The sequence below is a fragment of the Camarhynchus parvulus genome, chromosome 24, assembly GCF_901933205.1.
Source record: "Camarhynchus parvulus chromosome 24, STF_HiC, whole genome shotgun sequence".
Lineage (NCBI taxonomy): Eukaryota > Metazoa > Chordata > Aves > Passeriformes > Thraupidae > Camarhynchus > Camarhynchus parvulus.
Window position 1 is genome coordinate 968,224 of NC_044594.1, and position 202,514 is coordinate 1,170,737.

General features: G+C 58.4%; 11 protein-coding genes across 13 annotated transcripts; 2 read left to right on the forward strand and 9 right to left on the reverse strand.

Annotated features, from left to right (window-relative positions):
* Positions 1–1,130: 1,130 nt before the first annotated feature.
* DSCAML1 (DS cell adhesion molecule like 1) lies at positions 1,131–99,343 on the reverse strand. Its single transcript, XM_030964880.1, is given in 34 exon segments — positions 1,131–1,620; positions 1,623–1,862; positions 4,919–5,230; positions 5,627–5,821; positions 6,016–6,168; positions 6,296–6,414; positions 6,753–6,783; positions 6,904–7,059; positions 7,145–7,432; positions 8,087–8,275; positions 9,923–10,021; positions 10,213–10,376; positions 10,466–10,583; positions 10,777–10,930; positions 12,114–12,253; positions 12,795–12,950; positions 13,025–13,171; positions 14,062–14,302; positions 15,168–15,238; positions 15,381–15,548; positions 15,936–16,064; positions 16,177–16,273; positions 16,539–16,738; positions 21,180–21,356; positions 21,494–21,613; positions 21,814–22,092; positions 25,069–25,341; positions 27,293–27,589; positions 28,068–28,343; positions 29,026–29,304; positions 30,564–30,710; positions 87,699–87,845; positions 90,561–90,878; positions 99,230–99,343. Coding segments are annotated over 34 exon segments (6,129 nt in total). The 5' UTR covers positions 99,273–99,343; the 3' UTR covers positions 1,131–1,414.
* Positions 99,344–108,107: 8,764 nt separating this feature from the next.
* FXYD2 (FXYD domain containing ion transport regulator 2) lies at positions 108,108–110,100 on the reverse strand. The gene is made up of 6 exons (XM_030965017.1): positions 110,091–110,100; positions 109,367–109,405; positions 109,179–109,253; positions 108,561–108,597; positions 108,395–108,425; positions 108,108–108,267 (listed from the first exon to the last, which is right to left on the reverse strand). The coding sequence occupies exons 1-5, from the start codon at positions 110,098–110,100 to the stop codon at positions 108,401–108,403; spliced, it is 186 nt and encodes a 61-aa protein (XP_030820877.1). The 3' UTR covers positions 108,108–108,267; positions 108,395–108,400.
* Positions 110,101–111,264: 1,164 nt separating this feature from the next.
* FXYD6 (FXYD domain containing ion transport regulator 6) lies at positions 111,265–121,137 on the reverse strand. Of its 2 annotated transcripts, none has more exons than XM_030965016.1 (8): positions 121,050–121,137; positions 114,497–114,559; positions 114,265–114,306; positions 114,081–114,155; positions 113,920–113,956; positions 113,589–113,638; positions 113,432–113,475; positions 111,265–113,010 (listed from the first exon to the last, which is right to left on the reverse strand). In XM_030965016.1, exons 2-7 carry the CDS (start codon positions 114,552–114,554, stop codon positions 113,447–113,449), a joined length of 291 nt encoding a protein of 96 aa, XP_030820876.1. In that variant the 5' UTR covers positions 114,555–114,559; positions 121,050–121,137; the 3' UTR covers positions 111,265–113,010; positions 113,432–113,446. The 2 variants fall into 2 exon arrangements, with proteins under 2 accessions (XP_030820876.1, XP_030820875.1); XM_030965015.1 differs by having other exon boundaries at positions 114,497–114,556; positions 121,050–121,121.
* Positions 121,138–126,126: 4,989 nt separating this feature from the next.
* On the reverse strand, positions 126,127–136,556 carry TMPRSS13 (transmembrane serine protease 13). The gene is made up of 13 exons (XM_030964930.1): positions 136,430–136,556; positions 131,358–131,532; positions 131,032–131,133; positions 130,264–130,386; positions 130,057–130,186; positions 129,754–129,846; positions 129,633–129,676; positions 129,247–129,406; positions 128,600–128,772; positions 128,062–128,160; positions 127,494–127,636; positions 127,243–127,395; positions 126,127–127,141 (listed from the first exon to the last, which is right to left on the reverse strand). Exons 1-13 carry the CDS (start codon positions 136,448–136,450, stop codon positions 127,127–127,129), a joined length of 1,431 nt encoding a protein of 476 aa, XP_030820790.1. The 5' UTR covers positions 136,451–136,556; the 3' UTR covers positions 126,127–127,126.
* A 3,383-nt stretch (positions 136,557–139,939) lies between these two features.
* IL10RA (interleukin 10 receptor subunit alpha) lies at positions 139,940–143,350 on the forward strand. Its single transcript, XM_030964929.1, has 7 exons — positions 139,940–140,011; positions 140,776–140,888; positions 140,984–141,162; positions 141,397–141,563; positions 141,867–142,017; positions 142,176–142,300; positions 142,421–143,350. Exons 1-7 carry the CDS (start codon positions 139,940–139,942, stop codon positions 143,348–143,350), a joined length of 1,737 nt encoding a protein of 578 aa, XP_030820789.1.
* Positions 143,351–151,943: 8,593 nt separating this feature from the next.
* TMPRSS4 (transmembrane serine protease 4) lies at positions 151,944–159,040 on the forward strand. Its single transcript, XM_030964952.1, has 13 exons — positions 151,944–152,063; positions 155,210–155,240; positions 155,371–155,484; positions 155,615–155,767; positions 155,854–155,983; positions 156,617–156,718; positions 156,804–156,844; positions 157,252–157,411; positions 157,818–157,984; positions 158,157–158,252; positions 158,341–158,480; positions 158,610–158,759; positions 158,885–159,040. The coding sequence occupies exons 1-13, from the start codon at positions 152,061–152,063 to the stop codon at positions 158,894–158,896; spliced, it is 1,299 nt and encodes a 432-aa protein (XP_030820812.1). The 5' UTR covers positions 151,944–152,060; the 3' UTR covers positions 158,897–159,040.
* A 2,159-nt stretch (positions 159,041–161,199) lies between these two features.
* SCN4B (sodium voltage-gated channel beta subunit 4) lies at positions 161,200–166,151 on the reverse strand. The gene is made up of 6 exons (XM_030965011.1): positions 165,994–166,151; positions 165,539–165,806; positions 162,662–162,825; positions 161,781–162,006; positions 161,540–161,669; positions 161,200–161,293 (listed from the first exon to the last, which is right to left on the reverse strand). Exons 2-6 carry the CDS (start codon positions 165,588–165,590, stop codon positions 161,200–161,202), a joined length of 666 nt encoding a protein of 221 aa, XP_030820871.1. The 5' UTR covers positions 165,591–165,806; positions 165,994–166,151.
* Positions 166,152–172,983: 6,832 nt separating this feature from the next.
* SCN2B (sodium voltage-gated channel beta subunit 2) lies at positions 172,984–178,303 on the reverse strand. Its single transcript, XM_030964910.1, has 4 exons — positions 178,090–178,303; positions 175,449–175,615; positions 175,077–175,287; positions 172,984–174,979 (listed from the first exon to the last, which is right to left on the reverse strand). The coding sequence occupies exons 1-4, from the start codon at positions 178,157–178,159 to the stop codon at positions 174,780–174,782; spliced, it is 648 nt and encodes a 215-aa protein (XP_030820770.1). The 5' UTR covers positions 178,160–178,303; the 3' UTR covers positions 172,984–174,779.
* Positions 178,304–180,467: 2,164 nt separating this feature from the next.
* Positions 180,468–182,681, reverse strand: JAML (junction adhesion molecule like). The gene is made up of 6 exons (XM_030964779.1): positions 182,457–182,681; positions 181,839–182,064; positions 181,416–181,527; positions 181,065–181,125; positions 180,791–180,886; positions 180,468–180,629 (listed from the first exon to the last, which is right to left on the reverse strand). Exons 1-6 carry the CDS (start codon positions 182,679–182,681, stop codon positions 180,468–180,470), a joined length of 882 nt encoding a protein of 293 aa, XP_030820639.1.
* A 4,794-nt stretch (positions 182,682–187,475) lies between these two features.
* Positions 187,476–193,798, reverse strand: MPZL3 (myelin protein zero like 3). 2 transcript variants are annotated; one of them, XM_030964968.1, is made up of 6 exons: positions 193,683–193,798; positions 192,813–192,979; positions 192,186–192,396; positions 191,236–191,401; positions 190,455–190,518; positions 187,476–188,460 (listed from the first exon to the last, which is right to left on the reverse strand). In XM_030964968.1, exons 1-6 carry the CDS (start codon positions 193,765–193,767, stop codon positions 188,434–188,436), a joined length of 720 nt encoding a protein of 239 aa, XP_030820828.1. In that variant the 5' UTR covers positions 193,768–193,798; the 3' UTR covers positions 187,476–188,433. The 2 variants fall into 2 exon arrangements, with proteins under 2 accessions (XP_030820828.1, XP_030820829.1); XM_030964969.1 differs by lacking the exon at positions 190,455–190,518.
* A 1,331-nt stretch (positions 193,799–195,129) lies between these two features.
* Positions 195,130–200,654, reverse strand: MPZL2 (myelin protein zero like 2). The gene is made up of 6 exons (XM_030964970.1): positions 200,396–200,654; positions 198,854–199,020; positions 198,264–198,474; positions 197,216–197,360; positions 196,510–196,597; positions 195,130–196,001 (listed from the first exon to the last, which is right to left on the reverse strand). The coding sequence occupies exons 1-5, from the start codon at positions 200,442–200,444 to the stop codon at positions 196,537–196,539; spliced, it is 633 nt and encodes a 210-aa protein (XP_030820830.1). The 5' UTR covers positions 200,445–200,654; the 3' UTR covers positions 195,130–196,001; positions 196,510–196,536.
* Positions 200,655–202,514: the final 1,860 nt, after the last annotated feature.

Genomic DNA, 202,514 nt, shown 5'->3' on the forward strand with positions numbered 1-202,514 from the left:
TTGCATGGATGGGAAAGTAATGGAAACTTGAGCTTATAAATTACAGGAAAAAAGGAAATGAAAGTGTAATTAGTTAGCTACACCTCAGACAGCACCAGAAGCTCCTCAGAAAGGGGAAGTTCTACTTCGGGTAACTAAAACAAGAGTTAATAATGGCCTGAGCTGATTTTTGCCTTTGGAGCAGGTAAGGAGGGCTGGCAGCCCAGGGGTTTCAAGTGCTCTTGCTTTCACAACCTTGTAGGAAAGGGGGGAAGTAGCTTCAGCATTTCTTTGGTCTGATATTGGTGTGGCCGGTGGTGAAAACTGAGGGGAAAATAAGAACAAATTTTGGGGTGAGGTGGTGCTGGGCGGCTCTCTGTGCTGCCCTGTGTCTTGGGGCACTTGTGCAGTGCTGTGCTGCCCTGGGCCATGACTCACCAGGATTCAGGAGGCAGAGACACCAGGGACAGGGCTCTGTGCTGCATTCCCCGGGCTCCAGGCTGTGCTGGATCCACCACGACGCGTTCCAGAGCAACCAAGGACAGCGGGGCTCCTTCTCCTGCTCCCAGCTGGGACTGGGACACGTCCCAGGGAGCAAGATGCTGCCTGGAGGAGCTGCTGTGCCTCGCTGGATGCTGGATCCCGTGCTGGAGCCACCCTGCACTTACCGTGAGCTGCCAGAGCTCTGCTGTGGCTCCCGAGGGTCTGGGCAGCTGGGCCAGGATTCCTGTTTGGCACCGTGCTTTGTCCTGGGCTCAGCTGGACTTGGTACTGCTCTCTCAAGGCCGTGGCACACTCTGGTCTGTCCTGCTCCATGGAACCATTCCCAGGACCCTGCTCCAGTTCCTGACCCTCCTGCTGCCCCACAACTCTGCAGGTGGCTAATTGCCTTATTATTCTTTAATATTCAACCCCTTGTCTTCATATTTCTGTACTTTGGCTGTCCCTCTCCATCCTGCTGCCCTATCCTGCCCCAGCCCTGCTCTGCCTAATTCCCTGCTCACTTCACAAATGCCCCACGTATAAACATAACCTTTATTGCACACAGCGCTGGGTTTTTTTTCATAGAAAAAGGTATTAACACATAAGCATTTGCAAATTGAAGCAACTCCTGCTGTTTTCAGAACAGTAAAATAGCATGCAATGTCTCGGAGACGTTCCTTTTTTAAAACCACCGACAAGATCAGGGAGAGAAAAAAAAAAAAAGTCGCTGAGTCTTTCCTTGTGCCCCTTTCAAAATGATGTGAAATATATATATATGTTTACATATATATTATATTTTTAAATCTGTAACATCAAATTCTTTGTGCCCTGGTTTCTTTTTCTGTTCGGAGAAGAAGAAAATAGCTTCATTTATACAAAAGAGTCCGTTATGTACAAGTTTGTTAATTAAATATAAACGGCGCGGGGAAACGAGCAGCATCCGGCGTTGGCCCTACACCAGCGTGTAGGACTTGGAGTAGGCTCCGGCGCCCTGTTTTTGAGACCTGCCTACCCCCGACGTGCTCATCTCCAGCAGCGAGTCCCTGGAGCCCCCCACTTTGGAGTGCGTGGGCACCCGCGCCTCGGCGGCGGCACCGGCGGGCACGGGGGTCTCGGCGGGCACGGGGGAGCCGGGCGGCGCCGGCGGCGGGGGGGCACGGCCGGGCCGGGCATGGGGAGAGTCCTCTGAGGTAAGGTGGTTGCGGCGGAGGCCGGGGGAGGCAGCCCCAGGGGCTTGGCGCCGGGCTCCAGCGTCATGTGCCGGGCCTGCGCGTGGTACGCCCGCGCCAGGTTGCGGATGGAGGCTTCCCGCGGCGGCACCACCGGGCACGGCTCGTGCGCGTCGGGCTTGCGGAAGAAGGCCTCCGACTTGACGTACAGCGGGAGGTTGCAGTAGTCACCTGCCGAGGGAAGAGCAGACAGGTAAGGCTCAGCAGGGACCCTATTGCCCCCCACCCTCTGGACGTGTTGGTGTTGGGTTATGGAGAACCTGTGCTTGGAGAATGAACTGGGCTACAGAGAACATGTTGGGCTATGGAGAACACATTGGACTACAGAGAACCTGTCCTGTGGAGAACACATTGGGCTGTGGAGAACACACTGGGCTGTGGAGAACACGTTGGGCTACAGAGAACACACTGGGCTATGGAGAATGAATTGGGCTATGGAGAACAAATTGGGCTATGGAGAACCTGTGCTACAGAGAATGTGTTCTGTTGAGAACGTGTTGTGCTGCAGAGAACACATTGGGCTGTGGAGAACCTGTGCTACGGAGAATGTGTTGGGCTACAGAGAACGTGTTCTATTGAAAACGTGTTGTGCTACAGAGAACAGGTTGGGCTATGGAGAACCTCTGTGCTACAGAGAATGTGTTGGGCTACAGAGAATGTGTTGTTCTATTGAGAACATGTTGTGCTACACAGAACAGGTCCTGCTGTAGAGGGAGAACGTGTTGTGCCGCAGAGAACGTGCTGTGCTATAAAGAATGTGTCACATCATCATCCCAAAATTGTCCCACTCCATGCAATGCAACGCCTGGGATGTGTCAAGCTCTAGCATTCAATGCTGTACACAGTGTCCTGTAATGTATCATGATGTAATAGTGCTAATTATAGTGCTAAATGTACAGTGATAGATGTTATCATGTGAGTAATGCTGAATGTACAGTGCAACACAGGATTATAATAATAACAACAACGTGATGCATGAAGTTCTGACACAGGACAGGCACAGATCCCGTTCTGTAAAGGACAGGGGTAAACGTTCCTTGTGCTCTGTGTCCCACCTGTGCCAGCACCCGGCAGAGGGATGTGGTGTGTCCTACACCCAGCTGTACTCTGCCAAGGTGAGTGGCTGTGCTGCCATAAACCACAGCTGCTGCTGTGCTGTGTTATGGCATCATCTATAGTTAGTGCCCTAATTTAGGGGTTTTACGTCCATGTATGGATAACCTGTGTTGTTATATTGGCTGTTATCAGTGTTAGAGGGTTTTATTTCGGTTCTATTACTGCTCCCTTTGTGTTCTACAGCTTCACCTCCAGCTGTGGGGCCTTAATTTAAGGATTTATATGTCCATAGATGTAAAGGCCTGTTATTAGTTTGCCTTTTATATTTGCAATATATAACACCTCTAGGCATAGAGCATTACTCCTTTAATTGTATATATTGTGCAGTGTGTGCTGCAAGGGCACGTTCCTCTCTTCACAGGATGTGGAGAGAATGTATTGCAGGATCTGTGGTGTTAATATAGGATACAGCACATATAGATATGGGATTATATGTATTAGTACCTTAATTTAAGGAGTTATGGTTATGTATATATATATAATTTTTGTATTAAAATATAAACATTATTATATAGAAATAAATATTATATATAATAAAATAAAAATTATAAATAAAATAAAAATAGAAAATTAATATTATTTCTATAAAAATGTACATAACTCTCTATATAAATACATATAAATTTCTAAAATAAAATAGAAAAACTTTACTATATAGATATGTACATTAATCTATATATAAATATATAAAAACTTACATATAAGTATATATAATTTATAAATATAAATTTATAAATTTTTGTATGGAAATATAGAAATTGTTATATGAAATACAGAAATTTATGTATCAATATAGAAAATCTATATTAAGAAGATAAAAAATTCATGTATAAATTTATTTTATATAAATGTATGTATTTGGAAATAAACAAATAAAAAGATATAGTTAAATATATAAAAATAATATTATATATATATTTATATATATGAAGCCCTGCATTATTATATTGTCCTTTGCAGGTGTTATATTGATTTTATTATAGCACTATTGCCTTAAAACTTGTATGCTTTATTATAGGTTCTGTAAATTCCTTTTTTTTAAGGTTACGGCAGTGTTACACCTAATACACTCTGTGCTACTTAAACTATGCCATAAAAATATGTGGTCTAATTTGAAGAGAAAGATGATCCCATTATATTGTGTGTTATATAATCAGTAAATAAATTAACTATCAATTCCTACCTATGTGTTTTTTATATATCTTCCTGGTGTTGTTCTATTTTGACGTAATAAAACTCATGGAGATGGAAGATTGTTGGGGTTCTAGCACTAAGGATAGGGGAGAAATACTGAGGAATACAAAGGAATACTGATGAACACTAAAGCAAGGGGAAAAATACTGATACACACTGAAAAATACTAAAAACAAGGCAGGGAAATACTGAGAACACCAAAAAACAGGGAAGGTACTGAGAGTCTGGGGCAGTGCTGAAAAATGGGGGGGAATAACAAGGAATACTGATGGATGTTTAAAAATGGTAATGAATACTAAGGAAGGTGAAGGAAGAGTAAAGAATAGCCAGGGATACTAAAAAATGGGATGGAACACCAAAGAATGGAAAAGAATACTAAAAAACAACAACAACAAAAAAGAAAAATATCAATGAATGAGGAAAGAACCGTAAGGATGCCAACAAATAGGAAGGAATTCTGAAGAATGGGAAGGAACAGTAAAGAATAGCCAAGGATACTAAAAAAGGAAGGAATAATTTAAAAAAACATGGGGAAATATCGAGGGATGTGGAAAGAACAGTAAGTAATGCTACCAAATAGGAAGGAATAATGAAAAATGGGAAGGAACAGTCACATATAGGGGAAAAATACTAAAGCATAGGAAAGAACACTAAAGAATGGGGAGAAGTACCAAGGAAGTGGGCAAAAAAATACCAAAGATTGGGTGGAATACCAAGGAATGCATGGAATGCCAAGGAAAGGATGAAGTACCAAGAAATGGGGAACAACATCAAGCAGCAGAGAAAGAACATTACACCACGGGGAGAAATACCAAGAATGCAGAGGAATACAGGACTGGGAAGGTCTCCAAAGGATTTTGGGAAGCTCTGGGGCATTGAGGAAGGGCAGGAGCCCCAGAGAGCCCCTGGGAACCTACTCTTGCTGGCGCGGTGTGGGATGGGCACAGCCACACCCTTGCCCCGCTCGCTGTCCTGGGGCTTGGGCGGCGAGGCGGTGAAGCGGCAGATGCCGGGCTCGGACGGGGTGCTCATGGAGGTCATGCTGTCGGCGTTGTCCGTGGTGCCCGTGGTCATCTGGTCCGAGGAGCTGTCGGAGATGAAGCACTCGGTGATCTCGAACTTGGCGTGCTGCAGCTGCTCCTCCAGCTTGGCGTGCTCGTAGGCGCGCGCCAGCTCCTCGTAGGTGGATGAGGCGCTCTCCGTGGACACCATGCTGTTCCGCCCCTTGTCTGTGGGGAGAGGATGTGTCACCCACCTGAGAGCTCTCCCTGGCATGGGAATGGCTTTGTCCACGTCCTGGAAATGCCCAGGCTGTTCCTGCTGGGATACACCTGGCCACCTTCAAGGCCAGGTTGGATGGTACATAGAGCAACCAGGTCTAGTGGAAGGGTGGAACAAGATGAGCAATGAGGTCCCTTCCAACCCAAACCACTTTGGTTTTTAATGATTCTATCGGTCCCCTTAGCTGGGCAAGGCCCTGGCTGCTCAGAGCCACCAAGTCATGGCTCCACAATCCCACTATAAGTTCTGCAGTCACCCTGAGCTCACAGTTTGGGGTCTCTGTGCACCCCAAAGCAGCAGATTGCTGCCAGCAGCAGTGCCAGGAAGGCAGTGGTCCTGCATACCTGTGTCCTGTGAGAGGCTGGCGCTGTAGCTGTCACTCTCGGTGACGGTGATGCCATGCTGGGAGCCCACTGTCCTCCAGTCCGAGGTGAGGGTCCGTGCGGGGGTGGACGCCTGGCACTTGGTGAGTGTCCACTGGCTGGAGTACCGGTTACGGGTGCTGTGCGCAGACTTCACGCTCTTCCTTGACACGGGGTCTGTGGCACAAGGGTGACAGAGTCATGGTGAGTCCCTTACACCCAGGATGCTGTCCCCTCTCCCTGGAGCACAGCCTATCCCTTCTGCCTCCCCAGTAGCTCCCTTTGGGCACAGCCGGTGCTGGAGGACAGTTCCCCCACCCCTGCCCCATGTGTACAGCCCCAGCACAGCCAGCCCGGCCCCACACACTCACTGGTGCCAGGGCGGATGTCAGACATGTCGATGAGGGGCCCCGTGTTCTGGATCAGGGCCGGGTGATGCAGGGAAACACCCGTGCAGAAGCTCTGGGGGTTCACTGCCTGGCTGAACTCCGTGTCGGTCACTGGTATCGTGGCTTTGTCATCCCCTGTGGGAGGGAGCTGGAGCTCAGACCTCTGCCTGGCCAGGCACCGTAGGCACCTGCTGGCCCACAGTCCATCCATGGCACCCCAGCACGCTGGGGAACAGGGGGTGGGAGCTTTGCCTGTGCTTACCCAGCTGCTTGATGCCCTCCTTGTCCTCGATGAGGAGCTGCACCCGCGGGATGTCGATGTGCAGGCGGGGGCCCTGCGGGGGCCCCTTCACCGGCGTGTCAAAGCTGCGGTTATTCTTGCTGTGAGGTGAGAGGGGACGCAGGCCCGCCCATTACCGGACAGAGCCCCGGCGGCTCCAGCCTGCCACGGGCTGGGGATTGCCACCAGCCAGCCCACCCGGGGCTCAGCTCTGCCCAGACAAGCTCCAGTGTGGACCCTGGGGTAGGCAGGAGCAGCCAGCAGCACTGGGCTGCTATGCCACAGAGTCACTGCCACAACCCTCACTGGTGTGAGCGTGAGAAGGTCTGACACTGAGTGAGGGCTGTACCTGGGCTTAAAAGCAGCCACGACCACCCCCAGCACCACCTATTCCCTGCCTGCCCACCCAGTCCCAGGCACAGGCAGATGTGAGACTCACCTGATCAGCATTTCTGCCAAACTCTTCGCATCTGTACAGGAGACACAAAAACCAAGAAGTTTTTTTGTAAGGGAGCAGTTTAGGGCACAATGAGGCAGCCCAGGAACATAAGCTGGAGTCCCATGTGCTGGGCCTCTGAATCCCATCTCACCTCGAAGCCTCTTCAGCCGCTTCTCCTTCCTCTTCTTGCGGATGATGAAGAGCAGGGCCACTCCCAGCGTGGCCAGGATCACGGGGCAGGCGATGGTGAAGAGCTTCTTCACATCATCCCCTTCCCCTTGGGCAGACTTGATCGGGGGGATGGTGCCTAGGGCAGAGCAGGGGTGGGTGGGCACTCAGCGTGCCAGGACCCCCTCTCTGGTGTCAATCCCCCAGCCCTTGTCCCCACTCACTGCCGTCGTAGTCCAGTGTGGCGAACTGTGCGGTCTCGTTGCCGCAGCCGGCGCTGTTGCAGGCCTTCATGCGCAGCTCGTACCAGGTGGCCTCGCGCAGCTCGGTCAGGAACACCTCGCTGGAGCTGTTGGTGCGCAGGCTCTGCCACACCCAGTTGCCCTTGGGCCGGTACTCCAGGACGATGGCGGTGATGGGGCAGCCCCCGCTGCTCCAGCCCTGCAGGTTCAGCCTGGCGTGTGTGGAGTTGATGTGGGTGAAGAGGTGCTGGTCCTTGCTGAAGGAGGGCTCTGTGGGAATCCACAAAATCAGAGGGTTTTGGGAAAGATGCAAAAGGCAGGCCCCAGAGACAGTAGAACTGTGATTAGGGCTAAGCAGCAGCCATGAGATAGGTCAGCAGAAAAATTATTTAAAAAGTAGAAAAGCAAGGACAAATAGAACAATGGTCTGCGTATTAACGAACTTGTCTAGAATAACTCCCTAAGCTGCAGAAAAGTTTATCTAGCAAGATATTAGGAAGTTTGAAGCTTAATAATGGAGCTCTGTGCATTGTGTTTTAAGGCTTACAAGTAGGTACTGTATTCGAAATAAGCAAGCATTGTTTTAACCAAAGGTATGTGTGCTTACAGTGGTTGGACAGAACTACTGTCAATGTGCTTTTGCTTTGTGTGATTGCTCAAAAAACTTATAAAGTAAGTTGTAACATTAAGTTCTTGGTCTGCTGCCTGGGATGTGAGCTGGTGGCATCTTCCCATTGTCATAACCATGGAATGAGACTGATGCTGAAAAATAAAACAGCTCAAGGCACGTTCCACAGCAGTTCTGTCCCGTTTGTGATTTGTACATAGTCCCTGGCTGGCGATAGGCTCTGCGGGACAGGAGCTGTCAGGAGGCTGGGGAGGGGACCCCCGTGGTGGGGCAGGGACACCAGGGGCCAGGCTCACCTCTGCCGTGGGTCTTGGCCTCGATGATCTCGCTGATGCGGCCGGCGCCGACGCTGTTCTTGGCCGCCAGCTTCACCTTGTACCAGGTGCCACACTTGAGGCTCTCCAGCTTGAAGGAGCGCTCCGAGGAGCTGATGAACACGTCCTTCCACTCCTCGCTGTTGTCCACTGAGTATTGGAGCACAAAGCCTGTGGGGGCAAGGGGGGGGTCACCTCTGGGCACATGGGTGAGGGGAAGGGGTTAATGGCTGGCACAAAGCCTGTGCTCACATCCAGCACAGCCTTGCAGCGCCAGGGCACCCATCACACACCAATTCCTGCACTTCTCTGTGCTCATGAGCAGTGGTGGAACCTGCCTGCTGTGCCCACCACACAGAGCCAGGCTGGACCCACGGACGAGAGCGGCGTGGGCACACCCAGAACATCCTGAGAGCTCTGCCAGCACCCCTGGTCACACCTTGCCTGCCCCCAGCACGCCCAGGATGGCCCCACTGCTCATTTCCACAAGGGAGCACATGCTGTGATTGACTGGTGCGAGGCTATAAAGGGAAAGCCGGAATTAAGCAGCTCCCTCGGGAGGCTGCAGGGAAGTTGCTTCTGTCATTGCAGACCGCCTCCTCTCCCGTGATGAGGAGTATTAGGAAGCACACTGTGTCCTAGATGAGCAAACCTGTTACGCTGCCATCAACAAGGCACCTGGAGATGGCTGGTCTGGGCTTCCTGGGAGAGCAGGGGACACAGGGGCAGCCCCAAGGGCATCGGGGCATCCCGGGACAGCACATCCCTGCTGCCCTGGCTGCGCTGACCAAACTTTCCTGGTGCACTGATAGGTTTGGCTATTTCTGCAGGATATTTAGCCAATTCTCAAATAAAAATAGCAGGGAAGAGTAGGCTTCCTGCCTTGCTGTGTTCATAATGAGCTGCACAAGGCAGGGCTGGCAGGGTGGCCCTGATGCCAACACCACCCAGGTACCACCATGGCAATGCCAGAGGGTTCAGATGAAGGAGCTCTGTGAACACCCAGCTCCAGCTCGGGCAGAGCAGTGGGGACACTGCTCCCACCTTCCCACCACCAAGGATTCCCTGTGGATGGTGACACCAGGAGCTTCCCAAAGCCATGGGCATGTGATTCCCAGCAGTGTCAACACCAGCCCCGACACCCCCACACCACCCACCCTGGTGCCTGCCACTGCTTATTTATTTATTTTGTACATGCGGTGTGTTTTTAATATTTTTAATCCAATTATAACCAAATTTATCAACAGAGTCCGCTGGAGTGAAAGGCTGCTGGCTGGGGAGATTTGCTTGTAATTACTTTCATGCTTTTAATTAATTGTAAGCGAGGTCTCCTTCCTTGCTCCCCGCTCCCCCCTCCGCACGCAGCTGTTTCAACCTATAATTCATGAGATGAATCAGAGCAGAAAGGAGACTTGGGAAAGCTGGGATGCTCCTGGAGCCCTCCCAGAGCCCCCAGCCTGTCAGGGATGTGGGACAGCTCCTGCTCTGGTGGGTTCAGAGTGGCACCAATGCCAGGAGCAGCTCTGGGGCTGGCCCTGGCCACCACCACCTTAGCACTCAGTGATGTGCCCTTCTTTAGCTGCATCAGTTCCTGCAGCTTGTCCAAAACACCTGACAAACCCCTCATCAGGGCTGGCAGCCCCTGCTAAGAGCTCAGAGGCATCAGCCTTACTCTGAAGCATTTCTGAGGCATTTTGGAGAGGTGCAGATACGAAAACGTGGGACAGTGTGCCTGCAAACATGTTCCATGAGAATGGGACCAGTCATGGCTCTGGGATGAGCTGCTGGCAGCAGCTCCATCACCCAGAGCAGCCCTACCTCGGATGGAGCTGCCCCCATTGTCCCCAGGGATCCAGGCCAGCGTGATGGACGATGCCGAGGTCTTGGAGACGGTCAGGCGGGGCTGGTCTGGGGGCACTAGGGAGGAGGGAAAGCCCGTGAGCACCTCACACATGCAGAGTGCCCCACACTGTGCCCCCAGAAGTGGCAAGGAGACCTTGCACTCGTGCCTGGACCAGCAGGAGCCCCTGGTGCAGGACAGAGCCCGGGCACTGGGCAGTGGGGATGGAGCGTGTCCGTGCAGGGCAGCACGGAGGTGGAGCCCTCACCTTGCACCAGCAGGTTGATGATGATGGTGTCGAAGCCCCAGGTGTTGGTGGCAGTGCAGGTGTAGTAGCCGGAGTCCTCGGCCTTCACCGAGCGCAGCACCAGCGTCCCGTTGGCCTGGATCAGGCGGTGCCCGTCCACTGTCACCGGGATGGCCGAGTCCTCGCTGCCAGGGGGACAGGGGGCACATCAGCCCTGTGTGGCACAGCCAGGGCTGGCACCAGCCCCCAGCACGGCTGGCAGCCCCCTCCATACCTGTCCTTGGTCCACTTGATGGCGGGGACGGGCTCCCCGACGGAGTTGCACGGTAGCCTCACGTCCTTCATCCACGGCGTGGTGACAGTGCCTCCGAAGGAGATGATCTTGGCAGGGGCTTGGGGGCAAGGAGGAGGTCAGCCTGGGGAGCAGGCCCCGTGCACAGACCCCCTGAGATGTGCAAGGAGACCCGGGACCCCAGTGCTGCCCCTCCTCTGCCCTGGGGTCACCCAGCCATCACTCCCTGCTGGTCATGGGGCAGGGCACAGCAGCAGGGATGTCCCCCAGGCTGGCAGTCCCCCAGGCTGTACCTTTGCCCGCAGGCTCGATGGTGACCTTCTCACTGATGTTGCCGCGGCCGGCGGAGGTGACGGCGGCCACCCAGAGCAGGTACTGCTGGCCCCGGTTCAGGTGGGCGATGCGGTAGAAGAGCTGGTCCGGGCTGGTCTCATACTCGCTGGGAGCCTGCGGAGGGGGACACGGGAGAAGGGGAAGCTCCTGTGAGACCCTCAGCCCATCACCCTCAGCGCAGACCCCACAGCCCCTCACGGGTTTATCCCAGACCCCACAGCCCCTCGCAGGTTTATCCCCAGCACAGCGGCTCGGCTCTGCTCACACCCCTCAATGCCAGGGAGAGCCGGCTGGTGTCGTGATTCCTCCAGGGAGCCGGGCTGCAGCCCAGGAGCAGATGGCTGAGCATCCCTGTTCCCGGGAAAGGATTCTGCCCTGGCACCGCCGAGCTGCAGCAGCGCCAGCCTGGAGCCAACCCCAGCCGGGATGGCCCAAACGCACGAGAGGCAAAGGGGTCCCCAAAACCCATGTGGGGTCACTGCATTGCCTGCTCCAGCTCTGTGGTGGCCCTGCAGACAGGGCTGGCTGTGTGCAAGCACTGGGGCCAGTCCCCATCACAGTGGGGACAAAGTCACCCTGCCCCAAGAATGCCATGAGGGCGAGGACTGCCACCCGGCTGTGCCACCATGCCAGCAGCGGGCAGGGATGGGATCCACGACCCCCCTGGCGCAGGATGGGTCCATTAAAACATGACCTGGCAGGTACCTGTGTGCTCACTGTCAGCACACGTGTGCCCTTGTGGGGACACGGATGTGAGTGTACCCCAAAGCCGACACATCTATATGAATATTGTATAGTATACATAATTTTTTTTTTTACCCAAATGACAGTTTTGACAAGATGCCAAGAAAACAATATCGGATCCCAGCGGTTTTACCAGTTGCTTTGATGAAAAGATTATGTTGCCCTGGAAACCAGAGGCTCAGATAGTGAAATGAGTTTGAGAAGGAGCTTTTGATAAGCACTAGTCTGCAGACCTCCCATCAACCTCTCCCTCACCAAGGAGGGATGGGGCCAGGTTGGATTTCTATTTCATTTTTGGTCAGCTGCTGGCATGTTTCCCCCTCTGGAGCAGGCGCTGAGCAGGGCAGATGCCAGAGAATGGGAACAGAGAGACGATGGGACCAATCCCTGCTGCACAGTGCCCATGGATGCCCTTGGACAATTCCGCAGTGCACCCCAAGAGGTCTTTGCTGCGGCTGCTGCCTGGCATCAGCTCTCCCTCCCGTTCCTGCTTGGCCAGCCCAGCATTCCCTGGCACACTGTGGCGGTTCCCAGCCCTGCTCCCACCCCGTACCGGCTGCCCCGAGCCGGGGCTGGAGCAGAAGATGGTGTACTTCCGAATGATGCCGTTGGGCTTGGCCGGCGGCAGCCACGACACCACCACGCTGCTGGCAGAGGACGGCACAGCCTTGATCCCAGCCGGGGGACCTGGAACTGAGGAGGGAGAGCGTGGCAGAGCTGGTGCCAGGAGGTCTCCGAGGTCTCTGCCCAGCTGGGAGATGTGACAGCAGCCTGCTGTGGGGCTGGCATCCCAGCCACACCCGGAGAAGCAGCTGTGATGGTGGTGTCACACACAGGCAGGGACAGGTCTGCCTGCAGGACACCTCTCCACGGGTGGCTCTGGTCCCCGTGTGAGCCAGAGGCAGGAGGGTTAATTGCAGCCCAAGCTCTGCTTTAGAAATCATGATTGGCTTTTAATGGCCATCTCCTTAATCTGTCAGCCCTACCCTGCCCAGCTGCGCCTCCCTCCCAGCATCTGGCACTTCCTAGGACACAGGCCCAGGGATGCTCTGCTAGCGAGCTAATGGCATTAAAGTAGGGCAGGCGGGGTGTAAATATTTAAATATCAGCACTTAAGGAAAAGGAAAGAAAGGGAAAGGGAAATGCCCTGCCCATGGCTGTACACGGGGGGTTTCCCCTGTGCCCCGGCAGCCTCTCCAGCCCCTGGGCACGAGTGGGTGGCAGAAGAACTTACTGTCCTCCTTGGTCTGGATGTAGAGCACGCTGCTGCGGACACCATCACCCGCCTGGGTGTAGGCCAGCACCTGCACGCTGTAGTTGGTGAATTTCTCCATGCCCCGCAGCTCCACTCGCTCCCGCGTGGTCGTGATGTTCTGCATCTCACCCCACTCTGCAGGAGACAGGGCCTGTCAGCCTCTGAGCTCCCCAGGTCCCCTGTGCCACCTGCTCCCCAGGTGTGCTCACCTCCATCCATGTAGAGGGACCAGAAGATGACCCGGTAGCCCTTGAGCACCCCGTTGAGGGTGCTGCGCGGGGGCTCCGACCAGGAGATCACGGCCACGTCCGAGGTGATGGAGATGGCTCGCACGTTCTCGGGGGGCTGGCTGGGAACTGGGGAGGGATGAGGAGGACAGTCAGCAGGAGGATGGAGATGCCAGGTTGAAGGAGCTGTGTCCCACACAGCCACCCTGACTGCACCCACACGGACTCCGCTGTGCTGCTGGAAGCCCTCAGCCAGTCCTGCTCAGCAGGGCTCTGCCTCCAACATGCAGTTTTCCTCCTAGGCCAGTGAGGTGGGTGTGGACCCTGTGCTGGTGGTGACAGGGAGGATGCTTCCAGCGAGGGGAGAGTGGGAGAGCTGACTGGATGCGAGGTAATTAGATCCCATTGCCCCGCAAGAGGTAACTCTAATTTTTATGAGCATTTAAATGATAATACATCACCGTAACGATCCTCTTTGAAAATGATTATTGTTTCATATTACTTAGGTGCAAAAATATAAGCACCATGTAATTAGGGACAGAGTATAATAAACTAATACAGATAGTCCGTTTGAACAAAATGAAGGTAATATAATTATGGAAAAGACACTATTGCTAAAACAGGGGCCCTTGAATACCCCGGGAGGAGTGCTAATGCAGCCAGGAAACGATTGCAGTTTGACAGGCTAACGAGAGCCTTAATTAAGTATGAAAAACTGCTGAGCAAACACACTGCAAAAGTTTTTCCTCATTGTTTTTAAAATGACCGAGGCCATCAGTGACTGTGTCCCAGATGGAAACCTGCCTAGCACTTCAGCAGTGCCAAAATCCGCCTTGCACCCTTTAGCTGTGCCACAAACCCAGCGCCATGGCTGTCCTGAGAGCGCTGTGCTCCTGGTCCCTTCCCAGGGAGCTGTGAGGGCACACAGCCACCACCCCAGACCTGTGTGATGGGATGGGCATCAACTGAGGATTCCCAGGTGGGACCTGGACCTGGTTTGGTCACTGGGCCATCCTTACCGTCCTCCAGGGTAGTGGCGTTGATCTCGCTGGACGAGGGCCCTGTGCCCGCGCGGTTGAACGCCTGCACCACCACCCCGTACTGCGCAAACTTCTTGAGGTTGTCCAGCGTGTAGACCTCGCTGTCCCCTGTGGCCTTCATCTCCACGATGCTGTACTGCCCGTTGCTGCCCGGGCTGTTCTCCCGGTAGCCAATCTGGTAGCCACGGATCACCCCGTTCTGCAGCTCCTTCTTTGGGGCCTAAGGGACAGCGAGGGCAGGACGGAGCGGTGTCACAGGGCTGGGAGGCTCACAGGGCTCTGTGCCCCAACCACCTCTCCCCAGTGGCTTTTCCCAAGGCTTTCAAGTTGTTTTCCCTCCCCACTTTTCACTGAGGGGCAAATTAGTGATAAAAAAGGTCCAGTGGGTCCTTAGAGCCACCAGAGAGGAAAGTGCTGCCTGGACAGCACCAGTCCCCAGCTGGAGCAGGAGAAATCCCAATTCTGGCAGCCTGAGAGGCCAGATTGAGATCAATCTTAACAATATTTCTCTGAAGCATTAACAAATCAATAGGGTTGATTGCAAATTTATGTTACAATGCCAGGGCGATCCATCTTGCTGAAATACTCCTAAAACGAAGTGACTTATCTTTCAAGTGAATCTTACTTTTCATTAATCTGTTTTTCAGTGCTTAAGGGGAGTGGGGGGAGAAGCTGGAACCCTAAATTTATTGACTTAGCAGTTCATTCCCAAGTCCTAACTTTATAATCAATTTTATTTTTCATTAGGCAGCTTTGGAAAAATAAATCCGATTCTAAGTTTTATTGATCTCTGCTCCAACACTTTGCAACCCAGCACCTGAGTTTTTACATATTTATCCTCACTGCCCCATGGTCCCCCACGGACACCCTATGAGATAATGAGCTTGTTGTAAAACATGATTGATAAGAGCCCTGAGCAATAAGGTGAGCTGCTTGCCCAGCCTGCAGGTTTTCCTTTTTCCTGGAGAATTCTTCCTGATTCTTGTGACATTGGTGACATGCTGGGTCTCTAGACAAGTTGGGACAGCATTTTTCCAAGCCCCCATAGCCAAAAAATGCCCACATGGCATCCCAGCCTCACTCACCTTCCAGGTGACCTGGATGCTCTGGGATGTGATTGGCTGCAAGGTGACATCCATTGGAGGGCCATCAGGAGCTGAGAGACACAAACACAAAACAGCACATTGAGTAGGTTCAGGAGCTCTCACCAGGAAATCCCCTGGCTGTACCTCATCCAGCTCCCTGTGTTCCCCCTGCCCACCATCCCCAGCACCCACGCCAGGAGCCCAGGGAGGCACCTGCTTCCTCGGTGCTGATGGTGAGCTCCTTGCTGGGCTCGCTGCGCCCGATCTTGTTGAAGGAGTACATGCGGATGCTGTACACCGAGGCAGGGTGCAGGTCCACGATGTTCGCCTGGTTGATGGTCGGGGAGATGTTGCGTGTAGACTGCTTAAAATCCCAGGAATCTGGAAAAGCATTGGAGCAAGGCAGAAGGGTCAGAGTCTGAATCCCATGCAGGGTCTGCAGTGCTGAGGGGGCCATGATCAAGCAGGTGAGGTCCCCAGGCACCTCCAGCTCTGGTACCCCTGGAGAGGCGCTGCTTCTCTCTCTCGCTGTTGTGCGCTGGGGTTCAACTTTTTGCAAATATTGTCTCTTTTAATATTCCCTTTCAAATGCTCCCATCCAACAGAAATTACCATATTTCATTAATGCTGCTCTCTCCTTTCTTCATCAAAGGAACCGGGATGCAGAATATTCCCTTGGAGGCACCGCTGGGGCAGTCCCACACCTGCCTGTGCAGGCCAGCCCCCAGCCCCACTGTGCCATGGGGAGGGGACATCACTGTCACCTACCTGATTTGTTCTTGTACTCAATATCAAAGCCAGTGATGATGCTGTTGCCATCAAACCGCTGCGTCCACCTCAAATTCATACTCCGGGCTTTCACCTCACGGATCTCCAGCTCCGGCGGGTCAGGGGGCTCTTGGGGACACGCAGGCAGGTTAGCGACGCAGGCAGAGGAGGCCCCCAGGAGCAGGGGGACCCTCTCAGCAAGGCTTTACACCACAGGGCTCAGGGAAGGGGTATGGAGTACCTTGGACAGTGAGCTGGATCAGGCCTCTGTCCTCACCGTAGGAGTTGATGGCGTGACAGGAGAAGAAGACGGAGTCCCCGCGGTCGGCTGGTTTCAGCTGCCAGTGTTCCAGGGAGAGGAGTCAATTCAGACTGAGCTGCCCCAGTACTGTGCCCTTGCCTTCCCCTGCCTGCCCCCACATGGTGCCACTCCCTGGAACTGCACTCCTAACTCCCCTCTGGGCTCAGCTTTGCTACTCAGGGAGCCCAGCGCAGTGCTGGGCTCCGTGACACCTCCTGGGGACCACCACACCCTCCCCGCTCCTCCCCTTCTCCTCTCCCACACCCAGCAGCCTGGGCAGGCGCAGGACGCCCGGCCCTCACCTTGAGGGTGGAGATGACCTCGTCGCCGTTGTCCTTGGTGGTGATGGCGTAGCGCATGTTGCGGTCGGGGTCGATGACGGTGTCCCCCTTCTCCCAGCGGATGATGATGGGCCGCTCGCCCCGTGCCGTGCAGTTCAGCTCCTTGGTCTGGCCTTTAATGGCAATGGTGGTGTTGGGGTGGGAGGTGATCATGGCCGGGACTGTGGGGAGGCAAAGTGTCACCCGTGTGCCCTGGGGACGGGCAGGTGCCACCTGTGGCTGCCGGGTCCCGCAGAGCCCACGGAGCCGCCGGGGACTCGGCTCTCACCGAGCGGCCGCGCAGCCCCGAACGGAACCGTCGCGCTGCATTATACAGCTCAGGATCATAAAATAATGAAGCAGATAAATTTTATAATGCATAGCATTACACCGGGGTAGACAATAAAACGTGAAAGACAAATAACCAAGTGCACACCATAATGAAGAGAAAGCCTCCAGTCTGAGACGTGCGGGTATGAATTATTGACTAAGGTTTTACACTCCCGAGGATGAGAGGAAGAATGTTTTCCATCACGGATTTGCATAATTCACTCATATAAACCTGGGCAGAATACAGAGCGTGATTTCCCATCAGCAAGACCTCCTTTGCATTGCAGATGCCAGAGATGAGATTTTTCTCCCATAGCCACCCCAATATACTAACGGGGCCAGCGGGGACACCCTGTGCTGTGGTCAGCACGTGGCAGGGGTGCAGAACCCAGAGGTGCTTGAGCAGTGGGTGCAGCCCAGATGGGGACGGTTGATCCGGGCTGTGAGGATGCTGTACTGATCCCTGGTCTGACTCTTCCCTGCTCCAAGAGCCAAGCTGTTTGTGCCACCCCAGTGCCATGCAGTGGGCTGGCTGTGGCAGGCAGCACACAGGAGGAACGGGCTGGGGGACCGAGGGCAGGCTGGGTAAGCAGAAAAAAATGTAATGCATAAACAAACAGCAGTGCTGAGTCCTGCAGTAATGTATGATAATGACAATCCGCAAAGGCAACACACACTGTTCTAATGGGACACAAGAGGCTCTAATGAGCTACGACTCCTCGGCTTTCTGTGGCAATGTAATTCAATTAACAGCGAAGGAAACCTTTCCTCCTGAGCTGCTGGAGTTTGTGGGGTGCAGGACAGTGCAGTGCCCAGCTTGGTGCTCGTGTGACAATCTTGTCCCAAGGGGAGTACAGCACCCCGAGCTGGCAGGGGATGGCAAAGAGTGGGGATGTTGTGGTAGCGCAGCCTGGGCCACCAAGGGTCACAAGAAGCAGCCCGAGACTTCTCCAAACTCTGCCCTGTCCCATGCCCAGTGCTCCGACACGTCTGCCTGCCTCAGCCCCAGGTCAGGACACACCAGGACAGAGGCAGGCCTGGGAAGAGTTAGGGTTAGGACTGTTCCAGCCCAGCCTCCCATGTCCCATGGGGTGAGGACAGAGCACAGGGACAGCCAGGGGCTCTTGCACTTGCCCCAGGGCAGGGCTGACAACACAGCCCAGCACAAGGGCACACACAGCTGGAGGAGGGGCTCAGCACCCAGTCCTGGCACGCCTTGCCAGGCTCCTGCCCACTGTCCCCTGCTCCTGCCATGCAAAACCATCAAGGGGGCACCCTGCTATTTGTCAAGCAGGGACATTGGGGATATGGTCCCTGCACCCAGACCTCATTCAGCCCATCTGGAGCACAGTGCAGCAGCAGAGGGTGTGAGGCTGTGGGGCCAAAGGGGCAGGATGGCCCCTCAGGGCTGCAGCAGCCTTGGCTGCACCAGCCCCTTCCCAGCAGAGAGCAGAGGCCCCGGGAGAGGAGCTCTGTTTCAGGCTCTGCTTCACTGAAATGCACTTATTGATGTTTGATTAAAAGCAGCTCCTTGGATGTAAACATATCAACTTCTCTCAATTGCCAGGGTCCCATGGGAGCTGCACGTAGTCCAGAGCAGGAAAAGATCACAACAAACCCCCAGAAAACCCCAAGCAGCTGTGAGGATAGCACAGATTGGGCACTGGTGCCTAACACCTGCCCTGGAGCAGCTCTGCAGCTTGCAGAGAGACCACGTTGCTTGGGACTGGCTGCAGGGACCTCCACGGGTGGCTGGGGGCTGTTTTAACCAGTCTGTGATCCCTTCCTGGGTGCAGGGCATCAATAACGTGGCATCAGCCACAGCTCATGCAGCACTCTGGGCAGACAGGCTTCCTTCAAGGAGAGCTCACCTCCAACACCTCCTCTGCCCTCCATTCTGTGCCCACCACAGCCCACGCCACCCACCCAGCCTCTCCTGGTGCCCACGGCCTTGTTAACAAGGCCACAGCCAGAGTTGGTGCCCCTCTCTGGGCAGTTGGTGCCCCTCTGGGAACAAAGGAAGCTGACAGCCAGAGCACGCTGCCGTCCCACACCCGGCTGGGGCACGAGCCGCTTGGCAGAGCGCTGGTGACAACTGAATGAGAACAGTGACAAGGGTGACAAGGGCTGTGCCTGCCTCCCTCGCCCCCCTCTTTCTTGTTTGGAGCTGGCTCTGTGATGTTAATTTGATTGCACCCGTCTCAGCTTCCTTTCTACACTGATTAGCTGAGTTTCACCTGAAGCATGAGATTAATTCAAATTGCATGGAAGCAATCAGTTATGCTCGCGCTGTGTGGCAGAGAACTTCCAAGGAGGGCTGTGCCACGACCATGGCCAGAGACCCCTGTACCTGCCCCCTGGCTGGACCCCTGGCACCGAGGTGCTGGCACGGAGCAGGCAGAGGAGCCCCCTCCCCAGTACCCAGGGTGCTGCTGCTCTGGCACACAGGCAGGACCCCCAGGGGATGTGACTGTCCCCGTCCCACACGCTCCTGACACCCGGGCAGGTGTGCAGCCATGTGCTAAATGGCATTTATCACACACTGCTGGGCCCCTCACCTGCGCCCAGCCCAGCCTGCTGTCCCCCCGGGCACACACTCAGATACTCCAGCACTCCTCACCTTCTGGGCGCTGGTGAGTTCCTTCCCAAAGCAGGGAAGGACAGGCTGCCATGCTGTGGGAGCCCAGGGGATGTGGCACCCAGGGACAGGAAAGCCTCAACCCCATGGGTGACGTTCTTAAGCAGATCTGGCGGCTTTCCCCACCCACCACCCCCAGACAAAAGCATCACCCAGCTGCTCCTGGCTCTGCCCAGCCCAGGGAACTCAGGCACACTCAGGCACACACCCCCAGTGTGTCACCTGGCTGTCCCAGCTCACCCTGCTGTGGTACCAGGGCAGGGGACGTGTGACACCAGCTGGCTGTGGCGCTGCCCTCTCCCCTGCTGACCGCCAGCATGCTTTGTTTGGGCTCTGATTAACTCTCATTTAACTCAGTCTGCAGTGGCCTGACTTTCAGGGAAAGCCAGTGCTGATCTCCCTTTAATTGGGCTGACATTTCACTAAACAAACAAAAACCCCAAAATGAAACAAAACAAAGAGCCCATCTAATGCTTAATTGGCTGTGGCGCTTGGTGTACCTATTCATCCAAACCTTTTCAAAGGCAGCGAGGGCTCCGAGGGCTCGGCGAGATGCAAAAGCACTCGCATAATAAGGTTATGTGCTATTCAAGTCAGCAAGCAACCTGTCCTGGGATGCAATTACAGGAGCTAGCAGGGACACGGCACCAGTCCGGGCTCCCAGACTTGGCATGCTCACTCGGGATTAATCGCCTCGACTTTGTACCTGCACTCATTGAAGTGCCTTGTTTGAAGTGGCTGGGTTTGATTCATCACTCGCAGGGATAAATTAAACAGCTGACAGCGAGGGGAGCGGGAACCTGGGAAGGCAGAGGCTGCGTGGGGAGGGGAGAAGCCCCTGCGACAAACAGCTGCTGGTGTCAGGGAAGAAAGCAGCAGGCTGGGGAGGGGAGGCCAGGCCATGGTGGTGACCAGAGAGGGCTGAATGTCCCCTCTGCCCATAGCACCCTAGATGGGCAAGCAGGGAATGGTGGCTCCCATGGCATCACCAGCAGCCTCCATCCCCCACTGGCACATTGTGCTCACTGCCTCATTCCCAGCGTGGTCAAGGCAAAGTTTAGTCCTTCTGAGCCCAATCCTGACCCCAGCCCTTCCTGGAGACACCAGGAGTGAGGGTGATTGCTCTGGACCCCCTCCATCACCTCCTTTTGGAGGTTTGAATGCTCCCAGCAGCAACGAGCCCAATAACTACTAGGGAGCTGGCAATTATACATTCTGCTGATAGCAACGGGAGAGCAATCCAATAACACACACAGTTCAAACACGGTGTCTAACAACACTTCCCAGCCCATCCCTGTCAAAGCAGCCCAGCTATTTCCTTTCCTCCTGGATGATGTAGATTGATTGCCTGGTTTTATTAAAGACAAAGTGTGTTTAATAGCAAAAGGGAAGCAGGTCCCTGGAGGGGAGGAATCGATGCCCTCCCGTGCCCTGCATTGATCGTGGGGATGCGTGGGGCTGGGGCACGGCTGGTGTGGTTGGAACCCTCAGAAGACAGAGGGAGGCTGCGCCAGACCAGGCTCTGCTGGTGACTCCATGTCCCACAGCCACCCTCACCGTGCCCACCTCTGTTCCCTGGGTCACCTCTGTGGCCCTGCCAGGAGCAGGTCCCTGTGCCCCTGACGATGCCCTGTGGCACAGCCCTGGGTACCTACTCTTGACGGTGAGGAACATGGACTTGCTGATGTCCGTGCCCACGCCGTTGCTGGCCTGGCAGAGGTAGTAGCCGATGTCCTCCTCCAGCACGTGGCGGATGAGCAGGGAGCTGTTGGGCAGGATCTGGATGCGGCCCGTCAGGGGGATGGGGTGGTACTGCTGGGGGTTGCCACTTCCTAGGAGGGGACACAGAGGCACAGAGCTCAGCTGAGGCAGAGCAGCTCTCACAAGGCTCGGAGCTGAAGTGGCCATGCCCAAGGGACTCTCCCCAGTGTGCACTGACATCCCCACACCTGCTGTGACCCATCCCTACCTTTAGCGTGCTTCCACATGACTTTGGGAGGGGGGTACCCATCAACGGAGCAGTTCAGCACCCCAGCTTTTCCATAAATGCCATCTTGGTTGTTGGGCTGGACCACAAAGCGAGGAGGCACTGCGGAGTTTGGGAGGAAGGATGGTCACTGCAGGAAAATCCCCATCAGACCCCTACAGCTCCCCCTGCCTGAGAGCACAGGGGTGCCGTGGCTCAGCCTTGCTCCCCACCCTCCCAAATTCCCCCTGCTGCCCACTGTGCTGCCCTCCCTCCCTCCCTCTCCCAGCAGCACCAGGTGGGATGTGGGGCCCCGGGCTCACCCCGCACGATGAGCTGCCGCTCCCGGCTGACGGTGGCAGCGTCGTTGCTGGCGATGCAGGTGTAGTTCCCGTTGTGCTTGAGGGACACACTGGAGATCTGCAGGGAGCTCATGAACTCCTTGCTCTCGATGGTGACCCCAGAGCCAGAGAGGATGACGTGCCCGTCCTTCCTCCAGGTGATGTGGATGGGCATGTCCCCTGAGGACACCACACAGGGGATGTAGAGCAGCTGTCCGATGGAGGCTGGCGGGAACTCAAAGGGCTGGATCAGCGGAGGGACTGTCGAGGGGAGAGGCAGAGGATGCTGGAGAGCCCATCCCAGGAAAGCCTTCCTTGAGCGGGGATGGGCTGCAGTGGGGCTTGGGGAAGATGCTGTCCCGGGAGGAGAAGCCCAGAAACTAAGACAGGCTTTGATTCCACCAGAACAAGGCCAGGGGACAGCAGGAGGTGCCATCCAGCAGAGAACAGCAGGACGGTTTCTCCCACCTGGCAGGGCCACCCTGCTGAGAGTGGGGTGGAGAAACGCTGACCCTGCACTGGGGAAAGCCCCAGCCACCCCCAGCACGTGCCACCCGAAATTCCACCTCAGCATTTATCCACTGCCAGAAAAGCCGTCATTAGATGGATGCTTTTCTTAAAGGTGCTGGATTCAGAACCAGCCATTATCTTTCTGATAACTTAATTAGGCAACTGCAGCAGCATCTCTGGCAATGTGGGAGGGGGAAGAAAGAGGAGAGAGGGAGACAATTAGTTTAACAAGGCTCAGCACCTGGTAGATGAGATCCTCGTTCTGCAGTCTCCATAATTAAATTAGCAGCCTGCCAATTGTCCCTTCGGCAGCAGGGAGCTGCCCTCCTGTGCAGGCACAGGGGCAGTTCCCTGGACCCCCACGCACTTCCCTGGGCTCCCACCTCCACCCTGTGCCCATCCCATCACTCAGGTATCGCTGCTGCCTGGTCCAGAGCACGGCAGGCAGAGGCTGTCACTGTGCCCCACGTGGGAGCCACTGCCATGGGGCAGGCAGGAACAGGCAGGGCTGGCCTGTCCCTCTGCCAGTGATAGCGACGTGGCTCGAGCTGCCAGAGCCATGGAGCCAGCGCTGCCTGTTTTCCATAATTAATGAATAATTAATTGGGAATGCACTGCAGTCTATTGCAGAGCGGGGATGGGCTTGTGGACCACGCCTCTCCAAACACGCCCCTCCAGCCGCTCTCCCTGCTCCAGCTTCCCACAAACAGAGCTCACAACTCCCCTTTCCTTCCCAGACCATTTCCCACCGTGATTCTCCTTCCTCCAGAGCTTCCAGGCTCTCACTTGCCTGCAGCCTGGAGCATCCTGCCCACAGTGCCACCACAGAGCCCATCCCAGCATCTCCAATGCAGAGGTGACCCTGTGAGCAGCCTCTGCCTTCCCATGGGGTGAAGCATCACCCCACAGTGCCCTGGCACTGTGTCAGCCCTGTGCTCCCCAAAACTGCAGCTACCCGAGCAGGGCTGTGTGGGAGCCCCAGGATGGCACAGACCCACAGGGGATTAATTAAAGCCTTCAAAGATGTCTGCAGGAGTAAGGAGCTGTCAGGGCACCTTGGAGGAGGCTGGATTTTGGATTGTGCTGCTGGGGAAGTGCAGGGAAGAAGCCCCCAGCAGCACCCCTGATCAGCAAAGCCCTGGGGAGCAGGGAGGTTTGAAACTGGGATCCTGCAGCAGCAGCTACACCTGGGCAGGAGCTTCCCTCAGCACGAGATGGGGATGAGGCCTCACGGACAGGGCTGCACATCCCTGTTCCTGGGGGGAGCAGTGCCAGAGGGAACTGTAAAGCTTTTACTGTGAGATTGGAAGGAGCTGCATAACTCACTGGTGGCATTTCATGTGGTCACCAGGCACTTGGGGCTGTAAAAGCTTTATGGTGCTCCACGCCACCCTGCACTCCTTGTGCTACACAGTTATGTTTATTCACTCCCTGACTCTCTGCTAGGGCCTTTGCTATTCTTTTCCACAGGCCTTTTATCCAGGGGCCAGAGGAAATGAGGAATTCAGCCAGCAGGGCTGGGTGTAAATCTCCAGCAGGGGAATGAAGACGTGTGGCCCGTGCTGCACCATGCTCCAGCCTGCTCACCTTCCTCAGCCCATCACCAGCCACTAATCGAGGCAGTAAATCCACTCTGGGAAGGGTTCAGTAGCAGTTCCTTCCCAGGATACACAAATCCTCAGCTGAACTTCAGCATCCCGCACCCGCTGAGGGCACTTCCCAGCGAATCCCATAATTTAAGTGCTCACAAACACCCTGAGATGATGTCCCCACATCAGCCCTGCCTGTCCCAAGACAAGACCAATATCTCTGGCCTCTTTCCAAGCCCTGGGGCTCCACATGGATGGGGATTTATGTGAGGTGAGTAAAGCAGGGCTGGCCAAACCCTGCAGACCCCAGGGGCAAGAAGACCTCCCTGCACTCCCCTCAGACAGGTTATCCATGGCCTCCTCTCCCCTTTGGAAGCCTGGGGAGAAGAGCATTAGCTAATCAAGTGGTAGCATCTCTAATCAGCTTGATGCTCTCTCTCGCTAACCTGATTCCTAATAAGAAAATGGTGGCTGGGAGGGGAGGGAGGGGGATCAGAGTAAATCCAGTGCACGAATCCCCCGCTGGGTGAGAGGCAGGACGACAATTGGCCGGCTCTGTCCCCAGCGCCGCCGTGTTTGTCTGAATGATTTACTGCCAACACCGAGCTGGCGACGGGCGGAGCCGACCCCACAGCTCCCGAGGAAGGGAGATCCGGGAGCTCCCAGCACAATCTCAGCCAGTCACTGGGAGGGAATGCATCCGGCTCAATTCATTAGGACTGATAGCTCCCTCAATGGGGCTGAATAATTGATGGCCTGGAGAAGCTTTTAAGATGTTCTGTGTGCTCGGAAGACCGAGAGTATTATTTTTTTAAAAGCTAGCACACACAGAAAAACACTGGTGAAGGTGATCCAAGCAAAGGTTAGATGTTTTAATACGTTATGTTTACAGCAAAAATCCTTGCTCCATCACTTGTAAGGGGAAATGGATACGGCGTGGCTCGGGGCAGCTGCTGGCAGCTGGCAGGACCAGGTAGCCAAGCCAGCTCCCGAGGACTGAGCTGCCACACCTGGTGACTACAGAGCACAGCCACCCCCTGGCCATGCAGGTGCTCCTCTGCCTCCATCCCACTGTGGGAGATCCCAAAACCAACCTGGATGAGCCACCGAGGGGAAGGATCCCCAGACTCCGTCTCACCTTTGACGGTGACGTGGACGCTCTGGCTGATGGAGAGCTGGGGCTGGATCAGCACGCTGCACAGATACTCTCCTTCATCCATGCCTTTCTGCACATCCATCAGCTTCAGCGTGCCGTTCTCAAAGACCACTTGGCGGTGGTTATCGGGCAGCAGCAGAGAGTCCTTGTACCACTTGATGGAGTAATAGGGGTACCCGATGACCCTGCAGTTGATGAAAGTGTCCCTACCCGCGACCGCTGTTATGTTCTTCATGGCGCGGATGCTCGGGGGACCTACATATTGGGGAGGAAGGAAGAGGCAGGCTAGGTTAATTCCGAAGGGCCTTTTGCTTGCATGCACATCTGCTGCTATTCCAGAGCGAGCTCCACAGGCAGAGGAGGTGACCAGGGCACCCTGGTTTGTGTGAGGAGGCGGCACGGGCTCCTCTCAGCTCATGTGGGGCAGCTGCTCTCGGCTGCAGCCTCCAGCAGGAGCCTACAGCCTCTGCTGTAGCCCTACAGCTGCTCTCCCTCACCTACCAACAGGGCTGTGCTCCTGGGACACAGCCACACTTCAAACAGCAATCCCACCCCAGTGCTGGGGGAGCTAAACCCACACACAGCACTGCTGCCCACTCTAGGAGGTCGGATGGTGTCTGCTCTCTGCTCTGGGCACTGTGCCTGCCCAGGGTGCCTCCACCTGGCTCCTCTGGCAGCACCAGAGGTATGGGAGAGATGGGGAGAGCTCCCCCACCATCACAGCCTCTCTCTGCCTCTCCCAGGAGGAAGCTGCCTGCATTGTGCCAAACATCCTTGGCAAGAGCTGCTATGGGAACCTGACTTCCACTGGCAAAACCACTTCACCTCCTTGAACCCCACCTTTCTGCGCCCCCCACTGCCAACCTGCGTGTCACCGAAAAGCCAGACAGCCACCAGTCTCTGTCTGGCTTTGGAGCTGCCTGAGGACTGGGAGAATGCTGCAGGTGAGCCTTTAAACGAGAGGTTTCATGCATCAATAATTACATTGTTCTCCCAGTCGCTGCATAAAATAGCGAAGTAATCTAAAGATTAACCCTGTCTTGACTCCTCATCCTGAGAGTGTAGCAAGATAACAGCTTAACAGGCACTCAGGATCAGCTGATGGACAGTGTTTTTCATTCTAGGACACGTTAAGAGAAGGAGCAGGAAGAAAGGAATTAGCATCTTGCTCTGTACCATGTCTTGGGCCTGTTTGAGGGACATGCTCTGTGCCACTGAAAAAGAAACCTGAATCTTATCTAGTGACAGCCCATCAAGAGCTGAGAGAGGGGAAAAAGGGAGACAAGGCAACATCCTCATTGAAAACGCTGCTCTGGCTTCTCCTGGCTGAGGGATGAACTTCCTCCAAATTCAGCAGTAAACGGCAGCAAAATTCCGACTCTCCTGGGATCCCAGCCAAAAAGCCACTAGATCCATTTCAAACCTGAGACACAGACAAACACAGCCCTTCAACCCTCATTCTCAGCAGACAAATAAACGCTCCCTTATCTTTTCTCGCTCCCACCTGTAAGCCTAGGAGCTTTAATTGGGGATTATTAATGGGCAGGGGCTTACAGCATAGCCTGTGCCTGAGAGCGCTCCCCAGAACACACCGAGCGACGCGCTGCAGCCGTAATAACACGGTGATTAATGCGGCCATGGCTTTTAGCAGACAAAGAAAATACAGACATGACAAATCAAAGCTCATTTTCCACGATTTCACGTGCTGCCTCATCATCGTTTGTCATGGAGATCCTGGTGCCACCAGGCACAGTGGCTGCCAAGGATTGGGGCTCCGGTAGGAAATGGGGGCAGCTGGCAGAGCACAGGGGACCTGGGACTCTTCTGGGCCTGCCACCTCCTTCTCCATGCGTGGGGTCCTTCAGGGGCTGCCTGCCCACCCTGTGCAGACCCCAAGGCAGGGCTTGGCAGAATGAGAGTGGACCCCAGTGTGGGCACTGCTGCCCTTTGACTCTGCAAAGCCAAGTTCCAGCTCTCCAAGCCTCTGGAATTGCTTTCTGCTTTGTTAAAGTCCCTGCTTGAAGCATCAGAGAAGCTCAACCCCACAGCGTGCAAGGAGTGGGGCAGGGCTCAGGGGGTGAGGCTGGGGTAGCCAGGGGAAGAAGAGGGAGAGGCGAGGAGGAGCGATCAGCCGGGGAACAGAAGAACCAAAACCAAAAAAAGCCCAGTAAAAGTCCTATTCTGATATTTAAAAGTAGACAGGCACCTCTTACGTTTATTCGCGCTTGGTATTCGGCGCTGCCCACCGAGTTCCGCGCGGTGCACCGGTACACGCCGCCGTCCTTGATCTGCGGGCTGCTGACGTTCATGTGGCTGACGGTGGTGCCATCAGACATGGTGTACTGGTTGGAGCGGTGCCCGCTGTCCCGCGGGATGGGCTCGTCGTCCAGCGCCCAGGTGACGGTGGGTGGCGGGGCCCCCTTGGCGGCACACATCAGGGAGAACTGCTCCCCGGGGTTGACCACCTTCTCGCTGAAGGAGGAGACGATGCGGGGGGTCCCATCTGGGGGGCACCCAGCGGGACGGGGGTCAGGGAGCGGCAGCCACAGGCAGCAGCAGTCACCCGCCAGCAGGATGGCACTGAGCTCCCACCCCAGGTTCAGCCGGGACAGGAGCCCCGCTGGGGACACATGCATGGCTGTGCTGGTGTCCCCATGGCAGGGAGATGCAGACAGGGGCGAGGGGACACGGATGCCAGCTTGAGGGGACACCTCCCTCAGCAGAGCCCATCCCTTATCCAAACACTCGTGGGCTGGATCAGGGTTGCCCAGGGGCTGGGGATGGCAAGTCAACACTTATTTTGGTCCTTCCCTGTCCTAGCCATGCTGTGCCCCTGCACACAGCACACAGGGCCCAGGAACAGGCCGGCAGCAGCCTCAGGACCCCCACCCCAGTGGGTGTCCCTGCCCCCCAGCCATGCACAAAGCATCCCCTCAGAGAGGGGCAGAGGAAGGAGCCCCCAGCCCGGGAAGCCAGCTCACCCTCCAGCGTGATGATGGAGAAGTCCTGTGCCGTCTGGGACTTGCGGGTGGCAAAGCACTGGTAGGCGCCCGAGTGGCTCTTCTGGGCGGCCGTGATGAGGAGGGTCTCGTTGCTGATGCCCCGGATGGAGATGTAGTCATCCACCGCCACCAGGTCCGTGTTGCGGTACCAGCGGATGACGTACTCGGGGGACCCGCTGAGGGCACAAGAGAGGATGACGGTGCTGCCGATGCCCGTTTTGAGCTTCTTTGGTGTGAGGGTCACACGCAGAGGGTCTGTGAGAGAGGGGAGAGGCGTTGGCAGTGCCGCGGGAGGCGGCTCGTCCCCGCTGAGCGCTCTCTGCTCCTCCTGCCCCGGCAGCGCCAGCCCGGCTGCACTGTAAATGTCACCGCACAATGAGGCAGGTGGCCCTGCCACCGTCCCCGCTGCTGGCAGCCCCTGCTTTCAACGTCAGCCCCAGGCCCCCGGCGAGGATACTCTGGGGAGGTGGCAGGTTGGCTGGAAGAAGATGTGGTCCGTGTGACAGGCACAGTGCTGAGCTGGGGACACACCAGGCTGGCTCTCAGCAGGCTGACGGTGCCTGGCTGGCACCGAGCTCCAGGTAAGGCAGGCACAGTGCCTCTGGTACTGCCAGGATCCCGGTGACAGGAGGAGCCCCCAGGAAAACAGCACGTGATAAATGCTTGGCCTGCCCAGATGGTATTTACTGTTTGGCTAGAGCTTATTTTATGTAAATCGACATAAATTTTATGTAAATCAACAAAGCAAAGCACAGAAGCACCCAACACGTCGGACATGTGCAAGACAGTGGCTTCCAGCGAGCCAAACGCTGTGCCAAAACACAAGGCTGTTGTTTATACAGCTGTACAAACCTCTAAAGCTGAATACTGATAAAGGCTTTGCGTGTCAGAAGGCAGCAGGACTAAGCCCCCCACCGCTCCTCCCTCCGGCTCTCACCTATGACCGTGAGGGTCCCCGTGACCTCTGCGGAGCCGAAGGTGTTGGTCACCTCGCAGATGTAGGTGCCGCTGTCCTCCACGCGCAGGTCGCTGATGGTCAGCCCCGTGATGCGCTTGCTCCAGCGGCTGTCGGCGGGGAGCGGCCGCCCGTCCTTGATCCACCGCACGGCCGGGTTGGGGTAGCCCGAGGCGATGCAGGGCAGCTCCACCAGCCGGCCCGCCTTCACCTCCCTGGACTGGAAGCTGTCTAACATGGTGGGGATGGACTCCGCCGGGTCTGCGGTGGGAGAGGAACTGGGCTCACCCGGGGAACAGGAGGAAGGGAGGTGTCTCAGGGATACTGGGAGACCCCCTGGCATGGTGACACTGTGCCCAGCGAGCGCCATCCAGGAGATTGGCTCTCCCCACTCCCCTTGAGCTGCTGGCTCTGCCACAGAGGAGTGCAGGGTGCACCCCGTTATCCTTGGTGAGCGCGGGGTGCCCTGTCCCACCCGGCCAGCACAGCCCCTGGCAGCCAGGACAACAAGCTGAGGTGGGAGGAAAACCACATCCTAAATAGCTGATGGGAGGAATAAACTCAGCATCGGAGGAATTACTCAAGGTGACACCTAATTGGTGCAAAATACACAAATTTTGTGGCACATTTCAAAATTTACAAGCAAAAGGGCCCATCAGGCAGCTGGGAAAGGAGAAAATTAATCACTAAGTCTCAGGCGTGAAATTAAATTCCAGGGGAAAGAAACCTCTTTCATTACTCCCAAGCAGAAGTAAAACGCCGTGACGTGTAAATAATGACAGCGACCGGGAGGGGACCGGGCCAGATCGGAGCGCTCGGATTGGGATGATCCACCCGGGACGCCCAGGCACCGTCGGGACGTGTGGCTGGAGCCCGGGCCCCCGAGAAGCAAGATCCGGCCAGCCCCGCATCTTTTCCGTGCCCTCCGGGGGGTTAATTCGAGGAGCCGGTGCGGGAGCACCCGAGGATGGGAACAGCATATGGCAGGGAGCGGGCGCGCCGCGCCGAGCGGCTGCGAGCCGGGCGAACTCCCTCCCTCTCCCTCCCTCTCTCCCTCCCCTGCCGAGCGGAGTAATTTGGGCAGTGAGCGGAGCCGGGAGCGCCCCGAGACACCCGGCACTCCGGACTGCACTGCCTCCGCAGCAGTATCGCTTGCATGTTCGTCACATCGCGTCAGGCTGCTCACATCGCGGGCTGTCACATCGCATCGCCGCCCGCCCCGTCGCCTCCCGCTCGGGGTGACGCGCGGCACCGCCACGCCGCGCCCGGCCGGCTGGGGGGCTGCGGGCTGGGGGGCACGGCCCGGGCACTGCCAGCCCCCCGCGCAGCCCCCACGGCACCTCCCGCCCCGCACCGCGATGTCCCCTGGCTGCGGGGACACGAGGTGGCGATGCCAGCGCTCCCTGTGCGGGGCGGCAGCGCTGCGGGCACGAAGGGGAGTGGGCAGCGGGCAGGGCTGGGCAGGGCTGGGCCCCCTCCCGGGCACAGAGTCCGCCCCCCGCCCAGCCGCACGGCCTCACCTGAGACGGAGAGGCGGGCACCGTTGCTCTGCCGCGTCTCGCCGCTGTACTTGTGCTTGGTGATACACCTGTAGGTGGACAAGGCATCTTCCTTCTGCACGTCCGATATGTACAAACCTCCATAAGAAGTAATAAAAAACCTATTTTCTGGAGACACAAAGGGAGGAGAAGAGTGAGCGAGCCTCCCCTGGCCTCAGGCTGAGCGCCCGGGTCAGGCAGAGTCCCTGCACTCCGAGCTGGCACCGGAGCTGTGGCAGGGAAAGAGGGACGCTGTTCCACCTCCCTGCAGCCCTACCACATCGGGGTGCAGCTCTGGCTGAAGTTTCAGGCAGGCTGGTGAAGTTGGGTGAGCCACAGGAACCTCGTGTGTGCAACAGCAGCCCCGGCGTTTGTGGGCACCGCTTCCTCCATCCATCACTCCCCCAGCCAAGCACACACCTGCCCGGTGTAAGCACACACACCTTCCCAGGTGTAAGCACACACACCTTCCCAGGTGTAAGCACACACACACCTGCCCGGGTGTAAGAACACACACACCTGCCCGGTGTAAGCACACACACCTGCCCGATGTAAGCACATACACCTTCCCAGGTGTAAGCACACACACACCTGCCCGGGTGTTAGCACACACACACCTGCCCGGTGTAAGCACACACACACCTGCCTGGGTGTAAGAACACACACCTGCCCGGGTGTAAGCACACACACACCTGCCCGGTGTAAGCACACACACACACCTGCCCGGGTGTAAGAACACACACACCTGCCTGGGTGTAAGAACACACACCTGCCCGGGTGTAAGCACACACACACCTGCCCGGTGTAAGCACACACAGACACCTGCCTGGGTGTAAGCACACACACCTGCCCGGTGTAAGCACACACACCTGCCCGGGTGTAAGAACACACACACACCCGTCCGGGTGTAAGAACACACACACACCTGCCTGGGTGTAAGCACACACACACACCTGCCCAGGTGTAAGCACACACACCTGCCCGGTGTAAGCACACACACCTGTCTGGGTGTAAGCACACACACACCTGCCCGGGTGTAAGAACACACACACCTGCCCGGGTGTAAGCACACACACCTGCCCGGTGTAAGCACACACACCTTCCCAGCTGTATGCACACACACCTGCCCGGGTGTAAATGTGGCTTTGGGTGTCTCTACACACACCTGGACCCGCAGGGCTCAGGTTCGGGCGGCCGTGGCTGCAGAGGGGGAGCAGAGCGGGTGGCACAGCTCCGGCACACGCTGCTCCTGCTCCGCTACCGTGCCACGCGTTCCATGGCAACGCGGCAATTAAAAGTGAATCCGTCCTGCTGAGTTAATAATTAGCTTAACTTACTTAGAATCATGTGAAAACAAATAAGGGCTTGAGCTGATGTTGGAGCCCCGGAGGAGGGTGGCGGGAGAGCAGCCCCCTCAGGCCAGCTGGTTTTGGAACCTGGCACAGGGGGAAGGAGTCTTTGGCTGGCTCCTGACCCCTGTAATTCATCATGAATTATAACAGTAATTAACACCAATAGAAAGGCCTGTGTAGTGGCTACATGGAGAGCAGGATAAGCTGGGGCTCTGGAGAGGCTCCCTGCCCACCTGGAAAGCACTTTGCCCTGCCCCTCCGTGCCAAGCAAGGCTTTCACCCCCAGCTCTGTGGGGCTCTGGGGTTTATTCCAGCGCCAGTCTCAGCTGGGATGGGATGCTCCATCTGCTCGGCTGCACCGTGCTGCCAGACAAACCACCCCCTACCAAACCCCACGGCTGCAGAAGGTAATTTAGTGCAGCTGAATGCTCAGAGTGAAAACCTTTAAACCCAGCCTGTAAATCAGCAACATCTGCAAATGGCTCCCTCAAGCCCTGCACAACGCCTGCTAAGCCAGGATCTAGCTGATGAGGCCAAACAACTGTTTCTGCTTCCAGCACCTTTTGGAAGCACCTGGATAGTCTCAATTTAGGCAAGAAGAAAGCTTCATGGTCAAACTCAGGAGTGCAGAGTAAGCACGAGTGAGAGAAGACAAGAGGCAGATGCTCCCAGAGCACTCTGGCTCCTACACCCTGGGCAGGACCCCAGGCCCAATTCCCTGCAAATTGTGCAGGTGACAGAGCAGCAGAAAGCAGGGATCCTCACCCAGGGAACCAGGGAGGGTCTCTGCCACCAGCCAAGGCAATGGCAGTGCCAGGCTGTGCTGGCATCACCCATTCCAGCTGTGGCTCAGCCAGATGTGTGTGCTTGACTCCAACTGCTCGATACAGGGCAGTGGGGGACTCCAAACAGCAAAGAAACAGCAAACAATTAATCATAATGCCAGTCGGCTGTGGCTGACAGAGGCGCAGGCACTGCCAGGCTGGCACCCTGTGCTGATGTCCCTGGGAGCACTGGGAGCACGAGCGGCAGCCCCAGCCCCAGGAGCTGCCATCCCCACACCTCCGGCAGCACCCCTGTCACTCCATCCCTGCTGGGAGGGTTCTGGGCTTCACCAGCCCAAACCTCAGCCCAAAGCTCCATGCCACTATGGCATGGAGCCCCCATGGTAGCACATGCCCCGCAGCAGCCCGCAGCTGGCACCGGCCGTGCGGGATTTGGGGATTTGTGCTCCTCCACCAGCGGGAGCCGCCCCGGGCTCTGTGCGACCCCCGCCGAAGGGCCGGGGGAGTGGTCCCACAGCACCGCAATAAGATGCAAATCAAACATTAATTTTTCATCTCCCATCAAACCAGTAAGCGGAGAACATCGGCTGCACTGGAGTTTGAGGTGGGGGGAGCTGGTTTCCATGGAAACGGGGCTGTATTTTGCGAAGTGCTGGCAGCCCCAGCCCACACCCTCACACGCGGCCGTGCCTGGGGATCCACAGCCCTGCGCTGCCGTGCTCCGGGCTGGGAACAAAGCCTTGTGCCCGAGATCCAGGCTCTGCATGGGGCTCCAGCCACAACAACCTCCCCGGGGACGGGAACAGGCAGAAACCCTGCGGGTTTAGCATCCACATTTCCACCATGGAGTGACAGGAGGCATCTGCCTCTCGCACGGTGTGGTGACACTGTTCCATCACGTGTGACATCCACCCAAGCTGACAGCACAGCTTCCTTTGCTGTTTTTTCCTTTTTTCTTTTTTCCTGGGAGGGGACAAGTGGCTCTGTCGAGGAACGTTCTGCTGGCTCAGGGGAGATGCTCAGGGCGCTGTAACTGATGTGACGGCTCCAACAGACCTCACCCAAGTGACTTATTGCTGAGTTTGCCAGGCAGATTAACGTCGCAGGGCTCCAAACAAAATCAGATCTCTGCCTGCCAGGAGGTGGAAAGGCTTTACAGGAAGCAGAGGATTAAGCACGTCCGTGGCCAGGCTGATGTGCCTCTAAAAACTCTTCCAGTTAGACTTGAACTGCTACCTTTGGAGATACCAAAGCCCTTGGATCAAACCAAGAGCCCACCACGAGCTAAATTCCACCTAAATTCCCAGGACCTGGCCCTCACCTGGGGAAAAGCATGAGGGTGAGAGGGGGGCTCTCCCGCGTGGTCTCACTGAGTACACACACACCTCTCCCACATCCAGCTGCCAGTGGTGGCCCTGCAACCCCAGCATCATTCCCAAGGGGCTCCCAGTTCCAAGAGAAAGATTACACTCGGTGCAGGTTACCAGCTCCTGCTCTATCCAATATAGATTTATCAAAACAACGGGGTCAGGGCTGCAGGAGGGAGCACGTTTATAGTTCATAAGACTAATGAGATAACTTTCCCCTGGTACTGCTGCAGAATCAATAGGTGCCAGCGTTTATGAATTAGCCATACTCGGAGCATGAGCATCCCAAGGCATCCCAAACAAATCCAATAAGTGTTTGCTGCTATTTGTGGCTGCGTTTAAAGTGACAAACGCCTCCCGGGGGGAAGGCACGGAGGGGGAAGCCCCAAAGAGCAAAGGCTGTAATTTTCCACCGCGGCCACAGCGGCACTTTTCTGCTGTGGCTGCTGCTCCAGGATGCCATTTGCCCGGCATGGAGCTCGCCTGGGGACAAGGAACATCCACAGAAAACCCCAGCCAGGATGGGAACTCCTGCCCGCCCATGATCACCACCTCCCTCTGGGGACAGCCACAGCCCTGGGACCAGTGGCCAGTGGGGCAGGGGACACGGGGCACAGGAGGGGGCTGGCATCGGTGCCCATGCTCCAGAGCTGCCTTTCATCTCAGTAGGCTGAGCCCAGCTCGTGCCACAGCAAATGCTGCGAGCAGAGGGGGCCTGGGCCGGGCACTGAGATTAAAGCTCCCTGCATCCCTCCCTGGCGGAGATGTTAAAGAGGAGCTGTGAGCTGAGCCCGATGCAAATTTCATAGGACCTGCACAAATCTGACAGATTTATTTACGTGTTTGCCTGCCGTGGGGATCCCAGGGGAGCTGCAGGGCCGTCACTGCTGCCAGCCCTTCCAAAGGCAGCGGAGCTCTCCGGCAGAGCCGGGGCAGCAGAGCTGTGAGCTCTGCCAAAGGTTCCCACCTGGAGGAGTCACGGGCATTTGTAACGCGAGCGGCGCCAGCTGAGCCCGCAGCTCGGGCTCCTCCTCATCCTTCTCATCCTCCTCATCCTCCCCCAGGAGCAGTGCCCCTTTTCCCTTTTCCCTTTTCCCGACAGAAGGACCCAGTGGTTTCTGCGGGAGTCAGGGCAGAGGGAACAGCAGAGGAGGAGTGGAAATCGGGCAGTCGTAACGGGCTCTCCACCTCCCCTCCCTAATCTCCTTAATAAGCATGGCTCCATCTCCTCCCGTTCCAGGATTAACACCCATCTCTCATTCTCCTCCCGCAACAAGATTTTATTTCTAATTACGCTGTAATAAAACTGGGCGCGCTCCCAGGGCTCCTTCCAAATGACTTGTCGACACTCGGCGAGATTGAATCCTACTCGGGCCGTTTCCGGCACCTCTGCCGGCTGTTCATTAGGCATGCATGAGGGAGAGGGCTTAAGAACAGAATTACATTTAAATGGCTTTTCTGAGAGGGAGACGTGAAACAAGAGAGAGAAGCAAAAGCAGGAAAGGTTTACAAGGAGGGTGTCCCTGTCACCTCCGTGTCACACTGCTGTCCAGCAGCTGCTGCGCCAGGTCCCCACTCCTGGGGCTCCGGGGATCTGACAAGCCAAAAAATCCAAAGGGGAACACTGGAAGGGATTTCTGAGCATCAAATTTTTGCAACAGGATGGCAACCAGGGGCATGTGTCCCCGACCACTGTCACCCTGCCCTGGGGGTGCCCGGGACACTGCACACCGACTGCTGGGCTAGTGGAGAAGTTTTCCAGCAAAACCAGGGATTTTCTTCTCAGGACTTAGGAAAACACACACCAGAACAAATTATGGGCATAATCAGGAGCTGGCACTGCCAATCCTGCATCCGGGTGTGAGCAGCCAGCACGTGGCGGCAGTGGAGCACCGGGAGCACCGTGTTTCCCTGATGTTTTTCACATCGTGTTTCCCTGATGTTTTCCATCCTCACTGGACTCATTGGCAGTGGGCAGCTTCTGCTGCCTCCCAGATCCAGGCTCACGAGCCGGCAAAATTGGGCAAACAGATGTTAGGAAAGATCTCTCTCTATTAGCTGCCTCGGAAGTGAGGTATCCTGCAGGGCTGGCAGGAGTTATTAAATCAAGAGTCATTATTTACCCAAGGGCCAGTCTTGCAAGTCATGTTCCTAGAAGTAAATCCCGAATTATGCTGCCCACGGAAATGGATTCGCACGGGTGTGAGGGAGAGCACAGTTTGCCTCTCCGGGCTTTAATCCACCTCTGAGTCACCGGAGCGCTTGGCAGCCAAACCCAGCAGTGTTTGGGGACGCTTGGGTTTGTTTGCGTAAGCGACTTTGGGAGTGGCACACTTTCACCGAACCAGAGCACGGAAGAGGAGGAGGAAGAGAAGGAATCCCCTGGTGGGGGCCACGGGGCCGGGGCTTGCCCATGGAGCATCCCCCCGTCACCAGGCACGCTGGCAGCGCCAAAGGAGGAGGAATTAATCTCCCGAGGTGGTCCGGAGCCGCCTAATACCAGCAGAAAATTACAGAACAGGATGAAGAGCATTACAAAATGAATAGGAGGGGACTAGAGATTTCCATGGCTAATCCTGTTAACGAGACAATTTCTTATCAAACTCATTATGTGGTGGAAAGCAGCGGGGAGGGAGGGGCTGGGCAGGGAGCTGGGGAGGGGGAGGCGATGCCAGGCAAAAGGCAAGAGGCATTCCCGGAGCATCGGGACGCCGGCAGGGGAGCAGGGCAGCTCCGAGCCCGGCTCACCACGCCGCACGCCAGCCAGGGTTGTATTTCTATTTCCGAGCGGAGCTGAGTATTACTAGAGTGACATTTAGCACAAAACAGTGCCGTCTGCTCCGGCTCCATCAGCAGCGCTGAGCTGCAGCGGGCTGGGATTACGGCAGGCATAAAAACGTATAAAATCCACCAAGAGAACACTCAATTCAAAAAGGGGTTTTTGGAGCGTCGGCTTTTTCATGGTTTTAGTTTTTTTTTTTTTTAACCTCCTGTTACGACGACTCTCGTTTTCCGGGAAGAAGGCAAAGAAAACACTGCGGTCCACAGGCTGGACCTGTGCGTGCCCAGCTCACGGGGGTGGGCTGGGAGGGCAGCCCAGGTGCCGGGGAGCTGGGCAGGGGCTCTGTGTGAGCCCTCCGTTCTCATTCCGCATCCCGCATCCCGCTCAGCCACGCACGAGCATAGCTGAGCAGCCTGGCGTGGAAAACCGCGGCTGTGGCTGAGTGATTCCCAAAAATCCTCACCAGCCCCTCCACCCCCTGCCCCCGAGAATCACGGGGGGGCTTCGCCGCTACTTTGTGCACAGCGTTTAATTTTCTTTTTTTTTCTTTTTTTTTTTTTTCATTTGCTATTTAAAAAACCGCGGAACTAGTCAGATTTCATGCTAATGAGGAGAAAATCTGGATCGAGGACTGTGCAAAAATTTGCATCTCAAAGAGGAAAACAGGAAGTCGCTAAGAAAGGAAATTCCACGCAGAGGTAGCGGGTATGGCCATAATTAGGCTAATGCTGCCTGTGTTCTGTCAGCTCGTTTCCATCAGCCCCGGGCTAGCAGGGGACAGCAGACCTCCCTGCCACCACGTCGTGCTCCCTGCCACGGCTGCCAGCCCGAGAAGGATGCTGAGGGATACTGGGCACCAGGCTGGCACTGCGGGATGGAGAATGGCATGGGATGGAGAATGGCACAGGATGGAGAATGGCACGGGAGGGAGGATGGAACGGGATGGAGTATGGGATGGGATGGAGGATGTGATGGGATGGAGGATGTGATAGGATGGAGGATGGCATGGGATGGAGGATGGGATGGGAGGGAGGATGGCGCAGGATGGAGGATGGCACGGGATAGATGGCACAGGATGGATGGCATGGAATGGAGGATGACACGGGAGGGAGGATGGCAAGGAATGGAGCATGGAACAGGGAATGTGGTGACCATACTGCCCTGGGAAGGACGGCTCACAAAGAATCTGGAGATTCTCCAACAGCACTCCCAACACCACGGCACTGCCTGCAGCCAAAGGGAGAAACCCCCACAGCCACAGCCCCAGGTGCCCAGCCCAGGGCAGGTGAACCCAGCCCCAGGCAGGTGAGCCCAGCCCCAGGTGCCCAGCCCAGGGCAGGTGAGCCCAGCCCCAGCCCCTGCCTCAGCACAGAACGTGCCGTTGTTGTTCCCCATCTTGAGAGGGGCTGATTTGCAGTTTTGCATCAATTTTCCTCTGATTTTTTAATTGGGTTTTGCTGCCGCTGCAGACATTACTGTGCAAACAATTCCGAATGGCTCGAACCAAGATATTTGCTCATAAAAATCCATCACCGGTGCCGAGAATGACAGAAATGGAAAACGCCTAATGAAAACAAAGGGGAAAACAACAGGTACCCTGGTCCTTCGCCATCCATCACCAACCTCGGATTATTGATGGGAGGGGGAAAAAATTCTCCCATCTGCAATCAAATCTTGAGAAATTTTGAAAAGCCAAACACCACATTGGAGGAAATTCTTTGCCCCCACTTCAGTCTGCAGGAGTTTCGCCATAATTATAATAAGAGTGAGGCTGCTGGATAACACGAGAATTATTTTCCCCACTTACATTGTCAAATGATCATTTTGCCCTGCAGTGAAATCTCAATAATTATAATGCCGAACCGTGAAAGAACAAAGAAATAAAAAAAGCAGTGTTTTCTTCCAGGGAGCGGGGGGAGGGGGGAGCCGCCATTGCAGAACTCAGAGTGCATCCTTCCTCTAATTATCTTTGCCAGGGCTATGCATCCCTCACCCTTTCCCCATGGCCTGAGCCCCCCATAACCCCCTCAGCTGGAGTGGATGGGAGCAGCCCAGTGTGGCAGAGCTTCCCCACTGAGGAGTGAAGGAGGAGAGAGGTTTGGGCTCCCCCCAGCCCCAATCCCAGCCCCAGCCCTGCCAGGAGCTCCCCACAATGCTGCCCACAGGGTGTAGGGGGTGCCATGGCCAAGCCAGCCTCGGCTCAGCATCCCTTCACACCCATCCCAACACCAACAGCCCCTGGGCAGGGGAGAAGCAAGGAGAGAGGAGAGAAAGGGGACAGAAAGCAGAGGGGGGCGTGGGGGGGTAAAGGAGGCGAACAAGAAAAACAAGACGACAGAACGCTTGCTCCACAGCCCTCGGCTAAATTACAAACCAGTTTACTGAGGTGGAAAGCTGCAGTGAGCTGAGGAGGAATATGTGGAAACCATCTGCAGATTTAAAAATAATCTATTTTACGATCACCCTCGAACATATTCTTTTGCAGAAACCAAATAGGATTTGTTGTTGTTGTTTTGTGCAAACTGTTAGGGAAAAATTACTAGAAACATGCAGGGGGTTTTGCCTTCTTGAGTACTGAGAGGCTAAATATGCCCTTCCTTATGTTTAGAATAGTAACAGTCATCTTAAAATTAACTTGGTCTGCATCAGAGCTTAAAACAGTTGCAATTCAGAGCCTGCAAAAGCAGGACAAACCTGCGCTGGGATATCTAGCGCTTGGAGCTGACAGATGTCTTCCTACATACAGTAAATATAGGTCGTCTTTTCCTACCCAGAGAACTGTAGATCTTAATTAACCAGGCCACTAGCAGCATATGTAATGATTTTTTCAGCTTGCTAAGTAAACCTTCCCGTGATGAGAGGGAAGGGAGATGAGAGGCACGTGAGAGGGACCCCCTCTCTGTGTGCCACGGTCAGCGCAGCCCTCACGCCACCGCGCCCGCTGTTACTGCACGCTACAGAATCTGGCTAACGAGATGGGAAGGGTGTGCAGTGCCACATCCCCCTCCCTGTGTGCAGCCCAACCGTGCCCAGCCAGCCCTGAGCCCTGATCCTGAGCCCTGAGCCTGATCCTGAGCCTGGGCCCTGAGCCCTGATCCTGAGCCCTGAGCCTGAGCCTGGGCTCTGAGCCTGAGCCTGAGCCCTGAGCCTGGGCCATGAGCCCTGATCCTGAGCCCTGAGCCTGAGCCTGGGCCCTGAGCCTGAGCCTGAGCCCTGAGCCCTGAGCCCTGAGCCTGAGCCTGGGCCCTGAGCCTGGGCCCTGAGCCTGAGCCCTGAGCCTGATCCTGAGCCTGGGCCCTGAGCCCTGAGCCCTGAGCCTGAGCCTGAGCCTGGGCTCTGAGCCTGGGCCCTGAGCCTGGGCCCTGAGCCCTGATCCTGAGCCCTGAGCCTGAGCCTGGGCTCTGAGCCTGAGCCTGAGCCCTGAGCCTGGGCCATGAGCCCTGATCCTGAGCCCTGAGCCTGAGCCTGGGCCCTGAGCCTGAGCCTGAGCCCTGAGCCCTGAGCCCTGAGCCTGAGCCTGGGCCCTGAGCCTGGGCCCTGAGCCTGGGCCCTGAGCCTGAGCCTGAGCCTGGGCCCTGAGCCTGGGCCCTGAGCCTGAGCCTGAGCCCTGAGCCCTGAGCCCTGAGCCTGAGCCTGGGCCCTGAGCCTGAGCCTGGCCCTGAGCCTGGCCCTGAGCCTGGGCCCTGAGCCTGGGCCCTGAGCCTGAGCCTGAGCCTGGCCCTGAGCCCTGATCCTGAGCCCTGAGCCTGAGCCTGGGCTCTGAGCCTGAGCCTGGGCCCTGAGCCTGAGCCTGGGCCATGAGCCCTGATCCTGAGCCCTGAGCCTGAGCCTGAGCCTGGGCCCTGAGCCTGAGCCTGAGCCCTGAGCCCTGAGCCCTGAGCCTGAGCCTGGGCCCTGAGCCTGGGCCCTGAGCCTGGGCCCTGAGCCTGAGCCCTGAGCCTGGGCCCTGAGCCTGGCCCTGAGCCTGAGCCCCTGAGCCTGAGCCCTGAGCCTGGGCCCTGAGCCTGAGCCCTGAGCCTGGGCCCTGAGCCTGAGCCTGAGCCTGAGCCCTGAGCCTGAGCCCTGAGCCTGAGCCTGAGCCTGAGCCCTGAGCCCTGAGCCTGAGCCTGAGCCTGGGCCCTGAGCCTGAGCCTGGGCCCTGAGCCTGGGCCCTAAGCCTGAGCCTGAGCCTGAGCCTGAGCCTGAGCCCTGAGCCTGAGCCCTGAGCCTGAGCCTGAGCCTGGGCCCTGAGCCTGAGCCCTGAGCCCTGAGCCTGAGCCTGAGCCCTGGGCCCTGAGCCTGAGCCTGAGCCTGAGCCTGAGCCTGAGCCTGAGCCTGAGCCTGAGCCTGAGCCCTGAGCCCTGAGCCCTGAGCCTGGGCCCTGAGCCTGAGCCTGAGCCCTAAGCCCAGCTCAGCTGGCAGCGGCCAGAGGGGCTGTGGGGCTCCACAGACTAAACCGTGCTTGGCCTCCTGAGCCACTCCAGGATTAAATTATCCCCAGGCCCAGAGGCAAACGAGCTAATGCAATTCATGCTGCATTATGATAAAGTGGAGGGGCAGTGGGCCCTGGGTGGGTGAGGGTGGGTGGCAGGGCCTGTCATCCCCGGGCACTGTGTCCCTGTCACCCCCGGGCACTGTGTCCCTGTCATCCCCGGGCACTGTGTCCCTGTCACCCCCGGGCAGTGTCCCTGCCACCCCCAGGCAGTGTCCCTGTGCTCAGGGGCTGAGTCTGGGCTGGTCAGGTGCCAGCCCTGGCCCAGAGGAAGGCAAGAACTGGGTGAAGTTTTACCAGGCCCTGCCTGAATGAGCACACCCAGTGAGCCCTCTGCCCTCCCAGCAGCTGTCACATGCTGGGTGCTCTGAAGTGGTTTTTAAAACCACTGGATCGGGAGGGAGAGCAGAGCCCACGGCCACATCCTCACACACTCTGTGTTCCTACAGCCAGAAGTGTGCCTGGCAGGGCAAGGACAGCACACAGAGCTCTGTAAAGGGCAGGACTGGAGCAGGCTCCCCAGAAAAAATCTATCCAGGGACTGCTGGAAGAAGTCAAGGTCAGAAACTCCCTGTGCGACGTGTAAAACTGCAAGAGACCTGCACATCACTGCCCCGCACCAGCTCTGAAAGAATCCTGCTGAAGCCAAGACCTGTTTTGATCTGATGAGAGAACCAAAAGCCTCCCAAAAGCAGCTGTGTCACCTGAAGCTCAGGGGTGAAGCGGGACGATGCCGTTCGCTGCCTGGTCCCACGTGTCCAGGCACGGTGCCTCCCATCCCCTCCTCCCCTCCCTGCTGCTCACTGGGGAAAAAAATTCAGTGAACGCGACTCGAACAAAGAGTAGAACTTCCTCCCTGCTCATTAGTGCTGCAAAAGCAACAGAAAAAAAAATCCCCAGGACATAACCTCCTCTCCAGCTCTGAAGTCTGAGCGGCTTGGAGAGGGTGGTTGGATTTATTCTTTGCCTCTCACCTCGCTGGAGCTGGCCTGCACGCTTTGATTGTGGAGGCTCAGAGAGGAGCCCACAGTGAGGAGGGGACGCCAGACCCACTCACCTGGAGAGCTGGCTCTGCACAGCCACAGATTCCCCCAGCAGCAGCTGCCTTGGAGGGTGGAGGCAGCTTGGCCCAGCTCACCGTGACCCTCCCCAGCCCGTGGGACACTCTGATCCTTCCTCCCTGTCTCCCACCCTCCAGAGGGGGGGACTCCAGAGGAAAACCACTTCTGCTCATGTTCCCTGCAGCCAGGAGCACTCACGGGGCTGGTGGCAGGAGAGGAGGGAGGTGTGGGGTGGGACAGGGCATCACTGCTCTCACCTCCCACCAGTGATCAGCAAACACTGACTGAAGTGTGTGTGAGCCAGAGCATCCCTTTGGAAAGGGGCCAGAAGGGAGCAAGATCCCTGCAGCCACAAAAGCCACCAGTGTGCCACCACGAGCCCTTCTCCATTGCCTCCCATTCTCCTGAGCTGGAAATGTGCAGAGAGAGCTGGGGAGCTGCACAGGCTCCCGGGGGGAAACACCCCTGGTGTTCCACCAGAGCCAGGGCACAAATCCCCTGCACAGCATCTGCCAGGGCGGGGGCTGCACGGGCAGCTGGGGGCAGGAGCAGCCCCCTCTGCACCACACATGATCCCCTGCAGCTTATCAATAATTATTAAGACAAGGCAAATGGCTGTTGACCTAGTTAGATGCTCAAGAAGAAAAGCAGCCCCGGTGGCTTTGTTTAGCAACCTGGCAGTCCTGATGGAGGCAGGCCTGGCACAGACCCTTCCCATCAAAATAATTCCCTCCTGGCATTGGGGAGCCTCGTGCGAGCACTGGGCATTGTGAGGAACAGTTTAGGCTTCAAAGCCAGCAGGGGAGCACTCTGAGTTCACAACATGACCTCAAAATCATTCTGGGAATTAGTGAGGTGCTGTGGGATGCAGCACAACCCCCCGGACCCAGCTCTGAGCAGCTCCTTGGACACCACAGGCACAGAGAAGGGAGATCCTGTGTCCGCCTGACCCTGACACAACATCCTTGAGCTCGACTTGGGCCGCTCCAGCCCTGCAATCAGGTGTGATTTCCTAGCAACAAGCAGCGAGGGGCTGGGGCAGCTCACCAGGAGAGCAGCGGCCTCTGCATGACTCCAAGCCTTAAACGAGGTGAGATCCTGTCACACCATGCTGTCACCTCCCTTCCAGGAGTCCAGCAGACACAGGGGGCTGCCCTGGCTCCCAGCACTGCCCTTGGCCTGTTCAGGTTTAGTCTGGGCAAAACACAGAGCAGAACTTGAGGGCTTGGCACCCTTGGGTATTGTCTCCAGGCTGGAGGGGGAATATCCATTTGTCAGCACGGTGGCACAGACAGCACACAGTCCCCATGCTGTAATTCTCTCAGATTGTGGTGGTCAGGGAGAGCTGGGATCCCGTAACTGTCCTGTGCCTCAGAAGGGTGACCTGCATCTCACTGCCTGTCTCAGTTTATGAGAGACTCAAGCTCGCTGTGTGCTGCTCCTGCCTCCTCTGCCTCCCTGCAGTGCCATTCAGGATGAATTCCCCTCATCTCGTGCAAGCTCTGAAGGCTCTGGGGGTGCCCCAGAGCTGCCAGGTCGGAGCATGGCTCAGGGCAAGGGACATGGGGACAGAGGGGACACTGCCACCGCCAGCCTGGGGGACACCTCCTCAGCCCCTGGCCTCCTGCCCAGGGCTCCCTCCTGCTCTGCACGCTCCAGTGGTGCCTTTACAGCACTGGCTGTGCCAGGACAGCCCGAGGCCTCAGTGCCAGCTCCAGCAGGCACTACTGGGCTCAGGGACAGGCAGCCCAGCCCAGGGAGCCACCAGGGCTGGGTCCCCTCGGAGGGCAGGCACAGGAGGGAGCAGGGGACACGGAGGTGCAGAGGGACAAGGTGGCATGGGTTGGGCACACAGCGTCCAGCATCATCTGCCCAGCTCCAAAGGTGACAGACCCCTGGGCACAGCCTCCCATGCCCAGCTCCAAAGGTGACAGACCCCTGGGCACAGCCCTTCTGTCCAGGGCAGGCACCCACATCTCCCCCATCAGCAGCCTGGGAACGCTCAGCGCTTCTCCCCAGCCCGGGTCCCTCTGTCCCTGCGGCGCTGCAGCCAGATCCCGCCTCCGAGTGCCTCTCCAAAGTGACGGGATGCAAATTATTCCTCCCTTTCAGCTGCTATTGAAGCCTCGCTGGCCGCCGCTCGGCTCCGAGCAGCTGCTGCCGCCTGCACACGCGGGGAGGGCGGGCACGGGGTGATTTTGGGAGCCAGGAGGGGCCACTGCAGCATCCAGCACAGGCACACAAAGAAACTCCTCATCAGCAGCGCTGAGGAAGGCAGCCCAGCCTGCCCGAGGAGCTTTCACTGCAAAAAGCTGAGCTGTCCCAGGGAGGGTGACACGGGGACAGTGGCACAGGCCAGGCCAGGGGTGCCCTCACTGGCAGACATGGGTGGGTGCACAGGCTGGAGCAGCAGGGCCAGCACCCAGCCAGTTCACACATGTTTTATTCATAAAAACACCGCAAAGTTCACGCGCCTTCGCTAATTACTCAACCTGCTCCTCTGTCAGGTGAATAATGAGGGGAAAAATAATCAGCAATTTGTTCAAAGCCACATGGAGAAATTCCGAGCGCATTGTGGCAGGGCTGTGCTCTGCATGCTGAAACTTGGGGCTGATGTGATGCTGTAAAAAATCCTGGGGCACTCACCAAAGGGACCCAAGGTAAGCAGTGCACCCCCAATCCCATCCTGTCCCACACAGCCAGGGGCATCTCCAGGTGCTCCAGGGCTGTCACAGCTGCACTCGGAGGGGAAATGTCTTTAAAAAGCACCGAGGAGCTTCTGCCTCCTCAAAGTGCTCAGAAGCCCAGCCAGGCCTTGCTCTCTGCAGCACTGCTAATTACCACGGCTTTCCAGAAGGCAGGAATAATTAAAGCACCTTCTCTTCCCCTGGAGAGTGAGAGCAGGAGGCTTGGTGGATGGCACAGGGAAGAGAAACCATTCCCAAACTTCTCTGTTTCCCCAGGAGCCGAGGCTGGCAGCGGGGCAGAGCAGCCAGGAGCCTCCTGTGGGGATGCTCCCGTCAGCACCCCCAGAAGTGGGGATGGAGCCAGGGAAAAGCCGCCAGCAGCACAGGGCTGGATGGGGAATCTCAGCCTCTGAGCTGAAGGAGCACTGAGGAGCCAGCACATCTGCTCCCAAGGAGCCACTTCAGCCAGGGGACTCCTGCCTCGGCACAGCAATTATTTTAAAATAAAATGATCCTCTGAAAAGGCATGATTGAGCATTAGCCCTGGAAGATCCCACTTGCCCACCCAAAAATCCCAGTGTGCTGTGCCACCCTGCTGGTTTGGTGGGTAGAGACAGGGCCACCAAGAGGGAGCTCTGTGGCCACTGAGAGGCCTCCTTTGGCCAGCACTGTCTTTAGACACGGGCTCTGCAACTGCAGCAAAGTTGCAGTCAAGCATCAGCATCTCCTCAGCAGCAAGCAGGAGTGTAATCACAGAGAGGTGAGGGGAGGGAGGGAACAAAAAGCAGCAATAAATCACTTCCCTGCTGCTACCCGAGGAGATATAATTAAGTTTATGCTTAGAGTGGCATTGCTGACAGTAGTCCTGGAATGAGATAAACACATGGCATGAGGTTAAGCTGTGTGCTGAGTGGCAGGTGACACGTGTGCTCGGGAATGTCCTTGATTAGGGAGTCCCCAGACACAGGAGAGCAGCAGGAAATGCCTGCAAATCTGCACCCGGCAAGGCTCAGGGCGGCAGTGCACACCCAGATCGGGCTCTGCAGCCCCTGCCCCAGCCAGCCTCACCCCCCTGCCCGGGGTGTGCCCCCTTTCCTTGTGCCCACCATCACCCAAGGGTGCCCAGCTCGCCAGCCTGAGTCCTGCTTGTGCTTAAGCACAGGCTTAACTTTAAGCACAGGCTTAACTTTAAGCGCATGAAATGTCCACTTATCTCCAAAGGATTATTCGTGGGCTCAGCTGCACACACCAGGGGCTCAGCAGGCTGGGATGCTCAGTGTCACCTCCTGGGACAAAGGGCAGAGACAAGCCCTGCACAGGGGGTGTGAAATGACAGGGGCTGCCCAGCCAGCTCATGGGGAGAGAGGTTGGACTCGGAGCTGCTCCAGAGCTCCTTACGAAGGCCAAGGACACTGTGGGCACTGCAGGGCATCTACTCAAACACACCTGCACATTTTCAGACACATTCCTTGATTCTCTTAAGGGAAATTCCACAAGCCTGTATTAATTCCCACTTACAGAAAAGAGCTTGGTGTGGGTTTTCTGGTAGCATGCAGTAATTGAAGACAATCCCCAAACAGGAGCAAGTTTTCCTAATCTAGCCTTACAATCTATTTCAAACCTTCTTATTTTAAAGCACCAGTAGAACCCTCATTCTGCCCATCCCAGAGGTTTGATGAGCACATTTCTGCAGAGAGTGATGCTGCTCCCTGGGTGCTGCCCCAGGTTTTATTACCTGATGTCCCCTCCACTGAGACAGAGCTCAGGCCTGGCCACACACAAAGCCTGGCTTTAGCAGCTCTGGCCAAGGAGCAGAGAAGGACACCCCAAATGCAGCTGAGCATCGTTGGGGTCACATCCAAGCAAGAGGCTCTTCCTGCCCTCCAGACAGTGCCAGAGCCATCAGCATCCCACCTCCAGCCCCTGATCCCAGCCTGGCCAGGAGGAGCCTCCCGAAGCCAGCGCACGGCCCAGCTCAGCTGAGAGCCTCCAGCTGCCATCTGGACGGATCACAGGATTTTTTTCCATGCAAATATGAAAGAGGGGGTGGGGGAAGGCTGAGGAGAAACGAGGCTGCAAAATGAATTCAGCATCAATTATTCTAAAATATGCGTGTTAATATGGGAAGGGCTCCATGGCTCCATCCATCTCCACTTCTGTTCATTCTGAGCAGCAAAATGTGACCCGGGAAGATGACAGCATCTCGCCTCTCACTTACACAAACACGAGCCGGGCAAGGGGGGATATTAAAACGGGAGACAATGCTGCATATTAAAATGCCACAGATGGAGCTTTCTGCAGCCTTTGCAGTCTGCCTCGGAGATTATTGCTGGGCCATATTGTATTAAAAAATGGGGGGTGGGTGTGTTATTTATTTAATTTTTAAACAAATTCCATCTCCTACTCACGCCGGATGGATAAAGTGAGCTCTTGAGCTCCAGCCAGCTTTGCCAGCAAACCCACATGAAAAATGCATTTTCATTAATACAAACTGTTTGCAGTAGGTAAATTAATTCGGGAAATGGTTTTCATACATGGCAAATTATACGTTCACTGAAAACACTGGATGACACTCCACAGTCCTAATAAAAGCCTCGTGTTTCCTGTAATGAGGCGGTATTGCCAGGTAAGGCTGGTGAGCTGGAACAATTAAACAAACAAATAAGTCAACAGGAGAGTGAAAGCTGATGGGTTTGGGAGGTTTCAGGCTACTGCAGCCATCACAGCATCCAGCCCCCCAGGTGGAGTTCCCCAGAGAGGAGGAGGAGGAGGAGAGGAAGGAGCAGCCTGGGTCCCTTCCCATCAGCCATGTGAGGGCTGAGGGTCCCAGCAGGGAAGGTGCTGTGGGTTCTGAGGGCTCAGGGGTGACAAGCACAGCAGAGCTGGCCAAGGAGCCAGGGAAGGCCCTGCCAACACTCCACCATCTCCCAGATGGGGAACAAGCCCAGAGATCAAGCTCTCTCCTCTCAAGTTCCTCCTCTGCTCTCAACCCTTTAATGTGTCCTTTAGCAGTCCTGTTCTGGGCGCTGTTGATGGTGAGGGAAATGATCTATAATGGATGGGGTGACGCTGTGCCATGGCCCAGCCCCAGCCAGGGGACATCTGTTCTGCACGTAGCCTGCTCAGGTGCTGTCACGCTGCATTTACTGCAGCGTGTCACAGCCCAGTGCTGTGCTAACGTGGGGCCAGCCCTGGGCCTGACACCCTCAGCTCGGGGTGTCAGGGCCTGCAGAGATTGCACCTGAGGTGTTCTCCATCCTGCTTTCAGGTGTATTTGCACAAATTTCCTTCAGCAGCACCAGAGCTGCTGGGCACGTGTGATGGCAGCACCGTGCCCAGCCTCACTGTGCCCTTCCAGCAGCACCTCTTGGGCAAGTCCCTACTCTGCCAGCTGCCTTTGCCTCCAGATTCTGGCTCTCAAAACCCTGGGCCAGGCAGAAGGCAGGCACAGCACCTTGGAAGTGGAGGAGCTCGGAGTGATTTGAAGAGCAGAACAAACCTCCATCCCTGCATTTGTCACGGGGAACCGAACGCCACGGAAGGAGGGGGCAGCATTTCATAACAGCCTGCCACGTTAGAAAACAAAGAGTGATAAAGAATCTTTTAGTCACCTCTTAATTACATATTCCGGGTGCATTAAGAAAGGAGAAATGTATCTCAGGTCACTGCCTGTCACTGCGACAAAGGCCCGTGATGAGTTCTGTATTCAAAATATTTGCACTAATTATCAGCAGAGCTCCCCTTTGAAAGCGCTCGGAGGGAAGGCTGGTGTTCCACCCGAGGGAATCAGCTCAGCCTGTGCTGCCTTGCTGCACTACACATAAATATACTCGTGCACGGGTATATTTTTACCAACGTGCCCGGCTATGTATCCATGGAGAAAAACCTATAAATGCCTAATGCTCGTCTTGTGGGGCTGGGGAGCAGGAGCAGCACGAGGGGGGCTCTGTTCCTCTCTCCTGCAGATGCTGCCTGAGCCACCGTGGGCTCTGCTGGGTTTCCAAAGGTGGGAGCAGAGACTCTCAGCCCCGGGCAATGGTTCCAGCCACGGCTTGGTCAAATGGAAAACAACCCTCTGCCAATGCAAATGCCCAGGGAAGGAGAGAAATGCGCTGAATGCAAATGGGACTGACCTTTAATTAGTGCATAAGGAGGCACAAGATGGGGAAAGCCAGAACTTCCCTAGGCACCTTCCCTTTCTCAAGCACACCAGGAATCACTGCGTCCCCACAGCAGTGAATCTGATTTTCCAGGCAGGAGCTCCCACAGAACATCCTCCCCCTCTCTGCCTGCTCCAGTGTCCCAGCAGGGCCAAGAGGAAGGTGAGGGGTGGACAAACAGAGGTCCCAGGCTCCCACCAGGGGTGTCTGCAGGAGCCTGGGGTTGCCTTTTCTCCCTGGCAGCTTCTGACAGGACAGGAGGACACAGCCTCAAGCTGCACTGGGTTGGTTCAGAGTGGACATCAAGCAGAATGAAAGGGTTGTTAAACATTGGGAGGGGGTGCCCAGGGAGGTTTGGGGTCCCCATCCCCAGAGGTGTCCAAGAATGACAGGATGTGGCACTCAGTGCTCTGGGTTGGGTGACAAGCTGGGGATTGGTCACAGGCTGGACTCGATCTTGGAGGTCTTTTCCAAACAAAATGATTCTGTGATTCTGTGCTCCTGTTTAAGTGAGGCAAGAGAGAGGCCACAGGCCCCCAGCAGGTGCTGCTTGCCCCCACGTGGCCCCAGCAGGACCCAGCAGGACACAGCACAGCTCCTGCCTGTGGATATTGTCCCCATTTGACACAAACTGACCCACACCAAAAGCTGAGTAGAGCAACCCTCAACAGCCCTGGAGTTGCCTGGGCAAGCAGCATCCTCACCCCACCCCTGGGTGACATCCTGGTGTCACTCTCACAGAATTCCACATTATTTCCCTGTTTGTTGCCACCCAATAAACCAGGAGCCCTCCCTGAACCCTCGCTCTGACCCGGCCGTGTGCTGTGGAGCAGCTCCTTCTCCTCAGCCAGCATTTAATCTGAGTGGACAGCAGCAAAACCATGCAGATATAAATGGGGCAAGGAGAAAACAGCACGCTTCAGGTTCCTCGGGGAAGCATATGGGACCAGGAGACTTATTAATAAATTCTTCTTTGTTCTGTATTGCCTGTGATAAATAGCCACACTCAGCATCAATAACCACAAACATCCTTGGCAGACAGAGACATGCAGGAGCCCATCATGGAGCTGTGGGCAGAGAATGGATTCGATTTCGGAGCTGAAGGCAAATTTCACAGCCCTAAACAGAATTATCAGAGGGGGCTGCCGTGGCCGCGCATGCAATAAATGTAAGGTTATGGCTACTGAAGCAGCAGAACGTCACCCAAGAGTTGTAATGCCTTAAGTGAGAGGGTAAGAAAGAATAGCCCCGTTCAGGAGGGTGCCTTTGGAAAAATAACATTTATGTTTCTGAATCAGAAGTGTTTTTATTAAGGGAACACAACACTTCTAGAATGTTATTGCCCTAGAGATTACTCAAACTCCCACCCCTTTGCTGGCATCCAAAAGTAAATTTCCACGAGATTTTAAACACTGCTGAGACCTCAATAATTTGGGAGTAGGAGGGAAAAGAGAGCAGTAGCAAGAGACATTCCTAATGGTGAAGACATGAAAAACTCAGCTTTATTTTTTGATGATTGCATTAGATTTTTTTTTTTTTATCACAGAGATGAAAAATGAGCAGCTACCACCTCCTAATTCACTGCCTGGGGACTGGATTCCTCTCCGCTGCCATTTGAGGAGAGGCACTGGAAGAAGCACTGAACAGGAAATGAGTTATACTGGGGAGTAGAGCCTGTTCCATTGTGGGAAAATGGGGGAAAAATAGGGGGAAAATTGTAACCTGGTGTAAAGGGCATGTACTGAGGGCAGCAGAAAGCCCAGGACTGTGCTTAGAATGTAGAATCATAGAATTGTTAAGGTTGGAAAATCCATCTAAAACCGCCTGGAATAACCCAGCACTGCCAAGCCCAGCCCAAACCACATCCCCATGGGCCACATCTTTTAAACACTCCCAGAGATGGTGACCCCAACACTGCCCTGGGCAGCTGTGCCAGTGCCTGACAACCTTCCTGGTGAGGAAAATTCCCCTAATACCCCATCTAAACCTCTTCTGGCACAACTTGAGGGCCGTTCCCTCTTGTCCCTGACTCTTCGTGGCTGCACCTTCCTGTTGGGAGTTGTGGAGAGTGAGGAGGTTCCTCTCAGGGTGGTCAGCACCACGGAGTGGTCAGCACTCTGGGCTGGTCAGCACTCTGGGCTGGTCAGTACCGTGCACTGGTCAGCACCACGGACAGGTCAGCACCCGGAGCGTTCAGAACCTCGGACAGCGCCCGGCCCAGCGCAGGGACCCCCCTCCTCTCAGCAGCCCTTAAAAAGCCGGGATTTTGACTCATTAATTTAATGAATTTGGGTTTATTTATTCCCAGGAGGGCGAGCAGCGGGCGCTCCGTGCCCCACACTCTCGGCACCGAGCGTGCCAGCACAGCGCAGCACAGCTCAGGCAGGATTGGGCTCCTCATCCCCTCCTCCCGCAGAAACCTTTCAGCTGGCAGCGTGTGCTGCCACCCCCAGATCTGGTGACTTCCCCGGGAAGCTCCAGGAGTAGGCAGTGCCATCCAGGGTGGCCCGGGGAGCGTACAACCGCCCGGAACGTGCATGTGGATGTGAGGGGACGCTATCCATAATTCCCATTTCCCCCAAACAGTTTCTCCCCTGGGGTATCAGCAGGATGTACACAAAAGGATGAGGGGAAACGGTTTTAAACCAGAACAGGGTCAATTGAGAGTAGAAGGAAGGAAGAAAGAGATTTTTGTATGAGGTGGGGAAACACTGGCACAGGTTGCCCAGGGAGAGGTGGCAGATGCCCCATCCCTGGAAATGTTTAAGGTCAGATTGGACAAGGCTCCGAGCAGCCTGGCCTAGTTGAAGATGTCCCTGCTCACTGTGGTGGGCTGGACTGAATGGCCTTTAAATGTCTCTTCCAGATGAAACAATTCTATGAATCCAGAAGCCCAGCAATGGCCACGAGCCCCAGGCCAGCTCTGCGGGCACAGAGGACCTTCCCTCCTGTCACTCCAGAGTTCGTGCTGGCACCTGGGATTGCCTGCCCACTGCGACCATATCAGCTCTTTTCCAACAACATTAAAAGCTCAGCACTGCTGCTAATGCTCCCTTTGGGCAACACAAGCAAGTTTCAGGCTGTTGTCACAAAAGTGAACATGTCTTGCTGAATCTGAACCCGACTGAAAGGCACAAGTGCTCAAGGAAGCAATTTGCACAGCAGCCTTGCATCAGGGCATCCCCCTTTTCTTTCTTGTTAATCCTCTGCTCTGTAACCACCTTTTTTTCCCGCTCATTCTTTCACTTGGAGCACCACGAGTTTGAAAGGATAAAGTACATTAAGAGTTTTAATGCTGAGGAAGAGATCAGCCTGACATTTTAATAACACTAAAGCTCTGGAATTTGCAGCATTATCACTGTAGTGCATATCTCAACACCAGTCCCTCCACTGTGGTTCATACAAGCTCTACACCACATTAAACACCACCAGTAAAGAAATCAGCCCCTTCCATGGTGCCTGGGACAAAGATTTTCCAGCACACTTGCAGAGACATCCCAGGGATTACCACCTTCCCTCCCATTAGGCTGTAGACAACTGCTCCTCACCCTCTGCCTCCCGAAGAGCTGAGCTGTGACAACTAAAGCAACGATGCAGAGAAATAAACACTGCTTCTAACAGGGCTTTTTGTCTCAGCACAAAACCAAGCCCTCTCAAATGCCAGTTTCCCAGTTTTCTGCATCTTGCAGAATCACCCTCAATCCTTTGCTTCTACAAGCCACAGTTCAGTTCAGCATCACCCGATTTCCTTGGTCCTTTGCCTGTGTCAAGGCTGAAATTCATCCTAAATTCATCCAGTGCGTGCAAACCACGAGGATAGGGTGAAGTTTGGATGACGCAGTGAGGGACAGACGAATGGGAGGGACTCTCTTAAAAACAAAGAGGGCCATTTCTGTCCACAGAAACAGGGTGGAAAGAGACAGACACCAACGAGCTCTGCTGTGAGGGGTGGCTGCTCCAGCACCCACCACAGCTGCACAGGGGGCCTGCGTGGCTGCAGGAAATTCTGGGAGCTCAGGGAAAGGCAGCAGCTGCCCCATCCCTGCGCGCCCTGAGTCCCTGAGTCAGCAGTACCCACAGCTTCACCTTCCCCCTGCTCTCACACCTCCTGTCCAGCAAGAGGAGAAGCTAAAACTGTGTAAATCCAGCAGCTGAGACAGAGAAGGGAAACACTTGGGTTCAGTCCTGAAACATCCCCCACCTGCATCTTTGGTGTCTCTGCTCCAGACACCAGCAAAGCTCTGGCCATAAAACACCTGCTCAAGCCCTGGTTCTGCTTCCTCAGAGGAAACCAAATTCTGGCGCTTTCTGCCCTGCTTTTATGTCTGAGTACAAAAAACCCTAAACAGGCTACAAGCATCAATCACATCCGATGTAAGAATGTAGATGTCTTAAAAAGTTACAGCCCACAAGTCTGTAAAAAATATACAACTAAAATGCAGCCAAAGCCCAGGCATTTTGGGAAGTTCAGACCTAGTGATGGGAGGGCAGAAACTGCTTCCTCTGCTGGCTTTTTGAAACACACACACACTGTTCTGCAAAGCCTAATGGCAACAGGCACCAGGGGACTTCTCTGGCTTCCAAAACCCCTCTCCTGTGCATGCAGCCCACACACTGGGACTGGGCTTAATGAGCAGGAATTCGAAAGCCGACTTCGACAGAGGCTAAAAACGAGCTTAAGTTTCATGTGCAAAGTCAAATGCAAAAGTAAGTAAGTGACAGGAAGCCCGAAGAGTAAATGAGACTGTTACATCTTGTGTCTAATGAGTGACACCAGGTAACGCTGGCAAATTGCTCACCTAGAGACAGCATCAGTGAATTTCTGATGGATGAACAAGCCTTTTTTTTCCCCTCATCAGCGCACATCACAGTGAATGATGGAGCATGTTTTCCTGATGGTGCTGGGGATTGTCACAATCATTTGCTAAATCCGGTTCTGCCGGTAACACTGTGAGGAGAGCAAAGTGGCACTAAGTCAAATCCTCAGCTGGCATGAGCTGGAAAATCTCCCCAAGGGTCAGCCAAAAGCAGCTGAGGGGCTCTCACCCTTGGCTTTCCACAGACAGCATCCTGAGGATAATAAAGGTGCACGAGACAGAACAACAGCACAAATGGGCAGTGTGAGAACACTTAGGAGGCTCAGAGAGAGAGACGGTTCTGCACAGGAGAACAAGGAGATCGTGGCCAGTCTGCAGCCAGATGAGGTGAAAACCACAATGTTTTGTGGGTGCTTCCTCCAGAACAGGCCCTGGAAGCAGTGCCAGGGCCAGCATTGGCACGGCCCCTGGCCGGCGTGGCAGGGCCAGGCAGGCAGCGCTGCCCGTCACGTGGGGCAGCCTCACGGCTGAGCTGCGATGCGTAAAAGGATTTACAGATGTAAAGCCACATCTCGATAACGCTTGGAACAAATCCCTGACATTCTTCACACAGCTCTGCACTAACAGGTTAGGCTCTAGCAGAGTGGAAACAGCAGCTCCCCGCTATTTCCATGTCTCCATCCCCGTTAACTGTTTGAAGCCTTCTCCCCTCGAAGCAAGGTGGAGCTGCCTCGGTGGAGGCAGGACTCTGTGCTGACAATTATTCTCCATTCAGGACTAGCCATTTGCATGCAGTTCATTTGTGATGCAGAAAAGCTTGAACCTGTCATTATTGCTTGGCATCAGTACAGTGCTGTGAAAAGACACCGCGCGGAACATGCGCAGAGCGCTGCACCCTATTTTCTTTAATCTAGGCTAAAATGACAATGAGGAAAAGCAGGAGGGAGGGAGGGAGGAAGATGGGAGTGGGGAAAGCATCATTTCCACAAACAGGAGCGATTCTCCACCAGCCAGGCGTGGGTACTGCAAGCAGAGCTCCAGAGGTTTGTCCAGGGATGGTCCTGGCCGGGCTGGAAGTGAGGGGCTCCCCCAGTGCCAGGGCACGCAGGTGACATTGATGTGGTCCCCTCTGCACAGCTGCAATCTCCTCAGCAGGATTATCCCCCAGGAAGGCTCCAGGAGCCACCATTTTGCTGTACAACACCCTCTGGCCAAGCAGGAGGTGCCCAGGGGTCCCCTCTGACACGTGCCCAGCACAGCCTCCCCCCTGCTGTCCCCAAGCACACAGAGATGGGGGTGGCAGACAGGGCAGGGGAGCAGACGGAAAGCAAAAACCGCTTGAAAGCTCTGCTCCCCATGGCCATTTCCTGCCTCTTCCCAACACTCAGGGATCACAAATGCTTCCTCTCCAAGGCCACACTGCTGCAGCCTGCCCTCCTTTGCCGAGGGAAGGGCTGCCAGGGAACAGGGAGGGAACGGCTGACACCCTGGAGAGGCCTGAGGGACAGTGGGGGACACTGCCAGGCAGCTCCAGCCCCAGCCCCTTCATCAACAAGCACTCCAGACCCCCCCACGTATGCTGATATTTGTGGCCATCTGTGTTCCGGACGGTGCCAGCGCCGAGCCTCTCAACACCTCCCTCCTCTCCTCGATCCAGCACCCGACACCAGGAACAAAAGCACAAAAAATCCCAGCCTTGGCAGACGTGGACCAGCCTGAATGGTCAAAGATCAGCTCAAGCCCTGCCTGTAGCCAAGGCTTTAACAGCTCTGTCAGAACGTCTGTCAGGAACTGTTCTCGCTCCGCAGCGTCTCCCTGTCATGTCAACATCCAATTGCTTTTGGCTAACAACTCGACCTCCGTGACTGCTTGTGGCGAGACACTCCAGATCCCCACCACAAGGGCTGTGGAAAAGCATTTCCCAGTGCCAGGGCTGGCCTGGGACCGCCCCTGTCCGTGCTGAGCCCCGTGCTGCCCCATCGGGGGAGACCTGGCCGCCCCCAACCCAGCCTACTCTTGGAGGAGGCAGCTCCGCCATACGCAGGTGATTTAGGAGCCCAGATCCCATTACGATTCACTGCCAGCAGGGAATCCAACTCCCTTGTTACCTTTCAAATGAGCAGAGCTACACATGAATATTAAACACCACCGCGTTCTAGTCCCAGGGAAAAAAAAAGCCAGTCTTTGAGAATCCCTCATTAAAATGCACTGGACGCCTTGCACAGGGAGCCCGAGAGCCAATTAAGCAGGACTGTAACAACCCTAAAACGAAGCCGTGCCTCATTGGGTTCCAAGGATTGCCGGAGCTGGTGCGGGTGCTCTCCCCACAGCGCCCTGGGTGCTCCCAGACCCGCCCCAGTCCATCCCAGAACACAACACCACTAGCTGAGCTACCGGCCAGGAGCCTCTTCCCACCTCCCTGCCAGGGATGAGGCTCTCCCCAAACCCGTCCCCCTTCCTGCCAGCCCCCTGCCTCCTTGCTCTCTTTCCAGCACCTTCAGCAAAGTTTATTTGCTGACTTTCAAACCCCTTTATTTCCACGCTGGATCGAGGTAACACGATCAGACAAGCCTGACGTGTCTCCTGACTTTGGAGGGACTCTCTCCTCCTTCTGCTCCTCATCCTCATCATCCCTGCCCCTGCCCAACCCCTTCTGCCACTGCCAGCAGCCCCCGCTCAGAATCAATTTCTATATTTCAGATACAAAGGTTGTTTTACTTGAAAAATGGAGCTGCCCTTCACAGAGGTAATAGAGAGATCAATACTAGTTACATCGAGTTTCCTCCTGAAAACGAGGAACTGCTGGTATTTTTCTCCTCCTGATCCATCCAGGTGGGCTGAGCCGGCATCCCAGACCCAGGTGGGTGCTCTGCCAGAGAGCCCTGGCCCCCACAGACCTTGGGAGTGGCTCCTCAAGGTCCCCTCTCCCTGCCAGCGACAGGAGGGGGTGGCGGGAAATGGAAGAGAAAATTGTGGATATAATTTATAATGCCTCATTAATTTGACAAATGCCGCTTCATGCGTGCTCCCCGTCAGCCCGTCACTGTCCCAGAAGCCACTCGATCAGCAGCTACTTCAGATGGAAAATCTACCTGCAGCCCCTGCTGTCGAGAGGATGGATCATTGCTGCTGGTGCTCACGGGGCAGCTGGGGCTGCTGCTCCTGCCCCAGGGCTGCCACCCCTGCACGGGGGACAGCGACCCCACAAGGGGTGAGAGCGGAGATGGGGAAGGGGAGGATCACAAACAGCTCTCAGAGAAAGCGTTTGACCAGCTGTAATAGCTCCTTACCAAGGCTTTTGTATAGGAGCAATCCCATAGGAAAGGCTTCTTTGCCAAAATGAAGCTTTTGTGGAAACTTCTCATTTCAGTCACGCACTGAATTCAATTTTGTCTCCATCTGAGAGAAAGTTTCCTTTCTTCAAATCTCCCCTGCCCACAGACTGTTTGTTTCTCTACTGGAAAAGCAGTGAGATGGAAAGGGAAAAAGACACTGGGCTCAGGTGGATCCTGCCTAATGCACACCTGCAGCTTCCCCCTTCCCGGGAGGATTCCATCAGCTCCCATCGGAGCAATATTTTGGGCAGAGGCAATGGGAGACGCAGGGGGCACCCAGGAATGGAGCTGGTCAGTGCTCCCAAAGCCAGGCAGCTGCAGCTGAAATCCAGACTGAGCTGGTACCCACACCAGAATTCCAATCCCACGAGGAGAACAGGAAGAGGAGGCTGGAGAAGATGTATGTGCAGAAGGCACCGTTAGCACAACTCCACTCACTCTGTGTTAAATAACTCTTCCAGGGCATGAGTTAAATGGCAGCACAGAGCAATCAGGGGACAATAAATCCCTGGTTATAAATTCTGGCACTAGACTGAGATGAAAATCACCATCTCTGGCCGGCCACAACTGGTCCTGGCTTGGGGAGCAGGCCAGGAGGGAGGAATGTCTGCTCCACTGGGAGCCTCCTGCCCCACTGACCCTCCCCAGGGGCTGCTGCTCCCTTTGGGCCCCACTCAAAGACCCCCAGACATCCCCAGGAGCTCCCTGGGATGGTTTCAGCACAGTTCTGCTCAGCCCCATAGCACAGACTGAATTCCCTCTCCATCCCCAGAGCTCCTGGGGTGTCCATTGGCCATGGCCTTGTCCTCACATCCCTGCGCAAACACCAGCCAAGGAGACAGCACACTCCCCAAGGGCTCGCAGCAGAGGGAGGGATACGAGGTGTCACCCATTTACCTTGCTGCAGCTCAGCTCTGCCTGCTGCAGCAGTTATTTCCTGCAAATATATTGCGCTGTGGGATGCCTGTGATATTTTATAAAGTTAATAACTTTTTTTTAATTGGATGAGTTTATAGAATCGTGCGAGCAATTAACAATAATTACGTTTAAGACACTTAAATTCCAGGATGCACCACAAACACTGGAATATTAAGCTATAAAAACCCTCAATTGTACATTCAAATTACATTAAGGGTCTGTTGGAAGGAATACACTCTCAAGTTTCAAGAGCCCCACTCTGTTCTGTTTATACAATGAGCTTACATCAGATGTTGCAGCAGCAGCCCTGTCCCCATCCTCACTCAGAGCTCGGGCAGCACAGATCCCACACAGATAACCCTGCTCAGCAACCCTGCTTCCTCTGGGTGGTGAGGCCCAGGAGTCAGGGAAAGCTCCCCTTGCCTTCCAGCACAGCCATGGATGCTGCTCTGGGAAGGGACTGGGGCCAGTGCTTATTTCATTTTAATCACCAGGTGCCAAACTAAATTATTGATGTCGGTTCTCAGTGACAGGTAAGGCATTTTATCACCGTGCCTTTAATAATGCAGGAGTCATGATCCTCTGTGCTCAAATGTCAGGCACTTCTCAGCTTGGCCCCGCCACGCCGCCGATGTTTCCCCACCCTGCCCTCCCTCCAGGGGCTCAGCACCAGCCCCCATCTGCTCCGGGGCACGCTGCCCTCCCTGTGGGACCTGTCCCCACCTGACTGGGAGCCTGGCTGGTGGCAGAGACAGCAGGAGGGTGGCCAGGGGAGACAAGAGATGAGCAGAGCTTGGCACCTCCAAAACCGACCCCAAACCCCCATCGAGGAGGGCATGTGTCCTCCCCGTGCTCCACGCTGCAAACAGAGCCATTCCACACACCCTGGCCACCAAAAGGGACAGGTTCAGAGCCACCAAGGCTGCAGGCTGAGGAACAATAGCTGGCTCATGTCTCCATTTTGAGCTGTGCACACGCAGCTGGCGCCTGCCTTGGGAGGGAACGGGCCTCTCCAGAGGAGCATGGGGAGGGATTCCGAGGGAGCAGGAGGTGCTCAGGGAGGGAACGGCAGAGATCTGGGCATGGGCAGCACTGCAGGGGGAGGTGGGCACCACTGGCAGGGGCAGCTCAGGTGGGAGAGCCCACCTGGGACAGGCTCTGATCCAGCTCAGGGGTGAGGCAGCAGAGCAGCAGCCAAGCCCGGGTGACACAAAGCCGGGGGGGGTGACAGAACCAGTGCCAGGGATGGAGGGACGCTGCCAGCAGGTCCCATGCCAGGTGCAGGTGGGCCCTGTGAGGGTCAGGGGCTGGGTGAGCAGAGGTGGCCAGCACCCTGCCCTGCCGCCAGACCCCTGCTGCACCCAGCTCAGGTTTGATCCAGCCTTTGTGTCCCAACAGCACAGCCTGACATTTACAGCGGGAAATTTTATTCCTGCTGTAAATAACCTCTAATAGTGTAGGTCATTACACTAATTACAGAAGATAATTAATTTTCCGATTCTTGTTAGGCCGCTGCATATTCCAAGAAGAGTGCTGTTCATTATTTTGCCGTGCAATTATGACCTCCCTCTCCTTCCCCTGCCAGCCCCGCCTTCAGGATTTCAACACTTTGTCAAGTTGTTTATCATGCAGCCACGGAGCTGTTGTGAAGCTGAGGAGGCGCAGGGGCTCCTCTCTGCCTCCCACCCCACCACAGCGACCACGAGAGCTCTGGGGGTGCTGCAGAACCTCCTCTCTGCCTCGAACGGGCCCTCAGCAGCTTTCCTTGGCCAGGACATGAGGATCCCAGTGAGATCACAGGGCCTTCCTACAGCTCCAGCCAAGTGCTGGATGCAGGAGAGGCCACACAGCTCCCAGAGCCATTGGGACTTCCCAGCAGCCAAGGAGGGCACAGCCTCATCGACAGCAGGAAAACTCTGTTCACTTGCTTGGAAAAGTCCCCTCCAAGAGCCTGAGCTGCTGGTGATGATTAATCTGCAGCAGATTGATGATGGTTCTCCCAGGGCAGCGCTCATTACCCACCTCAGCCTGGGAGCAGAACATCTGCAGGACCTCGCTGCACCGCAGGGCTCGGTGTAGGGGCAGCCACCACCTCCCCCACACACAGAACACAACAAAAACAACCTGGCACCAGCAGCTCTCACAGCTTCATCATCCTCACCCTGCCCAGGACCGTAAAACATGGCAGTAAAACTCTGCAAGGTGCTGGAGCTGTGGGATCTGCTCCCCAGGGGTGGCAAGGGAAAAGCAGCTTCTCCCTGGCCAAACACCTGTGGAGAGACAGCTCTGGCTGGAGGAGAGCGCCAGACCCTGGCTGCTCAGCGCTGGAGCTGCCTGGCCCTCCAGCCACGCTGTAAATCTGGGTATCAGACAGGTTTTAGTGATAATCAATTGTAATAACTAACATGGATCCCTTGGCCAGATAAGTGGAATATTATCAGCGCAGCTGCAATTAGCAGGGGCAGATGGATGGGGGCTAAGGCAGCAGTCCGGGTGTTTTCCCATCGCACCAGCTGCTCAGTGCCCACAATACTTTTCCATTTGCTCCCCCCCATGAATTCACCATCAAAACCCCGTGGCTGTAGCAACCTGACACCCAGGGCCTTGCCAGGGGAGCTGCAGAGGGGGAGGCTGCTGTCACCTGGCTCAGGTGACACGGGGAACTCATGTCACAGGACACCGAGCAGGTCTGAGGGCACAGCCCGGCACCGGAGGGACCTCAGCAGGGCAGCTGATAACACACACACCTGCTGTTAGAGCAGAGAGAATGAATTTTTAAAAGGCACATAAACCCCTGATGCTTCAAGGCATCAGCTGAGCGCTAAGGAGGATTAGCGGGAAATATCTCCCGTGGAAAGCTTATTCCACATGATTTCCACTGAAGGGATCCTTTCATCTCCCCCTGGAGCATCTCTTCCCCTGGCCTGATGCGCCTTGGCACTTGCTGAGCTCCTGGAAGACACTGGCGGGCGGAGGGATGTCCGCAAAGGTTGACAGCTGTCTCTGTTCTGACGCCGCCTCCTGACTGACACCGATGTGACAGGCGGCGTGACACGGGCAGTTATCATTCCCACCCGCCAGGGCAGTTATCCATCCCTCCAACAGGGCAGTTATCCATCCCTGAGAGGGTAGTTACCCATCCCCTGACAGGGAAGTTATCCGTCCCCTGACAGGGCAGTTATCCATCCCCCCTGACAGGGCAGTTACCCATCCCCTGACAAGGCAGTTATCCATCCCTGGTGGGATAGAGCCATTCCTGATGGGACAGCTCTCCCTGGGACACACAGACACCGTTCCTGATGGGACAGCTCTCCCTGGGACACACAGGCACCGTTCCTGATGGGACAGCTCTCCCTGGGACACACAGGCACCGTGCCACCTCAGGGCAGGTGAGGTGGGAGCGTGTTTTGCTCCCCAGCAGAGCAGCACAGAGAGGATTTGCAGCTCAGCACGCAGCCCAGCGCTGGGGGCTCCATGGAGCTCCACACTTCCCCACCATCTGCTCGGAAAGGGAATAAAGCCCTGCCCTGGGCATTCCCTGGCAGCTTTTCCTGCCCAGCACCTCTTGGAGCACTCACCCTGCGCCGCTGTGCCTGCAAGGAAGCATCAGCTGCCTCTCAGAGCCAGAGGAAGGGAAAGGGTTAAAAGGAATGCCATCTCCCCTCTCCCTTGCCTTGGAAGGAGAAGCACTGAGTGCATTAAAATCTGGGTTAAAAATGGCTCTGCTCTACCTATCTTATCTTCTTTGTACTAAAAGCCCTGGAAGAGCGGCAGGTTTTCACGCGGAATTTTCCCGTCTAATCCCCTTTTGTTAGCTCTGATACTGGCATTGCAATACAAACCTCGTCCCGGCGATTTAGGAGGGATTACACGCCCTCAATCCTACGGCATGTGGGAGAAAAATGTTTCCTCAAATCAAATTTTACACAAACCGGTATTTGAAAATAATCAAAGCGCAAATCCCCGCCGTGGGGATTTCTGCAGGGAGGTGAGTGGGGGGCGGGAGGTGGCAGGAGCTGGTGCTACCAGCGCCAGGACACTGTGCCAGGGCACCCACAGGTGCAGGCTGACGGGAACTCAGGGCACACCAAAAAATAACCCTGGAGAGGAGATGTGCAGAGACACGAGCAAAATGAGGGCTTGGGTGCTCCTCACCCCCTTCCCGTGCCAGGTGAGTGGCAAGAGGGCAGAGAAATCCACTGCCACTGCATCCAGGAGGCAGCTCTGCCTTCTGCATGGCCAAATGAGCTCTCCAGGGCTCTGCACACGTGTGTTTGGCTCGGCTTTCCCGATGAAATATTGCTGGTGCTGCTCCTGTAATATATATGTCACAGATGCAACCTCATTTTATTGATCTCTCCTAGCTGCCGGGATATCCGTGGTGGAATTAATACGTCTGTATCACCACAAAAAAAAAAAAAAAAAAAAAAGGTAAAGCCCATCTGACAGTTTCAATTAAGGAAGCGTGAAAAGCGATTTGCGTAAGAGGCTGGGGCTTGGCGGGGGAGAGCGGGGCAGCCCGCGGGCAGCGCGGCTGTACGCTCACATCTGGCTAAGTGAAGTGATTTCCTACAGGAACTGATGGAGGCCAGACCCGAGTCGGGGCCGTGGCCGTCTCCGCCTGACGAGCGCCCGAGCCCGCCCCGTGCCCGCTGTGCCACCGCGGCACCCGAGGCGACAGCGGGGACAGCGCCCTGTGCCCGGCCGGGGCACGGTGCCACAGGGAGTGCCACAGTCCCCCGAGCTCCCGGGACAGCCCCCGAGAAAGTTTCATCCAAATTCATAGGAAACAGGGCTCTGTGCTTTCCTGCAGAGCTCCCTGTGGTCCCCCTTCCAAACTCCATCCCTGAACCACGCCAGAGCCCTGAGACACCCTGAGCATCCTCGGTGTGCGCCGGGAAAAGTCCGCAAAGGGCACCGGGAAAAGCCCGGAAAGGGCACCGGGAAAAGCTCGGCACAGGGACTGGGAAAAGCCCGGAAAGGGCATCGGGAAAAGTCCGGAAAGGGCACCGGGAAAAGCCCGGAAAGGGCACCGGGAAAAGCTCGGCACAGGGACTGGGAAAAGCCCGGAAAGGGCATCGGGAAAAGCCCGGCACAGGGACTAGGAAAAGCCCGGAAAGGGCACTGGGAAAAGCCCGGAAAGGGCATCGGGAAAAGTCCGGAAAGGGCACCGGGAAAAGTCCGGAAAGGGCACCGGGAAAAGCCCGGCACAGGGACTGGGAAAAGTCCGGAAAGGGCACCGGGAAAAGCCCGGAAAGGGCACTGGGAAAAGCCCGGCAGCTGCCAGGGGATGCCCAGGGGACGCAGCTCTCCCTTCCCGGGAATTTCCGGAAGGGCAGCAGGGAGCAGAGGCGCCGGGATCGTGGCACTTGTCAAGCAAAGTGATCTCCCCACATCCCTGGGCTCCCGCCGGGCCCTCGGAGAGCTGTGCAATATTCATGGTTCTGCCACCGCAGGAGAAGGTGCCCTCAGTGCTTCCCCCCCTCTCCGCAGCATTTCGGGGCACAATCAGGAGGGAAGGAGGGAGGGAGCTCTGCCATCTCTGTGCCCTCTGCGTCCAGGTGCCACCAGCTCTCCCAGACCCCTTCAGGCTTCTCAGCTCCACTCTCAGCAGAGTGGAAACCCCAGATGAGCAGGGGATTTGGGGCATTCCTGCCATGCACAGTCCACCACAAACCCTGAATGCAGACACTACATCAGCTCATTTCTCTCCCCTTCCCCCTGATCTGGGGCAAAGCTCTTAACTCCACCATAAAATTAAAAGTTGTGTGTCCAGATAAATCAATTAAGACCTTGTTTGCAACACCTACAGCTCAAGTCCCCCTGATCCAGGGTCTGGCCAGCTGTCGGAACATTTGGCTTCTTCTCAGCAGGACACACAACAACACAGAGTGCTTAAAAGCACTCATCTACCAGAGGAGTAAAGCCCCTTCCTAATCCACTCCCCTGCTGAACGTGGGGCTGCAAAGCTGCTGGCCCCCAGGAGAGGGGAGGAGAGGCTGCTGGCCCTCAGAAGAGGAGGAGGAGGAGCAGTGGGAGCTGCTGGGAGCCCCCCTCGTCCAGCTGGGTTTCCTTTGAGAAAGGAAACCTGAGCATCCTTTGCCCCCAGCCAGCTCCTGCCCAGCAGCACTTTGGCCTGTCTGCACACTGCTCAGAGCATCACAAAGCGCTGTGTGGGTCAGTCCAGGCACCAGGGGCACAGAACCAGCCCTGCTCAGCCCCTGGCACCACAGGCTGCCAACCTGACCCCCCTGTGGCGCCCGGGACTGTTCGTCACTGCTGCCAGCCCAGCAGAAACAGAGATGCAGCTGAATTAGAAATCAAACCTCAGGTGGAGCTTGCTGCCTCTCCTCAGGCACAGCAAATGAAGACCCCCTCCCCAGATTCCCTGGACTCCTGCAAACCAGCTGCTGCTCACAGCAGCAGTGAGCTCACAGCACTCCGGTGCCTTTGGCTTCCACGTCCCAAACAGGGCACACACATCACCCCTGCAGGGCATCCTGTCCTCATTACTGCTCTTGAGCTGTGTTAAAGCAGAACAGAAAGACCCAGAATCACACAGTGCCAGCCTGGAGGTGCCAAAGCCAGCCCTGCACCTGGGCACGGTGAGAGTGGGGACCTCGACATGCCAGGGTTTGGGAATCAGTCTGGAAGCTTGGACTTCTGCACAAGCCATGGGCTCACAGGCTCCAGACCTGCTGCCTCTGCTCCTTCCTTAAATCCACGATTAAAACACAGCTTTACAGCTTTTACACTTGCAGAGAGTAAAGCTGACATTCCCGAATCCGTGGCCGTTCCCTGTGGCCAGGCACAGCTCCCCTGGCAGCCCAGCTGCTCCAGCCTCCACTGGCTGCTCCCCAGCACCACCAGGGCTTTCACACACCCACAAGAACCCCCTCACTTTCCACTGCTTCATCTCCTCCTCTTCCCTCAAGTCCCCCCCTGTGAAGCTTCCTGTGTTGGACTCCAGGGATAAAAAAAAACCCATAAAAAAATGGGGAGAGAAAAAGGTAAAACACAAGCATGGAAAATCCCACAACAAAACAAACCAAAAAACCCTCACAACAAAGTGCGTCCCTCCTGGCAAAACCCAGAGCGCCGCTTACACAACATCTTTACTCGCTCCATTATTTATAGGGCAACTGAAACATTTATTCCTACACAGCGTGTAGGGAAAGGTAACGGTGGAAATCCTCCTGGAAGAGGTAACTCCATGGAAATCCTCCTGGAAGAGCTAACGGCACAGCCAATCAATAAGCAGGGCAGCAAATTGCTATTAATTATGCTTGCTGGGAACTCTGGCCCGCCCCCCAGCCCTGCCTCTTTCTTCAATCAAGGAGAAGAAACGTTGGCTGCATAAAATAAACCCCATCCTGAGCACTGGCATGAAATCAGTCTCAAAGTCAAAGCCGTGGGGTTCCAGAAGTTCACATCCCAAAGCAGCCAGTCCCAGACCCTCAGCACTTGTAGGGCCACGGTGTGGAGTTGGTTCACAGGGACAGGAGGTCCCGCACAACCAAGATTTTTCCCATTCCAAACCCTTTCCAAAGACACAGAGCCTGATCCACCCCATCCCAAAGAGCAGGAAAAGCTGGCAGTGGCTCTTGGCAAAGCCTGGTGGCACTGCCATGCTCGTGTCAGTACAAACAGCTGCCCCCCCTGCCCCACAAATGTCTTTTTGTGGCCACGGATTTCGGGGCAGGATGAAGTAATTACTGGCGGGTTATGGGCAGGCTGGAGCAGGACTGTCTCAGAGTAAGGCTGATCAATAGCAGGCCATCAATAGGGCAATCAGTCCCCTCTGCTGGGAACTGTGCCCCAAGGAGGCCCGAATCCCATTACTCGTGTCTGGGTCAGCCCCCAGTGCTGGGTCCCAGAGGTGTGGCTGGATTAGGGGCAGCACAATCTGCTTTTTGTGGGGCACACAGCACAGCAGCCCCTGCCAGAGCTCACAGCTGGGCCTGCCCTGCCTGCGAGGAGCAGAGTTAAAACAAAATTAAATTAACACAGGCCAGGAGCCAGCTTGGGGAGGGTGCTGGAAATGAGGGATGTGGGGAGTGATGAACCTGTGAGAGAGGACAGCTCTCTCCTGAGGGACGCAGGGCTGGGCTGTGGTGCCAGGCAGCACCAGAGCCATGTGCCCTCGGGTGACAGTCCCCACTGCGCCACCAGGACAAGGGCAAAGGTGTCCCTGTGCCCAGGAGCTGCACTGTCAGCATCCTCAGCATCCTCAGCATCCTCCTCCTTGCCAGGTGCCAGCGATGGCCGGCGTCCCAGGACCAGCAGGACACGCCGCGCTGGAGGTCTCCCCTGCTTTAATAGGATCTGTCGTCTGGCAATCTAATTTGATCGAGGAAAACTAATGAAAACAGGCCGTGGTCTGCAGCACGGATTAGCCCAATCAGGCCAGAGTGGCTACTTTATTGTTCAGCTGCCTGGCACCAGCTGTGCCTGTGTGCAATCAGCCCTGAGAGCCATCCGGCTGCATCCGCCCCAGCTGCCCCAGCAGCCCCCAGAGCTCCAGCGCTGGGCTGCAGGGCTGTGACACCCGCGTGCACATCGGGCACAAGGGCAGGCACAGGACACTGAGAAGGAAGCACCTCCACCAGCACAGGTTTTCATTAGCTTTAAGGGATGTCCCTGGGTTAAACCCAAATCCCATTACTGAGGAGAACAGCGTGTCTGGTGCTGACTGCTGGCGTTGTGAGTGCCCAGAGGTATTAATGGGGCAACACGTCCCATGACAAGGCTCATCTGTCCCCTCAGACCCCAGTGTTGGTTCTCCAGGGCTCAGACCCACAGAGAGCATCACAGAGTCACCCCAGAATGGTTTGGACCTTAAATACCATCCAGTTCCACTCCCTACCATGGCAGGAACACATTCCACTATCCCAGGGTGCTCCAAGCCCTGTCCAACCTGGCCTGGAACAGCTCCTGAGATGGGGCAGCCACAGCTGCTCTGGGCAACCTGTGCCAGAGTGTGGAGGAATGGGGTGAAGAGGACAGGAGAGGGAAGAACAGTGTGGGAAACACCCAGAGTGTGCCAGTCCTGAGACTCCTCGTCTGGGGACCTCCCTGGCAGCATGGGCACAGGTCCTGCCTGGGTCCCTGCTCAGGCTGGCACTCGGGGAGGCAGAGAGGAGCTGCACAGGGTGGGAAAATACCTGTGCCAGCAGGGACTGTCTCCTGCTGCCTGCACACATTGCTCAGCAGAGCAGACGCAGCAGATGCTCAGACACTCAGCCCTACTCACACGCACTCTGGTGGTGCCAGGAGCCCTGTGATGGCCAGAGGTTGTGGCACCTGTCTGTGGCCACACGCCGGGGCCAGCACCACGAGCCCCAGCCCCATTTCCCACCCACAGGCAGAGCAGGAGGCAGTGCTGCTGGAAATGACACCGGCACTGCGGGCAGGACCTCGAGGTGTCCCACCAGGTGTGACAGCACAGGGCACCTGGCACTGCCCCCTCCAGCAGCACCTGGGGCTGGGCTCAGTCTCAGCGCAAGGGCCAGATGTGCTGGCAGCTCAGGGGGGTTTCTCAGCCTCTCTGCAGCCCCAGGCCAGTCCTGTCCCCACACATGGGATGCAAAGCCAGGATGCCAAAGAGGTGGGAGGGTTTTACGGACAGGGAGAACCTCCAAGCACACAGTGCTGGCAGAGAAGTGTGAAGCTTTAGGAATTACAGCCCTGAGCCACCTGGGACACGTGCGTATTGACTCAGACCCGAGCCTTTAATAAGGCAGCTAACAGCATTGCTTTTACATTCATCCCTCTTACAAGCTGAACATGCCCAGGACAAGTTCATGTTCCAGCTGCAGCACTCGCCGGGCTCAACCGAGGGATTACCCAGCCTTGTAGCTACAGCTCACTGCTCTCCCCTTTCTTCCCTCCCTCTGTTCTGCCTCGGTGTCAGGTCAAGCGGCTCTTCCCTCTCCATGGTTGGTGTGTGCTCTGCCTGCAGATCACACCTGCCCCAGGTGAGACGCCCCTGCCCTCTCCTTGTGCAGCTGTGAGGAGCAGGGCGCACACCACGGCTCTTTTCAGGTCCTTTTAAAGGATTCACCCAAACATTTCTGTTACTGCTGGAGCGGACAGGGAAGCTCCCCAAAAATTCTGCACCTGCTCTCCAGAGCCACTCGCTGCCAGAGCCAGCACGGCTTAGCAGATTAATGTCACCACCACGCTGCACAAACGTCTGCTGATGGAAAAGTGATGGCAAAGGGCAGGAGGAGACTTTGCACAGACATTAACAGAGGCTGGAGTACATTAATATTATCGACGGGCTGTCAGCGAGGCTAAAGAGGCTGTGCCAGCCCCGAGCAGGGGATGGAGGCACCGCAGCGGCGTTGGGACACACGAGAGTGGGGTGGGGACACAGGACAGTGACATGGGGACACACGAGAGTGGGGTGGGGACACAAAATGGTGGAGTGGGGACACAGGACATTGGCATGGGGAAACAAAACAGCAGTGTGGGAACACAAAATAGTGGGATGGGGACACAAAATAGTGGGATGGGGACACAAAATAGTGGGGTGGGGACACACGACAGTGGGGTGGGGACACAAAATAGTGAGGTGGGGACACACGACAGTGGGATGGGGACACAAAATAGTGGGGTGAGGACACACAACAGTGGGATGGGGACACTCAACAGTGGGAGCACACCAAATGGAACAAAGTGGGATGAGGACACAGGACAGCAGTGTGAGGACACAAAATAGTGGGGTGGGGACACAGGACAGTGGTGTGGGGACACCCAACAGCGAGTGCACTGCCCGTGGCTGGGGACCATGGGTGCTGGGCAGGAGGGCAGCGGGGGCAGCACACAAAGCCGGTGGGAGCGGGGCTGTGGGGGCACAGGGGCCCGAGGAGAGGGAGGCAGCCTGTGAGAGCCCTGACCCGTGAAGGAGCAGCCCCGGGAAGGCCCCAGGGCCGCCCACATGCTCGCTGTCAGCTCCGCGCAGGCCGCGGCCCTGATGCCTCCGCCTGCCCCTCGCCAGGCTGCCCGCCGGGCGTGGAGGGCGATGCTCGGGCACAGTGGCACACTCTGGGGAGCACCTCCCCGTGCCCACCGGCCTGGGGACACGTGGGGGATGCCACATCCCGTCCTGCTCTGTCCCCGGCAGCCCCAGCTCCGGGTGAGGGCTCGGTGCCAGCGGCAGAGCGCGGTCCTACGGCAGCGCTGAAATACGGCAGTGGGAAGTCCCCTACTGCTCCCTGTGTAGCATTTTATCTTAATAACATTTTATCTTGGATGACAAGCCTGTATAATGTGGTTTAAAAGGCACGGCTGCGCTGACACCAGAACAGGGGAAGGAAAAAAGCTCTTTTCTCCCGTCTGATACATTTACTGAGGTCACAACTCGCCAACCTCTCGCTGTATCTCGCTCGCCAAGCTGGGAGCTGCTTTGTAGAGCGGCTCAGAGGCAGCGGCGGGAGCTCAGCCCTGCTCCTCCCTCCCACTCAGGGTTCCGGCTGCAAAGGCTCTGGCTCTGGCTTTCCTTTGCAGCTCTGGCTGGGGGAGGTCTGTTCTTCCTCCCTGCTCCATGAACTGAGTGCTGGAGGCTTTGAAGGGGGAACTGCGAGGCTGTGATGGCAGGAGGCTGAGTCCCAGGGGTGACCTGCCTGTTCCACCTGCTCGGGGGCCAGGTACAGCCTCCTGCCCCTTCCACGGCCCAGACTGCCTCCAACACCACACCGACCATCCCAGGGCCAGCACGTGGAGCAGCAGCCCTGCAGAACCCAGCCCTGCAGTGCCCAAATTTCCCGGGCACGCTGTCCCTGCTGCAGCAGGCACCGCAGCCATGCTGCACAGCACGGCATCGTTAGGGAGACAGCTACTCTGCTCTAATTGCCAGTGGTTCGCTGCAAACATGGCAGTCTGTGCTCGCAGCAGAACAGGGAATCGCGCTAAAGACAAAGGATGCCCCAAAGAAAGAGTAAGAAGTGACATTAAACCAGAGAGGGGACAGCAGCACGCAGCCACGTTGACTTGGGGAGGGAGAAGACACTGACCCAGCAATGAGGGTTAAGCTCTTCTTGTAGGAGCTAATTTAAGGTCAGGCAAATCCTGCTGACAGATTATTTTTCACCTAAAACGTTCAGATCGGTGGCTCAGCCACCGCGGCGCAGCAGGACCTGGGGAGCAGCTGGTGATGCTGCTGGAAGTGCTGTGGGCCAGGCTGGGGAGCAGGACAGCCCTGTCCCTGCCCCTGTCCTTGTCCCTGTCCCTGTCCCTGCCCAGAACCCCCCTCACACCCAGCAGCCTTTGCCAAGAGCCAGGCACTTCCCAGCCTGTGCAGCCACTCTGGAGGTGCCCCAGGAGGGACGGGAGTCCCCCCCAGCCCAGGCTGTCACTCTGTCACCTCTGCTTCGCTGTGACAGACAGACAAGCCCCAGCTCGCAGGACCATCAATTATTCACACACACTATTTCTGAATATTGATGTTAAAAGCAAATCCCCGGCTTGCCCCTCGCCTGCACCTCCGAGGGGATTTTCACGCCGCAAGGACCCACATTCCTGAGAAGCCACCGGGGGAAGGGACACATGGGGGGACCTTCACTGCCACCACAGGTCTGCTGGCACTGGGGCTGGGCTCTGCACTTCAGGGTGGGATAAGAAACCCCCGGGGATGGGGAAGAACCCATCCCACTGCTGAGGGATTCGGCCCGGCTGAAGCAGCAGGGAGGAAGCTCGGGGAATGAAAGGATGTGGCTGGCAGAGACAAAAGGAGCTTGCTCTCCCCCTCACTTGCTCACGAGAAAATATTTGTAAACAAATGCTTCCTGTTTGTGTTTATCCAACTTTGAGAGACTTCAAATGGCAGCCTGCTCCCCATACCGTATCATTACCCCTCATTATTGCAATTTCCCAGGCTTTAGGTGGCTGGAGAAGGAAAACACAGGATAATGCACCACTCAGAAAGCTGCAGGAAGTTAAACTGGGAGAGAGGCAAGCCCAAACAACCCAGGGCCACCAGGTGGGCACTGCCCATGCAGACCCAGCCCAGCTGCTGCATCCGGGGCAGGAGAGCAAGAGAGATTCTGGCCCTTTGTGCCAAAGAACAGCAAAGTGTCACAGCCACGGACACCTTGACTGGCCCAAAACACCAGGATGCTCCAGCTGGATGCTTCTCCAGGCTGGAACACTTCACCCAAGCCATGCCAGACCATTCTTACTCCTCCCTTGGCCTGAAGGTGCCCTGGTGATGGACTCAGTGCCCACTTATCACCAACAGGGCCTGGAACAACCAAAGGACAGCTGACAAATGCTGGCAGGAGAGGAACACTCTTCGAACAGGGAAGGGCTCCAAAAAGAAATCTCATTTGTAGATCATTGCCTTGATATCTCAGCATTTTTTACTTCACAATTCTGTTTTATATAGCCCTGTTTATTGCACTGATAGCTCATCCTGCAGATTCATCTCAGATCATCGTTAAGGTTCCTCCCAGCTTGCAGAGATGCCTCTGCTCATCGTAAAACTCCATGTTGAAATTTCAGATTAATTAAAAGCTGTAAATTGCAAAGCCAGATGCGATAACTCACATCTTCACCCTTCCAAAAAAAAAAAAAATCAAACAAAAAGCCAAACCAAAACCAACCGAAAACCAGGAAAATGAGAAAAGTGGGAGAGTCTCTTGGTTTGTAGCATGGCTGTCCGCTGAGGTGGGTTCAGCCCAAAGCCACGTCCCTCCACCCTCACTGTGACCCAGCCAGTGCTGCCACCGAGGGTCCCCAGCGAGAGCTGGCAGGTGGCAGGGAGTGACCCGGCGTCACCAAGGTGCCACCCCAGCCGGGCTGGTGACACTGCCGCCACTCAGAGCGCAGGGAGAGGGAGGATGAGCGATGCTGGGGAGGGTCCCCGGGCAGGAGGGGAGCCCCGCAGCCCCCCAGATTCCAGCTGGGGAGCTGCGGGGACACTCGGGTCCCGCCCCGCTGCCCGCGCAGCTGCGGAGCGGGGACAGCGCCATCCCGCCGGGCCGGGCACGCTGCTGCCCGTGCCCAAGGACACTCAGGCAGCCGTGACCACCATCTGCTCGCTGGCAGCCGAGCCAGCCCGGCCTCCATCGCCCGAGCACAGGCACGGGGGCAGCCCCTGCTCCTGCCAGCCCCGCTCCCAACACCTCCACTTACACCCCCAAAACCGCCCCGAGGAGGTGTTTCCTGCAATTCCCCCAGGTTCCAGCTGCCCCCAGCTCTCCTGCAGGCTGCTCTGGCTGGTTCTCCTCCTGCTGCCCCCATGCCATCGCTCCCGGGTGCCCCAGGAGCAGGGCAGGCAGCAGCAGCATCCCTCACTGAGCTCCCACTCGCTGCAGATCTCTTAATGCATTTCTTGGCCAAGGGTGAGGAGATTAAACACTCTGTAGACGGCGAGCTGACACAAGCTGACAGACCTGAATCTTCTGCACATGCATAAGTGCCAGTCCTCATCACAAGGATGCTCATTTGCCAGCCTCATACCTATCACTTGGGCTGGGAGTCAATCTAAATAAAGCAAATTCACTTCTTCTGAGGGGGAGAGGGAGTCGCTGGGCTGTCACAAGGTTGAGCTCAGCTGGCATCATTCTGAAGTGGAAGGTGCTGCAGGAGCAGGAAGCAGAGGGTTTCCAGCCTCCCAGGAGGGAGAGAAAGCAGCTTTGCTTGGCCTGAAAGCTGCTGAGCCAGGAGAAACCACCAGCCCCAGGCCCAGGCTGCGAGGAGCTGCGCTCTGGAGTCAGAATCACAGCATCACTGAGGCTGGAGAAGCCCTCTGAGATCAGAGTCCAAGCTGTGCCCCATCCCCACCTTGTCACCCACTGAGTGCCACATCCAGCCCTTCCCTGGACACCTCCAGGGATGGGGACCCCAAACCTCCCCCACAGGCCTGTCCATGTGCCAGGGCTGAGAGCAGAGCAAAGCCTGGCGCAGGGCTGATTCCTCCTGCTCACCCGGGCCAGCCCTGCCAGGACAGCACATTTCACCTTATTCCGCTGTGACACAGAGCCCAGAGACTCAGACACTGCTTCAGGTTAGAAAGGAGCTTAAAAATCCTCCAGCTCCACGCCCTGCCATGGGCAGGGACACCTTCCACTAGACCAGGCTGCTCCAAGCCCTGCCCAACCCCTCCGGGTAAAGAGGATCCACAACTTCTATCCCTCTCCTTCCCTCCTACCCTCCAGCGCTTGCTTGCAAGGATTAAGACTCATTTCCAATGAAGTTTTCATTATTTTCTGCTCTCCTTCTTTATTCCCCAACTCATTTGCATTACAAAAAAATTAAACAAAAGCTGCTTTTTTGAATCTCCACTCATTACTCCCATTACATTTGTTAACATCATTATCTTCAGCTGAAGATGGCAACTATTATCAAATGTTGCAGAGCTGCTGCAGACCTCTTGCTATATTACTCCGGAAAATTGCTTTAATGCTTATGCTTTTAGTGGTTTGAAAAAACCAGCTATAGCATTAGAAGCCATAAAGAAGATAAAAAAGTGCATCATTCGATAATAAGTGCGTTTTTTTTCTCCTTTACACTGAAATTTATATACACGGAGGTAATGCAAGATGCAAAAGCTCTTCCTCCTCCTCCTCCTCCTCCTCAGTGATCCAGCACAGACCCTCTGATCTGACCCTCAGTGACTGTCTCTCCAGCACTTTTCTTCAGGAAAAGTTATTGTAATGAAAGCTGGGATCAAAAGGAAATAACTCCAAGGACACAATAGTTCAAATTTCCCAGATTTTGGCAAAATATTTCTGAGAAAGGAGAAAGGCCCAGGGCACGGGTGGGGAGTCCCTGGGTTCAGCAGGGAAGGAAAGCCCCAGGGGCAGGCTGAGGGGGCTCTGGCAGAGGCTGAGGAGGGGTCTAATGACAGGGACATGTCCCACTGCCTCCCACTTCCAACTGGAGAGCACCAGGGATGACCCTTGGAGCACTGGTGACATCGCAGCTCAGCTGGGCTCAGCTCGCTGAGAGGGGTTTGAGCCAAGGAGAGAGGAGCAAAAAGAACGAGCTGAACATGAGTGTGTGGAGCTGGAGAGGCAAAGCTTGGCAGGGCAGAGAGGAACTGGGCCTTCCAGATCTCCCTCCCAAGGAGATGATGTGTCCCCAGGAAAACAAAACAGAAAAAATCCTTCCCTGTGGGGGAGTCCCTGGCACAGGGTGCCCAGAGCAGCTGTGCCTGCCCCATCCCTGGCAGTGCCCAAGGCCAGGCTGGATGGGCTTGGGGCACTCTGGGATAATGGAAGGTGTCCCTGTGGACCGTGCTGGCCCTCATCCAGGATATTCCAGCTGTGAGGATGGGACAGCTCAGCTCAGGAGCTGGGACCATGCACAAACCCCACCGCAGCACGGCCAGGGCTGATTTATGGCAGCGCAGGAGAGGTCAGAGCCCGATGGGCTTTCATCGATCAGGTAATTAAACCCAGGCAAAACAAACCTAATGAACGCCAAAATTTACAGCCCCTGCCACGGGTTCAGGCACAGCTGGAGCTCAACCCACCCATCTTCCCTCCTAACAAGGCAGGGCAGGCTGGGCTTTAGAGGGAGATGCAGAACCTGCTCTGGAGCGGGCAGGATGTGCTGCACTCCAATTATACTCCTAAATAAGAGCAAGCTGCCAAAACTGAGGCAGCACAGAGGTGCTAAACCCTGCCAGGAAGGAGCCCAGAGTGTGTGTGTGTCCTGTGGCACAGCCCTGGCACGCTCAGAGGTGGCACATGAAGCCTGGCTCCACAATAACCTGCTTTAACCACACACCGATGCAAAACTCACCCAGCCCCTGCTGCCAGGTCACGCCTGGTCACACAGCCCACGAGAGCCACACAAAGAGATTCAAATTATCGCTTTGTTTTCCATCAGGCTTTTGGTGTTGATTTAAGCTGCCCAAACAAATAATTACGGTCTTATCTCCATCACGCAGCAGCATTAGCCACAATTCATCGTTTTTAGCTCGTTTTGGGCATTGTGTATATATGGATAAATGAAGAAGGAACTCAGCCATTCCCATTTCGTGGAACCTGGCATTGCAAGATGGGCATTTGGTTAAATCTGCTCTTGACTAGCACAAGAATGCAATCTCCGAAGAACTCTGCAGGAAAGAGAAACACGTGTGTGTTTTTAACAGCTTTGGGAGATGGGACCAGCAGAGCTGAGGTGCACAAAGGATGCTCCGTGGGGGCACACAGGGGTGTGGTCCGTACCCTTCCCTTCCCCAGCCTCAGGCAGGAGATCCCCCACCAGATTCCCAGCTGTGCTTGTGCAGCTGCAAACCAGAGCCCTGGAAGAGCCAAAGCCTGGCTGAGCCCAGGGCCAGGCCGGAGCTAACTGTAACTCACAGGCAATTCCCAGATGAGACACGACAGGTTATGGCAGAGCTCTGCCAAGAGAGATCACGGGGATGATGATGGAGTTAATTCTTGACACGGCTGGGCGTGTGTCGTACATCCCCTGTTTGCAATGGCCACAACAGCCACAGCTCCTGCCCAAAGCCCGGGACGTGCCAGGGTGTGGGATCAGGATGTGGGGTCTGTGGGATTGGTTACACAACAGCGAGCACAGGGAGCAGGGCCGTGGTCCAAGGTGCAGAGAGAGTTCACCTGGGCAAGGCAGCAATCCCTCCCTGGAAGGAGCTGCGTGCCTTGAGCCTCGCCTGGCGGGGACAATCCCACCCAGGGCACCTGAGTGCCAGGAGGAGCTTCCCCAGCGCTGCTGCTGGCAGCGTGGCACAGCTCTGCTCCCGGCTGTGAAACAAGCTGCAGGAACAGCAGCGCCAGCAGCCGGCACCCCCAGCAGGCACAGCACGGGCTGAGAGTCACAGGGACACAAATGGCACAGCAGGGACACCCCCAGGGCTGGCCCCAGCTCCTGCTGCTTCCCCGGTGTGAAGGGTTTGTGGGGAGGAGCAGCTCCAAGGCATCAGCTGGGGGCTGGAGCAGGGGCTGGAGCAGGGGCTGGTGAGTGCAAAGCCATGACCAGCACGGGGTTTTCATCTCGGGCACCACCAAAACCTCCCAGGGATGGGCAAACACAGACCTGTCCTTTCCTTTACTCCCCAGGGATGCACAAACACAGACTTTACACTTCCCCTTACACCCCAGGGATGGAGAAACACAGACCTGTCCTTCCCCTTATTCTCCAGGGATGAGGAAACACAGACCTGTCCTTCCCCTTGACCAGCACAGGGATGACCTCCCTGCCTGCACCACCATTTTATCCCCCAGCCCCGTGGCAGCATTCACAGCCCTTGGCAGTGCCAAGCTCCATCTCCAGGCTGGTTTGGGTGAGAACAAGCACTTCTCCTCGGGCTGAGCCTGCCTGTGGAGGGGACCCCTCACTAGGGATGCCTGGCACGGAGGGAAGAGCGGGCACGGGGAGGATGGGGAGGGGCGACAGCACTCAAGCAAAGAGGACCCAGCTGGTTGTGACATGCTCAGCCACGAAAAATTACAGTTTTAAAGCTGCTTTCGGTGGAAAGACCCAGAACAGGCAAGGGAGGCTCGGGAAAGGAATATTAAACACTGCAGAAATAAAAGGTATTGCTCAAGAGAAAACATAACAAGGCTGAAACCCAGCGTGGTGCAGCCTTCAGATGAAATGGAGATGAGCTGAGAATGAATTGCTCCCTCTTAGGGGAATTTCTGGCTTTTTAAGGAGGGAGGGCACACCCGTCCTTCCCGAAGGGTGAGGCTGGGGTGGGCTCCGGAGGGGCTCTCCAGGGCGTGTGGGGGCTCCACAGGGGCTCTCCAGGTGTGTGGGGGCTCCCTGCCTCACCACGCCAGCGATGCAGCTCCCAATGGGCCCTGCCGTGCTCTCCATCACCTGGAGAGCCAGCTGGGCACCATCCCACCCCAGGGATGCTCTGCATGCAAAACCAGAGTCAGGGCAGAGCCTGGGGCACAGCCAGGGCAGGATGGTCACAGCCCCGAGGCTGCCAGAGCTCCAGGGGCGTTTGGACAATGCTCCCAGGCACAGAGTGGTGTTGTTGGGGTGTCTGAGCAGGAGCAGGCCTTTGATGGTCCTTGTGGGTCCCTTCCAAATGAGAATATTTCACAATGCTGTGATCCCCCAGCGCTGCACAGGTCCTGCCGTGCCCCAGCCCCTGCACATGCCCCATTTCCTGTGCCATGTCACACGAGAATCTCAGTTTCCAGTTAAAAATAACACCAGTTTCTAACCCTCGAAGGTGCAGAAAAACGTGACCTCTAAAAATCCAGAAGCTGAAAGGCAAAGCAAATGAGTCCCAAATTTGTCTACGCTATAAACGTCAATTTCTTTTTGAAAGAAATGAATGTTTTTGATGAATGTTTTCTTGAATGCCTGCTTTTGGCAGTGCTGCCATCTGTGAAAAATCTCTGCCACGCTCGCTATTAAGATTTCATTTCCAAGAAGAGCTCGTAGCTGCTTTAATAAATGGTTAAAAGATTGTCAGAGGTCCAAAGGGCCAGCAGCTTGTTTACCACAAGTGGCTTCTGTCACCGAGCAAAGCACCTTTGACTGATAAGATCGGAGCCCGCCAGCTCCAGCAGCTTCCCCCCAGCCCCTGGAGCAGCACTTGAGCGATGTCGGGCACTTAGAACCTAATCCCAATCGGCTGTGAATGAGATTTACAGCCCTGAATGGCCAGCTCGCCCTGGGGAGGTGCCTGGGGCCCGGAGGTTTCACTGCAGTCCCCCTGCCCTGGACTGGCCTTGTGACACCGGCACTCATTGGCAAACGGCACAAACCATGGCAGGGAGAGCCCCAGGGCTCTAAACCAGCACCCAGGTCCTTCAGAGGGGCTGGGGGCACATCCAGCAGTGCCAGATTGGGCTGTGCCCACCAGCCTGGCACTAGGGCACATCCAGCAGCCCCAGCCTGGCACTGAGGGCACATCCAGCAGTGCCAGATTGGGCTGTGCCCACCAGCCTGGCACTGAGGGCACATCCAGCAGCCCCAGCCTGGCACTGGGGCGCATCCAGCAGTGCCAGATTGGGCTGTGCCCACCAGCCTGGCACTGAGGGCACATCCAGCAGCCCCAGGCTGGCACTGGGGCACATCCAGCAGCCCCCTCCTGGGCTGTGCCCACCAGCCTGGCACCCTGCAGACCCCAGAGCAGCCCAGCCCTCCTCGGGGCTGCATTGCCCAGCCTGGGCTGTGTGGGGGTCCCAGAGCAGGGCAGGGGCCCCAAGAGCCTCCCCTGTGGCAGCAGCAGGGCTCCACGCTGCAATGGAGGCCTGAAATGGCTGGTGTATTTGTAGATCCTCTGCGTGACTGAATCAAGAGGAACAATAAGATCTTTTTCCAGATTCGGCAAACATCAGTATAATAAAAAAAATTAATTATATGCTTGAACACATGCACCAGAGCAATGCCCTGTATTTTCTCCTAATTGTTCTCCAAGCCTTGCAGAGCCACATTTAAATAAAAATGAAGCAGTTATTTAAACCGCAATTAAAGATGGAGCAATTTATTTTTAAACTTGAACTATCGTCAGCAGAGCAGGAGGGGAGCAGGGGGGGCTGCACTGGGACCCCTGGTGCCAGGCAGGGCAGGTTCCAGTGCCCACTGCAGCCGCCCTGCCCCGAGGAGGGCAGAGGGACACAGCAGAGGCTTCCAACAGCCCACAAAGGGCTGCTGGCTGCTCCCTCCCCATGCCACAGCTGCTCCTCAGTGGCACAGAGCGTCCCCGAGCTCACAGCCCCGGTGCTGGCACACGGAGGACGAGGATTTGGGCTGGACCTGCTGGGAAAGCTCAGCCCTGGCTCCACAGCCTGGCTCAGCTCCTCCCCAGCCCGTGGGTGAGGAGTTTTGGGAGGCGTCTGCACCCCTGGGCTCCTCGCCTTCCAGCCTGGGGCTTGGTTTTCTTCCAACCACAACCTCAGGTTCTGCAGCCAAAACCCAGCCCTGGGCACTCAGCCTGTCCCAGGGAGGTGACACCAGCCCTGGGCACTCAGCCTGTCCTAGGGAAGGGACACCAGCCCTGGACACTCAGCCCTGCCTGTCCCAGAGAGGTGACACCAGCCCTGCCTGTCCCATAGAGGTGACACCAGCCCTGCCTGTCCTAGGGAAGTGACACCAGCCCTTCCTGTCCCACAGAGGTGACACCAGCCCAGCCTGTCCCATAGAGGTGACACCAGCCAGTGTCCCCACGTCTGGAGCAGGGAGCACCCTCGACAGCAAGAGGTGGCTGGGAGGGAGCTGGGGAGGGAGGGAGGGAGGAAGAGCAGCAACCACAACAAAAACCCACCCTCTCTTTTCATAAGACAGCAGAATTTATCAGCCTGCAGCCCTTCACATCTGTCTCCTCATACAAAATGAAAGAGGCTTTGAAAAGCAGAGGAGATGAAATAAAGCCGTCTGTGTGAGGAAGCTGGCATCCCTGCCACTGTCACTGTCACCATGGCAGGAATAATGACCGGGATTGTTTCTGCATCTGGGGATGTGTGTGCCTGTGCAGGGGGAGGGAGAGGCACAGCACAGCTCCCCCTGCCCTGCCACGACGAGCCCCTGGGCCCTGTGGGATGAGCTGCCTGCAAATCCCACCCTGTGGCATGAGCTGCTGCAGCTCCTGTCCCTGGGCTGGGGTGGCTTTGGCTGTCCCTTGGGCTCTGGGGTGGCTCTGGCTGTGCTGACTTTGCTTTGCTCAGCTCCTGTCCCTCTCAGGCCCCAGGAAGGGCTCAGGCTCACACAAACACGCGCTTTGGGACAGCTTTGACCTGTGCAGCTCTCACATCACTGGGCTTTGCTGTAGCAATTACTGCCCGGGCAGGCTCAGCTCCCGGGGGAGACCTGGGGCAGCAGGACAGGAGCCAGCAGCAGCTCCTGCCGTGTAGATGACATTTAAATGGAGGTGGAAAAGCACAGGCTGGGGCTGCCTGGACAACCTGCACATGCCAGCAAGCCCAGCTCTGGCCTGGCTCTGCTGTTTTATTGGGATGCTGCTCAGGGCTGTCCTGGGCAGAGCAACGAGCTGGATTTTGGTGGGTCCCCTCCAGCCCCCCGTATTCTGTGTTTCCATTCTCCTCTAGGATTTTCAAGTGGATCTGGAGTGTTCCAAGCTGGTAGCAGCCTGCAGAGAGAGGGGTCACTCCCAAGGACCCCTCAGGGCAGGTGGCCCATGGCTGATCATGGGCTGCACCCCCAGACAGAGCCTCCCAGCCCCCTGTGCCCAGCACCCCCCTTGTCCTGCCCAGTGCATGCAGTGCTGAGCTCCAGTGCCTTACAGAAACTCCCATCCCGGAGGATTTCAGCTCTGCACCGGCAGAAAAGTCTTCAAAATGCACAAAAGCATCAGGATTTAGCAAGTGCCCTGTGAACAGGGACACGAGAGCATGGCCCCTGTGGTTCAGCAGGGACTCAGATGCTCCAGGCTCGGTTCTGGGGGCAGGCAGGAGGGTGGTGAGCTCAGCAAGGTGCGTGTGAGGCTCCAGGTTTCATCAGAGCTCAGCTCCTGCGAGCTGTGCCCCACAGCCTTCTCTGGGGCTGGTGCAGACACAGAATCCTCTCACAGGGACGTGCAGGGCACACTCCAGGAGTCCTTGAGTGACCCCAGCGGAGCCCAGACCCTTCTAAGGCTCACCAGCCCCAGCGCCTCCTGCCCACATCACTCCCATGGCACCAGTGGGGTGCTCCAGGGCGCTTCCCTCACGTCCCCACCTTCCTGGCCGTTGCCTGAGAAGCCTGTGTGCCTTCCAGTGTGACTGGAGCGCTGCATCCCAGCGCAAAGGGCCACCCTGGCACCCAGGAGATCAGCACATCCTTCCTGCACGCCTCCCCTCTGGCTGATCTCTCCCTGCTCCTGCTCTCTGCACTCCAGGAGGGGATTTACAGCCCACCTGCCTCCCGTGGGACCTCCAGGCCCTCAGGCACCCATCCCAGCCTCTCTGTGCTCGCTGTTCAGCCCTTCCCTGTGGCACAGCTGCTGCTCAGGGCGGCTGGGGGTGCCCAGAGCAGCTGTGCCTGCCCTGTCCCGGCAGTGCCCAAGGCCAGGATGGACACCGGGGCTTGGAGCCACCTGGGGCAGTGGAAATGTCCCTGCCCATGGCAGGGCTGGGCTGAGATGCTCTGAGGTCGCTCCTGGCCCAAACCATCCCATGAGTGTGTGATTCCTTTTGCTGCTCTCAGCCAAAGCTGCCCCTTCCTGCAGATGCTGCAGCTTGGGTTTGGGACAGGAGGAGCTCAGTGTCCCCAAATCCCCTCCTGGGTCCTGCTGCGGGGCTGGCCAGGCTGGGGCTGTGGGATTGGGGCACGGGAGGTGACAGGGACACTGGGAGGTGACAGGGACACCGGGACAGCCGCCTGGGCTCGGGGCTGAGCCCTGGCTGCTGTTTACTTGTTGTGGTCCCTGCGTGTGCCGTGTGTGCATGCGTGTGGAGATTGTCTCCAACGTGACTCTGCATTATCAGGGCTATAATGAGTCCTTGTTAAAGTGGATTTGATGGAATAATTATATTCCAAAAAAACCTGCGGGAAAGCGCTCTCCCCTCTTAAAGGGCAGGATCATCAAACGTTCTCGCCACATTATTTGCAGTCACACCTTCTGCTGCATCTGCTCCTTTTAAAATCTCTAACTCCAATCTGATCTGAATATATAAATCTGAATTATCACAGCAAAAGGAGATGTGCTCACACCTTTTTTTATCTGTTGCCATGGCGATTAGATAAAATTCACGCCAAGTCTCTGGGGAAGGATGAAATGATTTCAGACAGAATCTCACCCCACTTGGTGAGAATAACGCCTGGAGCTACTTCCCTCTGTAACAGGTCTGGGCACATGTCGCAGCCAGAGAGGGTGGCAAGGGCTGCGGGAGAAGCCAGGGCACCTTCGGAGATCTCCAGGCCGGCAGGGGAGAGGTCCTGACAGGGGAAAGGTTCTGAACGGGGAAAGGTCCTGACAGGGAAAATGTTCCGACAGGGGAAAGGTCCTGGCAGGGGAAAGGTCCTGGCAGGGGAAAGGTTCTGAACGGGGAAAGGTCCTGGCAGGGGAAAGGTCCTGGCAGGGGAAAGGTCCTGACAGGGGAAAGGTTCTGACAGGGGAAAGGTCCTGGCAGGGGAGAGGTTCTGACAGAGAAAGGTCCTGACAGGGCAAAGGTTCTGACAGGGGAAAGGTCCTGGCAGGGGAGAGGTTCTGACAGGGGAAAGGTCCTGGCAGGGGAAAGATCCTGGCAGGGAGGTTCTGCAGCCCCCGCAGGCAGGGAAGGACCGGGCACCGCTCGCTCCCGTCACATCAGGGCTCTGCCCTTCCTGCCCGGGCACAGGGGACAGAAAAGGCCAATTCCTGTGCCCAGCGGTGCCCAGGGAGCGCCCATGGGGGGATTAATCCCTGCACATCCCAGCCCGGAGCGGGCACAGCCACCAGCGCCACGCTCAGTGCAGGGGACAGCAGGGACAGGGCAGGGGACAGCAGGGACATCAGGGACACGGCAGCGGGGCAGGCAGCTCCACTCACAGCTCCTGCTTTAACCCAGCCGGGCTAGTCCCACTTTGGGGCCAAACCCCCCCCAAGCACCGACCCTCAGCACCGCCCGTGGCCCGGAGCTCTCTGCATGCACCAACAAGGGCAGCCCGAGCCCGGCCGTGTTTATTCTGTCCCGGCTTGTCCCCAGGAACAGGAGCCTGATGTGCCCCAGAATGAGCCCATTGACACAAGGACAATGCTGGATTATCCCCATGGCTCATCCCTCCGTGCCCCTCGGCACGCAGCACCCACCCAGGTCCCCTGCCCTGAAACCCCACAAATAAATCCCAGAAACCCCAGAAATAAATCCCAGAAGCCTCCTGCCTTGTGCCCGGATTCTCACCACATCCTGGGGTGGATTACAGTGGGGTTTGTGTGCAGTTCCACCTGTGTAATTCCAGAGAAAAACAGAGCGGGACTGGCCAGGTGCAGCACAGGACAGAGAACATTCTGGGGGGATTGACTGCATGGCACCGTGAGGAGCTGCTGCCCTTTCGTTGCCCAGCCACCAAGGAGCTGCTCAGGGGAGTTCCAGGACCCCAGAAAGCGTCCCCAGCCAGCCCTGGGCACATCTGAGGCTGGGACAGAAAGGACAGGCAAAGCTCACAGCTGCAGCACCACAAACAGATTCGCTCAGGCAGAGATATTTTGGAAACTCCTGAAAGGCTCAGCCCACAATGCACACAAAAACACGTCTAAAACTTCACAGAAGTCAATTTTTTTTTTTCAGCTCCTTCCTCCTGGCAAGCTTTACATTTTGCTTTCCAGAGAAAAGGCTTTGTGGATAACCAGTGACTAAGTACATCCTCATCTGCACAGCCCTCAGAGGATTTGTATTAGGCTGGTGACAAAGGCAGCACCCTCAGAAACGCTGGTACCTTGACGAGTGCTCTATTTAGATTTTTTCCAGCGCAGCCTATCGAGTACACAACACTGAGGCAGCAAATAACAGCTCAGCTCGGGGTTTGCCAGGCTGGTAACGCTCACGGCTCCAAATCCCACTGCCCTCACCAGCCCCAGAGCTGCTTTCCCCACTGGCACAGCCTGCAGAGGTGGCATTTGTGCCCAGCAAGGCAAAGCTGGGCACGGGGACATCCCTGAGCAAGGCAAAGCTGGGCACGGGGACATCCCTGAGCAAGGCAGAGCTGGGCACGGGGACATCCCTGAGCCAGCAGCTGGGGATGGGGCATCCCTGAGCCAGCTGGGGATGGTTTGGGTGCGAGTCCATGGGCACCTGTGTGCTCAGAGGGCTGTAAAGCCAAGCAGGGCCCAAATGAACACCTTGAACAGTTGAGAAGGGGCTGAGATTGCTCAAACCCCACTTTGTGGGGTCACCAGTAGCTCCCCAGGTTGTTTCTGCAAACAGCAGCCGAGCAGTGCCCAAAGGAGCACCTTGAACAGCTGAGGAGGGGCTGAGATTGCTCAAACCCCACTTTGTGGTGTCACCGGTAGCTGCCCACGCTGTGTTTGCAAACTGCAGCTGGACAGACACCCCCACACACACCTGGGCTCCACACTGCCACCGCTGCCACAGGAGATAACAATAAAATCCCAGAAGAAAAGCTGTTTACAAGGCTGAGTTCTGAAGCAGCTTGCGGCAGGATTTTCTCACTCTCGCTGCACGGCGCAGGGCTGAGGGGTGTGTAAAACCCCCTGCTCAGCTGCTGGGCTCCATCCAGCCCCTGCAGCGCACAGGAGCAGCTGATGTGAGTGTGATTGTGCCCCCAGGCCCTGCCCTGCCGCCAGGGCTGCCCTCCCAGGCCCAGCAGCAGAGCCCTGGCAGCAGGGCTGTGTCTGTGGCAAGGCTGGAGCACGAGGCAGGATTGATTCCAATGTGAGCACCAGCGAGGCAAATGGGTTTTTGAACAGCCTGTAATTTCTCCGCAACCCTTGACTTCTCTAAACGCACAGCAGCAGAGTCAGGTGGGCACTAAACAAAAATGAGCTGCGCTAATGATGATTTACGTGCGGGATAACCTGCCATAAAGAGTTTATCTTTGATTTCAGGGTCTGTTACGGCGTTGCCAAGTTAACCAAACAGCAAAACTCCTCACCCACACCCTGGGGAGGGAGGGAGGCAGCAGCTCTCTCCAGCTTGGATCTCACCAGCAGGGCACCACCAAGGCTCTGCACCCACCAAAAGAGCAACAGGGTCTGAAAAAATGTCAGAGGTTGGGAGCCCTGTAATCCCAATTAAGAAAAAAAAAAGATTCAGGCATAGAATTAAAGAACAATTTGTGTTATAAGAGACCTCAAAGTCCACCTTGTTCCTCCCCCTGCCATGGGCAGGGACACCTTCCACTGTCCCAGGCTGCTCCAAGTTGGCCTTGGACCCTGCCAGGGATGGAGCAGCCACAGCTGCTCTGGGCAACCTGTGCCAGAGGAGAATTTCTTCCTAGAACCCGAGAAAGCTCACAAAAGGCTCCCCCCAGCCACATGTGGAGGCAGAGGTTGAGTTCACAGGAGCAGCCCCAGGGGAATCACTCGTGCCCATGTTTCTCAGCTGCAGGTGTTTTGGGTTGGATGGGGAAAAGACATTTCCTATGACAACAGTCACTTAAAAAGAGCTTTGTGCCACCAAGAAGCGCGGATGGAGATTTTCCCTGCTCTGCACATCAGGACTGTTCCTTCCCCTGCTGGGAGGATGCCTGGCCTTCCACAGGGAGCCCCAGAGCAAAGTTTTGGGGAAAGCAGCAGGTTTGGCACGTTCCAGAGGCAGAGCTCAGAGCTCAGGTGCAGTGCTGCAGCCCTTCACACCCAGAGTCTCACCCAGAAGCCACCTCGGAGAGCAGCAGGGACCGCAGGGCCTCAGCAGCACAGCCCAGCCCTCCTCACCTCCACCCCGTCCCCTCCCTCATCCTCCTCACTCAGAATCAGGGCAGACGCAGAGGTTCAGCAGAGGTCAGGGAAAAACATATTTTTGGTAACAGCAAAGCCAGTTTTAGCTCTAACACACCAGCAACAACAACAAAAAAGCTTCAGGCAGATACTATATTTGTAATCCAACGGCAAAACATGTTTGCTTGTGTTGACTCTGCACTGTAACACAATTTATATGTTCTGTCTTTAGGGTAATTATTGCTTTAGAATGTTAAAATCGTTCCACCCTAATTAAATCATCATATTAAAAAATCCACTGCCACAGCAAACGGGGGAACAAGTCTGGTTGGGATCACGCGGGTGCAGAGATGCTCCGTTGGCAAACCCAGCACTGAGCCCGCCGGCCACATGGGCTCCATCCTCCAGAATCCCAGAGCTAAGGATCCCAAACCGCAGAGCAAACATCAGCCCAGGCTGTCCTGTGATGGACCTGGAGTGCCACTCACCAAAGGCAGCACCCACAGCGGGCACAGCATCACCTGCACTGCCCAAAATGCACCGAGAGCATCCCAGGGCATGGGCACACAGAAACCCACCTTGTGTTCCCACACAGCAGCACCTGCACTGCCCAAAATGCACCGAGAGCATCCCAGGGCATGGGCACACAGAAACCCACCTGGTGTTCCCACAGAGCATCACCTGCACTGCCCAAAACACAGCCAGGGGATGGGCACAACCAACTCATTGCCACCCAGCACACAGAAATCCACCTTGTGTTCCCACAGAGCATCGCCTGCACTGCCCAGAGCGCACCAAGAGCATCCCAGGGCATGGGCACACAGAAACCCACCTGGTGTTCCCACAGAGCAGCACCTGCACTGCCCAAAATGCACCGAGAGCATCCCAGGGCATGGGCACACAGAAATCCACCTTGTGTTCCCACAGAGCATCGCCTGCACTGCCCAGAGCGCACCAAGAGCATCCCAGGGCATGGGCACACAGAAATCCACCTCGTGCTCCCACATCCCCAGACAGGCTGGCAAGGGCACGGTGCCCCTCCGTGCCCTGGGTGCTTGCCCAGGTGCCACCAGCCCAGGCATGTCCGGGCACTGGGCTGTGCTGGGTCAGCACCCTGGCTGCCCTCAGGGGGCACAGCCACCAGCAAGAGCCCCCAGAAGAACAGGTGACGCCCCTGCAGGTGAAGCACTTTGCTCCTTCAGCTGCTCCTGCAGCCCCGCTCCCCGTGGCAGAACTGAGATGCGGAGCAGCACTGAGAATTTCTGACCTGTGAGCAAATATCAAGCGCAGAGCACTCACTTTGGGCCAAATCCTTTAATTCCCTGTGGATGCCCCGGGGGAAGCAGCTATTGATTGCTTCACCAGCAGCTCACACACGCTGTGCATCGACAGCAGCCCCGTGGAGGAGCCACGAGGTCACCCCGGGGCACGGGGACACGGAGCTGGCCAGAGCCTGCCACAGCCAGGCAGGGACAGCTGCCAAAAAATCACAGGGAAACACCCAGGGAAAACCAGCTGGCCCTGCAGAGTGCCTGAGCAGAGGTGGGGGGTGCTGTCCCTCCCACAGCCCCTTCCCCACGCAGGGAAGGCAGCTCGGGGTGGGACAGGGCCCTGGCACAAGGCAGGGACATGGCACAGGCCGGCCAAGCGGCTTCCATCACAGGGAACAGGGAGGTGATGGCGTTTTGACCAAGTTCCTTTCCCCGTGGCTGAATCAGTTGTGAAAATTGACAAGAAAAGGTGGAATCTTGACTGGAGCATCATCCTGACAGGACAAACAGCAGCCCTGACTGCAGCAGTCAGACACAGGCAGCCCAGGCAGATGCTGTTATCCGGGTGACAGTGCCAGGTACCCAACACACCCTGCAGGACAGGGCACGAGCGCTGCCAAAATCACACCGAGCATCCCTCACCCCAGAGACACACAGCCAGAGCACCCACAGAGCCTGGGCACCTCACTCTGCTCACACCAGCAGCACTTCCCAGCCTGGAGCTGCAAAATCACCACTGAAAGCCTTTGCTGGGCAGCGCAGGCACAGACAACGAGCCAAAAACCAGACCCACGACAGCAAACGTCCCACGTGGCAGGGCAGGTCGGATTTCCCAGAGAACAGGCGCTCCTCTCTTACCTGGGATGATAGAAACGGTGTCTTTCTCCCAGGATACAACGCTAACGTATTCCTGCACTGAGGAGGGGATGAGGCACTTGAAAACAGCCACGTTTCCACGCATCGACCTTTGGTCCTCCACCCGAACGGTGTACGGCTCCCTGAAAACTGTGGGGGAAAGCAGATGGTTGGTAGCGTGACAGTGCTGGAGGAAAACACACTTCCTTTTGCTAGAATCCCACGTTTCCCAAACAAACCAGCCCACCCAGCCACACGCTGCTTCCATCCCGAGCACCTTCCCGGGGAAGGAAGGAAGGAGGAGATTCTCTGCTGGGGAACAGCACGCTGCTGGCCTTGGGACAGAGGCACAGCTGGCCCAGGTCCTGCTGCTGGGACCTGCCACGGTCCCCAGTGTCACCTGAGCGGGCCAGACTCAGCGTGGGGACCGATGACATTTTGTGCTTGTAATGTGGGTTTCACCCCTGGATGCTGAAAATGCATCCTGGGAGGGACAGCCCGTGGCACAGAGCCTGGGACCGTCCTCAAGCCGCTGCAGGAATATTTGAGGCAAGCAATGACAATTTTCCACGTTGCCAGCATGTGCCCTGTTTGTCAGGGAGGTGCACACCCCTTTGGCAGCTCCGTGCTGCTCCCTGGACCAGCAGCAGTGCTCCAGGAGCCCCCGTGGGTGAGAGGGACCCTCCTCAGCCTCTCCAGCAAGACAAAGAGATGCCACCAACCCCAGCAAAACAGACACCACAAACCCCTGCAATTTAAGTACAAAATGCAGTTGAGGGCAGCTTTCTTTTTACAGTGACAAAAACTGAAAAACTCCCTTTTTACAGACAAAAACTGTGCCCTGTAGGACATGGAGACGATTGCCATCATGACAAATACACATTCACTTTGTCATCTGACAGCTGGCCAGAGCAGGAGCAGCTCAGAAAAGCCCTCAGCAGCCCCAGCAGGAAGGAAAGAAGCCTCAGAAGGCCCAGAAGGAAGGAAACCCCTCCTTCCCAGCAGGAAGGTGTTCTCCCAGGGTGGGAAGTCCCTGTGGACATCCCACACCTCACAGCAGCACTCCCACCCTGGTTTCTGGGCTTTCGGGGTCCCTGCTCAGGGGTGTGCCATAGGGAGAAGCTGCCATGGAAAGAGGCTGCAGAGCCAAAGCAGATTAACCAGCAAAAGCTTCCTTAATCACCTGGAGCTGAGGTTTATTCGCAGGCTTTAAAGGCCAGCAGGGAGCACAGCAACATCCTGAATGCTCCCTGCCACCACGAGCACCCCAGCTGGGGACAGACCCTGGGCACTGCATCCCTGAGCTGTGCCAGCCCCAGGCCAGGGCTCCAGGCTTTTCCTGCCAGCAGGAATAACCCCCAGGAGGGCAACACACAGCCACAGACAGCCCACCTAAGCCTCTCCCCTGGCAGGGGAAATTTGCTCCACGTGCTCGCCAACAGCTTGCCCAAGACTTCCAGAGATTTTTTTTTCCTTCGTATTTTCAGTTCAGTCTCAGAAATATTTCCATATTTCGGTTTCCAGTGCATTTTATTTTATTGCTTGCTTTCTCCAGCTGTAATTGGCTCCCTGTGCCGTGCTGCCATTAGGAAGCACTGGAGAGTGACTGGGATGTGGGCTGGCCAGGAGGCAGCAGCAGCTGGGGAATGCTCCACAGCCATTTCCCCTGCCACAAAGGCAGAGCAGCTCCAGGAGCTGGAGGGTCCTGGTGGCCCCACTGGACACCCGCATCTCCTGCTAACGAGGGGGAGGCTGAGCTGCCAGCCCAGCAGCAGGGTTCATTCAGCCCTGGGTGCAGAGGGAGGTGAGAGCCAGGATTCCCTCTCTGTGATCCCAGGGCAGCTCTGGGCTCGAGGGATCCCAGCAGAGCCAGCCCTGCCGTGCCCACACGAGGAGAGCAGCAGCTCCACGTTTACTACACCCCATCTGCTGCTCCACCACGCTGTGGTTTATAGGTAACCTGAGAGTGCTGGTAAATAATTCACTCTGCAGAAGGGGGTTAATACCAATTTACTCCCCAGTACAAGGTATTAAAATAAAAAACCCTGTAGTCACTTCTGTCACGTTCCCTCTGCTAGCCCCACTTTTAATAGGTTACATAATGAAGCCATTCCTGGGCTATTAGCCCTCCTCAGCCTGGTCAATAATTTACTGTAATGGCTTTTGGAATCAGCTCTTTGCCATATTCCTCCTTTTTTTTAAATTTATTTAAATTTTTTTTGCTCTTAATAAGCCTTGGCAAGTTGAGGCTGGGTGCTGCAGTGGGAACGGGACTGTGGGACACTGAGGGGGCCCCAGGACGGACAGATGTGGCCCAGCCCCTCCCACAGCTGGGCAAAGCCTCGGTAAGGGGTTGGGCAATCCCGGTTCAGAGGGAGAGGAACTCTCCTGCCACCAGGCTGCAGCCACACCACGTTCCCCAGGCACTCACTGGGCACCTCCAATCCACCTCGTGCTCCCACATCCACAGACGGGCTGGCAAGGGCACGGTGCCCCTCTGTGCCCTGCCAAAGGGTGCCTGCCCAGGCACCACCAGCCCAGGCACCTCCAGACACGTGGGCTGTGCTGGGTCAGCACTTGCCTGCGCTCAGGGGGCACAGCCACCAGCAAGAGCCACCACAGCCCCCAGGAGAACAGGTCACCCCTCTGCAGGTGAAGCATTTTGCTTCTTTAGCTGCTCCTGCAGCCCCAGCCCTGCTCCCCACTGCACATCTCACCCTGCACATCCCACCCTGCACACCCCACCCAGTGCTCTGCCCTTCTCCCTGCTCCATTCTGCTGCAAGAACCCGAGGCAGCAGCCCTGGCTCTGCCCTTGCAGAGCCAGCCCCTGGTGCCCAGCCCAGCGCCCACAGGCAGCTCCCACCTGCTTTAACACGGATGTTGGGGCTCCTGATTTTGCCAGCCGAGTTCTCTGCGGTGCAGAAGTAGTCGTTGTCGTGGATGAAGCTGTTGAAGGCTGATGGCGAGAAGGGGTAGAGCTGCAAAGTCCCATTGGCATGGACGTGCCGGATGTGGGGCACATCGTAGATGTCGTCACCTGTGGCCAGGTACCAGCGGAGGACGGCGCTGGGTGACCCTGCTGCCGGGCAGGGGATCACCACCCCCACTGTGCTGGAGAAGGTCACCTGCTGCAGGGAGTCGTTCACAAAGTAGAGGCTGGTTCCAACATCTTCAGCGCGTGCTGTGGGCAAAGCAGAGGCCACAATGGCACGGGGTCACTGCGGGGATGGCCAGTCCTGGTGGCACAGAGATCCCCCTGGCACAGAGAACCCCGGCACAGAGAACCCCTGGCATAGAGACCCTCTAGCACAAAGACCCCTTGGCACAGAGACCCTCCTGCCACAGAGAACCCTCCCTGGTACAGAGACCCCCTGGCATAGAGACCCCTCTGGCACAGAAATCCCCCAGCACAGAGATCCCTCTGGTACAGAGAACCCCTGGTACTGAGGCCTCCCTGGTACAGAGAATCCTCCCCGGCACAGAGACCCCTCTGGCACAGAGACCTCCCTGCACAGAGACCCCCATGGCACAGAGACCCCCATGGCACAGAGACCCCATGGCACAGAGACCCCCATGGCACAGAGACCCCCGGCACAGAGACCCCATGGAGAGACCTCTAGCACAGAGACCCCCCCGGCACAGCCCCTGAGCCCTGCGTGCGGAGCAGGGCAGCGCAGAGCATCCGTGCACGGCTGGAAGCACACGGGACCTTCACAGGCCAGCGCTCCTGCTGCCAGCATGGATCAGGGATCACAGGCACCTCGGCAGGGCAGCCAGCGGCTGTGCAGGCAGGATGGGCACCCTGGGCAGCCCCTGAGGCTTCCCCAGGGGTGCCCAGCTGGCTCTGAGCACCCAGGGCCCTGGGGACATCATGCCAAGCACAGTCACCAACACTGCTCCTGCTGCCAGCCCCGACATTGCTGTGACCCCCCAGCCCAGCACAGCAATGCCATCACAGCCAGTGCACACCACTGCCAGGGCAGAGACCTCCCCAGCCACCCTACCACTGCCTCCAAACCAGGAGAGGGCTGGAAAACCGGGATCAGAGCTGCTCCCCTCTGCCGGAGCCCCAGGGAGGGAAGCCCAGACCCACCCTGCCCGCAGCCTGAGCCTCTCCTGGACACCCCTGCACCACCCAAACGAGGACTGAGGTGGGTTCAGGGGCACAGTCCAGGCAGAGCTCGTGGCCACCTGCATGCCCAGCAGCAGCTCTCAGTGCTGGGGAGCAGCACTTCCCTTCCTGGCAAGTAGGGAACAAACGGACCTCTGCCCCCAACTCCTGCCACTGTCCGGGACCACGAGCTCCCCCCTCCCAGCCCAAGCAGCGAAATTGGCTATAAATAAGGAAAAGGAGGCCCCCAGTCACTTAGATCCGCTTTCCTTTTTTAGCTGCACTCTTTCCAAGTGGGCGGAAGGACAGGGATCTGGGAAGGGCCCTCGGCGGGTGTATTAATAGCGCGGCTGAGCGGTGCTGCAGAGCCAATAAGCAGATCAGCCCCGGTTCAGAACGAGCCACGGGGGACCCTCCCTGACCTCGATTCCTTAACTTGGGGAGGAGGGGATGGCAGCAGAGGGGAGAAGGAAAAGCCTCATCCGCACGCCCGGGCGGCCGCTCGCCCGAGGAAGGGCTGGCTGAGCGTCCATGGTCACTCCATCTCCGTGCCAGGCTTCTCCAGCCAGGTGCCCGTCCTGCCCGGGAGCTGTGCCAGCAGCCCAGCCCACAGCAGCCTCAGCAGCTCAGGATGGGGCACCCCGAGACACCTCAGCCCTTCTCCATCCTTCTCCCAGCTGGATGTACAACCTCGCGCCTCTTTCAGCATCCCACTCTTGCTGTCCGTGTGCACCGCACAGCATCATCCCCATAAATGACCAGGGTTCCTCCTGTGCCCGCTCAGAGCCCTCTGTGCCACAGAAAGGATGAGCTGATAGCGAGTTCCAGCTGTGCCACCACACAGCAACCAATTTAGAGGTCATGAAATCATCTCCTTGTGTCCCCACGCATGGATTCTCTGTGTCCACACACGGGTGCAAGGAGACAAAGCCGTTTGTTTCTCCCTCCCTGGCTGGCGAGCACCAAAGACGGACGGACAGAGGAGCAGAGCTCCAGCCGAGCCTTTGCAGAGCCACGGGGCCACCGCTGGGCCCTGCAGATGTCATTTTGTGACATCTCCAGGCTGGTTTGTCGTCATGAATCAGCATTTCCCTTCATCCCAGCAGCGCGGTGCTTCTCCCAAATACATGAAAGGGAAAGAGGCGCACATTTGCAGGCAGAGGAAGGGAAACAAAGGCTGCACGAGCAGCACGGAGCTATTTGCGGCTGAGCCTGAGCTGAGCAGAAGATGGCTGGAGCCAGGGCACAGCAGAAGCCACCTTCAGCCTGGCTTTGCACCAAGGACACCCGGCTGTGCCCCCTGCTCCATCCAGGATCTCTCCCCAGATCCCACAGTACAGCTTGGGAAGGCTCCTGGAGCACCCAGAAGATGTTTCCTGCCAGGAAAACATCTTCATCCTCAGCAGCACCAGGAGGGTTCAGAGCTGGATGGGTGAGGGGCTGGGGCGAGGAGTGGAAAAATACCTCATAAACAGAGAAATTCAGATTACCCATAAAGCTTTTTCAGGTCAAAGGGGGAAAGGGATTTTTAATAGAAAATGGAGGTTATGGGATTGGCAATAGTTATGTGACAGACGTATAGAGTTAAATCCTCATAATCTCCTTTACCATTTAGCATTGAGCACCATCCTAATTCCATGTTTCATAAAACTGTCTCCAAATCACTGGGAGAGATTAAAAATTTAGAAATAGCACAGCAATATTTTTAAACCAGAAATCACTGCTCACATCTGGTCAGATGTGCTGACCCTAACCTACATATCGAGGGCATTAATTCACATGAACCTGAAGGGAGGAGGCTGGGAGAGCTGAGATGGAACAGTTTGTGCTGGGAAGGCAGCCTGGAGCCCAGGCTGGCTCCAGCTGGGAGCTGCACCGAGCCCAGCACAGGGCTGGACACTGGGGCCGCCTCTGAAAGGCAGGTGCTTGAAGTTATCAGAGCTCAATCTCCCTAAATTGTGGTAAATTACAACCTAGAGCTATTGAAATATTAATATCTTCATTCGAGCTGGGAGAAGCAAGTCATTTTGCTATCATCCCTTCAGAATATTTACCAGTTTTGATGGCTGGACTTCCCAAGCTCCAGCACCTTCACTGACACAGCAAAGCTCTGCAAGCACCTGCTTGCTCCAGAGAGGGGCCACAAACTGTCCCCAGGGCGTGTCACCATCTCTGGGAGAGGTGCAGGTGTGTGTCCTGCCCAAAAAGGTGCAGGTTAGGGTTAGGGTTCGGTTTTGTGTCCTGCACAAAACCTCCCAGGCAAGAGCCCGTCCTTTCCTAAGAAGCAGATTTAGGAGCAGCCTCAGACAAGGACGGGCTCCGTGCCAGCCAGAGCTCTTCCTCCCGACATAAGAAGCTTTTCCTGCTCTCTGTGCACATCCATCACCTGTGCTGGCAGCACCCAGCCAGCCCCGAGCCCGCCCAAAGCCCCTCAGAGCTGAGCACGGTGCTTTAGCTGGGTGCAAAACCTGACAGAGCCGGGGAAATGCTGGAGAATTGGTGTTTTGGGGGGTTTGTGCCATCCCCTGGGCAGGCACTGGGCTGGAGCTCCCATTACCCCAGTGACAGCAGCTTTCTGATCCTGGTGGCGACCCCAGCCCTCCTCCGAGGCTGGTGAGGACCTGCCGGGGCTCCCCCCGGATAAACCCCACCCGTGGGGCTCCAAAGGGGTCGGCAGGGACTCCGAGCCGGGCTGCAGGGATGCTGAGGAGAGCAGCAGGCTAATGGCCACCTCGCAGCTCATTCATTATCCTCATTAAGGGTGGTTGACACCTGCCCTGCTCAAGGAGAGAGCGAACCCAAGCCTGGCACGCACCGCGCTGGGAGTTGCAGGTCGGTGGCGAGTCCTGATGGTCCCTCCGTGCTGAAGAGAGGGCAGCAATCCCATCACACCCTGCCTGCGAGTCCTGATGGTCCCTCCGTGCTGAAGAGAGGGCAGCAATCCCATCACACCCTGCCTGCGTGCGGGGAACGCTGGAGGAGCCTCCCGGAACGAGCTCCCTCCAAGCCCTCATCACCAGAACACCTTCACAGCCTTTGTACCAACCGAGGGAGTGACCTTGGGGTCGATGGAGCGAGAAGCGGCACTGCCAAGCGCCTGGAAGGGCGAGGAGGGAAGCACCGAGGCTGGTCCCTTCCAAGGGGAGCTCAGAGGTGCCTGGGAGAGCAGCACACCCTCCTGGGATGTCACCTCCCCAGCGTGTCCCAGACCAGAGGGTTGAAGCCGTGGCTCCTGCGCTCAGGGACCGGCTCAGGTGGGTGGGGACGGTGCCAGGAAATGCCAAGCAGGGCCTGGGGCGTTCAGCTGGTGCCCAGCACAGCAGCAGGTACCTGCCACAGCATCTTCCCTGCCCTGGCGCTGCAGTTTGGCCACCACAGAGTCCCACCATGGTGGCACAGCCCCTCTGGCTCGAGCACCACGGTCCTTCCCGAGGTGACAAAGCAGAGAGGGAGCAAAGGAGAGCCTGCCTCTGGTCCTCTGTGGGTAAGGGCACGGCTCAAACATGCTCCAAGCGCCTGCTCCTTAATGCATCTGCATGGAAATTAGGGCCTGAACCACCTCCAGCGATTACGCCAGCACCCAGGCTGAGGCTGTAACCCTTGCCTGGGAAAGAAAGCTCTCCCGGCCGGATTCCTGCTTCCAGAACCTCCCCTGGCTGCTCCTGAGAGGCACCAGCCCCACCACACCGTCCACACAGGGGCTGACCCAGCGCTGGACATCCCCCACCTCCCGAGCCCCCCAGCCTGGGGGTGAGGAACCAGCCCAGGGGACACAGGTGAGGAATGAGCCCTCCCCTTCCAGAGCCACCTCCATGCCTTGGCCATGCTGAACACAACGCCTGAGGTCCCAAGGGGACATCTGGTGACATTGGCCAGCCAGAGGGACAGCACCGTGTCCCCAGGGAGGTCAAGGGAGCTGGCACGAGGGGTGGGCAGGGGACACAGCAGAGATCACACACACCCGGCCTTGGGCTCCCTCCACAATGGCCAGGCCGTGCTCCCAGGGCATCACCACCCCCTCGGTGGCTTTGCAAGGTGCAGACCAGGATTGCCACCAGGCAGCCAACAGAGAACACATCTGGGCGAGCCCTGCCAGCTCCTCACCTCCTCCCCATGCCCTCCACGCCGCGCTGGCTCCCCTGTCAGGGCCAGGAGCTGCTGCTGCAGCCCTTCCCAGGCGCAGCTGGGAGCAGGCAGGAGCAGGAGCCTGGAGATGGAATTCCTGAGCGTTGGGTAGGGCTCTGCTGGCGGATGATGGCGGCAGCCTGTGCGTGCTGGGGGATATTTCTGCGGGATCCACGAGCAGGGAGAGGGTGACTCCCAACCCATGGTTATGTAAAGACCAAGAGCTGGCTATGACCGAGATTCCAGAGGCAAGGAACGCCCTGCACCCCGAGCTGCCCCTGCACATCCTCCCCGAACAGCAGCATGGCAGCGGCTGCGGTGACCCAGCGCCTTCCTCCTTGGTGCCACCATGGAAGTGGCACCGTGTGGCTGCTGCCTGCTCGGCTCTGAGGTGCCTCCGTGCCACCCGAGGCGCGGCTCAGCCTTGCCTGCTGCCATGTCAGGATTCCTGCCACAAAGACTTCCAGCTCCATCCTCGCCCTCGGCTCACCAGCTGCTCCAGAGCAGGACGGAGCGCGGCCCGTCCATCCCCCGGCACATGGGCAGAGGTCCTGGCACCCCAACGCCGAGGTGCTGGAGCCACGGCTGCCCCGAGGCGTGCCCCAAGCTCCCAGGCAGCGCCCAGCTCCACAAGGGCTGTTCCACAGCACACCCCTGGCACTCGCCCCTCGCACAAGGCACAGCCTCCTCCTGCAGAGGACGAACGCCCAGGAGCACCAGGGTGCCTTTACCCGCTCCCCATGCCAAGGCAGGAGCTGCCCAAAGCCCACGCCAGGTAAAGGCTCTGGGCGAGCCGCCACGGCGGCTCCTGGTGCTGGGAAATTTTGGCAGGATAAACAAGCGCCGGGCACGGCGAGGAGCTGAGCACTGCAGGCTTCTCCTCCGTGCATTTAATGAGGTTTCCATGTTTCATTTCAGAGACAAATGAGCGCTGTGCCACACTGGGGGGCCGAGATGGGAGAGATTAGAAGCCGCGAGCTGCACCGTTCGCTGCGCCCAGCGCGGGAACATCATGTAAATATAATGCCAATATAAATCAGGCGGCAGAGCCATCCAGCAACATCACGCAGGGAGATGCTTCCCCGGCTCCCAGCCTCTCAGTTGTGGCCAGTCCGTTCCTCATCACACCACTCGCCTCCCCTCTGCCTGCCAGAGCATCTCGCTGCTCAACTCTCCACTTGCCAAGCACCCATTTCTGTTTATTTCATAAACAGGGGCAGAAATAAGCAGCTACAGCCCATCAAGGGATTTCTAAACTTCAGGGGTCCCTCGAATCAAATGTTTATCTGCTTTCGGTTTCTACTTGAGCTCTTGTTCTACAGCAGGAGCACGTTAAAAGGATGTGCTTCGATGCCCAGAAATATTAAGTATCTGAAAGGTTTATCATGCATTAAGCAATTCATTTTTTTTATCCTATTATTCTAATGAAACTTCCATTGTATTGCTGTCCTCTCTCTGGAACCGCTTCACGTTAACACTTTGCATCACCAGGACTGCTCAATGCTGAAGATTTCTCCTTTTTTTTAATTTATTTTTTTTTTAAGAAATAAAATGTAAAATGAGGCCACGAGGAGTTGTGCTAATGGAGGCTTTTAATTTGCTCCTCTCCGAAGAGATAGCTCTGTGGGAAGAGATCCCTTTTCCAAGAAGCTGGGGCTGAAAAGATGCAAAAAGCAATAAACCAGTGCAGCTCTTTATTATTTTGACTATTGGGGGTCGAAAGGAATCATGGCATCCTCGACGGTTATTTGTTTCCAGGTTTGTTTTTTTCCTTTTAGCACGGTAAAAAATGCAAATGTAAGCAAAGCAGACGCTGGCACGTTCAGCTCAGCAGATCTGAAGCACAATAGCGATTTTGGGTAAAGCTCCCAAAAGCAGCTTCACCCCAGCTCGAATAAAGCAGCTATTCCATAATTAATAATTGATGGAATAATTGATCATCACCGCACAACTGGAGAGGGTGCCCTATTAAAGCTCAGTAAATATTTTTCATTGGATTAACATTCAGCTAACAGGGTAATGGGCAGCAAGAGAGGTCTCATGCAAGGAGGCAGCTCCGTCCCCTTTCTTTCACTTCCTCATTTCCTAAAATTTCCCCCTCGCTGTTCTCAAATGTCAGAGACGATAATTAGGGCAAATGTCATTTTACATCCTCCGAGCAGACAATTTTCCAAGAGGTGGGCGCTTCCAGCACCCGCATCCGCAGGTCGGGTCGTGGGCAAAGAGGTAATTTATTACAGAAACATAATTAAAAATTCCCGCAGATCCGGAAATGGGCAATTCCTTTATGTAACACGGATCGATTGTTGTAACAAACGCAGTGGGATTTAAGTGCCCGTGCTCCACGCAGCTCCTGCCTCTCTTTAATTGCATCTAGAGCAGAGACTCGCTTAGAGTATCACCTCGCTGGATGTGGGCAGCATCCACTTAATGCCCAACTTTAAATTAATCTGTAATCTTCCAGCGTGTGTCTCCTTGACACGCTTATTCCACGGTTCTCCCCATCCCCCCCATTTATGATTTATCTATAATCTGATTGATGTCAACCCGTTGGGTTACACTTCACACAGCATTCCTGGGGGGAAGGATGCGAATTTTAAGGCACGGCTGGGTTTCGCCTGCCGACGGGATCAGACTGAGAAGCGCTCGGGAGACGCGGAGCGCTCGGTCCCGCCGAGGCCCCGCCGGGGGATGCTGCTCCCGTCGGTGCGGGGTCCCGGCCGCGGCTGCCACCGCCGCCCCGGGATGCGCCGGTACCGACCGGCCCCTCTCCGCGCTCCGAGCCCCGCGCTCCGAGCCCCGCGCTCCGCCGGTACCGACCGGCCCCTCTCCGCGCTCCGAGTCCCGCTCCACGCTCCAAGCCCCGCGCTCCGAGCCCCGCGCTCCGCCGGTACCGACCGGCCCCGCTCCGAGCTCCGCTCCGCGCTCCGAGCCCCGCGTCGCGCCGTCCGGGCCGAGCGCTCCCGGAGAGCGCACCGACAATCCCGGGCACTCGCGGAGAGCGCAGCGAGAGCGCGGCGCCGAGAGCCGCGGAACCCCGGGGAGAGCGCACCGAGAGCTCAGGAAGGCGCAGCAACAGCCCCGGGACCTCGCACCGAGCGCCCAGGGACCGCGGGGAGAGCGCATCGCGATCCCATCAGGGCTCACCGAGACCCTCGGGACCCCGGGGAGGGCGCACCGAAAGATGCGGGACTGAGAAACGGAGCACCGAGAGCCCCGGGGAGGGAGCAGCCGGTGCCACCCGCCCGGTGCCGCTGCCGGGGACCCCCGCCGCCCCCGCCGCGGTCCGCACGTACCTTTCGGCAAAGAGTACAGCAGGAGAAAAGTTACCAGCCACATGCCATACAGAGCAGCTCTGGCCCCGGGCTGCGGCGCAATTGCGGAGGTGCGGTGCCCCGGCGTGCCGCGCTCCTGCCGCCGCTGCCAGCCCGGCTGAGGTGCCCAGCGCTGCTCCCGCTCCGCCCCGCTCCGCTCCCGCCCGTGGGCCGGGCTCCCGCCCGCGCCCGCCCCCCCGCGCCGCGCAGGGCTGGGGGCGGCCGCGGCCCCCGCCGGCCGAGCCCCTTCCTCCTCCTCCTCCTCCTCCTCGGCGTGCGCCAGGGCTGGCAGAGCCCCCGGCCGCCACCGCTCCCGGGCCGCCAGCCCCGATTGGTGCTGCCCCATCCCCGCAAAGGTGGGCCCTTTGCCCGCAGCCCTGCCCCAGGTGGGCCCTGTGCCCTGTGCCCTGCAGCCCTGCCCCAGGTGGGCCCTGTGCCCTGCAGCCCTACCCCAGGTGGGCCCTGTGCCCTGCAGCCCTACCCCAGGTGTGCCCTGTGCCCTGTGCCCTGCAGCCCTACCCCAGGTGTGCCCTGTGCCCTCCAGCCCTGCCCCAGGTGAGCCCTGTCCTGGCCGCAGGGCTGCAGGTGAGCAGCGCGGCTGGGACACCTGTGGCTCGCACTGGCACTCCTCCTGCTGCCCAGGCCTCCTGTACGCCCGTCCAGCATCCAGGGGACAAAAATAATACAGTGGTTTGGGTCGGAAGGGACCGTGCAGACCACAGGGACACCTTTCGGGTTGCTCCAAGCCCTGTCCAGTGTGGTTTTGGACATTTGTGAGGATGGGAGAGCAAGGCTCAGGCAGCCCCTGCTGCTCCCAAGAGAGGGGACACAAGCGAGACAGGGCCAGCAGATTCATTACACATTCATCCCTCCAGCCAGCAAATAACAAACAAATACCAGCTAATGCTTTACTTTGGGGTGTATTTATCCAAGGCTTAGCTCAAGCCGAAGCTTGTACTCCCCAAGACTTAGTCACACCAAAGCCAATTTGTCTGGACCGTTAGAGCATTCAGAGTGTCTTTTCTTGAAGTGATTATAGCAGGTTTTCTTTGCTTTCCAAAACAGCCTTTACAAGCCCAATTTGTTGGAAAATAAACAGAAAGAAAGATTAAAGCATTCAGATTTCAAACAAAACAACCAGCAGGAAAAACATTACATTTGGATTTTTTAAAAAGCGCTGTTTAGATTTAATTGAAAATGCAACTATCGTCACGGAAATTGGGAAAACAATAGCTCCGTGGCCATTTCCAGCCCTCGTGGATTCACTGCAAGCATTCACACCTAGAAGTCTCCTGAAGAGCTCACTGAGGGGGTACCTGTGGGTGGGAGTTCCCATTTCAGAGCGGGGATGCGGCCAAAGGACACAGAGAAGCTGCCAGGACGCAGGGTCCTCCATGCCCACCCTGAGTCCCCTGTCCCCTCCCTGCTGTCATCTTAGTGACAAGCACAGCGAGGCCACTGCCACCTGACCCCTGCCCAGCCCTCAGTGCCAGCAGCAGAAACAGAGACAAACACCATGCCCGTGCTGCCACACCACAGCCTTCCCTCCTCCTCCTCCTCCTCAAGGATGTACTTCCCCTTCCTCCATGGTGCTGCCGAGCTCGGCAGCGCCGTCGCCACCCCCTCCCCAGCCCGTTCCCAGGCCACCTCAGGCTCGTGGGTGTCACAGCCCTCCCACGCGGGCACGTGCCAGCCCCACACTGGCACCCCTGGGTAGCGTCCCCAGGGTGGCGAGGCAGCAGCTGATGCACACGCGGTGCCCACACAGCCTCCAGGAGCCGAGGTGCATTTCCATCGAGGTGCATTTCCATCGCCACCTCCGTGGCCGTGCAGATGTTCGCTGGTGCTTGGCAGGGAAATTGGTATGCAGGCCCATACCCAGGCAAGCGGCAGAGCCCGGGCTCTGGGGAGCCCCAGGCACATGCCAGGCATCTGCCCCCTTCCCTCGCCGGCAGCTGCTGCAGGATGGCAGCACAGCCCGGCTCAGCCTGCTCACAGCGAGCTGCCAGCCTGGAGCCTGCCACAGCGCTTTGCAAACCAGCACCCAACGCCTCGGCCTCAGGTGGGATTGGTACCCTCCTACACCCGGGAGTGAATGAACGGGGCTGTGTGGGCTGGCAGGGCACTCGCTGGCACAGCACCCACGGGGCCCCACACGTCTCTGTGTGAGCCATGTGAGCAGGGGGAGTAAGCGCTGCTCATTTTTAGCTCCCGTTGCTGCTCAGCATCTCTCGTGAGCTTCCTCACCATGCCCAGCTCAGAGGATCAACCCAGCACCCTGACCTGCCCCACCAAGGGCTCCTTCCTCCAGGACACGAGCTGGGAGCAGCACCAGAGTGCAGACCTGAGGCTGGCGGGGTGAGTGCTCAGCCCGGCTCACACCGGGGGAGCCCTGGCGAGTCCTTGGGCCGCCTGTGCCGTTCTCTCCGGCCCCGTTTGCTCCTCCATGGATGGCTCAGCCCAGGCCCCAGGCATGGCTCAGCCCAGGCCCTCTGCCAGCTCACTGAGCCCAGCACACGTGCAGGGCTGGCAGCACCGGGCAGGCAGCCAGAGCTCCCGGAGCAGGAGCTCCTGCCAGCCCACACCTGGGGCTCGGCTCTGGCCCAGCAGCCAGCCACCCTTTGGGGACAGCAGCCTGCCCACAGGCCCGTGTTTGGTGCGCACAGGAAGTGTTTGTGTGTCGCCCTTTCCCACAAAGCTGGTGTCCTGCTCATAACCAGAGCTGCAGCGTGTGCTTCGTGTGGTGTGATGATGAAATCTCCAGGGTAATTATTTGGGCAGTGCAGGCAGCTCACAGGCAGCCAGGCCAGCACTGGCTGGAGAGGAGAAGCCTGTCCCAGGCTCCCTGTAGCCACTGCCCTGCTCCCAGGCAGCCAGCAGCCTGCCAGATCCAGCAGCCAGCCCAGCTGCACAGTTCAAAGGTGAAGCTCCCACTGAGGAATTCATTCCCTGGCCCAAACTCTGCACGAGACACAGGAGAAATGATGGCACTGCATGCCCACGCACAGCTCTGAGCCCCAGCAGGGTCTGGGAGGAGGGACCCTTCCTTCAGCAGGGCAGGAATTGCACAGGGTGGGTCCTGCTGCCTCTCCTGAGGGCACGGGGCATCCCGCAGCCCTTTGAAAACATCCCCCCTTCAATCTCCCCCTTGGCAGGCATTTCTTCTGCCTCTGGGCAGAGTTACACTCCGCTCCAGGCTGCCCCAGAGCTCTGGGGATTACAGCAGTGTCCCTGTTAGCCAGTGAGGTATTTCCCCCTAAAGGCAATTCTTCCACTAATACTGGAAAAACCCACTCTCCGAGAGGAGAAAGGCCAAGATGAGGGTGGGCACAGCACCCCCTCAGCCCTCGGGGCCAGCCCCAAGCCGCAGGCTGTGCCATGTGCTGGGCACTCCCCATCCCTCCTCCTGCATCCCGCATCCTGGGCACACCTCACCCTCATCCTCCCGGTCTGGGCACATCTCACCTCACCCGCATCCCGCATCCCTCCGGCCCGGACACACCTCACCACCTCCCGCACCCCGCATCCCTCGGGCTGGGGCACACCCCGCCTCCCCCCGGCCCCAGCCCCGCGGCCTCGGCCGCCCTCGCAGACAAATCCCCGCAGGAAGCGGTCATTAAAACAACAGGGCTACTTATCTGTCTGGAGCCGATTGGCACAAAGCACTTCCCACGCGTCGCAACCTACCCTCGCAGCCCCTCTCCGAGCAGGCCCAGCCCGCTGTGACCCCTCGCGGGACAGCCCGGCCCTCAGGGACAAAGAGCTGCGTCCTGCACAGCCCCTGTGCCAGCCCAGCCCCACCAGGAAGAGGTGGACAGCGCGTGGGGTAATTGCAGGATGGGGTTCAGCTGATTATTGGGTACACCTGTGTGGAAGAGCGCTGGGCACGCCTGGGTAGGATTCCTTCCAGCCAAACCTGTCCTGGAACGCCGTGCCCCTCCTTCCCTGTTGCCCCCAACCCCAAGCTGGCCCAGTGTGGATGCTGATGAGGGATGGACCTCACTGGCCTGTGGCTGCAGCCCCCTGTGCCTCAGTTTCCCCAGTGGCAGAGAGGAGCAGGTGGATGCCACGTGGAGCGGTGGGAGGATAAAGGCCCTGAAGGTGGCCAGGGGCTGTGCCTCAGTAAAACCCCTGCACAAACAGGTGCCAGCAGGTCGGTGTACCCAAAAATGACATCCTGCTTGAGCCCTTTGTGTGTGCGCGGCAGAAACAGCTGCGTTTCCATAAGGAACCCTGGCACTCGTGACTGTGAGCAGCGACACCAAAACGGGGAACAGTTTAAAACTCCAGCCCGAACCATCCTGCGGTTCTGTTCTCCGCCAAGGGCTCCGCGCCCCCCGGGCCCGGATCCTTGCCGGGCAGCCGGGACGCTCCCAAGGCTTCCCGAGGAAAAGCTCTTTCCCGGCAAGAAGCTGGGATTTGGTTCCCTCTAGTGTCGCCGTGCTCCGCGGCTGAGCGGCACCGGGGCAGCGGGGCCGGGGGCTTCGAGGGGAGCCCGCGCGGGGAGGAGAGCGGGATCCCGGTCCTCGCCAGCTCCAGGGGCTTTGCGCGGGTTTAGCAACCTCCAGGGGCTAAACAGCCTGCCCAGGACAGCCGTGGAGGGATTTAAAGCAGGGATTTAAAAAGACAGATGTGTACAGATGTGACCTCTGGGGACCGCTAAACCTCTGCTTTAGTGCTGGCAGCGTTGGTTAATGGACTTGGATGGTCTTAGAGGGGTTTTCCAACCTCTGTGATTGCAAGGCACGGTCCTGACACACGGGCTGGGTTCATGGGGACCCTCCTTTGCTCCCAGCCACGTCCTGCTGCGCATCCCACTGCAAATCCCACCGGGAGGAGCCAGCCTGTCCATCCTGGGCTGCACTCCCACAGCACCGCTGCCTTGAGCAGTCACTGCCAATCACCTCCTCTCTGGGGCAGTGCGACAGGGAAATGGGGGCTGGAATGCCATTTCCTGGGGCTGGAATGCCATTTCCTGGGGCTGGAATGCCATTTCCTGGGGCTGGAGGGTAATGCCATTTCCTGGGGCAGTAATGTCATTTCCTGGGGCTGCAGTGCCATTTCCAGGGCCTGTAATGCCATTTCCTGGGGCTGGAATGCCATTTCCTGGGGCAGTAATGCCATTTCCAGGGCCTGCAGTGCCATTTCCTGGGGCTGCAGTGCCATTTCCTGGGGCTGCAGTGTCATTTCCAGGGCCTGTAATGCCATTTCCTGGGGCTGGAGGGTAATTCCAGCCCGTGCAGCGCTGCTGTCCTTGCAGAGGTGCTGCTGCTGGGTGCGCTGCCTTTTCGGGAGCAGAGCAGAGCAGTGAGCCCGAGGCACGTGGCTGGCTCCCCGCCAGCCCAGCCCATCTCTTCTCTCTCCAGTGCTCCTCTCTGGCTCCCTGAGTCACCATTTGCTGCTCTCCTCTTTAAACTAACGAGGAGACATTTTGCATTTGCGTTTCCTCATGGGCGAAATGCCTTCCTGGCAGCGCGGGCAGGGCTGGCAGCTCCTCCCTGGCTGCTGCTGCTGCTCCAGGTCTGGCCCTGCTGCCTCATCCCGTCAGAAATGAGCACAGGCACAGCACAAGCCACAGCCAGCCAGAGCCCCTGTCCCTCCTACCTGTCCATCCTTGCCCGGTGAAGCAAACAGGGAATAACCAGCTCCAAGGGGAAGCTGTTTGGCTCGGGAAGCCTTCCCAGAGGAAAAGGGCGCTCCAGTTGTCCCCTGTATTATTTACCCAATCCCCTTTGTGCCGCAGAAAAGATTTGCTCTGAGAAGATTAATGGCTCAAGGGGGCTGTGAGAGAAATCCCCCGGGATTGCCTGGTTCAGGGGAGAAGGCCAACACCTCCTCACCGAGGGAGCACAGGGAAAGGGCCGAGGGCTGGCCTTGCCCGTGGGTTTGGGTGCTGGGTGTGCCCTGCCCTGCCCCGTCCCCTCTCAGCGTCCCCATCACATTTTCTGAAAAATCCTCTTTGCCCAGGATCTTCTCTTGGGGAGCTGAGAGGCCTCAGAAAGAAAAATGAAAACAATAATTATCTGATTGCTTGGGATTGTGGTCTGGAGATGGTTTACCAACAGTTGCATCTTCCATTGGTTCCATGTGAACTGTTTTTAATTAGTGACCAATCACCATCAGCTGTGTCGGACTCTGAGGAGTCAGGCACGAGCTTTCATTACCATTCTTGTTTGACCTTCTGATATAGCCTTTTTCTTTAATATAGTTTTAGAATATAATATAATATAATATGACATAATATGATATGATATGATATAGTGTAATATGATATAGTGTAATATGATATTGTATAATATAATATGATACAATATAGTATGATATAATGTAATGCAATATTATAATAGAATAGAATAGAATAGAATAGAATAGAATAGAATAGAATAGAATAGAATAGAATAGAATAGAATTAATATATCAGCCTTCTGAAAATGGAAATAAAATTCTCATCTCTCACCTTGTCCCAGAAACCTCACACCCCATCCCCAGCTGGGGTGTGGGGCCGTGCAGGTGCGGGCACACGTGGCTGTCCCCAAGCCGTGCAGAATAATGCCATTAATGCCATCTGGTGCCGAGACAGAGCTCCAGACACGGCTTTTCCCTCCCCTAATCCCCGGTTCTGTCTGCGGGATCCCCGGGAGGGAAGGGCAGGAGGGGAGCCCTGGGCTCAGGGCTGTGGGACCTGCTTGGGGACAGGCTCCCTTCACAGCCTGCTGCCTTCTTGCCTGCTGGGACCTTCAGCTGCTGCTTGTGGGGGACACAGCCCCACCAGCCCACCAGAGTCAGTCAGGCACGGGCAGGGCAGTTCCGGTGCGGCCAAACCCTTCAGTGCTGTTAAACAGGCACTTTGCATAGAGTCTCGGGATCGTTTAGTTTGACAAACACCCCTAAGACGGATGGAGCTTAACCATTAACCATTTTCTTCCTTGGTTGAAGGACTCCTGTTCTGCTTGAGCTGTGCAAAGCTGCAACGAGTCTTTATTAGAGGGTCACTGTCAAGTCAAAATTATATTCCAAAATAATCTCCTTACTGTGTTAAATAAGCACCTCAGATTAGACAAATTGCACGGATTTTGCCTAATAACCTTCCCCCAGCTAATCCTATTTTTCTGTCAATGTCTGACCTCCATCGAAGCCCACACGAACCCCGGAGCTGGTTTCTCCATCCCGGCTGTGCTGGGATGCTCGGGGTCACTGAGGGCAGCCCCTTGCACACCTGAACAGCCACAGCGGCTTCAGGTGAGAAACCCCTTGAACTGGGGTTTCTCATCCAAACCATTCGCTGGTCAAGCAGCCCCCAGACTGACAAATGTTCAGTAACACATAATAAGAAAGGAATGAGATGGGACTGAACAGAGAAGAAAGGCAAGGTGAAATATTATTATTAGGATTATGTACGACTACTTACTAAAAGCTCTTCAAACACTGATGTTTTCAGGAGAGGAGTCAAATGCATATATTTCTGCATTCCATTTGCTGCAAATAAGCAGCTGTCGTTTTGCTGAATTTTAGTGATTCTTGTTATTTATATGCTGCAGCTAAAATGACGTTTAAAACATATTTGGTGTCTTTGCGTTTGTGCGTTTTTCTTACTCTCTCAGTCCTTCAATATCCTAAATGGTGCAATTCAGTCTTTTACAGTTGGGGTTTCACGTTATATTCCATTCATAGTAAATGCATATCCATAAATACTGCCCCGGGCTGGGAGTGAGCTCCCCGCTGCATCCCTGCGTGACCCCCTCCTTCTCTGCGTGTTTGGGGTGCCCAGGTCCCCTTTGCCTGGGGACAGGCAGCCCTGTGCCCTGCCGTCACTAGGTGTCTGCGTCGGGCCAGCTCTGGCGCTCAGAGCGAACCTCCCTCCTCCTCCTCACTCGCCGCCCAATTGCAGGAGAGTTTTGCTCTTCTTTTTTTTTTTTTTTTTTTTTTTTTTTTTGAAAGAGGCGTTTCTGTCTGGATCCGAAGCTGAGAGAGGCCGAGAGCTCCCACAGAGCTCCGTGCTTCACCCGAGCCCCGCTCCTGACCCAGAAGGATCCCGCTCTGTGCAGCTGGGCTGGGCTGAGCTCGGCTGGACACCAGTTACCCACTGAGCTGCTCCACCTCTCCCCTTCCCAGCAGCGCGGGGAGGGATTAAAAACAGGGAAAATCCCCCCAAACGCGTGGATTTGATAAAGGCAGTCTATAAAGTGAAAGCAGAGGGAGCGTGAGTGCAAGAAAAGGGAAAAAGAGGAAACTCAGAAGGCTGAAATTCTCCGCTTGCCCTCTGCAGGTGATGCCCAACCCTTGCCGGGGAGTCAGGATTGTTCTGTGAGGAAAATGCTGTAACTCACGAGCACCCCCCTTTCTCCTCCTTTCCCTTTTCTTCTCCACCTGAGCAGGTGTCACATTCCTGCTCTGGAATGTCCCTTTGGTCACTTCGGGGCTGTCCTGGCCGTGTCCCCTGCCGGATCCTGCCCACCCCAGGGACAGCGCTGCCGTGGGAGCAGCAGGAACCAGAACTGGAGCGCTCCCAACACCTCCCCAGCTCCCAGCACACAGCCCAGCACAGCCGGGGCTGCCAGGGAGAGAATTAACCCCATCCCAGCCAGATACGAGAACACAAAGAGCCCGCAGTGCTGCCAGCTGCTGCCTGGGCATCCCAAGGGACAGGGAGGTGCCGCAGGATCCAGGACCCGCAGCCGGGAGAAGAAACATCCGGAGCAAAGCCAGGGCGGAGGCGGCTGCCCCACGCCTCGGGCTGCGGGAGCCTTTCCTGGGTCTGCAGGGCAGAAAAGGGATTGGAGCCAGGCCAGGAGAGTGGGCGATTCAAACGCCTCGGGCGCGCAGTTTAACCTCTCAGAGCTCGAACTTTATTAGCCAAGGAACTCTCGCTGCGTCTAAGAGAGGGGGAAGCACGAGGGTAATTTGCCTTCTGGCTCTGCGGGGTAATGGATCCACTGGAGCGGGGTGAGGGGTGGCCGCTGGCCGGGAGTGCTGGGCTTCAGCTGCAGCTCTGCTTCCATGGGGGCACTGCAGCTCTGGAGCTGGAGAGAGGGAGGGTGACATGGCCAGCGTGGCCCAGCCCCTCTCCTCCCGGGACAGACCCCAGAGGAGTGGTTCCTGGAGCACGAGTACCCCAGAGCATCGCTGCCCGGCACAGGGAGCTCCTACCTGCACCTACAGCTCGTCCTCGTTCCCTTGTCTGCGGAGCAAAAAGCAAAGGGGGGAGTGTTACACTGGGCAACGTGGCTGAGAGAGGGGCGAACAGGGGCTGAACCCTGGCCCTGTCAGCTGGCAGGACTGGAACAGGCAGCAGAGATGAAAACCCAATACCCACCTCCTCTTCTTCCTCCCTCCGCAGTGGAACCGCTGGCCTGGGGGCGAGAGGAGCGACTGAGGCTGAGCCCCCCCACCCCATCCCAGCCACCCTGCAGCCCTGGCACTGCCCACAGGCTCCTGCTCCAGCTGCCCCATGGTTGCAAATGCTGCTGGTTTCTATGGTTTTTCCCCTAAAATTAGCGAGTACCATCCTTGCAGCAGCTGTGACTGCGGCCACCCTGCACAGAGCGGCACAGAACACCCTGGCAGGGCCACAGTGCTGACACTTGGCACCGGGTCAGTCTGGGAGCTGCCGAGGTTTGAGGGCTCTGGGAACGCTGGCTCCCCTCTCTGGAAATGTCAGAGTTTTCTCTGCTATTTTTAATGAGTGACCTTCCCTCTGAAGCCCGGGCGCTGGCAGGGAAACACAAAATATTTACGTGGTCTCCCTCCCAACTCGCCCTGTGCTGGGAGCGTGCCTGGATGGAAAGTTCCCAGGCAGCCCCAGGGGCAAGCTGTGCCCACCCCTGCTGCTGTGGGGCAGGGTGGGTGACCCCCAGCCCCCTCCCGACCAGAGGAGGGTCTGAGTGGAGCACAGAGCAGAGCCCAGGGGTGTCCGACCCACCCAGGCACTTACTGAGGATGATGAGGAGCCCGATGACAAAAGCCACGACGGCGAAGATCAGCCCCCCGTTGCGGATGGTGTCATAGTCTGGGCAGGAGCACGGCCAGGAGGTGTCAGGCCAGCCCGAGCCTCTCCCAGAGCCCACGGCAGAGCGGCAGGGGCTGCCCGTCCCCCTGCCCGAGCCCCGGGCACGCACTCACCGTAGCTGAACCTGTCCTGGCCCTGCTCAGGCACTTGCTCTGAAAAGAGGAGAAACTCCAGTGAGAGCCACGTCCTCACAGTGTGGAGGTGGGAGAGAGCAGCACCGAGGGCTGCAAGTGGCCGTGCTGTGACCTCCTTGGCACGCAGCTGAGCCAGGAAAATCATGGGTCTCATCCCGGGAGCTTTAACGTCCTGGGCAAATTCACGGGATGCACTGCAGGCTGCACTTGGAGGATGCTGGACAAATTGCAGGATCCTGGGCAAATTCACGGCATGCACTGCAGGCTGCGCTTGCAGGATGCTCGGGAGCTCCAGGTGCAGCTGCAGGCAGGACCCAGTGCCCCCTCGGGAAGTGCCACTGCCTGCAGGACTCCAAAACGGCTCTGTCCCCTCAGAGCTCAGACTGAACAACCCCTGGGGCTCACACCTCGCACCAGAGGCACCCCAACAACCCCCCTCGGTGTCACCGAGCTCGTCACCGTGTCACCACTCCAGCCACCTTACCTGACAGCTCAGCCCTCTGCCGGGAGCAGCTGGAAGGAGAAATCACCCCCAGGAGAAGCCGAACACCGGCTGGCACCGATGTGCCAGGGGGCTGTGGAGCTCTGAGGATCCAACCCCGCGTGTGCCCACCCCAAATCCTCACCGAGAGCTTCCCCCGCGGTGGGAGGGCCGGGCGCTGCTGCTGCAGGGAGGTGTCCCCGTGGAGGTGGCTGTCCTTACCGTCACCCATGGCCTCGGCGTGTCGTCGCTCCGGCGGGCGCCTCGCTCTGCGAGTGGGCACCCACGGGAACGCGCATTAATTGGGAGACAAACCTCATTAAACATTAATGGCCTCGGTGTAATGTTTATCGCAGTCACGAGGGGAGGCACAGGGCTCCCGCCCGCCTTTGGGGAAGAGGGAGGGGAGGGAAGGGCAGGGGCAGCACCCACCGTGCCAACCGTGGGGAGGGCTGGGCACCCCGAGCTGCGTGTCCTTGTCCCTGCCCTGCCTCCCGTTCCCATTGTCCGCCCTGCTGGGCTTCGCCTCCTGCCGCGGTGCCCGGCCGAGGGATGGGCTCCACACAGGCTGCGACTGCCTTTTGCTGGAGAGGAGCGGGCAGCACGGCCCGTCCTGCCAGCCTGGCACCGAGGGTGTCCCCCCTCGGCCGGGCCAGCCCCTCCGTGCCGGCTCCGAGCCCTCCCGGGCCCGGCAGCACGGCGATGGCCGTGGCGCATCCCTGCGGGCGGTGGGCACCAGGATGCCGAGCCCCTCCCCGGGCGGTGCCAGCCCCGGGCCCGGCGTGGCCAGCTGCCAGCGGGGCTGTACAATCCAGTTTGCTCTAATCTCGCCATCAGCGAGCGGGAGTCACGCGCGCGAGCCGATTAACCCGGCCGGGCTGGGGTGGCCGGGGGGAAGCCGGCCCCGAGGGACGCTCCCCTCGGCAGGGCTGGCAGAGCCCCGGAGCCCCCGGCAGCCCGACCCCGGTGCCACGGGGCGCTGCCAAGCCCCAGGAGGGCGCTGCCCCAGGTGGGGCCGTCACAGCGGCTCCGCTGTCAGCGCTGTCACCGCGCCCTGGCAGCGCTCAGCATCCGCCGGAGCGGCGCGCCAGCAGCGCGACACAGCGGCTCCCGAAAATCCGAGGGACAAAAGTGTCCGTAGGAGCGCCCTCAGAACCGGACACAGCGGTTCCCAAAAAACCGAGGGACAAAAGTGCCCGCGGCCGCGCCCCCGCGCTCCCTTCCCACGGGCTCCGGCTCTGGCTGAGCTGCAGAGGGAGCAGGAGGAGGCTCGGCCGGCACAAAGCCCGGCTGTGCTGCCCGGGGCGCTGCCCCCGCTCCCCTGACCCTGGGACGGCGTGGGAAGCTGCCAGGCTGCCCTGGGAACGCCACGGCCCGCGAGACAAGGCAGGCAGGCACCGATAGAAACGACATTTTATTCCTTTCCCCTTAGGTCACAGCACAGAGCACACCAGCCCCCCAGCACAGCAGCACACTCGCCTATTTAAAAGGAGACACAATAGCTCAGTTTATTTTACAACAGTCAGGGTTTGGCCATTTTACACACCACAGGGAGCTCTTTGTTTCGTGGTAACACCGACGGCACACTAGGGACAGCACCGGGACACACACCGTGACACTCGGGGGCCGGGCCGGGGTCTGCCCTGCCCGGGAGCCCTCTGCAACAGCCAGGACAGAGGGAAGGGACACAACACGAGAGACACGGCCCCTCTGCCTGGCACGGACGGGACAGAGCTTCCCGGTGCCACCCAGTGATGCTGAGCATGCAGGGACACGGAGCACGCTGGAGGCAGGGCCACCACAGTGGGATGGACACAGCAGAAACTCCTCTCAAAACCATCCTGGGGGACAGGACCCCCTTCCTGGAGTGGGCATGGCACCCTGAGGGGTTTCAGTGAAGCCCTGGGCACCCCCCACTGCTGCCTCACCCAAGCTGGCAGTCCCCAGCCCCAGCCGAGGTTTTACCTGCCCGTGGATGAGGGGAAGAGCCAAAAATCACAGGTTTGCCTCTGACCCATGAGAGGACACAGGGTGACAATGACCTCTGGGCTCAGCACGTTGTCACAGTGCAAGCTCAGGCGTGCAAAAGCCCCAAGGATCACCCAGTGCCACTCGCTGCTGCTCCATGGGGAGAGGGCACAGCTGGCACAGGGGGTGACACAGAACCACCATGGGACAACACACAGCACTGAGACGGGTGGCACAGGGGGTGACAAGGTGCCAGCAGGGGCAGGGAGCACCAGGAGGAGATGCCACTGCCCCTTCTGTGCCAGAGACAAGCACAGAGAGGATCTCTGGTTCCCTTTAGCCCTCAGACTGTGCCACCCACCCAGCTGTGGCTCACGGGCAGGAGCTGGTTTGCGCTGGTCAGTGAGGTCACTGCAGTGCTGCTGCCCTCAGCCACAGCGTCACCGTGCTGGGGACCTCACGGGCTCCTCTGCCACCACAGCCTTGCCTCACACTTAAAGCAGCGTGCACAGGTCTGCCCAGGGACAGAAACAGCTCCTTGGCAGGGAGTGCCCAGCAGGAGAGGCAGGAGAGCTCCCTTCAGCCCTGAATCCAGCACCCCAGCGACCCCAGCGAGGAGGGCTGAGCCATGGGATGTCCCTGCCTGGCTCATTCCCACCATGGCTGTTTTTAGGCTGGGGCATGCAGGGGGTTATTGCTGAAATGGGGCCCTGAAATGGCTGGGCAGGTCCCCAGGGCACTGCGGGTCCCCAAGCCCTGCCCAAAGCCAGGGGGGCTGTGCTGCTGGCCCTGGGCATGGAATGGGGGTCCCTGACCCACGGCCCACACTCCCTGTCCCCAGGCACCCCAAAGGGCAGCGACCTGCCAGTCCTACAGAGCCCGAACCACACGCACAGCACGAGAAGGGTGAGGAGAAAGTCACGATTACAACACCAGCAACAACTAGCCCTAGAGGTAAGGATCATCTCACAGCGACGTGTCACACCACGGGAGGCAGAGAGGACGGTGAGCAGAGTTTAGTGGGGTTAGGGACAGAGAACCGGTGCTGGAGCACAGAGAGGGACACGGACACGGCAGCCCCACGGCTCCTGAGAGGTTCCTGCTGCTGGGATTTCAGTCTCCTCACAGGCCACGGGCATCTGCGCTCTGGGTGTCCCTCCTGGGGTCTCTGGCTCTGCGTGGGGAGCAGAGCAGGGGTCAGGCTCTCCCCACACTGCTGCCAGCACAGCTCCAGCCTCCCCCCTGTCCCCAGCAGGGCACAGCCAGGAGCTCGGGGAGCTCAGAGTGAGGAGTTCACACCCAGCTTTCTCAACACCCTAAAGCCAAAACCACTCGGGGGTGGAGGAGCAGCAGAAAAGGAAGTGTAACACAAGGGAAAATCCGGACAGATGCTTCCTGTTCCTGCTGGGCTGCCTGTGGACACTCAGGCCCTCACCAGCACTGAGTTTCCCTGCTGTGGACCCCACCAGGGCTCGTCCCCATCCCATCCCAGGGATGCAGAGCTGCCCAGTCCCACTGGTCTGCTCAGAGCCCCTCAGTCACCCCCAGCTGTCCCTCCCACCCTGATTCCCCCACCCAGCCTGGCCTGGACTCACAGCATTGGCTCCTGCTCAGTTCTCTGCCTTCTGTGCCGCCGTTGCTGCAAAGGGAAGAGCAGAGGGGTTTGTGGTGCCTGCCCAGCAGGGAGGGGGCTGTGGCAGGGGGAGGTGGCACAGTGACCCCAGCACTGTGACCCCAGCACTGCGACCTTACCGTTCGAGGTGATCAGGTTCTCTGCCTGAGCCTCCTCGTCCCCTGGAGCCCTGCAAGGAGAGGAGCACGGTGAGGGCAGAGCTGGGATCTGAGCCCATCAGGGCTGGGATCTGAGCCCATCAGGGCTGGGATCTGAGCCCCATCAGGGCTGGGATCTGAGCCCATCAGGGGCTGGGGTGGCCAGGAAGGGGCATGGGGAGCAGGCAGAGCTGCTCCTCCAGTTTGGGCACCCCAAAGGGACACCCAGGGAGTGCAGCCCCTCTGCCAGCTGTGAGAGGGAGCCCAGGAGATCCAGAGGGGCTTTCCAAGGGAGGTGCTCCCCAGCACTCACCTGGGCTTCTGCTTGAAACTGCACCTGCACCTCCTGCCTGCAAGGGGAGAGAAGCAACATCAGTGTGGCCCAAGGGGGAATGGGACGAGGCCTTTCCCACCACGGGAACAGCCCCTGCAGCCCGACCTGCCAGCCCAGCACCCACCACATCCCCGACTCACTGAGGATGAGGAGAATGCCCACGGTGAACAGGACCACGGCGAACACCAGCCCCCCGATCCTCAGGCTCTGGTAATCTGGGGGGGGACACACAGGGCTCGTTCCTGCTGGCTCTAGGGAGGGGACAGCTCTCTGCTGCCCATGGCACACCCAGGGCCACCCCCACGCCCAGCCGTGCTCACTCACCATAGTTAAAGGGATCCTCCTCCTCCTTCTCCTGCGTGGCCACTGGAAATGAGCAAAGGGGGCGAGGTGAGTGAGCCCCTGGCTGAGCCCTGGCAGCTCCCCACAAACTCTGGGGCTCTCATGGCTGCTGCCCCACACCCCCTCCAGCCCCCTTGGGTCCGTGTGGAGGCTGTTCCAGGGGTTCCCCAGCCCGTTCCTGAGGTGTGTGGGGCAGCACAGGTAGGGCACGTACCGTCTGCCAGGGCTGCGGGCACCAGCAGGGAGCACAGGAAGATGAGCACGGCCTCCATGGCTGCTGGGAGAGAGGGGAGAGAGGCTGTCAGCACCAGATACCTCAGGAGGGCACTGGGACGAGGCCAGGGAGCACGGGGAGCTGCAGACAGCCCGTGGCTGGCTGTGTGGGCAGGCAGGGCCAGCCCATGCCCTGGGGAGAGCCAGGCTGGTCCTAGGAACCACCCAGGGCACGCAGTGCCATCGCTGTGCCCAGCCCAGCAGTTCAGAGGCAGGAAGGGAAGGGGTTCAGCAGCCAGACAGATTTATTTTGGATGCATTTTCGACCGTCTCCACTTGGCATAAACCTCAGGGCAGTCTCAAGTTTGCTCTGCAGGCAATGGGGCCAACAGCCCAACAATCCCACCCTGGGCATCCCTGGCAGTGCTGTCCAAATGCTCCTGGAGCTCTGGCAGCCTTTGTGCCCATTCCCTGGGGAGCCTGGGCAGTGCCAGCACCCTCTGGAGGAAGAACCTTTTCCTAATACTCAACCTGAACCTCCATAGAGACAAAAATAATAAAAAAAAAGAGGCTGGATTTACAGTTACCCTAGTTTGCTAAAACACTCAAGCCTAAATCCTGCTGTCTTTGGGAGAAGCTGGCATCACTTAACCAGTTTGCTGAATATTTCCAGCCTCTAAACTGGGACAGGCTCTATTCACACTTGGGATTATTATTTTTTTTAATGTGGTTTTCGTTTCAATTAAAAACTTTCTCGAGAACATTTAAGAGACACCACGGAAGAAGAGGCAAGAAGAACAATTCTAGTTTGCTCTTCCTACATTTGCTCTTAAAACTTCATTGGTTTTGAGCATCCCAGGGCTCCCCTCGGCACGGCCCCGGCCATCAGCCCCCGACCCGGCCCCTGGTGATGATCTGTCCCAATTAGCAGAGCAATTACAGTCCCGCAATGAGGCCAGTGGCCCTGGTGGGACTGAGCTCAAAGACACGCTCGCCCTCCGGGCTCCCTGCAGCAGCAAGGAGAGGCCAGAAATAATCTCGGCCTCTCCTCCTGTCCCTGTCCCTTCACCGGGGACACCCGGCCGGAGCTCGGACCGTTCCCCCCGGCTCTGAGGACGCTGTGGCCGGGCTGTGACGCTCCGTGCCAGCTCGGGCAGGGGGACACGTCCCCAGTGTCCCCAGCTGCACTTGGGATGGGCACCTTCGCTGCTGGGACGGGCCGGGCAGCGCTGCTCTGCCCAGGGAGGGCGTCGCTACCCACAGCCGGCTGCAGCATCCCTCCTGCAGCCCCCAGGGGACAGCCAGGGGACAGGGGGAGCTGCTCCCCGTCCCGCACTGCACACCCGGTTTTCCGCGGGGGCACAGCTGGCAGGAGAGGGCTGGGCTGATGCAGCCGCTCGGAGCGGGGTGGGTGGTGCCAGGCCGGCCGCTGCCTCAGTGTCCCCGCGGCTCCGCGGGGCTCTGCCTGCGGGGTCAGCGGTGCCAGGCGCTCACCCCGTGCCCCGGCGCCGGGCTGGGTGCCCATACATGGTCTGGGGCACGGATAGGGCTGGCTGCTGGCTCGGGAGGTTATCGGGAGCGCCGAGTGCTGCGGAGCGGTTGCAGCTGCCGCGCTGGATTAGTGCCGATAAGGAAGGGGCCCTGGACACGGCAGGAATGCAGCTCGCTGACGAGGCACAGTGCCGCTCTTCAGCAGCCCCTGCGGAGCCTGACCTGATTCCGCGGCAACCTCCAGCCCAGCCCGGCCGGCCCCGCTGGGGTCCCCCAGACCCTTCCACGGCCCCTTCCCGCAGTTTGTGCTCCACACTCCCGGGACTGGCACGGAGCAGGCTGGCAGTGCCCACCAGAGCCGGCCCCAGCAGCTCCCAGCGCACCCACAGAGGTGGGAGCCGCACCGACCCTCCCAGATCCCGCCTTGCTCATCACAACCAGCGGCATCCCAGGGTAGCTCCCGTCCCTCCCTCCCTCCCTCCCTCCCTCCCTCCCTCCCACGCTTTGCATTCCTAAGGCGAAGTGTTTATCCGAACACTGGAGGGTTTCATCCCCCTCTGCTGCAGCTGCCGGGCCATTGTGAGCGCGGGGCAGACAAACCCCCTCGCTTGCTGAGATGCAGATTTCGGGGTAATTAGCAGCCCTTAGAAACACACACAAAGAGCCCACAGCTGGTGACACAGTCACTGCGAGCTGCACATGCCCCTTCTCTCGCGTTGGAAGCTGCAAAATCAGTCACTTTACCCCCGTGAGGGCTCTGTGTGTGCACAAGGGCTGTGACCCAGCTCTCGTGCTGTGATCGATATTAATTGGCTCCCATATTTCTCAAACAAATCATTAATCAGATTTTCAGATTTTTACTGTTTTGCTGCTGTTTGCCTGCTGCTGGCGCATTCCCTGAAGAACACACTCGGGGAATTTTGTGTTATTTCCTGCCCTGAGCCCCTCCACGTGGCACTGGGCCCTGCCCAGCCACACACACCCCACCCCAAACCCTTTGCTCAGCGTTTGGCTCCCCGCACGCAGCGCGGCGGAGTTCGCTGCCGGGCCGAGCCAAGCACGCAGCACACATATGCTCTTTGTTTTTCCATCTCAGTTCCTAGAATTCACACACTTGCTTGCGCTCAGCCTTATCTCTGCACGAGTGAGCCGCCAGGGTTGGCAGCGCCCCTGCTCCGAAGGCAAACACGGCGCCGCGCAGCGCAAACCAGCCCAGCTCTCCTCCAAGGGAGCATATGCCTTGCAAAGAGCCACAGGTTTTTTGGGTTGCTCCAAGCTGGCCCACCCACCTCTTCCTGAAGCTGAAATAAAGTGAGAAGAGCGAGCACTGCCGAGGGTTTGCCGCTCTCCCCGCTCCTGCCTTGCCTCATGCTGACTCCAGCTGTGCCTTGGCACAGGAGAGGAGAGGAAAACAGCAGCTGCCACGTCCCACAGCCCAGATCTTTCCTCGTTTTCTCCCCATTGGCGACACAAAGTTTGGAGTCAGCACGGGCAGTGGCAATGCCTGTGACTCAACCAACACAAGGGGGTTTCCTGTTAAAACTGTGAGATCCGGTGAAACGCGGAGAAAGGCCGACAGCAGCGTCCAGAACTCGCCTTCCCTCTCACCCCAGCTCAGCCTGCTGCTTTTTGAGGGACACCAGGTATCTTCCCACCATCCCTACCCCCATAGATGAGCTGGTGGCAGGAGGAGGCAGCAGGAATTTGTGAGGCTCAGGGGCAGGAAGCAGCCACAGAGCGAGGAAGTACACGGAGTTTGCTGTTCTCTGGGAGGGTGTGGATGAGAGTGGGTTGGGGTGTCACAGACATATTTCAGAAAAATCCTTTCCTTAGGATTTTTTCTCCTGAGAAGCTGAGAGGCCTCAGGAACAAAATCTAAACAATGGTTATCTGCTGCTCTGGAATTCAACAGGTGGATCTGTGATTGGTGTCATGTGGTTGTTTCTAATCAATGGCCAGTCACAGTCCAGCTGTCTGGACTGTCTCAGTCAGTCATAAGCCTTTGTTATCATTCCTTCTTTTTCTATTCTTAGCTAGCCTTCTGATGAAATCCTTTTTAAAATTATTTTAGTATAGTTTTAATATAATATATATTATAAAATAATAAATCAAGCCTTCTGAAACATGGAGTCAACATTCTCGTTTCTTCCCCCATCCTGGGACCCCTGTGAACACGGTCACATTGGGGGATTAACCCAGTGCTGCCAGAGGCAGGACCTGCCCCACAGTGAGGGTCAGTTCTCCCTGCCCAGCACAGCCAGCAGTGACACCAACAAGGCTGGATGACAGGGCCGGGTGACAGGGCACGGTGACACCCTGGCACCAGGAGCAGGGAGCCGCCCGCACCCACGCGAGCTGCCCGATGATTCACAGCCCTGCCACACGCACAGCCACCGCTCCCTCCATGCAGAGCACAGCCACGGCTCCTCCTCAGCCTCTTCCTCCTGCAGGATCCCTCCTTGCCCGTTCCCACTGGCTTGGCGGGTGTGCGTGCACGGAGCCCGGGCCAGGAGAGGAGCAGCAAATCCGGGCAGACAGACCCAGTGTCTCCTGCCTGGCTCAGCTCTCTGCAGAGCAGCAAATCCTGCCAGAGCGAGGCAGGTGAATTTGTAACGCCATTGGATCTCCAATCCCCTTTTCCTTTTCATTGTTTTGCATGGCTCTGCCCTGTCAAGTCTCAGCCATCACAGCACAGCCTCCGCCTTCCGTCAGGAGTCCTCAGGGCATCTCCCGAAGATCAGAGCCAGTTAAAATCTCTGGTTTCTGTGCAGAGCCCCCCAGACCGTGACAGCAGCGCTCCGTTGCCCGGGGCGTTTAAGAGCGTGCATGTGTGAATGGACATTTCCAGCTCTGCATAGATGGGCTCTTCTGCCATTTCACGTCAGCATCAATCTGCCTATTAACGTGCCTGTTGTTGTGCCTCGTGCTGCTAAATGAGAGAGGAGAGGAGATTTCCAGCCCTCGCCATTCTGTTGCAGATGGCCCTTCCCAAACCCAGTGCTGATTCAGAGGCTGCCTGGCTGGGAGACACGCTTTACTGCAGTCTGATTGTCTCTTCTGCTGGTTTGGGGTGTCTCTGAGCACCCCATCCCTCACCTGTACCCCAGAACTCCACTTGCCTCCTGCAGGGCTTCTTCCAGCCTCATGGAACTGGCCCTAAACCATTGAGGATCCTCAGCCAAGGCTGCCTGGCCATGTGGGGCTCAGCAGAGTCCCCAGCCCCCCAGTGACACCCCAATGAGGCAGCGAGGCCAATCCTTCACTGGGGCAAACCTCCAGTGCAAACCCTGCTGAGCTTAAGGCTGCCTGGCCAGGGAACCCAGCAGGTACAAAACATCACCTCCCACAGGAGTCTGCTGCTCCTGATCCCTCCTTATTTGATTAACAGATAACCAAGGGCTGTAAACCTGACCGTGCAGCTGCCTGGACCCACCACACCCTCGTTTGGCCACGCACCAGCTGAATGAACCTGGCTCTGCATGGGCATCAGCCATGAGAATCCCACAGGTGAGACAAAGAGGGGTTCCCTGGAGGGTCCTGTTGATGAGAGTGCCCCAGACCATCAGAACACCCTGGCAGAGCAGCAAGGAGCTGTCTGAGACTCCTGAGTGTGCTGGGTACCACAGCAGGGCCACGCTCTGCAGCACATCAGAGCAGACATTTTCTCCCTTCTCTCCTCTGCTGTCACCACTGAGAGCACAAGGCAGGCAGCAGTGCCCACCAACGCTGCCCCAGCACAGAGTGATGGGCAGGTGGCACAGACCCTGGCTGGCACAGCACAGGACAGCTCCATGCTGCCAGTGCCAGCGGTGCCCTCTCCATGCTCGGGGACACAACAGCTGCAGAGCTCAGCAGCCTCGTTACACCTTGCAAACACACAAACAGCCTGAAAGGCAAACACGGGGGAGCAGCTGGACACAGAGCTGCTGGTTTGCTGTGCCAGGGAGTGCTCTCCACACCCTGCACAGCTGTGGCTCCCCACCACGTTCTACCTGAACGGGCACGTCGAGACAAAGCAGATAAAATTTCCAGGTGAGTGTGAGCCATGAGGCTGATGGGAGGAGGGTGCAGGCAGACTCACACCTTGCAGGCACAGGATATCCTCCAGCAGGTTCCACAGGTGGCCTGGCTTGGCAGCCATGGCACTCCATGCTGGCAGCTCTCCACTTCACTCCTGGGAGCCGCGGTCCAGTTGTGCAGGGATTCTCCGTGTTTTTGTTTCAAACTGGGAGCAAAACCACCCAGCGGGACTGAAAATCCCAGCGGGACCCACCAGCGTCTCGGAGCGCTGCGGGCTTGCCAAAATGGGTGCTCCATTCCAATCCACACACGGCTTTCCCCGAGAGGAGAGGCTGCTCCTTCACGCTGCTTATTCACATCCACACAAACCACCTGTCACTTTCCCTCCCACAGAAATATCCCTGCAAGATCCAAGTTCCACCACATGGACTCCAAAATCCGTTTCTTTGGAAGCATTAATTACACACCCTGAGAGACACGCTGCTCTTCCCTCCCTCCCTCCCTCCGCCTTCCCGGGCTGAGCGCTCGGCTGTTTACGCGCGGTGTTACTACAACACGGAACAACGGGAGCCAGAGCGCTGCCAAGGGCTGCGAGAGCGGGATCCCCCGGCTCCCCCCGGCTCCCCGGGATCCCCCCGCTCCCCGGGATCTCCCCGGGATCCCCCGGTTCCCCCCAGCCCTGCGCAGCACCGCCCGTGCCCGGCTCTCCCCTCGGTGGTCTCGGGCGGGGTCGGCCGGGGCATCCCCTCCCCAGCACGGGGGGCTGGTAACCAGGCAACGGTGGGATGAGGGAAAGCGCGGTACCCGGCGTTGCCATGGCAGCCGCCGGGGCCGGGATGCGGGCGGCGAGGGGCGCTGCCCCGGGGCAGCGGGGCGGGGTCGCTGGGAGCGGGCTGGGGCTCGGTGCCGCACGCCGCTACCGGGGCTCGCACCCCGGAGCGGGCACCCCGAGCGGCGCTGCCGGGCGCACCCCGAGCGCCCCGTTCCCTCCCTCCCTTCCTTCCTCCCCAGCGCCCCTGAGACCCCTGGGCGGCCGGACCCACCTGAGCAGGCCGGGCCGAGCCGGGCTGGCCCCGCGGCTCCGGGCGGTGCCGGGGGAGCGGAGCGGAGCGCGGAGCGGGCGGGGCTGCCGCACAAAGGGGAGCGGGCGGGCGGGGCGGGGGCGGCGCCTGCGGGGCGGGGGGCGCGGGCAGCGGCGGGGGCGCGGCCAGCACGGCCCGGCCCCCGGCGGCTCCCAGATCCCCCCAGAGGAAGGCACGGGGATGCTCAGGGGGAGGGAGCGCCTCTGCTCCGGACGCTGCTGGGGTGTCCAGCCTGGAGAAGAGACGCTCCAGGGAGAGCTCAGAGCCCCTTCAGCGCCTAAAGGGGCTCCAGGAGAGCTGGAGAGGGACTTCGGACAAGAAACGGATTGGGGAGACGGAGGGAATGGCTTCCACTGCCAGAGGCCAGGGTTAAATGGGATATGGGGAAGAAATTCTTCTGTATGTGGGCGGTGAGGCTCTGGCACAGGGTGCCCAGAGGAGCTGTGGCTGCCCCGTCCCTGGAAGTGTCCAAGGCCAGGCTGGATGGGGCTTGGAGCAAGCTGGGAGAGTGGAAAGTGTGTCAGGGATTTGGAACTTGATGGCCTTGAAGATCCCTTCCAACCCGAAGCATTCAGTGGTTCTACAGCAGCCAGGGTGCCTGCAGGGTGCAGGTGTGGAGGGAAACGCTCACCTGGCTGTGAAACCTCCCTTCCCACAGCCCAGCAGGCCTGCACTGTGCCCTGAGCTGTACTCCTGGAACAGCCTGGCAGCTCAGAAAACACACACAGATCAACTGCAAACACGGCACAGAGCCCCTGCTGTCCTGCTGCCTCCTGAGAGCTGGGGAAGGGCTGCCAGGCTGCCTGGGCAGGGGCTCAGCTCACACGGCTTCAGCCACGTCACCCAGCCAATCTCAGGTCAGGGTGGGCAGCAGAGCCACTTCCAGCCTGGCCTGGCTCAGTTTCAGGCACAGCCAGGACCTGGTGCCTGCCCTGCCTGCCCTGCCTCCAGCAGCATCTGGCAGAAAACCAGACCTGGAGTGGCCCAGGGCAGGTCAGGAACCAGGGCACGCTTCAGCCAGCCAGGACACAACGCTGTGTGACAGAAGGGCTGGCCAAAAAGCCCCGTGCAGAGCTCTGGAAGCCCTGACACAGAGCGTTGTGGCAGGCCCCAGCTCTTCCCATCACACAGCCAGGCACGTTGGCAGCAGCAGGATGGGCAGGAGATCCTGGTTCAGTCAGAGGGAACAGGGTGCTGAGGGCACTGCCAGGCAGGAGCTGAGAGCTGTGGGCACCATCCCGTCCCAGGCACACCCCTGTCTGCCTGGAGAGCCATTTCTGCTTGGAAAAACACCCCAGCAATGGTGTCAGCACCGAGCTGGCTCATCCCTGCTCACTCCAACGCAGCTGAGATAGAGATCAGGCAGTGACGGCACTGCTCCACAGCCACCTCCCTGCTTCCAGTAAAACACAAAGAGAAAATAAACCAGCACTGGCATTTCAAGGCAATTATTCAAAGGGTCAGGCGATACAGACCAACACTGAGGAGCTGGAAAGCATCAAGTCCCTCTAATGCATAAGGATAACAGGATAAGGCTGTCAGTTACCCTGCAGAGAGGGAGGCAGGGATCAAACCATTATAATCAAGTTTTGGCCTTCTCTGACCTTATCTGCCTCTCAGCTGTCATTATCCACAGCACACAGTAAAACATGCAGGTGTGACCATGCCCTGGGGGCTGCAGTGAGCACGGTGGGACCCTGCAGAGCCCTGAGCACAGACATCCCATGGAGCAGCAGCCAGGACACAGCTGGGTGTTGCTGGATGTGCTCCGTGCTCTCCCTCCCTTGGTTCTTTATTTACAAATTCCCAAGGAGCTGCCCAAAGTGAGTAGAACCAAAAAGAAATCAGCAGCAATTGTTTTTTTTTTCCTGCACGAACTCAGTTAAAATAGAGATCCCAGGGTGAATGTGGGGAGGGGAGAGGAAAGGCAGCTCCAGCAGTCGCTCGTGGTGAACGTCTGCTCCCCAGAGCTGGGCTGCTGGGGAGGCTGTACCGAGCTCCAGCTTCTCCTCTGGAGAAACTGGGCCAAAAGTAATGCAGAGGCCAGGCAGGAGATGCTGATTTATGTCGCCAAGGGGGCTGGGCTGGCTGCTCAGCTGTCTGAGAGAGCAGGAGCACAGCCACCAGCTCCAGCGGGGCAGGGTGTCATCCCAGCCTGTGTCCTGTCCCTTACCCTGGAGCAGGCATCCCCTCCCCGCGGGCCTGGGGCAGGGATGGAGCCACTGCTCTCCAGAACTTTCCTCTCCCATTTTAGGGTCTCTCCCTGTAATGCCAAGCCTGGGAATTGCCTGTTCAGAGGCAGTGCAGCCCTGAGTCCCATCAGGGAGTCGGGAGAGCGGAGCAGTGACAAAGCTGTGTGCAGCCATAAGGCTGTGTTCACCCCAATAACTTAATTTTCCGTCAGGCCCGCCATTCCGGTGTGTTCACCCGCAGGGACTAGCAATTTTCCCTGGTCCCTGCAGGGCAGGCCTCCTGGTGCCCTGTCCTGCAGGTGCCGCTGGATTCCTGGTGCCCTGGAGCCAGGGGACTGAGCATTCCTGGTGCCCTGGATCCCTGCAGGAGCAGGGGCTGAGCATTCCTGGTGCCCTGGATCCCTGCGGGAGCAGGGACTGAGCATTCCTGGTGCCCTGGATCCCTGCAGGAGCAGGGGCTGAGCATTCCTGGTGCCTGGTCTGCAGGAGCAGGTGAGCATTCCTGGTGCTCCCTGAAGACTGGCTGATTCCTGGGCCTGGTCCAGCAGGCTGAAACACACAACACTCCACCCGTGCCAAGTGATGATGTTACTGACCAGGGAAAGGAACCAATCCCCAACTAGAGGAAAAGCATTTTTGCAGGGAAACATCATCGCTGAAAGCCTGTAAACAAATGTGTTTTGACACAGCAGAACAAAGAGCTATAAAAGGAGAGATTGGGGAAACCACGGCTAATGGGCAGTAATTCACGTGGTGCCTGCCAGGCTGTATTTTTGTAATTTCTGTCCCTTTGGGATGCTAGCCCACGATTTCCAGAGCTCAGAGGAGCTTGGGAACATATGTGGGGTGATGTTCAGCACCCCTTGACTCGGGAGATGCTCTGGAGGAGGACACTGAGCAAGCAAAGGGCTTTGCAAGAGCCACAGGTGATGGCCTGTGCTGTCCCTCGGGGCTGGGCTGGCACCCAGCACAGCTCTGCTCCCCCAGGAGTGGAGGCAGAGCGGTGTCCAAGGTGTCTGCTCCATCTGCACAGCCTTTGGGAGCAGCACCACAGCCGTGGCCAGGCTGCACGGGAAATAATCACTCCTAATCTGCTTAGAAAACTTCATCCCTTGGGAAAGCACAGCATACCTGCCTGTGGGCCTGGGGGACACACTGCTGGATGGCAGGCTGAGAATGAATAAATTAAATTGGTATTAGGGGCTGAAAGCGTTTCTCTGCTGTGAGGGACTTCCAGAAGAGCAACAACCCCTGAGGAGGAGAAACCCACAGCAGAGGAGAAGGTCCCACACGTGCTGCAATGTTACATTACTGGTCCCAGGAACACAGCGCCAGCAAGATCAGCTCTTACTGGGTTCCAGTTTTTGGGGTATTCCTTCTCAAAAGATCAATTTCTCCACTAATGAACCACCAGGAGCTGCTGCTCCTCTCTGCCTTATCCACAGAAACCCCCAGACCGCTCTGGACAAACCTGGGCTGGGTCTGCACCTTAAGGCCCACTGAATTTCCACTTTAACCAGACTCGGGAAGCCAGGGGCCCATCTCTAACTCAGGATCAGCTGCTTCTGTTTATGGAAAATTCTGCTGCCCTGCATGCTGAGGGCAGGCACTGCAGCATGTGCAGGCTCGGTGTGGGGGGAGCAGAGCCCCCCAGGCCGGGCTGGAGCCCAGCAGGGCTGTCACAGATATCTTCTATGGAAAATCCTTTCCTTAGGAGTTTTCCTCCTGAGAAGCTGAGAGGCCTCAGGAACAAAATGCAAACAATGGTTATCTGCTGCTGTGGAATGCAACAGGTGCATCTGTGATTGGTCTCATGTGGTTGTTTCTAATCAATGACCAGTCACAATCCGGCTGTCCGGACTGTCTCAGTCAGTCACAAGCCTTTGTTATCATTCCTTCTTTTTCTATTCTTAGCTAGCCTTCTGATGAAATCCTTTCTGCTGTTCTTTTAGTACAGTTTTAATATAATATATATCATAAAATAATAAATCAAGCCTTCTGAAACATGGAGTGAGATCCTCATCTCTTCCCTCATCCTCAGACCCCTGTGAATGCGGTCACACAGGGCTGCCCAAGGCCCTTGTCCAGGTGGAGACGTGGGAGCAGCCCCCTGGCCCTGGGGAGGGGGGACCCCCTGGCCCTGGGAAGGGGGGGAGCACCCCCTGGCCCTGGGGAGGGGGGGAGCACCCCCTGGCCCTGGGGAGGGGGGGAGCACCCCCTGGCCCTGCTCACCCCGGTCTCCAGGGCAGCTCCTGTGCCCTGGGAGGTTTCTGGGCTGCTGCTCTGGAAAGGGGTTTGAGGTCAGGCTGACTTGGCTCTTCCCAAAAGGTGCCGGGTCCCTCCCTTTGTTTCAGTTCAGGTCCGGGGCAGCCACCCAGCCCTGTCCGAAGGCACAGAAGTGCAGCAAGGCCAGGGACTCCCCCGGCCCTTCCCAGCAGCAGCAGGCAGGTGCAGCCCCAGCCCCAGGGAGAGGCAGGTGCTTTCTGCACACCCAGACCTGCTGTCCCAACACACACCACAGCTGCCCAAAACCTTTTCCAGGGGAAGTGGTCAGTGCTGGGAACCTGGGGGATGTTCCCAGGAGCTGAGCAGCAGAAAGCATCCCTTTTCTCCCAGCCAGGTGATGGGCAGGAAGGGCCGCTCCATCACAAGCCCCACATGCCCACTCCCCAGGCATCCTTGGCACATTGCTGCTTCCTTTCCAGCCCACCCTGAAGAGCCATCTCCACGTGGGACACGACCAAAACATTTATTAGACGAGTGCCGCGTGGCCAGGCTCCACAGGACGCCCCCCCTGCAGCTGACCATAGGGCTGGGGAGGGGAGCAGGCAGGCTCTGCTCGCCCTGGGCATCTCCTTGTGTGCCCCAGCACCCACCAGGAGATGAAGGCACTTGTTTCCTCCAGGGAAATGTCCCTGCTGGGGCACGGGCAGGGAGGACAGGCAGGAGGCAGCACTCGGGCACCGCAGAGCTCCCAGCAGGGACATCCAGGGCTGCTCTCTCTGGAGCGAGGGTGATCGCTCTGAACCACACTCCAGCGTGGCCTTTGGCTGCTGCTGGTTCTGTCCCAGCTGCCACAGCCACCCCCGGGGCTCAGCCCGCCCCGAACCCCGCCCCGAGCGCACTGAGAGCGGCCGCGGGGCTGGGAGGGAGCGCCGGCTCCGACCGGAGCCACGGCATGGAAAAATAAACAGCTCGGCATTTCTCTGGCAGGCAGGGACATCCCGTAAAAGGCACTTCCTAAATCCCTCGGCAAACACCAGGGCAGCGGCCGCGCCTCGCAGAGGGAGGAATATCCGCAGCTCGGGGCTCCCCTTGGGGCAGAGCCGCCAGCGGCGCCCGCGGGTGGGGCAGGGTGGACACAGCTGCCACATCCTGCAGCCTGAGGTGGCACAGCTGCGACTAAAGGAGAGGGTTCCCTCTGCACGGGCACTGCTGTGATCTGGCTGAAGGAGAGGGCTCCCTCTGCACGGGCACTGCTGGCAGCCCCTCGCCCTCTGCGTGTGCCACGGCCAGGAAGCACTCACACAGCCTGTCCAGACAGGTCTATTTACAGAAGAGCCACACACACGGGGCAGGGAGGTGTCCCCCGGCCAGCACGGCCAGCTGCTGGCATGGGCTGTGTCCCCCCGGGCCTGGCTGGGTGCTGTGCCCAGCCACCACCGCCACGCCACCCCTGGCACCAGGCGAGGGCAGGGGCACTTTGCAGGTGCTGTTTCCAACTTCGGGGGCAGCCACGGGTCCCTGGCTGCAGGGACAGTCCAGAGAGGTGGGGGTCTGGCTGGTGGCATCATGCCTGGGGCAGTGGCCCGTGCCAGCCGGAGAGGCACGGTGTCCATCCTGCCTTTAGTCGTTCTCGCTCTGCAAGGGACAGAGCGAGGGGGGGTGAGGTGCCAGGGCTGGGCTGGGGGCACAGCCCCTCTCCAGGGCCGCCCTGCCCAGGCCCAGCCCTGCCACCTCACCTCCATTTTGCTGTATATCCAGCTGAGGAGCTTTGTCACACGTGTGTACACCCCGGGCTTGTTCTTCTGGCCACATCCTGTCCCCCAGCTCGTCACCCCGGCCACGTACCAGCGGCCATCGTCCTCGCACACCAGGGGCCCTCCGCTGTCACCCTGGCTCAGAGGGGCAGAGCAGTGAGGAGGGGACACAGGAGATGCCCTCTGTGGGTGCCCAAACAGGGCAGCTGTGCCCTGGTGCGCCCCCAGCTCACCTGGCAGGCGTCCTTGCCTCCCTGCAGGTACCCGGCGCACATCATGCGGGGGGTCAGGTAGCCCTCGTACACCTTGTCGCTGTTGCAGATCTTGTAGTCGATGAGCTTCACCTCGGCCTCCCGCAGCTTCGGGGAGGTGTTATCTGCAAGGCAGGAAGAGCTGTGGGCCAGGGGGGGCCTCGCCATCCCCCGCCACCCCCGGCCCCTCACCAGCGAGGGAGGAAGCGGCTGCTTCTCGCAGCTCTCGCTTCTGCAAAGCCTCGCAGCCGGCAGGGCATTCCCGGGAGTTATCCCTGTAGGAAAGCTCTTCGGGGCATTCCCGGGAGTTATCCCTGCGGGAAAGCTCTTCGGGGCAATTCCGGGAGTTATCCCCGCGGGAAAGCTCTCCGGGGCTATCCCGGGAGTTATCCCCACGGGAAAGCTCTTCGGGGCAATCCCGGGAGTTATCCCTGTAAGAAAGCTCTCCGGGAAATCCCGGGAGTTATCCCCGCGGGAAAGCCCTCCAGGGCCCCGGCAGAGCTGTGCTCGGGGCAGGGGAAGCCTGCGGGGAGCCGCGGTCCTCCCTCACCTTCGTTCTCCCGAGTCTTGCCGAAGCCGGTGATGAAGCAGGACCGGCCGGTCTGGAATCGCTGGCCGTGCATGGGCAGGCAGGCGGGGCGCACATGGGCTGCAGGAGCCGCGATGGAGCGAGGGATGAGTCACCGGGACAGAAATTAGCACAGCCCCGCAGCCAGCGAGGAGCGTGGGGCGCAGGAGAGGCTCCCCTCTGTGCCCATGCCACCCACCCGCCCCGTGTGGGGCTGGGGGCACAGCTGAGCCCAGGCTGCGGGTGCCACAGCCTTCCTGGCCATGGGACAGGCGAGGTGGCCACAGCAGAGCTGGATGTGGGACTCGGTGCCAGGGTTTGGTTGATGTTTTGGGGCTGGGTTGGACTCGGTGATCTTCAAGGTCTCTTCCAACCTGGTCATTCTGTGAATTCTGTGGATGGCCCAGCTGGCAGCAGCCCCACACACCCCATGGTTCCCAGGGCACACCTCTCAGTCCTGTCCACCTCCCTGTCCCCCAAACACCACCCAGCCAAGCCCGGGTGAGCTGGGTGACCTCACCTGAGAGCGTCAGTGGCCTGGAGAGCTTCATGAGGGCGATGTCGTAGTCGTCGTGGTCGTCGCTGTAGTTGGAGTTGATGATGACCTGGGACACAGGGATGCCCTCCATGGGCTGCTTCAGGTCCGACACCCCCCCGTACACCTTCCAGTCGTCCAGGATCTTCATGCTGTTCCTGGTAGGGCAAGAGGGGCAGGAGGGAGTGAGTGTGACCGTGTTCACAGGGGTCTGAGGATGAGGGAAGAAATGAGGATCTGACTCCATGTTTCAGAAGGCTTGATTTATTATTTTATGATATATATTATATTAAAGCTATACTAAAAGAATAGAAGAAAGGATTTCATCAGAAGGCTAGCAAGGAATTGAAAAAGAAGGGATAATAACAAAAGCTTCTGTTTTGGACAGAGAGTCCGAGCCAACTGACTGTGATTGGCCATTAATTAGAAACAACCACATGAGACCAATCACAGATGCACCTGTTGCATTCCACAGCAGCAGATAACCATTGTTTACATTTTGTTCCTGAGGCCTCTCAGCTTCTCAGGAGGAAAACTCCTAAGGAAAGGATTTCCCATAAAATGTGTCTGTGACAGAGAGGGAGCCGGGCCGTGGGGCTGGGCTGGGTGCCCGGGCTGGCAGCAGCACTCACATGAAGAAGCAGTGGGCAGCGGTGAGCACCCACTGGGCGTCGATGATGGTGCCGCCGCAGATGTGGATGGGCCCGTACTGCACGCTGACCTGCCAGGGCCACTTGTTCACAGAGGTCTCCTTCCCACCGATGATCCGGCCAGAAATCCTCTGCCCGCAGGCTGGAGGGACAGCAGGGCTGGGAGAAAGGCTCGGGGGGAAGGGAGCATGGAGGGGGACACACACAGCACCCCCACCACCCACACTTATTGCAGGGAATGCAATGTTGGTGCTTTTCTATCACCCAGATGTCCCATTTGCCCGCCCCTGTGCTGAGAAGGGGGGAAAGGGCTCCCAAGCCTGTGAAAAGGGCACCCACCCTCGGCTGTGTCCTAGCCAGCTCCTTACTTGTGCATCGCAGGGAGACGTACTTTCCTGTGAGACACTGGGAGCTGTGGGAGAGAGGAGGGACAGCCAGCCTCAGTCCTGTCCCTGTGGCACCAGGGCAGGGGGGAGGTGACCCTGGTACCTGTTGAGGCTCTGCTGGATGGTCTCTCGCTCATCAGTCACCGTGAGGCTCTTGCCAGGGACACGCAGGGGGATGTACTCGGTCTGGGAGGCGCTGGGAGGGGAGAGGACAGGCAGTGAGGGTCCCAAGTGTGGGCACTGCCCACCTGGTTATCTGGTGCCTGCACTGTGCCCAGAGCAGCGCTGGACACGCTGCCTTCCAGTGGGAAAACACAACACTGGGGGAAACAGCAGAGCTGACCCTGCCCTCAGTCAGGACAGGGCCCCAGCACCCGAGCAGAACAACCCATCCTCCAGGAATTACTTCTGAAATCCCAGCTGCCGGCAGGTTTTCCTGGAGAGGGACTCGTCCCAGTCACTGCTGCACACCGGCAGCCACTGGCTCTCGGTGCTGGAGTACACATGGAGCAAGGACTCCTCGGAGGAGAAGCGCACTGTGGGATGGAGCAGGAGGGTCAGGGGTGCTCCTGGGGCTCCCCCCATTCCCCCCATCCCATCTCCTGTGCCTCACCACAGCCCAGCTCGTCGCTCCTCTGGGAACAGTCGACGACGCCGTCGCAGCGCACGGCGCTGTCCTTGCAGCTCTCTGCCGGCTCCTTGTACAGGATGCCCGTCTGTGACCTCCAGAACATGACTGGAAGCGGGAGAACACCACGCTGAGGCCAGGGCTGCCCATGGGTGGTGGGCTGTGCCCCACCTGGATGGGCATCTGGAGCGTTCCCCGTTGCTGGGTGTGAGAGCGAGGCGGGTTTGAGCAAGAGTGAGGAGCTGCTGGGGGAGGACTGGGCACCCTGAGCCCCCCCTGTGCTGCCCAGCTGCTGCAAACCTCTCCCTTCACCCACAGGAAATGCATTCGACATTGCGAGTGCTTCAAGCCCGGGGGTTGGAGAGTGGCAGCTGGATGTCAGCAGGATTGAAGGGATTCCCCGGGTGTCTGTGCCTGTTCTGCCTACGGACCATGGTTTGTCTTGGGGAGGGCAACTCTGGGTGCTGCTGGGTGCCCTGCTGGCCGCCGGAAGGAAAGCACACTGCAGCCCCAACCCCTCAAACACCGGCACCAGCCCAGCAGCAGATCTCCTTTTCTTCCCCAGCTCCCGTCTCTCCACCAGATGTCAGGAACGCTCAGGGAACGGGAGGAGCACATCCCTGTCTCTGAGCCAGGGGATTCCCTCTGGCTCTTCCCAGTGTGGGTATCCCCAGACTCTGCTGACCCCCAGCTCCCCTGAGGGTCCCTCCAGGAGCCCGGACCCCCCTCGGGCAGGGCCCCCACCCCACTCACACAGCAGGATGAGGGCGATGAGCAGCACGATGAGCACGGAGACGCAGAAGATGAGCGCGAGCCGCCGCTGGCTCATGCAGGGAGCTCTGAACATGGAGGATCCTGGCAGCAGGGCAGAGGCAGGGTCAGGGTCAGGAGCCGCCTCTGGGCTGTGGGAGAGCAGGGCCATGCACACCCCGAGCTGCCCTGTGGTCACTGTGCTCTCCCTTGCCCCCCACACCCCTCACACTCCAGCCCGTGGCTGCCTGTGACCTCCCTGCCTCCCTCCATCCCTCCCCAGCCTGGGAGGCACTGGGGCCATGGGACAGCCCTGTCCCCATCCTCACGGGTGCTGTCACAGGCCGAGCAGGGGCTCGGGGCCGGGCCGGACTCGGGGCTGTAGGGTTTGAAGCTGATGCCCAGGACGTTCTCTCGAGGCGGCGGAGGTCGGGAACCGAAGATGCTGCTGGCCGTGGAGACATGGAGCAGGCTGGGAGGGACACTGCTGGGCGAGGCAGTGGTCTGTGGGCAGAGGGGACTGTCACCAGCAGTGTCTGCTGCCCACCAGAGCCCCCCAGCTGCCACCCTGCCAGCTGTGAAGCTCAGAGACGGAGATGAGCCCCCCTGGCACCACAACGAGCCATGAGCCTCAGGGAGAGCCCCCACCCCAGTGCCTCTCTCTGTACCAGAACCTGAGCCACATCCCACCCAGGATGGCCAAAAACCTCCTTGTCACTGGGTTTTCCCCCTTCAGGCAGCTGAGCTTCCCAAAGGCATCACTGGGAGCCGAGCAATCAGCCGGGTATTTGGCCTTGTGACAGTCACGCCGTGGCCCAGTTCCACGGGGCCAGTGCCCCAATTTATGCATCTATCCTTAATGAGCCATTTGAAAAATACAGGGCAATTTCCAGCTGTCGTTTAGTAACACTTAATAATCGGTGTTTTCCAAGCCCTGAAACGTCCTGCACCCTGGAATGCTGCTCTGCAGTTGTGTCACTCCTGATCCATGAATTCACAAAAGAAAATGTGTCTGTTTCCTTTCCTCAAAACACACTCTCCCAAATGCTCCCTTGGTGACAGAAGCCAGGGCCTCTCATTTTCCTCCAGAGAGGACCTGTGAACAAATCCCAAAATAAACTCTGCTTCCTCTACATTTTGTAGGATGGATGGGGCTTGGAGCACCCCGGTCCAGTGGGAGGTGCCCGTGCCCATGGAAAGGGGCTGGAACTGGGTGAGCCTTCAGTCCCTTTCCATCCAAACGATTCTGGGGAATGAGAACTGGGGAGCCCAGGGAGAAGTGGAGCCACCGTTCTGCAGGGACCACTCATCACCCAGAGATGGGCTCTAACACATTTCTCTGAGAGCCTGTCTCGGGTTTTTGGCCCTGCACTGGTAGAGATCACCCCTGTCCACGAGCAGAAATCACTGCTTTCCCTGCCAGGCTGGCGAGGAGTGCTTGGGCTGGAGCTGTGGAGCAGGCAGGGCAGGGACACGGGCACAGGGGGACATCGCTGGGAGCACCCTCGCCCTTCCAGCTGGGCAAGGCAGGGACACGGGCACAGGGGACACTGCTGGGAGCCCCCTCGCCCTTCCAGCTGGCTTTTCTCCCTGCTCGCGCTCCCTGCCGGGGGCCAGGCGCCCTGCTGAACAGCTCGAGAGGCTGCTGGTGCTGTGTGAGCGCGGCTGTGCCCTCCCTGGTGACGCTGCTGTCACTTCCTGGGCTTTACCTGTGAGTCACAGCCCGGCGTGGCCACGTGTCCCACACGGGTCTGAGCCCAGCCACACAGCGGGGACACCTGTGCTGTGCACTGGGGACACCTGTGCTGTGCACTGGGGACACACCTGTACTGTACACTGGGCACACACCTGTCCTGCACACCGGGGACATCAGCCCTGCACACTGGGGACACACCTGTGCTCCACACCAGGGACACCTGTGCTGTACACCGGGAACACACCTGCCCTGTACACCAGGGACACACCTGTGCCCTGCATAGCGGGCACACACCTGCCCTGCACACCTGCCCTGCACACGGGCACACACCTGTCCTTCTCGGACCGTGCTTGCCGAGCCCATCCCTGCAGAGCCAGCGGCCACAGCACCCGGGCTCTGGGCCGCCCTCCCTGGCCAGCAGCGGCGTGTGCAGGGCCACCCCCGGCACAAACCCCCTCCCACCCCCGGCACAAACCCCCTCCCAGCCCGTCGGGCCCTTGGCACAGGCACCACTGGTGTCCCCTGGCCATGGGGAGCCTCCCCCCCCCTCGTGCGGAGCTCCCCGGGCTCCTGTGCACGGGGAGGAGCGAGAGAGGCGCTTTCTGTTTCACTGCATCAGCCCCACTCCCAGCCCTTCCCCAGCAGCCTGGATCTGCTCCAAGTTTCCCCACATCCGGATTTCCCAGCGCTGCCGCAGCCTTGCCCTCTCCCAAGGGTGCCAGGGAGCCCAGGAGAGCCCCTCAGTTTCCTCCTCCAGCCTGGGAGGGCTGGAGGGTGCCCTGCAGTGCCCGAATGAGCCCGAGCAGGCACAGCACTGATGGGATTTCAGTTCTCGTGCACACACGTCCTGGGGCATCCCTGGGTACCCTCAGTGCCCGCTGTGGGTGACAGCCAGAGCTGTGGCAGGTCCTGGGCAGAGCAATGTGGGGATGCCAGGAACCCTTCCTGGGAAAAGGATCTCTCCTGCCTGCGTCAAAATGAGGTTTTTGTGAATACCCTTTTCCCCTGGCATTCGTGTGCTATCCCCACGTCTGGTGTGTCACGTCTCACCCTGCAGCAGCTGTAACCCTTTGCTCTAGCAGCACTGCAATCCTCCAAGGGACAAACCTCTCCACCACACGCAGAAAACACAGCCCAGCTTCCCCAGGGAGCCAGCAGTGCTGGATGCCACAGCACTCCCACCTGCAGTGTGCAAACACATCAAATTAACACCGAAACGTGCCACAGGTCACACTGCTCTGAGCGCTCCTCAGCAGGAAGCACATGCCCTTTCTTACACTCAGGTGAACTCCCAGCTGCTTATTTCCTCAAAAATTTTAAGTCTAAATAATTCTGTGGGCTGCCAGGAAGGGTAGCAGGGCCATTACCACGGTGAGCAGTGTGGGGCCACTGCAGCAGGGAAAACAGCGGTGGTTTGGCAGAGATGTTCCTGCTGGGGAGAGCGCGTGACCCCGGCGAGCGAGCGAGCGCCGGCTCCTGCCCACAAACCTTTACTCATCCCTCGCTGGCTTTTGAGTAAAAGTCAGAGGCAAAGCCCAGCCCGGATCACAGGCGCCGCTGCGGTTTCAGCCCTTTCCCCACAGCTCTGCAGGTGCTGCAGCAGCCACAGGGGTGATCCGTGCCCAGGATGATCCATGCACAGGGGTGATCCGTGCCCAGGATGATCCATGCACAGGGGTGATCCGTGCCCAGGATGATCCATGCACAGGGGTGATCCGTGCCCAGGATGATCCTTCCACAGGGGTGATCTGTGCCCAGGATGATCCATCCACAGGGGTGATCCGTGCCCAGGCAGCCGTGGGGAGGGGGGCATGGGCAGCCCCTGCCTGGCACAGAGGGCTGGCATCCACAGGACAGCCAGGAGGGACCCTGGGGACACTCAGGGACTCCTGGCCCGCTTTGCTCACCCGTGGTAAGAGCTCTGTCACCTTTTCTGTGTTACCCTTTCTGTCAGGAGTGCAAATAGCACCTCACACCCCATCCCTGCTCTGAGGCTTGGAGCAAGGCCCCCAAACCAAGGGCAGCAGCTCTGTCCGTCCCCTTTGCACCCTGAGCTGGGCACTGAGCTGCAGCTCCATGCCCTGCCATGGAGGGAAGGCCCCCAAACCCACGGCCAATGAGCAGGGGAAAGGTGATCCAGGCTGCGCTGGAGGCTCCAGGGAAAGCAGCCAGCAGGCAGCCACAGTTTCGGAGTGGGAGGGCAAGCGGAAGCCAGGGAACACCTGGGTGTTGTAACCAGAGCCAGGGCCCAGCCGTGTCCTGGGGGAGCAGCAGGACACAGAGCTCCCCAAAACCCCGAGCATCAAGAGGGGAGAGAGGGAAAGAGGCAGCCTGGCTTCAATGAACTCAGATCCTCCTCCCCAGCTGAGCCTGCCCTCAGCAAAGCTCCAGTGCCCAGTCTGGGAGCTCCTTCCCCTGGTGTGAAGCGCCCATTGTCTGCTCAGAGCAGCTCAGCCAGCGCACAACAGGGACATTGTCCCCACCAGGGACAGAGGTGTCCCCAGCCTAGAGAGCCCAAATCCCTCTGGGTGACAGCATCCTGCTCAAGTGCCACTGCTGAGTGGGGCCAGCCTGGGAGGGGACAGAGCCCAGCACCAGAACAGGGGGAGAGGGCACTGCCAGGGCCCTGCCACACACAGCACAGTGAAATGCCAGAGCCAGGCACTGTCACTCTGCAAGTGCAGGTGTGTGACTGTTTATTGGCCAGGGACAGCTCATCCTGTGCCACTGTGGGCACCCTTTGGGCACACACCCGGAATGTTCCAGGGGCAGAGTAACCACTGCTCACCTCACTTCACAGAGAGGCAAACAGAGGCCTGGAAAGACAGAGAGACCCTGCTGCCATTGCAGAGCCAAGGGTGGCTCCTGGCGCTCCTGATGGCCCATTTAACCCAGGTGACAGTGCCAAGGTGCCCCACTGGGGCTGTCCAGTATTGGGCAATTGTCTCTGCGTGTGGCCATGCCAGCTCCTGCCCCACCATCACCAGGATGCAGTGATGCCACCCAGAGCTGGGACCACTCTGCATCTCCCCAGAGCCAGCCAACACCCAGAACAAACCCGCTGTGCCCCTCCTGGCTGCCCCCAGGCCGAGGGGCAGCAAGGGGACGCTGTCAGAGCTGGCTCTCCCCCCCTGCAGCCCCACATACGCTGTCACCGCCACCTCTGTCCCGGATGTCGCTGGCACCCGGCGCTGCTCGGCACGGTAATTACTCACTGCCTCGCCCGGTGCCCGGCCGGGATGGATGTTTTCCTCATGACAGGATGCTCAGCAGAGCCCCACATCCAGCGCTGAGCAGGTCCCAGCCAGCCCAGCCCAAAAGGGCGCAGGGAAAACTGCCTGGAGAGCAGGCGAGGGGAGCAGCGGGGCTGTGCCCACCAGCGCAGCGCCGCTGGAAACTGAGCCAGAGGGCTCAGGAACGTGCCAAGGGGCACCAGATCCCTGTGGCAGCACCAGCTGGTCCCCTCAGCTCACAGCTCAGTGCGGCAAAGCACCCGGGAGCCTCGACACGACACCTCTGCCATCACCAGGGATGCTGCGGCCCTCCCTGCGAGGGGTGCCGGAGGCAGCGGCTCCTCAGGCAGCTCCTCCGGCTCCTTCTCCCTCCGGCTGCCGTGAGGAGCGCCTGGAGGGCAGGAGAGAGCCCGGTCCCTCCCCCAGAGCCCGAGGGGAGCGGGTCCGCGGAGCGCGGAGCTCCCGCACTTACCGGCGAGGTTTTGCCGTCCATGGGCCGGGCTCGGGGCTGGGCTGGGCTCAGAGCCGCGGCTCGGCCATGCCAGCAGCGCGGTGCCGAGCAGGGCCAGCTCGGCGGGGCCGGCCCAGGAGGTGTTTGGCGAGCGGGCTCGTACGTCAGCGCCAGCCGCGCAGCAAACCTGTCGGACCTGCCGCCCGGCCCCGGCGCGGCCGGTTTCCCAACAGCTCCAAAACACCTGCGCTCTGCCGGCCGGCCGGGGGGCCCTGCGAGCGGGGCAGAGCCGGCCCCAGGGAACAGCAGCGTCCCGGGGCTCCCCGCTGCTCCCCTGGCTCCCCTCTGTGCCCCCACTCACTCACTCACCCACCCGCGGCTCTCCTGCCCGGCCCAGCGCAGGGCAAGGGATGCACAGCCATGGCCAGCCAGGAGAGCCTCGCTGCTGTGAGCCAGAAGTCAGGAATTCCCTGTCCCAAAGGAAATGAAGTGTCGTTTCCTTCAGGTTCCCCTAGAGGACTTTAAATTCCTTTGCTGATGGAGAGATGCTTCTTCCAGGAGCCAGCACAGCCTCCTGCCTGCCCTGCAGGCACAGCCTGGGGATGCTCTGCCTAACCAAGGACTCAGGTAGGAACAGGTGAAAACTCCCGGATTAAAGGAGAAAGGCCCAGCTTCACCCTTCATCATGACCCTCAGTGCCACAGGTTTCTCCTGGCATCATTCTTAGTGTAAATCCCTTGTTCATCCAGCTCCCCACCCACACCTGCTCGTCAGAAGGGCAGGAGACAAGCGGGGATGTCCAGGCTTGGGGGAGCCCTGGTGCAAAGCTCCTTTTGAGGCTGGAAACTTTGGGCTGGGTCCCTCTGACCCCTCCTGTTCCTGGCTCACAGAGGGGTTCTGAGCCAGCCCTCACCACACAGCACACTCCTCTGTAGTTTTCACAGCCAGGAGTGGTTTTTGGGGTTTTTGTTTGCTTTCTGTGCCTCTGCAGGCTGTGCCTGCTGAGTGCCAAGGTGGCCAAGCACAGAGCTGCACCCCCAGGCAGCCCTGAGCCAGCTGTGCCCTCCTGAGCTGCTGTGTCCAGTTCATAAAGGGATTCTCTAAAACAGCTCCAGGAATTGCTCATTGCCTGCTACAAAGCCACCTGCAGAGAGCAAGTTCCAGGGAACAGCGTGTGTGCCTTGACCTCAGCAGCCTGACGGTAAATGTCAGCGTGCACACAGCTCCCGGCTGAAATCCTCACCTTTCCTGCTGCTGTGAGCCCTCCCTGCACCCTCCTGCCCTCCCAGCCATGAAAGAGGAGCTGAAACACACAGCCAGAGCCGGCTCCACCGGCCCAGGAGAGCTGCTCCAGCCTCTGGGCTCCAGGGAATTGGGCTGAGGATCCCTGTGCCCTGCTCTGTCCTGCGGCAGGGCTGTGCAGAACCAGCCCTCCGGGCCCATCCCTGCCCTGCCCCTGTAGCCTCGCCTGCCTGGCCCTGCTGGCACCCTGGGGAAGCTTCCTGAGGGAGAGCAGGGAGGGAAATGCGCAGCCCCAGGTGCTCCTGGGCTGGGTTTCTCCGTGCTGCGTCCTCAGGGAGGCATTTCAGGGTCAGCCACATCAGCCCAGCTCTCAGTGTGCCCTCAGCAGCCTCTCCTGTGGCACCTGGAGAGCTCTGCCCTCCCTGCAGAGCTCAGGCTCCAGCCCAAGCCCCCTCTGTCGCCACATTTCACAGAGAGAAGCAAGGCACAGTTCTTCCCAAGAATATTTCTGGGTTTCACATTCTCTGAAACTCAGAGAAAGGAAAAACAATTCTTATCATTTGCTGTGCCCGTGTTTGTGCAAAAGCAGAGTGCAATATGGAGATTGTTTACCCAGAGTGATGGAGCTGTGTTTCCTTGGCCTGTCAGGACCAGGTGTGTGTGTGTGTTGGGACTGTCAGGACAGTCACGAGATTCTGGGCAGTTGAGTCTTGAGAGATTCAGTTTAGATGTAATGTAACATAGTGTAATATAGTATAATAAAGTATATGGTATAATATATATATAATATATATATAATAAAGCATATAGTATAATATATATAATAAAGTCTATAGTATAATATATCTAATATAAAATAATATAGTATAATGAAGTAATTAATTAACCTTCTGATAAGATGGACTCAGATGCATTTTCTCTCCCCTACATCAGCAGGGAAAATATCTTCTGCACCCCCGATACAATATCATCCAAACATTCTGCAGAACTCTCGTTCCTCCTCAGCCTCTTTCACTTTCCTCTAAATTGCCAACCACTTCTCCCAGTTCTCTGAACCACCTCACCCGCCAGCCCCACTGTGGCTTTTGCACAGAACTCCCACTTTCCTGCCTTTGGGTCCCGTTGCTTCTCGTTGCCATGACTTGCACAAAACACAGCCTGGGCCTTTGGGGGCCAGGAGCAGAGTGGCAGGACATCAGCTGGTCTGCCCTGGATGGGGATAAGCCAGGGCAGGGAGGGGATCTGCTGCTGGTGCTCCAGCCAGGCTGTGAGTTTTGGCAGCTCTTGGCCTTTGTCAGGAAGGATAAGTCAGGGACAACAGGAGGAATCTCTCGCTTCAGCCTTTAAGATGGTTCTTCCAAGGGGAGCCTGCATGTCTGTGCTCACCATGATGCTCTCTGACTGTGTCCACAGTACTTTTGGTTTCTCTTGCTCTTTTTGTCTGTGTTCTTTCCACGAATTCCCCAGTGGGAAATTCCTCTTGTTGAGGAAAATCTCTCTCCAACACATGAGGGCCCCAGGAAAGCCCTCAAGCAAGCTCTGAGGCAAAGCAGAGCACTCACACTCAGTGTGCTGGCTGGTGATTTGGGTCCCAGCACCAGCAGAGAGGCAGGACATCCCTGTGGGGCCAGACCCCGCAGCCATGGGATCACAGACATACCTGGGGGGCTACCGGAGCCCTGGGGACAGTGGCAGCCCCTGTGTCACACGGGATTTCCAATGTCACCCCTGTGTGAGGCTGTTTGCAGGACACAGGACAGCCCAGAGGGTCTCACTCAGCCCCAGAAATGGAGAAAGGGGAATTGCAGGCTGAGCCCAAAGGAAGGGAAAGCCAGAACCCCCTCCTGGGGCCGCAGGACAGTTGGAACCTGGCTGGATTCAGCAGCTGGCAGGACAGGACACGGTGCTGTGCCCAGGAGAACCCCTGTGCCAGGTCACCCTCGGTGCTAACCCTCACCTGCGCTGTGCTTTTAACATCTCACTTCACAACAAAGCAGCAAAGGCAGAGACATCCCTTACTCGTACTCTCCTTTCTCAGCAGAGCCCAGCTTTGCTCAGAAAAGCCCCAGAACTGTTCCTCTCCTGCTCTGTCGGAAAGCCCAGCCCAGGCTGAGGGTGGGGGTGAGTGGGTGGACAGCAAAGAGAAGTGGAAGTGGCTGCTCGGTGACTTTCCTGACGCCTCGGAGACGTCACTGAGCCGGCCCCTGGGGGAAAAACGAGCGCTCGGCTGCCGCCGGGGCACAGCCCGGCCCCGCTCTGCCCTGCTGCCGCGGAGGATGCTGAGCGGCCATGGTCCCCTCTGCCACCGCCCTGGCGCTCAGCCTGGCGCTGCTCCTCGCCTGCCTCACCCACGGTGAGTCCGTCCTGCCGGTTTGCATCGCCCTGCTGGCCGGGGCTGAGCCTCACAGCTCCGGGCGGGATCCGTGGGATGGGGATAGGGTTGGAGGCACAGCCCGGACAGCTTTGCTGGGTGCTCAGCGCTCAGATCAGCGCTTGGAGCAGGGCATGGCCAGGGCTCCCTGCTCACTGCTTGCCTTTCACTGCTGGTTGGGAGCCCCAGGGCTCAGCCAGGAGCACCAGCCTGGCTTGTCCCCACTGGTCCCCATGTCCCCATGTCCCCATTGTCCCCATGATGAGCCATGGTCACTGGGGACAGCGCTGGGCTGGGATTTGCCATCAGGCAGCAGCTGCCAGGGACACCTGCAAGGGAAAAGTGTCAGATGTCATCAGCGGGGCTTTTCTGCCAGGTGACAACACAGAGATCAGGCAGGAGGTGTGAAAAAGTCTGGTTTCACCCAGGCAGCAGATGAGCAAAACAGGAAAGCCGAGTCCAAACAGAGCTGGTGGCGAACGGCAGGGGATGGGGGATGCAAATGCAGCTCCTTTCCTGGGGCTGAGAAGCACCAAGAAACCCCAGCTGTCCTGTCCCAAAAAAGAAAGAGGAAGGAGAAGAGGGGGCTGAGCAAATCCTGGAACCTGGAAAGAGAAACCTTTGGGGTGGTCAGCGCTGTCACGTCACCCATCATGGGGATCCTGCCCGAGGCCGTCCCAAGGCTCCTGGGGGCTGAGGTGGGGCAGGGCTGTGCAGCCCCACCTGAGCCCAGGTGTGCCCCACAGGTAAGAAGCTGGCCAAGCCCCGCTCCGTGCGCATCACCACGGAGACGGGCTGGCACCTGCTGCAGTGGGAGCCGGGGCGCGGCTGCCCCAGCGACGCCCGCTACGACGTGGAGTACGTCATGTGAGTAACAGCGAGGGGGAGTAACAACAACGGGGCCCTGCCCTGCCCTGCGCCTGCTCCAGCTCTCTGCTCACCCCCGGTGCTTCTCCCCACAGCTATGGCATAGGCATGAACTGGACAGGCATCCCAGAGTGCTGGAACACCACGGAGCTCTCCTGTGACCTCACCCACTACACCCTGGACCCGGAGCAGCGCTACCACGCGCGGGTCAGGACCGTGGCAGAGAACCTCACGTCCTCCTGGAAAAAGACTGGAGGCTTCTCCCCACAGCAAGGTGCCTTGGGCTCTGTCTCCAGCCTGTGCTGGGGCTGGGGGGGTCAGGGTGCCAAGGGATGAACGGGAGCTGGGATATTTCCCTCCACACCTTCCTGGAGGGCAGGCGGGCTGCGCAGGGGGATGGGGCAGCCCCAGGGCGGGTGGGACGGTCCCGGCTCAGTGTGGTGCTGCAGGGGCTGAGCTGTGAACAGGAAACGGCCCTGACCTGCCCTTGTGACTGCTCTGCTTGCAGCTGGCCCGCGCCTGGCGGGGCAGAGCCTCTCCGTGCTGGGCAACTCCATCCAGGTGCGGCTGCGGCTGCTGCTGCGCCCCGGGAGCGCCAGCCCCGAGTACAGCGAGCTGCGGAGGGAAATGACCCGCTACCACGTGCACCTCCGGAGGACACGGGACAACCACACGGTGAGACGAGTGGCTGTTCCCCTGCTGTCCCCATCTGTCCCACACCGTGCTGCTCAAGTGGAAAAACAGACTGTTAAAGCAGGGCTGTCCGCAGGAGTAAATGCCGAGCTTTCTCACAGCCACAGAGAGGCTTCTCTGCGTGTTTTATGGCAGAGTTTTCCAGCTCTTGGGGGAATTTTGGATCTAGCTGCTGTCATCATTATCACAACACACCCTGGGGACTTTCCCAGGGCACACCAGAGGAGGAGGGAGGGAAGCAGGAGCTGGAGGCTCCCGGGTTCCAGCCCCTGCTGTTTGTTGCAGATCACGGTGGTGAAGAACAGCACGGAGTTCACCATCAGGGAGCTGTTCTGGCTCACAGAGTACTGCCTGAGCGTGGAGCCCAGCCTGGCCAACATGCCCATCCCCAGCACGCGCTCTGCTGAGCAGTGTGTCACCACCGGCCCCAGGGACAGTAAGTGACACCCAGGGAGGGGGGAACCACGGGGTGCTGACCCCTCCCCAGCCTCCTGGCCCTGGCAGTGTGGGGATCCACACCAGGGCAGCCTCTGGGTGCTGTGTGCACTGAGGAATCCCCTCTCCCCCCTCACCTGGTCACGTCCTCTCTTGCAGGGAGTGCAGAGCTCCTCCCGACCATCCTCAGCTCCTTCTTCATCACCCTGTCCTTGCTGGGGCTCCTGGGGGCTCTGCTGGCATGTACCTACATCAGGAGACCTGTGAGGACACCGTCTGCCCTGGTAAGGCAGGGACGGTGCCTTTGGGGCCAGAGCAGGGGTGCAGGCTCGGGGAGGGCTGGGAGAGGCAGGCACCCACCAGGGATGAAGCACAGCTCACTCCCCTCTTCCTCTCCCTCCCAGAAGTCCTTCATGAAGCAGAGCTCGCTCTGGGTGGAGCACGAGCCGCCATCCTCGGGCAGCCTGGATGCAGACCCCGTCCAGCAGCTCTTCCTGTGCCAGCAGGAGCCCCAGCTGGGCAGCAGCCCTGGCAGCAGCACCAGCGCAGCCCAGCAGCCCCTGCAGCAGGGCTGGAAGCTGCCAGCATGGCCCAAGGACCAGCCGGGACCCACGGGGAGCAGAGACAGCAGCGGCACCAGCACCGACAGCGGCATCTGCCTGCACATCCCCTCCTCCTCCTCCTCCTCCTCCTCCTCCCTGAGCTGCTCCTTGGCCCTCGGGCCCCAGGGCTACAGGCAGCAGCTGCCCAGGGCTGAGGACAGTGGGGTGGGCTTGGGGAGCCCCCGCCCTGCTGCTGGCTGCTCCTCTGGCAGTGCCAACACCAGCCCAGGGCTGGGCCCTGCCCCTGGCCAGGCAGAAGTGCAGTTCCGGGGGTACCTGCAGCAGTCCAAGGGCACCGTGGAGCCAGAGAGGGGCCTGGGGCAGGGAGAGCCCCTCCCGGGCTGTGCAGGGTCCCTGCAGGGCCTGGGCAGCACCGACACCATGCTGGACATAGAGTGCTGCGAGCTGGCTGTGTCCAAGGGGTATCTGAAGCAGTCCAACCCCGAGCATCCCCTCACACAGCCCCTCGCTCCCTGGGGAGCTCCTGCCTGCAGCTTCCCCAGCCAGGTGGGGCCCCAAGCGCCCACCCTGCTGAACTGGGCAGCCCCAGGGGCTCCACTGGCCTCCAAAGCCAGCCCTGATCTCAAAACTCCCTTCGACCTGCACATCTTCAACAACACTGCCTTCCCGGGGGTGCCGCCCCTCGTGCCCAGCCTCGGCTCCAGCTGGATCCCGCTGCCCACCCAGCCCCTGGGCCAGCTCGGGGGGGACAGCAAGGACAGCCGCCTGTGACCTGTCCCGTGGGGCCACCAGCCTGGGCTCTGACCCAACTACCTCGTCTGCCACTGGATAAGCTACTCCTGACCCTGGATGTGCATGGTGCCAGCCCAGCCGCGGCACAGCAGCACCAGCTCAGCCCCTGCTGGGGCGGCTTTGCCCCAGCCCTGCTGTGGGCAGCCCTGGAGCCTCCCCAGCTAACGGGGCACAGGGATGGGCTGTGCTGGGGGGGCTCATCCCCACCTCCTTGGGACACCAAGGTACACCCCAGGGCACCTCTGCCTTGCCAGCAGGGGCTGCAGGGCCACCCTGGGGGCCTGGGCCGGTCCTGTGCTTCCACTTCCCCCTTCCCTGGGCCAGCTGGGCTGACGTCCCCTCTCCTGGTGCCATCCCAGCCTTTCACAACACAGAGACTGAGGGCACAGTCAGGCTGACATCAGCACCCTGCTGCTGGCAGCACGGGGCTCCTGCCCTGCTTGACCCCATGGATGGACCGAGAGCCTTTCCTGACCCTACAGAGACCCTTGGGGGAGCCCAGGGCAGGACCTGGGATGCACCTACAGGCCCAGCATGAGCCAGGGCAGTCCTACCCACACTATGGTCTGTGTTCTGCCACTCTCGGATACAGACACTATTTATTGCATTTCATTTGTAAATACAGGAAGGATGTGTTATTCATTTGGTCCATTTGCCTGTTCATCCTCTCCTAAGGCCAAGCTGAGCTGTCTGTTTCCAGATTTGGATGTTCCCCGTCAGCAAGAGGCAATGTGCCTTTGCCTCATGTGGGGAGGAGCATTTCTACATCACAACTGGGACAAAGGAGAACTGAGCCAGCTCTCCAGGAGCTCCTCACACACCTGAGCCCCTGGGTGGTTCTTCCTGGGGGCAATCACCAGAGGAGCAGCAGGGAAAAGGAGCTGGGCTGCTCCCAGTGATCCCACAGGGATGCACATCCCATGGGACACCCCCAGGGAAGGACAGGAGGACAAATCAAACGCAGGGGTGGAGGAAAGACAAGAGTCAGGGCTCTGCTCAGCAACGTGGTGCTTGGTCATAGGCTGGGCTCCATGATCTCAGAGGTCTTTTCCAAACAAATCGATTCTGTGAACAGCCATCATCAGAGTGGAAACAGGGTGAGCTCACCAGCAGCTCCCCCTGGGTCGCCCTCCAGGTCTCAGGGAAGTTTTTCCAAGAGTCATTTCCAGGAACCTTCAGGGTGGGAAGTAAAACTGCTGGTGGAAACCCTCCTCGGGGAACGTGGTTTTCAGGTGAAGGGTTTTTGGGTTTCTTTTCAGCTTTTCCAGCGCAGGCAGGAGGGGGCTGATCCTTGCTGTGTTTCCTTCTCTTACACCTCACATGGTGCTGCTCACACGTGAGCTCCATCCCTGCATCCCACAGGGATGTGGAGGGCACTGGGAGCCTCCTCCTGCCCCTCCCCTGGCCCCATCTCTTCTGCCTCTGTGTATTTTGGGGGTTGGAGCTTTTTGCTCTCTTTTTATTTTTTCAACTTCCTCTGGAAAACACAGTCATCAAAAGCGTGGCTTTTTTTTTGTTTTTCTTTTAAACGCTGCTGACGTCGGGCCCCACGGCCGGATCCTGTGTCATGCAGGGCTCTGCTGGGTCCTGCTCACCACGGAGGGCTCCCAGCCCCCAGGAGCTGGCATTTCCCCTTCCCCTGAGCAGGCAGAGGTCTCTTTTCAGCCAGGAGAATGCCACAGACCACAGGGTTCAGTTTCGATGGCCGAGAGCACAGCTGGTCCCTCTGACTCCCTGGAAATCCCACTCTGTCCTCACTGGCTTCCCTACACACAACCACGTGGCTCTCGTGAGTTTTGCTTTGTTTTTCCTCTGAGAGAAACTTGTAAAGAAATGGTCCCAAGGCCAGAATGCAAGACAGAGAATGCAGGACAGAGAATTCAGGATAGAGCAGGGCAGGGCAGAGAGACGGACAGAGAAGAGCAGGACAGGGAGAAGGGCAGGACAGAGGATGAAGGACAGAGAAGAGAATTGATTGGGTTTTTTAAGGGTCCTTTCAAGCATGACAGGCTGGGGGCACACTGTGTGATGAAAATCCTTTTCACTGGGATTTTTCTCCTGAGGAGCCTCAGAACAGAAATGGAACCAATAACGACCTGCTGGCTGTGGAGTGTGGGCTGGAGATGGTTCAGCAACAGGGGCATCTTGGACTGGTCTCCTGTGCGTTGTTTCTACTTGGTGACCAATCATGGTCCAGCTGTGTCTGGGCTGTGAGCAGTCCCAGATTTTTATTATTCATTCCTTTCCAGCTTTCTGATGTCTCCTTGCTCTTTTAGTATAGTTCTAATACCACATTTTCTTTTAATATAATAGAGATCATAAAATAATAAATCAGCCTTTTGAAAGGGGGAGTCAAGATTCTCAGCTCTCCCCTCGTCCTGGGGACCCTCAAACACCCCCACAATCACTGGCTTGAGCTGGTCTGGGCAGCACCAAACAAAATAAAAAGCTTTAAAAATAGAAAAATTGAAAATAAAAATTAAATAAAAAATAACTTAAAATTAAAAAAATAGTTAAAAATAAATGAAAAACAAAGTAAAAACTGTAAAGTGCTGTAAAGTGCCGTAAAGTGCTGTAAAAGGTCCATAAAAGGAAGCGCCGTAAAGCGCGACTGTCGCAAAATGTGTCGTAAAGCGTGACTGTCATAAAGCACGACTGGCGCAAAAGTTGTCGTAAAGTGCGACTGTCGTAAAAGCTGCCGTAAAACGCGAGTGTCGTAAAAGGTGCCGTAAAGCGCGACTGTCGTAAAGGTGCCGTAAAGTGTGGTTGTCGTAAAAGGTGTTGTGAAGCGCGACGCTCATAAAAGGTGTCAGAAAGCACGACTATCGTAAAAGGTGCCGTAAAGCAGCACGGTTGTAAATATAACTTTGCAACACAGTGGGAAGCAAGCTCTTTGATAGTATCTCCCGCCGGGATATGGCTGCCGCGGAGCTGGTCCTTGCTTCCAGGGCGGTGGTTGAGCTCTAACACGGGCCGCCCCGCCCGCACTGCCCGCCCGCCCCGCGGCCGGCTCTGCTCCCCCACTCCCGCCCCGGTCGCCCGCATGCCCGCCACGCGTCCAGCCCGCCCTCTGTTACGCCACTTCCACCACCACCGGGTCTATACGCGACTTCCCAGCCGGCCACTGAACACCTAAGTATTTCTGAGAAAAAGAATTTATTGCCCCATTATCAAAAGAAATGAACTTCTTCCCGCCTCGAAGGCGATGACCAGACAGAATCCTGTGTTTGAATGGAATTTATGCATCATTTCTGAGGTGTCTGAATATGTAATAGGTCATTGTTTTTAAGCGTTAATCCTCTGTTAATGTGGGTCCTTTTTCGGGCTCGTGCTGCCCAGAAAAAGATACCCTGACATCCGTAACTCTTTGTATTTGTTGTCTCATATTGTCCTAATTCAAATTGTCCAAATTATTATTACTCTAATTGTATTACTATTTTTATAACCATTTTATCACTATTAAACTTCCATAACTTTTATTACTATTAAACAAGAAACTTCCACAGGTGGTCTCCAGAAGTCCCTTCCAGCCCCAAGGACTCTGTGATCCTGGGAAGATTTTTCAGCAACAGAAACTGCACCGTGGCCATTTCAATTCCAATGAATTCAGGGGCTGTTTCTTACAGAAGTGAAAACGGAGGAATTCCCCCCGGGCAGTTTTGGTTGCTTTTTCTGTTGGTGCTGGGCTGTGAGTAAGAGGCAGAGAGGGGAAGCTCTACAGGAGCACCCGGGCTCCAGCCCCATCCTCTGTGCCTGGCCACACATCCCGTGCCGGGGACAGCAGGAGAGGAAGCACAAACCAAAGCCTGTGTGGGGAGAAATCAAACCCAGAGCTCAGGGAAAGCCTCTGAACCCCAGAGCCACAGGCAGGATTTTGCTGGAAAAACCTTGGGCTGTGCTGAGGACTGTTGCGATGCCCAGGGGCTGCAAGGGCAGCACGGAGGCTTTGGGAGGGACAAGGGGATGTCCTTCCTACCTGCTCAGCAGCCCAGCTCTCCCCTCACGGCCTCTGGTTGTGGAAGGGCTCGTAGCCACTGCCCGAGGTGCCCAGCGAGCCGCTGATGCTGAAGGGTGGCACCAGCTCCAGTGCCACTGAGCCCAGCCCACTGCAGGGACAGCACAGGCGTCATCGAGCAGCAGACCCATCCTCCTGCAGCCCCTGCCAGCAGCAGGACGGGCTGGGGAGGGGCTGTGACACCTTGGCACTGCTCAAGGGGACCCTGCTCCCCCCATGGCGTCACTCACCGCGAGTGGTAGAGGCTGAAGACAAAGTCAGGCCCTGGGGAGGCGCGAGGAAGAGGAGGGAGAGGAGTCAGAGCCGTGTGCTGCTGTGAACCCACCTTTGCTTTGCTGTGAGTGGCAGGGTGGGGACAGGCAGGACAACCAGCAGGACATCGCTGTGCATCCTCCTCCTCACCTCAGGGTGCCCCCAGCTTGGCCCTGAGCCCTGTGCCCTGTCCCCCTGTCCCCTGCCCTGCCCCGTCCCCCTGTCCCCTGCTCTGTCCCCCCATCCCCCTGTCCCCTGCCCTGTCCCCTGTCCCCTGCTCTGTCCCCCCATCCCCCTGTCCCCTGCCCTGTCCCCTGTCCCACTCACGGCGCTGGCAGCGGCCCCGCCGGTACCAGCGGATGAAGGTGTAGCCAAAGCTGGCCAGGATCAGCAGGGCCAGCCCGATGCCCAAGACAACGCCGATCACCCTGACGGGCTCTTGTTCTGGAAAGCAGAGGCAGGAGGGGCTCTGCAGACAGAGCTCTGGGAGGCTGCGGGTCCCCATTGTCCCCTGCAGGGCACAGGACAGCCGGGAGAGGGGGTACAACCCTCCAGCGTGTGCTGTCCCCACTGCAGGGCTGCCAGGACCGTGGCACAGCGATTTCTGCTGTCCCCAGAGCCCCATGACGGAGACCCCCGCTGTCCCCAGGTGGGACGGTCACGGGGAGAGGAGGTGGCCACCCTGACCAAGCCGTATCCCCGCCGCTGGTCCCGCTTGTGGGGTGCTGCTCCTTTCCTGGTGGCGCTGGAGCCATTCCTGGGCTGGCAGTTCCCTCTAGAGGATGCTTCTGTCAGGACCAGCAGCGGCTCCGCCAGCGCCGGGCTGGGACAGACACGGCCGGGGCTGTGCGGGACCCGTGCGGGCTCCGCGCCGCCCCATCCCTGCCCCCGACAGCGGCTCCGGCAAAATCCAGCACCGATCAACGCTCCCGGGGCTGCCAGGACACCGAGGGGCCGGGCAGAGCCGCGATTCCTGCGCGGACAGCTCTGCTGGGCTGTGCCAGGAGGGCACAGGGGGTTTGGGCACGGCCAGGAGGGCACAGGGGGTTTGGGCTGTGCCAGGAGGGCACAGGGGGTTTGGGCACGGCCAGGAGGGCACAGGGGTTTTGGGCACTGCCTCGCAGCACGGCCAGGAGGGCACAGGGACGGGAATCGATGCGGCACCGAGGAGACAGCGGAAAGGGATGACCTAAGAGCGGCTAAATTTAGGCAGATGCCAGCCCAGTGAGAACATTTCCCCTGTGGTCGCGGTGTTTACACAGCGAGCACGGCCCCGGCGCGTCCTGCAGCTCGCAGCACCCGCTCCACCTGGCGGGACGGACAAACAGCCGCAGAGCGCCGGCCACGGCTCCCCGGGCTCGCGGGGAGGAGCAGGACCTGCCCCGCCCTTCCTTTCCCTTCCAGCCGGCCCTCCTGGCAGGGCTCAGCATCTGTGGGTGGCCGATGCTTCTGCTGGGGCAGGAGCGAGCGGCAGCATCGGGACCCCCGGAAAAGGCGAGGTCAGGGAGCCCCGGGACCCCCGAGAGGGCGAGGTCAGGGACCCCCGGACGGGGCGAGGTCAGGGAACCCCGGGACCCCCGAGAGGGCGAGGTCAGGGAGCCGCGGCAGCCCCGGGACCCCCGGAGAAGGCGAGGTCGGGGAGCCGCGGCAGCCCTGAGTCACGGCGGGAGCCGCGGGGCCGGAGGAACGTGCTGCAACAGCCTCCCTGAATCAGCCGGCTGCCGAAACTGCCCCGTCCCCACGCCCACGGCCCGTGGGAGGGTGACGGCGGCGTGCCCGGGCCCTGCCCCGTGCCCGGTGTGGGAGGCGTCCCTGCCCTGGCGCCCTCGGCAGCAGAGGTGCCCACATCCCGGGGCATGGCTCTGAGCAGTGCTGCTCGGGCACAGCACCCAGCAGTGAGAGCAGGGACGAAGGTCAGCAGAGCACTGCCCGTGCCATGAATACCCCACCTGTGCCCCCTGAGGGGGGCAAAGGCCGCTCGCTCACCTGTGTGGGGGTCCATGTCCTGTGCCACAGGAGCTGCTCTCGGTTATCCCGGCCTGGAGCTGCTGCTGAGCCCTGTCTGTGCTGGAGCCTGGCACGTCCTGCCTGTCCCCTGGTGACAGGGCAGCCTCCCTGCAGCGAGGCTGGGCTCCAGTCCTGGCCCACTGGTCCGACTGGTTCTCAGGGAGAAAGCAGAGGAGCTGCAAGAGACACGACCGAGGGCACATGGCCGTGCCCAGCCCGCCTGCGTGGGCAGCTCTGCCCTGCCGCTGCTGCAAGAGGCTGAACTGGGAGCACTGGGAGCCCGAGGGGCAGGGACAGCCCAGACACAGGTGTGCCCAGCCCGAGGGGCACAGACAGCCTGGACACAGGTGTGCCCCGCTCTGGCAATGTGCCCGAGTGGCTGTGTCCTCCGATTGCCACCTCCCAGCAGGCAGGAAGGGGCAGAGGCCCATGCAGAACCAGGCTGGGGCTCAGGCAGCACCCAGGGGACAGGGAAGGACGGAGGGGACCCTCAGCAGCTGCCCCCAGTCAGACACATCCCAGAATGAGGCACTTACAGCTCTACTTGATCATCTCCAAGTCCCAAACCAGAGCATCTCTTAGGAATCGGCTCCTGTTTGTAGAAAGAGGGAAAACCACCTCCTGTGGCTGCAGGGAAAAGCGACAAAAGTGGCTGCAGGGAAAAGTGACAAGCTGTGACCCTTAACAGCGGGGAACTGGGCGGGATTGCTCCTTGCCTTGGAGAGAACAGGGATGGGATGGGATGGGATGGGATGGGATGGGATGGGATGGGAGGGTGGGAGGGGGGATGGGGGGGGGAGGGGGGGGGATGGGATGGGATGGGATGGGATGGGGGTGTGTCCGTGGGGCTCAGGGACGGTCACTCAGCCCTGGCCAGCCCAGCCTGCCCTCTGCCCGACCCCAGCAGAGCCGGATGCCCAGAAGGCTGTGCCATGGCCGCTCTGGGAGCAGGGAAGGGTGGCAGTGGCATCCAGGAAGAAAAGCCCCAGAGGCTCTGGGGCTGTGACACAACACCTGCAAAGCTCAGCTGCAGTCTCAGGGCCTGCGGGTCCCCAGGGGAGGACTGGCTGTTCCTGCCATGGCTCCCGGGCCGCTCTCCCTTCCACGGCAGCACTGCTGGCCCTGGGATGCTCTGGGGAGGCTGCCAGGACCCGCCAGGTGCACCAGGGACCCAAGGCCTGCCCAGCTCCCACTGCTGCAGCCCGTGAGACATTTCTCAAGCTGAAATCTGCCACAGCAGCACAGGACCCTACATCCCTGGCTGCACATCCCACGTCCTCTGGGCACTGCAGGGACCACGAGGGCTGAGGTGCCCACACCCCCCTGCGGGGGCTGGATGCTCAGTGTGAATGCGGGGAGGGTGTCCCTCACTGCAGAGCCACAGGAGCATGCCTGGCCAGGCTGTGGGAGCTGGCAGGATCCCTGCTGGCAGGGCTGAGCTGGCACAGCTCCCTGAGGAGCTGCAGGCCGTGGGTGCTCTGCAGTGTCCCGCTGGCAGCAGCAGGGCCATTGGGAAAGCTGCATTTCCACGGGAGAAGGGGGTAATTAGCTGCATTTCCACAGGAGAATGGGGTAATTAGCTGCTCGGCACATCCTGCACGCCCAGCACCTCCAGCAGGAGTGGCAGAGGGCAGCCAGCAGCCTCCCCGAGCCCAGCCCGCTCCCTGGGCCCCCTCACCCCCTCGGCGCTGCCTCCTGCACTCCTCAACCTCCCTCCCATCCTGCCAGGCTAAGGCAAGCGGCTCCATCCCAGAGGGCTTGGTTATTCCCGGATAATCACAGGCCCTCAGCCATCCCGAGATCACCCCATGGTGCCCCCCTTGCAGCCTGGGGTCACCTCCCACGGGCACCCCCTGCCTTCCCCTTAACCCCCCAGCCCTGCCAGCCGTGACCCGGCCCCGGCGGGGACACACAGCCCGAGTGACCCGGAGCACAAGCTCTCCTCCTTTCCTCCTTCACCTACTCGAACCTCGCTTTGACAACAACCCCGCGCAACGCGGAAGAGCCGCACAAAGAGCGGGGTGGCCGTGGATCCTCTTATCAGGAGGAGCAGGAAAAATCAGTCCGTTCCCTCCTGATAAGCCGTTTGGTGACAGCAGCCCGGCAGGTGAGTCACCTGCGGTGCAGATGCTCGGGAGATTAGCGCGGGTGATGGTGCTGCTGATAGACCGGTGTTGGATTACAATACAAACCAGAATTCCTGTTTCACAACTCCCCTTGTGGGTTTTAAGGAGGGCCGGGGCGGTCCTGCCCCAGTGCGAGCGCGGCGTGGGCACGGAGCGGGCGCGGAGCGCAGGGCACGGGCTGCGGGAGCATCGCGGGCCGGCTGCGGGGCAGCCGCAGCCTCCCCGGGCCCGCACCGGGCACAGCCGCCGCGTTTCCGTGGGCAAAGGACCCCGCCGGAGCTGGACGGACATGGTGAGTCTCTGGCAGCGCTGCCCCCAGCCCCGGGATGGGCACCAGCCCCACGAATACCCCGTGCCCGGCCGTGCTCCCAGCCCGGAGCGGTGCTGAGAGGATGGGGCAGCCCAGAGCCAAGGAGCTGCTGCTCCCCAGCAGCCCAGGAAGGGTTTTCCCTGCTCCTCACACCCCTCCGTGGCTGTGCACAGAGCTTGGGTGCCAAGGAAGGGTCTTCCCTGCTCCTCAAACCCTTTTGTGGCTGGGCACGGTGCTTGGGTGGCCCCCCAGCTCTCGTTCCCACATTTCTGGGGCTGCCTTTCCCTTTCCCGGCCCAGGCAGCAGACAAGCAAGGCAGTGTCCCCCATTCCAAGGGGAGCAGGACCTCCCGAAGGGTCTGATCCCCCTCCTGGGCACGGCCTGGGGGAGAGCCAGGCCCTCCTAACACAGCCCCCAGTGCCTCTGCTCAGCCCGGGGACACACCTGCAGCACTCTGCAGTGCAGGAAGAGCCACGGGCACCAAACCCCCAAACCCCAGGCAGTCCCTCCCTGGCAGGGAGGCACTTCCCCAGGAGGGCACAGGGGTATGGCCAGGCTCGCCGGGCACTGCAAACCCTCCAGCAGCAGCAGCAGCAGCAGGACAGTGGCACATCAGCCCTGCAGGGCGGGGAGCTGGCTCTGCAGTGCCTGCACACACCCACCGGGTAAATCCCCCAGCCGGGGAGTCACCCTCGCAATCGGATCACCCTGAGAAGCTCGGCTGGCTGAGGGAACGTCCCAGCTGCTCCCGAAGGAGGGACAGAGCCCAGCTCAGCACACCCTGCACCCCAGCACGGATCCCTGCTCAAAGGGGGGAAGAGGCTCTGCAGAAGTGCGCGGCCCCTGGGCTGGCACGGGCACAGCTGGGGCTGGGATGGCCACGGGGCCGTGGAGAGCTCCAGGAGAACGCAGCAAGGGAGCTCAATCAGTCACGGCAGCATGGAGCTCTGCAGGAAATCATGTGCCTCCACTCCTGCTCTGGCTTTGGATTTAACCAGTGCAGCTCCTGCTCATGGTGGGGCTTGAGAGGAGTCATGGAGAGGCAGCCCCAAGCTCTGAATCCCTTTGAAACAGAAGAAGTTCGTGGACTGAAGAAAATGAAAAAAACCCCAAAAACCAGTAATCACTCATCTCATGTGCATTCACACCAGACCTGGTGTCTTGGAAAGGAACCCAGCAGGGGATGAGGAGATGGGGACAGCTCTGGGTGGTGTCTGATGTGATGGGGACAGCTCTGGGCCCTGTGGGGACAGAGGGCCAGCCGTGCTGCTGCCGTGGGCCCTGCAGGATCCATCCCAACCCGGGCCTGTTCCCACGGGAACCGTTAGGATCCCATTATCCAGGAGGTGCCCGGCCCAGGCCCAGGTGACACAGGAGGTCAGCATGAGGCAGGACCAGCCCCACGGGCCCTGGGCTGGCAGATGTTGGGGCAGCATTACAAAACTGCCCAGCCTCTGGGAGCTCTTCCCTTCTCCACAGAGCAGTGCCTCAGGAAGGGCAGCGAGGTGGGAGATGCAGGGCTCAGGTTCTCCTTCCCACCCTGCCCTCCTGCTCCCAGCAGCTCCCTGGCACCAGGAAACAGGCTCTGCACCCCAGAGCCCGTCCAGGGGTGGGGAATTGGCACAAGCTGCCCACACTGGGCCCGGGTGCCAGCTGAGCCTGGCTTTGGGAGGAAGGCTGCTGGCATTTCCTCAAGGAGCCAGACTCCAACGTGCTGGGACACGGCCACACGGCACCAGGCAGGAGCCAGTCCTCCCCTGCACAGGTCACGGCTTGTTCCCAATGCCAGCAGCCCCAGGCACGCTGCAGGGACACGGCAGGGAGGCAACAGCTCCTGGCTCACGCAGCCAGGCTGCCTTTGTGAGCCAGCCCAGGGATAATGGCTTGGCACTCGCTGTAAACCCTGCTGGAAGGGTGTGTGTGCATGGCTGAGCATGCCCTGGCACTGTGACCCGGCCAGGGAGGGCTCCCCTCTCCTCTGACCTTGGCACTCAGCCCCAGTGCCCCCGCACTGCTCTGCCAGGCCTCTGAGCCCGGCATGGCACAGGGACCTCTGCTCTCCCCTGGTGTGACAAACTCCATCATCTCCACACTGTGCTGCTCTTGGAGCAAAGGCTCCCAAACCCTCCTGCATCGTGCACCTGGATCTGTGGGTTTATCACCCCAGGTTTAACCGCCCTTCCCTCTGCTCGTGCGAAATCCTCGTCTTACCTGCGGTGGCAGAGCCCAGGAGCAGCAGCAAAAGAGAAGAGCTCACTGGGGCTGGCAGGGAGCAGGCTCAGTGCAGCAGGAACACCTTTCCAGGCAGCCGCTCTGTGGCACGGCACAACCACGGCTGGAAAACACGGAGCAGACACCGACAGTGCCACCTGAACCTCCCGAGGGGGCTCCAGCCCACCCACCCACCACAGGCTCACAGCACCTGCCCGCCCATGGTCCCGGGTTTCTCGTACGAGGAGCTGTCACAGGAGGACAATTCTGAGATAACTCTGAGCAGCTCAAGCGGATCGATGCCTGACTCATCCCCTCTCCAGCCCCGGCTGTGTTTATCCCGTCTCTTAGCAGCGGCACAGCCCTCCCCGCCCTGGGAGCGCAGGTTCCCCTGGCTCGGGCTGGTTCCTCCGGTGTCCCTGCAGCCCGGCAGGAGCACCCGGGCTGTGCCACCCCCTTCTGACCCTGCTGGAGCCACAACCCCCCCGTGGTGACATGCCCTGTGCCACAGCCCCGCGGGCGTGTGTATTTTGACTCAGGGTGTCTCTGCACACCAGAAGGAGCCTCTTTCGCAACACCTGTGACTTTTTAAGCCTCAGGTGTGTTAATGACGGTAACTCTGTGCCACTGACAGCCACTTACTGGAACTGCACAGGTGGTGTCTATGGGAACAAGGCAGCAGGTGACCCTGGGTGACCCAGAGCTGGGTGTTGTTGCCTCAGCACAAGCCACCCCTCTCCTGGCAGCTCTAAAGTCACCTCAGGTGAAGGCTGGGGCAGTGTCCCTGCTCATCCCTGCTGCCCTCCCTGGGCTGTGAGCTCAGCACGGGGCCAACCACCCTGGCTACAGCTGCCCCTCCTACCTTCCAGCTGCTCTCTCAGTTTCAGCTCACGACTGTTTTCCTCTCTGCTTTGCAGGACTCGGCCTCGGAGCGGCTCAATGGCAGAGGTAACACGGCTGGGAGCTGGGGGGGATGAGAGGTGCCAGGCTGAGCCTGGCCATGCAGGGCCACGCTGCTCTGTGTTTCAGGTGCCAGGCTGAGCCCAGCCATGCAGGGCCGCACTCCTCTGTGTTTCAGGTCCCTACACGAGACCCAAATCCTCCAGGGCATCGGAGTCCTTCAAGAGGGTCGGGATCCTCGTCCTGGCCGTGGTGCTCACCCTGGCCTGCCTGGTCGCCATTGGGTTCCTGGGTACAGCTCCTGATCTCTGCCCCTCCTTCCCCGTGGCCACGGCTCAGCCAGCACAGACCCAGCTCCCCGCTGATCCCCCTGAGCCTGCCCAGGGGCTGGAGCTCGGCACTGAGCCCCCCTCTCCCTGCAGTGAAGATTTACCTGGACCACCACTACCTGTTCTGCAAGCAGCCCCTGAAGCTGGTGCCGCTGAAGCAGGTGTGTGACGGGCAGCTGGACTGTCTGCAGGGCGAGGATGAGGCCAACTGTCCCCAGTGGTTCTCTGAGGGGCCACCAGCCGGGGGTGAGTGCAGGACACGCCAACACAGCTCGGGGGGCCGGGCTGCTGCGGCCACCCCGCCCCACAGCTGACTTTGTGTCTGCCTCCAGCCCGCGTGTCCAAAGACAGATCCATCCTGCAGGTGCTCCAGAGCCACACGGGCACCTGGTCCTGTGTGTGCCACGACCACTTCACCCCGGCGCTGGCCAGAGCTGCCTGTGAGCAGATGGGCTACAGCAGGTACCTGGCTGCTTGCCCTGCTTTCCCTTCCCTCCTCCTTAAAAGCTCCTCTGGACGGGGCTCTGCTGATCTGTGAAGCACTCTGAGCTCTGCACTAATGGTTTCAGTCCGTCCCAGCATGCAGAGCACTCTGTGGGTACCCAGGAGCTGGCTCGGAGCCTGGCAGGCTCCTGTGAGAGCAGAGTGCTGTGCCCTGCTCTGTCCCAGCCCACGGGCACCCTGCCCTGCCCCTGCTCTGCCTCCATGCCCCCTACCTGCAGCCCTGCCCTCCCCAGAGCAGCCCAGGGCTCCAACACAGCTCACCTGGGGAGGGAGGCTCAGCGCCCTGCACGTCCCTTTTAAGATGGGTTCTGGTGTTTGAGCCACTGCAGGAGCCCAGACTGAGTCAAACCTGGCATTTTCCAGGTCCCAAATGCAACAGCAGGGAGCCCCCTGAGTTCCCCCAGAGCCACCTGCTCACCCCTCTGCATAGCAGGGAGTTCTGTCCCCTCCTTCAGCTGCTCCTGTCCCTGGGCCCTCCAGGGCTGTGACATCCCACTTTGGCACCCCTTGTCCCACAGACGCTCCTTTTTCCTATGGGATCCGGCGTCTGTCTCCCCCACACCTGAAGCCCTGTCTCCCCATGTCTTCCAGCACCCCAACTTTCCAGGGCGTGGAGGTGAGCGCGGGGCAGCCTCTGCCTCCCCGCGAGGTCGTGCTGAGCAACGGGAGCCTCCAGGTGCTTGAGCCAGGCAGGTGAGTGGGGACAGTGTGCACCCCAGCAGCAGCCTCTGGTGCCTGGCAGGGGAGCCAAACCCAACTCTCTCCCTTCCTCCTGCAGGAAATGCCTCTCGGGGCTGGTTGTATCACTCTTTTGTTCCAGTAAGTACCACCGTGGTGCCTGGGCCATGTGGGCACTGGGGCCTCTCTCCTGGCACGGCCCCGTGGGAGTGTGGCTCCATCCCAAGCCCATTCCGCAGTGTTTGCATGAGGAAAGATGGATTTAATTACTGCTCACCTCGTTAAGCCAGCACAAACCTCCCAGCAATGGAACACCTAAGGGAGGCTTACCCAGCTGCCCGCATGGCTTTACCTTCCCTGGCAAATTACCCTGATTAAACTAATTATCAGTTTAATTATGCGGGGGGCTGGAGCAGGCAGGGGGTGGCTGGACCCCTTCCAGCAAGCCTGGGGACGAGGGGTGGCAGTGGCACTGTGGGGATGAGGCACCCTGGGCACGCTGCTGTCCCCGGGCTTGCCGTGTCCCCCGTGTCCCCGTGTCCCCACAGACTGCGGGCAGAGCGTGCGGACCCCGCGGGTGCTGGGGGGCAGCCCGGCCGCCATCGAGGCGTGGCCCTGGCAGGTGAGCCTGCAGTACAGGAAGGAGCACATCTGCGGGGGCAGCATCATCGGGCCCGGCTGGGTGCTGACGGCCGCGCACTGCTTCAAGTGAGTGAGCGCTGCCCCGAGGCTCTGAGCTCAGATCTCCTGTCTCCTGTTAGCCTAGGCCTACTCATCCTGTTAGCCGTGTGGAGCTTAGCAGTGTCCTCCATCCTGTGATCAGGCTGAGCTTCCAATTCACAATACGCCCTGATTGGGGCACTACAGGCAGTAGCTCAGACAATCCCCTATGAGGTCACCCTAGCAATTCTCCTTCTCTCCGTTCTCCTCCTCAGCAGTAACTACACCCTCAGCACTCTCGCCATCACCCAGGAACCTCTGTACCTTATTTTCTCCTGCTGGCCCCTCGCTATAATATGATATCTCTGTACGCTCGCTGAGACCAACCAACCAGGTGGCTGGCGGGGGCTCTGGGGCTGTCCCCGCGGGTGACAGCAGCGCTGTCTGTGCACAGGAACAACCCCATCATCCAGAGCTGGCGTGTGAGGGCCGGCTCGGACCTGCTGTCGGGCGCTGCCACCATCGCCGTGGAGAAGGTGTTCCTGGCCGAGGTGACACCCGCGTCCCCCAAGGACAACGACATCGCCCTGGTGAAGCTGCGCTCCCCCGTGCACGACTCAGGTGCGCCTGGCAGAGCCCTGCCTGGGCAGGGGTCACAGTGTCCCCTGCTGGCACTGAGCATCGGGCTGGGCTGGCAATGCCCGGCGTGGCACCGAGTGGGTGCCCAGCTGGTGGCTGTCCCCAGCCAGCCTGGGCCCCTTCCCTGTGAGCCCCCCGCACATCTCCTTTCCAGACAGCACCAAGCCCATCTGCCTGCCCTACTTTGATGAGGAGCTGGTGCCGGGCACCCCCCTGTGGGTGATCGGCTGGGGCTACACAGAGGAGCACGGTGAGTGGCACAGCCCGGGGGTGGCAGGGACAAGGCAGAGCCCCCAGCAGGAGCAGAGGGTCCCTCTGAGAGGCCGTGTGTCCCTCAGGGAAGCTGTCGGAGCGCCTGCAGCAGGCTGAGGTGGAGCTCATCGACGAGCAGAGCTGTAACCTGGCCGCCTACCACGGCGATGTCACCGACAGGATGCTGTGTGCCGGCCTGCCCCAGGGCGGCGTGGACACCTGCCAGGTGCGGGGCTGGGCTGGGCAGGGGCTGGGCGGGCTCATACCCATCTGTGCCACGGCTCCTGTGAGGGACGAGCTGCTCTGGGCACGGCTGTGGCTCTGCGGCGCCATCCTGAGGGTCCGTCCTTGCCAGGGGGACAGCGGCGGGCCCCTGCTGTACTCGGGAGGGCACTGGCAGGTCGTGGGCATCGTCAGCTGGGGCCAGGGCTGCGGCACCCCCAGCACTCCCGGCGTCTACACCAGTGTCCGTGCCTACCTGGACTGGATCTACGCCGTGCGCAGGGTCAGTGCCGTCCTGCAGCTCCTTTCGCTGAGCTGCTCCCCGAAGGACACTTTCTGCTGCTTTCCTCTTGCTCTGGCCGCCCTTTCAGAGCCTTCAATGCCCTCTGTGCCTCTCTCTCCTCGCAGTCAGAGCTCTGAGACCTGCCGGAACAGGTCGCTCCTCGCCCCGAGCCTCCCTTCCCATCCCTCTGCCCTGGCTCTGGCAGCAGCAGGGCCACGGATCTCCAGCCAGGGAAGGTGAGCGCGGCTCCCAAAGCCTCGTGGCAGCTGTGATTTAGGGTGCCAGAGCCCAGCCAAGGAGGCAAAGGGTGACTCGGAGTGGCGGCCACTGAAGGAATCTCGCTGGCCCAAGCTCCCTTCCGGAGGAGGATTAATTTATTGCCCTGTGCTGACCCCGCTGTGGCAGGATGGCTCCTGGGGGGCCAGGCTGCTGTCAGCTCACTCCTGTTGTACAGAGAGAAATGATGTTGGTGCTCTACAGCCTCCCCCTATTCCCATTAAAGGAAAGGATTTGTTTTTTCACTCAGCCTCCCGAGCCTTCCTCCTGCTTCCTCACAGGGTTGTTTTTACTCAGCCGCTCCCCCAGACCTAAACAAACACCCACAGCAACCCCAAACACCGGCGAGTTTCTCTAGTAAACGTAAACTTTATTTCATTCAAGGCAAAGCTAACTAAACCTCTACAGTGCAAAGATGTGCTGTAAATCATCACAGAGCCCGGCGCACACCCCCCCCTGTGCTTACCCGCAGCTTCCCCCCACGCAGCCCTACCTGTGCTTGGGCACACACACGTGTCTGTGGCAGCACACACCCCCAGGGTGCCCCTGCAGCCCCCCAAAGCCCCGGTGACAGCAGGGACCCCGCTGGTGCTGGCACAAGCCCCCAGGGCAGCCCGCTCCCCCGGAGCGCCCGTGTGATCACGGGCTCGCATTCCCAAAAGTGCTTTTGTGGCCGTTTCCCAGCGAGCCAGAGGATTAATCCATGCATAGTGCAGCATTGCATATCCGGCAGGAAGTGGAGCCGCGTCCACGCGCCGGCTAAAAAAGGCCAACAGGTTAGGACAGCTAAAAATAGTCTTTAAAAAACTCCCTTCGTCGCCTCCTCGCTGTCCTCCCCCGCGGGAGGGCTCCTCCAGGGGCGGGCCGGGGTCTCTCGGGGTGGCTGGGAGGTCTCGGTGCCAGTACCTGTCCCCTGTCCTGAGCACACAGCCCTGCTCTAGTGGGTGTCCCCAGGCCCAGCCTGGGGTGACCAGCCCGCTGTGCTCCAGCATCTCCAGAGAAAGTAGCACCCAGCCTTTCCTTGCCACCTTGGCCACCAAATCCTCACCTGCTCCCACTCCAGCGCCTCTGCCAGGGCACCCCACAGCAACCCATGGCTCAGCTGAGAATCCCGATTTACTGTGGGGCCAGGGGAGCTGCCTGTCCCGCAGCGTCACTGTCAGACACCCACAAATTGGAGAAATAGGGAACAAATCACGTTTTGAAGGAAATTGTCAAGCTCAGATGTAGCTCACCCACTTTGTGTGTCACATCCCATGAATCCACTCACCCCTCATAGCCAAGGAAACCTCACACCCACCCCGTGAGGTAGAGCAGTATTTTTGTCCCCATTTTACAGTCGGGGAAACTGAGGCATGGAGAGGCAGAGCAACTTGCCCAGGGTTGCCCAGGGGATCTGTGGCACAGCCCCAGCCCGGCTCCCCTGGCCTGGGCTCGGCTGTGCTCCCTCCCTGCCACGGCAAAAGGGAAACACAATTGGCTGCTTTCCCCCGGAATCTCACACAAAAACATCCACGTAACGAGCTCAGCCTCGGCACCAGCATCAAAAGCATCGAGCTCCAGAGAGAGGGGAGGGGGCAGCACCAGGCCAGGTGGCTGCCTGGGGAGAAGCCCCCCTGCCCCCAGGGATGGCCCTGGGACACGGGCACCTCCCCAGCCCTGCTGTGGGAGGGAGACACCGAGGCACGGGCCTGCGGCTGATTTGGCTCTCCAGTGTGCTTATCACAGCCCTGCTTCCTCCCATCCTCCCACGCCACGCCATCTGCACGGCCGGCCCTGAGCATCCTTCCCTGCTCCAGAAACCTTCTGGATGCAGCGGCAGCAGCTCCCAGCCACCTCAGCTCAGCACCGCCAGCGCCCAGCGGGCCCCCGGTGCCCAGCGCCCGGCCCCGGGCACGGCACCCACCCTGCCCGGCCCCTGCCCTGCCCGGCACCCTCTTGCCTGTGCTCAACCCAGCAGCCTCCCAGTCCGAGTCCGCGAGAAGCTCCCAGTCCCCCCGGCAGCCGCAGCCCTGTCGGAGAAGCAGTGCAGGTTGCAGGCACGTGTGTAATAGAAACATGTCTCAAGCGCTGGCAGTTCGGAAAGAAAACAAAAGGGGAAGGCTCGTCCCGTGCCCGGGCTCCCGCGGCGGGGCGAGGCGGGCGCGGGGCGCCGCTGCTCCGTTCATGCCTTTGGTGGAGCTTTTTGTTCCGCCTTGGAGCCCGCCAGGCCGTTCTCGGTGTTGTCGTTCCCTGACGAGCTCACCAGACACTCCTTCCTGCACGGGGAGAGTGCACGGGCAGCTGAGAGACCCCCGAGTCTGGCCCCGAGAGCCCCCCGAGTCTGACCCTGAGAGCCCCCCAAGCCCGACCCTGAGAGCCCCCTGAGCCTGACCCTGAGAGCCCCCTGAGCCTGACCCCGAGAGCCCCCCGAGCCCAGCCCTGAGATCACCCCGAGCCCAGCCCCAAGAGCCCCCCAAGCCCGGCCCCCTCACCCTGACCCCACGGCAGTGCCCCTCACTCACTTCCCATCCTGCGTCTTCTTGATGATGAACAGCACCACCCTCTTGATGAGCATGAAGAGGATGAGGAGGCCGATGAGCCCCCCCACCACGCCCACGATGATGAGTGTCACAGTGTTGTCTGTCTCCACCACTGCGGGAGAGAAGGTGCTGAGGGGGCTTGGGAGGGGAGCAGGGGGCTCCCAGCTGTACATCCCACGCCAAAAACCCCAAAAGCTCCTCCCCACACCTGGCCAGCACTCACTCTTGTGGACCACGGTGAGGATGATGGTGGCGTTGTGCTGGGCGTTCCTCTCCCTGGGGTTCTTGACGTGGCAGGTGTACTTGCCAGCATCGCTGAACTCCACGCTGTTCAGCACGATGGAGATGTTGTTGTCCTTCTTGGTGGTGGAGCCCACGAACTCCACCCGCGGGTTGTGCCAGATGAGGGTGGGCTCTGTGGTCTTGGTTTTTATCTTGCCGTGGTAAATCTGCAGAGGCAGGGGGCTGGATGAGCTGGGTGAGGGAGAGGCTCACGCTCTGCTGGCGGTGCCCAGACTCAGCTCTGCCCACACAAATACCCCCACCAAATGTCCCACTACGCTCCATTAATGCAGGAATGGCCGTGGAGAGGAACCTGATCCTCGTGGGGAGCAGCAGATCCAACCTGCCCTGAAGAAATGGAACAGACCATGCAAAAAAATGGGAGATCCCCAGAGAAAGTGAGCTCCTTTGATGGCCAGAGCTGCTCCAAACCAGCCCTCCTGCTGAGGAACTGAGGAGCCAAATATTCCCAGCAGGAAGCAGATCTATACAGACCCTTTCATATTTCAAAGCAAGTGAAGGGGGAAATGAACCATATTTTGCCCTAAGCGCAGATTTACATCTGAACAGCCAATTTATGAAAACAAATGAGCCTGCAGGCAGCAGCGAATCTAGAACAGCTTTGTGCCAAAAGCACGATGTTCTGGGGTATTTGAGTCACCCCTCGGCACAGCCTTGTCCCCCCCAGAGCTGGTGACACGGAGAGAAGGACATCCTGCACGAGGAGGAAGGGAACTGTGAGAACTGCAGCGCTGAGCCGCGCTGGGGAAGCACAACAGGACCTGCCAGGGAAGCACAGGCAGAGCCCAGAGAGCCACCCACCAGCTCTGTCGTGTTGAAATACCATTTGAAGACCAGGTCCTGGAAGCCCATGCAGGTGCTGAAGGTGCAGGGCAGCAGGACATTGGAGTTATTCAGAGCTGTCACCGTGTTGGTTTTCCCCACCGACACCTCCAGGGCGAAGGCGATGGCCAAGACGTGCAAACCTGCCAGGGAGAGGGGAGCAGGGAGTGAGGCCAAGGCTTTGTCGCCCCTCGTCCCCTTTGGCACGCCAGGCTGCCACGGCAGGAGCCTGTCCCCAGCCCTAGAAGGGCTCGGTGACAGAGGGGACCCACAGGGACAGGGGCTGGGTCACCCTCAGAGACAGCGCGGGTTCAAACAGAACCAGAATATCCCCAGGAAGAAAGCGAGCAAATGAGAGCCCTGATTTGCATGTTATCCACAGGCCTCAGCTGGACCTTAAAGGGGGAGAAAAAAGCCAAGGCGAAGCAGAGCTCTGTTCTTCAGGCAGGAGCTGGAGCAGCAATTAGCGAGGCTGTCCTGGCCGCCTGCCACCCGCTCTCCCTCCCGCTGCCCTGCCCTGCCCTCGGGAGCAGCCCCCTCACGTCCAGCAGAGAGAGCCCTGGCTCCCTCCGGAGCTGCCTGGTGACCTTCAAAGTGCAGGAGGCAGCTCGCCTGCTCCTCCTCGGCTCCCCCCTTCAAAGTGCAGGAGGCAGCTCGCCTGCTCCTCCTCGGCTCCCCCCTTCAAAGTGCAGGAGGCAGCTCGCCTGCTCCTCCTCAGCTCCCCCGAGCAGGGAGAGAGGAGCAGGGAGAGAGGGGCACGGAGAGAGGGGCAGGGAGGGGCCCAGCTGCAGCCGAGCACTCCTGGGGTGCAGGGACTGGCATTGCACCGGGCTGGGTCACCACTGTCCTCACAGATCCTTTCTGGGAGCACAGGGATACTCTGGTCCTGGCCAGAGGAGCAGGCCCGCTCGCCATCCCCATGCCAGCACTGCCCTGTGCTGTTTGTGTGATGTGGCATGGCTAAGATGTGACACGGCCCAGCCAGCAAAGCACTGTCCTCCCCTTTCCCAGACCTCAGCCAGCCCTGCAGAGCTTTCCCTGGGTTTTGTGCCCAGAGCTTTTCCCAGGGCTGCAAGGCAATCCCCAGCTGCCCCAACACCTCAGCTCGGACACGCTGCCCCGTCAGGGCCAGATTCTCCTCTCTCCGCAGCCGCCTCAGCTGCTGATTTATTCTCCCACACAAGCCGGTGCTAACAACTCCCCAGGCACGTCGCAGCCGGAGCCAAGCCCGAGAGCCCTGCATCCTGGGCTCCGGGCCCTGCTGCAGTGCTGCATTGCAAGCACTGCAGGCGAGGAGTTATTTAACTTTACACAGGAGCACTCCTCATTCTGCTCCAGAGGCAGGGAGTGGTTCCCAACAGATGGAATCTCCTGCAGCTCTCAGGCTCCTAGAGCAGCCCTGGGGGTGCTACAGAGGGGACTTCACAGGCAGGAGTGTCCCAGGGGACAGGAGCTGTCCCCCTGGAGCAGGAGTTGGCAGAGGGATGCCTGGCTCTGCAGGTACCTCTGAGGCTGCAGCGTGCTGCAAGCGTACACTCGCAGGAAAGATGATTCCTGGCAGCTTGCAACACTTCAAAACCTGTCTGCCACCCTTAGAATGTAACCTGAATTGGATGTGTGGGGTAAATCGAGGCTGACCTTGTTCCTGTCGTCCTGTGCTCTCAGGAAGACAAAGCTGATATGTTACCACTAAATAAAGCACCGAGGAAAACACGCTGGGGGAGCAGTGACCGACCCTGACACACACCAGCTCTCAGCTGTGCCTTTCCAAACCCTCCCAAAGCTGCTGCACTTTGCACCACCAGACCTCCAACCCTCGGGGCCACTCCTGTGGGGGCTCCAGGCTCCCTCCTGTGCCTGCAGGCACCTGCATTTCCCAGGGAAGCAGGGAGCAGCCGCTCCCGCTGCCGCCAGAGCCTTGGCTGCCTGCGCTTTGCCCCTGCAGAGGGAAAGCCCCCAGAGCCAGGGGGCTCTGTGCTCAGCCCGGGCTGCCCTCTGTGGGAAAGCTGCTCGAGAGAAACTTTCACTGCCCATAAAAGTCAGCGTGACATCCTGGCGCAGGCAGCAAGCCATGCCTGGCAGGCTGGCCGGGCTCCTCTCCAGCGGGTTCAAAGAGAGGAGCTCCCTGCCCAGCCCAGCCCGAGCCAGGTGCGCTGTGCTCCGGGACAGGACACACGGCCCTCACCTCTCCCTGGGTAGGGCTGTGCCCTGGCTCCGTGCTGCAGCCAGGAGCCCGCTGCCACTCCCTGTAGAGCTCAGCATCCCCGAAATCTACAGACACAGAGACCCGCCCTGCACTCCCCTGCCCAGTGCCCTCCCCAGCCCCCTGCCCACCTAAGCGACTCGTGGGACCCTGTTCCCACCTCCACGCCCTGCACCCCAGATCCCTGAGTGCTCTCGAGCCTCTCCGAGTCTCTCCTACCACCCCAGTGCCAGCTCAGGTGCTGGCACCCAAATCTTGCAGGGGGTCAGGTACTTACATGCTTTTTTGCGTCTCCAGCATCCTTTAACTTAAGAACTTTGCCCTCTAAAACGCCTCCCACGGGAGTGCCCCAGCAGCAAGCGCTGCGCAGCCAGCCCTGGGTTCCAGGCTGAGGCGAGGATGACCCGCGGGAGCAGGAGTGCAGCGGGGGCGTGAGGCTGATGCAGGTGGCCGGAGCCTGCCCCAGGTGTGCAGCGGGGAGGGAGCGGCTGCCAGCCCCTCCCTGCGCCCTGTGGCGGGGGATCTCGGGCATCCCCGGCCACAGGGCCGGGCATCATGCTCCAAGCAGCGGCCCCGCGGCGCCGGTCGGTCCCCGCGGCGGGGACAAGCACATGCGGGGGGTCGTTGTACCAAAGGAACCGTAAGACGATGACCTGTCGGCGGGCGTGCTGGCGCTGAAGCAGTGCACGGGCTCCCCGCGGGCATCCCCCGGTGCCGGGCAGGCAGCAGCGCGGTCCCCGCCGGCCGGGGGTCGGCAGCGGGGCAAAGCGGGGTGCAGCCGCAGTGCTCGCAGGAGAAGCGCTGGCCACGGGAGCGCCGCTGCGGGCAGGGCAGGGGCTGGAGCCGGGACTTCGGAGCTGGGGCTCGGCTGCGAAGTCACCTTGGCCGAGTGACTTATCCCCGGCGCTCCGGACCGTCCGTCTGCAGAGCGGAGAGCGGCGTTAGCGCCCGCGGGCGGCATCCCCGGGCGCGGCGGGCGGGGCGCAGGGGATGGGTGCGGAGCGGGGACCCCCGCCTGGGGCAGGGTCCCGGCCGGGGAGCCGGGGTGGGGGGACACGGGACGCGGGCGGTACCCGGAGGGGTCCCCGCAGCCCTCGGCGCCCCTTACCCAGGAGCGCGGCCAGCAGGCGCGGCGCGGCGCGGCGGCGAGCGGCGGGCGAGCCCGGGGCCATGGCTGCGGCGCGGGGCGGCGCGGAGCGGAGCGGAGCGGTCCCTGCTGCCCGCAGCGCCCGGCTCTGGCCGCCCCCGCCGAGGGCGAGCGGCGCCGGGCGGGGCCGCGCCGGGCGGGGCTGCGCTGAGCCCTCCTCCGCGCTCCTCCGCGCTCCTCCGCATCCCTCTGCATCCCCCCGCGCTCCTCCGCACTCCTCCGCACCGCCCCGCGCTCCTCCGCATCCCCCGGCGATCCTCTGCATCTCCCCGCACTCCTCCGCGCTCCTCCGTGATCCATCGCATCCCTCCGCATCCCCCCGCGCATCCCCCCGCGCACCCGCCCGCCCGGGGATCGGGGAGCTCTCCCTGGGCCGGGGCAGTGACGGTTCCCCTGGGCTCGGCACTGATGGAGCCGCACCCCGAATCCTGGGAGCAGTTTTGGGCCCCTCGAAAGGACATTGAGGGGCTGGAGTGTGCCAAGGGGGATGGAGAACCAGTGGGATGAGGAGAGGCCGAGGGAGCTGGAGGGTTTGAACTGGAGAAAAGGAGGCTCGAGGGGACCTTCTCGCTCTCGTCAACTCCCTGACAGGAGGGTGGAGCCAGGTGGGGGTCGGGCTTTTCTGCCAGGTAACAAGTGACAGGACAAAAGGAAGCGGCCTTAAGCCGTGTCAGGGGTGGTTTCGGTTGGATTTTAGGGAAGGTTTCTTCACTGAAAGGGTTGTCCAGCCCTGGCACAGGCTGCCAAGGGCAGTGGTGGAGTCACCAACCCTGGAAGAGTTCAAACCATATGGTTGTGCTGACCTTGTTCCCCAAGGATTTTGGGTTCCCAATCCCAATTTTTGGGTTCAAATCCCCATTTTTTGTGTTTCAAACCCCAATTTTTGGGTCTAAAACCCCAAACTTGGACATTTTGACTCGCCCTCGAGCAGCTGGGGCAGGAAATGTGTGGCAGCTTTGTCCTTTCGCACCTGTGGTCCGGCCATGGGCCGCCCGTGCCGATCCAGCCCCAGGTAACAGGCGTGGCCTGAGCGGCGCTGCTGGTACAGACGTAGAGCACGTGGTAGTTCTTGAACATGCATTCCTTGAAACGGCACTCGGGGGTGAAATGTACCTGAAAACACACCTGAGAGTTACCTGAGATACACCTGGGCACAGCTGGATACAGCTGGGGGCACCTGGGAACAGCTGGGCATTCCTTGAACTGGCACTCGGGGGTGAAATGGACCTGGAAATACACCTGGAGTCACCTGGGGCACACCTGGATACAGCTGGAGTTACCTGGGATACACCTGGGGGCACCCACATAAACCTGGATACACCCAGGCCATGCTCCTTCCCCTTTAAGGCCACGCCCACTCACTGCCAGGACACGCCCACTCACAGCCAGGCCACGCCTCTTGTCCCAAGCCACGCCCACTCACTGCCAGGCCCTGTCCCAAGCCCCACACTTGGAGATGGGGTTTGGAGATGGCCTTGGCAGTGCTGGGTTGATAGCTGGGCTTGATCTTAGAGATTTTTCCAACCTCAGTGATTCTGTGGTGGCCTGAAAACACTGGGCTGGTGTTGCCCTGGGCCGCCTTGGGAAGAGGTGCCCTCCATCCCTGAGACAGACAGCAGACACTTGTGGGATGCAGAGCCAGCCCCCGATGGCTGCAGAGGGACCCGCCTGGCGCCAAAGGGAACGCTCAGATCTCATTTTTCTCACCGTGCTCTTGTTCCGGGATGATTGGCTGCACAAAAGTTCCCGTCTCAGCCACCTTTTCTCGCATCCATTAGGCCGCGGGGCCCTTCTAATGGAAACCCCGGGGCGTGATGTGGGCAGGCAGAGCTTCACCTCCTTGCCCAGGTCCATTAGCCAGGGAGCTCTGTGCAGAGAGCAGTGTTTGCGGGAGGTGATGCAGCCACAGCGGGAAGGGGAGGAGGCGCTGCTGCCCTCCTGGAGCAGGAACGGCGCTGGATTTTCTCTGGGCTGCAGTGACACAGGGCACACATCCTGGCAAAGCTCACCCCAGGGACCAGGCATGGCCTTCCCGAACTGGACTGATGGGGTTTTGGCTGTGAGAGCAGCTCACCTGCAGGGATGCTGCCTGCACGTCTAAAATGCCACAGCCTGTCACCTTCAGGGCACCTTAGGGCTCCCCATCCCCACCCAGCCCCCTCTGCAGCACGAAGCAGCAGCAGAGGAGGGAAAGCAGGAGGCTTTGCAGGGCACGGGGACATCCCAGGGGAGCCGGGGAGGATGCCAGCAGTGCCTGTGGGTTGAGGCGTTAGGGCTGCAGAGCTGGCAGGAGAGGCAGGAAAAATCCCGGCGGAGCGGGCAGGGCAGCGCTGGCAGCCGGCGCTGCGGGAGCGGCAGCGTGCACGGCTCTGCTGATGCAGCAGAAGGTGCCTTGGCGGGCACGGGGATGGATTCGGGGAGGGGAGGGAGTCAGGGAGGGATTCAGGAGAGGGAGGGATTCAGGGAGGGGATGGATTCAGGGAGGGGATGAATTCAGGGAAGGGATGAATTCAGGGAAGGGATGGATTCAGGGAAAGGATGGACTCAGGGAGGGGATGGACTCAGGGAGCTGATGGATACAGTGAGGTGATGGATACAGGGAGGTGATGGATGCAGGGAGGTGATGGATACAGTGAGGTGATGGATGCAGGGAGGTGATGGATACAGTGAGGTGATGGATACAGGGAGGTGATGGATGCAGGGAGGTGATGGATGCAGGGAGGTGATGGATACAGTGAGGTGATGGATGCAGGGAGGTGATGGATGCAGGGAGGTGATGGATACAGTGAGGTGATGGATACAGGGAGGTGATGGATGCAGGGAGGTGATGGATGCAGGGAGGTGATGGATACAGGGAGGTGATGGATGCAGGGAGGTGATGGATGCAGGGAGGTGATGGATACAGGGAGGTCATGGATACAGTGAGGTGATGGATGCAGGGAGGTGATGGATGCAGGGAGGTGATGGATACAGTGAGGTGATGGATACAGGGAGGTGATGGATACAGTGAGGTGATGGATGCAGGGAGGTGATGGATACAGGGAGGTGATGGATACAGGAGGTGATGGATACAGGGAGGTGATGGATACAGTGAGGTGATGGATGCAGGGAGGTGATGGATGCAGGGAGGTGATGGATACAGTGAGGTGATGGATACAGGGAGGTGATGGATACAGTGAGGTGATGGATGCAGGGAGGTGATGGATGCAGGGAGGTGATGGATGCAGGGAGGTGATGGATGCAGGGAGGTGATGGATGCAGGGAGGTGATGGATACAGTGAGGTGATGGATACAGGGAGGTGATGGATGCAGGGAGGTGATGGATGCAGGGAGGTGATGGATACAGTGAGGTGATGGATACAGGGAGGTGATGGATACAGGGAGGTGATGGATACAGTGAGGTGATGGATGCAGGGAGGTGATGGATGCAGGGAGGTGATGGATACAGTGAGGTGATGGATACAGGGAGGTGATGGATACAGTGAGGTGATGGATGCAGGGAGCTGATGGATACAGTGAGGTGATGGATACAGGGAGGTGATGGATGCAGGGAGGTGATGGATGCAGGGAGGTGATGGATGCAGGGAGGTGATGGATACAGTGAGGTGATGGATACAGGGAGGTGATGGATGCAGGGAGGTGATGGATACAGTGAGGTGATGGATACAGGGAGGTGATGGATACAGGGAGGTGATGGATGCAGGGAGGTGATGGATACAGTGAGGTGATGGATGCAGGGAGGTGATGGATGCAGGAGGGGAGCAGCGCCTCAGGCACTGTGTGGGGACGGGAGAAGAAGCACAATGTTTGCTGGAGCATCACTAATTGTGAGAGGGCAGGCAGAGGGATCCTCGGGGTGCAGCGATGCCTGTCACCCCTGCAGAGGTGCCTGAGGGCTGGTGGGGCCAGAGGAACAGGTGAGTTTGAGGCCAGCATGCAGCACACAGGACCTGCAGCAGCAGCAGGGACCTGGAAGAGCAGCAGCCCTACCCTGGTGCAGGGGCAGGTGTGGAGGAGCCCCTCCCGGGATGCTCAGGTGCCTGCCGAGTTTGTTTGCTTTTGGGATGCAAGCTGGGATGCATTTGGCTAAAGTGCCACTGAGAGCCATGCCAGCAGAGCCCTAAATCCTTCTGGAGGCAGGAAGGCTGGGAAACCTGGCTGCAAGGGTTGGCCAGTAAACACCACAGAGCTCCTGTGGGGCTGGCACAAACGGGGTGCGCTGGGCAGGTGGGCACCCAGCAAATTCCGTGCTGACGTGGCCCTGCAGCCACATGTCCCTGCTGAGCAGGGCGGCAGCCTGGCACCCCCTGCCCGCTGCCCCGCACGCAGCCGCGGGGCTGGCAGCGGGACAACGGCTGTCACCAGCGCCTGATGGAGCTGTCACACTCGGCAGCTCCAGCCGGTCTCCTCGGCCGACTGATCCCGTGAGACAGCTGCCACCGCCGCGGGCCGGAGCAGGGCTCTGCTGTCCCCAGCCCCGCCGGTAGCAGCTGCCCTGGCATTTCAGAGCGCGCAGATGTCCGGCGTGGGACCCGCGGTTCCTGCGGCTCAGCGGAAACCTGTTCTGCTGAGCCCAGCGCCAGGATGCCGTGTCTGGTTTCAGGGAAGGCGAGCACCCTGTGCTCGGACACTGTCACCTCCCCGGGGACAGGAAGGAGGGCTCAGGGTGCTGCCAGCTGGCTCACAGCCTGCCGGGGCGGGGGCACGGTGTACCCTCAGTCCTCTTCACCTTGCACTGGCGGAGCCGGGAGGGTTAACATGCCAGGCTGCTGCTCTCCGAGGAGGGCTCCTGCCTCCCTCCACGTGGCTCCCGACCAGGTAGGGCTGAGCAGAGCGCTTGGGCTGCAGCTCTGGCACAGCGCTGGCCCCGGCTGCCCTGGAGCATCCTGCCAGGCTCTGCCCCCCGAGGACAGCCCCAGCCTCATCCCAGAGCTGCCCGAGGCAGACGATGCTGAGCTCCCGGAGCAGGCAGAGCCCTCCTGCCGATGGAGGGGGAGGAGGAGGTGGCAACGCTGGAACAGAGCTTCCCATCAGCACCTTATGTTTACTGCAAGGTCCTCTGGCTGTGACCTTTAAGAGACAAGGTAGCCTGGCATCCCGGCAGCCGGCGGTGGGCAGGAGGCACCGCAGGGATCCGGCTCTGCAGGACTGTCCTGGCTGGGCTGGAAGCTGAGCCAGAGCTCCCGGGCACAGACTGCGGGTGAGTACCTGGTTGCTTTTGTCATCCCGGCTCTCGGCTGCCTGCAGCTCTCCCTCGGAGCGGTGCTTTCCCCTCTCGCTGCGCTGCCGCTGCCTGCTCGCCCCCGCCGCGGGGCTGCCTGCCCTCCGGAGCGCACAGGTTCCTCACCCCCTTCCTTCCTTCCACCGGCCCTTTAAACGCGCAGGGGAAGAGCGGCCGTGTCCCCCGGCAGCCACTGCAGAGCATCTGCAAGGATCGCTGAGGCAGCCCTGCTGTATCCCGGGAGAAAGTTTGATCCTGACCCGGCAGAGCCCGAGGCCACCCCCACCGGACCCTCCCTGCTCTGTCCCCCAGAGCTGCCCCTCACACCCCTCACTGCCCCGGCCCCCTCTGCCCCAGGCTGTTCCTTTCCTGGTGCCCCTCTTTGCCCCCCAGCCCCGGAGCAGGGCAGCGTTGCAGGGATGTGGCTCTGGACTCTCCCTGAGACACCCCAGCAGTGCCTGTGACTGCACAGCAGCAGGCAGGGGTCCCTGCCACCTCCCAGCCCCTCTCTTGCTCTTTAACACCTGTAATCCCACCTGGCCCCGGGAAATGTCAGTGTTCTGTAACAAGGAATGTCCGTGGTTCTGGAGAATCTGTGGAACCCCAGTGCTGGGGGGTTCTGTCACTGCCCTCAGTCCCTGCAGTGAGAACTCCTCCTTGGCGTGTCCCACGGGGTCTCCTCTGTGATCCCACTGCTCTCCTCAAGTTTTTTGCCAGCAACATTCTAACGAGCATCCTAAAAGCGCCGAGGGGTCCCCCACCCCCTTTGCCCATGGCTGAATCTGGTGGGGACAGCCCCACATTGTCCTCCTCCGGGGAGCTGCTCCTCCCTGCACGCCAAAGTTGTTCCAGGGATCGATTTGCTGCACTTCCAGAGCTGCAGGACTGTGCCAGCAGGACAGTGGAGGTGATTTGGGTGCCCTTCCTTGGCGAGGGAGAGGTGCCACGGGAAGCTGGAAGTTTCCCGCAGCGCTGACCCCACACTGAGGTGCCCAGGGCGCTGTGCCCAGCAGGGACAGGGACAGGGACAGGGACAGGGACAGGGACAGGGACACGGGCAGAGCTCATCCCACTGGCACTGCTGCTGGGAAGGGGGCAAGGCAGGGCTGGAGGGTGGAAAGAGGGGCGGCAGTGCCCTGGGGCAGCCCCTGCCTGTGTGAGGAGTTGGGATGCACCGGCGCTTGGCAGCCCCAGTGAAGGGCAGCAGGGAGAGGCAGGGCGGATCAGAGCTTCCCTCGTGTCTCCACGGCGGCTGAGCTGATGGATGTGCCCATTAACTGTGCCCCAGTTGTGTCGTGCTGCTCCGGAGCATCCCCACGGCGCTGCTGGACCGGGAGAGCAGCCGGGTACGGGTGTCCATCACCCAGTGCGTGCCCTGGGCTCTGCTGGAGCCTGCTGAGCCTTACCTGCCACGAGCAGCCATCAATCCCAGCTCTCTGAGGAGCACAGTGCAGAGGCTGACAGGTCCTGGGGGCCCCACAGTGGGTGTGGAGCACCCCTGTATCTCCCCGTGGGAAGGCTGGGGCAGCACGGGCCACGCTCCCACCCCCAGCTCTGCCCTGGCTCCGTGCCACCTCCCAGCACAGAGCTGTGCACACACGGGGTGCCCTGGGCTCCCTCAGCACCCAAAACACCCCTCCGGACCAAGGAACGGGCTCATCCCCCCAGGCAGAGCAGGCCAGGCTGCGGCACAGAAGCATCGAGGGCAAAGTCGGTGTTTTGTTGTTCTTTTGTTTGTTTGACTGTACAAAGAGCAATAAAAACATCCCACTCTCGGCAGAGCGCTTGGCAAGAGGGGAAGGCGCACGCCCGAGGCAGAGCAGCCCCTCGTGTGAGTACAGATCCGTATTTGTCAGCTCTGCCGGGCACGGCCGTGTACAGACAGATGCATTGGCGAGTTGCAATCCAAGGGTAGTGCACGAGAAGAAATGAAAGGCAGATGCAAGAGTGGTTGTGTGCAACGCTCAGAGGCCTCAGCGCCCCCGAGGCGCTGGCTCGGTCCCACCAGGAGCCAGGACAGCCCGGTGCGGGAGCCCTGCGGCACCGCGGGCTCTGTGCGGGGCGGACAGCCCGGCCCTCCCGGGGAAGGGGACGGGCGTGGGACACGGCACATTCCTGCTGCGGAGGGCGGGGAGCAGCGTGGAGCCCGGCGGGGTCGGGTGGGATGGACGGGGCACGTGGGGCCGGGGTGGGAAGCGATGGGGCAGAGCGGGGAGGGCAGAGCTGTCCCCCATCCCTGGGGCCTGATGGCATTGCCGGGATGGCACCTACACCGGGACGTGGCAAAGGTGTCCCTTCTCTGCACGGGGACGTGGCAAAGGTGTCCCTTCTCCCCTGGCAGTGCTGCTCGTGGGTGACAGGACCTCCATCCCCTGCCCCTGGGCAGTGTCCCCTGTGGCTCCGGGCACTGTTCCCCTCCTGGCAGCCACGGCAGGAGGAAAGCTCAGGCCTGGTGCCACAGGGGACGCTGCCCTGGGTCATTCCCTGCCTGAAGCCCCGGTGCTGCAGCCAGCACTGCTCACCTGGCAGGTGAGGCAGGTGGCACACGGGGCTGGGCACGCTGGCAGTGCATTGCCATGGCAGTTACAGTGTGCAGGGCTCTGCAGGGAGGCTGCTCCAGGGTGACAGAGCTGTCCTAACTCTGGGCCTGCTCTTGTGCCCAGTCCTTCCCAGCAAGTGCCCAAAGGCTCCTCTCCCTTTCAGCAGCTCCCTGGCCCAAGCAGCCTCACCCCAGCACTCCCCACACCCCAGTCTGACACATCAGCAGGACATTTCCACCACAACCACCCTCCCCAAGAAGGAAAGGAGCACAAAAAAGTCAGCCCAGCACCTTGGGCTGAGATGCTCAGACCCAAAACCAGCCCGAGAGGCAGAAGGGTCCATCCCTCACACACCAAGGGCTGTTAATGGTTCCAAAACACTGCAAAGCTCCAGGACACTGGCTGGGCTCGTGGCCTTGGCCTCTGACTTCTGAGCAGTCCCTGAGGAGCACGAGCTTGCAAGGAGGAGCCTGGCAGCTATTGGGATCCCTGGGAATGGGAACACCAGTGCCAGCGGCCCGGGCACAGCAGGAACACCTCAGGATGAGCCCTGACCCCAAGGGCAGACTGCTGGCCCCTGCTCACATTTTCTCCTGGGACAGAGAGCAGACAATGGGGCACGGGGCTGCCCACACCCCTCTGTCCCTCCTGGCACCCCCTGCTCCAGCCCCTCCATGTGTGGGGGTTGCACAGGTCCCCCCTCACCCACCCCAGCCTGTCCCCAGCACCTCCTCACTGCACTGGCACAACCCAGAGCAGGGGACAGGCTGGTCCCAGCTCAGCCTCAGGGGCCTCAGCCCCTCTCCCCAGCCCTGCCCAGCCCAGCCAGGCTCCAGGGACCTCCTCTCTGCGCCCTGCTCCAGGCTGGGGTGGGTGTTGGCATGGAAGGAGGGATGCTCTGGGGAGACAGAAATCCTTGCTCTGGGAAGCACATCAAGAGGGTCACACTGTACAGGGGGCAGCAGGGAGGGGCGGGCAGGGGGCCTTTACTTGGTGCCCTCGTCCGGGTTGCCTTCACCGTCCGTCTTCCCTTCCTCCTCCGTCTTCTGGTCGTCCGTGTTGAGCCTCTGCTGCTTTTTCCGGCGCACGCATTTCACCACCATCAGCACCAGGATCACCACGGCCAGGAAGCCGCCCACGGAGGCGCCCACGATCACGGCCACCGTCGAGTCGTGCTTGGGGGGCTCTGGGGACACAGGGATGGGCTCAGGGTGTGCAGGGGACAGGCAGGGCCCTGCCAACATCCTGCCCCCGCGGGTGCCCCCAGCGCCGGCACCACTGACCTTTGGTGAGCACCTTCAGGCTGATCTTGCCGTGGCCCCGGTGCCGGTCCGGGGGGTTCAGCACGTAGCAGTTGTAGGTGCCCTCGTCCTCCAGCTGCACGTTTTTGAGGGTGAAGGACACGTCGTACTTGGCGGGGTTGCCGGTGAACTCCACGCGGTTCCCGAAGCGATCCAGCTGCTTGTTCATGATCTTGGTGCGGAACTGCAGGAACTGGGCAGCCGTGGGGACAGCGGGTGAGGCAGCGTGTGGCACCCCACGGGCTCGTTTCCCAGCCAGGCACCCCCTCCCTGCACGTGCTGCCCTGTAAGAAACCCCCAGCAAAACCCTCCGAGCCGCTCCCAGGCCCCCAGCAGATCCCCAGCGAGACTCACCAGCTCCTCTGAGCAGTTACTGCACTCCTGGTACGTCCAGTTGAGGGAAAACTGCTTGTTCTCCACCTTGTAGCAGGAGTTGAAGGTGCAGGAGAGCTTCACAGAGGAGCCATTCAGGGCATTGATGATGGGAGGGGCCATGACCTCCATGCCCAGCCTCGGGGGCGCTGCCAACGTAGATGGATTTGGGGGGTGTCACGGGCAGCTGAGCTGCCACCCTGTCCCCACGCTGCCCTGCCTGCACAGAGCTCTCCCTGGGGCCTGGCATTTCCTTCCAGGCACATCCACACACTCTGCATCCAGCCAGGAGCAGAATTTCCCTGCCCAGCAGGAGCAAGGGGAGCAGCCCTGGCACCGACCCTGGGCTGGGCAGGCACAGCATGATCCCTGCTCTGCCAGGGCTGGTGACCCTGCTGTGCCACCCCGGTGCTGCCTGCGGGCCAGCCCTGCTGCCGGCCGTCCCCCGGGGCTCTGCTGCTGCGGGATCCATGGCGCTGGGCGAGGCTGCAGCGTCAGCACGCGGGGCCGGCGCCACAGCCACGCGCAAATGATGGCTGAGCTCATCACATCGCATTCCCGGCAGGACACGGCTCCGGCAGCAGGGCTGGCATCTGCCAGGGCCGGCCCCGGCGCTCCCGGGGGAATGCAGATGCTTTCCCCTGCCAGCAGAGCCCAGCGAGGATTCTCCAGCTGGGAATGACCAGAGCGAGTCCCAGGTCTCTGCTGGGGGAACGAGGCCAGTCCCTGAGCCCTGGCCTTGCTGAGAGAGGGGCTGTACCTGGTGCAGGGCAGGACTCACCTGGGGAGGGGCAGGGATGGGTGTCTGTGCCCTGCTCCCTCCACTCCTTCCCTGCAGCTCCCCTGAGCAGCACCCAAGCATCCAGCACTGTTCCCAGGCTGGGCAGGGGGAACAGGCTCCTGAGCAGCCCAGCTGGCTGCAAGCACCAGGCCAGGCCCTGAGAGGCACAGGGACACGGGGACAGCGAGCCCTGGGAGGGGACAGAGTGTCCTGGGGGGCCGTGACACCCTGCAGGGCCACTGCCACCAGGGGCTTCAGTGATCACCTCACCTCTCCCCTTGGGCTGCTGCTCTTTGCTCTCAGAGCTCCTTGCGAGGCCAAGCTGGGCGCAGGTCAGGGCGGCTCCGGGCTGCTCCGCCTGCAAGCAGGGCAGGAAAGGGGCCAGGCTCTGCAGCCAGGGACAGGAGCTGTGCCCGGGCTGCAGGTACACTGGGCTGGGCAGCTCCCACTGCCAGCAGCACTCTGAGGCTCCTGGGGGCTGAGCTCAGGTATGGACAAACCCTGGGACAGCTCCCGGCTGTGCTGGCAGCCATGGGGACATCCCCCATCAGGGACACAGGGATGGGCACAGCTGGTGTGTGGGGATGGCTCACAGCGCCCAAGGCAGGAGGAAGCGTCCCAGTGTCACAGCCTTGCTGCCCCATGGCAGCCACCACCTTTGGTGCCTCCAAGAAAACCTTGCAGGGATGGGAGAGAAGAGCCAGGAGCTGGCCTGTCCCAGCAGGAGTGGTTGGAGGGGATCCCTGCCTGGAATCATTGTCTGAGTGCCCCTCACAGGGTGCCCTGTGTGCCTGCAGGTGGGTGACCTGGCCTTGTCCCTTGTCCTCAGGGCTCCCCAGGGCTCTACAGAGGGATGAGGTGCCACCACAGCAATCCTGTCACCACCCCAAGCAGGGACAGCACGGCCTGACAGGACCTAGAGGCACCCAAGTGGGTCCCAACTTTGCCTCTGGCCGGGCACTGAGCCCTGGGGGACAACGGAGGTGAGGGAAGAAACCCCCAAAACCCCCAGGACCATCCAGGCCGTGTCCTGCAGCGCTGTGCTGGCTCCCAGTGCTGCGCCCGGGCTGGGGGACAAACAGCAGCCTCTGCAGCAGCCCTGGCCGGGTGTTGTAGCCTCCTTTGCCAGGCTCTCTCCTCGGGGACAGGCAGCCCATCAGGAGCTCCGGGACAGCGATCACAGGAGCGGAGCATTCCCGGCCGGCAGCGATCGATGCGGCCGCGGGGCTGCTGACACAGCGCTGCTGCTGCTGCTGCTGCTGCGGCCGCGGGGCATGCACGGAGCCGGCCCCAGCACGGCCACCGGGCGGGGGACAGCCACAGCCACCGCCACAGCCCCTGCCAGAGCCCGCAGGACAGGCACAGGGCAGCACAGCCCGCCTGGCAGCGCCCGAAGGACAGCAGAGCCCACCTGGCAGCGCCCAAAGGACAGCACAAGGCAGCAGAGCCCACCTGGCAGCACCCAAAGGACAGCACAAGGCAGCAGAGCCCACCTGGCAGCACCCAAAGGACAGCTCAGCCCACCTGGCAGCACCCAAAGGACAGCACAAGGCAGCCCAGCACCCTCCCAGCCCTGTCCCCACAGCAGCCCATTCCCCTGCCCGCCATGCCAGGGGCTCAGTGCTCCCCAGCCAGGATGCAGGGCGTTTTTAGGAGGAGATGCAGCGGCACCAGAGCCCCCACCCTGCCCAAAAGCAGGTCACCCTGGCTGCTGGCTCTCTGCAGGGCGCACGCCAGCCCACCTCCGTGCCCATCCCTGCTGGCACACGGGCAGGGGCTCCTGGCAGGGGCACGGTGTCTCCCCAGCTGGGCACATGCAAGGGGGCTCAAGCCGACACTTACCCAGCGAGAGGAGCAAGGTGAGGCCAGTGAGGAGCAGGGTGGGCTGCGGGAGCCAGCCTTCCGGGCTCATTTGGACGGACTTTAGTGTGTGGAGAGGACGTGGTGTTGGTGTGGGTGGTGGAGGTGGTGGAGGTGCTTTTTCGAACGCCCGGGTTATTTGCAGGTGACATAGAACATTAGAGCCGCTTTCTCCCCACAGCCCAATATGGCTGGAGCGGTGCTGGGGCGAAAAAAAGCAGTAAATGCTGTGGTTGGTGGATTGCAGCCGCCGGAGTGGGAGGGCGGAAAAATTTTCCCCTGAACTGCAGGCACAGACAGCTCCTGGCGCTGCCGGCTCCGCGCTCTGTGCACGGGCTGGGGCACACGGGGGGTTCCTGACCCCCGGGTGAGGTGGGGACGCTCAGGTGTGTCCCCTGTGCCCCGCTGGAGGCTGGCAGCCAGCCCTGCTCGCACCATCCACGGCAGCATTCCCGTTCTGGAGAGCCCAGCGGGGCCCAGAGGGTTGGAAATGCCCACCTGGAGGCGGGCAGGGAGCAGAGGGGCTGCTCCAGGCTGGCAGCAGCAGAGGGGCCCGAGCAGCCCAGGCAGGATGCCCCAGGTGGGCTGCAGCAGGTAGAGGTGCTCCTGCTCACCTGCCCGCTCCTGGACAGCTCCATCCCTGCCCAGGGCTGCCAAACTGCTGGGGCTCCTTCCCCTTCTCCAGCAGGATCCTCTCCCAGGATAACAGCTCTCCTCTCCCAGGACAACAGCTCTCCTCTCCCAGGATAACAGCTCTCCCCTCCCAGGATAACAGCTCTCCCCTCCCAGGATAACAGCTCTCCCCTCTCCCAGGACAACAGCTCTCCCCTCTCCCAGGATAACAGCTCTCCTCTCCCAGGACAACAGCTCTCCTCTCCCAGGACAACAGCTCTCCTCTCCCAGGACAACAGCTCTCCTCTCCCAGGATAACAGCTCTCCCCTCCCAGGATAACAGCTCTCCCCTCTCCCAGGATAACAGCTCTCCCCTCTCCCAGTCCTGGGACAGGGAGGTTCTGCCCAGCAGCAACAGGGCAGGAGAAACTCTTTGGTCCCCTTGGCACCACCAAGGAAACCTTTGGGCCCCACACCTGGGTTCCACTGCAGGGATGGGGGCAGCAGGACAAGGAGGGACCTCCTGGAGTCCAGAGGGGCAGTGACAGCGCTGCTCAGGCCCTGGGACACGGGGACAGCATCCCTGGGGACAGAGGGGAGGGATGCCCCAGAGCCCGGGCACTCCAGAGCCGGGGAGGCGGGAGGGATGGAGAGGGGAGGATGCAGAGGGGGGGATGCAGAGGGGGGGATGCAGAGGGGGGGATGCAGAGGGGGGATGCAGAGGGGGCTCTGCTGCCTGACCACAGCCAGGACAGCCGGGAGAGGAGGCACGGCAGCGTCCCGGCAGCTCTGCTCAGCAAACACTGCACGCACAGCACTTTGCCACCCATCCTGGGCAAGCAAAGCCCGCTCTGCTCTGCTGCCACGGCCGCCACGACCCTCCAACGGCGCTGTGCCACCCCCCGACCCCCCAGACCCAGCTCCGGGATCTGGTTGCTCCCAAATCCCGTCCTGCTGCTGCCTGCGGGAAAAGAGAGCCGGGTGTCAACGAGAACCAAGGAGCGCAGCGCGGCGCTGCAGTGAGCGGCAGCGGTGGGAGGTGGAGGGTCCCGGCTCCCTCCGCACCTGGAGGTGTCAAACATCTATAGATAGCGCCCGGCACCAGAGATAGCGCCCGGCACCCAGAGATAGAGCGGGAGCAGCGCCAGCGCCCGCCCAGGCGCTGCCCCGGGGCCCGGGGGGGGTGGCCGGGCTCCCCCTGCCCATCACCGGCTGCTGGCCATGGCCAGGGACGCACGGGGGGATCCCGGTGCCCGCGGGCTCTGTCCTGCTCCCCTCAGTCCCCATCCTGCTGCCAAGGACCCCGTTTGTGCCCCGTTTGGCTTTGCTCCTGCCTGGCGCCCCGTGCCAGGCTGCCCATGGGTTCAGAGGTTGCCGGGCCCTGGGCCAGGCAGGTTTTGGCACACTTGGACATCACATGCTTAGGCTGGAGGTGAAACGAAGACAGCATCAGGGAAGACTCCCTGAGTTTTATTATGTACAGAAAAACACTGTGCCAGCTCCTGCTGCATCTCCCCCCTCGGGGATCCTCACCCTGGGCCGGGGTCAGAGCTGGAGCGTGAGGCTGTGCCCACTCTCTGGAGCCCAGGGGGCAAGAGCCACAGGCACAGGGGTGCCCTGGTGCCCTGCACACAGCTGGGGTGGGCTGTGCCCCGGCAGTGCCCTGGCACGGGGCACACAGTTCCCAGTCCTCAGAGGGACAAAGGTGTCTCGGACACACCTGGAACAGGGCTGCCATCCACACACAGCTACTTCTGCAGCTCTGGGGGCTGGGGAAGAGCCTCCTCTGGCCTGCTGTGGGGCTCCTGGCCCTGTCCATGCCCCTGGGTGCCCTCTGCTATCCACTCTGACGGGATGGCTCTCTTGGCCAGCTCCACGTAGACGCCGTTGTCGCGGCAGTGAGACGGGTGCTGCAGGAGCAAGGGACAAGGTGTGAGCCTCACCACGGGTACCAGGGGGGTTTGGGGGCATGGGATGCTGGGGTCTGACAGGGAGTGAGGCCCTGGGTGCCACGGCCCTGGTGAGGGGGGCAGTGGTGTGGGGGTCCCACCATGCCTGCTGAGCTCCTCACCATGGTTATGTACGTGTCCTCAGCTCTCCTCTTCTTCTTTGCTTCCTGCTCAGCCTTGGGCACCTCAGCTCCAGGGATTGAGGTGTAGATTGCTTCCTGCGAGGGGCAGATCAGGCCGTTTGGGTCTGAGCAGCCCCCAAACACTCAGGCTTGCCCAAACACAGGGCGAGCTGCGAGAGCCACGGCTGGAGCTGGCCAGCCAACGGCCCCTGGTGCCTGGGCAGGGTGGGATCCCCCCCTTGCCTCCCCAGCCCCAGTGACCCCTCCCTCTCACCTCTGCTTTGCCTTTGCTGCTGCTCTTCCCCATCCTCTCCAGGGCCGTGACGCTCGCAAACCTCGAGGGAAGGCAGCAGCAGTGTCACCTCCGGCCAGGAGCATCGCCCGCTCCTCCCGTCCCTCCCTCCCTCTCCCGGGACACTGCCACCCCTCAGCACGCACCCGGGCCAGGCTGTCCGCGCTGCTGGCACAGCCCAGGAGGTTTGGGAGCCGAGGGGACACACGCGGTGACACTAGATGGCAGCAGGAGGCTGGCACCCCACACCTGGGCAGCTGAACCCTCGCACCTGCGGGCACCAGGGAGGGCTGCAGGGAGCTCACCCCCCTAAACCCAGAGCGGCGTTTTTACCTCTTCCTCACGCAGAGCCCGGCCAGGAACGCCACCACCACGGCCACGCAGCCGCAGCCCACCACGGCCGGCCAGAACCCGGAGTCTCTCGGGGGCGCCGCATCCTCGGCACCTGCGGGGGGACACCGAGGCGGGGATGGCACCGGGGGGACACCGAGGCGGGGATGGCACCGGAGGGACACCGAGGGTGCACTGGAGGGCAGGGGATGGCACCGGGGGGACACCGAGGAGGGGATGGCACCGGGGGACACCGAGGCGGGGATGGCACCGGGGGGACACCAAGGAGGGGATGGCACCGGAGGGACACTGAGGCGGGGATGGCACCGGGGGGACACCGAGGCGGGGATGGCACCGGAGGGACACTGAGGCGGGGATGGCACCGAGGGGACACCGAGGGGGGGCAGCCCCGGGAGCATCGCGCACCTCTGGGTGCCGCGGGGCTGACGAGCAGCACCGTGCGGCTCCTGAAGACGCTGCTGGTCTCCAGCAGGCGCAGCTCGCACTCGTAGGTGCCGCTGTCGTTGAGACGCAGGTCCTGCAGCAGGATGGAGCCGTCCCAGCGGGAGATGTTCCCCCGCCACTGCACCCGGTGCTTGAAGCGCCCCGCGGGGACGCCGTGGTTGCTGTAGTAAAAAAACACCATCTCCTCCTGCCAGGGCAGCGCAGGATGGCAGGGGCAGGATGTCAGGTGCCTGTTCCTCCTCAAGAGCTCTCAGTTCACACTTTCTCCCTGTCCCGTGGCTGTTCTGGGTGACTCTCATGGAAAGCCCCAGGATGCTGCTCCCCCTCTGCTGCAGGAGCTGCCCCCACACGGGGACCCTTCTTCCTCTCATGGAAACTTCCTCTCCTCATGGCCTGGTGGCAGGAGGATGGGCTTCCCCACAGCCTTTCTGGGGCTGCTTCCCCATGGCTGCTTCCCCATGGCTGCATCCCCACAGCCTCCCCAGGGCTGCATCCCCACATCCTCCCCAGGGCTGCCTCACCCTCTCTCCCCTGCCACCATCCCCATGTCCCCTTTGTCCCAGCCCTGTCCAGACCCACCTGTGTGCCAGCTCCTGCCCTGTGCAGCCAGTCCACTTTGTGCAGGGTCCATCCCTTGCTGTCGGGGTCCAGGAAGAGGCACTGCAGCAGCACAGAGTCCCCAGCCCTAGCCCGGAGCTGGGGCTCCATGAACACCTGGGCAGCCCCTGTGCATCGCCCTGCCGGGGACAGGGACAGCAGCATGAGCCCGGGGAGGAGGGCCAGCTGCAGCCTGCCTGTCCCCATGGCTGTCTGCTGTGCAGGGCAGCCTGGGGCTCAGGGCCCTGAGCAGCCCAGAGGCCCAGCCCGTGCCTGAGCCCTGCTCAGGGATGTGGGATGTGGGGCAGTGCATCCTCCCGCCGCCACACCAAGGGCTGCTGCCTGTGATGCAGCCGAAGGGGAGCTGGGAAGCTCAGCCCCTGCCCTCCTGAAGCACAGCCCCTGCCCTCCTCGCCTCGGAGCCAAAGCCTGCAGCTCCTCCTGTGACTCACTGCCTGGGAGAACCTGTGCTGCTCTCATCTCCACCAGGCCAGGGGCGATTCCAGCGCTTCACACGAATTTCAGTTCCTCCCTCACTGCCCATTTGGCTTCCTTCCCCTTTGCTCACAGGCTCCAGACCTGGGCTTGTATTTGTCTGGCCATGTAACCACAGCTTGGGGTTTCCAGAGCAGCTGGATGGTGGGAAAAAAGCAAAGCAGGGGAACATCACAGAGCCAGAGCTGACAGCCCGCACGAGGCAGCTGCGGCTGCAGAGCGGCGGCAGGAAGGGGATTAAAGGTCTCCTCTGAGCTAAAAGCTTCTGTGAAGCGAGTGGGGCACAAAATGTCACTGGGGCTCGTCAGCCCCACCTGCCCCAGCCTGCAGTGGCCCTGCAAGGGGAGGCTGAGGCTCTGCTGCTGTTTGCTGAGAGCTGATTCAGCCCAGGGGAGCTGCTCAGACAGGTAGGCTCATCCTCTGCGCCCAGCCTGTCCACAACCACCGAGGGCTGGGCCCTGGCCAAGCACCAAGTGCTTGTCTGAAACCCTGTAAATAATGAATGCAAAGTGCTGCAGCTTCCCAAACAAGTTCTGTTGGTCTTGACCAGCTGAGGAGCTGAAAATGACAAATATTTGCCAGCGGAGAGGACCAAGGGAGCTGCCTGCCTCGAGCAGAGCCAAAATCAATACCTTGGAAACCTCTCCCTGTACTTAGAGTTGGTGAAGCAGTTCTGCTTCTTTCAAAGCCTTGGAGCCTCAGTGCAGGGCAGATGCAGGGATGGCAGTGCAGTTTGCAGGCTGTTTACAGGGGACATGAGCACACACAGGGCCAGAGAGGGGCTGGCACCCAGGAGACGAGCAGCTCCACAGGAGGAGAGACACTGATGGGTCTGAGAGCAAAGGCAGAGGGGAAAGCAGAGGGGAATAAAACTTAGAGCTTACCCAGCCATGTCAGCAGCAGGGCCAGGCTCAGCAACGCCTTCATCTCCCTCTGAAAAGAACAGCACAGGTGACACATGCTCCAGTGTCCCCTGGGGCAGGACACCAAGGGCTGGCAGCCAGCTCAAGGCCAGAGGAAGACTCTGGTGTGCAGCCTCTGGGGTTGGGGGGCTGGAAATCAGCACAGCACAGAGGGCAGAGACAGGGTTCTGGTTTGTGGGACCGCCTGAGCCTGGAAAGGAGGAGCGAGCATGGGGAGAGGGCTCAGCCCCTTCATCTGTGCACCTAAGCCAGTCACCATTCTTTCCGGTGGTTTGGGGGTCGAGGTCTGACATCTGAGCTGAGATGCTCACAGCTGTTTACTCTGCTCATCAGAGAAGCTGGGTCCTAAAACACGACCTCCTGCTCCAGGTCTAACCCTGCTCCTGGGCGCTGCTCGCCTGAGAGGCTCTGCTGGAGCAGGGCCACATCTGATCTCTGCTCCAGCTCCACCTGCTCCACATCTCTCAGAACAAAGCTGACTTCTCCTTTCTGCAGGTTTGTCCTCCAGCCCAGGGAAGGACTGGCTGCCACCCCAGAAGGTGCCAGGCAGTGTCCCAAGGGAGGCAGGGCTCAGCACCCTGCTGCCCTGTCCCTGCTCCACGGGTCCCAGCTGGGGCCCTTCACTTGAGGGTGAGTGGTTCCTGAGAGCAGCTCTCCTGGCCCGAGAGCCCTCGTGTGAAGCTGCAACTGGGGCTGCTGTGACCTACCAGCAGGTATTTTCCAATACTGCAGAAATGAAATAGAAATAGAAAGACAAGAGCTGAATCATCTCTGGCATTTTGGTGGCTTCTCTCGTTTTGCTCCACTGTGCAAGGGAGAGGCTCTCCAGGCCAGCCTCAGACCCAGAATCAGCTGCTGGGGACCCTTGGATCAGTTCTAGGCTGAGAAAATCACTACAGCTTTGTACCTTCATCACCTCGCCCTTTCCACCAAACAAAAATCCTGAGAAGTTGCAGCAAACCTTCTGGAATTCGCTGCCATCTGCCTCTCCAAACACAGGACCCCTCTGGGGCTGGTTTTTGAGCGGTTTGCTGCGCTCTGTGCAGCTCTGCCCTGACACACTTGGCTGCACAGCCGACCTACAAACACAGCTCCTGCTCAGCCCCAGGCCCTCAGCACAGCTCAGGGCAGCAGGCACAGCCAGGGCAGTGCCAAACCTGCAGAGCTGCACTCCCCAGGACCACCCCCTGCAGCAGCCAGAGCAGCAGCCAGCTCAAACCCAGTCCCGTTTGACTGCAGAGAGCTGAGATTTCTGTGCCCAGAACCTCCCACAGCTCTGGGGCTCTGGGCTGTGTTTGCCAGCAGGTCCTTGCTGGGTTTATTGCCCTGGTTTTGAGGAGGATTTCTGCTCCTGGCTGGGAGCACATTTAACATGTTTTTGCAGGGTCTCCCTGTGACACACAGCAGTGAGAGGGTGCTGGGAGGCGCCAGCTGGAGCCAGCACCCACTCACCAGGCTGCTCTGAGTGTGCCAGTGCTGACACATCCGAATCCCCTCTCCCAAACAGACTGGGGGAAAAGGGGCACAGCCTGCACATGGCCTTCACATCCCCTGCCTTTGCACATGGCAACCGAGCCCCTTCTGCTCCTCTGGTTCTCTTCTCAGGAAAAACAAATGAAAAAAAACCACCCAGAAATAAATATTACAGCAAAAATTACTCACCTAGAGTGGCCTGGAAAGGTCAGCCTGTCTTGCACGTTCTGCAGCAGCTGATTCAGTGCCTGAATCCGGAGTATCTGAATCAGTTGCTAAATCATCTCGAGGTTGCATATGCAAGATGTTTCTTGGCAGGTTGGGTCTGATGGTCACTTTTACACAACAGAAAGCAGAACATGAAATCAGGATGTGCAACACAGAGGGGAAACCGAGTGCAGATGCATCTGTCCCAGAGGGGTGATGGGGCAGCTCCACAGGCACCTGACAGGAGAGCTGGGGCTCAGGCCAAGGTGAGGGACCGGCCTGACCAGTCCCAATGACCAGTCCAGGACACAAGAGGTTCCTGGCACACCTCCTGCGTTGTTTTGGGGCCCAGAGCTGCTCAGAGAGCTGTCACTGCTGCACCTGGGTCCTGTCCCAGTGAGGCAGCAGCACTGGTGATGGGGCTGTGCCTTCCTCCTGGGGCTGCCAGCGCCCTGAACCTGCCTGGCCCAGCACAGGCAGCTGCCTCCTCCTGAAACACACACCAGGCACGGATTGGCCTCTGCTGCAGCCCCCCTGGCTGCTTTGAAAGACCATTCTCACCCTTCCTCTTTCCTTGAACCGCCAGAGTAGCTCCTGCTCCCCATTCCAGCATCCCCTCTCCCCATTCCAGCTTCCCATTGCTCCCCATTCCAGTATCCCCTCTCTCCATTCCAGTATCCCACTGCTCCCAATCCCAGTATCCCCATTCCCCATTCCAGTATCCCACTGCTCCCCATTCCAACATCCCACAGGTCCCCATTCCAGTATCCCCTCTCTGCATTCCAGTATCCCTTTTCCCCACCCCAGTATCCCCATTCCCCATCCCAGTACCCCTATTCCCCATCCCAGTATCCCATTTTCCCCCATCCCAGTACCAGTGCCTTCCATGGCACACTGTTACAATAAAGCAGACAGGACTCAGTTTTTCATGCAGAAAAGCCCCTTCTTTACTCACAAAACTCATTTTTCACAGACTTTGTGCACAATTCCACTTGGCAGCAGTCTCCTTGCTGCACTCATTGGTTAGAAAGTGGCATTTTACCTTTCCATCAAATCTCTCTATTCTTGGATTGTTTACATATTTTGTTCACTGATTCTCACAGGACAAATTTCTTGTTATTCCAAGTGCAGCCTGTTTTCCTTACTAGAATAGATTGTTTGGGTAACTTATGAGAACTTACAAGCTGGCTGCACTGAGGAGTATCAGGCCAGCTGGTAATTTAGCCTGATTTTAGATAATTTAGCTGGTAATTTAGGCCTGATTTCAGGTAATTTAGGCCTGATTTTCTAAGGCCTTTCTCTTATAATATCTCTACTTGTCTGCATCAGCACACCAAGAAATTCCCATGTGGGTGGCAGAGGAGGAGAAAGCTCAGCACCATCCACAGCTCCGAGGTGGCAGCCCAGCTTTGCAGCAGGAACATTTGCCCAGGATCCAGCAGACCCCTGGCCAAGGAGGCCCAGCTGAAATGCAGCATTTTGCAGCATAAAAGAGCCTTTGGCTCCCCAGGGGAAGTCGGGAGCGCTGAGAGGGGAACAGCAAAGCCACTTCCCCCGGGCTCTGTGATCCCACCAGCCTTTCCCAGGCAAGTGCTGGCTGACAGAGATGTTGTGTCACCAGGGAGCACAAACACTTGAAATATTGCTTTGTAGTAGAGAGGGGGGAAATGTCTTTATCTGGAGGCACAGATCTACAGCTGACCTACTTCTCAGGGAGAGCCTCACCACACCTGAGAGCTGCAGCCAGCAGAGATGCTGAAGGGGGGCCTGGTACTTGTCCTCTTTAGGGTTAAATCTGCTCCCTAAAAACCTTTACCCATCACCAAACGACAATTTTTACACCTCAGGATGGCAGTTTTATGGGTTCAGCTGTATTTAGCCAAATAAAGAGACCGACAGCCCAGAATGGAATAATGGAATTTATTGGTAATTGCACAGCAAAATCAGCAGTAAACCCGGAGCACATCTGTAAAAGGAGAATATTGGACTGATACAGAAAGAAAGCAGCTTTTTAGGGATTGAGTGAATGAATTCCACTGCTGTCTGCTATTCATTGTGGACAACGCTGGTGAAAGAGGAAATGCCCTTCACCAAGGGGAAGTAATTGCTTCACAATTAACCATTTCCCTAAACCAGGTCCTAGAAGAAGGGAGGAAGAAAACAACTACTGCAAACAGAACATTCCTTTGGGCAGTGCTTGAGTCCATGGCTGAGGTAGATGGGGTTGTGTGTCCCCAGAAACAGAGTCCCCATTTGCATTTCTGATTTCAAAAAAGAAGGAAAAAAAAATTGTTTTCTATGAATTGTGCTTCGCTTCTACAGGTAGAAGGAGCAGTACCCAGTGGTGCAGCTGAATAAAAAAAATACTTCAAAAGCAGTAGGTTCTCTTCACTCCAGCACAGAGGATGCCAGGTATCACTTCATCAAACTGCTGCGAGTCAGTATGTTCCAAAAAGCCTGAGAACAAACCTTGGCAGTGCCCAGAGAGCTGCAGCAGCTTTTACTTCAAAAAGTTGGATTTCCAGGGCTCAGGAAAAGAGGGATGTCACCAGAAAATCAAACCAATGAACCAAAGCAACTTGCAGGAAAACCAAGGCACATTGGCACTGTGGGCACTGAGGCTTCTCTGGGCCCCGCAGATCTGAGGGCAAGAGATTTTCTTTTCCCCAATAAATTAGAAAGAATTTTAGAAAATCATTATTTTGTGTTTAAATGGAAGGGAATTATCCCATCAGCATTATTCCTCCAATCCACTGAGAGCAGAGAACGTCCTTCAGTCTGCACTGGTTCCCCAGCAGCCTCTGGAAGAGTCTAACCATGACTTTCAGTGCTGCAATTTTGGTCTTTTTCCACAGCTTTGGTCAGTAGGGATCTTCCTCATCCGTGTCCTAAACGGGGAACAAGGAGAGAAACTGAGATTATGTGTGAAGAAATGAACCAAGCCATGAGTTCAGCCAAAGGCTGAGCCTGGCTGGGCTTCTGGCAAGAGCCTAAATGCTTCCCAAAAATCCTGCTGTGCTTGAGCAGGCCAGAGGACCTGGGAAACCACTGCAATAAATATAAATATAAATATAAATATAAATATAAATATAAATATAAATATAAATATAAATATAAATATAAATAGAAATAGAAATAGAAATAGAAATAGAAATAGAAATAGAAATAGAAATAATAGAAATAATAGAAATAATAGAAATAATAGAAATAATAGAAATAATAGAAATAATAGAAATATAAATATAAATGTAGAAGCACTAAATCTGTTTGACTTCTCCCAGACACAACCACCATGCTATAACCCACATGAAATGTGTTTTAAGAGAAGCAGCAGCTAAAGATGAACCAGAAAGGGCAGCACAGCCCTGCAGAGACAGCCCTGAGCAGCACCAATCATTGGTTTTCAGCCACTTTTAGAAGCCCCTGGTTGCTGTAACCACAGCAGGATTTGATGGTGTCCCACAGGCAGCTCTGCAGCTCTGAGCTGGGAGCTCACCCAACCCCTCAGCTCTGCAGGGCCAATCTCACTGACACCCAGAAATTGCAGTCTAAAGGGATTTTCCATTGGCTTCGCAATTTTAATTGTCTGGTCACATATGGAGCATGAAAAAGCACACTGGAGAGACCTCAAACATGCAGAATTGTTAACATGAGAGGGCAGCTTTCTCAGAGACCTGATCAGATAAATATTTCAGCAAGCAAAGGATCAAACCTGGCAAAGCACTGCCGTGCAAGCAGCAGGATTTTATCACTCCAATTCCACTCCTCCCAAGGGATGAGAGGACAGTGTTCAACTTTTAACATCTCCCATGTCCTGACAGCATTTCCTCACCAAACCGGGGCTCCATCCTTCCCCATCTCTCCTCCTAGCACCTCCCTGATTCCAGAACATCACCTGGAGCAGCCCTCCCACCTCCCAGGGCAGCCCAGCCTCTGGCCCAAGGCGTTTCCTGCTTCCCCCACCTCTCCAAACCCTTGTTCCCTACAGCAGCTCAGTGCCTGCCGTGTCTGATGCAGAACTGTAAATATTTTATGTACAACTTACATAATTGCCTGTTTTTCATCCTGTGTCTAATAGAAACCATCAGCACACGCCTGTCTGAAGGCTTGGGCATTTAGGGCAGTTTAAAATCACTGGCATTAGGAGAGTGGATCAAACAACACATATTTAAACCCTCCTTAACTCACGTCCTGAGCGGGGCAAAGGCGCCCCAGAGGGAAATGTGCTCTGCAGGACACAGAGAGAATGAAAGCCCTCTCCAATTGGGCATTACTGTGGAATGTGGCTCCCATTCCAGAGAGCAGGACTCACACAGAACCAGGACAGCAGGTGGCAAAACCACTCAGGGGCTGCAGCACAGGCACCTGACTAACAGGAGCTGCTGCTGGGCTGGCTGGGGAAGCAGCAGGATTAGAGGGCAGCCACCACTTCAGAGAGCACGACAAACAAAAAGCAGAAACAAACAAACAAACCGCGAGGGTTTAGCAATGCTCTGCTGGAGTGAACAGGAGGTGAAAGGAGGAAGATCTCCAGCAGCCCTGCAGAAACACAGAGGGGTCACTGCCTGCCCTCCCCAGCACAGCACTGCCAGCCTCAAACTGCTCCTGCAGAGCCCCCAAAGAGCCCCCACGGCAGCTGCCACTTCAACCCTGATTTGTCATCTCCAAATGACAGCTTTGATTCCATCGAGCCCAGAAAAATCAGTTTGATGGATGTCAGGTCAGCTTCCCCAGCAGCACAACCAGCAGCTCTCACTCCAAGGAGCCTTTGGGACAGCCTTGGACACGCAGAGGTGCTGGGACACTCTACCTGCTGCTCTCAGCGCCTCCTGGGAGCACCCAGGTTGGCAAAACCGCTGTGCAAACAGCAGCTTTCACTTACCACGCAGTTCAGGCACCACTCCTTGAGCTTGCCCCCGCAGCCAGCCCTGTCTGGGCGCTCAGGCCTGCAGGAAAAGCACAGCATCAGGCTGGACTTTCCCCCCAGACACCCCAGGGCCACCCCTGGGCTGTGAGTCCTGGTGGTACCACACGGAACTGAAGGTTTTTCATGGTGAGGAAAAGCCTTGAAGTCAGCACAGCAAAGCCAAAAGGACTGAAAGCTGCCAGCTGCCTCATTTTGAAGGTGGCACTTCAGTGCCACAAAAATGAAAACAAAAGTTGCTTTTTGACTGGCAAATCTTATACCCCCAATCAAAACACTAAAGGACTGTAGTAAAAAAATAAAAATAATTTTTTAAGGATTTGAGCAAAAGGGAGTTCAGTCTGCAAGGCTCATTCAGCACCTGGCAGCCCTGCTCAGCCCACCACAGGTGGCATTATTTGGTTTGTTTTGCTGTTATGGGGATTCACCCCAAAATGCAGCACACAAATCTCACATGCAAAACATCCTGCTGACTCAGGCTCAAATAAACCTCATTACAGAAGTGAAATATGTGTGAGCCCAACGTGCCTCCGCTCCATGGCACTCCTCACGCGAATGGGGATGTGCAGCACTGGGTCTGTGCTCCAGCTCTGGGGTTTCCCAGGGCTTTCTGCCTGCTGGGTGAGCAGCAGATCCCAGGGACTGAGCTGCACTGAAGGACAGTGGGGAAATCATCCCTCGTGCCTGAGCCAACACCCCAAAGTGGAAATACAGGCTCCAGCCTGCAGCCAGGACTTACTCATCAGACACTTCAATGGAGGATTTCTTGTAGCCACATTTTCCTTTCTCCTTCAGCAGCCGGAATTTCCTCCCCATCCTCACCAGCAGCAGAATGACCACGAGGGCAGAAGGGAGGAACACCAGGATGGAGAGCAGAGCTGCTGAGCTCAGCTGGAAGGCCAGGCCTGGAACACAGCGAGGCACGGCTTGGCCGAGCCCTGGGACAAACACCAGCCAGGGCACAGCCTGGTGGCCCTTCCATGTGGGACACGGGGCTGGCAGGCTGGGGACAGCCTGTCCCCACGTCTGCAGGGCTCCTGTCCCCACATCTGCAGGGCTCCTGACCCCAAACCTGCGGTCCCCAAACCTGTGGGGCTCCTGCCCCCATATCTATGGGGCTCCTGTCACCAAACCTGAGGTCCCTGAATCTGTGGGGCTCCTGTCCCCAGATCTGTGGTCCCCAAACCTGTGGGGCTCCTGCCCCCAAACCCTTGAGGCTCCTGCCCCCAAGCCCAGCCCAGCCCAGGCTCAGGTCTCAGGAGCTGCAGAGGAAGGCACGACACATTTCTATCAGCACGCTGAGCTGGGAATTTGGGGCAGGGCTGGCACGCAGGGCAGATGAGGAAATTGGTGCTGACAATCAGCGCTTGTGATGTGGGGATTATTTTTAGGCCAGCGTTTCCTCAATGTTTAACTTGCTCTGCCGCAATTTGCGGAGGCTGAAACTTCTGAACAAAGGGACACTTTTGATTTCTGCTGTCGCCAGAGCTCCCCCCGTCCCTTCCTGCCCCAAATCAATCCAGCAGCTCTGAAAGCACTGAGCTCAGAGAGCGGGGCTGAGGCAGCCCCTGCTGAAACTGCAGCGTGGAAGTCCAGGGAGCGTTTCCCACGTGACGCTCGGAATTCCAGGATTCCACAAAGCAACTCTTGTCACAGGGGTGAGGCCAAAGCGAGGGCAGGGAGCCTTACCCCGCTCTGTCACCAGCAGCACGGTCTGGGGGATGTTGTGATAAACATCTGGAGGGTTCTTCACGCTGCAGATGAATGTCCCATTGTCACTGAGCGCCGGGCTCTGGATGGCGATGGAGGCATCACCGTTAGCAACATTCCCAACCCAGATTATCCTGTCCTTGAACTTCCCTGCTGTTGTGGGGTGTGGGACGGACCGATAGTGAAAAATCTGCAAGGAGGGAAAGGCAGTGATTGTGGCAACAAAACACTTGTCCAAGAAAGCGGAGTGAACTGCTTCTGCATTGCAAAAATAGAGGAATTTTGCATTGGGAAAATAAAGGAGTAATGTCACATTAAGAAGTCAGGAAGAATATTTCCTATATAAGAGAAATAAAGCCACCAACTGAATCTTTACAGCCATTCTGTGCAGTGCACAGTGCAGCACCTGTGACAACCCCCTAAATTTATCTACTTTACCATCATTATGCCATTTTGTATTTACCTGGAATATGTTTCTCCCCCCAGAGAACACCAAAGGAATTTTACAGGGGGAAGAAGGCAACAACGAGAGTCCCAAACCGCAAAGTGAGGCAGCAGCCCAGCAAAGCAAAGAGAAAATTCTGATTTTGGCCCTGTTCCACCTACTGTCTCCATCTGGCCCCCAGTGAGGGGCCGGTAGGTCCAGTCCACCAGCAGGCTCTCCGTGACGGGGGAGCTGGATCTGAAGGAGCATTTCAGCAGCGCTTGCTCGCCCACAAAAGCTCGGACTTTAGGACTGACTTTAATTTCCAGGGAAAGAGCATTGTAGACGCCTGATGGAATGGGCACAAAAGGCAGGGATTCACTTCGTGCTACATGAGAGGTGCTAAATTGTCCTAAAAATACTGACACGTGTGCAGGACTAAAGCACAGCAGTGACTCCCTCCCCAGCACCGAAAGTTGCAGGAAAGCAGAAATCTTCCCTGCCCTGTTCTCCGTGGGACTGGAACCGGCTCCAAATGAGGCACCGGGGCAGCACCAGCAGGAATGTTCAGATTTGGAGACAAGGAGCTGATAAAAGGAATCGGCAGGGTCTCTGACGAGTTACCAAGCACCGGCTTTAGGGACTTAAAGCAGTTCTGCCCTGCGGTTCTGGCCACAGCGCCTGAATTTCACACGCACCGGGTCAAAAGTCTCCCCACAGCTCCAAATGCTTTCAGTTCTCGTTTCCAGGGTGCGCAGCCGCCTCTGCCCCGTTCAACCCCGGCCGCTCCCGAGTCTCCCTCCGCCCCGGGACATCCGCCGTGCGGGCAGACCCTTCCAGAGCCTCCCACCGCCCCGGGACGGCTCTTCCCGAGCTTCCCGGCTCCTCCAGAGTACCGGGACCGCCCTTCCCGAGCCTCCCCCTGCCCCGGGACCATCCACGGCCCCCGGAGCCGCATCCCGAGCGCTCCCGGCCCGGTTCCAGCGCGGGACCCCCCGGGCACCGCCGCTCCCGTCCCGTCCATCCCATCCCAGCCCGGAGCCCCCCGGTACCGAGCAGCAGCAGCAGCAGAGCCCCCCGCGGGAGGAGGAGGAGGAGGAGGCGGCCGCCGGGCCCCGCCGCCCCTGGGCGCCGCATCCCGGCCGGGCTCAGCCCCGGAACATGGCGCTCACCTGGCGCAGGTGAGGGCGGGGCAGCCCCGAAATGGCCGCGGCGCCTGGGTAGCTCTGGGTACACCTGGGTGGGAACACCTGGGTACACCTGGGAACACCTGGAAACACCTGGGTACACCTGGGTGCACATGGGTGGGAACACCTGGGTACACATGGAAACACCTGGGAACACTGGGGTACAGCTGGGAACACCTGGAAACACCTGGGTGGGTACACCTGGGTACACCTGGGAACACCAGGGTACAGCTGGGAACACCTGGGTGGAACACCTGGGTACACCTGGGTGGGTACACCTGGCTGGGAATACCTGGGTGGAACACCTGAGTACACCTGGAAACACCTGGGTACACCTGGGTGGGAACACCTGGCTGTGAATACCTGGGTGGTACACCTGGCAACACCGGGATACACCTGGGTACACCAGGGAACACCTGGAAGGGAACACCTGGGTGCACCTCGGAATACCTGGGAGCACCATAGCACACCTGGGTACACCTGGGAGGGAACACCTGGAAACATCTGGATACCCCTGGGCACACCTGGGTGGGAACACCTGGGAAGTGGCCCTGCTGGGGCTGGCGCGCAGTTGTCCCCAAATCCCCAGGTGGCTCCTGTCGCTGTCACCTCCAGCTGGCTCACTGAGCTTTGTTTTTTTGGGTGCCACACAACGAGGAATGTGTCAGGATTACATTATTTAGTCAGGATGTTCCTCGCTGTGAGATCTTTGTAGATTTTCCAGCACAATCACCAAGAGAGACCTAATGAGGGGAACAGAGCAGCTGCATCGCTCAGCCAAGGACACCCTGGAACTGACAAGTTTTAGGGATGTAATAAATCAATATACTGATGATTGTCTGTGTGTACGTTACTAACTGGGCTACACACGAGGTTTATATATCCTAGAGGTGAACTCTCCTGGTTATAATACCAAAAATCACACCTACAGGTCAAAAAGAGCCCAGCCAGGTGAAGAGCCTGCCCCTGAGCAGGGGTAGAAGTTGGCTAGGGTGACATAACTTGTATGGGAATTAATAACCCATTGTAAGAGAGGGGCTGGACTTGGAGAGTTACTGACTCTGAACTCTGTGCATAAATAATGCTGGTAAAAGTCCAGTGGATCTGTGGGACACCACCAAGTACCCAGGATTGGGGTCCTCTGAAATCAATAATCAACGTCTCCCTAAGTATTTAATTATTGGTTTGTTGCACACAAATCTGATAACAAATCTGATTTTGGGGACAAACAGTGCAAGTCTGCTCATTTGAGGTGCCAGGGGCCCACAGATCACAGCCTGCTCCACAGCAGCCCAGCTCTCAGCAAGGTGCCTTTATTTACAACACTGGTGAGTGCAAATGAAAACAGCCAGGGAAGAGCCAGGGAACGCTGGCACTTCACAGGTTATAAAGCCATAAAGACACTCTACAAACAAACGGGCCAATGCTGTGATTTGGGGCTGGGGAAATACTGTAACAGGATCCATTTAGGGCTGCTCACACACCCTTAGAACTCTGTGGGTTCCAGTTTTGGGGAACAGGGGGAGCACTGGGATATTGACAGTGGGAATGGGAACAGGGGGGAGCACTGGGGTAGTAAGAGTGGGACTGGGAACACAGTGGAGCTGCTGAAGCCAGGCAGAAAACTCTCCTCAATCCCCAGATTCTCCCAAAGCTGCCAGAAAAGGATGTGCAAGGCACCCTGGCTGGTGAATGTCATCCCTGATAACAAGCAGCACAGCTTGCCCAGCTCTAGCTCTGTCCATCCAATGTAGAAAAGGGATTCCAAGGACGTTTGTTGTACCAGCTGAGACCTCACTGCTCAGTCTTCCTTCTCAGGGTGCCAGGGAGGAGTCTCAGGGAATGAAACCAGGGCAGGTTTAAAACAAAGGCACGTTGTGGTTTCTAAGGTGCAGGAGTGCATCTGCTCAAACACCTCCAGCCCTCTGTCCAGTCAGTCTTGGCACTTCCAGAGAAGCTCCCATTCCACAGGTGGGAAGATGAAGGAAAAGTTCTTTGTTCATGGGGCAAGATCCTCCTGCTTTGCTTCACTGGAGGGAATTCTCAGTTCATGTAAAGTCACCCTTTTTCCATGCAAGACTTTCAGGTTGAGCAGAGCCCCACACCAGCAGCGTGGGGCGTCTGTAATCCAGCTTTGTTCTAACACCCCAAATTACAAGCTTTCACCAGCTGCTTTGGAAGCACCTGAGAAGAAAGATTGTAAGAAAAACAAACATCCATTACTCAGGGTTATTGTCAAAAGGCAAAATAATAGAGACAACTGCTGACCTCAGAACCTGTGGGTAAAATTTGTGCTGACACGTTTAAGCAAAGACAATGAATATGGAGACAGTGCCAGACTTCCTGATGCAATTTTAAAACAATAAAGGTAAAAGTAATCAAAAAGCAGATTTCAAACTGACAAAAGGGGAGCAATTCATTCCTCTTCATCTACAAAGCAGGAATGCCATGGAAAGCAGCAACAATGGCTTTCCTACAAATGCTCCTCAACACCGGGGTGGAGGAATCTCTTGTACATTAAAGAGGCTGTGATTGTTCAGAGATTGTTCAGCTGGCTCTGAAGGATCCTCAACAGCAAAGTGTGACCGTGGCCTCAGTTCTGACTGTGAACAGCAGGGAAGCACCCGAGGGAATGTCTTGGAGAGTCCACAGGAGCACTGAGACATTAATTAGAGAAGGTTTGGATGGGTACCTGCATTGTGCACACCAGCAAAGACCTTTAATCTTCCAATGGAATGGATTCCTTTTTTTCCCCCATCTTCAGGCTCTCCTTTTCTTTACTGTTATAAAAATGGGAGGAAAAAATAGAGAAAAAAAGTCCAAATGAGTGTCAGGCAGAGCAGCAGGATGTCCTGAGTCAGACACAGCACACCCAAGGTGACATGGTGAGTGTGCCACACGAGTGGTGACCACAGCTTGGGGGACAGGGTGGTCATCTCCCCTCCACCATCGCAGCAGCTGCATCCCTCTGAGTGAGGAGCCACTGAGAAGGGCAAGAGCCAGATGAGGACTCCAGAGCTGGCCCATCCTGGGGCTCTGTTCAGCCAATTATCATTAATTGGGTTGGCAGATTTGCATTGTGGATGCTCCGTGCAGGGTCCAAGCCAAGAATTCAGGAAGGCCATGGAGATAAAGGCCAAAAATTCAGAAAGGCCATGGGGATGAACTGGCTGAGAATTCAGAGCCAGGGTAAAGCAAGAATTCAGAAGGGCCATGGAGATAAAGGCTAAAAATTCAGAAGGGCCATGGGGATGAACTGGCCGAGAATTCAGGAGGGCCATGGGGATAAACGTCCAAGAATTCAGAAGGGCCATGGGGATAAACTGGCTGAGAATTCAGAAGGGCCATGGAGATAAACTGTCCAGGCTGTCCCAGGAGCCCCCCCTGCCCTCCCTCACCGCTCGGTGTCCGCCGCCTCCATCCTCCTGTCTCGCGCCTTCCTGCGGTGCTGCCGGCAGATGATCACGACTATCACCACGATGATCATCAGCCCAGAGGCAGAGCCGATGGCCACGGCCAGGAAATGGATTTCTGAGAAGCTCACTGCGTGGGGAGAGACAGGGGAGTGAAGCAGAGGGGTGCACAGGAGGAACGAGGCCGGGATGCTGTGTGTGTGAGTAAAACCTTTCCTCAGGCTCCTCTTCTCCCCTCACGCTTTCTACTTGTGAAAAGCACTTGTTTTTAAAATGGTAAAAGTTTAATAGTAATAAAATGGTTATAAAAATAGCTATAGAATTAGAGCAATAATAATTTGGACAATTAGGATTTAGGAAAATATGAGACAATAAAAACAAGGAGTTGCAGATAGTCTGGGTACCTCTTTCTGAGCAAAATAAGCCCAAAAAAGGACCCACGTGAACAGAGGATTAACCCTTCAAAGCAACAGCCTGTTGCATATTCATACAGCTCATCCATGATGCATAAATTCCATTCAAACACAGGATTCTGTCTGGGCAGTGTCAGCTTCTTCCTCTGAATCCTGACGGTGTCATTAGGGCTGAGCAAGGCAGGAAGAAGTTCATTTCTTCTGATAATGGGGCAATAAATTATTTTTCTCTGAAAGATTCAGGTGTCCTGTGGCTGCTGTCTCAGTGAGAGTACCTCATTCCTCTCTTTAAACAAGAATCTTACATACCATAGTTTCTATGTTAACATTATAACCTAAAACTCTATATAACCTAAAACTTATAACCTAATAATACCTAATAACCTTATAACATTATAACATTAACTTATAACCTAAAACTATGTTTAACACACTACTTAAGAAAATTAAGACAGCATCACTTTCTAACACAACACCTATAATATTCATTTGAATATTTGTAAAAAAAAAAATAAAATACACATTTTTCCCAACTTACAACCCCTTTTCTCCCACAGTTTTCCCAGAAGGTCACTCTGCTTAAACCCACACGATCTCTGGGGGGTTTCTCAGCCTCTCACCTTTCTGCACAACCCGGAGCCGCACCTCCCCGATGGTGCCATAGACGTCTGGCCAGTTTGTCACCTGGCAGGTGAAAGTCCCGTTGTCACTGGGCTTCAGGTTCCAGACCATGATGGAAACATCGTGGCGCTCAATGTTCCCATCCCAGGTGACTCGGTCCTTAAACCTTCCCGAGGGGGGCTGGTAGGGCTCCTTCAGGTAGTAAAATACCTACAAGAGTCACAGGAACATCCAATGGCCTGGGCTGCAAGGGAGATTCCTGAAGTCTCATCAGATGCAGGATGTCACCCAAGAGAGTGACATCTCTTAGGTGACATCCTGCACCTGATGAGACTTCAGGTTTCAGCCGTGGTGTCAGCAGTCTCAGCTTTGTAAAGCCACAAATATTTCAACCTGACCACCCAAAACTAAACATGAGAGTGTTTTTCAGGCAGGGTCTATGAACAGGACTCGGATTAATCACTGCACGTGACGAAGGCTCGGATGTACTTGTGGGTTTGGGGTGTGTCCGTACCCATTCACTGCTCACCCAGCGCTGGGTTTTGGGGTGAGGGGAGCCCCTAGAAGGGAGCACAGGGGTCTCACTCACCGGCTCGTGGGCGCTCAGGTCCTCGGGCTGGAAGTTCCAGCTCACTGACAGCTGCTGGCTCACGGGGCTGCTGCTGGAGAAGGTGCATTTCAGCCGCTGGTTGGTCCCGTTCACGGCCACCAGCTCCTTGGCAGTGTGAACTTCCACTGCTGCCGCCAGCCACAGCGCTGCAGGGCAAACACAGGGGGAAATCACTGTCAGGAGTGAGCTCATCCCTGCTCTTATCGCCTTTAGATCCCCGGGAGCCCTATCTGCGCTGGCAAGGCATCGCCTGAGTGGCTCAGGCATTCCAAGGGGGGTGATCCTGCCGGTTTATTCAGAAAAACCCATTCAAACTGGACTGAACCCACCCAATAATCGCTATTTCCCATGACAGAACTTCCCTTTCTACACTTTCTACTCCCTTTTTTCCCTTTCTACACTTTCTCCTCAGTCTCGTGCACACCACGTTGAAACTGCTCCTACTGGTATATCCAGAGCCAGTTTTAGAGGCTTTATAGCCCAGCTGGGCAGCTGCAGGTAAATTCAGTCAGGTCTAGAGGAAATCCTCAAGGAAAACGTGGGTTTGTTTTTCCAAGAAACATCCCCACAACCACCATGGCTGCTGCTTTAAAAATAAGTGAGCATCGAGTGAGCGATGCTCTCCTGGAAGAGGGACAACCAGCAGGAGGGAAAGCAAGGAAAGGAGAGGAAGGTGAAAAATAAGAAAAATTAATGGTTTGCTAGTGAAGGAAATAGATTAATATCCTCTCACATTAGGAAGATAACTCAACCCAGTGTGATTCAAGCAAAAAAAAAAAAAACAAACTTATATAGGATTGTAAAATACAGGTTGAAAATAAAGATGTATTTTGAAGTAATTCATGACTAAATATTTCCTTCCAAATAATTTCTTATCTCAAAGCGAAAAAGACTTGAATGCCAAGGCAGTGAAAGCATTCCCACGTGAAAAACCTCATTGGCAGAGATCACGTTGCTCATACATGGATTCGGTGCCAAATCTTTTAGTTTTAAACTCCTTGAAAAGAACTAAGCGAGAAATAAGAGTAAAATGCTTTTTTTCAAGGCAGATTACATCCATGTGCCGATGCATTTGGGAAAGGAAGATGTGTTATTATTAAAATCCAGTTGTTTTGATATAAACCGATGAAAATTCAGGTGAGTTTCATGTCAGTCTGGAACCTTTGCTGTGTAAAGGATCTGAGGCCGGAGCTCCTGGACAATCCCTGGCTGTTTCGGAACAAAGGTAGCAAAAAAAAAAAAAGAAAGGCTGGGAGTAAAGTTCAGATTCCTGGCAGGAGAGAAAAAGACGTTGAAAGCGGAGCTGAGGAGGAAATCAGTGGAGGAGATCGGTGCTCTTCCTCCCGAATACGCCCAAACCTGTTGGGGAAGAAACCCAAATGCTTCGTGCCGCTTCCAGCCAAGCCCGCGCAGGAAGAATCGCAGCAAGGACGGGGGAAAAAGCCTCAGCCTTGGGGATAATTTCAGGGATCGGAAGAGGGGAGTGAGGGCAGCACGGCCGGGACAGGTTTCCTTCCTTACCTCGGAGCTGCGCCCCAAGGACGAGCGCAGCGCGCAGCCAGGCGCGCATCGGGGACACAAATCCGGGCTGCAAAGGCAAATCCGCTTGGGCGAAAAGATGAGTTTCTCGAAGTCCTCCCAGCACAACGGGGCAAGTTCCTTGCCCCCAGCCCGGCCTGCTGGCTGGGGAAGGTGAGCGCTCCCAGCCCGAGTCAGGGCGCGCTCCTTGCCAAGGTGCGCCCAGCCCCTCCTCGCTCGCTCCTGCCCTAAATCAGCGATTCCCAAGGTAAGATTAATTTCTTCTCCCTCCCATATTCCCCTGCTCTTTGGTGTTGCAATCATTCCTCCTCCCAGCCGCCGCCCGAAACCACTCCCCTTTTGTGGGAGGTAAAAGAAGATTTGCCTGGAGGTGTTCATAGGTGGCTCGAAGGAATGAGGGCCATTTGTTCGGCAAAAAAAAAAACTGCAAACGATCCTAAAAAGAGCAGCCCAAAACTGACAATCAGTGGCTGCAGTGCGGGCCCTCACCCAGGGGATGGAAACGTCCCACCTAGCACAGACACCTACCCTAAAGTGATTTGAACATTCCTTGGTTTAGCCAAGGATTGGGACCCTGGTGCTGGGGAAGTTCTGGCAAAAATCAGGTGGGAAATGGGTCCAGCCCGGCCATAAGTGAGAAATTCCGTGGGACACAAAATATTCCGCAGTCGGCGCGTGGCTGTTGTGAGTGTGAAACCAATCAGAGCCTGTGTGTTGGTAAAAAGAGGATGTTTACACTCGAGGGCCATAAATCACTGGAGCGGCAGTGTTTGTGTCTGGTTCACCATCCCGTCCCAGAAGTCATCTCAGGTCACCGATTCCAGTCGTGCCTGGTGCGGATTTCCCTTGCAGGGGTGCAAGGGGAGGGTGCCCCAACCTCGGGGTGTTGGGAGGGGTCCCTTCAGCGATTTGGCGATGGGAAACGGCGCTGAGGCCGTCAGCTTGCTGGGCTGTGCCCAGAACAGAGCAGGGAATCCCGTGTGTGCTCACACCCCCCTGTACCGCCTCCGGGACACCAAGGATCTCCGTTTTCCTGGAATGGTTTGGTCCCGCGTTAGCCCTTCATCACCCTCACCTCCCCAGATTTCCACTCGGTTACAATACCAGCACATCGCCTCCTTTAGTTTCCTCCCCACTGTGAATATTTATCACTCTGGGGTTTTGTTCAGGTTGAGTTTAATGTTTAGCAGTCAATTTGCTGCCACTTCCTAATCCTGTTTCTGCACGGGGTTGGGAACAGCCCCTTTGCCTGCAGACTTTTGTTAATCTTCACCCTTTTACGAAACACGTGGACTCCAACTTTGAAGAGAAGATCACGTTCCTGGCACTCTCACCAGTAACCTAAATTCTCTGATGTTCTGCTCGGAAACATAAATAAGGAAAAGAAAGCCCTGACGGCCAAAGAGAGCACCGCAATAAAGGAAACGGGGCACAGCAGCCTCTCCCCTGTCCCTTTAGAGCCTTTCCCGGTACTCTGCACTTCATCCTGAAGCAGCCGGGCCAGGAGCCCCCTCTAGCGGGGCCAGCCACGGCCGCGGCAGCGCCCGAGCGGGAGAACATCCCAAAAATGCTGCTGGGAGAGGGGCTGAGCGCAGGGGATGTGTTACAGACGTGTTTTATGAAAAATCCTTTCTTGAGGATTTTTTCTTTTGAGAAGCTGAGAAGCCTCAGGAACAAAATGTAAACAATAACTATCTGTTGCTGTAGATTGCAACAAGTGTATCTTTGATTAGTTTAATGGAGTTGTTTTTAATTAACAGCTAATCACAGTCTAGCTCTGTCTCTCTCTAGTTAGACACAAGATTCTGCAATCATTCTATTTTGCTCTTTTGCTTTCAAGCTGTCTAATAAAATCTTTTCTTCTATTCTTTTAGTATAGCTTTAATATAATATATATCATAAAATAATAAATCAAGCTTTTTAAAACATAGAGTCAACATTCTCATCTCTTCCCTCATCCTGGGACCCTGTGAACACCACCACAGGGGACGGGCAGGGAGCCATGGCCTCAGCTCTGTGCCCGTGCAGGGCTCTGGGCGCTCAGCTTTGGGGGCAGCTCCTGCTTCCCTAATTCCAGCCTGCCAGTGCCTGAAGGGACCTG

Excerpts from the sequence above, each read along its gene's own strand:
- MPZL2 (XM_030964970.1), bottom strand. The coding sequence starts at position 200,444 with ATGCGCGCCTGGCTGCGCGCTGCGCTCGTCCTTGGGGCGCAGCTCCGA. Across the intron at positions 197,361-198,263 it reads GCTCCGGGTTGTGCAGAAAG|TGAGCTTCTCAGAAATCCAT; the intron begins GTGAGAGGCTGA and ends CTCCCCACGCAG. Across the intron at positions 196,598-197,215 it reads GAGGCGGCGGACACCGAGCG|TAAAGAAAAGGAGAGCCTGA; the intron begins GTGAGGGAGGGC and ends TTTTTATAACAG.
- SCN2B (XM_030964910.1), bottom strand. The coding sequence starts at position 178,159 with ATGAGCCCGGAAGGCTGGCTCCCGCAGCCCACCCTGCTCCTCACTGGC. Across the intron at positions 175,616-178,089 it reads CACCTTGCTCCTCTCGCTGG|CGCCCCCGAGGCTGGGCATG; the intron begins GTAAGTGTCGGC and ends CTACGTTGGCAG. Across the intron at positions 174,980-175,076 it reads CCTGAAGGTGCTCACCAAAG|AGCCCCCCAAGCACGACTCG; the intron begins GTCAGTGGTGCC and ends CTGTGTCCCCAG.
- FXYD2 (XM_030965017.1), bottom strand. Across the intron at positions 109,254-109,366 it reads CCAGGACAGGTTCAGCTACG|ACTATGACACCATCCGCAAC; the intron begins GTGAGTGCGTGC and ends GCTCCTGCCCAG. Across the intron at positions 108,426-108,560 it reads GGAGGGAGGAAGAAGAGGAG|ACAAGGGAACGAGGACGAGC; the intron begins GTGGGTATTGGG and ends TTTGCTCCGCAG.
- TMPRSS13 (XM_030964930.1), bottom strand. The coding sequence starts at position 136,450 with ATGGACGGCAAAACCTCGCCG. Across the intron at positions 129,677-129,753 it reads ATCCAGCAGAGCCTCAACAG|CTCCCAGTGTCTCACAGGAA; the intron begins GTACCAGGGTCA and ends TCTCTCCCACAG. Across the intron at positions 127,637-128,061 it reads CAAGACTCGGGAGAACGAAG|ATAACACCTCCCCGAAGCTG; the intron begins GTGAGGGAGGAC and ends CCTGCCTTGCAG.
- JAML (XM_030964779.1), bottom strand. The coding sequence starts at position 182,681 with ATGGGGACAGGCAGGCTGCAGCTGGCCCTCCTCCCCGGGCTCATGCTG. Across the intron at positions 182,065-182,456 it reads GGGCAGGAGCTGGCACACAG|GAGGAGATGGTGTTTTTTTA; the intron begins GTGGGTCTGGAC and ends CTGCCCTGGCAG. Across the intron at positions 181,528-181,838 it reads CAGCCCCGCGGCACCCAGAG|GTGCCGAGGATGCGGCGCCC; the intron begins GTGCGCGATGCT and ends GTCCCCCCGCAG.
- IL10RA (XM_030964929.1), top strand. The coding sequence starts at position 139,940 with ATGGTCCCCTCTGCCACCGCCCTGGCGCTCAGCCTGGCGCTGCTCCTC. Across the intron at positions 142,018-142,175 it reads CACCACCGGCCCCAGGGACA|GGAGTGCAGAGCTCCTCCCG; the intron begins GTAAGTGACACC and ends CCTCTCTTGCAG. Across the intron at positions 142,301-142,420 it reads TGAGGACACCGTCTGCCCTG|AAGTCCTTCATGAAGCAGAG; the intron begins GTAAGGCAGGGA and ends TCTCCCTCCCAG.
- TMPRSS4 (XM_030964952.1), top strand. Across the intron at positions 155,485-155,614 it reads GGTCGCCATTGGGTTCCTGG|TGAAGATTTACCTGGACCAC; the intron begins GTACAGCTCCTG and ends CTCTCCCTGCAG. Across the intron at positions 155,768-155,853 it reads TGAGGGGCCACCAGCCGGGG|CCCGCGTGTCCAAAGACAGA; the intron begins GTGAGTGCAGGA and ends GTCTGCCTCCAG.
- SCN4B (XM_030965011.1), bottom strand. The coding sequence starts at position 165,590 with ATGCCCGCGGGGAGCCCGTGCACTGCTTCAGCGCCAGCACGCCCGCCG. Across the intron at positions 162,007-162,661 it reads ATTTCAACACGACAGAGCTG|ATTTACCACGGCAAGATAAA; the intron begins GTGGGTGGCTCT and ends CTGCCTCTGCAG. Across the intron at positions 161,670-161,780 it reads CCTCACCGTGGTCCACAAGA|TGGTGGAGACAGACAACACT; the intron begins GTGAGTGCTGGC and ends TCTCTCCCGCAG.
- MPZL3 (XM_030964968.1), bottom strand. The coding sequence starts at position 193,767 with ATGCGGCGCCCAGGGGCGGCGGGGCCCGGCGGCCGCCTCCTCCTCCTC. Across the intron at positions 192,980-193,682 it reads TCTGCTGCTGCTGCTGCTCG|GCGTCTACAATGCTCTTTCC; the intron begins GTACCGGGGGGC and ends CCATTCCATCAG. Across the intron at positions 190,519-191,235 it reads TCCATTGAAGTGTCTGATGA|GCCTGAGCGCCCAGACAGGG; the intron begins GTAAGTCCTGGC and ends CTTTTCCTGCAG.
- FXYD6 (XM_030965016.1), bottom strand. The coding sequence starts at position 114,554 with ATGGAGGCCGTGCTCATCTTCCTGTGCTCCCTGCTGGTGCCCGCAGCC. Across the intron at positions 113,957-114,080 it reads GGGCATTCTCCTCATCCTCA|GCAGGAGGTGCAGGTGCAGT; the intron begins GTGAGTCGGGGA and ends CTCCCCTTGCAG. Across the intron at positions 113,476-113,588 it reads GAACCTGATCACCTCGAACG|CAACGGCGGCACAGAAGGCA; the intron begins GTAAGGTCGCAG and ends TTCCCTTTGCAG.